Here is a 263,422-nt window from a genome sequence, read left to right as displayed (position 1 = left end):
ATGGAATATATCATCTATGCACATGAAAGTGGGTAGCTGAAGTCTATAAGTGAGATCTCCAGTTCTTTGAATCACTTAATATCATATGTGCCAATTTGTTGTGACGTCCTTTGAGAGAGGCATAATGAGATTTAGGTACCCTTAAAAATACCCAATCTCCCACTTCAAACTCGACATGTCTTCTCCTTTCATCCATCTATGACTTCATGGCCTTTTGCACCTTTTGAATGTTCTCAAATATGCCTCTAACTATTGATTGACTCTCTTCCTTTGACCACTCGTATGAGGATGGTAGGTGCTGCTAGGGGTTAAAACAATGTCCATAGAGTTAAGTAGACTCTTCCAAAAGCTACCCATAAACTTTGAGCCCCTATCGGAAATAGTCTTCATAGGCATACCATGCAACTTGAAAACTCATGCTAGGGAGAAAAATATGAGCTGATTTTGTTAATCTATCAACAATGACAAAAATTCCATCCCAACCATGCACGGTAGCTAAAAGAGTTGTGATAAAATCTATATAAATATCAATCCATTTACCATATGGAATGGGGAATGGATATAATAAACCACTAGGTAGAAGAGAAGAATCCTTGTTTTATTGGCACGATAAACCTTAAGACGAAATCCTTCACATCTTTCCAGAGTCCTTTCCAATAAAAGCTTTTGTGGACCTTATCAAATGTCTTGGAAAGGCCTAAACACCCCACATCAAAGATGCATCTCTTAAATAAATTTCTATTTGAAGTTATTCAGAGATGTCAAGTAGACTCATCCCTTGATCCATAAGAGGCCATTATGGCACTTGAAATGTGGAGATTTGTCATTATGACCTTTTTATAATTTCTATCTTAACATGGCAGCATGCTCATCTAACAGGTACTCCTCTTGGATTTCATGAATCCAATCTTTGTAGACGGTAGAGAAAGTCAATGCCGAACATGCCCACATTCTAGATAAAGCATTAGCCGCTACATTGTCTTTTCCCACCGTATAAGAAATCTCAAAGGCGTAACTTTGTAGTGTGGCCGCTAACCATCTACATTGCTTTCAATTGGGCTATAATAGAAAATATTTCAAGACTCAGCGGTCGCTCTTAACCTTTGAAGTGGTTGCCATAAAGGTAACGATGCCTTTTCTTAATGATGTGGATGATTGCAAACATCTCTTACTCATCATAAACACGAAGTGTCCTTTCTTTCTCATCAAGTTTTCTACTTTCACATGCAATCACCCCATGATCTTGTGACAAAACAACCCTTATTCCATGATCACTTGCATCTGTACAATTTATGAAATCCTTGGAGAAATCTGGACAAACTAATATGAGTGTTGAAATATATGTATTTTCAACTCATTAAAGCTCTTCTCCGTAATTGCATCCCAAAAGAATGCCTCTTATTTCAATCAATCGGTGAGATGTGCCACCACATTAATTCTTGATAAACTGTTGGTAGAAGGATGAGAACACAAGGAATCCCCTAAAGGAGTTGTCACTTACTACTACATGGCCCAAATGCTCCACTTCATTTGCCATGAATGTACACTTTGACTCCTTTGCGCTCTTGAACATTATACTTCTCTTTTTCAACTTGTTTAAATAGGGACAAAAATAACCATCTTTAGATTCATCCATAATTTTGGCTATGACTAGATTCTATGCATTGTTAATGGTCATTAGAAGCTCCTCTTGTAAGCATTGAAGTCATACACACACTTCTTGAGCCATTTCTTCCATCCTTTCGAACCCTAGATATGGTACTTTGGGATAGAAAGGTCTCTATGGTTTAAACCTTCAAATCTTGAAGGGGATTCTACTTCTTAATGCTCATGGAAGTGATCTTCTATCAACACCAATGGTGGCAAGATTGGACCATATTTCAACAAATTTGAGCTCTTTCTTCTCTTCAAGTAAAGTTGATAGTAGGTTATTTCAAGATTCACTTGCAATCTTGATAAAGTTTGAAGCAATGCACTAAAAGCTTGTCACACGGGGAGTCTCCTATAGCAAGCATACAAAAGCATTGAGCAAAGATCAAGCTCAAGATCATTATGGGGAGATTAAAGTTTCATTTGGTGCCCTAATTTGGGATTTTCACTTCTAGAGGTTCAATTGCTTGCTTCCAAGTAGTGAGGAGTCTTAAGGACCATGGGAGAAAGGATCTTCATCAACCAATTATCATCCATTATGTTGGATTTAATAGAAATTGAAGCATTGAGTCATCAACAAATCACTAAAGTGATAACTCATTGATTCTCGATCCCTCCATTCTAGCTAATTATTGGGCCTATTTCCACTTGTTTTGAGGTTCAAGGATTCAATTTTCCAATGTATGTGAGTCAATTCTTTTATTACAATGCTTGATTCATCCCATGAAAGCTCCACATGATGGTTATTACTATACTGCTTATGATGAGTATTAACAAGATCAAGAGAGGACTAAATCTAGTGAGGCTCAAGGAGAGAGATATTGGAGATACTCACCATGAAAGCTTGCCAACAAGCTTGAAAAAGTAAGGGAAAACCCTCCTTCAAAAAGGTAGAGGAAAAGTTAGTCTCCACTATGTCTAAAGGACCCTTACTTGTCCAACAATCTTCAAAATACCTCTCAAAAATGGTCATGATATGCTAATATGGCATGATTTCAAACATATAAGCTATATATCTTGGTTGTGTCCATCAAGATTAACCATGTTTGACGTAGAAGAGCCTATTTAGTCATGTTTATGGTGTAACCAAACACTATGACAAGAAATCTAATTTTAATACCCTATCTTGATATCTATAGTTGGATTGTGACATGAAAACAACTCCATGACAAGACCAAATATCAAGGTCTACACTGTAAAGAGTCCTAGTGTAATTGTGAAATCTAATTGAACTACTCATAATGAAATAGATAAACACAAAATAATTTCTTAAACACGGCCTTGACATAGATGAAATATTTTGTTAACCAATAATATTAGGTAGCCATGGTAGCAGATAAAGAAAGTACAAGAAAATGTTTTTGGTACACATCCTAAGCTAGTGTTCTTGGATCAAGATGATCAAATTAGTAATGAGCCAAAAGATCATCACATTAGCATCTAATGCCACTGTCAAAGAGACCCACTCTAACCATGAAATCTAAGAGAACTACTCCTAATGCAATAGATAAACAAAAAGGAATTGCTCAAACATTGCCATGCCATAGATTAAGCTTCCAATAACCAATGGCATAAGGTAGCCATGGCAACAAACTAAGAGAGTACAATAAAATATATTTGGTACACATGCCAAGTTGGTGTTAGATCAAGATGATTGAATTTAGTAACGAGCGAAAAGATTGTCACAAAATATTCTCCATAAAGCATTGAAGAATGCACCATGAAAAGAAAGCACCATTACTGTTGAAAAACTATGAGAATCATGAATGCTTTCCATAAGAAGGATGCTATAGTAAAAGGGCTAGAATTTTGGGTAGGAACCTCCAAATGAGACAAATGAGGTATAAAAATATAGAAAACATCCCAAAGTATCCATGTATGATATAACAATCTAAGTTTGTGTTCAACGCAATTGATTTTACTAAAGAATTTTAATACAAATTGATATCCCTTGGTTGTACTTTGCTTGAAAGTGCCAATTGTACTCCTTTGCTCTTGAAGGTTCTCCAACCTCAAAATTTCCACCACTTTGATGATTCAAGTCCTAGGCATCAGTTTTTTAGATGTGGGTGGTTTTGCAAGTTAAGAGCAGTTGTTGTAGGTATCATTCTCTCACCAAACAAAGCCATGAGCTTGTTAAGCTTAATAGCCAAGTTCATACTTAGTTGTTGTATCCCCCTTCTTGTAATCCTTCCTTCACGTGTTTGATATCATTGGACAATTGTTGGTAATTGTTTGTTGAGTTGTGAGAACTAATTGGCATCTTCGACATTATGGGCATTAGTTGCACTTACTTGCACTTCATCTTGTCCTTGATTTATCACCTCTCAAGAGGGTTCTCGCTCACTGTGATATCCTCTCAACTCCTCATAAATAGTATCCATTATTAGATCCTTCTTTTTATTCTTAGCCATAGGTGAAGTAGTGTTGTCCTAATGACTACTAGTCATTATTTTGCCATTTACTTTTGATTATTGTCTTATATTGTTGGATTGAACAGCTTCAACACTTAAAGCTCTCTCTCTCAGGCAAGGTAAATCCTATAACCTTTGAAGTGACAATACACAATTTTGGAACCAATTTTCCAAAATTGTGCAAAACAGATTAGCACACTATTTTAGCCTTGTTTCACATGTGTAACCACCTATAATCGTATGTAATTATTGTAAACACTTGCATAATGATGGGGAAACCTGTAGCAATTGTTAGGAGCACTAGGAATTTGTAGGGATGAAAAATGGGCTAAAAACACCCTATAGTAATCTTTGTAACTCTTGTAAATATCGTTAAGGTTTTATGGTACTTTTAGGTGTGCTGAAACCCCCTATATTAGTTCAAAATCCCTTTTTAATTAGGTATTCACACAGAGGGTACCTATACTTGCAATGTTTTCTTAGGCTCAAAATCACCAAGGGTGGGCAATGTACCTGCTAGGCCAAGATTATTCACCCCTTTAGGGTCTAGACAACAAGGGAGGGTTAGTCCTATTTTGTCTTACAATCTCCCTAGCATCCCCTTTTTCCTCGAGGGTATTGAACATGGTAGATACAATGCTAGGCTAATCAAACAATTATGAAATGCATGAACTAGGAGTAGCCTTTCACTCTTCCATCAAATGCAATAAGGATGAAATTGAAGAGACCAAATGCTTGGGGATATGAGGGATTAATTGGGATCATTAGTATCTTATAGATTTATCTCTTACCTCTTTAGCATGGATTATATCCCTTCAATATTCAAGCAAACAAATGAAGATTAGAGGTGAAACAAATGGCTCAATGATAAACCATTTTTAGACAAAGTAACACTCAAATGAGCCTTGGGAAAGCCATTTTAGCTGTTGATTTAGATGAATCAAGCATTCTATCAAACGAGTTGGCTCACATACATTGGAGAATTGAATCCTTGAGCCTCCAATCAAGTGGAAATAGGCTCAATAATTGGTTAAAATGGAGGGCTAAAGAATCAATGAGCTACCTCTTCAATGCTTTGTTGATGGCTTGATTCTCCAATTTTCAATTGAATCCCCCACAATGGATTATTAATGACTGATGAAGATTCCTTCTCCCATGGTCCTCGAGACTCCTCAATGCTTGGAAGTGAGAAATTGAATCCCTAGAAGTGAAACTCCCAAATTAGGGTACTAAATGAAACTTTAACCTCCCCATGATGATATTGAGCTTGATCCTTGCTCAACGCTTATGTATTCTTGTTGTATGAGACTCCCCATGAGCTAAGCTTTTAAGGGATTACTTCAAACTTTATCAACATTGCAAGTGAATCTTGAAGTATGTTGTTGTCCACCGTTTCTTGAAGAGAAGAAAGAGCTCAAAATGGTTATGGTTCAATCTGACCATTGTTGGTTGCATCTTGATAGAATATCACTCCCAGGTGCATGAACAAGTCCTTCAAGATTTGAATATTTAAACCATAAAGACCTTGCTCTCCCAAATTGCCATATCCAGGGTCTAGAGAAAGAGGGGAAATTGAAGAATAAGTAAAAGAATGCCTTCATGGATCATAGTAGAAGCTTCCTTAGACTCAATGACAGTGAATAGAACCATTTGAGAGCTCAAATGTTGAAAACAATAGAGTATTTTGGTGGTTGCTCTGTTTGGAATGTTCATATGGGAGAAGAAAGGAAAAAATAAAATGGAGTAAGGTCCTCATTGCTTACTATGAAGGCTGAGAATGGAGTGTACAAAGTGTAAGAGCTTCTCCATAAATCCAAATCGTGGTCATCAATAATCATTTCTTGTTGTCCCTCAAGGTTGTGATCAATGTAGTTTGTGTTGAAAATCAACAGTACTTCACGCCATGAAAGGTCCACATGATGGCTATCATTATACTCCTTATGATGAGTACTAACGATCAAGAGATGGCTAAGGCCACCAAGGCTCAAGAAGATAGATATTAGAGATATCCATTGTCAAAGCTTGCCAACAAGCTTGAAAGAGTAAAGGGAAATTCATGCTTCAAAAAGGTAGAGGAAAATATAGTCCCCATTATGTACAATGGACCCTTATTTTTCCACTACTCTTCAAAATATCTCTCAAAAATGGACATGACCTACTAAAATGGCAAGATTTCTAGCATTTTGTTGTAGATCTTTGTCGTGTCCATTTAGAGGGTCCCACTAGCATCATTGACTATCATCAAAGGTTGTTAAGACACATGCTAGTTAGTGGGTCAATGGTGGGCAGCCTGTGATGAATTAGGTGCTAATCCACTAAGATAATTTAGAGAGAGAGAGAGAGAGAGAGAGAGAGAGAGAGAGAGAGAGAGAGAGAGAGAGAGAGAGAGAGAGAGAGAAGCTTAACTTTGCATAAAGCCAAAAAGCTCGTGAAAAGGAGGAGAGCAGGAATTGAATTGGTCAAGAAAAAAATGGGAGGTGGAGATATCTAGATATGGTGTTTGACTGTGGAGATACTTGCAAAGAAGGAGGTGGAGAGTTTGGACTCAATGGTTGACAATGGCATGACTATGGCCAGATGAAGGAGTAGGTCCGTAGTATGGAAGAAGGCATCGAAGGCAGTTGAGAGCCTCTAAGAATTCGGCTAGGAGGCCACTCAGCCAACAAGTGGGATGTCACTACGAAGTCAGAAATGGCACTTGTAATATGCTTAGACAAATGAAGGGGAGGAGAGTTGCCCTTTTTAGCAACAATCCTCTGTTGTCCAAAAGAAGCCTGCATAGGAATGTCCTTCTTATACTTACAAGCATACCTCTCTACTAGCTCAATGGCGTGGAATAGTGTGGTGGGTTTCTGGGCCATAACATCACCTGAAAAATTAGACTCTAGACTATAGATATACTTATACAACTTTGTGTCATTGCTCACACTCTCTACATATGTCTCTACATATGTGGTAAGTTTCAAAAATTGATTTGTATACTCTTTAATTGATAAGCTTCTTTGGTCTAACTAATACCGTCTTCTAGCCAGCTTTTCTTTCTCAATGGGAGAGACAAACACTTGAGCCATCTTAGATTTGAATTCCTCCCAACTATCTATATGTTGATTTTCCCTCTTTATGTACCTCCACCATGTATGAGTAAAGCCCTCGTGGTGAAGTGTAGCAAAGTGACTCTTTTTGGTCATCTAACCTAGGAAAAATGTCAAAGTAGGACTTTTATTTTGAAGTCCACTCCTCTAAATCAATCGATGATGATGAATCACGAATATATTTGGTTAACACAATCTTATCAAGGAGTTTCCTCTCAACAGAGCCTTGCTATCCATTAGTTACGTGGGGCTGCATGCCCATGTAATTATTATTGGGGTTTGAAAGATTGGAGGCACTTCTATGATAGTTGGTTTGAAACTTACCTAGAGGAATAGGTGGCTAGCTTCTAGTGGTTTGAGGAGAATTTGACATATGAATGCTCAAAATAGGCTCATTAGCCCTAAAGAAGTCTCCCCAATATCATAAGTGTTGTGTTATGTTGGGAGCTCACGCTCGACCGCCAACACCCATAGACTGCTCATTGTTCAAGCGTTTCGATCGAGCACTAATGGCTACCTCTCACATAGCCGACACACTATCCCTCTCTATGAGTGTAGTGAGCTTACCTTGATGACCGGTTGAGTTGCTTCCTCTCTCAAGCACCCCGATAGCTCTACAATTCGTGATGCAAGCTCAAGCATCCTCAAACCCCTTCCTCCAAGCTCCATCCTCCATAGCCATGCGCGAGACGAGATAAAAGAAGAGAAGAGAAGAAGAATAGATGAGATGGTGGAGGACTTTACCTCCAAGACCCCTCACCCTCACACACTCACTCCCTCACTCACTCACACTCCCTCCCTCAAGAACTCACAAAGCAAGCAAGCAAGAGAAGAGAAGGAGAAAAGAAGAAGAGTCCACTTTGCCACACACCAAAGAATGAGCTCTCATTCACTTTATGAACTTTATATACAGGTCCTAAAATCCCATGGGGACCTATTCCTTTTTTTACATGGCCGACCATTGTGGCAAGGTCATTTTTCCCATTCCCTTTTATTTGGTTTATTTCTTTAGCTTATTCTCGTCTACCCTTTTTACAATTTGCACAAGAGAGAGTATGGCACTCTTTTACAATAGCTTTCGGGACGCCTTGCGTTTAAAAATGCACTTTTGCCCTTGACTTGATTCTTAGAGGCTGCTCTTCTTTTAGGTGAACCAACCTGTGCTTTTTCACTTTTTTTGCTTTCTTCTTGTGGTGAGGTTAACAGAGATTAACATTACCCCCCTCCTAGTATAGTGTCAGTCCATCCCATGGCACTTATGTGGAGTGGTAGGAAGGAAGGAAGGATGTAGCCAGGTGGCTTTTTTTTAGTGTATATATAAGCCCTTGCAAGGGTTGGTGTTGGGTGGATTGGCCCTTGAAATTTGAGATGAAGTTGGGGTGGGTCCCTCCTTGTTGCAGGCAATGAGAGGATTTGTCATTTGAAATTGAATATGATGTTGGACGGATCCTTATGTGGAGAGGGGCTGATGGGCGGATCCATCTTTGAAATTGAAATTGGTGTTGGATGGATCCCTATGTGGAGAGAGGTTGATGGGCGAATCCATCTTTGAAATTGACGATGGTGTTAGACGAATCCGTATCCTGGTTCTCTGCGGTTGCCTTCTCTTGCACTATTCCAAATGAGCTTCTTCATTCACTTTTTTATTGGGGCTGCCTCAATCTCTAACAGTGCTTTATTTAGCCTACATGGTGACATTATCACATAAGATGGGGGGTATATTGCATGGATGATGGGGCCTTCGGAGCTGGTGGTTGGGCCTTTGTTTGTACTTGAAAAGAAAAGAAGGTGCACTACCTGGGGGTGTGCTCAATTTGCCATGTGGTGCATTGTGCTTAGGCTAGTGGAACTAGGAGAAAATTTGGGCGTTGTCCCTCACTTGAGGACTTCGATTGTACATAAGGGAGGTACAATGTGTTTAGGGTGATAGGTCTAACCATGCAAGTGCTACCTCCCTAGGTATGTCCTGCCCTTGATGTGCCCTAAGCATGTCTAGTGGGGAATCAAAAAGAGCTAGGGGGTTTAGACACGGAGTTGTGACCGTGTTAACCCCAACACAAAGAAAACAAAAGAAAATAAAAAAGACGCAGGGCAAAGGTGGAAAAAAGGTAGCCCGACTGAAAGAAGAGGAGAAAAGGCCAAAAGCGCAAGGGCAACCTTAAAAGTCCAAGGCAAATGCAAAAGGGGAAAGGTGCATCTTAAAATAAAAAGGCACACCTTGAAATCTTGTAAAATAGTGCCAGGCTCTCTTCTGTGCAAATTGTAAAGATGGACGGGCGGTGGAGAAGAAGCAAGAAGGATAGGAAGGACAATGGGAAAAAGGGCCTAGGCCACGGTCGGCCATGTAAAAAAGGGGATAAGGGGATGACCGCCCAAAGGAATTTAGGGTCTTGTATATAAAGTTGAAAAGTGAATGAGAAGCTCATTCCTGTGTGTGGCCAAAAGTAGCTCTCCTCCTCTTCTTCTTCTTCTTGTTCTTGCTTGCTTAAGCTTGTGCTTGAGAGAGGGAGTGTGAGAGTGTGAGGGAGTGAGTGTGTGAGGGTGAGGGATCCGGAGAGGAGAAGCTCTCCATCTTCTCCTCTCTTCTTCTCTTCTCTTCTCTTCTCTTGTCTTGCTCGCGGCAATGGAGCTTGGAGCGTGGAGCTTGAGGATGGAGCTTGCTTGAAGCTTGCACTTGGATTGTGGAGCTACCGAAGTGCGCGAGAGAGGAGGTAACTCGATCGGCATGAAGGTAAGCTCACTACACCCATAGATATGGATGGCGCGTCGGCTATGTGAGAGGTAGCCATTAGTGCTCGGCTTGGAACGCTTGAACAATAAGTGGTCCGTGGGTCTCGGCGGTTGAGCGAAAGCTCCCACATTTTGGTTCCGTTGCCGGGACCAATGGATTCAAGCCTTGAGCGCTTGCGTGCTTCGAATCAAGCATCGAAGTAAGGGTTTTCCCCCCGAACCAGTGCTTGAGGTAGATAGGTAGGAAGCGAGGAAGTTTGAAGAGGTATTCGATTTTCTTAGCAAGTAGGCTTTTGGTTTTTTGGATTTGGAAAAGCATCTTGGAGTAGGATAGTTATTTGCTTTCTGATTTGGATGCATTAGGGTAGGAAAAAACAAAGAAAAAGAAGAAAAACAAGCATCAGGGTTTCTACTATCATAACAGGGCATGAGGGTTTGATTCGTTTATCGATTTGCATTTTGGAGTTATTGGCTATTCCAGGTATATACAACTCTTTCCCTCCATCCATAGCTTTGATCTGGAGGTGTGTATGACAGGCCGTGACTTGAATCGTGTGATTCGGGCGATTTATTATTGCGTCGGCAAAAAACGCGCCGCGCTTGGCGTGTTTGAGTGATGGCGATTCTGGGCCGGGTCCCAGAATCGGCCCTTGGCCCACTACCACTCGGACCACTGGACTCGGTCCACTTGACTCGACCCTCGGACTGTTCAGCCATTCGGCCCTCGGCCCACTACCACTTGGACCACTTGACTCGGCTCACTCGACTCGGATACCCACCGTTTGGTCTATCCGAATTGATAATTCGGGCCAACTTTGAAATTTGGCCCTTGGTCCTACCGACTCGGCCCACTTGGCTCGGCCCACGTGACTCGACCCTCGACCCACCCAACTTGGCCCTTGGACAACTAGACTCGGACTGGCCAAATTTGACATTCGAACCAGTCACATTTGGCCCTTCCTACTCGGCCCTTGGAGGAGCTGAATCACTGGGCTGAAACTTAGAGCAAGTAGGTTTAAAATTTGGCTATAAACGGTCTTTCAAATCACGTATGGCATTTACCATAACGGCCCTGCAGGCCGGGGAGGGACTTCCCCCCCCCCCCCCCCCCCCCACGGACCCCCGCAGAGGGGGCTTTGCCCCCTCTACACCTCCCCTGAGTAGGTTGGGGAGAAAACGCGAGCCATGGACAAGTCCTCCAAAATAGACCCTAGTGTAGCAATGGCTCTACACGAGCATGGATTCTCACTTGCAAAAGAGCAACCAAAAGCCCGTGCCCTAATAGAGACAAACAGAGACCCTAGAACCTCAATGGGCCCATCTAGCTAACAAGGGCAAAAAGGCCACACTGCAAAAACACATACGTGTTGCATTCAGACTGCATCTAGTCAAAGCGGAAAGCAACAATATCAAGCTACAATAGCGAGAATGGCTAGATATGATAGTCCTGACGATAGATGCTCCTTGAATAGCACTACACTGACAATCCAAGGCACCAGTGGAGAATCCACATCTGGTCGTGCAGTTGGGGACTCAAGGGCATTTGTCAGAAGGCTTAAATTTACAAGCCAAGACCTGGAAGATGAAGACATAGTACCACCTGCTTATCTTAGGGTCAAACTCGCTGCAAAAAGAGAGCATTGTCTTGATGCGCTCATTGATAAAGGAGTAGATTTCAATATCTTGACTTACAAAGCATGGACTCTACTAGGTCAATCAGAGCTCAAACCAACTGATGCAACTCTTAATCCTTACGGGGAACACCCATAAGCACTTCTAGGGAAGTGCAGAATCCTTGTAACTATTGAAACAGAAAGCTTGCCAGTCCTAATCTATGTTCCTCCAAATAGTGAGATTTGTGGAATGGAAATCCTCCTAGGAAGGCCCTTCAAAAAGGCAACGAAGTGTGAAGCTGACTATATAGCACAAAGGATACACCTAACACTACCAGGTGTGAGGATAATCACAACTTTTAGCAAGGGTGACCTCATCAAACCTCGAGGGAAGGGCAAGGAGCATTCTGACATACCAAGCAAGCCTAGTAATGAGAGCAAGGAGTTGTTGAAAGAGTTGATACAAGCGCAGGTTGAACGGAGAGAACCAGTGAGTGAGGCCATACTTGAAACAAAAAGGTTAGGAGACAAGGCCAAGGATAGGGTTTGGACTTACCAATATCGTAGAAGACCGCAAAAGAAGCCCAAGCCTTATAGATGAAGGCATCAATAGAGAGCTAGCACAATGCCGCGATCGATATCCAAGGCATTGCTTCATGCTCAAGGGTATCATGCAGGCACTCGATGGATTTGGGTACCTAAACCCCCTGCTAAACCACCTCAGTCAGAAGCCCAAATTATGTCAAAAGCAAAGAGGCGTACGAGGAAACCTAAACGAAAATCCAAGTATCAAACCAAAAATATTGGAGTGATTGAGCCCCTCACGATTGAAATCAAGAAACCAAACATGACCTATCAAAAAGTAGATCCTCAGTCTAGCGTGCTTAGCAAGTAGATATCAGAGGTAACTGCTGTCGAGCGTGCACAAGGTCCACTAGTGCCCAAGGACCCTTTGACTTCCCAAGAGGATAATGAGCACCACATGCACAACATTGCTCATGATAATGAGCACCACATGCATAACATTGCTTATGATAAGGCCGATTGCTCAATAAAGCTAATGACATACTTATCTAACAATCGCGAGCAAATTCTCCTATCAGTGCAAAGCCCACATAGGAGTCCCAAATCTCCTACATCCTCTTCACCTAAATGGACATGGAAAGCACGGCAGCAGCAGCCTCGTGCTGCTGCTCAATCTGCACAATGCGCAAAGGGCAACAAAAGACACGACCACTTCTGATTTGCCTAAGGACTTGACACCGCAATCTACCAATGGTAGCCAATCCACTGAACTAGCCACCACTACTTCCAATCAGGGACCAAAACAGTCACAACCTTTGGCCGTGACAACATCCATTGTGGAACATGTCCTTAGCAATTCACCTTTGGAAGAGATGTCACAACAAACATCCTTGACACCTCCAATCCTTCCAAAGCACCTAAAGCCTAGGCTTGAGGATAAATCTCTCGAAGACTTGGCCAAAGAAATGGCACATCTGACCAATGAACCAAAGATGAAGTGCATGGTGAAGCTTGATCACAAGTTGATAGCCATCACACGTGCATACGTCCATGTGGACATCGGAAGGCCAACACCAGAGTACACAAAGCTCATAGCTGAACCACTGACTTGGTATGAGCAGCAACATGCTTGTTTCTGCTATGCAACTATTGTTGAAGAAGTCATGAAGGACATCCCAAAAGCCACAGCTAGAGAATTGCGCTTGATACCCTCATTTTATACAGCTCTATGTGAGACAAACAAGGAAAAGCTTGAAACAATCAAACGAAAAGGGAAAGAACAAGGTACCTTTGCACAAAATTGGTACTCTAACCAAAGTTTGACAGCCAAAATTGGCCATAAACTAATGACACTTGTTGAGCAAAGGAAAGCCCTTTGGACATCAATACATGATTCCACGTACATTGCCCCGACCTCATTGAGAGTGTTGGCAACTACCCATGATGTCCAACTTTCTACCATTATCCAAAAACATCCCTTGTATGATAAAGTGCTTCTAGAAGAAGATCTACACGTGGCTAGCAGGCTAGGAGTAGGGAGCATGGTACTTGATGTCAGCGCGTATGTCTTTTGCCTCACTCACAAGACCCTGCAATCCTAGATCTCTATGCTTCCCATCAATACAACCCTGGCTTCTTCAATTGGTTTCTTCCAAGCCTACATTACAAAAACCCTAAACCGTCTCATGGTTCTACACTAGAGTTACCCAAACCTCCAAAGCAAGAGAACAATAGCTCTAAACACAACACTCACCTTGACAAGAAGCAATGGAGACAGGTTCTAATAGATAAGGATAAAAATCTAGAGCAAAAGCATAACCAGGAGAAACTATCAATGCAATCAAATGCGGGGCTGAACAGAGGAGAATTAGCTGGACAACTAGACTCTCCAAAAAGAGAGGTAGTTGAACCCTCGCAACCTAGCAAGGCTGTTCAACCTAGTGAGGCCGTAGCAAAATCCCATGACGACATGCCACAGAAAGAGAATGCTAAGGCCCAACCAAGCACATCAACTACTGACCTAGTTCAGGATCCTGAGTCCTTAAAGGATGCACCTCTAGTGCCCAAGAGAAAGAGAAGAAAACAACAAAAACAACGACAGTGCAAGCTACTGCAGACGACAAGAAGATAAACCCATTGCCATCTCTCCTAACAGCGGTGAAATCTCAGACACATCCATGCATTCTGATAAATCAAAGCAACAATTATCGTCAACTATTGCTTGCAACACTCAATCCACCGATAGAGAAACTCGCATTGATCAATCAAGAGTAGATACAACACTGTCACAACAGGATGCTAAGACCACACCGGTCACATCTAAGGAGAACCATGACACAACTATCATAAAGCCTCATGAGAAACATGAAAACCTCAAAGGCATAAGCAATCCTGGCATTGATCAATCTTGCTCATCTAGGCCTGAGCCCCCAACTATGCTAAAGCCTAAGGAAACCCTTAGAACTTTGCATGAGATAGCAACCGAGAAAGCCCTCATAGAACATAGAGATGTCGCAGAGTGCTTGATCGAGTGGGACACTAAATTGAAATTATTCGCACGTGTCTATGTTCATGCAGGCATGGGCACATTCCCTAGGGAGCAACTTGAGGAATATTTGCCTTATCCGCTATCATGGGAAGAGCAAGAATATATTGACAGACATTATGACAAGCTCTTACATGAACGGATGCGACTCATCTCTGATGAGGAGGCTGACGAACTACGCTTAACCGTGACATTTAATGAAATGCTCTGCTAGCCAAATCTCTTAGAGATAGAGCAACTAAAGCGACAATCAGAGGGTAGAAGCCAATTTGAAAAACGTTGGTTTGAAAATTGTGCTACAATGGCCGAACTTGGAGCCCAAATCATGACAGTCTCACAGGAGCGACTAGCCAAATGGCGGTCCCAAAGAGACCCGACCTATGTGGCACCAACTTCATTTCGAGTTCTAGCTACAGTTCGAGGTATGGACCTAGCTGGAACTAGCCTAGAGAGTCATTTGATTGATGAAGTTCTCACTGAGGACGAGGAGCTACATGTTTCTAGTAGACTTGGACAAGGCACCATGCTATTCGATGTTGCCAAATATTTATTATTGCTAAGTAGGCTACCACAAAAGCTAGATATGTGTGCCACACTCGAGTACAATCTTGAGTTCTACAATTGGTTTTTATCCTCACGGAGTGACATGGTTTCATGAACACATACATAAATAAACAACGTGTATTGCGACTGTGTAAATAATACCAAAAGAAGCAAAGGCCTACATACCCCATGAGCAATGATGACCAAGTACAGGTGATATGCATCAAGTCAAAACTAAGGGATTCAGGTTGGCGATGTCTTGTTTAGCTGGACATTTTCATTATGGTTAAAGCATGTGACTTGCATGTACTCTCATGCCTTTCCAAGTGAATGCAGAATGACACAAGTCAATGTCTAGAAGCATTTAATATCCAAGTCACCACAAGACCACCAACCCCACAAAGAACCATTATGGAGGAAGTGACAGGAATACCAAGAAACAAAAGCCATGATGGAAATGCCACTGGATGAGAACCCAAGGACACCTCTACAGAAAGCACATATTGCAATTGAACATGGCCAAAGCATAATCATCGATTACCTCCTCCTTCTTGGCCAAACTCTATGTTCGGGCAAGAGCCATGCTCTCAACAAGGGCGAACGTCTCTTCATCATCCAGGATTCAATTCACAAGATGCTCTGCCCTTGTCCATGCACAGCTCACTCCAAGTGCTACCTCAATTGTTCGATGTCTCACATGTTACAAAGAGGTTTGCAAAATCTCAAGTGTATCTCTTCATCTCAACAACAGTTCCTCTAGCATCAAGGCTGGTGACACAATCATCTCTGTAATATCCATTCTTCATAGCCTTTGGATCCCAACATTTGTCAATCCAAATGAAAGGCTAACAGCTTCAATGTATGGCATTGATTGTATTCATTTTTTCCACAAAAAAAAGAAAGAAAGAAAGAAAAGAAAAGAAAAGAAAATGAAAAAGAAAAAGAAAAAAGCACACATGATCACAGCACCGCAACTAGGGGTCCTCAAATTAGGTACGTTCAGTGACCTTGGTCAACTGGCTCCGTCCCTAATCCCCTAGCCCTTTATACATCCCCCACAATTGTTCAGGGCACGTTAAGGGCAGGACATACCTAGGGAGCTCGCCTCGCCTATGGTTAGACCTGTCACCCTGAACCACTTGCACAATTCTTTTGCACTCCATCTCAATGTCATTACAATCAACAGTGGTAAGCAAGGCATGATAACAATGGAAAAGTACACCATACTTTTCAAGCACTACAAGTAGCCACTAGCTACCAAAAGCTAAAACATCAAGGAGCTCAATTATGTTACATTTCCTTGATAAGACCATAATGATATCTCAAGCAATCTTCAAGTGTACTCCCCTCCCCGTCTTCATCGACAAATTTTTCCATCAACTTAGCCCCTTGCTTCATTGACCCATTGCTATACAAGGAACCCGGCCAACAGTCTTCTAACTAAGTAAGACCTAAATACGCACGTGTACTCACTTAATATTCACACTATAACCTATACACGGTTTGGGTCCTCAAGTGCATGACAATACTCCAGGCTTGCTTAGAGTTCGACCTATCTCCCAGACTAATCAAAATATGTCTTGTGCACGATAAGAAAACTAGCACTACCCCTTAGGGAGAGACCACATGAGAGGTTTTCCAATTGCAGGTATTAAAGACTCCAATGAAAGCATCGTCACCTCTACATCAACACTCAACTCTGAGCTTTTGTCCTTTACTTCATCATGCAAGACCACCAGAGAATCATCACGAGCAGAATCCACCATGAGCATCCCAAGAACACCAACACCCGTGCCAGCTATGAGTGACTATTCCCAACAAAGAGTAGCCCTATCGCCACCTACAACAATCATATCACCAGCCAATCCGAATAGCAAAGTGCCATCAATGACCTTCATCCGCACTAACATCAGAATTCCTCCAAGGCAAGCCACAATAGTCCCTTCCACCCACGTCTTCGGTGCAAGCTCCGCATGTTACCTTCGACGAAGAGTGCCATGGGACTGGCACTAGTCTAGGAGGGGGGTAATGTTAACCCCAACACAAAGAAAGCAAAAGGAAATAAAAAAAACGCAAGGCAAAGGCAGAAAAAAGGTAGCCTGACTGAAAAAAGAAGAGGAGAAAAGGCCAAAAGCGCAAGGGCAACCTTAAAAGTCCAAGGCAAATGCAAAAGGGGAAAGGCGCATTTTAAAATAAAAAGGTGTACCCTAAAATCTTGTAAAAGAGTACTAGGCTCTCTCTTGTGCAAATTGTAAAGATAGACGAGCGGTGGAGAAGAAGCAAGAAGGATAGGAAGGACAATGGGAAAAATGGCCTAAAAAAGGGGATAAGGGGATGACCGCCCAAAAGGAATTTAGGGTTTTGTATATAAAGTTGAAAAGTGAATGAGAAGCTCATTCTTGTGTGTGGCCAAAAGTAGCTCTCCTTTTCTTTTTCTTCTTATTGTTCTTGCTTGCTTGAGCTTGTGCTTGAGAGAGGGAGTGTGAGAGTATGAGGGAGTGAGTGTGTGAGGGTGAGGGACCCGGAGAGGAGAAGCTCTCCATCTTCTCCTCTCTTCTTCTCTTCTCTTGTCTTGCTTGCGGCAATGGAGCTTGGAGCATGGAGCTTGAGGATGGAGCTTGCTTGAAGCTTGCACTTGAATCGTGGAGCTACCGGAGTGCGCGGGAGAGGAGGTAACTCAATCGGCATGAAGGTAAGCTCACTACACCCATAGATATGGATGGCGCGTCGGCTATATGAGAGGTAGCCATTAGTGCTCGGCTTGGAACGCTTGAACAATAAGCGGTCCATAGGTCTTAGCGGTTGAGCGAAAGCTCCCACAGGCCGACTGAGGCCACCGGACATGCCTAACTTGAGAACCCCTAGGTGCAGTGATAGTGATCTATGTGTAGCTTACTGTATCTTTGGGCAATTTATCTTCCCCTTTTCATTCTCTCTCTCTCTCTCTCTCTCTCTCTCTCTCTCTCTCTCTCTCTCTCTCTCTCTCTCTCTCTCTCTCTCTCTCTCTCTCTCTCTCTCTCTCTCTCTCTCTCTCTCTCGGGTAAGTTACATAGTCACGACAGAGTTTAGTCTTTCTCATCAAAGTGAGGCGGAGAAGGAGGCTTAATATATTTGTTAAGGAATTTGTGGCTTTGAAGATACTCCTTGAGGTTTAGGCGGACTTGAAGGGTGGTGCTGGAGAGAAATGGATAATTGCAGTGGGTGAAGCGGCTATCATTCATATCCTCTAGAAGAGCTAAGCAAAGGGAAGGTCATAGAGCAGCTCGCATCATTAGTCGAGCCATCATGCAACTATCTATAGCATTATGATCAAAATGGAGGATTGGTAGGCCGCACTCTTGGGGAATCTAAGGTAATTACAAGTGGTAATAAAGGCGGGGTCAGGGCATGAAGAGAATTCATTGGTGAAGTGGATTAGGGTATCATACAATTTTTCTGATGTGAAAACGAGGACATCTTCATATGTAGTATAATGTGGATTATAAATTATTGGGAAATCATAGCGACTGTGGACACTGGAGTCAAAATCCACTCCGACCCTTCAAGGGTAGGGCATAAAAGTTGGGTCATTCCATTTGAAGGGTTGAGTGTTGCAAAAGGCCATCCAAGTGTCTATGTTGGTGTCGTAAACCCTTCTTCTCCATGTAGGTTGGCATTCATAGCTAGGCACAGACCTTGGCACTTCAAAAACTTTATTTTGCCAAAATTTTGCATCTTCAGTGCCCCATAGTGTGGGGTTTTGCTCTCTCCTTCAACCACTTTTGTCTGAACCTACCTCCGATATTAATCACCTTCTCCACCACCTTGATGGGCAAAACTCTATGCAGGGTGGTGGGGAATTGGAAATTAAAGTCGACGGGGCTCCTGGCCATTTCTTACCTCTCCCAGATTACAAGGTTGGCATGGAAACTTGTTGGGGAATTGTTCTCACATGGTGGGATAGGTGCCTAGGGTGCCCTCACTCCTTTGGCATTCCATTTTCTTATTGTTTCCTCCACCATTTATTTTCTTCTTTCCCTCAGCACAACCTTTCTTTTTGCTGAGGTATCTACGTGTTGTTGTTCGTCTAGCCGTGGGAAAGGAAGTAGTGGGACAAGCTCTTCCTACTATGGTCCCATTTCAAAGTTCATGTCCACCTCCTCCTCCTGCCTTGGCTCCTGTTGTTCTTCTTTAGTAAATCCAAGCATGTCCACTTCTTATGGGGTTAGGCCTACCAACAGGATAGTGACATTGCTCTTCTAGGCTTGGGTCAACTCCCTCAAGTTGTGGTGGCATCTGTAGGCCTACTCTCAGGGCCCTGCTCGTATACATGTGGCTCTTGGATTTGTGTGACTGAAAAAGGATAACTAAATGGAATGTTGGCCAATTGGATCAAGAAGCTATGGCTCTGATACCACTTGTCAAGGAGAGGATTGGGGAGAGAGAAAGAGGAGAGAAAAGACTATAGAAGAGAGAGGAGAAGAGAAGTAGAAGAGAGAGATAGAGAGTGATGAGGAGAGAAATACTAGAAGTGGAGAGAGAAAGACTGGAAAGTAGAAGAGAGATGGGTGGAAGCCATGAAAGGACAGGAGAAGCTAGAGAGAGATGGACAAAGTAAAAACTGATTACATGTACATGTGTCCTTTGCCCTTTTATATAGGAATTACTAGCCTTTTTTTTACATTTTTATTGTTCAAAATGTTTGTTTACATAAAATGCTTGGCATGCCCATTCGGAAGCGATTGGTTCAATCAATTTCTTTTTTAGGAGGTCTTCAATCTCAATTTTGCAAATAGCTAAATCTTCCTCCTTCATACCTTTATGGACAGCTTTCGAGGGAATAATTTTCTCTTTGAGTGGGAGTCCAATAGCATAGCCTTGTCATTTCTCTTGAAAGACTAAAGGGTCATCATGCATAAATTGGAGTAGCTTTGTGGTTATCTCTTGAATCTCTTTTTGATATTTCACCATCTCCTATTGAAGCCAAGCTTTAGTCTACTGTATTTTGTGTTTTTGAGCACAAAGGGAGTTAGAGAATAAATACTGCGGCCAAAATTTTCCAAAAGAGGAACCTAAGAGGTTTGATCCTTGTAGGAAAAAACAATATGTTCTTTTCGAAAGGTATAGGGAGTGAGATGTTGAAGGATGTCAATCCCAATTAAAAGATCATAGTACATATGGCGCATAAGCTCAATCTCAATAGGGAGCTTAATTTCACCCAAATAGAGAAATGCTTTGACTATTTTAGTCACAGTTAATGGCTTATTGTTTGATAGTTTCATAGTGATAGAGCTACTCTCTTGGATGAGAGGTGGATCAAACAATTCATAGGGAGTGAGAGTCGAGCTCGAACCAATATCAATGAGGGCATCAAGGTAAAATTAGAATTTACCAGATGGGCGGAGTTTAACACTTACAGTAGGGATAGGTCCACCACCTTCAAGCTGCTTCAAAATATGAGCATGCACAGAATGTTTAGACGAAGTCACCCGGATAGGGTTGATGGGATTTACTTCTCAATGAGAAGAAGTTGTGAGTTCTCTCAATACCTCAGTTGTGGCTTGAGCAATATGTTTCTGTGCTTTGACTTTTTCAAACTTTTACACAAAGATTGGAGTTGTACCTGGATTGCTTGAAATGCATTCACCATTTCAGTGATTTCACCAGAAGTAGAAGCAGTGGTCTTTGTAAGTTCATCAACAAATTATTGCATAGTCCTATGGTTATGTATCTTTTCCAAATTGTGAGGAATGAATAGATTAGCCTTCTTGAGAGTATCTTTGCTGAGAGTCCCATGTCTTGGGGAGTCATGTGGATTAGAGAAGAGTTTAGCTTTTAATTTTTCATTTTGTTTCTTCTTGTTTTTCAAAGAAGAAGAAGTTTCCGTTTTTGAAGAGGAAGAAGCACTGTGTGTTTTGTCTTCGTCAAACAAAGAATATTTGTGATGTTCATGTCTTTTAGATTTATGGGCTTTAGATGTGGAAGGAGCATAAAAGATTTTTTCTTTTCCTTTGGAGGAAAAGGATAGCATATGATGAGCAGTAATTGTTTACATATGTGAAATAGATTCATTTGAATGACTAGGGCTTTTTGGAGTAGTTTCATGTTCATCATATGAAGTCAAATCATCATCTCAGAGGAAACAGACTTATGCCATTCATGGCATGAAGCACTACTAGAATCTTCCGATAGGGTAGATTCAATATCATCATAAGAGGATTCAATATCCTTAGAGTAGCTCGAGGAAGAATTGGAAGAAGTAGAAGAGTTTGATAAATAATGCTGCAAATTGGCCACTTTGGGTTTATCATCCTTCTTGGTTGCTTTGGTATTGTCTTTTTCCTTTTGTGGACATTTGTTGGCCAAGTGATTTTTTCTTCTAGATATATAGCATTTCAAAAGCCTTTTGTTTTTGTGAGACCAATAGCTTTTATACTTGTTGTATTTGGCTTGATCATTTGATTCAAATCTGGTTTGATTAAAATATCTATCCCGACGGTAATGTCGATATGATCTGGAAGATTTGTGACGAGATCTGTGCAGAGAGCTCCTGAAGAGGATTTTGAAGAAGAGTTGTTCCATGGGGAACATCTGCATTTATCAGCACAACCAAAATCTTTATAGAATTTCTTACTATGTTTGCATACCTATGAGGGGAATTTTTGTTGAAAAGTAATGAGTTTCTATTGGTGGCATACTTCTTTGATAATTTTCTCAATGGTCAGGATAATTTGACCTACACTATCATTGAAGTCTCTTTTCTCCTATTGCATCTTCTTTTTGTAAAAGAAAGGAATAGGCTCCGTGAAAGAACAAACAAGATGTTCTTTTATAGAGGCATCATGTGCACCCATGCCTTCATACAATAAATCACACATGTAAATAAGATAATCCTTATATTGCCTTGGTTCACATAATTTTGCTTTGAAAAAAGCATCAGGGCCTCTACAACTTCATCTAACTTATTCCCAACGAGTTCACCGAGTAATAGCTCAAAGAATAAACTAACTGGATCCGGTTGTTGAGCAATGGCTAGTTTTATTTGGGGATGTATAGGCATCCACCATTGTCTTAAACCACCAACAAATCCATGTGTCATGGCGTTGAGCACATCCACACAATTAGCATTAGGCTTATCCAATAACTTTTGTCCGACATATGCATACATCATGCAGATCAAAAGCTTAATTTCCTAGGAAGTCTTACCATTTATTGACCAATATAGGAAAGTTTCCAACCTTCTTTGGAACATCGAGTTTCTCATGCTTTTTATTTGAGTCTTTGGAAGATTTGAAGGAGGAAGTATGCGCATTAAGGGCTTCATTATGATTTCCCGATGGGGATTGATGGATTGGAAGGAACCATCCACCACACCATCGTCTATGATACTATCACCATCTTCATCTGAGGAGGAGATAGTGTAGATGCGATGATTGTATGCATTGGCATCTATATAGTACCATGCAGGCAAGCTTTCTATAGCTGTGAATTCCACGGACGCACCCATAATTTGGGAATCCATTTTGTTGTTAATATAGTGATGTGGGAGCTTTCGCTCAACCGCCAAGACCAAGCGTTCCAAGTCGAGCATTAATGGCTATCTCTCACATAGCCGACGCGCCATCCATATCTACGGGTGTAGTGAGCTTACCTCCATGCCAATTGAGTTACCTCCTCTCCCGCACACTTTGGTAGCTCCACGATCCAAGTGCAAGCTTCAAGCAAGCTCCATCCTCAAGCTCCACGTTCCAAGCTCCATTCCCACGAGCAAGAGAAGAGAAGAGAAGAGAAGAGAAGAGAAGAGAAGAAGATGAAGAGCTTCTCCTCCTCGGTCCCTCACCCTCACACACTCACTCCCTCACACTCTCCCACTCCCTCTTTCAAGCACAAGCTCAAGCAAGCAAGAAGAAGAAGAAGAAGAAGAGGAGAACTACTTTTGGCCACAGACAAGAATGAGCTTCTCATTCACTTTTCAACTTTATATACAAAACCCTAAATATCTTTTGGGCGGTCATGCCCTTATCCCCTTTTTACATGGCCGGCCGTGGTCTAGGCACTTTTTTCCATTGTCCTCCTATCTTCCTAGCTTCCTTCCTACCGCCCATCTACCTTTACAAATTGCACGGGTGAGAGCCCGATGCTCTTTAAATTAAATCATGATGCGCTTGCGCTCTTTTACGAAAGTATTGACTTGCACTTTTTCTTGTGCACATTTTTCCTATATTTAGGACTTTTTTACACTTCTTGTGTTTCCATATTTTTCATGGCATGCCTTTGTCTTCCGTTTACTTTTGCCTTGGCTTTTATTTTCTACTTTAGATTTTCCAGATTTTCCACCTTGTTCGTTTGACAGTTAACATTACCCCCTCCTAGACGAATGCCGGTCCCATGGCACTCACCGTCGTAGGTAGCAGGCTTTGGCATACACTGAAGATGTGGGTGGAAGGGACATTGGTGGTTGCCGTGGAGGAGTGTTGGTGGTGGTATGGAGGAAGGTCATTGGGGGCACATTGGTAGCCTAGGTGGCTAGTGGTAGGATTGTTGGAGTTGGTGGTAGAGCTGTTCTTTATTGGGGATTTTACTGATGGCCAACACAAGTGTTGGTTTGTTGGGGATTCTACACATGATGATTCTTGGCGGGCTTGTAGGATGATAAATGATGAGAATTTAGAGGTGAGTGTCGATGAAGAGCGAACAACACTTTCATTGGAGTCTTCAATACTTGCAATTGAAAACCTCTCATATGTGGTCTCTCCCTAGGGGTAGTGCTAGTATTCTTTATTGTGTACAAGATGTAGTTCAATTAGTTTGGGAGACAGGTCGAACTTTAAGCAAGTTGAGAGTATTATCCTGCACTTGAGGACCCAAACTGTGTATATATTTTGGTGCAGATATTATGTGAGTGCTCATGCATACTTAGATATTACGTAGTTAGAAGACCATGGGCTGGTTTCTTGTAACAACGTGTGGGTGAAGCAAAGTTGTCCATGTTGAGAAGAAGTACATGTGAAGGTGTATGAGACATTCTTTGCGTTGTGACTACATGACGTAGCATAATTGAATAGAGGGGCACCACACTTTCGGTAGAGCTGATAGCTATTGGACGTGCATGATTAGGACGGTGTACTTTTCATGGCCATTCGTGCGGTGCTTACCACGATTGATTGCAATGGTATTAAGGCAGAGTGCAAGACAAGCTCCCTAGGTATGTCCTGTCCTTGATGTGCCCTGAACAATTATGGGTGATGCTAAAAGGGCTAGGGGACTAGGGATGGAGCCAGTCAACCAAGGTCACTGGATGTACCTAATTTGAGGACCCCTAGGTGCTGTGCTCTGATGGTGGTGGGTGCGTCTTATCTTTTCTTTTTTCCTTTTTTGTTTTCATATTTTTTTTCTTTTCCTTGTTCTTTTTTTTTTTGAACTTGCCTGAGTACAACCATTGCAATATGTTGAGGCTATCATCCTTTCAATGGGTTGGAAAATGTCAAGCTTTGAAGGCTCAGAAAATGGATATTACAACGATGATTGTGTCTTAGCCTCATTGTTGAAGAATCAGTTGTTGAGATGGGGAGATACACTTGAGATTTTGCAACCCTCTTTAGAATGTGCAATGTTGGTACAATTGAGGTAAGAGCTGCCGTGAGTGCCCGGTGTAGAGTGTAACCTAGAAAGAGAAAGTGGTTATGATCATGCTTTCGGCCATGCAATGTGGGTACAATTGAGGTAAGAGCTGCCGTGAGTGCTCGGTGTAGAGTGTAACCCAGAAAGAGAAAGTGGTTATGATCATGCTTTTGGCCATGCAATGTGGTTGATCAGTAAGGGTGATTTTTGCTTTCGGTGGCGTGGCTTTGTCACGGCTCTTTGTGGGGTTGGTGGTCTTGTGGTATCTTGGGTATTAAACACTTTCACACAAAGACCTGCATCCTTTTGCATCCACTTGTCACTTCATGAGAGTACATGCATGGCACATGCCGCAACTATAATAAACCAATGCAATGCAAGGAGACATCACTTATCTGAATTCCATGGTGTTGCCTTAGATACTTATTACATATGCTTGATTATATTTTTCTTTTGCTAAAGCCATGAAATATATTAAACACAAATATAAAAAGTTTGTATAATTGGGGAACATGTCAGCACTTAACCATTTAGAGGCAAAAAGTCATGGCCATGTAGTATTTGATAAGCATTTTATACAACATGGAGCTACTCTATTTGTACGAGGCGGGGCGAGTCGGGGTGGTTAGGTGACTGAGGCTCTGCTGGTGAGGGGCTCCTATGAGGTTGGGTGGGAAAGATGTCGGCTAAGACCTAAATGGTGTAGTCCCTGGCCACAACTGTTTCCAGAATGCTTTTGAATAATGTATCAAAATTCCTGCTTGTCTCGAGCTGCCCTCTCCTCTTTGGAGTACCTAGGGCCCGACCTTTTGGAGAGGGCCTGCATGGCCGAGGTTGCCACTCCTTCGGCATTCCCTTGAGCTTCTGTTCCTTTGGCTTGGGGAGTGTTTGGCCTACGTCCAGGGTGGTGTTGCTTGGGGCCTCGTTTCTTTGCATACCTTTTAAGGGTAGATACATAGCGTTCCGGCAGAGGAGCTTGTGCTGCATGCTCCCTCCGACAGCGAATAGCGTCCTTGTAAGCCAGCTGCACTAGGTGCTCCATGTTGGCTACCGTAGGTGGACCTGCAAATTGCAAACCAAGGATTAGGCTCTGAGGTAGGATAAAACTATTCTCATGGAAGGAGTTATATGGTGGATTATCCAGCGCATATGACGAGGAGGGGTGAGGTGAGGCATGCAGCATTTATTGTAGAGGGACAGCCCCTTATTGATGTTCGTTTTGTCTCCAACCTTTAGGAGATCTTGGCTTATGCTAAGTTGCACGGATTGGTTGTCATGGAGTGGAGCAAGGCTCATCCTTGGAAGGATAGACCGGAAAGAGAAAAGGTGTATAGAAAGGGACGGTGCTCCATCTACACCATCAGAGATGTTGGTCAAGGCTTCCTATGGCAGTAATGAGGGTTGCATGCCCTCCTCCTGGAGGTGGAAATGGCCACTCGACTTCTAAATATGTGGCGAGAGGAGGGGGCCTGAGGAGCTCAGCCTGTCAAACCCAACTCTTCTCCCTACACTTGACTATCATTGCTTGTGTGTGTTAATATTATCTATACAGGGTCACAAAATTCATTGTTTATTTACGAATCCATGTCACTTCATGAGGATAAAAACCAATTGTAGAACTCTAAATTGTACTGGAGTGTGGCACACGCATCCAGTACTCGTGGCAGCTTACTCAATAATTATAGATATTTTGCAACATCAAGTAGCATGGTACCTTGTCCGAGTCTATTGGCAACATGAAACTCCTCCTCAGTGAAAACCTTATCAGCCAGAGAGTTCTCTTGGCTAGTTCCAACTAAGTCCGTACCCCGAATGGCAGTCAACACTCAAAAGGAAGTTGGTGCCACATAGGTTGGGTCTCTTTGAGGCCGCCATGTGGCCAATCGCTCCTCTGAGACTGTCATAATTTGGGCTCCTAGTTCAGCCATTGCAACACGGTTTTCAAACCAACGTTTTTCAAATTGACTTCAATCCTCTAATTATTGCTTTAGTTGCTCTATCTCTAAGAGATTTGGTTGGTAGAGCACATCATTGAATGTTACAGTTAAGCACAGTTCGTCGGCTTCCTCGTCAGAGGTGAGTCGCATGTGTTCATGCAAGAGCCTATCATAGTGCTCGTCAAGATGTTCTTGCTCTTCCCAAGATAGGGGAAATGGCAAGTATTCTTCAAGCTGCTCCTTAGGAAATGCTCCCATGTCCGCAAGGATGTAGACACGTGCGAACACTTTGAGTTTAGCATCCAACTTAGTTAAGCATTCTGCAACATTTCTATGTTTAATGAGGGCTTGCTCGGTTGCAATCTCATGTAAGGTTCTAGGAGTTTCCCTAGGCTTTAGCATAGCTGAGGGCTCAGGCCTAGATAATCAAGATTGGTCAATGCTAGGGTTGCTTATGCTCTCGGGGTTTCCATGTTTCCCTTGAGGCCTTGCTGTTATTGTGTCATAGCTCTCCTTGGATGTGACCGTTATAGTCTTGTCACCTTGTTGTGACAGTGTTGTATCCACTCTTGATTGGTCAATGTGAGTTCTGTTGTTGTCGATGGATTGAGTGTTGCAAGCAACCGTTGATGGTAATGGTTGCTTTCATTTTTCAGGACACACAAATGTGTCTAAGGTTTCACCGCTATTAGGAGAGACATCAATGGGTTCCTTGGTGGATGGACTCGATGCTTTATTCCTTGGCTCTCCAATGCTCTTGGTCTCAATGTTCTTAGGGTCCACAACCACCTCTAACTATTGTTGTTTTCGTTGTTTTCTCCTCTTTTTCTTGGTTAGTGAAGGTGCATAACTTAACGACTCAGGACCCTAAACTAGTTTAGCTGTTGATGTGCTTGGTTAGGCCTCAGCTTTCCCCTTCTCTGGTGTGTCCTCATGGGATGTAGCTACGACCTGCTAGACAGCCTTGCTAAGTTGATTGGTCATATGCACCATCTCCTTGGCCACATCTTTGAGAGGTTTCTCCTCAAGCCTAGGCTTTAGGTGCTTTGGAAGTGTTGGAGTTGTCAAGGATGCTGGTTGCGGCACCTCCTCCACAGGTGAACTGCTAAGGACACGTTCCACAAGGGTCGTTGTCACTGCCAAGGGTGGTGAGTGTTGTGATCCCTGATTGGAAGTAGTAGCGGCTAGTCCAGTGGGCTGGCTACTCTTGGTGGATTGCGGTGTCAAGTCCCTAGGGCGATCAGAAGTGGTCGTGTCTTAGGTTGCCCTTTGAGCATTCACTTGTGTAGATCGAGCATGAGTTGATCTAGTCACATTAGGTTGCACATGCATATCCTTGGGCCGAGAGCTACGGATGATGTCATGCCCCACCTCTTGGACATTTGGAAGCTTAGATGGAGATAAAGATTGGGATTGAGCAGCTGCACTTGATGACTGTTGTTGTGCTTCCTGTGTCCATTTAGGGAAAGAGGGTGTAGGAGACTTGGGACTCCTAAAGTGGCTCCGAAGATTTGCTCGTGGCTGTTAGATGATTTTACCATTTGCTTTGTTGAGCATTTAACCTTGCCATGAGCAATGTTGTGCCTATGATGCTTGTTATTCTCTTGGGGAATCAAAGGCTCCTTGGACACTAGTGGCTTTTGTGTATCCTCAATGATTATATCTGATATCTGCTTGTCAAGCATGCTAGGCTGAGGATCTACCCTCCGATTAGTCCCACTTGATTTCTTGATTTCGACCGTGAGGGGCTCGGTCACTCCAATGTTTTTAACTTGAGATGATTTTTCGTTTAGATATCCTCCTATGCTTCTTTGCTCTTGATACGATCTGGCCTTCAGTCATTAGAGGAGGTTTAGCAGGGGTTTTGGCACCCAAATCCATTGGTTACCTGCATAATACCCTTAGAGCACATAGCAATGCTTTGGATATCCATCGCAGCGTTGTGCTGAACCTCCATCAATAACTTCGTCTATAAGGCTTAGGCTTCTTTTGGAGTCTTCCACGATATTTGTAAGTCCAAAGCCCGTCCTTGGCATTGTCTCCTAACCTTCTTATTTCAGGCATGGCCTCACTCACTGGTTCTATTTGTTTGACATGTGCTTGTATCAAATCTTCCAACAAGTCCTTGCTTTCATTAGCAGGCTTGACTATTATGCTAGCACCTTCCTTTCCTTTCCCTCGAGGTTTGATGAGGTCACCCTTCCTAAAGGTTGCGACTATCCTCACACCTAGTAGTGTCAGGTGTATCCTCTGTGCTACATAGTCGGCCTTACACTTGGCCTCACACTTGGTCGCCCTTTTGAAGGGTCTTCCTAGGAGGGTTTCCTTCCCGCGATTAGCACTATTCGGAGGAACATGAAATAGGATAGACAAGCTTTCAGTTTCAATTGTCACAAGGATTTTGCACTTCCCTATGAGTGCTTGTGGGTATCTCCTGTAAGGGCTAAGAGTTACATTAGTCGGTGTGAGCTCTGGTTGGCCTAGTAGAGTCCATGCTTCATAGGTCAAGATATTAAAATCTGCTCCTTCATCAATCAGAACATCAATAGTGTGCTCTCTTTTCGCAGTGAGTTTGACCCTAAGATAAGCAGGCGGTACTATGTCTTCATCTTCCGGGTCTTGGCTCATAAATTTAAGCCTTCTAACAAATGCCCTTGGGTCCCCAATTGCACGACCATATGTGGATTTTCCACTAATGTCTTGGATCGCCTGCACAGTGCTATTCAAGGTGAATCTATCATTAGGACTGTCATATCTAGTCATCCTCGCCGTTGCAGCTTGATGTTGCTGCTTTCTGCTTTGACTAGATGCAGTCCGAATTCAACACGTACATGTTTTTGTAGTGTGGCCTTTTTGCCCTTGTTGGCTAGATTGGCCTATTGAGGTTTTAGGGTCTTTGTTTGTCTTTGTTCGAATATGGGCTTTGGGTTTCTCTTTTGCAAGTGAGAATCCATGCTCGTCTAGAGCCATTACTATACTAGGGTCTAATTTGGAGGACCTGTCACAACGCGTGTTTTCTCTTCAACCTACTTGGGGGAGGTGCGGAGGGGGCAAAGTCTGTAGGGGTCCAGGGGGGCAATCCATCTCGGCACGTAGGGCCGTTACGATAAATGCCATGCACGATTTGAAGGACCATTCGTAGCCAAATTTTGAACTACTTGCTCTAAAATTTAGCCCAATGATTGATCTATGATATGATTTTGGCTCTATATGGTCTCTCGATCAATTTCGGGATCTACAAGTTAAGATTTGAAAAAATCCCAATTCGGCCCAACAGGTCCGAATTGCAAGGGCTGAATGCTCGATTCAGCCCGTTCAAGGGCAGAGTAGAAAGGACCCAATGTAATTGGTCCGAATGTCAAATTCGACTAGTTTGAGTCTGGTTGTCTAAGGGCCGAGTGGCTGAGTGGGCCGAGGGTCGAGTCGAGTGGGCCAAGGGCCGAATGGTGAATTCGGTCACCGAATGTCAACTTATCCAAGTGGAGTTGGGCCGAGTCGGTAGGACCGAGGTCCGACTTTCAAAGTTGGTTTGAATGCTTCACTCGAACGGGCTGAGTGAAAGGCGTCTGAGGGTAGTGGGCCGAATGGCTGAATGGTCTAAGGGCGGATTTTGGGACTCGACCCAGAATCGCCGTCACTAGGACGGGTCGAGCACGACGCGATTTTTGTCAGACTTCAAAGAATTCTTCGCGCCGAGCGATCGAGGGCTTCCTACCTGTTAAGCACCTCCAGATCCAAGCTACTCATGTAGGGGGAGGTGTGGAATTACTTGGGCCAGGCAAATAACTCCTAAACGGCCAGATCAAAGCGGATCCACATGACGAAGCTCTCTCCTGCTCTCCTGAAACCCTGCAATGCACAATGTGGTCTTTCTTGCCACTCCTAGCCCCTTATCACCCTGCCCAGGCTTGTACTCATCTTAGGCTTGCTTCCCTTACTAACATTTAACCCAAATTTTCATTTTTTTACAATTTTTTTCTCCGTTTCAGCCAGTTATACAGCAACAGAAAACCCTATTGTTTGCTCCAATGTTTTGCTCATATCCTTCCTAAATGCAAGAAAAAATCATAAGGGAAATACCTATACTACTCCATCATGCTTTTCCAAATCCAAAAACCAAAAACCTACTTATTAAGGAGATTGAATACCTCTTCAAACTCCCTCACTTCCTACCTATCTATCTCAAACATCGATTCAGGGAAAACCATACTTCGATGCTCGAGTGGAAGCGCGCAAGCGCTCAAGGCTCGAATCTGTTGGTCCTGGCCAATGGAACCAAAATGTGGGAGCTTTCGCTCAACCGCCAAGACCCGTGGACCGCTTATTGTTTCAAGTGTTCCAAGCCAAGCACTAATGGCTACCTCTCACATAGCTGACGTGCCATCCATATCTATGAGTGTAGTGAGCTTATCTCCATGCCGATCGAGTTACCTCCTCTCCCGAGCACTCTGGTAGCTCCATGATCCAAGTGCAAGCTTCAAGCGCGCTCCATTCTCAAGCTCCACGCTCTAAGCTCCAAATCCAAAAACCAAAAACCTACTTATTAAGGAGATCGAATACCTCTTCAAACTCCCTCACTTCCTACCTATCTATATCAAGCATCGGTTCAAGGAAAATCCTACTTCGATGCTCGAGTGAAAGCGCGCAAGTGCTCAAGGCTCGAATTTGTTGGTCCCGGCAACGAAACCAAAATGTGGGAGATTTTGCTCAATCGCCAAGACCCATGGACCACTTATTGTTTCAAGTGTTCCAAGCCAAGCACTAATGGCTACCTCTCACATAGCCGACGTGCCATCCATATCTATGAGTGTAGTGAGCTTATCTCCATGCCGATCGAGTTACCTCCTCTCCCGAGCACTCCGGTAGCTCCACGATCCAAGTGCAAGCTTCAAGCGCGCTCCATCCTCAAGCTCCACGCTCTAAGCTCCATTGCCACGAGCAAGAGAAGAGAAGAGAAGAGAAGAGAAGAAGAGAGAAGAAGATGGAGAGCTTCTCCTCCCTGGTCTCTCACCCTCACACACTCACTCCCTCACACTCCCACTCCCTCTCTCAAGCACAATCACAAGCAAGCAAGAAAAAGACGAAGAAGAAAAAGAGGAGAACCACTTTTGGCCACACACAAGAATGAGCTTCTCATTCACTTTTCAACTTTATATATACCCTAAATCTCTTTTGGGCGGTCATCCCTTAATCCCTTTTTTACATGGCCGACCATTAGGCCCTTTTTCCCATTGTCCTCCTATCTTCCTAGCGTCCTTCCTACCACCCATCTACCTTTACAAATTGCACAGGTGAGAGTTAGGCACTCTTTAAATTAAATCATGATGCCCTTGCGCTCTTTTACAAAAGTATTGACTTTTGCTTTTTCTTGTGCTCATTTTTCCTTTATTTAGGACTTTTTCGCACTTCTTGTGTTTCCATATTTTTCATGGTGTGCCTTCGTCTTCCATTTACTTTTGCCTTGGCCTTTGTCTTTTGCTTTAGATTTTCCAGATTTTCCACCTTGTTCGTATGACGGTTTCACCTTGTTCGTCTGATGGTTAACAAGCAGCTAACATCATCCATGCCAACTCTTTTGTGATCCACCGTAAGGGGCATTGCCCTAAGGAGAGCATCGTTCTTCTATTGTTGAGCTTGAAGAAGGAGTTCCTATAACTTTGCTTCAACTTCATCATCATACCAATTAGTAGAATACATTGGACCTAAAAATTCATGCAAGGCCTGATCAATTGGTTTTGTAAACCAATCAGAGAGAGGTACCCCCAGAAGCATATCCAATATGTACAGGCCTTCGAGAAGTTGAAGGACCAATTTCAGCAGAATGGGTAGGGACAACTTGATCTTGGTGAAAAGCCAAGAGAGGTACATAGATCTACTGGATCTGTGACAATAGATTCTCTACATCAGCATCATCATTTTTCTTGCATAGGGACTTTACCTTTATCTATAGGAATTACAATATGCACATTCAGAGAACCAAATTGTGGGGAATTTAAGAGAGGATTCCATCCTTTTTTAAGACTTTTTTAGAGAACGCATCCCATGTAATATCAGGAGGAGTCATGAAAGAAGCAGCACTAGTAGCTGACACTGGGTAATCGAAATAGTAGTAGGAGTAGTAGAAATAGAGAGGGATGTACAGAATCCAATTTCCTTTGAACCTTTTGTAATATATCTTGCAACGTTTCACAAATGAACACAAGCTTATTAATTATTTCCATTAAACCAATTAATGCAAGATGTGTCCACTTGATAGTTTGTAGCTTTGTAGACCAATTTACATCATCTTGAGGAGGGAGATACAGAGCAGCTTTATAGACATGTCCTTCATAGTCGAATTCAGTGACATCATTTATTATATGCACAATAGCCTTTTCAACCAGCTTTTTACAATGAACACACACACCATTTGTGATTTGAGAATGTGAACATTGCTGTGTCAAGAACTTTAAGGAGTTAGCCCGTTGTGAAGGGGAAACCCTTAGAGTAGGTTGGGCTGAAGAAGCTGCAACAATGTTATGTTCTTTGACAAGTTCAACATCTCCATCAAGGAGCACCAAAGTTTTACCCTTGATGTTTCTTATAGAAATCTGCTTTGGAGGCACAAGCTCTTTCTTCTTAAAGGAGGAAATATCTAACAGTCATTCATGGGAAGTTGAATCTCAGACCAATTAATACATTCTGGCAAAAACCTTTGGGCTGTTTCATCAGCTTTCATTATAATAGTTTGGCCATTATCCTTATCACTATTCACACCTTCTAAAAATCTAGGTATGGCTAAAGACATAGCTCTGAAAACCATTCTATACTGTATAGCAAGATGGGTTGAAGAAGCCTTCATGTTCAAACTAGAAGTGCGGACATGGAGAAGTAACAGATCAAGAATATAAGGATCATCAACTGAGATGACATAATTAGGACGCAGTTCGAAGAAGATTGGTCCATTGGATAGTGGAGATATTGCAGCTCCAACTATCATGTCCATCAAATCCTAATGTCTAGTATATTCGATAATCTAGCCATGTTATAGGCAAACCTTTGTGGAATAGGGGAATGGTACCTATAGCTATGTATCCAAGATGAAGATATGGGTATTTCTAATTTTGTTTTTGTTTTTTTAGTTTTATTAATTAACATGCTGATCCTAGGCAAGAGTATCACCCACATTCAAAATACCTTGGTCTTCAACATAGAGCATTGAAGCCTTGAACTTGAAAATGCTAGTTTCACCGTATATGTTTACAGCCCCAATCTATGGCAAGATCCACTTACCACTAGGATTTGCTTTGTCCATGAAGACTATTGAGTTTCTGAGGGACTTATAGCGATCCACCAAAGACTTGAAAGTAGCAGAGAAACCTCTTTGTGAAGCCATAGGACTTACTGGACTAGTTGAGGATTTAATGCACTCATAGAACAACCTCACACCTCAAGCCCTCACTCATGGCAACACAACAAAATGATTAATGAGTATGCAACCTCTTGTCGCTTACAACCTATAGTTGGCTTAAACACAAGACCAAGGTTTTGATACCATAGGTTTATGAGCACATCCACACAGTTAGCATTGGGCTTATCCAATAGCTGTTGATCCAACATATGCATACATCATGTAGATCAAAAGCTTAATTTCACCCATATATATATATATATATATATATATATATATATATATGCATGCATGCATGCATGCATGTATGTATGTATATACCAAACTTAAGCTCTTAAGAATCTCCTAAATGGAGTGGGCTGGACACATGATGAACATTGGTGGGGCTCCCACTCTCTCTTTATTTCATTATCAATTATCAACGATGATAAAAGCACTCTCGCGCACACACACATATGCATGTGCATGTGCGCGCGCGGATGCGCACGCACACACACACACACACACAGAGTATCATGGAAACTTGAAAGTAATGTATCATGGGTTCTTCCCCCTCTCTTTGTCTCTCTTGCAATGCCATGGCAAGGGTTTTCACTCTTTCACTCATTCTCTCTCTCTCTCTCTCTCTCTCTCTCTCATAATGTATCATGGAAACTTGAAATCAATGTATCATGGGCTCTTCCCCCTCTCTTTGTCTCTCTTGCAATGCCATGGCGAGAAGCATGGCATGGTTTTGCACTCTCTCACTCACTCTCACTCACTCACGCACACACACTCTCTCTCATTAGCTCGACCACAAACAACAATCCATTGTCATACTCGATCTCTCACTAGTGTCGTTGTGGAGAGTGCAATCTATCATTGCACATTAGCTTTGCCATAGAGAGAGCAAAGCTAGAGAGAGTAATCATTGTGTTGCACTAAGATGGAGAGAGACACTTGTTAGCTTGGCCATGGAAAGAGCAATCTATCATTGTGTAGACTTTGGGGAGAGAGAGAGAGTGTGTGTGTGTGTGCACCACCTCTTTCTTAGATCGAGCATACTTAGATGCTTCTCTCTCTCTCTCTCTCTCTCTCTCTCTCTCTCTCTCTCTCCAAACTCAAATACCCTTATTCTTTGCCTTTGTGAAAGTTAGATGTCTACCATGCTTGCGCTTCATAAGCTCATGGGGATAAAAATACAACTAGGTGTTGGGGACCTACATGCATTGTCAAAACAAAATTTAAGTCAAAGAGGTGATATACCTCCAAAGGCCATTTTACTTTTATCATTAAGACGCACTATGTAAAGGACTGGGAAGATTTAATATTTGAGGAAAATAAACTACCAAGTCACAATGACTAGGTATAAGTTGTAAGAGACTCGTATTTTTTTATCATTCAACAATAATCAATACACTCTCTTCATCTCTCTACTTCTTCTAGGCTTTATCACTTCTTTCTCCTTTTCTCTCATTCTAGTCATTCTCTCTCCTCATCAATATTTCCCTCCTCTTTTCTCTCTCTTCTACCCTCATCTCTCCTCATCTCTCCCCTTCTTGAAATTTCATATTAGAGTATAGGCCTTTAGTCCAATTCTAGTTACATTTCAACCATATTTTTCCTATTTTTCAGTTAGAGAATCTAGGGCCATTTAGGTACAATAGGTGTAGACCTTACATGGTGACATGACTAGTGGACCTTCATATGAAGAGAATTGGCCTTATTGAAGATTATTTTAGGGGTTGGTGGCAAATTCGGAAGCAACCCAATTAGAATAGCAAGTTGTTGTAAAGTTCCAAGCTATTTTGAAGGTACCTTCGTTAAAAGAGACATAACATGACTTAGTGAGAGTTTAAACCTCAGTTATCTTTTGGAGGGGAGTTTTCTTCTTCTTCCATTAAGCTTTTCTTGAAGCTTTCATGGAGCCTACATCAAGATTCTTCATTTCCCTCATTCATCCTTGCTTCTTCTCGACAATGGAGTGCATAATGGCTTCCTTAACATAATAAGCAACTTGAAGACATCAAATCATGCTACCATGTCATCACACAAGACAACCTCAAGGGCCAACACAATTTGCACTAATCAAGATAGCTCATATGCCCACTAAAATGGTAGCCAATTACTTAGTGCTCCTTCTTACTCAATGCTCAAAGCTTTTAGCACTCTCCATTTCTTCTTAAGACCATACAAAAAGTTATTTCTTCATCTTCAACCATTCTATTCTTGGAAACCCTAGCTGTTACAGATTAAGGAAACCATCAAAATCTACCTCAAGCTTCTCATATTTTAGACATTTCTTCATCTTTTAACTCCTAGAGCTCACCTCCAACAAGGCCTCTTCAAGATTCTTACAAGATTTAAAGTATTGGATCATATTGGACTTCGTTAACGTTTCATGTGGAAGAATTTGGGGATTTTCACAAAAAATGAGTCAATCAACTATTTCTTGGCAATCGAGAGAGTTGAATGCTTCCAATTATTGATCTTCTCCAACCTTCAAGTGATCCTTGCTTGACATTGACCACCATTGGATCCTATTGAGCTATGGAAGGCATCATGGGAAAAATAATCTAGGGCTTTCATGCTTGATGGAGCAATGTCCGTGCACTAATCATGGGAGAGATTGAAGCTTCTTAATGAGCAGTGTACATCAAATTATGCTTCTATTTGCATTGGTACTTGAAGGCATTATGCATTACAAGGTACTCTCTTGATGCTTCATCTCTCTTCTTCAATCCATTGCACTAAGCCTACATCCGTTTATTGGGGAGACTTAAGAATTAAGTTCTATCAAGAATTTGAACCCATCCTATTGCTTGAATGCTCTATTATTCTAAACTTTCAATCCCATTTTCCTTTAATCTCTGCAATTAGATGAATATTTGATTGACATAGAGATTCATTACAGTTGAATTCTTCACTTGACTCTTAATCTTAATTAGTGGGATATGTTTGATCATTGAGAAATAAGAAAATCCATTGTAAAGGGTAAGTGGTAGCAATGAGTAATTGCCTACCCCCAGTATATCCCTATTTTCCATTCCATTTTGCCTTTCATTTCAATCTTCATTGCATTTCATGGAAAGCTAAAAGCTTTGATTCCAATCCATGTAGATGATGTTAGTTGATTAGCCTAGAATGCTCTTGACATGTTCAAATTCCCACAATGAAAAGTGTATGTTGAGTGAGATATGAGCCAAAAGAGAGTGACCCTCCCTCATATCTAGGATCTCGAAGGGGTGCACAACTTGACTTGAGGAGAAAATTATCATACTTCTCAAGTTTTGAGCCCATGTAGGGAGCCAAGAATGTCATTTTAGCCCTTACACAAGTACACTATTAAGGAGAATTGAAGACGGTGTTACCATTGAAGAATCGGGCCTATTTTAAGCTTCTATAGTAGTTTAGAGGGCATCCCTTAGTCCATTGCAGATTATACAAGTTGATATGAGGCTTACGGTAAGAAACATGGCATTTCCAAGTCAAAACATAGGTGTTGCATATTGTTTCAAATCTCCCACAAGTCATTCCTTGATGCTCTATAGAGTGATTTCAATCCAAACAATGATCCCACAAGGCTTGACGAGGCTAGAATTGAGTATATAGGTCACTTATAGGTCCATTCAGATAGGGACATGTTGTAGACTTATTTTATCAGACAACTTTGGGCAGCTAAAACTTTTTTGTGCTAAACCAAATTGCAAGGTTAAGTTCTCTCTTTGAAGAGGGAAGATTAAGCTTCAATTTAATTCAAAAAGTTTGTTAATTGGAGTTTTCTAGCAAAAGTCAGTAGATTTAGTGACAATAGGTACTGTAAGACCACACTATAATGATAGGGCCACAAGGGCAAAAATAAGGCTCTACAGTAATATGCACATTAGATCAATAATTCCATCTTGGAGGATGATACACAAATACCCACAGATGATGCTTAAATGTATGGGGATCTTAGTTAATGGAATGTACTTTGTGTGAGCATAAAATGTGACACTCTTTAAGGCATGAGCAATGATTGGATGCTATGAATAAAATGAGGTCCTCCATTGATAGCCTTGTAGAGCAAGTTGAAAAATGGATGGAATTCCAAGTAAGGGAAATATAAATTCAATTGAAAGAAATAGAGCTTCAAATGAAAGAGAAAGAAAGAGAAAAATCATAGCCATGTATAAAAGGAGTACCATTTCAATCAATAAATGTCAATATGCAAGTCATTCTTGGAAAAATAGGGATTCCTATAAGTACATATGAGATCAGCAAGCATTCCCATAGGGATGAGGACCCTATTGGTAATATTAGTGGGGTAAATTTTCATCCTTCAAGACTACCTATACTGATAGTAAGACCTCAACCCTCTTATGGTAAAAATTACTCAAGAAATAGTGGCCTTTTGAGTAACTAAATTATTAGCGCCACAATGGATGCCTTATATACAATGAGAGGGATCTTAAAGACAAGACAGTGTTGCCCAAATACAACATCCAATCTTCATCCCCATCCAAACTTGAATAGTGGATAGCTAAATTGGAAGCCTACTTTAACATTGTTTTAAGGACAAATGATCAATAGATTCAATTTGCCACTCTACATTTAGAGGTATTCACACATACCTGGTGGCATTATATGAAGAAATAAAGTCAATTTATAGACACTTGGGATGAGTTTAAGGCACACTTGGCACAAGTTTTTGTCTCGTTGGTTGAAAAGGAATGGCTTGCTTGAAGATGGTACAACCTAGAGCATCATAGACTTACCATACAGGAGTACACAAATCAGTTTCTTAACCATACCATGTATGTGGAAAGTGTTAGTGATGATGCCAAGCTACATAGTTACATGTATTGGTTGTTTGTTGATGTCATGGCCCAATCTCCTAGAAATCTATTCAACGCTATAAAGCTAGTAGTAGAAAGGTATTCTAGGAAGTACATGAGAGAGCAATTATTTTAGCTATCTTTTGGATAGCCAAGATTTGCAACGAGTCAAGGACGATTTACACGGAATTATGGTGGAAATACTGTGCCTAATAGTAGTCAATAGAATGCCTACTTACCCATCATTTAATGCATCAATGTCATAAAGCAATTTCATGCCAGCAAACTATTCTAAAGTGAAAAATAAACAAGCTAAAAATAGGTCAAAGAATTTTAAAGCTCAAGGTGCACAAAAAGTCATTCCTGTAGACTTTTTTAAGGAGCGCAAAGAGAAAGGGTTATATTTTTAAGCGTGGGAAAGAATATTTAGCTGATCATGCTTCCAAATGTGCCCATAAGAATGCAAAGGCCAATAATTATAATATGATTGCTCTTGAGACAATTAAAGAAATATACATATAAATAAATAAATAAATAAATAAATCTTACTACTATATTTTTTTCATTGTAGGTTCAGAAAGCCTCGAACCTCGAGAGGGCTTCCCGAACCTACCCCGTTTTCCAAATCTCCCCTTTTCAATTAAAACCCCCTCCCCTCCCTCTTTCTCACATGTAATCTCTTATTTTCTCTTCCCTCTCCCTTTTTTCATTAAAGCCCCTCCTCTCTCACCTCCCTCTTTTAAATTAAAACCCCCTCCCCTCTCTCTCACACTTATAATCTCTCTCTTTCTTTTCCCCCTCCCCTTTTTAATTAGATTCCCCTCCCTCTCTCTCTCCCCCTTTAATTAAATCAAATGTCTCTCTCTCCCTCTCTCAGTTAGATTAAACTTTTTTAATTTAAATATTTCTTTTAATTAAATTTTTTAATTTTTTTAATTTAAAGTTTTTCAACCATAGCTTTCACACACTTTGAGAGAGAGAGAGAGAGAGAGAGAGAGAGAGAGAGAGAGAGAGAGAGAGAGAAAGAAGAAGAAGAAGAAGAAGGATAAAATGAAGTAAACGGAGAGAGGGGGGAAAGAGGAAAGATAATAGTATTTTTTAATTAAACATTTTTCTTCTCCTCCTTCCCCCACTCTCTCGTAGGGCCTAGGTTCTCTCTTTCTCTGTGTTGAATTAAACTTTTTAATTTATTATATATATATAAATTTTAATTTAAAGTTTTTTGGATACACTTTAACGACGACGAGGAGGATTAAAAAAAAAGAAGAAGAAAGAGGAAAAGATGAAGACAAGGGAAAAAGAGAAAATATAATAGTTTTTTAAAATTTAATCATTTTCTATATAGTTTTTGACTTAAAGAGAGAGAGATAGAGAGGAAATTTATAATTTGAAAGAGAGACAAAATAGGGGGAAAGAAAGAAAAAGAGAGGAATATATATATATACAAGAGCAAAAAAGAGAGAGAAAGAGAGAGAGAGAGAAGTAGAATCATAGAGGGAGAAAATATAAAATTTAAGAGAGAGAGAAAAAAATAAAAAAGGAAAAGAGAGGAGAGAGAGAGAGAGAAGAAGAAAAGGAGGAGAGAGAGAGAGAGAAGAAAAGGAGAGAGAAAAGAAGAAGACAGAATTTGAACACAAAGAGATAATTATAGAGAGAGGAAAGATAAAATTTAAAAGAAAGAGAAAATAAAAAATTTAAAGAGAGAAGAATTAAAAAAAGAAAAAAGAGGAGAGAGAAGGAAAAGGAGGAGGGGGAAGAGAAGAAAAGCGGAGAGAGAGAAGAAGAAGAAGAAATAGGAAAAGAGATGGAAAAAAAGAGAAAAATTCTTTTTTAAAATTAAATATAATTTTGAGAGCGAAAGAGAGAGAAAATATAACATTTAAAAGAGAGAGAGGGAGAGAAGAAAAAAAGGAAAAATAGGAAAAAGGGGAGGATAAGAAATGGGGGCGGAGAGAGAGAGAGAGTAAACATAAAGAGAGAGAATTATGTATAGGGAAAAGATAAAATTTACATACTTTAAGAGAGACTTGGAGAGAGAGAGAGAGAGAGAGAGAGAGAGAGAGAGAGAGAAAACATGTAGAGAGAATTATAGAGAAATGAAATAAAATTTAAAGAGAGAAAAAGAGAATAAAAAATAGAGAAAGAGAAAGAAGAGAGAGAGAGGAAAAGTGTAGAGAGAAGAAATGAAGAGAGAGAAAATAAAGAGAGAGAGAGAGAAGACATGGAATTTGGGGGGGGGGAGAGAGAAAGAGAGAGTAAACAAAAAATTAAAAACAGAGAGAAAAAAGAGGGGAGAGAAAGATGAGAAATAGATTGTTGAGTGAAGTTTGCACGGCAACTTTGCAGCGAAGTGGCCTAGCGTTCCATTTGCATATATATTCTGCCATTAAAGTCATGCTAGTCCGGTTCTCATGGTGTGGGACTTATAGTAAAGAGTCAAGACAACCTTATATCTATATCTATATATATATATATATATATATATATATATTCTACTATTAAAGTTATGCTAGTCCAGTTCTCGTGGTATGGGACGTGCAGTAAAGAGTTGGGACAACCTTTTCTTTACATCGGCATCTCACGTACGTCTCCGCAGTCCGTTGGAAGTCCGTATTTTGACGTATGAGCCTAGTGCATGTGCGAGCGCCCCCAAACAGTGGACTCATGCACAGATTGTATTGGCTCTTGATATGGAACAGCCACTCAGAAAGTCCCTATTCGTTCTCTTTGGAGCTTCCATGACGGAATGGTCTTTCCAGCCCGGAGGATGGGGCCTCGGCCTAGCTAATGCTTACTCGGGAAAGGTCTCTCTCTCTCTCTCTCTCTCTCTCTCTCTGCAGTACCATCTGCCAAAATTTGAGGTTAAACGTCAAGCAATCTGCAAAAATTGAACATAATACTTAAAAAATTGTAGAGAAGACTGCGCGCTGGCTATGAAGAACTGTCAAACTGGAAATAAACGTCTAGACTTTTCATGAAAGGCGTTAGAAGCTGGTAGCATGAGTTCATTTTGGTTATACTTTTGTCAAACGCCATCGGTAGCCTTGGCAAAATTGTGCAACTTTAAGCTTTTTGGTATCGGAAAGCGGTTTTCTTTAACACTGTCCGGGGGTCTAATCCTCTTCTTTAATCAGGCAGATGTGGTAGTGAAGGGCTTTACCGGTTGGACTACAAGAAGGGCTTTAATGGCCTTAGAAGAGCTCTTTCCCAGGGTTTGTTTCCCTCAATATCTCAATGTTCCTTTCTAATCGAGGTGCTTGGACAATGTGTATGAATGTATGCTTGTACTGCTGGCTGGTTTGTACAAATTATACATACAGCTATATAGACATGTAGAAGTATTTATGCCTATCATTATTTACCTTCTTGTACCTCAAGTAGAAGAGCATGTGTATGAATGCATGCTTGTATGGACTGCTGGTTTGTATGAATGTATGGCTAGGCATATAGAAGCATTTGTCTCTATCATTATGTATCTTCTTGGTACTTCAAGGCGAGGAACAGTGTGACAGGATTTCTTGATTAAACTTGTGGATAAACATTAAAACAAAAATTTATGCAGCTGATGTACCTCTTGTACTTGATGGAATTCACGTGATCCTCAGGCAGAACCGTATTACTTCAACGCACAAAATAAGAATCCCTCAATACCAAGACTTGCTCGCTCAAGTACCCAAGGTCAAGGGTTTCATTGTGATGGGCATTGGTGAAGGCACCTTGTACAATATAAAAAGAGATTGTTATTCCACTTGCTTGGTTACCAAAATGGACATTGTGATGGGACCAAGCAAGAGGAGGCTCTACAAAGAGCTCAAGAAAAAGAAACAAGAAGACTATGAGAGAGCCATTAGGCTATCTTAAGAAGAAGAAATATAAGAGCCACGCTCTAGTAGATATATGAAGAAAATCTAAAACTAGCTAAGACTAATAAGAAAGTAGGAATAAGCAAAGTTAAGGAGTCCATAGCAGCATCACCCTTTGCCTTGGGTATTTTCCCTACAAAGTCAAGCTGTTGTGGTCAAACAGCAAATAGAGAGTTAAAACATTAAAAGCAAAGTCTACAAAAGGGGTGAAAGCCACCTAAACCACCCTCAACAAAAGATCATTAGAAACCAAGGCTGACCCACAAACTCTCAAGATTGGTGACATGCAGGTGGACACTTTATTCTATGTGAAGACCTCCTCCAAGAGCTCCAAGATGACAAAGACTAAGTGATGGAAGAGAGACAAGGCTATGTACATCAAGAATACAAGCATGCACAAAGCTGTGCTCCTGTAAAACAATAAAATGCAGTAGATTTGAAGATATTCAGTCCTCTACAACAAAAGGGACATGCATGCGGAGGTAGAACACTGAATTTGGCCCCCCAAATGCTTGGAATCAAGGGTAAATTGAGGATTGTTGCTGTTGTCACTTGGGACAGCAAGTGGTTTCACATTTTGTAGAGATTGTGCTTGATTTGTTAAGGATTTGGGATTTGATGTATTCCTTGAGTTTGTTGCATGGCCCACCCATTTCTTGGAAATTCGGCCTATCTCTTGGTTATACAACAAATTCTGGAATGAAGATTAAAGAGACATTGCAAGGGCCACCAGCCAATTGGTGTCAACTGCCTCATTTGAGTTGGTAATGTGCTGAATTTGTTAAATGCATCAGTTATTGCTTGCTGTGAACTACTTGTAAATCAGGGAAATCTGCCCCTTCTCTGTCAAGGAAAGATGATATCATGGTTCTGTTGTTGGGATACGTCATTTCAATTGAATAGGTGGGCCCAAAGGCATCTGATTGGAAGCCACAAGAACAAGTAATTTGCTGAAGTTGTGTTCGGCTGTCATAAAATTCAGCAAGCACGTATTTATCTAGCAGTGAAGAATCTTGCTTTGATGATGCATTGCTCTTGGAAGAGTCTCAAGGTAATGGGAACAGTTCAGTGTTTGTTCTTGGAATGGGTTCTTAGCATGGGCGAGATACTATAAATTCTGGTTTCAATCATGAAGCTGGGACTTCAAGGCCACATGATGTTGAAAATAAATAAGAAGAAAAGGACTCTGATGCTTGATTCAAGACACAGTTGATGATAGTAGTGGTACTCTATCAAAGCTTACAAAGGACCCACATTTTATTGGATTTATGCAATCCTTGAAGGACAACAAGGGTAAAAAGAGGAGGTTGTTTTCTAAAGCTTTAGGATAGCACGTATCTACAAAATTAGAGATGGATAGCCTCAAAATTTGTCCAATGTAACAAATGAGCAAATGTAAAATGCTTGCTTTAGGGCAAAGATAGTAGATTCACGGGAATCTTGGAAATTCAAACAATATGCGGTTTGGACAGCAAGGTATGCATCCAAATGTTGGACATCCGGGGTGCTTTTGGGAGTGGATTTGTGTTTTGTGCTATGGTTGGTCATGGTACTGCCCCTTTTGATATGCATATCATGGATGTATTTGATACATAGCAAGGAATGGATGGAATGCATGGACAAATGTATCCTGGATGGTTGGTGGAATGCAAGATCCCATGTATAGGCATATTACTATGGTCCTTTGTGCGCAAACAAGAATGTTTGGCAATGTATTTGGTACTTTTGGCATATTTTGTTGCACATGGAATTGGCATTGGTCCACAAAATGAAATGTTTAATGCCGGTCAAGATTGGAATGGCAGCAAATGCATTAGTTTTGCAGTCACTTGTCTACAATAATGTGTTGCAAAAGAGCATTACAAAGGAATTTAACAAAGGGGCCAAAACTATTAAGTTTGACACCTTTAGTGGCACTTAGGATGAGCTTTAAGTTTTGAGCTTTGTTGAGGAGTGTGATCCAGCCTATTGAGGGGACAACCTCACTAAAATATTAAATTATATAGGGCCACTGCTTTTCTCAAGGGAAATGCTTTGCAATGGTGAAATTCTCTATCGGTGCAAGGTAGGACACCATTCATATGGTTCAATTCAAGCAAGTGTTTGCTTCAGCTTGGTTGATGAGCACGTTTGAAGTGGATATACCACTTGATGGATATGATGTATTCCTTGATATGGCATAGTGTCATAGGGTGCATGTAGTGGTTGATACATAGACGGTGGTAATTCTTTGGTATAAGGGCAAGACCCATCTTTGGATGTAGAATCCAAAGGGAAATTTGTTTCTATTGTATCGGCTTTAGCCATTTTCAAAGTAATGAAAGATCATCTTTTAGTGTACTCAATGTTTGCAAAAAAGCCACGATGATAATGGATCAAGTGGTAATGTGTCTAAGTTGTATAAAGAGCACATAGCATTGCTAAAGGAATATGACAAATTTTTTTTCCGTCTTTGCTAGGCAAGTTGTCACTTGAAAGGTTCGAGGATCATACCATTGATTTGATCCTTGGTAATAGTCCATTGAACAAGCCACCATATAGTGTGATTGCGTCCCAACTGAAAGAGATTACAAGTTAGGTATAGGAGCTATTTAAAAAGGGGTTGATTCTATCCAATTCATTTTCATATTGCTCTCATCTTACTTGTGTAGAAGGATTGGTCACAGCACATGTGCATCAATTGTAATTTATCATGCTTTTTGAACAAAATCATGATTAAGAATTGTTTTTCAATTCTTAAAATTGATAATGTTATGGATAAGTTATAGGATTCTGCTATTTTCAGTGCGTTGATTTGAAAAGTGGGTACCATAAAATATGCATAAGACCTAAGGATGTACACAAGATAGCTCTAGGACTTCATTTGGATTGAACGAGTCCTTGGTGGTGCCATTTGGTCTAACAAATGCTCCAACCATATTCAATTGGATGATTGATAGGTTTGTTAGCCATATAGAACATTTATGGATACATTCTTGGGTGACATGATAATGCATTCAAAGAATGAAGTGGAGCATTGTAAGTAGTTGATAATTCTATTCAATGAACTCAGAAAGCTTTGGTTGCTCATTAATAACAAGAAAAACAAGTTCTTTTTGCATGAGATTCACTTCTTGGAGTTGCATTGTATACATTGATGGTGTTCAGATGGATCCTGCAAAGATTGATGCTAAATGTATTTGGCCTCATTTAAAAAATGTTTATGAGGTTCAGAGATTCTTGGGATTATGTTCTTACTATTGCCTATTCATTTGTTAATTTGTCGAAATTGCATTCCCTCTATATGCTTTATAGAAAAAGGGAGCGCCCTTTTAGTGGACGTAGGTGGAGATTTCAACATTGGAAAACATCAAAGAAAAGTTGACTTTGGATCCTGTGCTTATATTGCTAGATCTTAGGAAGTCATTTGTGGTATGATGTGATGCCTGTGGTAACATCATTGGGGTTGTTCTTATGCGGTCATGTAGTGGCATATGAACTTCGTATGTTGCATGATAATGAAAGGAATTTGCAAGTTTATGAGAAGGAATTACTTGCCGTAATTTATGCCATTTCCACATGGTGCTATCTTTTGGGGGGATTTCATGAGTGCAAATTGGTTATTAGACTTTGAGATATTTTCTTATTGAAACAAAGTTGTTTGAGAAGCATATGAGATGTATTATCCCACCTTATGCCTATTGTTATGACTTTCCTTACCAATGCTATAGCCATTTTTACGGTTGCCAAGCATCATTCTTGGCTATTGAGTCCTACCTCCATTGGTTCAAAGGCGACTGCTTCAAAGGTAGCCGTACTTTTGTGTTTTGCTGTTCTACATCCACACATTATTGCTCCAGCCATAGACAATTTGTTTGCTACCATTGACATTTTGTAGTTTTGCGATAATCCCCCAAAAGTCATAACTGGAGCTACAATTTCGTTTTCTCAATGTTTCATTTTTGGATTATGCACATTTAGGGTAAGAAAAATGTAGAGGTCGATGCACTTTCAAGGAAACCACAAATCTGGCAGTTTTTGTGGTTTATCACTTAGAGTCAGATGTTATGGAGGAATAGTACATTGGTGATTGGGACTTTGCGAATGTGTATGATCAGCTATGCAATGGTCAAAGGCACGAATATCATGTATATAAGAATAACTTTCTTATGATGTATGGTGGGTCATATATCAAAAAGCAATTGAGGTTAAAAGTGTTGATTGAAAGTTATGCTTCTCTTTATGTAGAACATAGAGATATTGTTGCTATGATGAAGGCTGTTAAGCACTTTTTCTTTTGGCTAGCTTTGAGGCATGATATTAAGGATTTTGTTCACATATGCATTGTGTGACATTGTTTTATAAGTTTAGGAAGTAGGCATATTTCGTTCCTATTAACAATGAGAGAGAGCCGTTCATTAGCCCCCTTCTTGTTTTTACTTGTAGCAAAGGCCATGAGCTCCTTCTTGGCAGAGGCATTAGGCTATCCATCCTTGAGCTTGAGAAGCTTCTTGATGTGGAGTTTGTAGATACCACAACCAGATATTTAGATGGGGATGAGAGTAACATTAGTGCCTTTGAAGCACTCATGAAGATATTTGCTAGTGCAAAAAATGCCTTAATTAATTTGCACAAGCCCTGTGGATTTTGAGTATGTGATAGTAGGTAGTTGGAATGGGAAATGTAGGAGAACTTCACTTGGGTCCCATGCAGGACTTTGGTGACATATTTTGGATGCCATGTGGGGATTGATATTACTTCAGAAGACTAGTTGATACCTTTGCTTTTGAGCATCAAAGAGAAGCTTCTTGTTTTTGGAGCTCAGTGAGTCTTTTAGGGAAAGTGGTGGTCACCAAACACTTTCTTCTTAGGACCATGTGATACATCACTTCTTGTTGGGCATTCTTTAGGTTATGCATTGGTGAGGTGATGTTGAGAAACCCTTCACCCGTAGTTCTATGTTTTGCATTTAGGGTTTCACAGTCGATAATCCGAAAAAGGGACTGGGTGCCCACAATGTGGCACCACCCTAGATAGTTGACGCCCTTTGGGCGCTACCCTAGACAGTCTCTTGCCTATTTATAGGCTATCTCTGTGACTCATTATACGGCTGATTCATTCGGTTTGTCACCTTTTCTATTCAGCCTCTCTAGCACCCTTACACCCTTCAAGAGGACATTGTGGTTCGTGGTTTGTGGCTGTCTTCATCATCTTCCTTGTGCTATGGCACCCTTGTTCCCTTGTATCACATTCACTCCATGATTCAAATCTTCATCATTCCATTCATCAAAGTTTTTTCTCTTTTCTCTTCTCTTCGCTTCTCAGTGTTTACTGAGTTCACTCTGTGTTTCTCCCCGCAAACCCTACTGTCTTGCTCGTATCTCATCTTTTGACATGGTATCAGAGCTGGATCAGCTCAAACAACGGCAAAGATGCTCCACTCCAGTGAAGGTAAAGATTGGTGGCGGGTTGGCATCCACTTCTCTTTTTCTTCCGCTGCATCAACATCTTACTTGGCGGTTGCTCTCCCCTGCACATGTTTTTTGCTGCTTGTTATCTGCTGAGAGCTAGTTAGCTCACGGGCTCCTCTCTGTTGCTAGTGGCTAGTCTCTGTTGTTGCGATTGTTCTTTGCTGTTGGCAGCTTAGCCAAACTGTTGGCAGTTGTTTTGTGCTGCTGGCGGCTCAATCAGACTGTTGGTAGCTCCTCCCTCCTACTGGCGGCTTAGTCAGGTCTGTTGGCGGCTATTCTCTACAACTCGATAGCTCCACCATATTGTTGTACCGTGCGTTTTTCTACTGGTTGCAATCTCTTACTACTGGTAGCACTCTCCCATTGGCAATTCACTTCCAGTCCTTCCACTACCCTCCCACCCCTTGAGGCAGACATTGCGGTTGTGTTTTGCACTGCCCTTACATCCCTTGAGGCGGACATTGGAGTTCATAGTTCGTGGTTGACCTCTTTCTTCTCCCGCAAGGCACATTGATGCCCATGGCTTCTTTACCAATAGATGACCAATCTATTGGCTGCTCCTATCGTGGCATCATCGGACACACCACCGATGCTTATCGACTTTGACCTTTTCTCCCTACCCCCCCCGGAGTATATGCATCTCCCAATTCGCACTACCCTTGCCACCTCGCCTTTTTAGGCCAGTGGCCATAGAGATCGTTCTGCATTGGCTATCAGAGTACTATGCTCAAGGCAATAAGGCGCATCTGATGGGTTCTAAGTTTTTTTGAGCACATGGAGGATCGATTGGGGCTACGACTATCTGGAGATTGTCACAATGCTAGCGGCAGTCTTTTTCCACCTATTTTTGGGTACAGTGGCTACCACGGCCCGCTGTTCTGCAGTCTGCTCCATCGCGAGACAATGATTGTTTAATACCGTCTCCTTGTTAGTTTGCTCCTTTGAGAGACACCAGTTGCTCGACTCCTTTCTCTTTCTCAGCTTCCCAGTCCACTCCATTGAGAAGCAACGATCGTTGCCCACTCTATTGCTCAGTCTGAGCCCCATCCTTCACCCTTGCCTACTTAGGTTTGGGAGGCCACCTTTGGGAGGTCTTCACCACCCTAGATACCTTCTTTGGCACGAACGGCAGCACTTTCTTCATCCTCAGACATTTTGGAGTCCGTGATCCATGAGTTTTTGGATTGGTCTTCACCACCCCAGATACCTTCTTTGGCACGAACGGCAGCACTTTCTTCATCCTCAGACATTTTGGAGTCCGTGATCCATGAGTTTTTGGATTTCCTATCTACCTCAGAGGGTATTCAAAGGGGGATGATCTTTCTTTGCCCTCCGAGGGGGTATCTACATCTATTGCGACTTTAGAGAGGGATCCTATTCCTCCAGTTTCAAAGGGTGTCCCCACCTACCACTCAATCCTTTGCACAGCGTGGCGGATGCCTTTTATCTTCTTCTACCCTTGGATGGGGTGGCTTTTTTCCAGTGGTCATCTTACCTTCTGATACCCTGGATCTCGAGGATCTACCTAGATCGGGGCCCTGGAGGTTCAGCTGCGACTTGGTGACGAGGCCTTCGTATTCCTTCTTGCATGGATGCATGGAGCTAGTGGCTTCTCTCTTGAGGTTGAGTTTCGGGTTCTCCAATTCACTCTGTCTACTGTTCTTTACTGCAGGTTACCTTTCTGGTGGAAATCTTGGATCTTAGGGATCCTCTACATCTTCTTCCTCCTCTTCTTGCCTTGGTCACTTAGTCAATATGGAGCCAACTCCTGAGATCGAGTACATGCCTATCCTTATGGTTCTTGGCACCACACAAAGTCCGACATTCCTCCTATTCATTGCATGTTTTCATCATCTTTGTACTAGGGTGCTTGGGCAAGTGAACAATCTCCCCAGAAGGGACATTGTCCAAACGGCACTTGGTGCATGAACATTCTTCAACATGTAGCATTCCATCTCCACCTCACTCTTCTTTTCTTCCTCTTTTTGGGCCCGAGTAGGGGGTATTGAGAAGTCCTTCACCCACAGTTTTGCGCTCTGCGTTTTGTGTTTAGGGTTTCACGTTTGCGTTTAGGGTTTCATAGCAGATAGCCCAAAAAGGGAATGGGCGCCCACAGTGTGGCGCCACCCTAGATAGATGGCGCCCTCCCTTCGAGCACCACCCTAGACGGTCTCTTGCCTATTTATAGGTTGCCTCTGTCACTCGTTATATGGCTGATTCATTTAGTGTGTCACCTCTTCTATCCAGTCTCTCCACTATCCTCACACCCCTTTAGGAGGACATTGCGGTTCGTGGTTCGTGGTTGTCTTCATCATCTTCCTTGTGCTATGGCACCCTTGTTCCCTTGTATCACATTCCCTCCATGATTCAGATCTTCCTCATTCCATTCATCAGAGTCTCTTCTCTCTTCTCTTCTCTTCTTAGTGTTTACCGAGTTCACTCCGTGTTCCTCCTCACAAACCCTACTGTCTCGCTAGTATGTCGTCTTTTAACAAGTGAAGCATCTCATCAAGAACTTTATATGGTAAGGGAGGAGATGGGAGCCCAAATATAGCGAAGGTAGCTAAGAATCTCATAGACTAGATCTAGAAGAGGGTTGGGGATCATAGATCTAGATAGCCAGAGTAATGCCTTATTGGCTAAGCTCATTATCAAGGATTTCCTTCTAGGGAAGAGCCTTCGAAGAAAATTCTAATAGGGATGCTTTAGTTTGTCATGCCTACACATGGAGGACCATGGTAACCTAGCATTCACTAGATTTTTCGGGACATTAGGGTCAACGATTTAGGGAGAAGTTTTGAGGTCAAATTTTGTAGGTGCTATGATTAGAGCACGAGATCTATTTTGTTTAGCCTCCATGAGCAACCATTGGCTATAGCTGAAGAGAAGAGGAGGCAGCCTCATCTTCAATCACTCTTTGCAATTAGAGTTAGGCCACACTCTTGGACAAGGGACTTACTCATCGTAGGGGAGACACTCTATATTGGTGGTTGTTTCAGTGGGAAACTACTACTGGTTTGCATTTTAGGAGCTATTGCAAGAGATTTAGAGGTATAGACTATAGGGTCTCAAGGGAGCTAGAGCTATGATCAAGGTTGTGATAGAGAGAGCTATAATCAAGACTAGTTTGCATTTTAGGAGCTATTGCAAGAGATTTAGAGGTATAGACTACATGGTCTCAAGGGAGCTAGAGCTATGATTGAGACTCTTTATATTGGTGGTTGTTTCAGTGGGAGACTAGTTTGCATTTTAGGAGCTAGTGCAAGAGATTTAGAGTTATAGGTTACAGGGTCTCAAGGGAGCTAGAGCTATCCTTTTGATTGTAGGACGGATACAAACACTTCTCAAACTTGGGTTGATCTTTTCTCCAAAATATTCTCCTTTTGGTCATTGCAATTGGTAGAGACATGATATTTACTATTATGGTTAAAGAGGACAGCCTCCTTCAGTGTGAAGACTTGGAATAGACAAAGCTCATAGGATGCTCTAGGCATAGGATCAAAGTAGTTGCACATTGCAACAAGCAGTGGTACATTGATTCGACCTAGCCACTTCTATGTTAGATCAATGGTGACACTAGACTCATCAAAGGAGTCCTCTTTAGAAATTTTAGTGGGATCTAGGGGAGTGGTTATGAGGGATCCATTCCTTGATAGACCATGTGACATGGCCTTTTTTAACTACACTACCAAGTTGGGAAGGAGCATTCAGATGAGGAGTATCAAAGCATAACTAGTAGCCACCTTCCATTGGCCTAGACATGATATCTCAAATCATTGTCTATTAGGCTTTTGAAGGGAAGTAGATGATAAGTTTAGGCCTAGAAATACATTGCTCTTCCTATGGCTATAGAGAATACACAAAGAAACTGCATATGGGATTGCCCTAGAGCCTAGGAGGTATGGAGGAGAGTCTTTAGGATGATCTTCCATGGCACAATAGGGACCATGGATGCTACTTGGGGGATTATAGCTTGGATCACAGATAGAGGTCCAAAATGTGGATATGAGGATGTTCAAGGGAGCCTTTATTTCCTCATCATTAGACACTATCTAAGTAAGAACTTCTATCTAGATTACTCATAGGCACAATGGACCTTGAGACATTATCATAGATGGGAGCTGATTGCTAGCATTATTGCTCGGTACATTTGGATTATGAGATGCAGCCATGCTATAGACCTTAAAGATGTATCCATAAGAGAGACTCTTTTTGAGGATTTAGACAAAGTTTATTTACACTCCCCATTGGAGATGGGAGAGGATATAGGGCAGCTCTGAGAGGAAGGGGAGGAGAGATGCCTTTTTGCAAACTTGGGATGGTGACATCTCTTTTCATACCACCCCTCATATGATTTGCATTATAGTCCACTAGATTTATTGTTCACACAACCATTGTATGTGTGATGTACTTGGCTATTTTTTATAGGGTCCTTTGTCCTTTGTATATAACCTGAGGGGAACCTTCTCCAAGGTGTTATTGATAGAATTTTCTTTTCTTTGCAAAAAAAAGTCTAGCATGGAGTGCTCAAATGCTAACTAGAAATAAGAAAGCTTTGGTTGCCTTGGGTATCCACTTATCCACATGCAGGCCTTTGTTCATATTGAGGCTACTGTCTCACAATTCACTATTATACTATAAGTTGTGGCAGGATATAAGAGGGGGCAGTAGCCTCTTTGGTGGTCATAAGTTGTAGGTGACAGCTTCCATGGCTGTTTTAGGAGGGGACCAATAGTTTTTCAGCCTTTCTCGCGATGAAACTGTGAAATTTCTCTCTCTACAACATTCTCTCTTATCCTATAGCCATCTCTTAAGTAATCTTAGTAAAATCTAGTTGAGATGCATGCTCAAAATTTATGGTAGAAATTACGGTTTGATAGTCACCTTGAGATGTATGCTCAAAATTGAGGGTCTAGGACTTGAATTTGAGTAGCTGAAATTGAGGAATTTTAGGGAGATTCAAGAGGCCAACTAGTCAATATGAGATTTGGGGTTGAATTTGTCTCTCAAGAAGCAAGATGAAGGCCAAATCCCAAGCTAACCAAGGGGCAATTTGGTTTGAAGGCTTGCCGGTTAGTTTTGATAGCAAGATGCTCTTGGTTTAGTGGAGGAGGTTAGAGAATCTCAATGTGTTCCATCCATTTCTAATAAAAGCTAAAGAAACACTATAAGGGGCACCAATTTTGGGGTCAATAAGCTATCCATTGTCCAAGATTAAAGTGGTAAAGTGTGCTATGTGAATTTTATGCTTGCTATAATTGTTGATTAATTAAGTCATTACCACCCTCTTCGAGGAAAAAGGCTCATTTCAAGGTTCCAGTGCCGGGATACCATCAAATCCTTTGACTTGGTGGACCCAATTCACTAAATGCAAGGTTAGAAGTATTGCTTTAGTGTTGAAATTGTATTCAGTTAAGCATTACAACAAGAATATTTTCAAATAGTGAGATGGAATCAAGCAGGGATCTTGGATAAGGCATGCAACATGGGCAGTAATCTGATAATGTTAGTTTAGACCAGAATGTGGGTTCTTCTACCTCTCTTGAAGTTGATGACTAGCAAGAGGAATCAAGCAGGGATCTTGGATAAGGCATGCAACATGGGCAGTAATCTGATAATGTTAGTTTAGACCAGAATGTGGGTTCTTCTACCTCTCTTGAAGTTGATGACCGGTTTAAAGATTAGCCGAGGATAATAGCTGAAATGTTTGTGCAATTGGCAAATGATCCTTAGCGCATGCGCTTTTTGAATCCCTTAAATGAGGGCATAAAGGAAAGAAGAGGAAATCATCTTTAAGAGCTTTGGGATAGCAAGATGCACTGAAGTAAGAGCCAATATAGTAGCATAATGTTCCAAATCTGGGTAGTGACTATAAGCAAGTGATTCTTGTGGGGTAATTGATAAATATGCAAGGCAAAAAATTGTTAATCCAAAGATTTTTGGACAGTAGGGCATGCTTGCAATGATGGGGTGGCTAGGGTACTTTGGTGGCGGCACTAGTTTCCATGCTATGGTGAGTCAGGGATTGCATACGGGGATGTATTGCACAACTCCTTATGTTATGTAATAACCAATGCATGGTGTGCAAAATCCAATGTATTTGGGTATGGCTGGTAATATGCATAACCTCATGTATAGCGATGTTGATATGATGTTGGGATACAAAGTGGCAAGTTTGGCAATGCATATATGCAACCCACTGTGTTTGGGTTTCATGGTATAAATGTCGGTCATGCAAATGCTCCATATAGTGCTGGTCATGAGGAAAAATGTAGCTAGTAATGGTCCAAAATATGCAAACAAGAATATTTTCTTATCTGGTGCTCCTAGTATATGAAGTATACATGAGAGGCTAGTCAACTAGATGCAATATTGCATATAAATTAAGTTGGAATTGTAGCAATATGAAAGTATAAAACATTGCAATGCTTAAGAGGGAAAAAGACATAGAACCTAGTGGAAGTTTTGAGGCAATTAAAGGTAGAGGTAAAGTTTTCATGTGCTTCTTGGTGAAGCTTCAATATCGTTTCACCTATGAAAGAATGAATATCCTTTTTGGGCGTTTTGTTAATTTAGTGTATACATGGGTGATTCCATAGCGGGTGATTTTGCAAAATACATATTTAAATTAATAAACGTTTATAAGTTTAGAGTGCGCACTCGTGATAAATTAAGAATAGGATTGATTTCTAACCAATTTATTTATGTAGTTGAAGACTGCTAGGTATTCACTTTTGTCGGTTTAATTGTATTATTTTACTAACGATTGTGAATGTTTCAGTTGATGTGTAGAGATAGCAACGGTGACAGTGGAAAGCATTGGAGGATAGCGTGTATTCAAAGCTATTGTTAATATTTTGATGGGCGTATGTCTTAGGCATGGCGCTTATATTTTGTTGCGCTTATTTATCAAGGCGCTTGATATTTATTTATTATTTTTGTATGCGCATGGGTGCACGATTTAGATATTTGTATTTGGACATTGTATTTGGATACGCTCGACTTCTTGGGCGCCCATTAGTTTTATTTCTATTTGGCACAAAAGTAAACTCAAAAGCTAAAGCATGCTATTTTGTAATTTGGGCTATTATTTGAGCTTGAAGATGATTAATATATGAAATACATGCTTTGTGGAGCGCTTATACAAGGCATGGGGGGAGATTGCACCCAATTGGTCTCTTGTTCATGTCGTGCAAGCTTTCTATATTGATTTGTGTGCAAAAAGTAGAGTTCTTTTGTTCTTGGGGACCTTCTGATGCTCATTACGCGCGCTTATGGCATCTGATCTGTGCACCAGTGGTATCAGAGCGAAGCTGAGATCGAGAGCTTCCAATCGCTTACCATCTTGCGCGAAGGCAGAGCTCTTGGAACGATCGAGCTCTACAGTCAGTTTCATCGTGAACAGTCGATATTGGTGACTTCTTGGCGGTCAAGAATCCCCTTCTGCACTCTCTAATCACGAAGGACGGGTCTGAGGAGACGGAGGACCACGTAGGTATCTTCTTCTTCAAGTCGTTTTTTCAAACAGAGATAGTAAGTTTCCATAGCTATAAAGCTTAAAAGCTTTACTTCAAAGTTTATTAAGCCTTAGTAATAAGCTTAATAAGAAGCTTTAAAAAGCTTCAGCCACGAAATTTGTCATCGAGCAGCATGAATATGTATTGGGCGGCGTCGAATTCGTCAACGACATCCTCAGATGCACAAAATCCACGACGTTTAATTACATAAGCTTTAATTCCCTAAGTTTCCTAAGTCTACCAAGCTTCCTAATCTTCCAAAGTCTACTAAGCAATCTCCAAGTCCTGCAAGTCACTGAGGTTCAAAACAAACTTATCCAACTATTCTTATAAAGGCTGTTCACACACAGAAGTACAGAAATCGTTTATTGCTCTCTGGAAGACCCTGTTCTTATTTGTAGACTTACTGAACCAATTTCAGCAAACGCAGAAGGTCATACGTAAGTCATACGAAGATTATACGAAACTCTTTCAAAGACAACGAAAAACCGCAATTGCAAAAGAGAAAGACTACAAAAGCCAAATAAAATTTATAAGCCTTGTATACCCGACTTTGAGCTACACTCATCTCACTAATCAGATTTTGAGAGTGTAAGGTCTTTTGGATTTTACAGGATGACAGAACAAAATATAGACGATTTAATGGCTGAAGGTGATTTACCTAAACCAACGATGGAACAAAAATTGGATTTGATTATGATGCAGCTTGAAGAACGAAGAGCCCAACAAGCTTTGCAAGTTCAATTGGTCAATTTGCAATGAATTACCATCGACAAAGATAGACTGCAACTCGAAGATCTTATACGACGTACTATCGATGCGACGCTCGAAGCTGAATCCATCCGCAAATAAACAAAGATAAGTAAAAGAAACTTCAAATTTTGTATTTTCAATGGATCTCGAGATGGAAAGACTGTATTTGCATTTATCAGTCAGTTTGATGATTACTTTCATGAAGAGACATATGCTGAGAGATAAAATTAAATGTGTGACTAATCATTTAGTCGATCGAGTATCTCTATGGTGGATTGTGGTTCGCAAGAGCATTGATTGTCCCACTACTTGGGAGAGTTTCCAAAAGAAGTTTTTGCAGAATTTCCTTCATTCACAATTCCATGAAAAAGTCATTAAGCAATGGGATCTTCTACAGCAAAGAGATCGTGAACCTATTTCCCAATACACTGAACGTTTTTGGAATGCCCTACTGCAACTACGCATGCTCGAAGATGTACCTGAAGCGATTCACAAACGCAAGTTTATGTCCGGCCTACTTGGACATTACTATGTTGAAGTCAATATGTTCAAGCCAACAACCCTTGAACATGCAATTTCCTTGGCTCATGACATTGAAGATAAGATTCGCGGAAGAGACAAGCGACTACAACAATTTCTAACTAATGGTAACTATGGTTTCAAGCAATTCAATTCAAATTTTCGAAGATTCAATTAAAGTCGTTTTCTTCCATCTTCATTCCATAAGTTTTGGATACTATCACTTGCTTTGCCATCAAATACCAATCCAAACCCTAAGCCATCCTTAAAGCCAAATCCTAATATTCCTAGACTTCCTGTCATTATCAACAATGTATCTAAAGCCAAACCCATAGTTTCTTATAAATGCCATCAACCTGGACATCTAGCAGCCAATTGCCAAACCAAAAAGCCGCCTGTTTATATCAATTATCTTGGAGCCTTAAAAGAAAAATAACGTAAGGAAATGTCGGATTTTAGAGAAGATGATGACATTGCTACTATTTCAGATACTTTGTCAGGTATGTTAACTCCACATTCTTTGTTGGCAATGAAATGTTTAGCGCATGGTAAATAAAATATTATTTTACATGATGATGGTAGCACACATGATTTTATTTCTGCAAAGTTAATGAAAGAATTGAATTTACAAAATGTTTATATATATTATCGCATTAAAGTAGCATTCCTAGACACAAGATATAATGGAACACAAAAGGTGTATAACTTAGAAATTAAAATTGGTGAATATACTGAACGAAATTTTTTTCCTAGTTGTACCTTTGCAGTCTAGTGATATTATCTTAGATATGTCTTAGCGTCATCAGTATAATCCCGACATAGATTATTCTACGCATCCAATTAAAATTTATTATCAAGGAAAACCAATCACATTGCATGTTATGCATGCTTCTAATAATTTTCCACTGCTTACTCATACTCAGGCTAAATGTGCATTACGTAACAGTAGTAAATCTTATTTAATTTGGGTGAATGAACTTCAAGCTAAAGAAAAGCAAATGCATCTTAGGCATATACAATTTTTTGCTCAATTTAAAGATTGTTTTGCTGATGATTTACCACCTGGACTACTACCCTTACGTTCTGAAGATCACAAAATAGATTTAATTCCAGGTACACAATCACCATGTAAAGCACCATATAGGCATAACCAAATTGAACAGAAAGAAATTCAAAATGAAATAGAGAATTGCTTAACGGAGGATTAATTAGACCTAGTAGTTTTCCATTTGGTGCACTTGTTTTATTAGTAAAGAAGAAGAATAATACTTATCGCATGTGCATTGATTATCGTGCCCTAAATAAATTTACTGTTAATAATAGATATCCAATACCTAGAGTAGATGATCTTATGGATAAACTACAAGGATATGCCATATTCAACAAGATAGATCTTAAATCTAGTTATCATAAAGTAAGATTGGATACGTCTAATATATTCAAAACTGCATTTAGAACACAATTTAGACACTATGAATTTCTAGTGATGCCTTTTGGTCTAATTAATACACTAGCTATATTTAGTCGTATGATGAATTGCATATTTTTGAAATATCAGTATTATGTTATAGTATTCTTTGATGATATATTGATATTCAGTAAAAATGAGAATGAGCATTATGAACATCTGTCTTTAGTTTTCAAGTTGTTAAAATACAAATAATTGTATGCTAATCCAGAAAAGAGCGAATTCTTTCAAACAGAAATTGAATATCTAGGTTATATTGTTTCATCAGAAGGTATTAAGGTTGACCCTAAAAAGATAGAAACAATTTTAAATTGACCCATACAAAAAAATGTGCACGAGTTACGTTCTATTCTAGGTCTTGCTAGCTTTTACAGAAAGTTTGTGCGAAATTTCTCATTAGTTGCTTTATCTTTGACCTAACTTTTAAAGAAGGGTATTGTTTATAATTGGTCTGATAATTAACAAAAATATTTTGATTTATTGAAACATGCATTAATCCATGCTCCTATATTATAACTACATGATTTCAATAGACGATTCTTCTTAGTAGTTATTGATGCTAGTGGATTTGTAATAGGAGCCGTCCTTATGTAAGATAATCATTTCATAGCCTATTCTAGCTGTAAACTGAAACCATCTGAACTTAAATATTCTACATATGATAAAGAATTGTTAGCTGTAGTACAAGCCTTACGTCAATGGAAACATTACTTAATGGGTTCTGAATTTATGATTAAAACTGACCAACAAAGCATTAGATATCTCCTTAGTTAACCCCAAATATCTGACTGACATATTAAATGGGCAGCTTTTATTCAAAGTTTTCATCTCCTTATTCAATATCAACCAGGAAAAGAGAATGTTGTAGCCGACGCTTTGAGTAGAAGACCGACAATTCAAAATATTTCTGTGATATCATTTGATTCCCTTATTCCTATGAAAGATACTTATTACCAAGATCCTACTTTTTAAGTTGATTGGAATAAATTAGTTGCAAATAATTGGATTCCTATTGATTCACTGTCTTATAATAATGGATTCATGTTTTATGAAAAGAGATTATGTGTGACAGTTCCATTTAGATCTTTTGTTTTGAATGAGATTCATTGTTCTCTATATCAAGGTCATAGAGGTATTATATCTACTTTGCGTACATTGATTGTAGATTTTTATTGGTTACATATAGACACTGATGTATCTAACTTTGTATCTGAATGTTTAGTTTGTCAACGAGTTAAGAGACACCATGGTAAACAATATGGTTTACTAATGCCATTATCTATTTCATCACGACCATGGGAACAAATTTCAATGGACTTTATTATTGGTTTACCTAACACTAAAGCTAAGGATGATATGATTTAGACTATTGTCGACAAGTTTAGCAAACAAGCATATTTCATTCCATGCAAGAAAACTCTAACTGCATCTCAAGCAGCTCAATTGTTTTTGAAAACTGTTTTCACTAATCATGGTTTACTAAAAGTTATTATTTTTGATCGTGATTTTAGATTTTGTAATAATTTTTGGATTACTTTGTTTGCTAACTTAGGAACAAAGATTGATTTTTCATCAGCATTTCATCTTGAAACTAATGGTCAAACAGAAGCTACTAATAATACTATTTTAGATCTTTTACGTGCTTATACTATTTCAAAACCACACATATGGGATACATATCTACATTTACTTCAGTTTGCATATAATAATACATTACACACAGCTACAAAAAAAGCACAATTTGAAGTTATTTATGCATATAGATTACCTACACCTGTTGCATCATTATCAAACAAAATTCAGACTGTTGATATTGCTAACATGCATGCTACTATTTTTAATGAAGTTAAAGATATGATTGCCAAAGCCCAATAATCATATACAAAATAAGCAAATAAGAAAAGACATGCCATGAATTTCAAAGTTGATGATTATGTTTGGTTACGAATAGAAAAACGTAAATTATAAAGTGTAGATAAATACCGAGTTGTGAAATTAGCACTTAGATTCTACGGATCATTCAAGATTATACATAAAATCAATGACAATGTATTTAAACTAGAACTACCACCACATTGGAAAATTCATAACACCTTTCATATTAGTTTATTACGACCCTTTAGAGGCCAATTACCTGTACACCCTGTCTATGAAAACCCATCTTTGCTAGATGATGAGACTGAAATCTTTAAGCCTGAAACTATTATAGACACTGACTTTATGACCACTAGAACTGGCCGTAGATATTCTAGATATTTGGTCAACTTTAATGCTTTTCCCACTCTGTTAGCTCCACATTGAGCTAATAGCAATTGATGACAATTGCTATCCCACCCCGGGGATATGATACGAGGAGGCATATTATACGGTGGATTCCGTAAACTTTTATTACCGAGGCTCATACACAAAGTGGATTCTTTGTGCGAGAAGTCGATGTGAACGCCTATCCTTTTCGGGCGTTTTGTTAATTTAGTGTATACATGGGTGATTCCATAGCGGGTGATTCCGTAAAATACATATTTAAATTAATAAACGTTTATGAGTTTAGAGTGCGCACTCGTGATAAATTAAGGTTAGGATTGATTTTTAACTAATTTATTTATGTAGCTGAAGACTGCTAGGTATTCACTTTTGTCGGTTTAATTGTATTATTTTACTAACGATTGTGAATGTTTCAGTTGATGTGTAGAGATAGTAGCGGTGGCAGTGGAAAGCATTGGAGGATAGCGTGTATTCAAAGTTATCGTTAATATTTTGATGGGCGCATGTCTTAGGCATGGCGTTTATATTTTGTTGCGCTTATTTATCAAGGCGCTTGATATTTATTTATTATTTTTGTATGCGCATGGGTGCACGATTTAGATATTTGTATTTGGACACTGTATTTGGGTATGCCTGACTTCTTGGGCGCCCATTAGCTTTATTTCTATTTGGCACAAAAGCAAACTCAAAAGCTAAAGCGTGCTATTTTGTAATTTGGGTTATTATTTGAGCTTGAAGATGATTAATATATGAAATATATGCTTTGTGGAGTACTTACACAAGGCATGGGGGGAGATTGTACCCAATTGGTATCTTGTTCATGTCGTGCAAGCTTTCTATATTGATTTGTGTGCAAAAAGTAGAGTTCTTTTGTTCTTGGGGACCTTCTGACGCTCACTACGCGCGCTTACGGCATCCGATCTGTGCACCAATGCAACTGGATGGTGGATGGTAACTTGGCAGATCATCCTCAATGATACACTTCACTATTAGAATTTGCCAATTCATGGGTAGTGTCCAATGTTTTAGTCTTTAGTTTTTTTCCAGTTCTTAGTGTGAACACAACTAAAGTTATAAGTTGTGTTACCACTCTAAGAGTTAGAGTTAAATCTATCTTAGATCTATCTTGTACTTTTATTCTCATTCTTTCAGTTCAGCAAGTACACTCTACCCTTTTGCTTCAACACACTCTCATTGTCTCTCTTTTATTCCCTCCATGATTGACTGTCATTTTTCAACATTTACCTTGATGTGTTTCAAATAGAGCCAAATTTGGATCGGACTCTTTTCAGGCTCAACAAAGCATAGAAGGTTCAGAGTATTGCCTGATGCTCAATGGGAGGGTTGAATCTCCACTCCTCTAGTGATGGACAGCTTAGTTATGTAGTGGATCTCAGATGTACTTGGTTTGCATCTAGGGTATTGCATACTGATAGTATTTCTGCCATTGGGATCACTATTCAATGTACTAGTCACTGTGAGTTGGTATGCAGATGTATATGGTTTACACCTAGGCTCTGAAACTATACATTTGCAAGGTTGCTAGCATATATGGAATACATGGAATATAAATTTGAATGGATGTAAATTTGCAAAGCATGTATGCAATATATGGATGGTATGCAGTGTACATTTGCAAGTGGTACAAAATAAGTACAATTGCATACGCTACATGTGGTTTGCAGGTGATATATGCTTTATATGACTATCATGTGGTATATCATTGCTATGAGATGTTATTTATGCTCAATTTATTCATTACAATGTCTTAGTGATTATAATAGTATTGGGTTTTGGCATGTAGATGCATCTCTTATGGTTTTGACAGTGATTATGATTCACGTGTGTGAATTGTATTTAGTGAATTGGAATTTCATATATAGAGGGCACGAACATGGTTAAGAAATAGATACACGTATTGTTCGACTAGGATGCCAACATGTATTTCTAATAGTGGCAATGGATGCTTTGACACATTGCTTTACAATTCAGAATTATTGCAAGAATTTCAAGGGGATGATCTATTATGAGGATGTGAAAATTTATTGCTTTGCTTAGCATTTGATTAAAAGTTAATCAAATGTGCTAATACGACTTGCATATGTGAGGTGGAAGTTAGTTATTTCACACTGTGAGACCTTGTGTCTCGAAATATGAATCAATGCCAAAAGCAAAAGCTGTACTAAGTTATGTCTGACAGGTACTAGGTGGTACTTGATATTAGATTTTGGTCACTAATGTCAGTGGTCACACTAGAGACTAGGCATTAATTAATTAATCAATGCTAGTCTAAGGGCTAATAACTACTTAGGGATACTTGCAAGACAAATTGGTCCAACCAATTTCATTATTGACTAGTGGAGTTGTTTTTTTGGATACTAGAATAATTATTAAATTAATTTTTAAAATTAATATTTTGAAAATTAGCTTAATAAGCTGGATAATGTTGGAAAATGGGATTAGAAGGCTACCACTTGGCAAAACTTACCTATGCAAGTGAGAAAAACGTTTTTGGGGGTTGGTAGAAGTCTATTCCCACCATTGTGAGAGAGAAGGAGGCTGTTAGAGAGCAAGGACATGTTGCTTATATGATTTATTCCATGATCTATCATAGTTTGTACCGTCATAGGTCGCTATATCCACTTGGATGAACTTGTGCAACTATAACCTTACATTTCATGGAATTTGTTCAATTGTAATTTGTCATGCTTTAAAAAAAAATCATGGTTAATAATTGTTTTTCAATTCTTAAAATTGATGATGTTATGGATAAGCTGTAGGATTCAACTATTTTCAGCTGCATTGATTTGAAAAGTGGGTACCATAAAATATGCATAAGAACTAAGGATGTGCACAAGATAACTCTAGGACTTCATTTGGATTGTACGAGTCCTTGGTGATGCCACCATATTCAATAGGTTTGTTGGCCATATAGAACATTTATGGATACATTCTTTGGTGACATGATAATGCTTTTAAAGAACGAAGTGGAGCATTGTTAAGTAGTTGATAATTCTATTCAATGAACTCAAAAAGTATCGGTTGTTCATTCACTTCTTGGAGTCACATTGTATACATCAATGGTGTTTGGATGCTATATGTATTTGGCCTCATTTAAAAAATGTTCATGAGGTTCTAGCTCACTACATCTCACACATGCCATTGGGTCCTAGCCATATCCAAGCCAAGTACCAATTGCTAAACTTTAATGAACTAATAGCCATAGGAAGAGTGATGTATTTCTAGGCCTAAAGTTTTCATCTAGTTCTCTTCAAAAGCCTGATAGATAATGATTTGAGATATCATGTCTATGCCAATGGAAGGTGCCTGCTAGTTATGCTTTGATATTGCTCAATCTGAATGCTCCTTTCCAACTTGGTAGTGTAGTTAAAAAAGGCCATGTTGCATGGTCTATCAAGGAATGGATCCCTCATACCGACTGCCTTGAATCCCACTAAAATTTCTAAAGAGGCCTCCTTTGATGAGTCAAGTGTCACCATTGATCTAACATGTAAGTGGCTATGTCGAATCAATGTATACCACTGCTTGTGGCAATGTACCACTACTTTGATCCTATGTCTAGAGCATCCTATGAGCTTTGTTTATTCCAAGTCCTCACACAGGATGAGTCCGTCCTCCTTAACCGTAAAAGTAAATATTCTATCTCTACTAATTGCAATGACTAGAAGGAGAATATTTTGGAGAAAAGACTAATCCAAGTTTGAGAAGTGTTTATATCGGTTCTATAGTCAAAAGGCACTCTCTCTATCATAGCCTCAATCATAGCTCTAGCTCCCTTGAGAGACCCTGTAGTCTACACCTCTAAATCTCTTGCAGTAGCTTCTGAAATGCAAACTAGTCTCCCATAGAGACAGCCACCAATATAAAGAGTCTTGATTATAGCTTTAGCTCCCTTGAGACCCTGTAGTCTATATCTCTAAATCTCTTGCAATAGCTCCTCAAATGCAACTCTCTCTATCACAACCTCGATCATAGCCCTAGTTCCCTTGAGACCTTGTAGTCTATACCTCTAAATCTCTTGTAGTAGCTCATGAAATGCAAACTAGTAGTCTCCCACTAAAAGAACAACCAATATAGAGAGTCTCCCCCATGATGGGTAAGTTCATTGTCCAAGAGTGTGGCCCAACTCTAATTGCAAAGAGTAATCGAAGACAAGAGACCATCTCCTGTTTTCTTCAAATATAGCTAGTGGTCGCTCGTGGAGGCTAAATGAAATAGATCTCATGCTCTAATCATAGCACCTACAAAATTTGACCTCAAAACTTCTCCCTAAATCTTTGACCCTAATGTCTTGAAAAATCTAGTGAATGCTAGGTTGCCATGGTCCTACATGTGTAGGTGTGATAGTCTAAAGCATCCCTATCAAAAGTTTCTTCCAAGGCTAACTGAGGCATCCCTATTAGAAGTTTCTTCCACATCTCTTCCCTAGAAGGAGACCCTTAATAATGAGCTTGGCCAATAAGGCATTACTTTGACTCTATTTCTCTAGCTGATATCCGCTCACGAATATAATGGTAACGAACTTCTACGTGCTTTGTGCGAGCATGGAACATTGGGTTCCATGCAATAGCCAAAGCACTTTGGCTATCAGTGTAGATAAGTGTCGGAGCCGTTTGGTGTACATGAAGATCTGCAAGTAACTTGCGGAGCTAAACACACTTCACTATAGCTGTGACTCTGTACTCAGCTTCACAACTTGAAAGTAGCAATTGTCATTTTTTTCTTATTGAACCAAGAACCAACTGATGTATCCAAGAAGAAGCAGTTGCCACTATGAGAGACATGAAAATTTGAGCTTCTAGCCTAATCACTGTCAGAATATCCATGCAAAGAGAGTGAAGAATCAACCTTTTCTAGGGTTCCTTTAAGATACCGAAAGATGCGCTTCACTGCTTGCAAATGAAGTAATGAAAGGTTGTGTATAAATCTGCTCAATTGGGAGATAGCAAACTAAAGATCGGGCCTTGTGTGACATAGATAAATCAAGCATCCAACAACTTGCTGATATAAAGTAGTATTAAAGGAAATACTACCATCATCAGAAGTGAATTTGACACCAAGCTCCAAGGGCCTAGACATGGGCTTGCAATCCTCAAACTAAAAGCGCTGAAGAAGCTGTTGAATATACTTGGACAATGCCATAATGATGCCTTTGTTAATGGTGGCAAATTGGGTACTCAAATAATAGTGAAGTAGACCAAGATCTATCATGGCAAATGTTTGCTGTAAATTAGCCTTAAATGCTGCAATTTGACCAACATTGGTCCTAGTGACAGGCATGTCATCAACATAAAGCACAAGAATAATAAAATCAGATTCCTAATGTCAAATGTAAAGAATAGCCTTGGTAGGGCTATTCTGAAATGCAAGATGTAAGAGATGAGAATCTATGTGGGCATACCAAGCCCGTGGAGCTTGCTTTAAACCATACAAAGCCTTCTTGAGATGAGAGACTTTGTGCTCAAAACCTTTAACTGCAAATCTTGGAGGTTAAGAAAGATATACCTCTTCGGTGAGATATCCATGGAGAAATGCCGTCTTGATGTCTAGCTGATGCACCTTCTAATAAAAGTGGGAAGCAAGGGAAATAATACTCCTGATGGTAGTAATGCAAGAAGATTACCTTGATTCTTACGAGTAGAGGTTTTGTGTAGGCAACCAAAAGAAGAGGCTGCTTGCTGTTTGGAAGAGTGTCTATCAGCAGCCAGCGAGGTACTCTTTTAGGCTGCTGAATTTCAGCCCTTGAATGCTCCATTTGATCAAGAATATGGGGCCACTCTTCGAACGAGGTATCATGATGCTGCTATGGCTGTAAATCAGGCTGAATAGATTGGTGTAATGTATTTGTAGATGGTGGAAACAAAGGTTGGGAAGAAGGATCAGCCATGGAACCATTATGGAAAAGTGGTAGTAGGCTGTCAAAGTTGTTTGAAGCATCAATAGTAGGCTGTTTTTGACGTCTAGTAAGGGGTAAGAAGCATTTTTCAGCAAAGATAACAACTCTGCTAACAATAACCTTGCTTGTAGAGGATTGATAAAGACGACACCCTTTACTTTCAGCACTATATGCAATAAATATGCAATGGACAGCTTTATCATCCAGCTTATGCCTTTTCTGAGAAGGCACATGAGCATACGCCAATGATCCGAAAATCCTCATATGACAGAGAGAAGGCTTGAAGTCAGCCCATGCATCATAAGGAGTGATGGTGTGTAAAGCTCTTGTGGGACACCTATTCAAAACATAAGCAGTACATACAATGGCATTGAATCGAAAAGAATTAGGCAAATTCTTACTCTTTAGTATGCATCTTGCCATCTCCATGAGTGATCTATTTTTTTGTTCCACTACTCCATTTTGTTGTGGGGAGTAAAGGGCAATACATTGATGAGATGAATACCTCGGGATGCAAGATACTCTGAAAATTATTTAGAACAAAGTGTCCAAATGTGAAAGTTGATTTAGTTTTTCACCATGGTAATAAAAGTCTTCAAGCAAGAGAACACTTTAGACTTAGATTTCAGCCCATATACCCAAGCAAATTGAGATTTGTCATCAATGAATGCGACAAAATATAGAAATCTACCAATGGATTTGGTCTGCATAGGACCACAAACATCATTGTGAAGGAGAGGTAAATGAACATGAGAATCCTTAGGAAAGGAGAATTGGTGCATCTTACCAAGTAAGCAATCTTCACAATTGTGATTTGATGGCAAGTGAATTTTTGGTAGATCTCTGACCATATCCTCTGATTGGAGCTTCATTAATGCTCGATAGTTAATGTGACCATGTCTCTAACGCCATAAATATGTATCATGAAAAGATTCCTTTGTTAATAAGGCACTGCCAATAAGATTTTCAGCAAGTTGCTGAACATAAGTATTAAGATGATAGAGACCCTCAGTGAGGGTGCCGGTCAAGACAATGGAAGAAGAAAGTTGATCTTTATATACTGCACATTGGGGGCCATAAAAAATGACACAAAACCTTGAAGTTGCAATGGTTGAAATGGAAATAAGATTCTTCTTAATGCTGGGCACATAGAGAATATCGTGCAATGTCAAAGGAGTGCCCAAGATGAAGACAACTTGCACATGTCCAATGCCTTTAATTGTATAAGAGGCATTGTTAGCACATATGACTATACCTCCCTTAGGTACATTAGAGTGAGATGATGATAATGCTCGACAAGAGGTGATGTGCTTAGATGCACCATTGTCCAAATACCAAGTAGAAGCTACATCAGTAATAGAAAAACAACCATTATGAATAGAGGGATTATATTGGCACTAAATGAAAAAAGTATAATCCTTGAACTGAGAATAGTCCGCAGTCTCATGTGTGAGAGCAAGACCATACTCCTTTTTCTTGGATGCAATGCGCTTACGACATTCAGTGATGTCATGTGGTGTCTTTCAACAATAATTATGTCTCTTAGGTTTATTGAATGAGCCCTTGGAAGAATTGGAAGAGGATGGAGCATAGAAGGTTGCCTTCCATGTAGAAGGGATGGAAGAAGAAGGATGACCGGTATGAAAGTTTGTTTATTTTTTTACTAACAGCCTTGTTTTTACCTTCCATTTGGGTTTTTCATGATGATGGGTGCAAAGGCTTGTTCGGTCGCCATGGTACCTTTGCGGTTGAGTCGGTTTTGTTTTTCCTGTAACAAAAGATACACAAGCTGATCCAAACTATAGGTAACTTGATTACCCATAGTTACCAACGGCAAGGTGGTAGCAAAACCTTAATATGACTTTGGTAGAACATTAAGAGTGATGGAAACAAGCTGATTATGTCGAACTTCTTCCAACAATATTTAATAATTGCTCAATAAGATGTTTGATACCAGCGAGATAGACATCCATGTTACCTCCTTCTATGCAAACATCTTCCAATTGCTTGCATAGGTAAGCAACACATGCTTCATTGTGCACTTGATATAATGATGTGAGCTTTTGCTATGCATCCTTGGCTATCTTGGATGATCAGATGTGTGGAATGATATCTCTCTTCATCGATAAAACAATCAAGGTATGCGCTTGGGTGTCACAACCATCCCATTGTATTTGATCTTGAGTAGGAGGTGATGTCAAAGAAGAAGATGATTCTATATTATGCGCTTGGGTGTCACAGCCATCCCATTGTATTTGATCTTGAGTAGGAGGTGATGTCAAAGAAGAAGATGATTCTATATTATGAGAGCCACCTCGCGATGTGGAGGTGGGAGGTGGAGCCAGTGTTTGAGAAGCTGGCCTTTGATCGGTGCATATGCCATAGATTCTTCACGACAAGGACATGTTGCATCATGTATGCCCACATTGAGTAATTGGTGCCATTGAGCTTGTTGTCAGTGCCAAGCATGCCCAACAAATCATTATTATTGCTGGACATGAGTGGAAATCAGCAATAAAATAATAATTTTCAAGTGAAGAGAGAGAAAATCGATGCTTGAATAATAATAAGTTGCTAATAGAAGTGATGCTGCCCGTCTCAATGAGGTCGAATAATATTAAGAATAGTAATTTTTTTCTTACTGAGGAGAGAGGAAAATATGCAAAAAATAATTATTTTCAGAAATAAATATTATCCAATAAAGGTGACAATCAGCAATATGCTGAAATCAGAGATTAATGGTTGAAAATGCTCAAAAATACGGGCAGCTGCATAAAATACTAAAAACTCACCCAATAATGCCCCAAAATAATAAAATTTGTCTTCAATGTGGGGAAAAAACAGGGTAGCAACCAAATAATATGATTTTTGAGCATGTCAAGGGACAAGAAAATGAATTAAGGCAAAAGCCCCAAATTTTGGACGCCTTGGTTGTGGAATTGGGCAAAAGCCCCAAATTTGACCTGAAAATTGAAGAGAAATTGAATAAACTTTTCACCCAAATGTTGTCGAATGCCATGCCACAATGTGTATTGAGCCTTGATATTGATGAATTTCAAAACAACCCTAAATTTTCCAAAGAAATTGGAGTGAAATTGAGCACAAATGTTGAAAAGCCCCAAATTTTAGAAATTTGACAATTTGTGTGAAGTTTTTACCCAAATGATGTTGAATGTCGCCTTGGATGAATTGGATCTCAATGTCGATGAAGAATGCCGAATTCTTGAAAAGCCTAAACTTTTATGTGAAATTTGGGCAAAATTTTGCCTATTTGGTGAAAAGCTCCAAATTTGTGATGATTGACAATAATTTCTTCCATTCGATGATGAATTTGGGGAGATTGACGGAAAGCCCCAAATTCTCAGCCTAGATTGGAGCTGAATTGGGAGATTTTTTGAAAATCCCCAAAATTTTCACAATATGTGCTTTAGGTGGGCCAGCACATGAGGATAGGGGCTTTGGCTGAAGTAATAGAAAGCCAGCACATGAGGATAGGGGCTTTGGCTGAAGTAATAGAAAATATTGAGTAATGCTTTTTTAATTGAAGATTGTTGAAGCCTTTGAAAAAAAAAGGGAACTTGTTGGTTGGCAACAGATATGTGGTCGAAAGGTTGATGACGCAAAAGCGGATGTGTTGTTAGAATTGACACGTGGATTGTCAGGCGATCAGAGTGGCTACTAGGGAATGATGCGTGATGGATAGGCAGCTGAAAGGTTGGTAACGTGAAAGCAGGATGTGTTAGTAGAATTGACACATGGACTATTAGGTAATTAGGGCGGTGACTAGGGGACGATGCGTGATGGGTAGCAGGCATGTGAAGACGGTGATTGCGCTATAGGGATGTGTCAAAAAAGGCGGCAGCAGGTCATGTCGGTAAGTCGGTGACAATAGGTGTGGAAAGCGAGAAGTGCAGCAACCAACAGGTAGATTGGCGGGATCATTGTGGTGAGGCAAGACCAATGTGGCAAGTCGGTTGTCAATACTCTTGTCTTCTGGTGAGCGTCAAGCTCTTGGTGGCAATAACGTCTACTAGATTGTAGGGGTGTGATGATTCTGTAGGAGAATAACTGTAGAAAGGAGATAGCCAAGTCTTCAAGGGCAGCAAGTTGGGTCTCAAGCAATGCACAAGGTGCATGTAGTAGTAGTGAGCATGTGACTGGCACATAGGGCAACGTCAGCAATTGAAGGTGAATGGATGAAAATGGCTGCACAATGTGCAATTGCCAATAAGGCTTGAGCCGGCATGGTGGCAATGGCTCGTGGGGCAGGTGGCCGAGCAAGGGCTCAACGGCAATGGTTGGTGGCAAATGATCACGAGCGATGGTGATGATGATGAAGAAAAGTGACTTTGATACCATTGTTGGCCCAAGCGTGGAGCAATTGTGCAATTAATTTAATAAAAATGAATGAGAGTGAAAGAATGAATCAATGCACAATGATACTCAATCACGAATGAAAACTAGTATATTAATGAGTGAGAGAGAGTATAATAGTCAAGGCGATCACACTGAATAATGCCACACTTATGTGCTAATGAGGCACAAAGTGTCTATTTACAACAAAAATTAAATCCTAATGGCTTAACTGTCATAGGAAACCCTAACCCTAGTGTCAATTAGTGGTAAGGACACTAAGGGCAACAACTGCATTTAATGACAATTTAAATGCCTAGGGAGCCCAGATCATGGATCAAAGGGCATCAACATGTTGCCCACAAGATGGGCTATAGTGACAACATACAGGAGGGGGAAGCAGCCTTTTTGGTGGTTCTAAGCTATAGGTGACATCTTTTATGGATGTTTTAGTAGGGGAGCAACAATTTTTCAGCCTTTCTCACAATGAAACTTTGAAATCTCTCTCTACAATATTCTCTCATCCTATAGCCACCTATTAAGTTATCTTAGCAAAATCTAGCTATTTGAGTTATCAAAGGTGGAGATATTGGAAAATCTCGGTTGTAAACCCTAATTTACAACAAAAATTAGGAGTTGATAGCTACCTCGGGATGGGTGCTCAGAATTGGGGGCCCTAGGACTTAAAATTGACTAGCTAAAATTGAGGAAATTCAAGGAGATTCAATAGGCTAGCTGGGGTTGAATTTGTTTTTCAAGGGGCAAGGTGAAGGCCAATCCTCAAGCAAACCAAGGGGCAAGTTGGTTTGAAGATTTGTTGGTTAGTTTTAACAGCAAGAGGCACTTGCATTAGTGGAGGAAATCAAAGAATCTTAATTGTACCCGATCCATTTGCAATAAAAGCTAAAGAAATATGGCAAGGGGCGCTAATTTTGGGGCCAACAGGCTGTCCATTCTCCAAGATTAAAGTGGTAAAGTGTGTACTATCGGTTTATGTGAATTTTGTGTAACTGTAATTGTTGATGAATCAATTGATTACCACCCTCTCCGAGCAGGAAGGCTGGTTTTAGAAGAGACCTTGAGAGCTCCCAATTCACTATCATATTTGAGTTGTACCATGGGAGAGTACCTTGAGAGCTCTTCTCCACACCTCTTGGGCTTTGTGATAGAAGAGTGAAATCTTCCTCGGCCTGAAGTAGTCATTCAATGTCCTTCAAAGACTAGCCAAGAATACCAATGAAACATTGTATCTGTGTCAATGCTGGGTAGGAGTTAGCACTCCTCTGATCATGCACATCTAAATCCTCTTGAGTTCTCTGGCTGGTGGTATATAAAAAATGGAAACATTGTGAGAAAATGAACCCTAGGAATTAGAAGTCATGCCACCATTAGTAAGAACCCTAGGGCTCCCAAACACAGCAAACCACCAAACTCAATACCAAAAGGTGAAGGAAATGGTCCGGATAGTAGCATTGTGACAAACCACTCTCAAATGAAGCAGTCTCTGGATGCCAAGACTTGAGGAAGACAATGCATGCTGAAAATATAGAAGCTCTCTGAATCATGGAGTATGCTGAGGTTGAAATGCAGCCAATGACATCACACCAACAGTGTGGCAGCAGAAGTTTCAAAACACAATTGTCTAGGAAGTCTTCGAGTCTATGGATGCAAAACACGAGGATGGATGGCAAAACACAAGTGTGGAGGAGGAATCATGATGTCCAGTAGCAGGGTGGCCTGAAGATCAGCAGCAGAAGCAGATGATTATGAACATCAGCACCAGCACGGTAACCTGATGATGAGCAACAGATGATGACAATCAGTAGCAGATGATGACAATAAACAGCAGCAGCAGATGATGACAAACACCTGGAAAACAGGTGGGGAGGATGATGAAGAGAGCAACAGTTGTCCCTTCTGTCTCTGATGTGCATAGAATAATGGTGATGAGAGGGCTGGCAGCAAGGTTCTGATGTGGGCTGAATTCAAGTGTAAGACACAAAGTCCTAATTTGCGCAACTCAACAAGAAGATGAGAGAACCCAAAAAGGTGGAAGAGATCCTCAAATCTTGATCATTGCAGTTAATAGAGATTTGTACGATTATGGCTTTGAGATCTCAACATGAGTTGGCACTTTGAATCCACTAAGTTGCCTAATGGTCCTATTTGGGATAGCTCTTCGTTCCATCTCAAATGCCCCAAACAATCTTCACCAAGGCCGAGCCACAAACACTCTTGCAACCTCTCCTGCATGTGGGCAAGATGTGATCTGTCCTACACGCTCTGGCATTGCTTACCATGTGGCTTTCTCACCATGCCATCCTGCCTTGCTCACGATCACCCTAAAATGGGCAGTGTCCTAGTGCATTACATTCTTCCCACCACAATTGCAGCTGTCCTCAGTTGCACAGCATTATGGTAGATCCAAAGCAAAGCTAAGGAGTCATTGCCAAGACTCATCCAACCAGACTGCCTTGTGCATAGGGTAACCCTTGAACTTATGTATTTATTGAAGCTCCTTCCTCCATACATCCTTTGCATACCTGTGAAGCAACACTTCCTTTGGCACCCACAACTCATGAAGCCTGTTTGCATCCACTAACTCTGGCTCCTCCTGTTTTGGGGTTGCTGCAGTAATTAGTAATAGGTCCATGATACTCCGTGAGATTATTGACATGATAGCATGGCTGCATTTCTATGTAATTCTTTAGCCCATGTTAACATTTAGTTGGTGAGTAAAGCTGAATCTTTGTATGCACAGCTTGTTCTGTTATTGCATGTATACATCCATGCACATGAATCCATGACCATGATCCCACCATCTATCATGCATGGAACCATTTACATGCTCTATGCAGTGTATATCCAAGAAATATTTGTGAATTGACGTTGCTCTTTTGAGTGCAGCATGTTAGAGAATAGCTGCTGTAGGCCACACAGTGCTAGTCTGACCAAACAGTAAGCCAAGCCTTGTTTTCTCAAATTATCTATCAACTGTAGGATTGTACAGATTGAAAAAAGATGCATTTTGATGGCTATTAGAGAACAAACGTTAGTTGTTATTGTTGGGCATCACTCTTTTGTGGGTCTAGATGTATGGCCTTTCCATTACCTTGTAGAACCGTTTACTATCCAGCACTGTTTTCAAAAAATAAGATTAAAATGCAAATTGTGATCATTTGGTCTCTCTTGATGAGAATTTATTTTTATTCGAGCTTTTTAAATGCTTTTCTGCTTGTGGACATTGTCTGATTGATTGAGCCTACTTGTCCAACACCTACAGGAATCCTCTAGACAACCAGCCCTTATTATAGTATTTTTTGGTGCTAATGATGCACGGCTACCAGAACCAAATGTGACTGGAGAGCATGTCTCATTAGAAGAGTTCAAAGAGAACCTTCAAAAGATTGGTTCATACTTACAGGTAATCCAGCATTTTCTGCTTTCTCCTGAAAGCATTTTCTTTGCAGATTATGTCTTGTTTCACATAAAGAAGGTTACTTCTGTTCTGTTTTGAAAAGGATGTCTTCCAAAGTAACCGTAGGTTGGTCTAGTGTAAAGTAGTCCTTGGGGTGAGTGTGTGCTGCGTTTAAGAGCTGGAATTGTGGCATAATTTATAAGAAGTGTTAATCACAGTTGAATGAAACTTGTAGGCTAAACACAAGTGTTGAAACAAGATCTTGGTGTGGTGATTGCTAATAGTCTTTGACTCCACACAAGCGGGCAATTCTTCCCATTCAGTTGCCTTGGGTTGGTCCGCTGTCACTCATGAACATCAACTACCTTAAGACAACTTATTTAGTTAAACCATAGAACTATATCCCTACCCTTCTAGGCCAAGCGCTAAATGTAGGAAAAGATACATGCAGTTTAGATGTTCTTAGGGTGACTATCTCTTCCTGTGCATGTACATAGTCTATTTCTAGATAAACTAAGTTCAAAGTCGTTATTCTTCTATCCATTTACCCTACAGGTAGAGGGGTTGATGAATTTAGCTCCTCGTTTCTTACTCTCTTTGACTAAGAGTGACACGGGTTTGCTTCGGTTTTGGTTGTTTTTTGTAAGCAATTGCCCATAATTTGTTGGGATATAAAGGCCCGGTAACCTCCGTGTATATAGTACACGCACATTGTACATGTGAACGCACCCTTTACGTGCCCTAAGTATAAATACATTTTATTCTTTGGTTGGTACACTCTTATGGTCTCGAACTTTCACTCTGTTCATACTCTCTCTAGCTGTCACACTCATACGCTCATGTTCGATCTTAAACTCTCTAAGCCGTGTCCTTCCAGTCCAACAACTGGTATCAGAGCCAAGACTCTGCATGCTTTCAAGATTGAGGCGATGGCTACTGGGCTTGCGGCAGCAGGCGATTGTAGCAGGGAACCGTCAGACGTTGCGTGACGAGTGACAGAACCAACGAAATGGCAGGTGTCAGACGTCACGTGATGGGCGACAGGCAGGCAGCTCCGGCGGGCAGGTGTCAGTCAGATGTGACGCGATGTGCAGGCGACGACTGAAAGACGCGACGTGCAAGCGACCTTCTGCGGGCGTTTCGCATGATGGGCGGCGTGACGCGACAGGGGTCAACGGACCCCCCCGTTGGTTCCTTCGTTTTTTTCAAAACAAATCAAAATTTCACTAATCCCCTCATTACCACTTGCCTTGGCAGGTGTTCACACACCAGAGGCAGAGTTTCAAAATCTGTGCAAATCGGGCCACAAAATTTGGGGCTTTTCCGAGATTTGCATCATTCATGCCTGTCAGTGACTTTTGAGTCAGAAATTGCAGACATCGCGTGCGGTGACCTCAATTAAATTGGGGATTTTGCAAATTTTGTCGAAATTTTGCCTTTTTGGGTAAAATTTCTTGACATTGGATCCTAGAAATTTGGGACTTTTCATGTATTGGCAAAGTTTTACTCAGTTGGGTTAGATTGACTAACATTCATGCAATTTTGGACTTGAAATTTTGGGGATTTGCGCAGAATTTGGTAAATTTCTGCATCTTTTGCCCGTGCAGTGGCTGGTTAATGTATAAACAGCAGAGATTTATTTCTGGTTGAGGAAAAACAGCAGGGTATTTTGCTGGTTCAGCTTGTGCTTCCACAGATTAGTGCATTTACTCTTGAAATCGTTGAAAAAATGGCTGCAACTTCTTCGAGTTCAGACATCAAGAGTTTGATGGAGATTAAATGGTTTGATGGTCATGGATTTGACCTTTGGAAAGACCGTATACAGGGCATTTTGTTCTTGAAGGATTGTGAGGATGCTTTGCAGGAAGATAAACTTGCACTAATGTCTGATGCAGATTGGGCCAGAGTGAATAAAAAGGCTGTGGCTTACATAAAGATGGGTGTCATTGATGACATTCTGACAGACATTAAGGATTTAGACACAGGTTATGCAATATAGGAGAAGCTGAAAACTACTTATGAGATCATCACACCTGTTAATCAGGTGCATTTAATGCACAAGTTGGTGAATATGCGACTGGATGAGTCAAAGCCTGCAGCTGAGCACTTGAGTGCATTTACAAGGATTCTAAATCAGCTCAAAGATGCAAACTTGGACTTTGATGATAAGTTGAGGGCGATCTTTTTGATCATGACACTGTCGGACTCGTGGGAAACCTTGGTGGTTTCACTCAACACTAATTCCAATCTCTCATATGATGGGGTGAGGGGTTCTATCTTGAAAGAAGAAATTAGACGTATGTCTAGTGGAGAAGGCAACAACTTAGCTTATAATGTAAGAGGCAGGGCTAAAAAGAAAAATGCATATGCAGGGCAGAGAAACAGGAGCAAGAGCAAAGGAAAGGATAAGAGTGACATCACTTGCTATAATTGTGGTTGGAAGGGCCACAAGAGACTTGACTGCAGGTACTACAAGAAGGAACAAGAGAGAAAGAAGAATGCGGGAGATAAAAAGAAGAAGGAAGAAAAGACAGATGCATTGGAGACATCCAAAGGCAAAGAAAAGGCCAATGTGGCCTCTAGTGTGGTCATAGAGGAGCTTTCAGATACAGAGGTTGATGTATTATGTGCAGTTGATTATGATGCCCTTGTATGTCACATGCAGGATATGCAGATTACCAAGGTTGATGTGATTGATGTACTCTTGTCAGTTGATGACGGTATCACTCAGACTTGGATTGTAGACTCTGGTGCCTCTTTCCATGTAACTCCTTGCTTGGAGTGTTTTGCTATGTTTAATAATGTTGGCAGTTATGGAAAGGTATACCTTGGAAATAACCATGCTTGCAACATTGATGGGATTGGCACCGTACACTTGTCTTTAGACAATGGTCAAGAACTTGTGTTGAAAGATGTCAGATATGTGCCTGGCATTAAAAAGAGTCTACTATCTGTTGGTTAGCTTGACTTGCATGGCTACACCACACTGTTTGGTGGTGGTTTGTGGAAAGTAAAAGGGTTCCATGCTGATTGCAAAAGGAACCAAGAAGGGCACATTGTATTGTATGCATTGTAAAGCCTTGAATGGCAAGTTTCTTGCAGTTGCTGAAATTTACAGCCACTTGGAGTTATGGCATAAGAGATTAGGCCATATGAGCCAAAAAGAACTTGATGTTCTTACCTCTCGGAAAAGGGTTGATGGAAAAGGATATAAACTTGATTTTTGTAACGAGTGTCAGTTTGGAAAGCAAATAAAAAATTCCTTTTACTCTGGTCTCTCTCGTAAGTCCAATGTCTTGGACTTAGTGCATTTTGATGTATGTAGTATGCCCGTGAAATCATTGGGTGGTGCTGCATATTTTGTCTCCTTTATTGATGATTGTTCCAAGAAGATTTGGGTGTACTTGCTGAAAAAGAAAAGTGAAGTGCTTGCTGTTTTTAAAACTTTTCATGCATTTGTGACCACTCAGATAGATAGAAAGCTGAAATGCTTGAGAACTGATAATGGGGGCGAGTTTACATCGACTGAATTCAAGTCATTTTGTGACTTACATGGTATTAAGAGGGAGCTTACAGCCCCTTATAGTCCTCCTTCAAATGAGGTGCCTGAAAGATATAACAGGACTTTATGTGAAAGAGTGCGGTGTATGCTGTCCACTGCCAATCTCCCTCATGCATTTTGGGGAGAGGCACTCAAAACCGCGGTTCACATTTGCAACCGCTCTCCAAATAGATCCTTAAATAATGGCATCCCTGAGGAGGTTTGGTCTGGCAAATCGGCCTCATATGACCATTTACGTATATTTGGCTGTGATGCTTTTGTACATGTTAGGGATGAGCTGAGGAACAAACTTGACCCAAAATCCACCAAAGGCATTTTCATGGGCTATGGTGATGAGGGTGAATTTGGCTACAGAGTGTGGTTACCTCAGTCCAAGAAAATTATTCACAGTCATAATGTTGTGTTTAATGAGGCAAAATTGCTGAAAGGCTCTTTAGCCTCTAATGAAGATCTGAAAAATGTGAAATTTCAGAGTTTACAGCCACCCATAACTTCAGAAAATGAGCCTCAAGGTGTTGTACCACAGGCTGAAACTGATGATCAGCCGGTTACTTTTGAGCTAGATGATGATGGACAGCAAATAGAAGCACAAGGAGGTCATGGACAGCAAGATAGGCTTGCTGATTATGGAAATGCAGGTGCTGGAAATGAAAATGACGGTGCTGTACAGCCTGAACAACATGCTGAAAATGGTTTACAGCAGCAAATGAATGTTGAAAATGATATACCTCCTGATGTAGACCCAATTCTTGACAATGTTGATCATTGGGTATGCAGGTCTACATGCGTAAGAAGGCAACCACATAGGTTTGACCCCTCCTTGCATTATGTGATGCTTACAGATGAGGGTGAGCCTCTTACATACAAAGAGGCCAAGTCATGTGAGTTTAGCAGTAAGTGGGAGCTAGCTATGCAGGAAGAGATTAAATCTCTATATGCAAATGATACTTGGGATCTTGTGTCATTACCAAAGGGAAGGAAGCCACTTCCAAATAAATGGGTGTACAAAGTCAAGACAGTTGATGGGAAAACCAAGTATAAGGCAAGGCTAGTTGCCAAAGTTTATGAAAAGGAAGGGATTGACTTCCAAGAGGTCTTCTCACCTGTTGTGAAGATGACCACTTTACGTGTGCTTTTTGCTCTTATTGCTGTTTTGGATTTAGAGCTGTATCAAATGGATGTAAAAACAACTTTCTTGCATGGTGACATTGATGAGGAAATGTACATGAAACAGCCCGAGGGCTTTGTAGTTCCTGGAAAAGAATAGATGGTGTGTAAGCTAAAACGCAGCCTGTATGGGCTGAAGCAAGCACCACAGCAGTGGTACAAAAAGTTTGATACTTTTATGCTATCTCATAAGTTTACACGCAGCCATGCACATCATTGCTTTTACATGAAAAAGGATACAGATGGCAGCCCAATAATACTTGTTTTGTATGTGGATGATATGTTACGAGTTGGGAAAAGAAAGACTAGCTTGGATGCTCTCAAAAATCAGCTTTCTCCATGAAAGATTTGGGAAATGCAGAGCATATTTTGGGCATGAGGATTCGTAGAGATAGAATGCAGAAATTGCTGTTTTTATCTCAAGAAAAGTACATTGGAAAGGTACTGGACAGATTTAACATGGTTGAAGCCAAGCCTTTTGGGGTACCCTTACCTTCTTATCTCAAGCTAAGCAAAGCCAATAGCCCGAAAGATGACGTGGAAGCAAATGCTATGAAAGGAGTTCCTTATGTATCAGCTTGTGGCTCTCTTATGTATGCTATGGTTGCTACTCGTCCAGACATTGCTCATGCAGTGGGAGTTGTTAGCATGTTTATGTCAAATCCTGGCAAAGCACATTGGGAGGGTGTCAAGTGTATTCTTCGATACCTTAAGGGTACACAAAGAAAAAATATTTGCTATGGGCAAGGTGCACTTAGTTTGCAGGGTTATTGTGATGCAGATATGGCAGGTGACTTGGACACTCGTAGGTCCATCAGTGGGTATGTCTTTACAGTTGCTGGTGGGGCTGTTTCTTGGTGTTCTAGGTTGCAAAACATTGTTGCATTGAGTACCACTGAAGCTGAATATATATCAGCTCTACTGAAGCTTCTAAGGAAGCTATATGGTTGAGCAGACTTTGCAGACGATCTCGGTATGTCTATGGGTACTGCAGTTTTGGGATGTGATAGCCAGATTGCAGTATATCTGGCTAAGAATGCCATGTGTCATTCACACACAAAGCATATAGATGTGCGATATCACTTCATCAGACAGATTCTGGAAGATGGTTAAATTACATTGACCAAGATTAAAACACAAGATAACCCTACAGATGTTCTCACTAAAAGTCTAAGCAGAGCTCAACACGCATTGCATTCGACTAGTGGGAGTTGGTTAGCTAGAGGCTCATATCGGACCTTTAAGTGGGAGGTTGTTGGGATATAAAGGCCCGGCAATCTTCGTGTATATAGTACACGCACATTGTACATGTGAATGCACCCTTTACGTGCCCTAAGTATAAATACATTTTATTCTTTGTGTACCAACACATTGTTAGTACACTCTTATCGTCTTGAACTTTTATTCTGCTCACACTCTCTCTAGTTGTCACACTCATACGCTCCCGTTCGATCTCAAACTCTCTAAGCTGTGTCCTTCTAGTCTAACATAATTGATGTTAGTAACTTGTTAGGTGACCTTAGAAGTCATTTAGGAACATTATTGTAGGTTGATCCTTGTGGGAATGGAGTGAAACTTGCTCCGCAAGGGTAGACTCTAGTGATCCTAGGCCACAAAGTTTGGATATTCCATGGGAGTTTCAAATGGAGTCACCTAGGCAGATCTCTTGATGGACTACTGAAATCATGCTACTGTACTGGCTTTTCCTTCAGTATATCTTGCTATCTCGAAGCTCTTGAAGACAATATTCTCTTCTTGCCTTTACTGCCCTCTTTTGGGGATTTCAAAAAGCGCATAAATTGAGGATCATTTTGACATTTGCACAAAGATTTTAGCTAGTGTCCTCAGTTGATCATTAAATTAGTCATCAAATTCCTCTTTCTCTCGCTGGTCATCAGCTTCAAGAGGCCTAGAAGGACCTCTTGTCCATTTCACTCATTCTTAGCTTGTTGCTTATGCTGCATGCCTTGTCCAAAATCAAGCATTGCATTTCCTCTAACACTTTGTTAATTTTTCAAATTAAGAGGCATCATCCTTGCTTGATTTCATTTGATTGTATGAAGACATGGTTGCTATAGCACCCAACTGATCACAAATTGAACAAAATGGAATCACACTAGCCTGTAGACAAGTGCCTTGAGCCCACCTACTCAAAGGAGTTGATGGGATCTCGGCAATGGAACCATGAAACCAACCTTCCTTTTGGGGAAAGGATAAAGGACCTGGTTAAGCACCAATTACAGTAAGTAATAAAATTTAAATAAAATGAAATACAAATGTTATCAATCAATCCTGGACAATCTGTTGAGCTAAAAACGCATTAGCTTCACTTAAACAGCCCCAAAACATGCTTAATTAATGAAGAAACCTTGTTTATTTAAAAGAAACACGATCTTAGAGAGTGTTTGTGTCCCATAAGCACAAACCCACTAGGGAGGGCCCAAACTTTCTATAAATAGGTATGTTGCTCTCCATTCAGTCTAAATGTTGTTTTTGCAAGTTTTAGGTGTTTCAGCTTGCTGTTCACACCCCTTTTACAAAGGATATCACAGTCTCAACTGTCCCTTACTATCATCTACAGTGTGGCGCCTGTTTCCAGCCTTCCACGTGCAGTTTGCAGCTGTTTATAGTAGACGACTATTGCTGATCACTCTCCAGCTGCCGCCTGCTTAGTTTTCTCTCTCCTTGCTGTCGCAGCTATTTTTCTCTCTCCTTAGCCTGTTGCAGTAGATTTTCTCTCTCGACTATTTGCATTTGCTTTTTTTTCTCTTGTAGCCAACGTTTTTAGTCTTTCTCTCTCCTGTAGCTTGCCTTTGTTGTTTTCTCTCTCCTCACTTGTGTTTTGTCTTTCTCTCTCTTGTACTGTTGTCTGCATCAGATCTAGCCTTCCTTGACCGTGTTTGCTGGTGTTCGATATTCGGAGGCTGTCTTGTTGCGATTTGGGATCCGTTCGGAGTATGACACACTCTCTAGCTCATTAGCCCTGCCTTGATCCTTGAGATACAGGAGTTCGAGGCTCGGTATTCATTCACTGCATAGTGTGTTTGCTGTATCAACATTGTATATTCAGAAGTCATATGACTTCATTTATTTTCTGTGTTCATTGTCTCAGAGTTACCCTAACCCTATCTATGTTCTTTTATCAGTTTGTGCTTTGTCGTACGGTTTCTGTGTTAGGGTATTTCTTTACATGGTATCAAAACAAGGTTCTCCGAGAGAAACCTAGGCCTTGATCTGAAAGCTCTCTGCAGAAGCAATAATAATAGTAGGTCTAGATGACTTTGAACATAACAACACCAGTTCTCCAAAAGCATTTATGTCGAGAATCGAGCGATAGTGGTAGATCAACTTGCTCCACAAAGTTCCGACATGGTAAAAGACACTTTTGACCACAAGGAAGAAACAAAGTCATGTAAGTTGTCTCATGAAGAATATCACATAATTATGGCTTATATACAAAAGAAGATCGAGGAGCTTGATCGAAGGATTTTCCTTCAAGAAAAGCTACTCAATGAAGGTATACATGATTTTCTCTCTTTAGATTTTGCGTTTAAGTCTAATGATGTTGCAGGGCTATCGAGACCTCAATCAGGGATGGGCCCCTCTGTTGGAGAAAGAGATCCGGAGTATTTTTAAATTTTTTATCCTCTTTCGTCTACTCTGGTGCAAGGTACTTTAGATTTGTCTTTTGTTCCTTAGTTTTTTATCTCTTCTGTTTCGTAATATACTGGTAGAAATCATGAGGAAGAAAGAGCACAGTCAGTTGACTACGGAAAAGGTTCTCTTGAGGACCAATTCTTGTATGTTAACACATGTCATGGGGATTACAAGAAAAAGCTAGGTACTTCTTCTGCCCTTCTTTCTTTTCAGTTTACATCTCAAAATCAAAATGAATTTGGTATTCCAATTGCTTCATTACATGGTGTATCTTCATTATCATCTTTTCATTTTCAATCATTAAATGGGAAAAATGAACCAAATGCATCTTTACCTTTTACTCGTCAAATTCAAAACCCATCCATCCCACCATATTCTTCTGCTACTTCTCCACTTCCATTTACACCATTCACATTCCCATTTCAAACACCTCGTGTTGCACCGCACATCACATCGAGAGTTATGGAAACATAGGAACACCTTTTAGAACCTCATCCTTGTCTCAGTCCGGTGGTGTTCCACCTTCTTCTCACACACTTTCGGGATCATTGCAGCTAGGGTATCTCTCCCAGTCTCTCTCTCGAGTGTGGATCAGTCGATACCGCAGTTTATCTCCATGGCCTTACCTAGTGGACCTTTTGGTCATCCTGCTGTGCCTTAGCTGAACTTTGGACAGGGCTTCCTTGTTCCAGTGCCTCCACCTACACTAGCACCTTATGGAAACATTCATATTGGAGTGCCTCCGTCTCCATCAACACTCATTGGACATTCACAATCCATTTCTGCATATCCATCTCTTTCCCCTCCTTATCAAACCCTTCATCATCACCACCATCTTATCCCACCAATCCATCTTAATCCACTTTTCCCAACACCTCACGGTTCTACCTCGCTCTACCTCATCTTCAGCCAAGTATGCATTCAATGACAAGGCTCATTTCAACGGGTCAAACTTTACCATTCGGTCGAACTTGATGAGACATGTCCTTGACTCATAGAATATATGGGATCTTATGCAGGGGTTGGAACCCCAAACCGATCTTGCACTTGTTCCATACAAGGTCGTCCGCTCATGGAAGGCTAGGAATGCCTCCGCTATTGTCGAGCTGATGCACGGCTTATTGCCTGAGTTTCATTCTCAGCTTCAACATTTTGACTTAGTGTTAGAGCGATGGGCACACTTGATTGACCGCTATGCGGCTCAGGATATGAGCCATCGTATCAATCTTGACCATGAGCTTCAAAATTTCAAAATCTTTGATTGAGATGAATCATGACTTAAAAGTCAAGTTGATTGACTATCAGCGTCTTCTTGTCGAATTCTCCACTACGGGGACTCCCAAGTCCTCTGACAATTAGGTCACATTGTTTCTAAACAAAATCCTTAGAAAATACTTCAATTTTGTGAAAGATATACTTTTAAAGCCTACCATTCCTACTTTCTATGAATTTTAGTGTTAGCAACAGCATTATGCATGGTTTTTCGATCAATTTTATATGAATAATCCCTCGGAGGGGGCTCTTGTTGCTCATTCTTAGAAAGGGCAGCAAGGAAAGGGCAAATAAAATCAAACTTCCAATCAAAATCTAAAACAAAATCAATCCGGGGAATCACAGGGAAGCTCCTAGTCACAACTCAAAACAGGGTGGTAGAATGTACCTAAAAAGAATAGGTATTGCCAACATTGGCAAAAGGCTGGCCATTTTGACAATGAGTGTCGATTGAAGGCAAGAGGCACAGCACCAAAACCTAAGTCTTAGACCCTAGCCCCTCAGTTGGGCAATCCCTAGCAAGGAAGGCAGGGTGATGGCAAGGGGTAGTTTCAAGCTCAGACTCACTTGCCACCGATCAACCATCTTAGTTGAGAACGTTTTCAACTCCAGAGGGCTTGTCTGACTAGTCTGCAGCGGCCCACATCGTCTTTGTAGAGACATTAGATATGAGTCTCGTCTATATCTGTGAGTTGCCTCCTGATAAGATATCTGCAGAGACCCACTTGTCAACAGCCAAGCACTTTAGCTCCCTTTTGGATTGTGGACAGTGGAGCTACATATCACATGACTCCTACAGAGGACATCTTTTGAACCGGAGCCCTTGCAGCCAGGTGGGTCTGCTTAGGAAATAACTCCTCGGTCAAGATTTAGACTCAAGGTTGCATCAATTTTGCCACTGACAAGGGTCTGGATCTGGCTTCGCGGACAATGTATATCATGTTCCTCAACTTGGGGTGAACTTGTTGTTTGCTCAGCAGCTTTACCAGTTGGGGTGAGCAGTTTTCTTTACATCAACCACAGTTGAGGTCCTTGACTCTCAGACTCGTTTGGTGATTGCTTGTGGTGAGGCACAACCTAATGGCCTATACCACATGACACTTTCTGACCGAGCCAATAGCCAAGGGCTCCGTGTTCCATAGCTTCCAGGCATTTGCCACATCTCGGGAGTCTATGAGCAATGAGCCTCTTTGGCATTTTCGCTTAGGGCATCTTGGTTATGACTCTTTTTATGAGTTGTCATGCCATGAGCTAGTTGAGGGCCTTTCCTTGTTAGCTGTTGGCTTGACACTATCTTTACCTTTAGAATGGTGTATTACCTTAGTCATTGTTATTTCCTGTGTGAAGCGGCCTTCATATGTCTTATGAAGTTCACTACCTCATGAAGTGCCGTTTTGGGGCAGTGGCAGAAACGTGACTTGATGAGGTATTTTGTGTATTCTTCTCATTGATCTGGGCATGTGTGATGTCTATGCTTGATGTATGATGGATTTATTTGATTATGAAGAGAATTTGGCAGTTGGTGCTATCATCTATGGTGTCTTTGTCTCATTTGCAGCATGTTCTATGTGTTGTACTTATCATTTTTTGATCTGTAGTGCTGAATATAGTATATCTATGCTTCTATTGTCAGAAGTGGTGCAGCAGTGGAAGCATAAACATGTGCTGAAATAAACTGTTGAACACAAGACAAAAGAAAAGAAAGAGATAACACAATACAGCTGAGAACTTAGATGTATGCTCGGGAAATGGAATCCATATACCAAGACATGAGACAATATAGATACAATGTGAGTCACCGGCTGTGGAGGCACTGGCACTTGCTTCCTCTCCCCAGAAACGTTCAAGTGATGAATGAATAAATGAGGAGGAGGGAGCCTGACAATATATAGGCCAAATAAATGCCAAAAATATGACTGGTCGGCCACCATTAAATGCTGGCCGAGTGGCTGCAAATAGTGCCAAATCCCCATAAATATTGACAAATAAAATCCCTAAAATATCTTCTAAGTCCCCAGCTTGCTGTACCACATGTATAGACTCAACCATGAATTGACTAATCTGCTAACACCCTCTCTTAGATCATGGGTGATCTGACACAATACAATATACAATGATAATGTTGCATCATGTACATCCAACAATGTTCATCATAGTAGAACCATGGATACCCAAGTAGTGGGTGTGCAAGCCACCACCAAGGTGCCTCGGAGAGAACTTGATGTCAATGTCGATCATACCAGCTCCTGAAAATAGAGAAGATCATAGCAGCTCTCAATGTTTGTCAACAATGCCTCTGATGTAGCATACGTGACCATCCTGTCACCAATTTGCCGCAGGGCAGAAATGACCATGGATTCCCCTTCTTTGGCCAGACCACCAAAGTGTTCCCTCATGTGAGCTCCAGACGAAAGCCACCGGCTCTTTGTCAAGTAACCAGCCCATCATGAACCTGAATGTCAATCCCAGCTCCAGGATTTGTACCTGCTAGACTTCGATCGATGCGTCAAGGATGTCCCTCTCTGGATTTTGTGCATCTGTATAGAAATATAGATGAGGTGCGGCTGCCCCATCTCACCACGCTCTCACACTCCCTCTCTGGCACTGGAGAGTCGTGAGAGATGACCTCACCACCACCACTAGAAAGCAGTTGAGGAAGGGGCCACTAAGCCCTTCCCACGATCCGAAGAAGAGGATTCCTTCCGCGCCTTGGCCGGAGGATCGGAATGATAATCTGAGGCAGATGATGACTCGTCGGAGGAGTCCCCATCCTGCTTCGTCTTCTGCTCCTTTTTCTTCCTAGAAGCCGCTAACTTGTTGCAGTCCTTCCTTAAATGACCTTTCTTGCCACAGTGGTAACACTGGGCCTTCGACTTCTTCGTCTCCAAACCCCTCTCTGAAGCTGCAAAAGCCTCACGGGAATCTATATAGTGTAGCATTAGTGGATGTGCATGGAGCAGCCATCTGTAGAGGATTTAGAAGAGAACTAGATAAGAGAAGGGATTTGGAGAGGGAACATAGCCAAACCACGAGCACAGACCACAAGAAACAAGAGTTCACATACAGTATAACCCAAAATCTGATCAAAATAAGACAAACGCTGCTGAAAAAAAGTCAAGAAATCAGTCAAAAACTGCCAAAAACAGCAAAAACGGCCTGATAATGTAAGCGCCCAGCCAAGAGGAGATGCTGAAGCATCAAAACACAGGCTGAAACAGATGCGCAGGCTGTATGGATGCTGACACCAGCAAAAAACGCAGGCAAAATAGGGTGCGTGGTAGGAGCAGCAGCCACCTGATCAGCGAGGGTAAAAACAGTCGTGAAATTAGCAAGAAAACACAGCACAAACACAAATCCTGAAATTTGATACCAAGTCAGAAGTGGTGCAGTAGTGGAAGCATAAACATGTGCTGAAATAAACTGCTGAACACAAGACAAAAGAAAAGAAAGAGAGAACACAATATAGATGAGAACTTAGATGTATGCTTTGGAAATGGAATCCATATACCAAGACATGAGATAGTATAGATACAATGTGAGTCACCGGCTGCGGAGGCACTGGCACCTGCTCCTTCTCCCTAGAAACTGTCAAATGATGAATGAATAAATGAGGAGGAGGGAGCCTGACAATATATAGGTCAAATAAATGCCAAAAATATGACTGGTCGGCCAGCATTAAATGCTAGATGGCTAGTTGCAAATAATTCCAAATCCCCATAAATATTGACAAATAAAATGCCTAAAATATCTCTAAGCCTAGCCTGTTGTACCACATGTACAGACTCAACCATGAACTGACTAATTTGCCAACATCTATATATATCCCTGTGTGACAGGCCACCCTATCTAGTTCCTCAATAACTAGATGCTGCGGAAGGACTCTCTCTTGTAGTAGCTCCTTGAGAACCTTCTTACACTTCCTCTTTCGACAAGAGATAGTGCTGGATCCATCCACTTCATGGGAAATTAGCCTTGGATAACCCATTAATTAAGTGTAAGAGGTGGCAAATAGTCTCTTAATGGGGCATCGACGGTTAAAATAGGTGCTGCCCTGCCTCCTAAATAGCCTAAATAGCATATAAACAACGTCCACTATTGGGGATGTTGCCCTATTTATTAGGTCGAAAAGGCTTTGAAATTGCATTTGAGATAGCTTTAATTGTTCGACAGATTGCTCTAAGGTTGGAGCTAGAGGGTAGTTTACCCCCTCCATGGTGGTTGAGAGACACAATGTAGTTGGTAGTTGAATGCTCACGGTATGCCCCTTTTCTATGGACTTGTATACCTTCTCTACCTCCTCTATGATAGAGGTTTCCCCTTGTACTATGATTTTGGCTTCCTCTACTATACGTTCTATGGTCCAATCCTCCTGTTGGTCCACTAGCGCGTCCTTTAACCATGGATAATTTGATAGAAATTCTTCGGTTTTCTGGGCTTCTAGCCCTGTCAAAGATCTCACTTTTTCTTCAATTAGAAAGGAAAGGATCCCTCTATCCCTTTTTTCTTAATAATCCTATCGTCCCTCGCCGTACCTATTCTTTCCTCTAGCCCTAATAGCCTATTGTCCCGCTCTTCTGACCCTTCTTTTTGGTCCCCTTCAAAGGGATTGCTTATTGTCGTTTGATTTTTTTTTTTTTGTATAGAGGGTCCCGTCGGATATCCTAAGGTCGTATTGTCGCTGATCACTTCTCCAAATGAAAGGTAAATGACGGGCTCTTGCCCATGTAAGACTTGCGCCATTTAAACCGGCATAAAGGAGAGTTTTTAGCAGTCTTTTAGGGATACCCTCTCCCCATTTGGACATAATAAAGGACCAAAAGTGGCCCGTTTTGTAGGCCTCCAATGTATTGGGAGCTAAATTTCTCCTTGTGAGACCCGTATTTATCCTCGTGTGACAGACCACCATATCTAATTCCTCAATAACTAGATGATGCGGAAGGACTCTCTCTTGTAGTAGCTCCTTGGTCCATGGGGCAAGAAATAGGTCGACACTCAGCCATAACAAACTCCGAACGTAACTCGGAGATATACCTGTGTTGGGAAATGAAAATGCCTTGTGGCATCTGATAGATCTCCAAACCAAGAAAGACGTATAGGATCCCAAGATTTGTCATGCCAAACTCTTGTCTCAAAATGTTTCGAGTACGATCAAACTCTTGAGTATCTCTCCCTATAATGATGAGATCATCCACATACAAGATAACCAAAACGCATTTGACACCCTTAACCTTGTAGTATAGGTTGGGGTCATGATCGGAGCGATGAAAACCACTCTACATAAAGAAGCGATCAATCCTCTGGTAACAAGCTCTAGGAGCTTTCTTCAGGCCATAGAGGGCCTTTTGCAATTTGTAGACATGGTCCTCTTTACCGTGCACAAGAAAACTTGGAGGCTGTGAGACATAGATCTTCTCCTCAAGGATGCCATTCAAGAAGGTAGATTTGATACTAGTTGAATAGTGGTAGGCTCGTTTTGGGTCGTACTTTCACGAATCAAATATACCATTCGCTTATTCGTGATAAAGACTGGTTTGTCTAGAAAGGCAATACCACTTGGGGTATCTAGAAAGGCCACGTGTGGTGGAAATTTGTGGTGATGATAGGCTCCTTAACAAAATGCCTTTCTGATCCAAGGTTCTCATTTGACGAATGTTGATTGGTGCGCTTTCCGTTGCCTTGGCACTCTCCAAGTGAAGGATTTTCTATGGTTATTAATTTTTTGGTCAGACGCCGATTGAAAACCCCTTGCCATTAGTTCCTTACATGCTCGGTCATGAAGAAGGTTTGGTCACTGCTATTGGCCATTTGGTTATGAGCGGTTGGGCTATTGATGCTTCCAAAGGATTGGGTCTTTGGGCATCCCAAGTTTGTGGACCCTGTGTAGGTGGATATGAAAGTGCTCTTTTTTTTCTTGCACTTCTGGGTTGTTGGCATATATGGACCATGAGGAATGCATTCATCTTCAATGCTTCTTGGGCGCGCAGAGTCATATAGCCCGCTTGAAAGGGCTTTTTCATTGGTAGCTAGACTTAATTGAGTTAATAGATATTCTCCGTAGATAGGATTTGCTTGCTTGGCACATTGTAGTTTCTTTTGCCTCCCTTTAGTCATTCTACTTCCTTTGTACCTTCACTATGATGTCTTTGATTTTACGCATGATGACCTAGAGCCATCATGTATCTTGTAGTCTTGTACCTTTTTTTCGTAATTAATACAATTACCTTTTATGGAAAAAAGGAAATTTCTGATTTTTATCACGAGAAAGTGCTCAAATTTGCTGCTGCCTTGCAAGAAATGGCTGAATGACTCCATCCCACTATCAATAGGAGCCCCACATGCAACCACCTGCCCTTGTGGGCCCCAAACTTGCTGTCACCTACCTGAAGACAGCCAATAGGGACTGTCAGCTGCCTCCAATGGCCTCCTTATTAGGTAGCAGCAGCTGTTTGATAGTCTTCAATGGTTGGGCTGATCACCAATGGTGGGAAAATTACAGCAGCAACTCTCTCTCTTTCTCACCCAACCTCCCCATATTGGAATGAGGCTCCTTCAACCTCTAATAGTGTTTCCCTCACTTAATGGGCAAGTTTTGCCAAGTGGAAGACTTCTAATTAGAGTTTTCAGCCATTCCATTAGTTTTCATAATTAATAATATTGAAGATTAATCTTAGTCCTATCCATGTTGAGAAAATTAAAAATGCCCATCCAGAATTAAATTAGCTAGGTCATTTTGATTCCCAAGTGATCTTGAGTATTAATTAGCCCATGAACTGTCATTAATTAATTAATTAATTAATGCCTAGTTTCTAATGTCACCAATGACATTCAATGGCTAATTAATTATCATAGGTCCATACTGACACTAGGCACCACTTAGTGTACGTGATCGGTATAATTTATTACAACTTTTGCCTTTGATACACACTGAGATCTCGGGGTCCTTGGCTTGTCATTGTAGCTTAATTGACTTGCACAATACATGTGCATTTCATATTTGCACATTAGATTAACAACTAATCAAAATTTAAACAAAGCATGAAATTTTCACATCCTCGTGATACTTTCTATCTTCATGTAACCATTTTGGGACCTAGATCCTAATTTTACATGTCTAGTAAAACAAATCTTCCTTCTCGGAGAGGGTGGTACTAACTTGATTTAATAGTACTTATAGCAACTAACAAATTTACAAAACTGAAAACGCACACTTTACCACTTTAATCTTGGACATTGGACACCCTGTTGGCCCCAAAACTGACTTTCCTTTCGATATTTCTTTATCTTATATTGCAAATGAAAGAAGTACAACTGAGAGCCTTTGATCTCCTCCACTAATCCAAGTGCCTCTTGTTGTCAAAACGGACCAGTAAGCCTCCAAACCAAATTGCCCTTTGGTTTGCTTGAGGATTGACCTTTACTGTCCTCCTTGAAAGACAGATTCAGTCTCAAATTTAGTATTGGTTGACTGGCTTCTTGAACCTCCTTGAAATTTCTCAATTTTGACTACTAGAACTGAAGTCCTAGGTCCTTAATTCTGAGCATGTATCCTGAGGTCGCTCGCTGTCAAAACCCTAATTTCTGCTGTAAAGTAGGGTTGATAGCAGAGATCGATTAAAATCTCTTCCTTTGATAGGCTCAAACTGCAAGGAAATGCTGAGATAACTTGAGAGATGGCGGGGAGATGAGAGAGAATGCTGTAGAGAGAGAAATTTTAGACTTTCATTGCGAGAAATGATGAAAAGCTACTGCTGTGCTACTCAAACAGTCATGGAAGTTGTCATCTATAGCTTAGGATCACCGGAAAGACTGTTGCCCTCTTCTATATGTTGTCATCTACATCAAAAGGACCTTGGGCTACTATCACCTGCTGTTGGAGGGCTCCAAACTACTATTATATGCACAGGACTAATTCTTAGTGACTGCCCTCTTGCTTTGTAACAACCTCCTTCTCTCTTACAATGGCTCGAATAGACTTCGACTAGCCCCTGAAAACGTTTTTGCCACTTGCATAGGCAAGTTTTACCAAGTGGCAGCCTTCTAATCTCATTTTTTGAGATTATCCATCTTATTAAATTAATTTTAAAATATTAATTCTGAAAATTAATTTAGTATTTATTCTAGTGTTTAGAAAATTAATTCTACCAGCGAATAATTAAATTGGCTAGGCCATTTGTCTTCCAAATATCCATGAACAATTATTAGCCCTTAGACTCATATTAATTAATTAATTAATGCCTAGTCTCTAATATCACTATTGATACTAGTTGTCAATAAATTGGCCTAGGCCCAAATCTGACAGCAGGTACCACCTTGTACCTATGAAGAATAACTGATTACAACTTTTGTCTTTGACACCCATGGCGTCGTCGAGGTCCTTGTTACCATGAAATAATTGCCTTGTGCATCACTTTTGCTAAACAACCTTGCATATTTGATTAATAATTTAATCAAACGTTATTAACAAGATTAAAATATCTTAAAATTTCATATTCTTGTAATAGATCTATTATCCTCTTTCATCCACTTTGCATCTATTGGTGAAATAATATTGAAGCTTCATGAAGAAGCATATAGAAACTTTTAACTTTACTTGCCTCGAAACCTCCATTAGGTTGTAGGTCTTTCTCCCCTTAAGCATTGCGATGCTTTATACTTTCCCATTGTTGGAATTGCAACTTAACTAATATGCAACATTGTATCTAGTTGACTAGTCCCTCATGTGTACCTGACATGCTAGAAGCACCAGATGCATTAGGAAACATTCTTGTTTGTATAGTTTGGATCATTTCAATGCGACAGTGCATGGTAATTTGCATATTACTAGTCATACCAATATATATTTTTCCATACATTGCATATATCACTAGCTGTAATTTTTCTCATGACCAACACTATACAGAGCTTTTGCATGACCAGCATTAATGCTATGAGTCCTAAACACAATGGGCTGCATATATGCATTGCTAAACTTACCACTTTATGTCCCAATATCATGCCAATATTGCTATACATGGGGTTATATATATTACTAGCCATACCCGAATACATTGGGCCTTGCACACCATGCATTGGTTTCTGCATATCATAAGGTGTCATGAGGACATGGAATTTTATTTCTTTGCTTAGCATTTGATTAAATATTAATCAAATGTGTTAATGTGACTTGCATATGTAAGGTGCAAGTTGATTGTTTCATAGTGTGGAATCCGAGATGTCAGTTATTTGGTGCCAAAGGCAAAAGCTATAATAAGTTATGCTTGCTAGATACTAGGTGGTATCCGATGTCAGATTTTGGGCCTAGACCAATTTATTGGCTTTTAATCTTGGCGGTGACATTAGAGATCAAGCATTAATTAATTAATTAATACGAGTCTAAGGGCTAATAATTATTCCCGGATACTTGGAAGACAAATTGGTCTAGATAATTTAATTATTGATTAGTTGTATTAATTTTCTAAATGCTAGAATAATTATTAAATTAATTTATAGAATTATTAATTTAATAAGCTGGATAATGTTAGAAAATGGAATTAGAAGATTTTCACTTGGCATAACTTGCCCATGCAAGTGGCAAAAACATTTTTAGGGGCTAGTGGAAGTCTATTGAAGCCATTGTGAGAGAGAAGGAGATTGTTACAGAGCAAGGAGAGGCTTCTTATGTCATTTGCACCCATGAGGGATTAGTCCTATGGTATGTGATAGTAGTTTTGAATCCTCAAAGAGTAGATGATAGCAGCCCAAGGTCCGTTTGGTGCAGATAATAGCATACAGGAGGGGGCAGTTGTGACCACTCTTCCTTCTCAGATAGGGTGGAAAATAATCTGAATAAGCACTATTTACAGCAATTAACAAATTCATAAAAGTGAAATGCATACTTTACCGTATAATCTTGGACATTGAACACCCTATTGGCCCCAAAACTGGCAACCCTTTCAATATTTATTTAACTTTTGAAGAAGAAGTTGATGTACAATGGGATTCTTCCAATCCCTTTCGGAATTTCAACTCCCCTTGTTGTCCAAAATGACAAGCAAGTCTTTAATCTGATTTGCCTCTTGATTGAGCAATTAATTGGCCTTCACCCACTTTGATGGAAGATGGAAAATGCCCCAAATTCAATGATTTTCTGGTCCCTCCATTTGAATAGGCTAAAAACAACTTTAGCCCTGTTGAATCCAAGTCTTGGAGCTTCCAATTTTTGGCACGTTTCTTGAGGTTGCTGCTAAACCCTAATTTCTACCGTAGATTAGGGTTCATAGCAACGAAATCTGAAATTTCTCAACCTCTGGTAATCTCAATGGTGTAATCTTTGGAGCAAGGCTAGGAGATGAGAGAAAATGCTAAGGAGAGAGAAAATTGAGATATTCTTATTATGAAGAACTGAAGAAAATATGTTATTTACTGCTATTGCCCTGTCTCAACAGCTTGTAGATGCAAAGAACTGAATAAAATTAGTTATTTACTGCTGCTGCCCTGTCTCAATAGATGTTGTCACTTGTTGTTGATTGGTCTTCTCTTGCCCTTGGCTGTCTTAGAAGGTCCTCCAATGGCTGCAAATCAAACTAGCAGAATCCCCTCCCTCTCTCTTGTAGGGTGAATATACTAAAATGTATCTCTCCAAGCTCTAAAGACATTTTTCAATCTTGCATGGGCATTTTTGATAAGTGGTAGCCTTCCCAAATGGTTTTCAACATGATCTATAGTTAAATATTAATTTTTAGTTTTTAAATACTAAAAATTAATCTAATAATTATTTTGGTACCTTGAAAACTAAGCATAATCTGATCATAAACTGATTACTTGTTGATATGAGAACTGATCACAAAATTGCTATAAATGTGACCCCAAATTGATCACAAACTCATTGCAAAAGTTGACCAGCAACAATGCAAAAATTGGTGCAAAATGGATTTCAAAAGTGACCATAAATGGTTCTCAAGGTGATAAAAAACTGAGCTAAAACTGATAAAAAGTTTGTCTCAAAATTGAGGCAAAATTCATGCCAAATTAATCATAAGCCGATGCAAAAGTATAGTTCTAGTGCTTGGGTGAAACTAATACTCATTTGCATACATCTCACAGTGACTAGTACACTAAGTAGTGACCTCATGTGTAACGTGTCCACCTATCGATTATCCAGGTATGTTTTTAGCGGTCCATCGAGAGCTGAATCTAAGTGACGTTGCCCGACACTCCTATGGAATTTTATGAGGTTTGTTGCTCAGTGTTTCTCAAGTCCGCCTCGCAACAGAACGTTGGCGGCTGAACCCACTGGGATCGACTTGTAATTTGGGTTTTTAGTGGTCAAGGTCTTCTGACAGCATTCTAGCGTCGAGTCTTGGACATCCTACTTTATGAAGAGATACCCAAGCCGAAGCAGATCCATGCCACACTTGGTTCAATGAGAATGGGAAACGAGAGGAATGCGTCGCTCAACCTCTCTACCCGTAGAGCATAGTGCCATTCCGGTTCCCTAAAACAGCATGAATCGAGGTTCTAACCTAACAATTACTAAGGGTCCGTTGCTGGTAGAACCTTGTGAGAAGCCTCCCAATTCTTTGGGACCACCCTGTCGAAGGATGGACCCGTCGGGGTTCAGCCCACCTTCTTTCCTCAATAGGCGTTCTTTAGTTATTTAATTAGGTCCTATAACATTTGTGTGACATTTAAAATCAGCTTTCTTAATTAAACCTTTTAGAAAACATGGTTTGTTCTCGTAATTTATAGCACCGACATGAAAACAAAGCAAGGAGTCCTTTTGACAAACAAGTTCCTTAACTTATCTTCAAGTTAATCTTTGCCTCCTGCCTATACAGGAGAAATTATATGTTCCTTCTGCCTTGATGAAGTAGTTGGTCCAATCACATGGCACCACAATTTTCATCCTTTATTAAGAATAGGATCTTCCAACGCCACAAACATTGGGGCCACGGAGGTCCTCAACTCCGTTCCGAACTTGGCAAGGGGTGTCTAGAGCTCCACTTGACCCACAAGCTGCTTAGGAGTGAAACACTATTCCCGTGGTTGACCTTTTCACTACTCGACCTTCAGCCCATGAATCAAGCAGTGCCCTTTTTGGTTTGATCCGCGGTGCGATCGTGGAGGTGATCCACTCGTGCAAAATATCCTTCCTTAATTAGTCCAGTTAAGAATTAAGCACAAACAAGGTATTTAACCCTAATATCATCTTTCAGAAAACATTCCTTTATTCCCATGGCAACTTGTCATCACAGACACCTGCCATGAATTTACCATCAATCACAAGCACTTGGAATAATCATCCAAACCACAATCTAACAATCAGCTGAATGTAAAAGCATTTAGGGTGTTGTTCGATCAATCAACAAAACCAATTGTACTTTTCCAAACAATGCAAGAATAGTCGCAATAACATTTCCATCCGCATATTTGCTCTTTCCCTTGGGATCTAAGAGTGATACTATGCAAAATTTTACTTAACACTCCTTTCCTTTGGCTAAGGTGTATAATGAGGTCTCCTACAACTGTATAAGATGTAAGTCCTATCATTTCAATGCGAGATAATCAATTTGGCAAGAGCATTTATGCCTCCTCTCTAAGTAACATTTATCTTTTAGCCTTTTTCTAGCACAATACTATTCAGAATTTTAACTTGACTTTATCTTCCTTTCTCCTAAGGCAAAGAATGTGAGATAAATTTGTAACAATTATGATGTAAGACTATCTTTCAATGTAAAATAATTCCCGAATTATTGTGCAAGTTGTAATCAATTCATGGTTTGACAGTACAAGGTAAACTCTTTAACCATTATTTAATGTGAAACCTTCATAGGATGGATGCAGGACTTTTAATGCAATATCATTTCATGTACCATTGATGTATGTTTCATATAATCTTTTCCATGAATGTACCGTCTATGTTCATAACCCTCAAGGTAACCTTGCGAACCTTAAACAATGTTGTCCTAAGTAAAGACTAATTGAAGACTTATCGATGCTTAATACTTTATTAGAGAGAGTAAAGAACTTGGACCTGAAAGGCCAGAGGTGGGGTGTTGCTTGTAGTTCCATCAGCTCTTGTCACACGTGCACTTGAGTTTGTTGCAACTCCTGCAATGGTAGAGCTACGTCTTCTTTGGGCCATGGCAATATGTGGTTCTTCAACGGACCACCTCGAATGTGTTGATAGGCTTTCGCTTAGATAGGGCAAGCCCTCGTGGGGGACAAGGGAGGTCTCTCTCTCTCTCTCTCTCTCTCTCTCTCTCTCTCTCTCTCCCCATTAGCGTGCCAAGGCCTCCCGTTACCCTTCTTCTTCCATTGCCGGGGGGGGGGGGGGGTTTATAGGGAGAAAGAGGGGGTATTATTAGGGGGGTGTGATGGAGGCCCTCTCCTCTAAACCTGGGCGGCCAAATTTGGCTCGCCGCCATCCAGTCGACGTTTGGGGGGGGGGGGGGAGGAAAGAGAGGTGGCACACGTATGTCCCTTCCCCCCATCGACATCATTGTCAACATCATTCTCCTCTTCCACGTCGTCATCCTCTTCTTCCTCCTCGACATCATCTCCCTTTTCTTCCCCGTCATCAACTACTCTTCCTCCCCCCCGCCACTTGTTCAGCAACGGCGGGGGGGAGGGGGATAAAAAAAGTTTCAACTAATTTTAAAAATTATAGGGGGGGGGGGTTCCTATGCGCAGAGGGGGCAGGGATATTACATCATGGCAAACATACTGTCAGTGTAATATCTTGGATGCATGTTGAATAGATCCGAGATCCACTACATATGAGAGTTGTCCATAATTGGAGAAGTGGAAGTGCTACCTCCCCCTTGAGCATCATGCAATATTCCGGACTCTTGCTCTGCTGAACTTGATGGAGGCCGAACTAGAGTTAGCTCTAATTGGAAGGCATCTATATAAAGCTGCAACAATTGAGGATGGTCTGCCAAGTCATCCTCTTCCATCCATTCGGCATCCATTGGTGAATAATTCTAAAATTTCACCAAGTATCTCTCGGAAACTTTACCTTTGATTTTAATTTCCTTATGTGCCAAAATCTGCTCGGGTACCAAAATCTCATCTAGCTTTTCAACCTTAGGCTGAATTTCAGCAGATACATCCTTTGGCACATCACCATGAAAAGGCCTTAATAAATTGACATGAAAGGCATTGTGTATCCTCCAATGCGGAGGTAATTTCAGCTAATATGCCACATTCTGATCTTCTCCAACACTTAGAAGGGCGCATAGTATCTCATACTCAACTTTGGATACAATCATTCTCTTCCGTTCATCTTTTTCAGCCTTGCCTTTTCAAAACATAGCAATACATAATCACCCTTTGCAAACTGCAAAGCATGTCTGTGGTGATCAGATGTTCTCTTTTGCTTTTCTTGGGATCTCTGAAGTGCAAACTTTATCTTTGCATAGGCTACTTCCAAGTTTTCCACATAACGATCAGTCTCAAAGATCTTATCCTTAGTTTGTAGAATAGCTGGTACCTTCTTGCCACCCTCAACTACCTCAAATGTGGCTTTGCTTGTAGAACTATGCACTCTGTTGTTGTAAGAAAACTTAACCAAGGGAAAATACTGGTCCCATTGTGTCTTGTGATTTGAAACATAGTATCTCAAAAGATCTAATACTGTGGAATTTGCTTCCTCAGAGTGACCATCTGCCTGTGGATGGAAGGATGATGAGAATTTCAGCGTGGTATCCATATTCTCAAACAACCCCTTCCAAAATAAACTAGTCATTTGGGGGTCTCAATCACTAATGATCGACTCTAGTATACCATGATACTTAAAGATGTGCTGCATAAACAATCGTGCCATATGATTAGCCTTTATTTTCTTCCTTACTGGAATGAAATGCTCTTGTTTGCTAAGCTTGCAAATGATAGTCCATATCCCATCATTCCACGTAGGTGTCTTAGGAAGCTAAAAAATAAAGTCCATTGCAATGCTTTGCCAAGGCCTATCTGGAATAGGCAAGGGCCGCAACAAACTGGACATCTTTTGCCTATCATGCTTTACCTTCTGGCATATGATGCATGTCTTAACAAACTGTTCTACATCATGCCTCAAAGCTGGCCAATAAAAAAAATACTCCACTGCCTTGATCGTGGCATCAATACCTCTGTGTCCTGCATACGAAGGAGCATGACTTTCAATGATAACTCTAGGTCTTAACTACCTTGTGACACACAGTCATCCATGCATCATCAGAAATCTATCTCTTAGCACAAAGTGTTCATGCCTTTGGCCATTGCAAAGCTGATCATAAACATTAGCAAAGTTTGAATCAACAATATATTATTCTTTCATGGCATCCAACTTAGTGTGATAAACCATGCTGACGACTGAAATTTGTGGCTTATGTGATATTGCATCAACCACAACATTCTTTTTACCATCAATATGTACAATTTGAAAATGAAACATAGAGAGAAAATTTGCCCATCTCATATGTTTCTTTGACAACTTTGTTTGTGTCTGAAAGTACCTCAAAGTTTAATGATTTGTGTGCATTGTAAAATCAGCCCCCAAGAAATAATGTTTCCATGTAGACCGTGCATGAATTATAGCCAAGAGCTCTTTCTCATAGACCTGTAAATTCTTTTTTGCACCGTGGAGAATTCGGCTCTCATATGCCATAACTCGGCCCTCCTGCATAAGAACAGTCCCAATGCTGTTACCACATGTGTCACATTGAACTATGAATGACTTTCTTAGATCGGGCAACACAAGCACAGGATCTGAAGTCATCTTTTCCTTCAACTTTTCAAATGTTGAAATTTCCATTGTTGTCCATCTAAATGACACATTCTTCTTCTGCAAGGCTTGCAATGGAGATGCAATTTCAATAAACCCACGTACATACTTTTTGTAGTAAGAACATAAACCCAAGAGGCTGCGGATCTCATGGACATTTCTGTAGCAAGAACATAAACCCAAGAAGCTACGGATCTCATGTACAATTCTCAAAGGTGGCCATGATCATATTGCCTCAACCTTTGCAGGGTCCATGCGAATATCATCAGCCGATACAATATGCCCCAAAAAGTGGATTTCATGCAAGAAGAATTTACTTTTCTTGTCATTGATAACCGGGCTATGCTCATGTAGTTCGTTGAACACAATCTCTAAGTGTTTTCTATGCTTTGCCTCGTTCTTTGAATAGACAATTATGTCATAAAAGAAAGTGCCTACAAATCCTCTATGTCACGTGAAGATACGATCCATCATCCGATTAAAAGTGGCAAGAGCATTTGTAAGTCCAAAAGGCGTAACAAGAAACTCATATAATCCAAAAGATGTCCTAAAAGTTGTCTGAGGCACATCTTCCAGTCTAATGCGTAACTGATGATACCCACTTTTTAAATCTATACGACTAAATATGGCTCCCCCTTGCAATCTTCAAGACCCTGTGAAGTTCCCCCGTGAATAGGCTACATCAAACTGCTGAATGAAAGTAAAAGCTTTCAACCTACTTGTACACCATTGAGGGACTTAAACTTCATTGTTTTTCCACCCTCATCATAGTCTTTTGCTACCCCTTTGAGCGTCAAGTTGTCATACACTGGTTGCTGCAAAAAGGGTACATTTGCTGAATTTACATCAAAACCAATGCGAAATGGAGCATTTGCATGACCAACATTCATTCCTTGAGCTCCGGATGCATTCCGAGGTATAGATGCAATACCAAACATGCTACTTTGTGCGCTAGGCATCAAGCCAATGCTACCATACATAGGGTTTTGCATATTTCCAGCCATACCCGAATACATTGGCCCTTATACACCATGCATTGGCTGCTGCATAGCATAGGGATTTGTGCCATACATTCCCATATATGGTCCTTGTCCAACCATGGCATGAAAAATCGTGCTTCCACCAAAATATCCTGGCTGCCCCATCATAGCATGCATGCCCGGCTGTCCAAAATCCATTGGATTGGCACTTCCGTGATGGCCTTGCATTTGCATTCCTTGCCCCGTAGGTACCAACTGTTTTATTTCATTAGCATCTTTGGGAGCTTCAAATGAAGGGTTTGGCATTATCTTCAGTGCATCTTGCTGTCCTGAAGGTGTAGAAGACATCTTCTTCTTCTTGCCTTTGTTGTCCTTCTTTGGAGCATTTAAAAATCGGGTAAATTGAGGATGCTTTGTCAATTCAGCAAAGAGATTTGCTGCTGTCCTCATCCGATTTTTGAATTGGTAATCAAATTCCTCTTCACTTTGCCGGTCTTCAATCTCCTTATGCCTTGAAGGCTGTGCATCTTGCGCAACAACAACATTTTCAGCTGGCTGTCCATGGTCTGAGCCTTGTCCAAGTTAGGCATTCCATTTCCTTCATTCCCATGTGAATGTTCACAGTGAGAGGCATCATCAACTACTTGAGTCCATCTCACTGTATGAAGACATATTGCTGTAATTTCTCAGCTGAGATTAAAAATCAGCACTAGCAGAAAGCATTGGCTTGCAATTAGGTGCCTTGAGCCCACCAAATCAAGGGATTGAGTGGTGTCCCGGCAAAGGAACCATGGAATCAGCCTTCCTTCTCGGATAGGGTGGTAAATAACTTAAATAAGCACTATTTACAGCAATTAACAAATTCACAAAACTCAAATGCACACTTCACCATATAATCTTGGACATTGGACACCTTTTGGCCAAATCAAGGGATTGAGTGGTGTCCCGGCAAAGGAACCATGGAATTAGCCTTCCTTCTCGGATAGGGTGGTAAATAACTCAATTAAGCACTATTTACAGCAATTAACAAATTCACAAAACTCAAATGCACACTTCACCATATAATCTTGGACATTGGACACCTTGTTGGCCCCAAAGTTGGTGCCCCTTTTGATATTTATTTAACTTAATTGAAGAAAAAGTTGATGTACAATGGAATTCTCCCAATCCCTTACGGTATTCCAACCCCCCTTGCTGTCCAAAATGACTAGCAAGTCTTTAATCTAATTTGCCCCTTGATTTGAGCAATCAATTGGCATTCACCCGCTTTGATGGAGATGGAAAATGCCCCAAATTCAATGATTTGAATAGGCTAAAAACAGCTTCAGCCATGTTGAATCCAATGTTGAGCTAAAATATGCATTACTTGTTGATTAGCCTCTTAAATAGCCGCAAAACACACTAAAAAATGCTCTTTTAGAGTAAAAACCCTAAAACAGGGAGCGGTCCGAGAGAGTTTAGTGTGGAAACCCTAAAACGAGGAGCGGTTTGAGAGAGTTCAGTGGAAACCCTAATTAGGGAGGCTCCAATCCACATCTATAAATAGACAGGTTGCCCACCATTCAGTCATTATCCTTGTTTGTAGGTTACACCAGCCCACACACCCCCTATTGCTGTTGGCGCCCGGTTTCCAGCCAGCTTGCCTCCATCTGCTGTCCAGCCATCATTGACTGCAGCCATCGATTGTAGCCATTGACAACAACTAGATTATCCCCAGCCTATGTTTACAGCATTGCAGGCCCTGACACTCTCTGACACGCCTTCTCCAGCTGTCGCCCTACTGTTTACAGCACCTATACACAGTTTCCAGCTTCCGATCGGTGGTACACTGCTGCATTTACAAGTATCTAGCCTCCAGACTGCTGTGTTTTGGTGATCAGCTTGCTGCCATTCACTATTCAGCACTCCTACACTCCGATTGGTGGTCACAAACTTGGGATCCGTCTCCGGTGGATGTCACACTTCGACATTGCTTTGCCCTTGAGCACATTGTACACTCTTACATTCATTTACAACATTCATTCACTTCAAAGTTGTGTTTTCTTTCTCCCTTCTTTTGTTTGTGTTTGAGTTTTGAGTTTTGCGTTTAGGGTTTAAGTTTTGCCCTGCGTGTTTGTGTCTGTCTCTTTGTGTTTTTGTCATGGCCGTACATTGTGTGTGTCCTTAGTGCAAACCCTAGCAGTTTTCTTCACATGGTATCAGAGCTGGTGCTCTTGTAAAGAGTATTCTGCGGATATTGTGGAGAGCTAGTCTTTGTGCGAGGCACACAATATGACTTGTAACTGAATCGCAATGTCCTAGACACCTTCTTCTCTAGTTCCTATGATGTCTTATTAGGCTTCTCCATCATTGGAGGCCCTAAGATAGCATTATGGACTCGGTGAGGAGGACGACACTCCACTTTTACCTTCACCTTGTTCTACTTCTATTCTAGATTTCACTAACATGACAGAGGAGGACTTTGAGGAATACTATCGCAACAAGTATGGTGATGTTTACACCCCTCCTACCAGTTTTGCTACCACATTCGGATTGGTTGGTGAGGCTAGCCATCTCTCCGATCATGGAGGACATACGACATTCGGAATGTCTGGAGATCCATCCTCATCATCTCAGCAAGGTGCAATGTCAGGTTTGTACAATTCTTTTGTGTTGTATGAATCAAAACCCTTGCCTGTTTCTTCTTTTGAGGTACAGGATCTGGATGGCTTTGCGTATGTGAACTTCAATAGAGGAGGCTCAAGAAGTAGACGGAATTTAGATACATCACACACACTTCTCACTTTCCTCCCATCCCACCCTCTTCTATATTACACCTTGATCACCTCTCATCATCTTTCCAAAACCTTGGATTACACTCCACATCTGCATCACACACTCTAGGGGTTGAATCTTCCATCTCCGCTTCTAGCACCTTTTTTTTTTCCACCCCATTCTCTACGTCTTTGCACCATGGTACTTCGTTAGGGAGAATGCCACTCTTTAACACAGTGCCTCTCATCTTTCAGCAAAGGAGCACACCCATAACTCTTGGGTCAACTGTGATGGGCATTCCCCTCACTATCCCTAGCTTCACATCTCACATGACCACTTAAACGCAGGGGTTTCCATCCTCTGCTTATGGTGTGTCTTCACACTCTCCTTGGGTTACACCTACATAGGGATTCCCATCTTTTGCTCCCTGTATTCCTATCCCACCTCCTTGGGTTCCTCATATGGCTACCATGCCCATGCTTGGTCAGCCCATTCCTACCTATGGCTTCACCTTGCACACTACTTGCATGCCTAGTGGGTACTATGGGGTCCATTTCCAAGTGTACTCCACTCCCCCATTTTACCCCCACTACACTTTTTCACACTATCCATCTCCGAGCACTACCACTCCTGTTGCAACGGCCAAGAATGCCTTTACGGATAAGACACATTTTAACGGGTTAAATTTGACCACTTGGTCTAATTCATGCAATAAGTGCTTGAGTCTCAGGGTCTTTGGGACCTCGTCATTGGTCTAGAGCCTATGCTAGACCCTCGTCTAGCTCACTCTGACTACATCCGTCAATGGAGAGCCCACAATGCCACAACCAATGTTGAGCTGATACAGGGGTTGCTTTCTAAGTTTCACTCTCAGTTGTAGCACTTCCTGCTCGCGTGAGAGCGTTGGAGTCACCTTCTCGACCGCTATGCGGCTCGTGATCGTACTCTGCGTATCAATCTCGACTTTGAGCTTTAAGAGTTTTCTATTAAGAAAGGGGATGATTTGAAAGTCAAGTTGGCTGAATATAGGCGGTTACTTGCTGAGCTTGCCACTACTGGCTCTCCAAAGTCAAATGACAATCAGGTTATATTCTTCTTGAATAAGTTGCCCAAAAAATACTTCAATTTCATTTCAACACATGATCTCCCAACCTGCATTGCCAACCTTCTATGAGTTTGAGTGCCAGTTCTTACATTACGCAAGGCTGTATGATCAAGTTCACAATAAATCCTCATCACAGCCTTATTCAGAGCAGAGGGGGTTGGTTGCCTCTTCTTCGGGAGGGAAAACCACCAGTGGCAAGAACTCGCAAGATGTGAAGGCAAGCCAATCAAAGGGTAACTCCTCTTTCTGAGATGAAACCAAAGAATCTAGACCTATCTAGCAACGACTCCCTAAGAAAAACTGGTTTTGCACACATTGCTAGAGAGTAGGCCATGTGGATGAGGAGTGTTGCTCCAAGGCCCAAGGTCTTTTACGTAAAAAGCCTCTGCAGACCGCTGCAACTGCACAGTCCATTGGGGCTACGTCTTCCGCTCCTGCTTCATGTGCTCCTTCAGCACCCGCTGTTGTTATTGGACATATGGCTCGAGTACAGTCTCAACAACCCATCTCTTTCACTACCCTTGAGGGACTGGCTGATTGGTTAGCAGGTTGTGATCCCGTTGCACTTTATGTATTTATCTCACCTTCCTTCCCACCTCATCGGGCATTTCCTTGGTAGAGCCCTGCTATTGGCCATACGCGATGGTGGCCACCTTCTTAGACTAGCACGTCTCTAGGTCCTTTTGGATACCCTAGGTTAGTCTAGCATTTATTTTTTGCACCCTTAGAGTTAGGCCCATAGGATTCTTTGTCCTTAGTTTTTTTATTCTTTTATCTTCCGCTGCATTTACTCACACACATACACATTCATTGCATTTATTTTGAGTGAGATTTTCTTTCTATTTTGTTTTGCTTTGGAGCATCTCACCACTAACCTCTTGTGTTTGCAGATTCTCATCTCTTTTGCAGGGTTTTGTCTTTCATTGTAGGGCTAACTTGCAGATTGCTTTGGTCCTACCGGCTAGAGACGTGGGGATGCGCACCGTTTCTTTCATGGTTTCATCATCCTAGGAGTACTTGCTCTTCTTCCAGCATGGAGGTTTCCCCTCCCAAGGCGGATCGTGCAACATCTCTCTTGATGCTATCATGGCGGTGACTTCTACCTTGCTTTTCTAGCGGGGTGCTTCATCCACTTTCTCTTCTTTCATTCCTTATGGTTCTTGGCACCATACAAAGACCAACATCAGGCTCCTCTTCCTTCTTCGGTATCTACATCCAGGTTGAGAGGGGGTTCCTATCCTTCTTGGTATAAGACAAGCTTCAGCATTGTCTTTGACACAGGATTCTTCCCCCTGTTGTACCTTATCCTTTGCATTGCATGATTTCATTATCTTTGTACTAGGGCGCTTGGGCAAGTGAACAATTTTTCCGTGAGGGACACTATCCAAGTGGCACCTGCTACATGAGCATTCTTCAGCATGCAGCATACTTTGCCCCTCATTGTGCAAAGCACTACTTGAGCGGATCCTAAGCTGTTTCCACCGGCAGCTGTTGTTACCACACCACCATCCTTCATCACATGGATACCTCATCACCTATTTTTCCTCGTCATCGATATCTTGAGTGGTTGGGTTAGCTTGTTCTGTTTTGCGATGTGTTGGGTGTACCCTCCCTACTTCTGTCTTTTGGCTCACTATTACTCAATCGGTAGCATCCCATAAAATTTATCTCACTTATTTAAAAAAAAAAAAAAGGTTCCATGTGGTTCCATCCATCCGCCTTTGTAGGACTTGGTAGGTCACTGGGCAGCCGACGTGCATCCTTTGTCTGATGCCCTGTTCTCTTTGGGGTGACTACTTAGATTTCCATGGTAAGATACCCATCGCCTTTGTAGTCTTGGTAGGCCAGTGGGTAGCTGACGTGCACCCTTTGTCCAATGCCCTGGTTGCTTTGGGGTGGGACACCTCGAGGCCAATAAACATCATAGTGGTTGGCCTAACCTTTCGGCTCAATTTTGGGCCTGAGAGGGGGTGTTGAGCTAAAATATGTATTACTTGCTGATTAGGCTCTTAAACAATCCCAAAACACACAAAAAAATGCTCTTTTAGAGTAGAAACTCTAAAACAGGGAGCGGTTCAAGAGAGTTCAGTGGAAACCCTAAAACGACGAGTTGTTTGAGAGAGTTCAGTGGAAACCCTAATTTGGGTGGCTCCAATCCACATCTATAAATAGATAGGCTGCCCACCATTCAGCCATTATCTTTGTTTGCAGGTTAAACCAGCCCATATACCCTGTAGTGCTGTTGGTGCCCTGTTTCCAGCCCACAGCATGTCTCCATCTGTTGTCTAGCTATCATCGACTGCAGCCACATTATCCCAGCCTACGTTTACAGCATTGCAAGCCCTGACACTCTCTGACACTCTCTGACACACCTTCTCCAGCTGTCGCCTTGCTGTTTACAGCATCTATGCACAGCTTCCAGCTTTTGATCGGTGGTATATTGCTACATTTACTAGTTTCTAGCCTCCAAATTACTGCGTTTTGGTGACCAGCCTGCTGCCATTCACTATTCAGCACTCCTACACTCTGATTGGTGGACGTCACACTCTGACATTGCTCTGCCCTTGAGCACACTGTACACTCTTACATTCATTTACAGCATTCATTCACTTTAGAGTTGTGTTATCTCTCTCCCTTCCTCTGTTTAAGTTTGAGTTTTTGTGTTTGAGTTTTGAGTTTTGCGTTTAGGGTTTGAGTTTTGCCCTTTGTGTCTGTGTCTGTCTCTTTGTATTTCTGTCGTGGTTGTACACTCTGTGTGTCCTTAGTGCAAATCCTAGTAGTTTTCTTCACATCCAAGTCTTGAAGCTTCTAATTTTTGGCATGCTTCTCGAGGCTGCTGCTAAAGCCTAATTTTTGTTGCAGATGAGGGTTTATTGCAGAGAAATCTAAATTTCTCAACCTTTGGTGATCTCAATGTTGTAATCTTTGGTGCAAGGCTGGGAGACGAGAGAGAATGTTGAGGAGAGAGAAAATTGAGATTTTCTTTGCAAAGAACTAAAGAAAATCTGTCATTTACTACTATTGCCCTATCTCAATAGCTTGTATATGGAAAGAATTGAAGAAAATCAGCCAATTTCTACTGCTTTTTTGTCTCAACAGCTTGTAGATGCTGTCACCTGTTGTTGATTGGTCTTTTCTTGCGCTTGGCTGTTTGAGGTCTTCCAATGGCTACAAATTAGACCAACAACATCTTCTCCCCCTCTCTTGCAAGCTGAATACGCTAAAATGTCTCTCTTTAACCTCTAAAGAACGTTTTTTAGTCTTGCATGTTCATTTTTGAGAAGTGGCAGCCTTCCCAAATGGTTTTTTTAGCATTATTTATAATTAAATATTAATTTTTAGCCTTTAAATATTAAAATTTAATCTAATAATTATTTTGGTGCTTTGAAAAATAATTTGATTGGCCAATAATTAAATTGGCTAGTCAACTTTCATTTCCAAGTGTCCTTGTGCTATCTTTAATCATCAGATTGGTGTTAGGTATCATTAATCACCACTTCTCTAGTGTCACCAACAACTGACACTTATGGTGAAATGAATGACCTCGGCCAATAACATACCACTAAGTACCTGTGAGGCATAACTTATAACAACTTTTATCTTTGACATCCCGTGATTTGCTCGGGTCTCGGGCTCATAAATTTACTTTAACCCCAATTACATCTCACATGTGTAACATTTACTTAACCACGTGATTAAAAATTAATCCACATATTAAGCGAGGTTTCAAAAATACTTGTCCTCATGAGAGTAACAGTCTTTCTGGTGGTCCTAAGTTGTAGATGAGAGCTTCCATGATTGTTTGAGCAAGGCAACAGTAGCTTTTCAGCGTTTCTTGTGATGATGATACTCTAAAATTTCTCTCTCTACAGCATTTTCTCTCATCGTCCAGCCATCTCTCAAGTTACTTGAGCATTCTCTTGTAGTTTGGGCCATTAGAGAAAGAGATTTCACTCAATCTTGAGTTTTAGTAGCTGAAATTGGGAAATTTTAGGGAGATTCAAGAAGCCAGCCAACCAATATTAGGTTTGGGACTGAATTTGTCTTTCAAGGAGCAGGGTGGTGAAGGCCAATCCTTGAGCAAACCAAGGGGCAAATTGGTTTGGAGGCTTACTTGTTAATTTTGACAGCAAGAGGCACTTGCATCAGTGGAGGAGATCAAAGACTCTTAGTTGTATTCCTTTCGTTTCCAGTATAAGATAAAGAAATATCGAAAGGGTCATGAGTTTTGGGGCCAACAGGGTGTCCAATGTCCAAGATTAAAGTGGTAAAGTATGTGTTTTCAGTTTATGTGAATTTTATGCTTGCTGTAATTAGTGCTTAATCAGGTTATTTACCACCCTATTCGAGTAGAAAAGCTAGTTTTATGGTTTCATTGCCGGGATACCACTCAATCTGTTGAATTGATGGGCTTTGAGGCAACCAATTGAAGGTCAGAAGCTTTGGTTCTAGTGCTGAAATTCTATTGGGCTGAGCATTACAACAAAAATGTCTTCAAAGAGTAAGGAAGGATTAAGCAGAGATGATGCCTCTCGATCTGAAAATTCACAGTGTTGGGAAAAATGCAATACTTGATCTTGGACAAGGCACGCAGCATGGACAACAAGCTGATAGTATTGGTTTAGACCAAAATGTGGGTCCTTTTAGGCCTTTAGACACTGATGACCAGTAAGAGAAGGAGGAATTTGATAACCAATGTAAAGATCAGTTGAGGATAGCGGTTGAAATGTTAATGTATTTGGCAAATGATCCTCAGTTTAAATGTGCTTTTTGAACCCCTTAAAGGAGGGTAGCAAAGGCAAGAAGAGAAAATTGCCTTTAAGAGCTTCGGTACAACAAGATGCATCGAAGGAAGAGCCAATACAGCAGCCTGATGTTCCAAATAGGGGTAATGAGCATAAGCAAATGATGCTAGTGGGCCAATTGATGCATATGCAAGGCTAACTTGGAAGTGTCAATCTAATGTTTTTTGGACAATAGGACATGTATGCAATGATGAGGCAACTAAGGTACTTTCAAGGATAGTGAGCATAAGCAAACGATGCTAGTGGGGCAATTGATGCATATACAAGGCCAACTTGGAAGTGCCAATTTGATGTTTTTTGGACAATAGGACATGTATGCAATGATGAGGCAGCTAAGGTATTTTCATGGTGCCACTAGTTTTCATGTTATGATGGGGTAGCTAGGATACTTTGAGGGTAGCACGATTTTTCGTGCTATGGTTAGATAGGGACTGCATATAGGAATGTATGGTACAAATCCCTATGGTATGCAGTAGCCAATGCATGGTGTGTAAGACCCAATGTATTCGGGTATGGCTGGAAATATACAAAACCCTATGTATGGTAGCATTGGCTTGATGTGTGGGCACAAAGTAGCATGTTTTGGCAATGCATATATGCAGCCCATTGTGTTTGGGACTCATGGTATTAATGCTGGTTATGTGAATGCTCCGTATAGTATTGGTCATGAGGAAAAATGTAGTTAGTAATGCATGCAATGTACGGGAAAATGTATCTTGATATGGTTGTAGTATGCAAATTCTTATGCATAGTCTCATTGCAATGGTCCAAAGTATGCAAATAAGGATGTTTCCTAATGTATATGGTGCTCCTAGCATATCGAGTACATGAGGGGCTAGTCAAGTGGGTGCAATGTTGCATATTGGTTACGTTGGAGTTGCAGCAGTATGAAAGTATAAAGCATTGCAATGCTTAAGGGAAAGAAAAGCCTCTAGTGGAGATTTCGAGGCAAGTAAAGATAGAGGTAAAGTTTCTATATGCTTCTTGGTGAACCTTTAGCGTTGATTCACTAATAGATGCAAAGTGGATGGAAGAGGACAACTTAGTAGACCATCCTTAGTTGTTGTAGCTTTACCTAGAAGCCTTTCAGTTAGAGCTGATTTTAGTTCAGGTTCAGCAAAGCAGGGTTTCAGAGCATTGTCTGATACTCAAGGGAAGGTAGCACTTCCAGTCCACTAACTGTGGACAGCTCTCGTATATAGTGGATCTTGGATATATTCAATATGCATCCAAGATACTGTGTTGATAGTATGTTTGCCATGAGGTCACTACTCCGTGTACTAGTCATTGTGAGATGTATGCAAATGAGTATGAGTTTCACCCGGGCATTGAACTATATTTCTGCATTAGTTTATGATCAGTTGGGCATGAGTTTTTACCCAAATTTTGAGAAAAAATGTTGATCAGTTTCAACTCAGTTTTTGATCGGTTTCAGAATCATTTATGGTCACTATTGGGTTTAGTTTTAAATCAGTTTTTGCAATCAATTTGTGATTAGTTTAGGGTTACATTTGGAGTAGTTTGTGATTAGTTCTTAGATTAGACAATGATCAGTTCATGATCAATTTGTACTCAGTTTTAAATGGTTTACAATTAGTTCCATGGACAACATCACGTTAGTAAATGCCATTGATAGTGCTAAGAATATGCTTTACTATGGTTGTGAAGTCAGAACATTTGAGAAACATGAGTTATGGATGCATCCAATGGGTCTCTAGTAACAGTTCTAGACTAACTTTCAGCTTTATGTTATGTATATGCTAGCCAAAAATTTTAAGCAGGTTTGGGGCATATGGCATGGTTGGACAACAGTGGCCAATGTTGTGATTGTGATGCCTTGTGAAAATTCCAATGTAGTATGCTTTTCCTTTTGCAAAATGTAGTGCAATCGAGGACGATTGCAGAGATTTCAAGGGGATGGTTTGCCACGATGTGAAATTTTATTGCTTTGCTTAGCAGTTGATTATAAGTTAATCAAATGTGCTAATGTGATCTGCACATGTGAGTGCAAGTTAATTGTTTCATAGTGTGAGATCCAAGACCTCGAGATATCAATTGGTGCCAAAGAAAAAAGTTGTAATAAGTTATGCTTGCTAGGTAGTAGGTGGTATCCGGTGTTAGATTTTGGATCTAGACTAATTTATTGGCCACTAATATTGGTGGTGACATTAGAGATAATGCATTAATTAGTTAATTAATGTTGGTCTAAGAGCTAATATTTGCTCATGGATACTTGGAAGACAAATTGATGTAGCTTATTTAATTATTAGCTGGTGAATTAATTTTTTGAGCACTAGAATAATTATTAAATTAAAATTTAAAATTAATATTATGAAAAAAATTATTTAATAAGCTAGATAATGTTGAAAAATAGGATTAAAAGGTTGCAAATTAATTCTGAAAATTAATTTAATAAGTTGTATCATGTTGAAAAATAGGATTAAAAGGTTACCACTTGGCATAACTTGTTCCATGTAAGTGGGAAAAACGTTTTTAGGGGCTAGTGGAAGTCTATTTTAGTCATTGTGAGAGAGGAGGAGGTTATTATAGAGCAACGAGACGCTATTGATGTGATTTGCAGCCACGAGAGATTAGTCCTAGAGTATGTGATAGCAGTTTGGAGCCCTCCAGGAGCAGGTAAAGGCAACCCAATGTTCTTTCGGTGTACATGACAACATACATGAGGAGATAATAGTCTTTTTGGTGGTCCTAAGATATAGGTGAGAGCTTCCGTGGCTGTTTGAGCAAGGCAGTAGTAGCTTTTCAATGTTTCTCGCAATGAAACTCTAAATTTTCTCTCTCTACAATATCCTCTCACATCCCCTAGTCATCTCTGAAGTTATTTTAGCATTTTTCAGCAGTTTGAGCAATGAAAGAAAGAGATTTCATTCAATTTGTGGTGTGAATCCTAATTTACGGTAGAAATTAGGGTTTGACAGCCACCTCGGGACATGTGCTTAGAATTGATAGCTTAAGATTTGAATTCCAATGAATGAAATAGAGGAATTTCAAGGAAATTCAAGAGGCCAACAAGCCAATATCAAATTTGGGGCTGAATATTTATTTCAAGGAGCAAGGTGAAGGCCAATCCCTAAGCAAACCAAGGGGGAAATTGATTTGGAGGCTTGTTGGTAAATTTTGACAAGAGGCACTTGGATTAGTGGAGGAGATTAGAGGATCTTAGTTATACTTCTTCCATTTGTAATATAAGATAAAGAAGTATTAAAAAAGGGCACCGGTTTTGGGACCACCAAGGTGTCTAATATCTAAGATTAAAGCGGTAAAGTGTGTGTTTTTAGTTTATGTGAATTTTATACTTGTTGTAATTAGTGCCTAATCGGGTTATTTACCATCCTAATCGAGGAGAAAGATTGGTTTTATAAGAAGTTGTGCCATATATCCTTGTAAGTAGTCCTTGATCCACCATAGCATGGAAACTAGTGCTACTACCAAAGTTACCTAATTGCCCCATAATTACATGCATGCCCTGCTATTTAAAAAACATTGGATCGGCACTTCCAAGTTGGCCTTGCATATGCATCAATTGCCCCATTGACATCATTTGCTTATACTCACTACCCACATCTGAAACATCATGTTGCTGTGTTGGCTCTTCCTTTGGTGCATCTTGCTGTGCATCTTGCTGTCTTAAAGCTCTTGAAGATAATTTCCTTCAGTGCCCTCCTTTAAGGGGTTCAAAAAGTGCATGAACTAATGATCATTTGCCAATTGCATAAACGTTTCATCTGTTGTCCTCAACGGATCTTTAAATTGGTTATCAAATTCCTCTTTCTTTGCTTGGACATTAGACACTTGTTGGCCCCAAAGCTGGCGCCCCTTGTGGTATTTCTTTATCTTATATTGCAAATGGAAAGAGTAGAATTGAGAGCCTTTGATCTCCTCTGCTAATCTAAGTGGCTTTTGTTGTCAAAACTGACAAGTAAGCCTCCAAACCAATTTTCCCTTTGGTTTGCTCGGAGATTGACCTTCAACAACCTGCTCCTTCAAAGACAAATCCTACCCCAAATCTAATATTGGCTAGCTGGCCTCTTAAATCTCCTTGAAATTTCTAAATTTTAGCTGCCAGAACTCAAGTCCTAGGCTCTCAATTCTAAGCATGTATCCTAATTTTTGTTGTAAATGATGGTCTATAGCAAAGATTGACTGAAATCTCTTTCTTTGATGGCTAGCAAAGATTGACTGAAATCTCTTTCTTTGATGGCCCAAATTGTTGGAAAATGTTGAGATAATTTGAGAGATAGATGGGGGATGAGAGAGAATGCTATAGAGAGAAATTTCAGAGTTTCATTGTAAGAATCATTGAAAAGTTACTATTGCCCTGTTCAAACAACCATGAAAGTTGTCACCTACAACTTAGCACCACCAAAAAGACTAATGCTTTCTCTTGTATGTTGTCATTGCATGAGAAGGACCTTGGGCTGCTGTCATGTGTCCTGGAGGGCTCTAAACTACACTTACATATTGTAGGATTAATTCCTCGTGGATGCAAATCATATCAACAATCTCTCCTTGCTCTTTGATATGCTTATTCTCTCTCACAATGGTTGGAATAGATATCCACCAATCCTTAAAAACGTTTTTCCCACTTGCATGGGCAAGTTTTGCCGAGTGGCAATCTTCTAATCCCATTTTTCAGCATTATCCATCTTATTAAGTTAAATTTTAGAATATTAATTTAATAATTATTCTAGTATTCAAAAATTAAATTTTGCAACCAATAATTAAATTGGCTAGGCCAATTTGTCTTCCAAGTATCCTTAAGCAATTATTGATCCTTAGATTGACATTAATTAACTAATTAATACCTAGTCTCTAATGTCACCACTAATATTAGTGGCGAATAAATTGGTCTAGGCTCAAATTTGACATTGGGTGGTACGTCCTTGTACTTGTCAAGCATAACTTATTATTAACTTTTGCCTTTGACATGCATTGCATCCTCGGGGTCCTTGGCTTGTTACCATGAAATAATTGCCATGTGCATCACATATACTAAACAACCTTGCACATTTAATCATCAAATGTTATCAACAAGATTAAAGCATCTTAAAATTTCACGTCTTTGTGACATCTAGCCTATTATGAGATTTGGGGGCACTTTCATTGTTGTTTCAAAGATGGGTTTGGGCTATTGTGGAGAATGATGGATACATGGATAAAAAATGTTGGGGATTTTTCTCCTTGAGATACTATGACTAAGAGAGAAATTTTAAGGAGCAAAGCACCAACTTAGTGAGGGTCTATCTAGAGGTAGCTTGTAAATTTCTGAGTTGGACGAGAACATTAGGAGCTTTGAAATTTTGTTTATCTATCATTTCATGTGTTTTGATGGAGGAAGTAGTCCTTTCTAGAGCATGCATTTCTTTTTTAGTCAGCTTTAGTGTGTCCACACTAGCCAAAGTTTATTTTCAATCTTTTTCTTTTCAATGGTTGGAGAGTATATTTATACGTGAGTTTTGAGGCAACTAGCATTGTGTGAGAGCAACCACATTACTTAATTATTTTATGACAGGTTGGTTAGATTTGTGGTATGCTTGATTAGCAGTTAGACAATTTTAGCAGTCTATGGCTTATAGCTGTCAATCATTTGCTAGTCATCATTTATCTTTGCAAGTTTAGGACACTTTGATATTCATGACTCTTCTCTATCATGCGGTGCTGTCTTCTGTCAAGAGCTTGATTTGGTACCTTCATTGATGTTGGGGGTTAAAGGCTGCTTGTGCCTAGCTGCCTACATTTACTTGTATACTGTACTTGCACACATGTACACTATAGGTAGCGGGTGCCCATCATTGTCACTTTATTTTTTATTCTTTTAATGGTAATAGAATAAAGAAAGACAGGTCACACATTATGATTGTTGGACTTTCCACACATTGGTCTCTCTCTTCTTTGCTTGAACCTCCATAGCTCACTCTATTTTCAGCGTGCTTATCTCATAGGGCATCAGTTTGAGGATAATATAAAGTCCTTGTTTCTGCTTGTTACACTACTAGAGTCATGGGATACATTTTGTATTGCTATGAGTGCAAATCCTCTTGAGGATGGCTTTAAATGCATTGATATAGAGAGTGCTTTACTTACAGGAGAAGTGAACAAAAATAATATTCATGCAGCCCACACTTCTCATGCACTTACAATTAGAGGCACGAATAGTGAATATGGGAATAATAACTGTGGTAGAGACTAATAGCTCAACAGAGACAAGTCTCAGTACCTAGGGAATGGTACCATAAGTTTGATGCTTTTATGCGTTCACAGGGATATTTCCATAGTGATATGGATCCGTGTTTGTATATAAGAATGCTCGTGATGGTAGCCTTATTATCTTGGTGCTTTATGTTGATGAGATGCTTATTGGTGGGAGTACTCATGCTGAGATGGATGCTTTAAAGACTCAACTCAAGGAGAGCTTTGAGATTAAAGACATGGGGCATGCCTTATACATACTTGATATGGGCATTATGCGTAATCACTCTAAATGACTTCTCTACTTGTCCGAGAAGGAGTAGATTCATAGAGTACTCGAGCGATTCCATATGCAAGATGGTAAGTCTATTGGCTATCCGTTATCTTCTCATATGAAGGTTAGTTAGGCAGGTTGTCTCTAGTCAAATGATGAAAGGGTCGAGATGGCCAAGGTTCTGTATGCATCTGCAGTGGGTAGTTTGATGTATGCCATGATAGCCACTTGACTTGACATAGCATTTGCAGTGGAAGTTGTGGCACATTATGTGGCTACACTTGGTAGACGACATTGGGACATCATGAAGGGTATCACGAGATACCTTAAAGATATTGTAGGTATGTACATTTGTTATGGTGGCCAAGTTACTAGAGTCATGAGCTACATGAACTCTGATTATGTAGGACATGCAGATAATAGGAAGCCCGCCTTTGGCTATGTCTTCACCTTTGTTGGAGATATTGTTTCTTAGATGTTAGGGGTGTAGAAATGCATAGCCTTGTCTACTACTGATGGTATGTACATTATAGCCATTGAGACTTGCATGGAAGCTCTATGGTTAGGTCGTTTGGTGGCAGACCTTGGTATGACTATGACTTCTACATTGTAGTTAGATTCAACGAGTGCCATTCAGTTGGTCCGTAATCCTGTCTTCCATGTAAAGACAACATATTCTTTAGTGGCAATAGAATAAAGAAAGGCGGGTCACACATTGTGACTATTGGAGTTCCTATACACTGGTCTCTCTTTTCTTTGCTTGAATCTCCACAGCTCTTACTTCCTTCTCGCTTCAGCTTGTGCTTCCACTTCTACTTTACCTTTATATTTACTTATACATTGTACTCATACACTTGTACATTGTAGGTGGCAGGCGCTCATCACTGTCACTTTATTCTTTATTCTTTTAGTGGCAATAGAATAAGGGAAGATAGGTCACACATTGTGACTGTTGGAGTTTCCTTACACCGGTCTCTCTTGTTTGCTTAAACCTCCATAGCTCTTACTTCTGCTTGTGTTTCCACTTCCACTCCACCTTTTAATTAATGCTTTGGGCTACATGGAGGGAGTGCTTAGTCCACATTGTATTCAACATCCTTTTGGATTTTAGTGCAAATTTATCACTTCTATTATTTTCTTTCATTGCAATCTTTCTCTTCCCTTCTTCTCCATGTTCGTGTTTTTTTTTTCCCCGTTGTGCACTCTCATATGGTATCATCGCCAAAAGAGAGGATTCCAAGGTTTTGGGAAGAGAAGACCACACTCTGCTTGTTATTTGGAGTAAATTTATCACAAAGAATATAGATCTTTTGCATTGTTTGGGCCTTCTATGAAGTGTGCATGGCATGTACAACTTCTTTGTGCAAGCTATAGCTATTTTCTCATCCGTTCGGCCAGCCCAACACAAAAAACACAACAGATTTTTTGTTTATTTGTAGGTCTATTTGAAGAGTTATAGATGTTACTCGTTCTAATGAGGAGTCAATCCATTCTTTTAAAGATAGGTAGTATCGCCAGTCAGAATACTGTGAAGAGAAACCCGAATATTGAAGTTCAAAGTGATGATCTTCTAGAGATTGACACTTTGATAGATCCAGAAAATCGGAGTGGTCTCATTTCTTTGGTGTTTCTCTACATATTTCTCACAAGGCTACTATTGCAGGTCCCTATATGACCATTTTGGCACCAACAATGTAAGTGCTTGCTCTTTCTTCTTTGCTTAAAGAAGATTGCTTTGATGGCTCAAATTAATCCCTCCAACATTGCAAAGTGGAATGTATCCTTGATATCTTTGACTTGGGGGTACTTGTTACCACCCCTATACCTCGTCAAGTGGAGGTTCTTTGCATTGGTTCTTTGATGGACAAAGCAGCCCTTTGGAATTGGCTCAATTCTAGAGCCTAGTCTTTTCTCTTCATGAGTTTGTAGGATTTTGTCCTTGTGCATGTGTAGAGACTTGAGACCATAGGGAAGGGATGGACAAAGCTAGCCTCTCTACCAGATGAAGACATTTGTTGATAAGACTTTAGTTGCTTTCTATTGATGATTCTCTTTCTATGAAGGACCACATCAACAAGATAGAGGAATTGTGGAATGAGCTTTCATTCCTTGGCAAGACGATTTCATCAGAGGACATGGTGATGATTCTTATCACTCATCTACCATCTCCCAAGTATGATGTCTTCTATACTAGTTTGCTTACCTCTAGAGTTTGGGACACCATTCTATGGGAGGAGTTACCTCGACTTGTTTTGGAGCACGAAGAGCAACTCAAGAGGATTGGAGCCAGTGGATTTGGCTCTGCAAAAGCATTTATTGCAGGTTTGGGAGGGGGCACCAAGAATGACAATGAGAATGCCAAGAATAAGAAGTAGAGGTAGATTAAGCATTCATAGACTTCTTTGAACTCTGACACCGATTCGGAAAAGCCTAAATACCCATACTATGGGAAGGGCACCATCCTAAGGAGAAGTGTTTGAGAAATACCCATTTGAAAAATACCCTCACCTTCATCCCAAAGTAAAGGATGGAGCTAAATCATTTGAGCCTTCCTTTACCTTTGCCCCAACTGTTATTTTTGAATTTGTATTTCTTCACATCCATGAGATGGAGTCATCTTCTTATTTGGTTATCTTGTCTTTAGAAAGGCCTTATCTCATCGACAACAGTACTTGGAAGTTGTAGGACTCCTCAAGGAGATGCTTTTGGATCTCCGTCCGTTATGAAGAGACCTTTGCATCGACTATGTGGTTAACATCTTTTCGTTTATTGCTTGCACTAGCCGTTATCATAGCTGTCCAATCTATCATATGGATGTCAAAAGTACCTTTGTAACTGGTTATTTAAATGAGAAAGTCTATGTGGAGCAGCCTCTCAAGTTTTCTCTTTTAGCCAATAAAACCAAGGTCTTTCGCTCACAAAGAGCTCTTTACGGGCTGAAGCAAGTACTACGTTCTTAGTTCCATAAGATGCACGAGTTCCTCGAAACTTATAGATTTCGTTCTACTCCTTACGACTTGCACTTAAATGTCAAAAAAACTTTAGAGGAGGTCAACTATACCTTGTTATATGCTGATGATTTGTTGATTATGGGCTTAGATTTTGTGACCATTGTAGATATAAAGGCCAAGCTCTATTCTACCTTTGAGATGACTGATGTTGGTTAATTTTTCTATTTCTTGGACATGGAGGTCGTTAGACATGAAAAAGAGATCTTCGTATCTCAGCAGAAGCATGCCCCCTTTAGTTAGTGGATCAGCATTGCACTAATCAAACATGGCCGATGGCAATGCCTCTTGATCCTACTGTGAAGCTTTTTAAGGATCCTCGTGGACAGCCCTTCAATAAGAACACCTATTGGGTTGTGGTATGGAAGCTGCTTTGGTCAATCCATACTAGGCAGATCTTGCATTGTTAGTTTCATTGCTTAGTCAGTATTTCAATGCACTAAAAATGTCTTGTTGGATTGCTTGTTTGCATGTGTTGAGATATGTTAAGTGCACTTATTCTTATGGCTTACACTATGGTAAAAGTTTGATGTTGCAGGGATACACCGACTTTGACTAGGTAGAAGCCATTGATAACAGGCATTCCCATGATGGTTATATTTTCTCCCTAGGTGATGGTAGGATAGAGGCCATCTACTTGAGGAGCTTGTTGGCAAAGCTTCAATTTCCATGTTGAAGTGTTGGATGGGCAGTGGAGATGCGATGGTTAGCAATGATAATGGCAGAGAGAGAGAAACGTGAGCAGTAGTAGAGAGTAGAGAGTAGAGAGTGTCATGTATGCCATATGGGTACAAAATGAGTCGTACCTCTTTTAGGTTTTTGTGATAGATATATGTAAACTACAAGTACGAAGGGTGTGTCACACTGGAGCACGTATAAAAGGCACAATGGCCCTTTATTCCCAACAACTTCCTACCTAAAGGCAGCGTGCCTTAAGGTTGAAGAAAAGAACCAGCTAAGTCTAAGTATGTACAATGCTGAAATACATATACCATCTAACTTTCATCATCTGTCACAGCAATGAGCAAACCGCTGTGTTGGAAGACTCTTCATGAAAAGATCTACAGGATTATCATTTGTATGTATCTTGACAAGCTCAATGCTTTTGCTGTCAAGTACATCCCTAAAAAGTGATACTTCACCTGTACAGGCTTCATTTTCACATGAAAGACGGGCTTCTCTGCTAGCATGATGGCATTCTAACTATCACAATGGAGTACATGGGTCTCGGTAATGCCAAGCTCTCCCACTAGATGTGAAAGCCATAAAGCCTCCTTGTATGCCTTAGTGGCAGCTATATACTCTACCTTTGTAGTAGACAATCCAACACACTTTTGTAGTGTAGAAATGCAAGAAATTGCTCCCCCTATGAAGGTGAATACATACCTTGAAGTAGACTTTTCTTGTAGTCAGTATGACTAGCATAGTCTACATTTGTAAAGCTAACGACAAATGCCTTTTGCTTTCCAAAGTAGATGCACAAATCCTTTGTGCCCTTACGATATCTCATGATATCTTTCATTGCTTTCCAATGCTTTCTACTAGGATGTGCCATGTACTTGCTAACCACTGCCACTGCAAATGCTGTCTCAGGATGTGTAGCAACCATAGCATACATCAAGCTATCCATAGTTGAAGCAATTTTGGCCATTTCAACCTTTTCATCATCAGATGTAGGGCTATCTTGTGCACTAATTTTCACATATGGAGGCAATGGTATGCCAATTGCTTCCCCCTCTTCATATTGAAACGTTGCAAAATCTTAGATACATACTCTTGCTGTGACAGATAAAGACCTTTTGATTTGTCCCTAAGTAAACGCATGCCAAGAATGTAATTTGCCTCACTAAGATCCTTCATGTCAAAACTATTGTGTAGGTTCTATTTCAATGTGTCCACATACAAAATCAACATAATAAGGCTGCCATCTACTGCGTTTTTGGTATATAAGTAGTGATTCAGTTGACTCCTTTTGAATCCTTGAGATTGCACGAATGTATTAAACTTATGATACCATTCACGCAGTGCCTATTTCAGCCCATATAAGCTTTTGTTGAGTTTACATATCATCTTTTGTTGCCCTTTGGCCACAAAACCTTCTAGCTGTTATATATATATGTCCTCATGCAGATCATCATGTAAGAAAGAAGCCTTTACATCCATATGTACGAGCTCCATATCCTCATATGCAACCAAGCCCAATATGGTTTACAAAGTAGTCATCTTGACTACCAAAGAAAAGATATTGTCAAAGTCAATCCCATGTTTCTACTCGTATCCTTTTGCAACAAGAAGTGTTTTGTACTTCAACAATGAACTAGAAGTGGCTTTCATCTTGTAAACCCATTTGCATGGTAGGACTTTTTGCCCTTTGGGCAAATGCATCAAATCCCAAGTTCTATTCTTCTTTAGATTTTCCATCTCTAATAACATAACTTTATGCAATTTCTTGTTGTCCTCTTTGTCTATTGCTTCCTTGAAGCAATAGATGGTTCACCACAATTTGTCAACATGACATAATCAACAATATAATTTACACAGGGAACAAACCTATCTGGCTGTTTGGTATTTTTGGTTGACATATGGACCTAATGATCAATGTTTGTTGGTTGTTCAGCCTACAAATCTGCATTAATAGCTTGCTGTTTGAATGGTTCAGCATGCTGTCCTGCCTGTTCCAGCTATTTTAATGGCACATTTTCTTGTTGAAACTATGGTATATCATGGGCAACTTCTTGTTGATCAATTTCAGCATCATTCCCTGCATTCATAGAGTCATTTACAGTAGATATTTGTTGTACGATGGGTACTCTTTGCTATCTTACAGGTATCTCTTCTCCGAACACAACCCTTTTGACTTCCTTAGTCTTTTTAGGTTGTTTATGCATGCGATCTTTCCCGAAGATAACGTCATTGCTGTGTATAATTTTCCTTTCCTTGGTATCCCATAATCTATACTTCATTTCATCCTTGTCACCATATCTTAGGAAAATGCATTTACAAGACTTTGGCTCCAATTTACTGCATTGTTCTTTGCGTATATACACAAACACCTCATAGCCAAACACTCTTAAGTGTGCATATGGAGGTGGCTTGCCCAACCACACTTCTTGAGGGATTGTCCATCCCAAAGACCTATTTGGTGATTGATTTATGAAGTGTACGGCTGTTATAATAGCCTTTGCCCAAAATCCATGAGGTAACGTAGTATAAGATAGCATGGTACAGACCTTCTTGTAATAAAATGTCCCCCCCCTCCCCCCCCCCCATTTTTGACTAAATTATTGCAAATTTTTTATCTCCTTCCCTCTCCTTGTTGACGCCAAACAGGTGGCAGGAGGGGAAGAGGAGCGAAGAAGACAATGATAACGACGATGAGGGGGGAGGCCACGTGGCCTACTACCCCCCCTAGCCCTCTCGGCCAGTCCGTGGCTACCTAGGGGATTGAGAATCCCCGCTGCCATGCACCACGCTGACTAGTGGTGGGTGGGGTGAGACACCACCCCATACCACCTTTCCCCCACCTCCCTTCCATTATAAAATCCACTCGTCATCAAAACGAAAAATAAAGGAGAAGATGCCCGGCACGTTGTTGAGAGAGAGAGAGTTCTAGAAGATTTCTGTTTTTTTCCCCCTCCTTAGAGGGAGATTGCACGCACCTCCCCTTCCCTTCTATCCCACGGACCTTTTCCCCCATTTGCCCTTCTATTGAGTAAGAGACTGCTGAAGTCCCTGCAGGGAGGGGGGTTTGCACTTAAAGAGAGAAAGATCGAGAATGGCCCCCAAGTGGAGAATGTCACGTGCGGATGGTATCCCACAACCAACAATGAAGCTTCAGGCAAAGGCATCACTGATAATACAACTATAGTACCGGATATAAGTAATACATTTCCAAATTGTTAGATGCTTGCTTTGATTCCTCCATGAGATACATTAGGTCCCGTACTATATTACATGAGAATAGCTCATTGAAAATGATAAATTTCATCTTAAATATTTGAAAGATTGAGTTTTCAAAATGCATGTATTAAGAAAAGTTACTTGCACCTAGATGTTATGCGATAAACTCATGCATAGCATAGACAGCATATAAGGTTTCAAAGTTCTGTCGACTCTCCTTTCTTGCAAATAGTAGGTATGCTTTCACCACATTGAAGGTATATGTTGTAACTTGTACACTTGATGGATTGCATGGTAAGCAACCTAGTCTAAAAGAAATTCATCTTAGAAACTCTAGGTCTTTGCCCAAGCTCTTGCTAACATCATGAACTAATAGCTCAAGTTTGATAGTTTGGGATCTTGTTGATGATGTACGTAGTTAGTATAAACAATGACCATAAGGATTAAAACTAAGATGCCTTGAGATCCATCTGTTAATTACTAGTTTCATCAATCCAATTCGGAGTGAGACTAGATACAAACAACAACTCCAAGCCTCAAAGGCAAGTGGAGAGCCCAAGGATTAGGAAACCCTAAGTCAAAGGAAAGACCGATACTTTTATACTTGTTGGAAAGAAGGTTGGGTTGTCGATCAATATAAGTGATCAATAGAACTTACATCTTGTATAGTTGTATGAGACCTTAACATGTGCCTTAGCTGAAGGAAAGAAGTGTTAAGTAAAATTTTGCATAGTATCACTCTTAGATCCCAAGGGGGAGAGAGAATATGCGGATGGAAATGTTATCGCGTCTATTTTTGCATTGTTTGGGAAAATACAATTGGTTTTGTTGGTTGATCAAATAACATCCTAAATGCTTTTACATTCAACTGATTGTTGGATTGCCATTTGGATGGTTATTCCAAGTGCTTGTGATTGATGGTAAATTCATGGCAGGGGTCTGTGATGACAAATTGCCATGGCGATAAAGGAATGTTTTCTTGGAAGACGATTTTAGGGCTGATTGCCTTGACTGTGCTTGATTCTTAAATGAATTAATTAAGGAAAGGTTCTATGCACGGGTGGATCACCTCCATGATCGCATCGTGGATCAACCCGAAAAGGGCACTGGTTGATTTACGGCCAAAGGTCGAGTTGTGAAAATGCCAACCATGGGAATAATGTTTCACTCCTAGGCATCTTGTGGGTCAGGTGGAGCTCTGGACAACCCTTGCCAAGTCTGGAATGGAGTTGAAGACCTTCGTGGCCCCAATGTTTGTGGCATTGGAAGATCCTATCCTAGATAAAGGATGGAAATTGTGGTGTCATGTGATTTAGACCAGCTACTTTTGGAGGGCAGAAGGGACATGTAATTTCTCCTGTATGGGCAGGTGACAAAGGTTAACTTGAAGATAAGTTAAGGAACTTGTTTGTCAAAAGGACTGCTTGCTTTGTCTTTGTGTCGGTGCTATAAATTACACGAACGAACCCTGTTTCCTAAAGGGCTGAATTAAGGAAGCCGACTTTAAAATGTCACACATAATTGTGGTAGGATCTAATTAAATAACTAAAGAACGCCTATTGAGGGAAGGGGGTGGGCAGAACCCCTGACGGGTTCGCCTTACAACAGGGTGGTCCCAAAGAACTGAGAGGCTTCTCACAAGGTTTTATTGACGTGCGGCCCTTAGAAATTGTTAGGTTAGAGCCCCGATTCATACCGTTTTAGGGGACCGGAATGGGACTATGCCCTACAGCTAGAGAGGTTGAGTGACACATCCCTCTCGTTTCCCATTCTCTTTGAACCAAGTGCGGCATGGATTTGCTTCGACTTGGGTATCTCTGCGTAAAGTAAGATATCTAGGATCCGACACTAGAATGTCGTGGTCAAGAGACCTTGACCACTAGGAACCCAAATTTCAGGTCGATCCCAGTGGGTTCGGCCGCGAAAGTTCTGTTGCGAGGCAGACTTAAGAAACCCTAGGCGGCAAACCCCGTAACATTTCATGGGAGTGTCGGGCAACGATGCTTAGATTTATCTCTCGATGGACTACTAAAAAGGTGCCTGAACAGTCGATAGGCAGGTATGTTACACTTCTAAATAGTCCTATTCATACGCTCTGCAACACCGTTTTGGGGCAGATTATAAGGGGTAGTGAGCTCCCTTTTTATTTCTTTGTTGTCACAAAAGGCCTAAAAGGCTTTTGACATATATTCCCTACCATTGTCAGAGAGAAGACACTTTAATGTCTTGTTGGTTATATTTTTAGTAAGCACCAGGAATTTTTTAAACTTATCTAATGCCTCATCTTTATGATGAATTGGATAAGCCCATACTTTGCATGTGGCGTCGTCAACAAATGTGATAAAATATTTCTTGCTCCTTGGAGACAACCTTGGCATCTCACATACATTTGAATGTACTAACTCTAAGGGTGAAGACTTCAACGAAAGAGACTTTTTATGTGATGTCTGAGCATGCTTACCAAATATGCAATGATCACAATGATCAAAATTAGCATATCTTAGACACGACAAATAACCCAAAGAAAAAAGCACTTTCATTCTAGTTTGGCTCATGTGCCCTAACTGGCTATGTCACAAAGATATACTTGGCTGCTCGATTATGGCGACAACATGATCGTGCACACTAGATACATGCAATGGATACATAGTGTCACTCTTAGAGCCTTTAGTAACAATCCTAGATCCCTTATCAAGCTCTTCCATTTGCTATCTCCAAAAGTGGTGTGATAGCCTTCATCATCTAATTGCCATGTGCTTATCAAGCTCTTCTTGAGTTGTGGTACATGCCTCACATTATGCAAGGTGAACATTGAACCATGTTAAAATGCCAACTATACACTACCAATCCTTGCAATGTCACATGCATAGTTGTCCCCCAAGTGGATGACACCATGTCTACCGCCATTGTAGTTAGAAAACCACTCATGGTGTGGCGCTACATGGAATGAGGCACTTGAATCAAGAATCCAAGTGTGCATGATATCATCAGAATTTGCAATCAATGACCGTTCACTGAAAGAATAAGCAAAGAGTACACACTGCCATTGTTACTTTCATGATTGACTACATTGACTCTCTCTATCTTCACAGTGCTCTTCTTTGCATGTTGGCTATCTTTTTTCTAATCATTGTTATCACGAGTGCTTTTGCCCTTGCCCTTCTCTTTTGTTCACTTAAAGCAATCCTGCTTGAAGTATCCTTTCTTGCCACAATGATTGCACTCTATATTTTTCCCACAAGACTTGCTGCGTGCTTTGTTTTCAGAATTACACTTCTGCTGAGATTTATCTCTAGTATGCAGTGGATTGGAAGACTCGTTTGTTGAATTATTTTACCTATTTAGATCTTCCATGAGTAAAGAGTTCTCTACATCTGAATATAACATCATGGCATTGGAATTACTCATTGTTGTTTTAAAAGTATCCCAACTTTTAGGCAAAGCGTATAGCAAAAATGTTGCCTTGAATTCCTCATCAATGTGGAACTTCAAAGCAATCAACTGGTTGAAAATAGAGTTAAACTCATTTAAATGTACATGCATGGCTGTACCTTCCTTCATACGAAGGTCCATCAAAATTTCAACCAATAAACCTTGCTTGCTATACTTTACTAAGCATATAACTCCTGAAGTCTTTGCCACATATCATAAGCGGATTTCAATTACTTTATATTAAATAGCAAAGTGTTTGACACTAAAAGCTCTATGGTATAGCATGCAATCTTATCTAACTCATCCCACTCATCTTGATCCATGGTTGTTGGTTTTACCCCTTTTGTCTTTATTGGCTTCACTTGTTTCTTTTGCACCAAGATACTGTAGCACTGCTTTAGCCATATAGCAAAGTTGTGTGCACCCTCAAGCTTCTTAATGTGCAAAAGATTACTGCTGTCATTGTTGCTAGCCGTGATTTACAGCCCAAAAAGGACCCAAAAGTCAACAAATGTAAGCCCAATTGTCACACAAATGACCAAGGTACAAAATAAGTACTGACCAGCAATGAAAAACCAAGTAATTGCAGAAGTTTTAGATCTGCAATCAATTTTCAGAGTCACAGAATGTGTACTACAGCACACCATAAGTAATTGCAACTGTGCTACGGGCTGCATGAGAAAGCCCCAAATTTTAGTTGCAATTTCTGCTTCAAATGCATCGATGGGCACAAATTTGACTCACATGGTCACAACTCCCAAAATTTCTCTACTCAAACTACTCAAATTGCATCAAACATAACTCCCTACTAGTAGTTTTCACAATCCAATTTTGTCAAAATTTTACAAATTCTGCCAAAGTTCCAAATTTGCCCGGGGTCCAATGTGCTCAATTTGCATAGAAATTGTATTGCAAGTACATACCAAGACCAAATTCGACACAAATTTTGCAAGTTTTGCAAAAGCCTCAAATTGCATGGGGTCCAGTGTGTCAAAAGTTCGAGAAATTGTACTTGTCACACTATAATTTCCACAAATATATGAAAAGCCCCAATTTTTGAGACGTGAATGTGTGCAAATTTCACAAATTTTACTCAGCCGAGTAAAATCTTCGAGTATACATTAGAAGCCCCAATTCTCGGGAGTAAATGCAAGCACAATCTTTGAGATTTATCAAATTGTACTTACACTCGTGTGATAGCCTGCAAAATTAGGATAAACCTTTTTTTAAAAATGTGATTTTTTGTTAGAAAAAAACTTGGACTGTTGATGGCTGTTGCAACTTGACTATTGTTGACTTGGAATTGATGCCGAAGGAGTTGCTTGATTGCCACCATGACTTGTGTGTGACTGTGACTGACTGTGACTTGACACATGCGCGTGTTTGTGAGTTGTGACTGATTTCGGCTTGCCACCTGCGCCTGATTCTGAGTTGCGACCTATGGGCCGCTCCTGGTGATCTGCGACCTAATCATGTGGTTGCCTCTGACCAGAACTGAGGACGACCTACTGTTGGCATAGCTCGAACAGACTCTTGGAAGTGTGCTCGCAATAACCTCAGTTTGACATGTCGGATGCATAGTGGAGATACAATGGCAATGGCAGAGAGAGAAAAACGTGAGTAGTAGAGAGTATAGAGTGTGATGCACGACATGTGGGTGCACGACATGTGGGTACAAAATGAGTTGTACATCTTTTACTTTTTTGTGATAGATATATGTAAAGTACAAGTGCTAAGGGTATGTTTACACCCGAGTACGTATAAAAGGGATGGTGGCCCTTTATTCCCAACACATGTAACATTTCGATTGTGATGTTTTGTGACAAGGAGAGTGCCATTGCACTAGTTAGTAACCCAATCATCTGTTTGAAGACAAAGCATGTTGGAGTGCACTTTCACTTTACTAGAGAGCAAATTGAGCTAGGCACCATCGGTCTAGAGTTTGTGTGTTCATCATGAAATTTTGTAGACATCTTGACCAAATGGGTCCAATTCTTTAGTAGTTGCTTCCTGCGTTCTTCCCTTCTACTTCAGCTTGATAGAGAGAGGGGTACCCCATAGCTTTTCCTTCCATTGTTTGGTGGTGAGAGAAGACAACTTCTTTTCTTGATGCTTACGAGATGTTGGTCGCCTTTACTTCTATGACATATGCACTATCATAATCTGATTGCATCTTGATGATCATGACTATAAAAGGGACATGGGAAAGTGAACAATTCTCTATGAGGGCATTGTCCAAGTGACACCGTTGCATAGCGTTGCACTTGAGTATGACATCTTGGTTTGCTCTTTGCATTATCGCATACATTGGCATTTTGTTCTTAAAAACATACATATGTGCATATTTATTCCATTTTGGTTAGAATGATTGACTTGGATCCATCATATTCGTGGTAGCTCACATGGCAGTCTCTATCCTAGTATTCTCCCTATGTAGCAGCATACCTTCATATTTTCTTTGGTCATCGATACCCATGGATGGTTGGGATAGTTTTCTTTTTTGTGATAACCGATGCCTTGGCCTCTATGGAATGACCCTTTGGCCTCTTAGGGTAAGAAAAGTATTCTCTGTAGTCTTGGTGGCCATTGGGCAACTACATGCACTCTTTGTCTAATGCCCTAGTTGCTTTGGGGTGGGATGCCTTAGGATATTATGGGTTGAGCTATGAGTCCCTCCTAGGTACTAGTTTTGGAGTTCAGAGGGAGTACTGCGCTAAAAAATATATTACAAACCGATTAGCTCTTTAAAGTAGCCCTGAAACATATTTACTACCAAAATTTCATTAAATTATCAAACTTTCATAGAGTGTTTTGTGTCCTATAAGCCAAATCCTAATTTGGGAGGGTCCACATCTATAAATAGGAGGCTGCCCTTCCACTCAACCCATGTTATTGCAGGTTCATCATCAATTGGTGCCCAATCTACATTCCTGTCTACACCCCTCCTTAGCGGATACCTTAGTTTGTTCAGCCAATCCTTCTCCAAGCTGATTTGCCCCCCTAGTAGTTGCTACTATCACTCCTATTGCACCTTGGAGCTATTCAGATCCACATTTATTGTTGCATATTGCTAAAGAACTCCTGTAGCTTATAATCAAGATTGATACGCTGAGTTCGATCTCCCACCGGATAGTGGTCAAGGAGATGACTCCAATTACTAGATGGGAGGAGAAAATGCTGGAACTGAGAGTGAAATGGTCAGGGTGGGCCACTTAGGAGTCCAACATAAGCTCTAAATGAACTACTAGGTCGTGAAGACCCTGAGACTTAAATACTTGCTGCATTAGGTTAGACGAAGTGGTGAAATTCAACTCATTGAAATGAGTTTTATCTATTACGTCTTATCTATTAAGGCATTCTTGACCATAGCAATAGGTGTGGTAGTGCTAATGGAGGAATAGTATGGATAGGGTGGGAGAGTGTAGTATAGAGAACCCCAAAGTTACCATCATGCGTGTAAGGTAGTTAGGGTCGTTAGGGTGGGGTAGTGGATTATACAGGACCCCAAAGTTCCCACCATGTGTGTGTGATGTATGTGTAGTGGATCCAAAAGTGGGGATGGGTTGATTGGGCATGAGCATGGCATGCATAGCCCAAGGAGGAGGGATAGGGACTATATAGGTAGAGGATGGAAATCCTTGTGTGGGAGTGACCCATGGAGTATGCGATGGCACACCGTAAGTAGAGGACATATATCCTTACATCTGAGAGCCCGATGAAATGGGTGGTGAATATCCAAGGGGAATGAGGGGGATACCCAACAGGACCCCAAAGTTCCCACCATGTGTGTGTGATGTGTGTGTAGTGGATCCAAAAGAAGGGATGGGTTGATTGGGCATGAGCATGGTATGCGTAGCCCAAGGAGGAGGGATAGGGACTATATAGGTAGAGGATGGAAATCCTTATGTGGGAGTGACCCATGGAGTATGCGATGGCACACCGTAAGTAGAGGACGGATATCCTTACATCTGAGAGGCCGATGGAATGGGTGGTGAATATCCAAGGGGAATGAGGGGAATACCCAAGAGGACCCCAATGTTCCCACCATGTGTGTGTGATGTGTGTGTAGTGGATCCAAAAGTGGGGATGGGTTGATTGTGCATGAGCATGGCATGCATACCCCAAGGAGGAGGGATAGGGACTATATAGGTAGAGGATGGAAATCCTTGTGTGGGAGTGACCCATGGAGTATGCGATGGCACACCATAAGTAGAGGACGGATATCCTTACATTTGAGAGGCTGATGGAATGGGTGGTGAATATCCAAGGGGAATGAGGGGGATACCCAACATAGCCATCCCAAGATAGACAGATGTGCGCACTTGTAGGTGTGTATAAGGAATAGTGTTAATGGGTGGCATTTCCATTAACAATGTACCATGGTGTGGAGTGGCATTCACCTATGAATAATTGACATGTATGGAAAAAGGAAAACTACTAGAAATCGAAACAAATGATCCTAATCCTAGTGTACTTATTGTAGTTGTGGAATTTAATCCTAAGCTATTGAAAGCAAATGAAAGAGAATCAACAGAAGAGGGTAGGATGGGAGGAATTGTGAACCAGAAATGCCAACTCCATGCTCTAAAGAAACACATGATATAGTGCTAAGTGTGCATGCTTACAATGCTTTTTTCTGGTTCCAATTTTGGGCTTCATAGGGGGTGTTAAGCTTTACAAATATGTATCACACACTAAATTCTTATTAGCTCATTAAAACAGCCCCAAAACTCAAAGATTACCAAAGTTTCTGTGTCCCATTGGCCAAAACGCTTATTTAGGGAGGATCCACATCTATAAATACGAGGCTGCCCAACCACTCAGTCCATCCCTTTTTGCAAGTCACATCAGTCTTCATGCACGCTTTAGCTGTTGGCTCCCTAATTCTAACCATTGGCCCGTTGCTTGGAGGTCACCCTAGTGTTGTGTTTTCTGTCCTTCTGCCTTCACTTGCTTTCATCATCATTGCAGCTCTTGTCCAGCTTGCATTTGCTGCTCGTGCTGCTAGGTGGCACGCTGTTTATCACTTCTCCAGCTTTGAACACATGACAGTCTTCAGCCCTTGATCTACCATTTCCAGCTACCACCTTGCTCAACCTTAGTGTTGGAACATCCATGTTTTCCTATGGCCTTGGTTGCACAACTGGTGTCACTGGAGGTCTTCGATTAGGGTCAGAGGTTTCTTTAGAGAGTACCTATCTCTGATACCATGTAAAGAATTACTTGAACATAGAATACAACCACAAGTATATAACAAAGCTCAGACTGATAATAAAACTCAGAGAGTTAGGGTAAATAAGAGACAATGAACATAGAATATGAATGAAAAATGAATATATACAATGCTCAATGTAGTAAGTACACTATGTATAATGAATACAAGCCTCCAACTCTCATATTTGTCAAGGATCGGGGAAAATAGTATGAGTTGAAGAGTGTGTTGTACTTTGTATGGATCTTGAAACATAGTAGGCAGCCTCCAGATGTGATCAATATATGCAAATGCAGATCTATAGAGTCTAGATCAGGATCAACATAGTGTGGCAGCATGAAATAGTGGGCAGCAAGTTGGAGAGGAGTTGGAGGATAAAGGTGACAGCAGTTGGCTACAAACCACGATTATCAGCTGCCCTTGGAGGAGTGGGTGATTGCTGTAAACTGCCAAATGCAGGTTGCAAGTGCTTAGCTACAACACTTTTAGGGTGCTTAGACAAGAACACAATAAATGCAAAAATTCAAAACACAAACGGGGAAGAAGAAAAACTCTAAAGTGAAAGCAGTAAACATAGCTTGGACAGGGGCTACAATGATGATCGAAGCTGGCGACTGCAGAAGGACAACAGATGCAGTAGTAGAGTGACCTCCTAGCAGCATGGGTATGGTTGGAATCAAAGTGCCAACAGCTAGAGAGGGTGGGAAGATTGATGTGACCTGCAAAAAAGGGATGAACTAAGTGATTGGGCAGCTTCTTATTTATAGGTGTGGATCCTCCCAAGATTAGGCTTTTGGCTTATGGGACATGGAAACTTTGGTAATCTTTGAATTTGGGGTTGTTTTAATGAGCTAATGGAGATTTAATGTGTAATGCATCTTTTTTAGCTTGACAACCCTCTTAAGCCCAAAACTCGAGCCAAAAAGAGACCGCAAGCATAGCTTAACCCATAACATTCACACCCTCTCTAGCTATTGGTGCCCTAATTCCAGCCATTGGCCTACTGCCTGCACATCACCCTATAGCTACGTTTGTTGTCCTTCTGTAGTGGCCAGCTTCCATCATCATTGCAGCCCCTACCCATTCTGCTTTTGTTGCTCTTGCTGCTAGGTGACAAGCTATTTACCACTTTTCTAGCTTCGGACAGACTCCACGACAGTCTTCAGTCCTTATTTTGCCATTTCTAGTTGTTGCCCTGATCAGCTTGAGTGTTGGAACAGTTGTGTTTTGCTACAAGTTGGTTGTATAGCCGCTACCACTATTTTGGAGATCTCTATCAAAGCCATCTGTGCCCTATAATAGGGAGTTTGCCATTGCGTTTACCAGTTCCAGCCCTCCACACAATTGCATTTTGGTATCTAGTCTGCTACCCTACCATGTTCAACCTCTTTTCCACTCTAATAGGTGGTTATAGATGAAACCATCCTTCCTTCTTGGAAAGGGCGGTAATTCCCTGTTAAGCACTTGACTACAACAAATATCAAATGAATATAACTTGAAATGCACTAATTACCTTAATAATCTCGAACATTGGACACCCTATTGACCCCAAAACCAGCACCCCTTTTGGTAAATCTTTACCTTGATTGCTAATGGAATGAATACAAGCTGAGATTCACAATCTCCTTTGCTATTCTAAAAAGCCTCTTTGCTTTAGCAACAATCAACAATCAATTTGGACCAATTGTCCCTTGATTTTTCACCCAAGACTTCCACGAATGGAACCTCCAACTAGCCAAATGCTGCCCCAAATTACAATGAATGGACTAGCATTTAAATTCCTTGATAATTACACAAATTTCAGGTGTTGAATTTGGTACACAATGCCTTCACCAACTGGCATGGTCCTGAGGTGGCTGTCAAATCCTAATTCTAGCAGAAATTTAGGGTTTATAGTAGAGATCTCTTTGCTATCTACCAAATTTGTTTGAGATTTTCTTAAAGTGGTTGAATAATGCTGAGATCTCCTAAGAATGGGTTGGAGAAGGTGAGAGAAAGCCAAGATGAGAGAGGAATTTGATTTTTATTGCGAGAAAACCCTAAATTCTGCATGCTGCCTGCTGCATGCTGTAGCTTGCATTTAATGCAGTTACCATTGCCAAGCGTCTTCAAAAGGTTGTTACCCTGCTTGCTGAGGCTCCTAGGGCTGTTTTCTATTACAAATTGCTATTCTCTGATAAAAAAATGGACCAGTATCTCTCTCTCTCTCTCTCCCTTCCTCCCCAAGCTATAAACTCATTGAATGGTTGAGACCCAACCCCCAAAAACGTTTTCACAGTTTGCATGAGCATTTTTACCAAGTGGCAGCCTTCTTTTTTTTTTTCCAAGTAGAATGTGGCTGATTATATTACTCAAAAAAACTGATTACAACTGATTGCTCATGCTCAACAGACTAGTTGGAGCTGATGCAAAGTCACAAATACATCATGTATACAAGCCTCTTAAGGCGGTCTAGGGGGGGATGGGGGCAAGAAGTCATTGGGGGGGGGGGAGGGATGTATCGCCAACTGGGGCTGCCTGCCTGCATCACGAAAAATAGGTCCTGGCCGCCCCACGTGCGCATGAATTGACAACGGAGCTTCTGACGAGCCCTGGACTCGCTATGCACTTGATCCCATCGGCCGCGGAGGGAGTGGATGATGGATGTCCAAAGCTCTGCTAAGGTCGCATGTACTGAAAGTCTCTCTCCGTCGAAAGCCTCTTTACACCGCACATTCTAGATATGCCATCCAGTAAGACTCCCTATGATCTCCCATATCTCTGAGTGGTCTGTTGTGGGCTCTAGTATCTGGTGGAAACTGAACACTGCTCACGACCCTGCTTCGATAATGAATATCGTGTCTTGTATCTCGGCCTCATACAGAAGGTGACGGCCCTGGCTAACTCGTTGCCAATAGAGAGCTCTCCATGAGATACATCCAAGGCTGGGTGCTATATGATGAAGGATGCGGCATGCTCCTCTCCACATAAGCTGTGCCTCCTCACATGACCAAAGGCAGTGCTTTGGTATTTCCAGAGGCTGCTGTGTGTAGCGCTTATAATCTCCCTCCTACATTTGGACAAGACATCTTCCCATCACCTAGCCTCCATGTGCCACCAGCCATAAGAAATACGACACTCTTTTTGGCCTCTAGCTATCCCATAGGCGGTGCCAGATGGTTCGTCAGAAAGGCTCCGTGATGTTGTGCTCCGCCGAGTGCCTGCTACGTGACAGCCCCCAATCTATATCCTCCTGCATCAGTACGTGTCTGCCAATCCTGGCAGTGTACTCTAGGAAGTTGGGTGGTTTCTTGGCGACGGTAGTGGCAGGCCATAGCCACTCTCCTAGATCCCACTCCAGCTCATCAAGTGGTTTGCCCTCCCAGATCCAAAGGCGCCACTCCCTGAGCTTCTTCTAGAAAATGTAGGGGTCTAGTTGCCATGTCTTCGCTTGAAGGCCTACCACCCGAATCCTCCTCCACGAAAGGGCGGCTATTCCCTCATCCTGTTGCTCTCTGTTAAGGGCTAGACGACCCCACTCCTGAACGGCGAAGAAAGTCCCCTGGAGGGCATCGCCTACTCTACCTGTCACTTGTAGGGGGTTGCTTGCTCGTGAGAACCTAGCTGCCTATACCTCCGCGGGCTCTATCGGCTCTCGTATCAGGGAAGCAAGCTACTCTAGAGGTATTGCTAGGTCTATCTCCCTTCTCCTCAACTCCACTTCTCTTTGGCAGCCTGAATCTCATTGCAGCACCTCCTCGTCCGCCATCGTGTAGTACATCTCCCGCCATGTCTTGATGGTACGAGCTGGGCTGGGCTCCCAACTAGCCCACTCGATGTGGGGGCGCTCGCTGATTTATGCCCCTTCCCGACATTTGACCTGGGGGTTTCAGATCACCGGTTGATGGTCTATCTCCTCTTTGCAGCTTGCGAGGCTCTGGATTAGAGCCTTACGGAGGCCTTGCCACACGCAGAGTAAGCTGCGTAGGAAAGGTGATCTGGGGGGGGTGATCTGGGCTGATGTGAAGATCCATCTCAGGGACGGCCTCCACTCACCGCCAAGCCTCGGTCTACAGTCCTGAAGGCCCTCCTGCAATAAGACCTTCTAGGTCTGCCTACTTGGTGTGAGGCCGTGGACAACTAGCTTGCCCAAGAGGGCTATACTTTGATACTTTGGGTCTATGATCCCAAGCCCTCCCTTTGACCGATGTTGTATGATGGTCACCCACGCCACCTTGGCCTTGGAATCCCTGGACCTATCTGACCCTGACCAAAGGAAGTTCCGTACTAAGCGGCGAAGCTGCACTATGCATGACAAGGAGAAGCACCAACACGAGGCGATGTACCAGGCTGTCGCTAGGAGGACCTAGTTAACCACCAGGGCTCGGCCGGCTAGTAAGAGGCGAGCCGTGCTCCAATAGGTCAGTTTCCTCCAAATAGAATCAAGGACAGGAAGAAACTGATGGGCAGGAGTGATGTCGAGTCTTGCCTGGAACCCTAGGTACCAGACGGTCTGTCCTCTGCTTACCCATCTAAATCCCAGGTGGATGCTCCACTCCGTGCTAGAGTTCAGGTCTGTGAGGAAACCAACCGACTTTCGCCAGTTGATTTTTGCTTCTGCTACAGAACAGGATACGTCAAGAGCTGGCGTCACTCTCTCCAACATCAACTCATCGTTCTCTATGCAGAGTGCTGTATCATCTGCATACTCTGAGTCTAACAACTTAGTCTCCTCTCTCACTACAAGTCGAAGGCCGTGTAATCCTCTCACACGACTTGAGAAAGTGAGACATCGCCTCTGCAAAGAGTAGAAATAGGTATGGGGCCAAGGGGCAGCCTTGTGGAACCGATCTCTCCAGCCGAAACTCCTCTCGCCTTTTGCCTATGAGAACCTTGCTAGTGGCCGATCTATAAAGGGCGGAGACCCCGCGAATCCAAACCTGGGGGAATTCCAACCTCACCATGGTGCCCTCTAGGAAATCCCAGTCCACCCTGTCATAAGCTTTCTTGAAATCCAAGAGTAGTATGGCCAGTCTCTGCCCATTGTGCTAAGCCCACTTTGTCATCTCAAAGAAGGTAAATACATTGTCTAGGATGCTCCTATCTTGGACAAAGCCTATCAATGTGTCATGGATGATGTTTGGAAGCACGGGGCGACGTAGTCGTCTACCAATCATCTTTGCCAGTACCCTATAGGCCACTGACAATAAGGTGATCGGTCTCCACTGGAAAAGCTCCAACCGGTCTCCCCCGTTGGGGAGAAGACTGATAAGGCTTGCCGAAAGACTTCCCGACATCTGTTCTGAAGTGAAAATCTCTTGGAAGGCCATCAGTAGGGGGTCCTTCACCACTTGCCAATAGGTAGTAAAGAAGGCCTTAGAGAGGCCATCAGTAGGGGGTCCTTCACCACTTGCCAATAGGTAGTGAAGAAGGCCTTAGAGAGGCCATCCTCTCCTGGGCACTTCTACCCATCCTGTGCATGGAAAGCCTCCTCTAGTTTCTTCTCTGTGAAGGGGGCTAGGAGGGAGCGTCCCATCTCCTTTGTGAGGAGGGACGGGATGTGATCCATGACTTGTTGTCTACATCTCTGTTCTCTAACTGAAGCTGTCTCCTGCTGGAAAAGGTGCGTGTAATAGTCGGTGTGGTAATCTCCATTGCCTTGTCTAGGCTAGAACGAGTCCTCCCATATTGATCTCGAAGGCTGCGTATTTGCTCTTCTGCGGTGCGAGGCTGGTGCACTTGGAAGAACTCCCTACACATCGTGTCCCCCTTCCATGCCTAGAAGGCTGCTGAGGATCAGAAAGAGAACTCAGAGCGCTTGTCCTCTAGGCCAGCAATGGCTGCTCGTGCAAGGTCCCGCCGGAGTGCTTGCAAGGTCCCGCCGGAGTGCTTTCTCCTCCTCCCAGTTCTGCTGCCTGGTCTGTATGGTTGTCTCTTGGCAGATTTTGCTCGACTTGGCTAGGACCTCTGCAACCTCCTCTGCTATCCGGTCCCTTGTGTCTCACTCTTGTGTCCAAATCTGCTCTATCTATCTCATCACCTCCTCCCTCCTATAGATCAAGTCAGGGATCCGATAGGATTGTGTGTCTAGGGCGGATGCTGGGGGATCAAGTGTCAGGAGAACCGGGCAATGGTCGGACAATGTGGTTCCTGCCAACTACTCAATCTGGCCTCCATGAGGGCCTTCCCACTCTCCCACATAAAACCTGTTCAACCGCTCCAGTAGGACTCCACCTAGCCGCCTGTATTTCCAAGAGAAGTCCAACGATCTCTCCCTCCTGTGGAAGGCAGGGTCTCTCCAGGCATGCCTGTTGCTCCTCCCCAGACATGCCCTGGTAGTTTTTGCCTCTGCCCTGTTGGTCCTCCAAAGCCTCCAGGTTGTTGAAGTCTCCTTCAACAATCTAGGAGTCCACCTTTGGGAGTCCATCCGCAATCTCCACCCAGAACCTGTTGCGTGCCCTAAGCTCCGTAGGGGCATAGACATTGAGGATTCCAAGGCACGAGTCCCTAATATCTAATCTGATCCATAGATTCCTCCTTGCCACTATCGTCCCGTGGTCTCATACACAGGCGGTGAGACTCGGGCCAATAGAGGTGGATATGTCTTCACTCTAGCCGTGGGCACCTATGGCATGCTCCCAGTAAGTGTGCAAGCTGCGTGGAAGTACCTCGCCTACCTGTTGGGCCTGGGTGGGGGTGAGCTTGTGCTCCTGTAGAAGCAAGATGTCGATCCATCCGGCAAGGACAGGCTGTAGCTCGTGCCAAACAATCAACTTCCTAGAACCACGCACCCCACTGTAGTGGAGACTATTCACATTCCAGGATGCAAGGTGTAAGCTCATGGGGAAACCTGTGATGTGCATTTGTTCGGTGTGGAGGTTGCTGATGAGGAGGAGAAACTATGAGGCATGCAAGTACGCTTTGCCGCCAGTCTGGATGGTGAACTCTAGTCCCCCATGTTGGCCCTCAGTGAGACCATAGAGATGATGCTCCAGGTGGTACTATCAATGCATCTATCAGCCATGCTGAGAGTCATGACTCTGTACAGTGGTAGAAACGGGCCGTTTGTGCCAGAGGCCACTCGATCACATCCCTCGGAGCTCTCCACTGTGGGAGGGCTTGAAAGATAATGCTCAAGTGTGGGACCTCGGCACTAGCCCACCAGTTAATGTCCATCATGCAACCAAGCCACTACTGTGCAAATATTGCTAATCCTTCATCTCCCATCCACTGGGAGATGTGATCCGTCACCTGACTCTTCAACTCCTTCTCTATCTATGTAGTCGTTCACTCCCCTGAGTGAGAGGACTGAAGAAAAATGGTGTAGTTTGGTCCATCCGGTGGTGCTAGTAGATGGACCTTGCCCGTCCTTGACTTACGAACCACGAAGATCGCCACCTCTAGAGATAGTGGGAACTCTCCGCACTCCGCAACTCTCAGGTGGAACCATGTGCCACTGCGGAAGAACTCCTGTGGCAACAATTGTGCCTGTCTCGGGAAGGTGTGACGGCGTGCGGCAGGGGCGGATGAGCTGGTGGTGGCTGTATAGGAGAGGGAAGATTGCTGGTGCGAGGAGGATGTAGGTGTGTGTGGCTCATCACCTCCTGTGGGAGGAGGGGTGGTGGGGATCACCTAAATCGGGTGCGGATCAGGGCGGGGTGCTCAGTAGGGGAGGTGGTGGGGGGGAAGAGGATCAAGGGATGGTGGGATGGACAGAGGTGCATGGCGGGTGTTGGGGGGGGGGCTGGTGGCCCTGGAAATGGGGGGATGTGGGCCAGGGTCAGTGGGGGGGGGGGGGGGCATGGGATGTGGTTGTGGGGACTATGGGATCTTAGGAGAGGTAGTCTGTGGCGCGGGTGGTGGATGTGGGGGGTTGCAGTCCTGCCGGGTGGGACGGGTAGGGGGGCCTGTGGAGTGCTTTACCAAGGGGGCGTTGCTCGCCCACGTGCTTCCTGCTGTCGAGGCTGGTCTAAGGAGCTGGCTGCACCTCCCTTGTCGTCTCTCTCTTTGTTGTCTTTGGACCCGTGTGAAGCCGCTAGCATCCACCTGCGGGCCTGTCGGCAGAGCCGCCTTGGCTTCGAAACGCGTACAAGCTGTTGTGTGATGACCAAAGTCGTGGCAGCACAGGCACTACCTTGGTTGCTTAGTCACAATGACTTGTTGCCTAAAGGAGTGCCCGCTTGCCTTAATCTCTAGGAGCTGTGGGATATTCTTGACCTCTTTCACTGCTACCCCTACCTTTGGGACTTCTACTATCATTGCATCCGCGAAAGACGCGGGAAGGATAGTGCCGAAGAGCCGTCCAAAGTCTTCCACCGACTGGCGATACTCTATTGCTAGGCCGGGGAAAAGAAGGGTGATCGAGTGCCGAAGAAACCTGTTGTGGAGTGCAAACGCCTTCATAGTAAAGCCACTATACCAAGGAACCATGTATATGACCCCCTTTGTGGACGCATATGGTGAATTGGCAAGTAACTTGCGAGCTGCATCCATTGAATTGAGCCGGACCATGAAGATGCCTTGGCCCATTAGGACCGACTCCATGATCTGTGCTGTGCCGATGTGCAATGTGGAGTAAAGCCAGTCTTGAAGCTAGGCCTTGGCTGGGGAATGTTATACTACCTGACCATAAATCACTGTTTTCTTTAGCTCCAACTCCTTAGCTTGGATGGCTAAGAGCTGCTCCTCAGAGAGGACGATGTGCAAGGTGTTTGATTGGGGGGCACTCGTTGAGTGCGCCGACGTCTGACCATAGGTTTCCATTGCGCGTCCCTTCTGAGAGAACTACCAATCATGTCGTGGTGCTACTTGAGGGGGCAAAGTTGCTGTAGATAGAGGGAACAACTGGAAGGTGGGGGGGGGGGGTGTGTTGTACACCACGGACGGAGCTGAGATTGTGGACGGAGGCAGCGCGCCGAGGGGGGGGGGAGTCTAGAGCAGAGGGTGGCTGGGGGGGGGGGGGGAGCGAATTGTCGGGGCGAGGGAGACAGTTGCGCCTAGGTGGATAGGCCGGGGGGAAACGGCTAGGCCGCGGGGGGCAGTCGCGCCTGGGCGGGAGGCGGGGGGGGGGGGGGGGGAACGGCCAAGCGGGGCGGATAGATGGGGTGGGAATGGGCAGCGATCTGGGGACGGGCGCGATCAGACGGAGCGATTAGACAGAGCGGGGGGGGGGGGGGGTGGGATCGATCTGGGGGGCGGGCACGATCAGTTGTGCGGGGGGCTTGCAACGTGACGGGTGTTGAGCTCGGGTGACAGACTGTAGCTGACCGCATTTCTATTGCCAAGTGGCAGCCTTCTAAACCCATTTTTCAGCATTATCCAGCCATTTAATTAATTTTCAGAATTAAATAATATTGAAAATCAATTTCAGCCGTTCTGACCTTGCCCAAAATTAAATGTGCCATCCATGATTAAATTGACTAGGCCATTTGCAACCTGGAGTGGTTCCCAATCTCTGTTGACCCTTACAGTGGCACTAATTAATTAATTAATTAATGCGAGTTAATTAATTAATTAATGCGAGTCCCCAGTGTCACCACCGACACTTATTGGCCAAATAACTATCCCAAGGTCAAAACTAACACCAACGACCCCCAAAGCCCAATTGGCATAATTTATCACAACTTTTGTCTTTGACACCCATTGCATCCTTGGGGTCCTTGGCCTGTTACCATGAAATAATTGCCATGTGCATCACATGTGCTAAATAACCTTGCACATTTGATTAATAACTTAATCAAATGTTATTTGCAAGATTAAAACATCTCAAAATTTCACGTCCTTGTGACAATAGATCTCGGGATCTATCTTTTGTGGATGTCACTCTCCAACTACTCTCATTGCTTTGTCTTTGAGCATCGTAGACATTCATTTACAGTATTGAGTCATTCACTTCAGAGTTCTCTTTCTTTTTTGTTTACGTTTTGTGTTTTCTTAGTGCAAACTCTAGCATCACTTCACACTACGCCTTCATACATTCACATATTGGTATGGGTTTTGGTCTCCATAGTTACTTAAACCCATAGCCTATATGTCAATTGTAGTTAGCAAAGGAAGGACTAATAGAATGAATAATATATGAATCTTGCATCAATTTAGATGGGAGCAGATTCATTGGATATGCCATTGTGTCCATGTCAATGCTTCTCCTTTAAGTTGGGAGTTCCGCATCCTCACCAACTTCTAACTTTGATTGTTGTGCACGTCCCTCCTAGCTGTAGATTGGGTCATTTGGATGGCATCTTAAAGGAATTTGAGGAGTATGATGAGAAGGGTTTTGAAGCAGAGGATTGTTAGAACTTTTGTCTTGTGATTGTCTCTTTTCCCTCCATCTAAAGCTTTCGTGGTACTCTTCTTAAGAGATAGATGAATAATCCTCTCTTTAACATATTCCTTTGTGTTCTTAGAGCGAGAGTTAAGAGTGCCAGTCTCTCAGAGCCTACAACATGGGGAAATCGGCACAGAAGGAATATGTTTTGAGTAAAACTGCTTTTGGAAAGATCATTGAGACATCGTGAAATGTGTGCTTGCATGCTCTTGAATGTCAAGCGTTCTTGATCAAGGCTTAGGTGTCAGTCAAGAGCATGTGGCTTTGATACTGGATTAAAAAATGCTAGGGCAAACATAGAGGAATGTGAGCCGTATGACAACATGGTGAACGCCATCTATTGAATGCTCAATGAAGATGAGTCTACAGAAGTGTATATGATCAAAAGGAGCCTTGAACCTTTGTGTCTCACGGGCTGGGGCAGAGTTGAGCTGAGAGTGGTGTTAGGGATGTCAAGAACATCTTCAAAGTGTCATACTCCAGACGGTTCTAAAAATGCAGCAGTAGTTTTCCATTGGGCTGATGATGATATGGGCAGTAGTGGAGGGAACAGAATGGAGACCTGATCAGCAGGATGTTTATGAAGGTTCCAGGCAGCAAAACACAGGTATGCTGGCTGAAAATGCAGCCTAAGTATGCAGCAAGTTGTGATACTAGCTGGCTGTCCACCTAATGGAGAAAAGATAGGCCGGACAGTTGTGAACACAGGCTGCAGCAAGTTGAAACAGTGGTAAATGGCAAGTGGCCGCTGGTGACAATGAGGACAAGCTAGGTGGCAGCTGGCAGTGACCTCTAAATGCTTGGTGATGTCCTGTAGGCCAACATAGCAGCATTCAGCCAGGGTTATGGTTAGTTGAGTGGGTGCTGGCAGATGGCTGTGGCTGTGAGGAGTATGATGATAAAGATTGAGATAATGAGGAACAGGGTTGGATACCCAACGTCCTTTTACAAGGAATTTTTGCACGTTTTTCCTACAAGCTAAAAATAACGACTTTTTCACAACAAAGCTTTTTGGGACTGTTTTAATGGAGTTAAAGTAGGCATTAATGCATGATAGTTTATGTTAATGCACGTCTTAGTGTTAGTGGCTCAACCACTACCACACCTCTCTTTCACACACATACAACCCCCTAAATCACACAAATCAAAATATTTGTAGTCAAGGGACGGAAGATATTGCAAATGGGTAAGCATTTTCATTCCTTTTAATGACATGTGTCCAAGACGATGATGCCATAATGATACATATGGTATGTTAGCCACAACCCAAACATGGTCAATAGATCCAAATACAAGCAAGGGATAGAGGTTGCGAGTCTCAGCCTTGGCACCTCGAGCAAAGACAAGATTCCCACATGTAATCCTTCATGTGGAATCACCAAAAGATACATGATACCTTGCATCATCCAACTTTTCAGTAGAGAGTAGGCGTTTGGTCAAAGCTCATCACATAGAGCTTAAGACAATGCAAACGATGGGCATTTTTCTGTCACGGATGACATTTGAAGGACAATAAGGGAGGGTAGTCAAAAGTTTGAAAGGTAATGTGTGCACATGTTCTTCCAGTCATTTTTGGATCTAGTCTCTTTTCTCATTATTGGGTGCTTAAGAGTCTAGGATTACTACTAAATGACCTCCTCATAGGCTTTAGCCTTGTTCATCACATAGAGCTTAAGACAATGCAAATGACGGGCATTTTTCTGTCATGGATGATATTTGAAGGACAATAAGGAAGGGCAGTCAAAAGTTTGAAAGGTAAGTGTGTGCATATGTTCTTCCATTCATATTTGGATTTAGTTGGTTTTCTCATTATTGTTAGATTGCATAATAGAAAAGTTGATGTGTTTTCTAAGGAGGTTTCAATATTCAATGCTGAGATGTTGCCATGGACTTCTATGACTCGAACCTTTAGGCACTTTCAAATACAACTCGTATCATTTTGATAACCCCTCCACCGGTAGACGAGAAGAAGCGGCTTTATTACAACAGGTGAAATTCCCAAGCTCGTATGCTTATTGAGGAAACTTTTAACAATTCCTAATTAAATCTAAAGGTTCAAACTTTAGTGATTGGAAGTGGTTATGCTAAATATTGGGATTTCTAAAATAGCATATCTCAGCATGCATGTGCTGTTTGTTTTCCTCAGTATTTGAAAATTTCCATTTGCATCACTTAATAATCACTCTTCCCTTGTATGATACTACATATACATTGTGGATGCTAGGCATGTAAGTTGGTAACTTATCTTGGTTAGTCTTTTTAAGGGTTTCTTAAAACAAACACCCGTAATTTCTCATTGGTCCAAACTAGAGATACTTGGTTGGAACTCCAAAGTTGCTTGGGAGACCACTATTTTCTGAAAGAAAGATGGTCTGCTGAATATCATATTTCAAACCTCAAGGCCATTGGCCCCTTTGTAGAGATTTATCAATCCATGTAAGAAATGGGTAATTTTGGATTTGAGCGAATAGAGGTTGCATTGATATCCAAGCCTAGGTACAAGTAAGTGATGAGCTATGATGGGAATGGATTCAAGGTGAGGTTTAATTGTCCAAGATATGTGTATATTTACCAAGTTTTCTGCAATTGAGGATGTCACTTGTAGGTAGAGATGCAACTGATTTGTGTAGGCTGAGCAGGTGTAATATGTTGAGCAGCTGTAGGAGTTAATCCAGGGCTGGCATCGCCCTGTCTGTCAATGTTTAGGCAACAGCAGTCACACAAAGATGAAACCATACTGAAATTTGAGAAAGATCACTACTGATATTTCCTTTATCACATCTGCTACATATCTACAGATATTTTGGGTAGAAGTTTAAGGAACCTGGCTAAGGTATGATCTCGTAGGTGAGAAGGGTGTACTGACTATTGTTTTTTGAGGTGCCCATGAGAGAGGGTGTGTAGGCCGGGAGGGGGAGGCTGAGGGCAAGGTGGCAGAGGCTGCAAAGGAGGTGGAGATGCAGTAGGAGGTGAGGCTCATGGCAAGGAGGGGCTGGTGGCTCTATGGGGGTGCATGTTGACTGGATGTGGCTCCTCTTGAAGTTCTCGCTCTTGGTTGGGTCACTGCAGGGTGCTTGGTCCCTACCATGCCAATGTTGGACTTTGGGATTGTCATCTGGTATAGGGTGGGGTTTCACCTAGCAAGTGGCCTTCTGCTGGGTGGGCTTATGCAGGAGCCATACACTCTTGAACTCGTGATATTGAAGATACTGTTGAGGCTGCCCTGTGACGATGATCTTTAAGAACTGTGGAGTTGCCGGCTAGGATTTGCAACTCTATAGGTAGTTGCTTGATATTGATGACCACAACCTGTACCTTTGGCACCCTTACTACGAGTTACATCTGTGAAGGACGCTGGCAGCACAGTGCCAAAGAAGCATCTGAAGTCCTCCATTAGATGGCAATAGTCAATCACAAGGCCTGGAAAGAGGAGTGTAACAGGGTGCCAAGGAAACTTATGGTCCAAACTAAGACTGGAGACCATAAAGCTGTTTGTACTATGGAATCATGTAGATACCACCATTCCTGGAAACCACATGGGACCTGTCGACTAGGTCCTGTGAAGGGTGAAACTATCTAGGACTAGTATTCCCAACAGCTCCTACCACTCTTTCGCTCCACTTTCATTCATAACTTTTGAGAGTTTGCCTATCCTTCTCTTGTGTCTTGCTCCTCCAGCTTCTACTCAATGGGAATTCCCATATAAGTTGCAGTTTTGTTCTTCAATATCCCTCATGATACCTGTCCCATAAAGTTGGAGTATGGTAGGTTGTTGCTAGATAAGGGAACATGGATTGGCCTTCCTAGACCTCCTGTAGAGGAGAATTCAGGTTGTCAACTTGAGAGGGATGTGGAGGGACTGGATGAATAATTTATAAAATGATAACTATTTGATTTTGGCCCTCGTAACCTAAAAAGTTTGATATCCCAATAGGAAATTTGTAAATATGAACAAGATCTTACCATGTAGCCATTGGCACTCCATTTTCTTTTTGGGTTTGCTTGAGAAGTTCATTACATTTGTTGCTTCAACTTAATTTTCTTGTCGGAAAGAAACAAAATTGTGATTGCTGCCCAATAAATATTTAATAGACAGCTTTAAGGCTGCCTTTGTCAAAGAAGGCATGTAAAGACAATTATCCAATGTGAATGCTTGTTTTGAGCCTTCCCCAAACAAGAATTTCAAAACAATTTGCAACTCTCTAGCCTAAAGAAGGCCCATGAGTTGAGTGTTAGGATAATGATAGTTATTTGCTGAAAGATAGGAGTTGGGTTGCTTGGCAGGATCTACATGAATTATGGCTGTGCATGCATGAGGGTTGAGCCTTGGATGAGTTAGATGGGCCCAAAGGAGTGGGTGTTGTGAGCTTCATTGGTGCTGGGATCTCTACAAGTTTCTTGTCATGCATGGCATGAGCAGCCAATGTAAGATGATTATGAGTCAGCCTCCACTACCATGCCTACATTTCATAGAGTGTAGCATCATCTAGCCTTTTAGATGTGCGTCCTTGAAGTGCTTGTGGGGTAGCTTGGGACTGAGGGATGCATCTTTCTTCATATGCTTGACTGTGCACCACCAAGGTGACTTGCAGCAACATTCTAGCGTAAATGGTATAATGTATGCAATTTTATAACATTGTCCATGACCAAATCACCATCTTTTGACATACAAGGCAACTGAGCTGCTACGAAGAGGTATCTAGTGCGAAGCTAAGCTTGGGATTGATTATTAGGGAGGTTTCTTTTTGCAGTCTGCAGCTAGGGATGGCATTTGCTCTTTGATACTAAGATGCATGGCGATATCTCTATTGTTGAGGTTGGTGCCTACGTAGTGGTTGGTCTGAAGATCTTGCCGGCTAGTAGGCTCTAGAGCCATAGCATCATTATTCGAGATTTGAGTGCTCATTGGGAGCCTTGCAAGGTGGCATAGGTTGAAGCCCATTGCATGAACTTATGTGGGGTGAGAGCCCATCCCTGCATGCCACCCTTGCGGAGCTCTAGTCCTTTCATTCAGTTGAGAATGGAAACAACTTTAGGGAGACTAGATACTTTGATAGAAGCTTAGGTGGATGTTTCCATATTCCTCACATATGTGATATAATTCCCAGTATAGCTATACTCCCCCATCTTGGCTTCTTTTACCTATTCCATCTAGACTATCTTGACAGGCCTTGTATATAAAGAATATGATGTAGTTGTCCTCTACTCCAGCCATGCTATCAAGCCCACACACTTTTACCACACACTTTTAGTTTGAGTAATATATTTAGCCACATTTTTTTTGGGTTTAAAAAGAGGGCATTTGTCCAACCATTTGCCATAAAGTGGGACAAGTGGAGAGATCCTTGGAAGCTTAAACTGAGTGCCTTGGCACTTTTCTTTTCTTTGATTTTTTCTTATTGTGTTGAAAACTACCAAGAATAGAAATAAACAAATTTAGTGAGACATATCTTAACCTTAATTCTTTTAGGCCGGGTAGTCTTAGGTAGTCGTTTAGGAATCAATCCTAGTTATAAGTGTCCAAGCTAAAAACTGTTAGTGTTCAAATTTAGATATTATCCTAGGTCCACCTCGCATACGAAGCAACTGCCCTCATTCCACAAGGATCGACTTGTAGGTTTCTAGAACACTACTAAGGTTGCTATCAATTATCTAACATCGAACTTAAGATGAACGCATTTCATGATTCATTCTATATCCAAGGTAAGCAAGCACCGCACTTGGTTCAATGAGAGTGAGAAATGAGAGGGAGCTAGGCATCGACCCCTCTGCCCATAAGGTATAGTCTCACAGCGGCCTCGTAAAAGGTACTTAGTGGTTTTAGTATTGACTCATAGGAAAGTCTTGCTATAACGGTTCTTATTTTAAGTTTTTGGGGAAAGCCACCTAGCTTACCGGGTCCACCCAACCTAGCGGGATTCCGTCAGGGAATCGTCCACCCACTTCCCCCTAAGCGTATTTTAGTATTCTAAACAAGGCTTGCTACCACACTGTATAACATATAAAAATAATTTCCTTAATTAATATTCATACTTGGTTTCTTGTCACATCCTTTGTTTACATGCACCAAGCAATCCATTGAAAAAGTAGCTTACTCATTGATTTTTCATATTGCTCCATATATACTATTGCTCGAAGAGAGAATCAACCTATAAGCCAGGGGTTTGCCATGTCATTTTTCTAGGCCTTCCAATGCTAAACCATGTTGGGTTTGTATAGGTTTCCAACCCTATCTTAGTTCCGGTATAGAGATTATAACTCGTACGAGAGCCCCACTTGTTCTCGCTCGCCGTAATGATGAACCTTTCTATATGGAGGACTAAAACGTACCTAGTGGTGATTATCCGCATTGTTCTAACTCTGGGTGAGGAGTAATTGAGGTAGCCTTGGGATTTGCAACACACCTCATTTTTGTCCAACTGCTTAGGCCATGTACGTAATTAGTATGATTTTTATCACATTTAAAAGCAACCACAATAGTTGCTAAAATAAAATTGATTCATAAATTTACAATACAATCTCGTCTCTTGTATTTGCATGTGATTCATGCACGTGAACACACCCTTTTTTCCTTTCTCTTTCCGTTAGAAACGATTTCATAAAACATAATTTGTGCATGTGAATACGTCTTATTCTAATACACTTCTACAATTTATGCAAGTAAATAAATAAGGACTAACTTTTAAGTTTTTCTTTTAATTACAAGGGAGGCTTAACTAATAATTTCAAAAGGAAAATTTTAGAACTTAACCTTAATCTAAAAGTTAATAAGGTTTTTATGCGAATTCACAACAATTTCTAGTGATTCAACTAATTTTTCCTAATAAAAAATTCGCAAAGTTAACAATTTTGATTGTATATAAGTAACCCTAATTTTAATCTAATATGTTTTTATTATTCTGATTTTCATAGAATTTTCAATCTTATATTCACTAATTTTTTAATTTTTGGGATGTAAAAATTAACATAGAATTATTCTATGAATTTTAAAGAACTTTTTACTAATAAATATACTTTTATTTCTTATTCTAATTTTTCTTAGAAATCTCAATATTATTTTGACAATTAAAGGATTAAATTTTCAATATATTTTTAAATTTCTTAGAAAATTAGGCATTATTTCGATTTTTTAATAATAATAAGAATTAAATATTTTACATTGGTTGTATTCACGGCCGGAATTTTGGCATTATGGCTGCCCAAGGGTTCCACTATGTCGATGTGTTAGCAAGGGGCCATTGTGGATAAGACGGATAAAAAGAAGGGTTTTTCGAAGAAGGGGACGACACACGAACAATTTTAGCTCCCTTGTGCAGTGTTTCCTTACCTCTAGCTCGAGATTGTTGCTCCCTCACTCTCTCATAAAAGTTAACTCTTCGTCGTCGTGTGCTAAAAATGAGAAGAGAGGCCCTCCTTTATATAGTTTCCACTTTGGGGGGTCGTCTTTTTATGAGCTTATAAAAGAAGAAAACTAATTTTGTTTAATTATAAAAGAATTCCGTTTCATTTTTTATGAAAAAGGAAATTTTATATACTTTATGGCAAAATTTTTAACTTATGTTTTTGTTTTTTATTGAGTTAAAAATAAGAAACCTTTGTCTTTTTCCTTGTTAAGAAAAAGGGGAGATCTTCTTATTAAAAATATATAAAGGGAAAAAGAACGGAGGGGGGAAAAGTTATCCAAGAGAATCCCTTTTGGGGGGGGGGGGGGGGGCTTCTAAAAATTATGTATTTAAAAAAAATAAGATAAATATTTAATAATCAATTAATTAAGTAATTAAGTATTTATAATATATATAATTTTCTTTCTCTCTTCTTTACATACATACATACATACATACATACATATATATATATATATAGATGATTGGGACGTTGCAAAAAGTGATTGGAGGAGTTGGGTTGCTGTCCTTGGATGATGCATTTGATCTAAATTTTATATATATATATATATATATATATATATATATATATATATAAAACATAAATAATTTTGATTTTATTGTTTTTCATTGAAGAAAAAAAAAAAAGCTCAAAACATTAGAATTTCCTGGTATTGAAAAGAAGTATATAATTGATTTAATTTCTTAAAATTACTTAAAAATTCGAAATAGTTTCGAGGAAATTCCAAAAAATTTGTGAAAGTTGTCTGGTTTTTGCAATAAATTGGAGCTTTGTTTTTTCGGTTTAAGAAATTTCAATAATGATCTTCAAAAGTTAGAATAAAATCCTTTTATTCTAGAAGTCTTTAAGAAAAGTTCTAATTGATTTGTGAAAACTTTATTTCAATCTCAAAAAATACAAATTGTCTCATTTTTGGTATGACAACTAGGCATATTCCCTTGAGAAAAGAAATTGGGTATGTTACATTTAGGGAAAACTATAAGGATAAGACTTTGTTACTTTCTTGTAGGTTATCTCTAGTTGTTAAATTTGGCATGTTTAGACTGCAGAGGCCCCAAAATATAGGAACTCCTAAAGGGAAAGGACCCCTCAATATGGGTATCAAGTGAAAGATCTTGTAGAGTGCAAGAGGAAAACCAACTTCTGATCTTCAATTTGAAATTTTCATGAAAAGATATGTGCATTTAAAGCTTTCATCCTATATATGTAGGATCCTGTTTAAAATCTAGCAATAAACCCTTGTTGATGATACCCTGGTAGGCCTGAAAGAAAGTCTGGTCTAAATGTCCTCTCAGGACAGTTGACTCTTGACATGGCTGCAATGGCCCTCAAAAACTCCTCAGAAAAGGGCACCAAGTGTTACTCTTGTGCTGTCCATGTCACCCCTAACCATGTGAATATGATAAATATAAACTCAGCTATGTTGCTGGCCAGTGGACTTCCAGCACCAATGGGCTATAAAAAGTTTGTCCATCCTTTCACCCATATCATCATCATTCCCCATGTTTTTATATATCCTGTAATGGTTTAGGATGATCATAATGTGTATCAGTGCACCCATTGTATTCACCTTGCAATGTTACTGGTGATTAAAAGCCTGCCTCAGTGCAAAGTCAACAGTTCTCAGCTTTGTTGCACAAGTGCTCTATGTTATTTTTCCCATCTTGTTGGACGAACTATTTACAATCCCTTGTGCACGTGTGTCATTGAAAATACTATGTTGCTTTGACATAAGCTTAAGGTCAGATTAAGTCATACTTGTTATTTACCAAACTGAGTATTTGCTACACATGCTATCTTTCATTTGCATTCAGCTCATTGTTGTGGAGAGTGTTCACTAAATTCTCTCTCTAAAGGTGAGGAAGTTAGCTTATAAGTTTTCTAAATCACGTACTGCTATCATATGTGTAGGCTTTATACAAGTAATCCGGGTGTTCTAGATGTAACAAACAAGAGAGCCGGAGAATATGCAGAGGCTTGTGTGTCAGTTGCAAATGAGATACATTTGGAAGTGGTTGACTTTTGGACTGCTATACAAAAGAAACAAAACTGGGGAGACTGCATGGCATGGTGAGCATTTCTGGTTCTATTAACACCTAATAGGGTCTTTTGAATAGAAAGTACAACCTCGATACTTGCTCCTCAAAATGATGCATTGTTTCAGCCCTTGACCTATGAGCACTTAAGGGGCAATAAGTCTAACAGAGTCAGCAGGAACACAGTGGCTTGGTGTGTTTGGAAGGTCAGTTGCAGCGAGGCATTTGAGTAGTAGAAAATCCCTCCACTAGAGATTGTTGCAGCTGTTTGGTTATTTATCATTCACTCCTTGAAGAGCTATTGAAGAAAGCTATAGGGTGACTTTGAGAGGATGAGAGAAAAGTGTAAACCTTTTCAACACATTTGGAAGGGCACCCGTGTAGCTTCTCTCCTACTCTTCTGAATCTATTTCCCTGTTTGATTTGGGAGTTTGTCAACTTTAAGTCAACTTTAAGTCCAACTTTTAGAATGCTGATGGAAAGTGACTATGAGGGACAAACAGGATCTTATTTTCTGTTGTTTGACACGCACAGCCAATCAGATTTACCATGTGAAAGCATACATGAGATGCTTGGCAGTCCTAAAGGTGTGTCTGCTGTTCCTGCCCAGTGACCCTGCATTTTCTGCTTCCAGATCTCTCGTGTTACTTTCCTGCTGTTCATCTGCACACCTGTAACTTGGACCTTCCTCTTGGAGATTTCAGCCCTTGTCACACTGCTGTGTCTGTTTCTGTTTGGACTGCTTCAGTGTGACTTCATCCTTATGCATGGCATGCTGTCTATAAATGTGGTTCCTTGGTCTTCGACAAAGGATTATCAATCCTTGATTAGACACCATTGTCTTGTTTGGTTGGAGGTGATAGTCTTTCTTGAATATATGCAAGAGCATTTGCCAAATATTGCTGCTGGTTTGGGAAAGATGGTGTGTCCACCTTGTCCTACTAGAAACAAGAATTGCTTTTGCATTCCTTGGGATACAAATAAGGAGAAGCCCCCTACTTTTTGATTGAGGTTGACAATATTAGAGGTATGGGGGCCAGGTATTTTAAACTTAAATGGGGAGTTTTAACTAGTGCTTGCTTTGCATGTTACAAGTTTGGACACATATCTCTGGAGTGTCCTATTTGCAACCTCCTCCGAATGCCAACTGTCCAAGTGATAAAGTGGTACCTAAACAAAATGGGATAAATGCAATGGTCAAGCAGTCTCCTCAAAGTATTCAGATCATAAAGAAAAACTAAATTGAAATTGTAAGACCACATGTTTCTATTTCTAAAATTCAAGCCGAAGGTGAAAAGGCTGTTTTGGATGCTTAGCATTCACCTGAACGATCTGTTTCAAAGCATAAAAATGTTATGCAGTCTAGAGATTGGATTCACAACTTTTGTACCATTGTCCTCAACTGCAGTCACTAGATTCTAGGCTGATATGGCAAAGGATGGCTATTCTATGCATTTAGATGGGAATGGAATGGATGTGCTGAATAGTAATATGGCCACTTGTGACTTTTCTTTGTATAATGATGCAGTTGCCATGCAAGAAGTTTGAATTCTGCGAGATGTATATGATTCACTATTTATATATCATATTTAGGGCTACTATATAATGCATTCTATAACATTAGAGGCCTTTGTGATCCTAATAAGTCGAGGTGGTTTTAGGAATATATGCATACCATGAGTTTGCCCATCGTTTGTTTGCAAGAACCTAATTAGCATACATTGGCCAGACAATCAGGTCATTTTGTTGGTATGATATCTTTCTGGATCATTACTCTCATGTTGTGATGCTAGTTGACCGTGATCATTAGCCTTGTGTTTCTTATAACTGTTCCAAGTATGCAGCTAATGGATATAGCCCATTCATGATAATGTACAATTATTAGCTGCTGAAACCATTGATTGCCATTGAGCTCAAAGGAGTAAAAGTGCAGTCCATAGTTGACTAACATGAGAAAGTTTAATGATTGTAAGGGAAGTAGGAAAGCTATCTATGAGAATACTATGTTTTATACCAACCAGAATTATAGTGTTGAGAGCTCTAGGAAGACATATGGGTATACTTAAAGTTAAGAAAACACTATGACTCAATGAGCATTGGTAAATGTTAGAACTTATCTTTAAGGTACTGTGGACCATCGAGAATACTAAGAAGATGCATATCTTATTAGTTGGACTTACCACCATACATTCGAATTCATTTTATGTTTTATGTAAGCTGCCGCTTGAAAGAATGGTTGGCGCAAGATAAACAAGGTGTCCCAATCAAGGAAATCCCACGATTGGAAGATACTTCTCAATACATTCCACTACAATCCAAAATGGTTCTTGACTATAGAATAAAATGACCTCGCCGGTTTGTTTATTTGGAGTGTGTAGTCAAGTGAAAACATTGCTTGGAGGTGGAGGCAAGATGGGAGATGGGCCTTTCTAATGCTCTTTTGCCTTGCAAAGGTTGAATGCAAGGAGATGTAACAAAAATCCAAGATATGTAAAGTTTATGGGCTGCTTTGGGATTATTTGAATCAATATGTATCAATGTTCAGCTCTGTTCCTCCTTCGGTGAGTAAGAACTGTGGAGTGATCAAAAGTCCAAAGGGCTTAGAAGCTCTTTTGAATGGATCTACCAGTGTGGTCTATTATATACTCTGGTTTATTATATATTGGTGCAAATTTAAACCGTACTGTGAGGGTGCAGAGCAAGATTTGGAAGCTCAAACACTCATGAGCATGCTATAATGTAAGGCCTTATTGCAAAATCTTTGGACTTCAATATCAATTTTCAAGATAGGGCATTTTGATGAATATATTTTGTGGGAGGATGATCAAATTTCATCATTTGAGCAAAAAGAAGGTTTTTGCCTTTTGTAAAACTTGCAGGACTTTGTTGCATTTGTACAAATGGTGCCAATGGCTTGTATGTTATTTAAATCTACTACTTGGCAAATTGATTATGCTACAATTTTAAAGCTTGGAGACTAAGGATCTAGAAGGATTTTTTGATGGTCAAGTCAATGTACGCTCAAGAATAAAACCAAGAAACTTGGCCAACACATGGTCAATCATACTCATTATGTACTTGTTGGGCACTTTGGATGCTTTGTGAATGGATACCATGTTGTTGGTTGCCCAACTAGATGGAAATCCCTCACATAGGGTTCTATTGGCAATCAATAACTCTACCAAATTTGAAAGTACTAATGGATACAGTGGAAGGGATAAATGCCAGACTGTCCAAAATGACATCTTGCATTGCATCAGACCCAATCTTGCCATCTCATTGAATTTCTTGTGCAACAAGTGCTTTTCCCACCAATCAAGAAACTTGGAAGATACAAAACCTCAACAAAGATTTTGCATCTTGCCTAGGCGAAGGATGCCCACAAGTGAACTATGAGGTCTCATGCCATATGCATATGTGGGCACACATGCACATATGCATGCAAGCATGTGTGCATATACATACATCCACCCACTCACACACTTGAAGAGACTCCCCCCCCCACCCAAAAAAAACCCCATATAGGGTGTGTGACCTATGAGATCACTCTAGAGATGGCCATATGGAATTGTAATGGTTCCATGACAATAGATGGTGCTCAAGATTCACTGGTTGTGACCTTGCACCAATGCCCACTAGAAAGCATCCTTCCAATAAAATGTGGATATTGATGGGAGTTTGCATTTTGACCACAAGTGTGGATAGTTGGGGGGACCCATGGCTCAAAGGGGGTGGCCATGTGAGCTCACATAGCAGCATTTTTTGATACATAGATTGGGTTGAAACCACTATCTAAGGTTGTGTTACAAAAGAAGTGGTATGATAAGGGGAGTGTTGTAACACACACTTACCTCCAAGTACCCCATATGTTCATCTTCTTTCACACCAGTTTGTTAAGGGAACTATTGGTCTGCTATAGAATGGCAAGGCTCAAAATAACTATGGACCAGATGCGAAGAACATTTCACATGTGAGGGACCTACTTACCCCCTTTCTAGCACACGTTAGAGGAACAAATTTGATAACATCCTCTACTACCAAGAATCAAGGATTCATCTCCATTGTTAGATTAGGCTTTTGGGAATGTGAGGAGATTTGAAGCTTTTTAGTAATCTCCATTGTTAGATTAGGCATGGAATACTTGTAAAAAAAAGATATAGTTAGGAAAGAATAAAGCAAGATATAGTCAGTAAAGAATAAAACTTCTAAAGTGTGTGATGATTCCTCAAATATGGAAGTTGAAGATTCCTCGTGAAGGTAAAGTACTTGTGTAGATAGTTTTAGTAGGTGGTCTCGCTATGGGTGATCTTTTGCAATGTTGAACTATATGTGATGAGACTTCCCCCAATCTTTTCATTTTGTACCTAGTGGCCATATAGTTGAGGGGTTTCATATGGACCTTCATGAGATATGGTGGCTATATAGTTGAGGGGTTTTGGATTGATTTTTATCATTTGGTTTGCATAATTTGCATTGCTAGTACTTGGCATGGTTTAACAGTAGTACCATTGTAGGAAAAATGCATTTTCAATGTTTTACTCTATCTTCTTAGGGACTAACATAATTCTCAATTCCATGAATCTTAAAACTATCATTTTTAGGGATGGAATGCACTTATCTCCAAGAGGGAACAAAGTTTTACTCGAAGAAGTTCTTCAATTGATGCAAAAAACAAGTTCTCCAAGTTTGAAATGGAGTGTGGTGCGTGATGATGATTTTGAGGGTCGTGATTATTAATATGCAAATCATAATCCCTTCTTGTAGTTGACTGTCTATATTGGCTATCATCAAAATGTTTAGATGTAAATGTCATGTTTATGAACTATTTTCTAACTATAAAAGCAACACTATATTCTTTTAAAGTAAATGCTTAAAGTTGGCAATGAATCGTGTGTTTGTTTATTAGACCTGGCAATTATTAGACATTTTAGTGGTTCATGTGCATATGATAGCCAATATGAGAGAGGTGCAACTTGACTTTATGTGCACATAAATATTTAATATGAAAGGCACTTCTAGTGATGTAACATTAAGTGCTTTGCATGGTGGTTCAAAAACAAGTATTATTCAACAAAAAAGAGTAATGTGAAGCATTCATGTTCCACACATCGATGTGCTTGATATCCAATATGAGAGAGGTGCAACTTGACTTTATTTGCACATAAATATTTAATATGAAAGGCACTTCCAATGATGTAACATTAAGTGCTTTGCATGGTGGTTCAAAAAACAAGTATTACTTAACAAAAAAGAGTAATGTGAAGCATTCATGTTCCACACATCGATGTGCTTGTGTTTTTTATGGATTACTCCTTTACAAAAAAGCAAATCTACATTGAGTGGAAATCCTACATATGTGTATATTTGTGAGATAGAGCAAGGTACTTGATAGTGTATAAGGTCACCAACTATGATGATATACTTGCTGGATTGGGTGGCATTGCCAAGCTTGCTAATTGCACTTTGCACAGTTGGCATAGTTGCAAAGCTTGCAAGGCTATGCCTTGCTCGCTTAGCTGTTTTGCAAGCAAAGGGAAGTAATTGTGCATGATTATACTTTGCTTCCAAAGAAGCACAAACAATTCCCTTCATGTGCACAAAAAAACGTGTGAGCTCGCAATTGTTGTAAACTACTAGTTGTAAAGATAGCTTTGCAAGTTCTTCCAAAATATGAGAAGGGAAGTTTGGGATTATGCCATTACTACCATGTATGATTGGTAATATGCCAAGTAGATCCTTGCATACTAATATGGTATAGATATGCAACTTACATACCCTTAGGAAAGTTTGGAAATACCCTACTTTTGCCATGTATGCTTGGTCCTAGGCTAAGTGGATTCTTGCATCTTAACATGGTATAGATATGCAATTCACATACCCTTACACAAAAGGGAATCTCTCTTTTCTCCCCTCCCTCCTATTCTATGTTACATGTAATATGCAAAGTTGTGTGCAAGACTAATCCTAGAGAGAGAGAGAGAGAGAGAGAGAGAGAGAGAGAGAGAGAGAGAGAGAGAGAGAGAGAGAGAGAGAGAGAGAGAGAGAGAGAGAGAGAGAGAGAGAGAGGTGTATGTGTGTGTGTGTGTGTGTGCAAGTGAGTTTGTGCACATGTGTACGTGTGCACATGTGCATGTGTTATTACTTGCAAGATATATTTTTGTAATATGCTTCAAGGTCTCTTTAACATATGCATGCATTGTCATTTGTGTTTTCTCCATTGACCATTTTGCACATCTTGCCACTTTTATTCAACTTATTAGATGGAGTAGCACAGGGCAAAGTTGTCTTCTTCAAGTTGGAGATAGAAGAATCCTTTGTGCCATAGGAGGCCCCTAAGAAGAGTCAATGTTGGATCTAGACTTATGTCTAAGGGTTTATTTGTACCCTTGCCTTACCCTAGGCACAATTATATAGTTGTTTCTACAAGTGGAGGTGTGCATTTTTTCTTTGGCTTGAGTCAGCAAAGTTGTTGAAATATATTGGTATCTTTATTATGAGCCACTCTCTCTTTAGTAACAAAAATGAGAGAGAGAGAGAGAGAGAGAGAGAGAGAGAGAGAGAGAGAGAGAGAGAGAGAGAGAGAGAGAGAGAGAGAGAGAGAGAGAGAGAGAGAGAGAGAGAGAGAGAGAGAGAGAGAGAGAGAGAGAGAGAGAGAGAGAATGTACATTGCCTCATCTAACTTGTTGGCATGAGCTTGAAATGACTTCTTTTGATAATGCTAATACAATTTTTATTCTTGGCTTTGCATGGCACTCAATATGACCAATTGCACTACCCTATTTGCTTGATATTAATGGACTCCCACACTCCATATAGTTGCATATATGATTTTATCTCTTGAGGGCAAGGTTCAACTCCTTTGTATGTTTGTCTATGAGAGAGAGAGAGAGAGAGAGAGAGAGAGAGAGAGAGAGAGAGAGAGAGAGAGAGAGAGAGAGAGAGAGAGAGAGAGAGAGAGAGAGAGAGAGAGAGAGAGAGAGAGAGAGAGAGAGAGAGAGAGAGAGAGAGAGAGAGAGAGAGAGAGAGAGAGAGAGAGAGAGAGAGAGAGAGAGAGAGAGAGAGAGAGAGAGAGAGAGAGAGAGAGAGAGAGTCATCAATGCAATGCTTTTTTATTTTTTCTCTCAAAGATTTCTTATTCTCTCTTTTCAAAAAGAGCATGCAAGTAAGTGGGATTGAAGGAGAGCATTTGTGAAAAGAGAAGGTTTTCTAAAAAGAATGTAGAGAGATTCATAATAATTCTTTAAGTGCCATGTAGTACTAAATTTAGGTTAGATAGATTTGCATATAGAGTTCACTTCAAGAATTCAATATCTAATTTGCATAGAGAATGAGAAAGAATAATGTTTTTCCACTAAGTTGATTAAGAGCTACGTTGCCCCTCATGGGAGTGAGGATAACATGCTTGTATTAACCCCATTCTACATGCTTGCACTAAAGAGGGATAAGGGAGTTTCATTTAGCTATGTCTCCCTTCATTGGAGTGAGGATAGCATGCTTGTACTAACCCCATTCTACATGCTTGCACCAAAGAGGGATAAGGGAGTTTCATTTGTTGAAAAGCTTGAATAAGAAAATGTATGGCACATCAGCTAGCTAGTGGAACCAATAAAGTAATGCCAAGGAGATTGTTTTGGTTATTGTTAAATCATGAAATGATGAAAATAATAGAAGTCTTTACATCTTATACCTAGTTAGTGTGACTTGGTTTTTTTTTTTTCAAATATTAAATATTCCTAGTCCTTTGCATTTCATTCTTGACCAACGGTTTTTGCTCTTAAAACCAAAATAGAAACTTATTATAATGGTTGGAATGATAGGCAAAACAAAGGAATTTTGTGTTTTCAACATTACAAAAAATACAAAAATATTTGAAAAAAAAAACAAAATATTGGTTGAAATGAAGACTAAAGTATAATGCATCTTTGATGCACAACATTTGGATATCTTAAAAAGAAAATCTTAGCCACAAAATATTAATGAAAATATGTTTACATCAAATAGATAGCTTATGTAAAACAAACTTAGCTAGACAAAATCTAATATAACTATTAGGGTGTTGTTTATAGCATAATATGATCATTTGACTAACTTAGTTAAAAGTGCATCCTGGAGATACGAAAACTCTTCCAATATGGATGCAAGCCTTCAAAAGCCTCCTCAAGTGGTAAATCCTTTCACTTGATTAAATACTCAATGATAGGCTTGGAGTGAAGCTTCTTTTCTTGTTGCCCTATAATCTCCTTAGGGATATAATGAATAATGTATTCTTCATCTATAGGTGAAAGCTTCTTCACATAATCAACTTGAGTGACAATGAAAGACTTAAGCTTGTTGACGTGGAAGACATGAAGAATCTTCATAGAAGAGGGGAGTTCTAATCTATGAGCCAAGTCTCCTATGCACTTAAGGATCTTGTATGGTCCATAGGACTTGTGAGCATGCTTGTTACTTGAAGCATCCTTCAAAGTGGAATATTGAGACTTAAATACTTTTAGCAATACTAATTTTTCTTCTTGAAACTCCATAGCACATCTCGTCTCATTAGCATATAACTTCATTTGTGCTTAGTCTTTTTTGAGATTCAATTGGCATAGTTGAAGAAGGGTTTTCATTCTTTTAAACTATGTTTTCGCATGAGGATTAACCTTTTCACTTAAGAGAACTATAGGAAGGGGCAATTTGTAGCCATATAAGGCCTCAAAGGGAGAACACCAATACTAGAATGGATAGAGTTATTATGGGTAAACTCATCCAAGTGTAGCTATGAGTCTCATGCATGCTATACATAATGACAAAAATGTCTAAGATAAGTTTCCAAACCACTTATGGACTCCTTTTATATGGCCATCAATATAAGGATGGTAAGATCTAGACAAAGCTAATTTAGTGCCCATTGAGCTAAAAAATATCTATCAAAATTACTCATAATATAGAGTACATATAATGAACGATGACCTGGGTAATCCATGCGATTTAAAGATATGCTTCGTGAACCAATTGAAAACTTGTGATGCAGTAAACTAAGTCTTGTTGGGAATGAGATGAGCTACCTCGATAAGTCTATCCACTACCACATCAATATTATGTTATCCCTTCTTAGTTATTGGAGCCCCGAGAAGAACACCAAGGAAAATGGAATTCTCTTGCAAGAAAATCTATCTTGTAACATCAACAAGCTTGTTTATCATGTTTCATATGATCACAATGAAGAAAAGAACACCAGGCACAACAAATCTTCATGTAGCATCATGTAAATCTCCCACGGTTTTTAATAGAATCAACCATATTCTTCAACATCTTCACAAAATCCATCAATAGAACAAAGAAAGCAAAGAAATACACCATCCTTGAATGGAAATACATCACATAGTATTCATCTTCAATATCTTCATAGTCTTCTCTCTCAATCTCTCATATACAATCACTCTGTTTGAGTAGAATTGGCTATCTCTGACTCTCTCTCTCTCACTCCATCAATAATACATCATATCCTCACTACAATCTCTCAAAATCACACTCAATAATCCCTCTTAGGTCGTGGATACCCCTCCCAAGAGGTATGTCTGATATGAAGGGTCACCAGAGCCACTACAGTGTCTCTTCAAACCTCACTACTATCACTTCACTCTAGTCTTCTCTTGAGTCTTCAGCAGCTACTTCTTCCACTTCCTTCAGCTCTTTTGCACTTGTATTCACCTCTTTCCAAGGCTAGAAAACTTTCCCCAAAGTCATACATACATTCCTCAGAACACTTACAGAACAGTACCAGAACAGCTATAGTACAGAACAGAACAGAGACAGAATAGAAGCAGAAGCTCTACAGAAGACCTACAGAAGGTTACAGAAGGTCATCAAAACTACATAACTCATTCTCAAACCATTCCAAACTCTCACAAACCATTCACTAAGCTTTCACAATATCTCATTCTTCATCAATCAATACTCCATCCCTCCTTACAGAAGACAATCAGAACAAAACAGACCAAAACAGAACAAAACAGAAGGTATACAAAACCATTCAGAACCTATCAGAACATCACAGAACCATCAACAAATATCATGATCTTCCAAAACACAATCAATATCATCTAAAACACTCTCAAACCACTTCTAAACCAACCAATCATCTCATAAAATCAACTGTTCAGCTCTTAAAAACAACAAAAATCAGCCAAAAAACAAGTCATTTCAACACTCAACATATCCCCACACTTAATAAGGAAGCGTCCTCGCGACCCAGGAAAAAGGGAATACAAGTTCATAGAAAAGCTCAACTTTGATCTGCAATATCTTTTCACAAAGAATCCATTCAACACGACCCCAACTTATAACCTGTTTCTGATATAAAAATACAAAGAAAGGAAAACTCTTTTGAAATTAACCTCTTATCAAACTAAAAATCACAACAAATTTGTAAAGGATATAAGAGTTTCTTCTTCATCAGCATCAGCTTCAACTCTCCAACCACGACCCCATCTCGACAAATCTCCAAAATATAGCTCGTACACAAAATCCAATAGGAAACCACCACGTTCGTTTGACATAAATGAACTCACAACACAAACACTAATGCACAACACAACCATCTGAATGACTTCTTCAAAAATAAAAGTTTGGCATTAAAAAGCTTTCACCATACATTGGAAAGGCATCAATGAAGATGATCCCTCTTAAAAGATTGATGTTGTCGGAATCGATCTATAGATAAGGATTCATCTACAAAGTTTTTAGGAGGATTTTGAAAAAATTGGAGACAGCACATCCTTTCCAACAGTACCAAGTATCTGCTAGGCAAACAGAGGGCATGAAAATACAGTATCTCCAACTGTTGGGAATCAATGCTTACATTGACATTCATGCACAACTTTGGAATAGGCTTTGAATCAGTATGAGAGTGCCTATGCATATACGCCAGGTACCAAGCAAAGTGAGCAGTTTATCTCACTGAGAGATCTGCAGACTGTGAATATTGTTGGGCAAAATGAACATAGTTTTGATAAGCTTGACTTGAAACTGTCCATTCCCCTGGAATTACTGGCCAATTAATCTGCGGTCCTGTAAGGCAATCATCCGAACTCCATCTCCTTCGTCTGGAAATCTGAGTATCAAAACCGTCACAGTCACTAACCAACTGAGGTGGTTGAGATATGGAAGTGTTAGGAGAGGGTAATGGAATAAGGGAAAGTGGATGTAGGGAAGGATAGGAAAAATCATAAAAGGAAGAAAATGTTAAAGAAGGAGTGGCAGAAATTTGTAAGGAATCACTAAGGAACGGTGTTAACTGATAAATAGGAAATGTAGAGGGTACGTTAATGAGGGGTGAAGGACAGGGTGGAGAAGGGGAAAATACCCTATCCTCAATAAAGGAACAGTAAGTGAAAATGGGAATTTGAGGGAAAGATGAAGGTTGGAAAAGAAGTGGTAAAATTACTGTGGAATTAGTTTGACAAAGGGAAAGATATATAGCATAGCGGTGAGCCATTTGTTGGTAATAGAGGAGGGTAGGAACAGAAGGTCCTAAAAGAGATCGTCTATGATAGGCATCAAAGAAGATAGCATCAAATGGATTATGTTTGGAAAGATAGGTTAAGAGATTCATCCTCAGTTGGTTAGTACTCTGGGTAAAGGTAGGAGCTGTGTTTTGTCTTTGATTGAGGACCACCGAATCAATCATGGAATGCCACGAACTATCCTGACAATCAGCCACTTTGGAGGAATAACTCTGGAACATATCAGCTATGCGCAACTCTAAATGATTGACATATAGAACAGCCTGTAAGACCACATCCCCCACATACCATGCCATATCTACCTCATCTGGAATTAACAAATCCCCTCGGAGATACATGTATGACATCAGCATGGTATCTGGCGTGACAGAATCTTCAAAGAGCATTCTAACTACATCTGTCAACAACTCAGCAGACCAAGCCCCACTCCAGCCATCCTCTGGAAAAGGTAAATCCATCGTGGAAAGCTTCATATAGAAGACCAACTTCTGTAAGTGGTAGTGGACAAAGAAAGAATGGTCTGGTAAGACACAGTCCTGAAACTGCTCAAAGGTAGACCATAACAAGTCCATTCGGGACTGCAATCTTTCCACTTTGTCTTGGAATAGAGGGCACAAAGTAGCCTGTCTCTGTAGGGCAGCCCAGTCCTGCTGTGAAAGAGAAGGAATTAATGAAACATGAGGGCTTGGAGGAATAGAGCGGGACTTTGCAAGCTGATCTTGCAACTACTGGATTTGGGAGGCTTGATTGGCCACTGTGTCATTAGCCATCTGTAAAGCTGAAAGCTTATCATCTAAGAGAGCTTGGAATTCTTTCGCTTCGCTGGACATCCTCTCCTTCTCTGCTGAAAGGCTAGTAACCTGTGACTGAGCCTCGAATAACTGGGTCTTTAATGAAGAAATCTCATCGCTTTGAGTGGCAACCAGTTGGGTTTGCTGTTCCATTTGCTTAAATAGATCTGCTAGGGTATCCTTAGTAGATGCTAACTCAGATGTTGCCTTATGCAACTGGTCTTTGGACTGCATGAGCTCCTCATAGAAAGATGCGTACAGCTGTTGAACACAGGCTGTCACTGACAACTCAATGGAACTTTGAATATCCTTGCAGAGGAAAGGAATGGCATCTCCTGAAATGAGACTGTTCAGGGAGGGAACTGAGATCTCCAAGGATCCTTCTCTATGTGCTCGGAATAGGTTATTGCAAGTGAGATATCCAGGGAGTTCACTACCAGAAGTAGTAGGGATAGGCACTGAGGGAAGTACAGTAGGGGCTTTGTCCGCTACCCGCTTCAAGCGTTTACGTTGTATGACCAGGGGAGGCGGAGAATCATCATCCTCAATGTCAATAGGTGTTGACTCTTCTGAAGGTGGAGGAGGAGGTACTGGATCTGATGGAGGAGGTGGAGGCACCGTCTTCTATAAACCTGAATAGGTCAAGAAGGCAGACAAATATGATCCATAGGTAACATTACCCCTCGTGACTTTAACAAAATGCTGATCGATTTTAGTAAGGAGGTATGTGCTCCAATCAATAGCAACTCCTTTCAGCACCATCCTGGAAGCTGTGAAAAGCTCTTTGGATAAATAATGGGATGACGTTTTGGCAGGCATGAACCTGTCCTGAAGGAACTGACACATCGTCTTCCATACGGGATCAGTAATCATAGAAAAAGAAACTCCTGAAGAGTTTATCACTTTCTTAACATCAAGGACTTCCCTTGTCTGCTTCTGCAACAGCTTGAGAATCTCTTCATTAGAGAAGAGCTGACGAGTGGTCACAAAAGGTTCTCCTTTGAAGGGTAAAGACAGAGCCTTCCCTAAGCCTCGAGACGTCAATGTCATAGACATGCCTTGGACTACGCCTGTCTTCTTGCTGTAAGAGGCCAGGAACTCATCACATAAGGACGGATCCTCTGGAAGTAATGGAAAAGGAGTGGCCACAAAAGCAGCAAGTCCTGCCTTCGTGAGGGGCTCAAAAGTAAGTAGGGACGAGTAATCCGTACTAACTAATGGGACGTACTGGATAGGGGGAGGAGCATGAGAAGGCGCCATTCAGATGGTTACACACACACCACAAATACAGACAATCAAAGAGAATGCCTGCAAAGCAACAGACAAAAACCAAGGATAAGAGAATTACCAATCAAAACGTAACACCACCTACTAACCCCAGGCAAACCACATCCTAGAAAAAATTCGACATGACCTTGAGACAAATGCGACCGAAAGCTTCATGCGATGCATCAGACAAACACCCTGAACCCCGTATCAGGCAATAAAAAAAAAAAAAAAAACTGCATACCGTACCCGTAACCGTAACTAAGACATGAAACCAAAACCATACCATATCCGACACATATCAAAACGACATCTGTGATAGAACCAAGACTGGACCATGGAAAATAACACTAATGACTGCATATATCCATCCCACGAAACGGTTCATTAAAAAAGGGAATTAAGTGCAGTGAGGGGGAATTAATTTAATGAAGAGTTGATTTTAATCAATTATTAAAAATGGGTGAAGTTTGATTAGGTGATAAACCTTAACAAGAAAACGGCGGTTTCTTATTATAAATTTATTTACCAATTATTAGGTTAAGCGGTGCAGTTATTCGATTCCCGGACTTCGATTCCCGACTGGGTCTCTAAATGCAATTCATTGATTATAATTTAAGGTGATGTGGAGCGCTTTTTTGCCAGCGCGTGCTCATGTGACGGCTGGTTTATTTTAATTTAAAATTTAAAGTGCCTCTTTAGCGCACGTAGCGCGTGCTAAGTGAACGGCTGGTTGATTTTAATTTAAAAAAATGTGTGTTTAGCGCGAATGCGCGTGGAAACTGTGGGTGAATTAAAGGGTTCATTTTAACAATTAATTTGTGATTAAGGGGAAAAATAAAAATAAATAAAGCACATAAAATAAATACCTGGAAGGGGTGTGTATGTAATGCAGGAATGCGCACGAAAGAGTTCCAGTAAAGGAAAAGTAAAGAGCACTGATGAAACAACAATGACAACACCTTAGCAGATGTGTTAAGTTGGTTTGTGTTGGTTTTTTTTAAATTTTAGTTTTATATATATTTTTTAATTTTTTAATTTTTTAATTGTAATTATTTATGGTTGAATAAATGGAAAATGAGCAAGGGAGGTAAGGGGAATTTTTTAGAATGTTTTTAAAATTTTTTAGATTTTTTTACAATTTTTTAAATGAATTTTCTATATTTTTTGGCAATTTTAGGGTTAAATGTAGGAAATGTGGAATTTTCAAAAATTATAGGGTAGGCAATTTCCAGTAGAAAAATTTCCAAAAATTGACAAAAAGCAAAAGGAATTTTTAGAAATTTTTCTGAAATTTTTTATGGAAAAATTAATGTAGTGATTAATTAAGTCACCTAAATCACATTAATCACATAAGTCAGTTAAGCATAAGTCAATTAAGTAAGGTTAGTGTGATAAGTCAGGTTAGTCTACCTAAGGCTAGGTAAGTTAGTCAAGGTTGATTAGGTTAGTCTACCTAAGTATAGGGTGGACTAAGTCAATTAGGTTAGTCTGGGATTAGTCTAGGTTAGTTAAGTTAGTCTAGGTAAGTTCGAACTAACCTAGGTGAGACTAACCCACCTATAGTTAGTTAGTGGGGGGAAAGACTAACCTGAGGTAGGTTAGTGGACTAACTATAGTTAGGTTAGAGTTAACCTAACCCTAGTTAAGTTAGTTTTTAACCTAAGTCTAGTTAAGTGATTGATTAACCTAAGGTAGGTTAAAGGTTGACTTAGGTTAATGTTTAATCTAACTTAGGTTAGTGTTTAATCTAACTTAGGTTAGTGTTTAACCTGGGGCAGGTGAAAGGGTGGGAGGAGGTGGTAGAAGGGGAGGTCGCGGGCGGAGGTGGTAGAGGGGGAGGAGGCCGCTGGAGGAGGCGAGGGTGGAGAGGCCCGCTGGAGGAGGTCGTGGAGGGGGGAGTCTCGTTGGCGGGAGGGTGGAGGAGGCTCGCTGGAGGAGGCGAGTCCGTTGGCGGGAGGGTGGAGGAGGCTCGCTGGAGGAGGCGAGTCCGCTGGCGGGAGGGTGGAGGAGGCTCGCTGGAGGAGGCTCGGAGGAGGCTCGCTGGAGGAGGCGAACTGGGGGGAGGAGAAGGAGTGGGGGGGCCGCAGGACGAGGAGGAGAAGGAGTGGGGGGGAGGCAGGACGAGGAGGGCGCTGGAGGTGGCGCTGCTGAGAGGGAGAAGGAAGGGAGGAGGAGGTCGGGGGAGGAGATTGGAGATGGTAGGGAGGTAGAGGACGCAGGAGGAGAGAGAGAAAGAAAGAGAGAGAGAGAGAAGGGCCGTTGGGGAAGGGATGGGCAGTTGGGGGGAAGGGGTAGGGGGAAAGGGTGGGTGCCCATGGGGGGGGGGCCATGGGATGGGCAGGTGGGGTTAAGGGATGGAAGGCCCATGGGGGGGCCATGGGATGGGGACAAAGGCAGGTACCCCCGTCCCGCGCTCGTGCGCGGGGCGGGGTAAAAGAATTTGCCGTGACGGGATTGAAATGGCGCGAGGAAGACGGTACGGGGTACGCGGACACGATCGAGGCGCGTGGAGATTCGTAAAATCGAAAAAAGGCGCGTTCACGCGCAAAACGAGCGCGAGAAAAAAACGTAAAAAGAAAGAAAAATTAATAACTCCCAATCCGGACGTCAAAACGAAATATCGTAAAAACGAAAAGTGGGCAGGACGACAGGGGGGAAACAAGAAAAATATGGGACGAGGGTTCCAGGAGGGATAAAGGGCGGTCACGTGCAAAAAACACAAAAAACGAATCAAAAACACAATTTAAAAATTAATATCGAAAGATCCGTGCATCGGAATGAAGTGCAGAAAAAAGGAAAACTGTGCAAAAAGATGTGCCCAACAATCCGATCACGTCAAAATATAATTCCGACTGAGATAAGACACGTTCACATAGGAAAAACCCAAAAAACAAACCCGAAAATGGGATCGGAAATTAATATCTGACAAACCGTTCACCGGAATGACGTGCAGTAAGAATGAAAAATGTCCGCAGAAAGGAGTGGCACAGGGTTATCACGTTAAACCGCAGTTCCGACGGAAGTAGGAGGGGTTCACATGCAAAAAACTCCAAAAATACTCCCGAAAAGTCATTTAAAAATTAATAAGTAAAAATCCAGAAGTCAAAAAAGGGTGGAGGAAAAAGGAAAAAGGTAGGGGAAGGCACAGGGGACACGGTTTTCAAATCAAATTGGAATTCCGATGCAAATAGGGCAGGTTCACATGGAAAGATGTCAAAAATACACACGAAAAAGTCTTAAAAAACCGGAAAATTAATAACGGACAAACCATGTATCGAAATGATGCGGAATAAAAAGGAAAAATGTTAGGGGAAAAGCGGTTGTCAGGGCTATGACGTCAGATCACGGTTCCGAAACAAGAAAAGCGCGTTCACATGGAAAACCGGCTAAATTGCATAAAATGCTTCAAAAATTAATAACTCAAAAACCGTGCACCGGAATAGGGGTCGGTAAAAAGGAAAAATGGTCAGTTTAACGGGAGGAACAGGGCTATGAGGTTGGATTTGGATTTAAGTGAACGTAGAGTGCATTCACATAGCAGGACCTCAAAATCAGGGAATGAAGAAAAACTGCAAGGGAACAGCCCCAAGGGTGGGTGGAACATAACCGGGTGGGTGGGAAGGGTCCCCAAGAGTGTAAAAGCAAGTCATGGCATTCATGCATGAGTAAGATAAGGCATATGCAGATGGGTATGCAATGTAGACGCGCAGGGACGCGTCCCCACACTTAAGACCTTAACGGATAGGGTTAACCGAACAACAGGGACCTAGGACCACGCCATAGACCATCCACTAACTTCCCCACACTTAAAGCATGACCGGCACGAAGAAACCAAAGTGTAGGGTTAGAAAAACTTGGCCCGTTTCGTCAAGAATCAAGGTTGAGTGTCGACGGCACGTCCAGTGTGGTTGTCGGCGCTGGAGGGACCAAGGCATCTTTATAGCGCACACGTCCGTCATGGCAGGGACCACGCGGCAGCACCCAGGGAGGTAGCTGATGGAAGGAATCGCAAGAAATTCGTTGTCGATGATGAGTGATATTACACTCAACTCACAGTCATTCAATTGAAATGAAAGATCAGTCACTCGCCCCATGACTAATATCACTCGAGGAATAAGGAGTAAGACCCATATCTCATACCCGGTTGAGGAATCGACAAGGGGGGAATGGTGCAGGAGTGTGCCAGGGTGCACAGTTGATGGTGCATTAGTGCGTCTAACCCGTCTGGCATAAGTGCAAGGAGGAAGGCAAGGGAGCCTTACAGTGCAGTGTACAGAACAGGGTGATGTGTTTTGTGTTGACGGTAAAGACCCATCCCGTGGGTGCATAGGGAAACGGGAACATACCTGACTCCAAGTGTCGTAACGTCCCTCAATCTCACCCCTCGGTAATTGATTAAAGAAACTCCAGTCACACTCATCCCACCCTCTGTCTCACGCTCTGTGGATAGATACAGGAGGGCAGCCTTTTCCTGAAACCCATTGATGTAATCCTCTCAATCACTTGTGCAAAGGGTGTACGCCTTGTGCGCAGTTGATGGTGCATTAGTCCATCCCGCCCTGTGCCAGCATACGGTGCGAGAAGGAAGGCCAGGGAGCCTTATAGTGCAGTGCACAGAACAAATCGTGCTTTGTGCTTTGAGAGGCCCATCCCGTGCGTGCAACACTTCATTCACACTTCTCACCTCTCATTCGATTTGAAGGGAAAAGACTGGTCTCTCGCCCCACCCTCTGTCTCACTCGTTGTTGATAGATACAGAGGGCAACCATACTTACTTCCCCATCCGGTTAGGATGAAAGCTCACATCACTCAAGGGGTTGTCGATGAAGATCGCGTCATCAGTTGTTGAAGAGGCGTACCCAGGGAGGTAGCCATCAAATCGAACGTTGTATTGGACAGGAACATGTCGTCTGTAAAAGGACAAGTGGTCACTTTGTAGAGGGACCCAGGACACAGCGTACCAAGGGAGGCAGCGTCGGAATTGGATCCTAGGGATATCAATTAATGAATCCACTTTCTGGACTGCTGGGTGTTACTACCTTTTCCACAGCCAGCTTCTTGCCCAAGGGTGTTTACCACCTTTTCTTGGAACGAGGCCCGCTATGATAGGGAATTGCTTCCTTTTCTCTTATAACAGATTTGTTTATTTGTTTTTTTTTTCTTTGGTTTTTTTTTTCTTTTTCTTCTTTTCTTTTTTCCCTATTCCCGAGGGTGTTTCCACCTTTTCTCGAAGAATAGGTCGGCATGACAGGGACCTAAGTCCTTTTCTCCCATGACCGATATGTTTTGTTTTTTTCTTTTTTTTTTTCTCTTTTTCTTTTTTCTTCAAATTGAACAAGGGAATGGTAGAAAGACCATGTGTCAGAACCCACCTCGCCATTGTCGCTGGTGGAAAATAGAGGATAAGAGATCAAGGCTAGAAGGGGGTTTTGAGGGGACAGAGGGTTGCATCCACTTCATCAGGAGTGATTGAAGAACGGCTATCAGAAGTAGCATCATAACAAGTACAGTGCCGCGCCAATGAGGGAAAAGATCAAGTGACCGTAATTGTCAAGATCCCCAAGGAGGGAAGTACTTCTTCAGGCGATATCCATTGATCAGAAAGGGATCATCAGAGGCATCAACGGTCTGCACTTGGACAGAACCATTAGGGTTGACGGCAAGTACCTTATAGGGGCCCATCCACCGCTGTTGGAGCTTGCCAGGAAACTTGCCAAAGCGTGAATCATAGGCTAGGACCAAATCACCTTCTTTGAACTCCTTGTGCTTGATGAAGCTGTCATGGTAAGCCTTGCGTCGAGCTTGCGTGGCTTCCATGCACTGTAGAGCCATCCTACGAATTTCATCCAAACATTCCAAGTGCAGGAGACGGCGTTGCAGTGAATCGTCATCCCCCAAACGCTCTTTGATCGCCACTCTCAAAGAGGGTAGTTCCAGTTCAACAGGAAAAACTGCTTCTGTACCATACACCAACTGGAAGGGTGTTTGTCCTGTTGCTGCTTTATGGGAGGTTCTGTATGCCCAGAGGGCCTCTGTAAGTCGATCGTCCCAATCACGACGATGTGCGGCAATTGTTCTTGTCAGAATCGAGCAGAGGATGCGATTCGTGACTTCAACTTGGCCGTTGGCTCTGGGGTAATAAGGAGTGGACTTGCGATGGCGGATCTTATACAACTCTGTCAACTCTTCCATGACTTTGTTGAGGAAATGAGTGCCTCTGTCACTTACCAGCTCTAAGGGACTGCCAAAACGGGTGATGATATTCTCGTACATGAACAGGGCCACGCTGTTACCATCGTCCCGCTTTAGGGCTTTAGCTTCACACCACTTTGTGACATAATCCGTACATACGAGGATGTATCGGTTCTGTTTCCTTCTGGTAGGAGGATCGATTGGATCTACGAAGTCAATGCCCCACTTCTCAAACGGCTTCAACGGAAGGATAGGTTGCAATGGCATGGCACTTGTCTTGGTGGGTTTCCCCATTCTTTGACAAGCATCACATCTTTTACAGTAATCATAGGAATCTTTGTGAATGGTAGGCCACCAATATCCTGCTAGCAGAGCCTTCTTGGCTGTAGCTTCTCCTGCAAAGTGACCTCCACATGGCTCGTCGTGGCAAGCCTTCAGAACAATCCCAATCTCATCCCCGGCAATACATCTTCGGAGCACTTCATCTTTGCCCTTCTTGTACAGTGCACCGCCGAGCAGGGTGTAGGGGGCTGATTCTAGCATGAGCTTCTTCCTTTCCCGACTAGAAATACCCGGAGGGTACTGTTGGGTTGCTAGCAGATTGGCAATGTCTGCATACCAAGGAGTAACAGTTTCTACCAAGAATAGGGAAGCATCAGGGAGGTCTGGATCATCCTGCTCCTCGTCTGCAGTTTGTGGGATACGCGACAGATGATAAGCCAGAACATGGGAACGACCGGGCTTAGTAATCACCTCAAAGTCGAACTCCTGGAATAAAAGGAGCCATCTCATCATTCGTCCTTTCACATCTGCTTTGTTCATTAAGAAGGACAGAGCCTCATGATCCACATAAAATTTAAAATGGGTAGATAGGAGGTAATGGCGAAACTTCTCCAGGGCAAACACCATTGCCAAGCACTCCAGCTCTGTCACTGTATAGTTTCGTTCCCTATCAGTGACTTTTCGGCTTGCATAATAGATCGGTTGATCCAACTTCGAGGAGCCCTTTTGGCAGAGGACAGCACCTAAGCCTTCAATCGATGCATCAGTGTGTACATGGAACTCTTTCGTCCAATTAGGAGGTTGCAGAATGGGTGCCTCTATCAGACACTGCTTCAGAGTGTGGAAGGCTTTGTCACATTCTTCCGTCCAAGTAAACTCTGCATCTTTCCTCAGAAGCTTGTGCAAGGAAGTTGCCTTTGTCGCAAAATGGGCTATGAACCTTCTGTAGTAACCCACATGGCCTAGGAATCCCCTCAACTGTTTGAGGTTGGTGGGTGCTGTCAGAGCTGCAATCTTTTCAATCTTTGCAGGGTCTGTTGATATCCCTTGTGCAGAGACAATGTGGCCCAACAGCACTCCAGAAGAGACCCCAAAGATGCATTTGTCGGGGTTGAGGGAAATCCCATACTCCCGGCATCGGTCAAAGCATTGTTCTAGGTGTTCCCAGTGTTCACTGATCAAACTATAGACACAGAAGTCATCCAAATATACTTCAATAAAGTCGTGCAGATGATTTTGAAATGCAGCCATCATGACTCGTTGGAAAGTAGCAGGGGCATTGCAGAGCCCAAATGGCATCACTCGATAAGCGTAGGTCCCCCATTCTGTGGTGAAGGTTGTTTTGGATTGGTCTTCTTCTGCGATTTACACTTGATTATATCCGCCGAATCCATCCAGAAGGGAATAAAGCTCATGTCCTGCCACTGTGTCCAACAGTTGGTCTGTGAAAGGGATTGGAAAGTGATCCTTCTTTGTCTTGGAATTAAGCTTTCGAAAATCCACACATATTCGCAATTTGCCATTCTTCTTGGGTACAACCACGATGGGTGAAACCCATTCACTATTTGCCACTGGATAAATGAACTCGGCTTCCAGAAGCTTCAGCAGCTCCGCTTTCACCAATGTGGAATAATTCGGATTCATTCGCCTCTGTCGTTGCCGTACTGGCTTGGCATCAGGCTCCAAGTCAATATGATGTTGACATATTGTGGGATCAATCCCCTTTAGGTCTTTGTAAGACCACGCAAACACGTCCAAATTTTCTTTCAACAAGTTGTACAAGGTTGACAACTCCTCTTCTGGGAGACTGCTACCCACCTTCAAGTGGTGTTCAGTGCCTTCTGCATCCACAAAGGTTAACTGTCTTTCACCTTCTACTTCACGGATGAAGGTTCCACGGACTGCTTCTGGATACAGATCCGACTCCTTCAAGGGAGTGATGTCCTCTTCTAATATCCCACTAGAACCAACTTCTTCTTTTGGTGGAGACTTAGGTTGCTCCTTAAGACGTTGGAATGGGATAAGCGCCGTTTCGGGTTTGGTTTCAAGATTAATTACGCCCTGGCTTGAAGACTCATCTTCTGATGATACATCCAGAAACGTCACATAACAGGGACCCTCTGATGCCTGTTGGGTTTGTGGGACTGGTACTTGTTGGCACGGTGCATCATCATCATCTTTCTTTGGCAAGGATAGGTTAGGACGGCAGGAGCCACACTTGAAAGATGGCTTGTTCTTCTTAATCCATGTCTTATAAAGGTTTTGCATATGAGAAGATCCATTTACCAGACCAAATGGTACCATCGCCATTCTGTCCCATAGCATGAGCTCGTCGGCTTTTGATGCTTCTGGAACTTCTTCCTCAAATGTATCCTCTTCAGGTGGGATAGATTCTTCTCGCTCACTTTCATAATCTTCTTCGTCCATATCATATCCATCCTCTTCTGTCTCTGTCTCTGTCTCTGCGTCTGCTTCTGTCTCTGCTTCTGCTTCTGCTTCTGCTTCTGTAGGAGCTCTGTAACAGAAGAACAGATTCTCTGTTTCCTCTCCTGCCTCTGTCTCTGTCTCTGCGTCTGCTTCTGCCTCTGCTTCTGCTGTGACCATGTAACAGGGAGAGCAGTACATCCATGCTTCTATCTCACTGTCAGAAGTGATTTCCGAAGTCATTTCTGATTCAGGCAGGAAGTATTCACCCATTGATAATGGCTTTGCATCTTTTGGAAGTCGGCTTACAGTATCCACTGTTAAAGAATGTGCCACTGTTTTCTTGGGAAGGATCTGTTTGACAGCATCTTCGTCTGCTGACGTTCCATCCGCAACCTCATTAGGGGAGTCAGAAGATAATTCCAAGGAGGTGGATCCATGTCCTTTTTGAGAACCATACAGTTTCAGCACCACTTTATTGGGTCCTCTACCCAAGGTCAAAGTTCCTTTGAACCAATCCGTCCTTGCTCGGGCTTCAAAAAGCCATGGTCTGCCCAGTAACAGGGGATAGGATGTGCCATAAGAGTTTGGCTTCACCACCAAATAGGTCAGCCAATAATCTTTTCCAGCCACTGTAGTCTTCACATATGGAAGAATGCCCAAAGGCTTGATTCTACTCTGATCCGCCAATCTGATGAGCCATTGGGTGGGTTGCACACCTTCTAGACCTAGATCCTTCATTGTCACATCCGTCATAATGTTCACTGATGAACCACCATCAATCAGTGCATTTGAAATAAAGCAACCTTCTATCCATACGCCAGTCTCTGGAGTACCCGGATCTAGAAAAGCATTAGCCACATCCACTTCTTTTACAGGCTCTGGAGCCTTGTTGGACTTTGTTACTGTTGAGGGAGCAATCCTTAAACCACGTCTTTTTGTCAGTATACTTTTGAACCTTTTCCGGAAACTGGGAGACAACATCAATAATTGTCGGAATGTAAGGTTTGGTCTAAAGGTATCTAGATCTCTGACCAGATCGTATTCCTTAATAGGATCCACTGGCTTTTCTAATCGATTAGGGAATGGGGCAACACCCATTTTCATTTTCCCTCTTTCTTCCATCAGAGGAATTACATGAGCTTCTTCTGCCACTTGTGGTACTTCCTCCTCTTCTGTATCCTGGACCTCTGGTCCTGTCTTTGTAACTGTCTCTGTAACTCTCTGTGGCACTGTAGGGCTCTGTACGGCATTGTTAGGCTCTGTTCTGTTCTGTTCTTCTGGTGGAAGATTGAACTTAACTGTTCTGGCAGGAGGGTTATTTTCTTTCTGGATAGGTGGTTCCTTCTGCTTTGCACGTGTGATGGCAGCAACTTCCAATTCCACTAAATTGGAGGTAGGCTCTTGGGCCTTGGACGGACTATCAATAGCACTGTTTTTCGCTGGGGCTGGACTTGGGCAGTCTTTTGCAGTGTGGCCTTCTCCTTTGCATCGACTGCATAAGGGCTTGTAATCCACTGACCTTCAAGGATTTGGACAATTTGGTGAGATGTGGCCCTTTTCTCCGCATCTGTAACACTCCACTTCTGATCTCTGACCACCGCCAGACTGTCTTCCTCTGTAACTTTGGGAAGGAAATCTTCTGGGTCCGAAATTAGGACCAAACTCTCTAGGCTTGGGTCCAATATCTTGTGTTGTCATTTTGGATTCCAGCAAGTTAAATCTTGCGTCTTCTTCCTTTCTTCTCCTATCATGCATCTCCTTCAGAGAGCAAATGTCCTCTGTATGATTCTTCCGCAAACAGTAGGAACAGAAGGCTCCAGGGATGGTTGGTTTCCGTGTACATTCAGTGGCTAAATGGCCTGCTTGATGACACTTACCACACCAAGTATTTGACCGCATCACATCTCTTCCTGCTCCCGCAACATTGGATATGCTTGCGGTATTCACTTTCAACGTCTGTAGTTGTTCTGTAATCACATCCATCAACTCCTTTTTAATGTTTGCAACTGAGTTGGATAAATAATCCTTCAAGCTTTCTCCTCCTGACGTACTGGCAGGAGGGTTTTGAGGAGTCTCTGTAATTACTGCATAAACGGGTTGGGCTGGTACAGAGGGGTCTCTGTTCTGGTTCTGATTCAGAGCTCCTGTTTGAACTGTTGGCTGTTGGCTCCAGTTGGTAGGATTCCACTGTTGCTGTTGATTTGGCATTGAGGAAATTGGTTGAGACCATGGTTGTTGTGGTGGAACCACCATTTGAGGCATGGATTGTGGCCACTGTGGATTTGGTGCATTGTACTGTGATACCGGGGGCATCTGTTGGTAGGGATAGGGAACAGTCCCTGGGACTGCATTTGGTGGATACATCATTCCTGGCATCAAAGGAGGTAGGACTCCTCTTCCTGTATTCATTGCTAGTCTAGCTTCCACTTCATCGTACAGTCTTGCACCTTCTGTTGCAGCTTGCAGGGTGGCTGGTCTTTGCAGCTCCACAAACTTACGGACTTCTGGTTGTAATCCTTTGAGAAACACTCCCTTCTGAATGCCATCATCCAGATTATGGTTAGTCCATCTCTTCAGGATGGATTCCATTCGTGAGACATAGGCTTCTACTCTTTCTCCAGAGGACTGACTTAGGTTCATAAATTCCTCTCTCATCCGCTCTTCAAAACCTTCACGCCTGAATTTAGTGAGGAAGGCCAACTTCAGGTCGTCCCATGTGCCAAAAGTTCCTGCTGCTTGTCTCTCATACCAGTGAAACGCCGCGCCCTTGAAAGTGGCGGGAAATATTGCTAACCAATGCTCAGGGGTTCTGGCATTGTTAGCCACACACGCTACCATAAACTCTGCTACATGAAGATCGGGGTCTTCATTGTACTCTCCCTTAAAAACTGGCAATGGGACTACATTCGCTGGTCTGTCATCAATATTTCCAGGACGGATCTGGCTTGGAAGTGGACCTCCAGCAGGAGGAGGAAGGGCTTGATGTGCCATTGGGACTTCTGTAAAGAGTTCCGCAAGGGCGTCAAAGACGGCTTCTGCTGCGAGCTCGCTCTCGGCTCTGATTTTTGCTTTCTCTCTTCTCACATACCTCTGGACTCGTTCTAACGCTTGCCTTTTTATTGCGTCATTCATCAGGGGGTTGGCTCCACTATGTTGTTAGTGCTCCACAGAGGGTTAACAGAAGGCTTCAGTCTCTTGAGGACTCTCTTGCCAACATTTCTTCTACTTCTTTCTTTTCAACGTCCCTGAATTCTGCTTTCATGCCACTACACAGGGGAAGGTATTCGGTTCTGAAGGTATCAAAATGCATACGTCTGAGCATTGTGGTAGTGCCATCATCAGAGTAATGCCAGCTTCTGATGGTTTCAACAGTGTATGTTGTGAAAAACACTCTGTCTACCAACTTCCAGTGGGTTGCTAATTGAACAAACAGAAGATTATCAGTACACCAAGCATCCCATGTATCTTGCTGTTGAGCATCCACGAACAAATTTCAACTCTTTTCCTTCTTGTCCCTGTGAACCTCTACAGACTAAGACTCCTGAAGCTTCTTCACAATCTCCCACTTGATGTTGTCTGGAAACTTCTCAATGAATGCCAAATCTTCCATGGATGTTCATTCTCTCTGTTTCTGCTCTTCAGTTTGTTCCCAAACAGTTTGCCACCAAGATGCAAGTTTCTGCTGCTTCAATAGGAAGAGGAAACTGTCCACCACATAGAGCATGCATCATGATGGTGATGTGTTTCCGCCATTGTGGAATGAACTTCTTGTGGAAAGTGGCTTTGATTATGAGGAATTCCAACTCTTCAGTGGAAGAAGGAACTTTACAATCATCCATTGAATTCTTCTCTTCTTGGCAATGCCAATTCCTTCATTTTCAGCCTCTTTTGGTGCTTGTTGATGGCAAGTTTCCCCGGCTGCGCACCAAAAACATGGAGCCCCGAGAAGAACACCAAGGAAAAGGGAATTCTCTTGCAAGAAAATCTATCTTGTAACATCAACAAGCTTGTTTATCATGTTTCATATGATCACAATGAAGAAAAGAACACCAGGCACAACAAATCTTCATGCAGCATCATGTAAATCTCCCACGGTTTTTAATAGAATCAACCATATTCTTCAACATCTTCACAAAATCCATCAATAGAACAAAGAAAGCAAAGAAATACACCATCCTTGAATGGAAATACATCACATAGTATTCATCTTCAATATCTTCATAGTCTTCTCTCTCAATCTCTCATATACAATCACTCTGTTTGAGTAGAATTGACTATCTCTGACTCTCTCTCTCTCACTCCATCAATAATACATCATATCCTCACTAAAATCTCTCAAAATCACACTCAATAATCCCTCTTAGGTCGTGGATACCCCTCCCAAGAGGTATGTCTGATATGAAGGGTCACCAGAGCCACTACAGTGTCTCTTCACACCTCACTACTATCACTTCACTCTAGTCTTCTCTCGAGTCTTCAGCAGCTACTTCTTCCACTTCCTTAAGCTCTTTTGCACTTGTATTCACCTCTTTCCAAGGCTAGAAAACTTTCCCCAAAGTCATACATAAATTCCTCAGAACACTTACAGAACAGTCTACAGAACAGTACCAGAACAGCTACAGTACAGAACAGAACAGAGACAGAACAGAAGCAGAAGCTCTACAGAAGACCTACAGAAGGTTACAGAAGGTCATCAAAACTACATAACTCATTCTCAACCCATTCCAAACTCTCACAAACCATTCATTAAGCTTTCACAATATCTCATTCTTCATCAATCAATACTCCATCCCTCCTTACAGAAGACAATCAGAACAAAACAGACCAAAACAGAACAAAACAGAAGGTATACAGAACCATTCAGAACCTATCAGAACATCACAGAACCATCAACAAACATCATGATCTTCCAAAACACAATCAATATCATCTAAAACACTCTCAAACCACTTCTAAACCAACCAATCATCTCATAAAATCAACCATTCAGCTCTCAAAAACAACAAAAATCAGCCAAAAAACAAGTCATTTCAATACTCAACAGTTATAGGTAAGCCAATAATGAAATCCATGGTAATATGTGTCCACTTTTCTTCATGGAGAGGTAAGGGTTGCAATAAACCACCTCGCTTATAAGTGCTATTCTTATTATATTGGCATGAAATGCATTGAGAAACATAGTTCTTCACATTGTTTCATAATCCCTTTACATAAAAACTCTTAGAAATCTTATCATATGTTTTGAAAACACGTGTCACACTTCTTTCAAATCTTCAATCTAGTCACTATGAAGCTCAATAATGGCTTAAACTTTACATGCCCACATTGAAGAAAGAAAAGCAGCTACTATATTGTCCTTGCCCCTCGCATGGGTAATGTCAAAGTCATAATTCTATAATGTAGTCACCTCCCTATGTTGCTTGGAAGTAAGATTTCATTGGGAGAGGAAATACGTAAGGATCATAGGATCACTCTTCACTCTAAATTGATTGCCATAAAAATGATGGTGCCATTTTTTTAATTGCATGGACGATAGCCAATATTTCTTGGTGGTCATAAACATTCATTTTCATTTCCTTCTTTGTAAGTTTTTAGCTCTCACATGTAATAAGTCCATGCTCTTGTAGTAAGACTACACCTATATCTCTTACACTAATAGGAGCAAAAGTTAGTAAATCCTTCAATTGATTGAACCTTTTATGTGTAATTGCATTTTAAAAGAAAACTTCCTTCTAGTTAAAGTGGCTATAGTAGTCATGAAATTCTTAATAAATTTACGGTAGAATAATGATAGACCAAAAGATCTAGGAAGGGAAGTAGTATTTGCAAGTGTTGGCCAATCTCTAACACATTGCACCTTTTTAGGATCAGCCTTGATTCCCTCCTCACTAACAATGTATTCTAAGTATTCTACCTTCGTCTACATGAAAGAGAACTTTGTCTCCTTAGGAAACAATATGTGGTGTCTCAACGTATCAAATACTTTTCTCATGTGCAATAGATGATTCTTCAATGATTTGTTGTAAATAGTAGAGCTCTTAATTAGTCCTAAAGGTAGTTTTAACCTCATCACCCTCTCTTCTACAAATATAGTGGTAACATGACTTCAAGTCTATCTTCATGAAATACTTTGTTCCTTAAGTTCATCTAGCAAATCATCTACTCTAGGGATGGGGTACCAATTCTTTACTGGGATCTTGTTGAGGTCCTTATAATCAATGCATATCTTGAAGGAACCATCTTTCTTTCTTAGCAACAAGATCGATGAGGTGTAAGGTGAAGAACTAGTTTCAATGAGTCCTATCTTTAATAGCTCCTTGATTTGCTTGGCAACTTTCTCACACTTACATTTAGACAACATGTAGGGTGACATATTCACTGCCTCTGAGTGTGGCTTTGAATCTATGGGTTGATCAATTGCTCTCTTAGGAGGTAAAGTTGTAGATACTTGGAATAAGTCTATGTACTTCTTAAGAAGAGCTTTTAATGTTGAATTGCAGATCCTTTGGATTGATCTAACTCTTTGTTTAGGTGTAATATAAATATTTGAAAGTGTTTTTAAAACCCCTCCTTGAGTTGCTTTGTAGTGATAAGTTGAAAATCAGATTTATTATGGATTCCCTGCAAATAGATAAGTTGTCCCTCACTAACAAACTCCATATAAAGCAATGAGAAATCCATGGTAATCTTGCCTACTGTCATCAGTCAATCACACCATAATGCCACATCTATGGGGCCTATTCGAAAGCAATTGAGTTCACCTTTGCATCATAGTTTTTAGCCAAGTGTGTGGGAACTTGTGAGCACATTTGGGTGCTCATCTCTTCTTCTCCATTAGCTACCTATACCTTAATGGGTTGTTGTAAATCAATGGAGAGACATCTCAATTCATCAATGGCTATTTTATATTTACAAAGATATGGATATTGCCATTTTCTACCTAAATGAAGATAATTTTCCCATGGATGTTGCCTTGAATTTGGAGTGTGTTTAGGCTTCTAGAACTTATCTATGCATCCATAGAGATATAATAGTGTAGCAGCAACAACATGTGACTTAATCCCACATGGATCAAAAGGTATGTAGCCACTCAAGTTAAAAGGAAAGCCAACTGAAGGGTCATAGGATTACCGTGATCAAAATCCTCCTCATAATCTTCATTTTTAGCATGCATTACACAAAAATCACAAGACTACCTACTAATGAACTTAATCATGTTGTATTTAGGGCTAAGCCACACACAAGTCCTTTAACTTGTGTATGTAATTCTTAGGATCTAAGCCTTGCATCCTTTGACAAGTCAAAAAATGCCACTAATGTTGCTTCAATGATGAATGAGAAGGAGAAAGAAAGCTTGAAGTGGATGAGAGAGAACAACAAGAAAAAGAGTGAATCTGTACATAAAAGAATTTGGAAATGCCATGTAGCTCAAGTTGAGAGAGTTCTCTCAAGTATCACTATTTTTGGTGGCACTGAGCTAATTGAGCCAAGTAAAGTGAATTCTAGGAAATCAAAGACTTGTAACCACACGACAGTGAACTTCACTCCATGCACTTGATTGTGTTAATTTTACCTATGTGTGTTGAGGCTCTTATCTATTTTCCTTATGAGACTGGACGTGCTTAAAAACCACCAAACCTTGGTTGGTATTTTAACCCACTTGAATTCTTCAATCACTCCCTCAAATCTAACTTTTTTCTTGGAAGCCCACATTTCTTTTAGTGTCACGATCTTGATTAAATGGGACATCATACACTTCTCTTTATGAAGCTATCCATATTTATTAAAGATACAAGTGAAATTTTTTTCTCCTTGTTGAAATGCAAATTTGATACGAGGAATTGCTTTACTCGAAGCTTGAGCTCAAATATATCCATCCCCAAGAATAACATGTCTCTATATTTTCTCATTTCCAGAAGAGCAAGTGCCATCCCATAGCCCTATCTGTTTTGGTAGCAATTATCATGCCCCAACCCTTTAGTATCTTGCTACACTCCCCTCTTCTAGTTTGGAGGATCTTCTTCATTTTCCCTATCTTTAATACTTCATGTATCAAAATTTCCTTCAATTGCGAGAGGTGGCAGCTTCGCAAGTACCTCAATGCTTTTGGTATTGCCTTGGTAGCTTGTTTTCTTAGCAATATAAGCCCAAAATAATCTTGAGAACCTTGGTAATCCCCATCTTGCTACCCCTTGTTCTCTGTGCATAGCTATGCCATTCTTGTCTGGCCAATGCTCCACCTTGGTAACTCCTTTGTTGATCAATATTCTAGTTCTTCTACCCAAGTCCATTGCTAGGGGTGGCCTCAAGTCCCATGACAAAAAAATATTAATCTTTATATCAATTCCTTGGACTGAGGGGTCCTTTTCTACTTTGATAAGAATCTTCTTCCATTTTGCAATGAGATTAATAAAAAATGCTTTGACAATAAAAATAGCTTGTGTAGATATTAGCTACCTACTTGTCAATCCCCATTTCTCACATAACTTGATGTTTTCTACTTCTATAATACATGCCAACATGATCACCCATGAAGTATCTTGTTCCCAACACCTATGTAGTATTTTTGCCCCTTAAATAAAGGCATCCATTTCTAAGTCTATCTTCAACCATTGAAGACCTCTATCTTTCCAATTATTTTTTAGATAGTCTAGACTGATTGGGGACATGTATATCTCCTTATCAAGATTACTCCACACAAAGCTTCTTGATCAAGGAGTTGTTAGTACTCATGTGTGTCTTGTGTGGCCATCTCCTACATGTGAGCCTCAGTCAAGTGAGGACATTAGGAATTGTGACATTGTCTTTTTCTATCATTTTATGTATTTTAGGTACTTTAGATGGAGGGCACATTAGTGCATTTTTTAACTTCACTTTTGGCTATTTTTTAGGGGTTTGACCACATTTAGGATTTTCTATCTTTTTCACCTATATATAGACAACCTACTCTCCCACTTTCATTATCCATTATCCATCATTGATCCTTCATGATTAGCCAATCCTCCTCATTCTCTCATCCCCTTGCTACCATCTAGCACCCACAACATTGACGCGTAGAGTTGCGTGTTGGGGCCAACTATTGCAGCCTTGTACCTTCAACCATTATAGTCACATTGTTCCTTCTCTCTTCTATATTCTCTCTTAGTCTCCTTTTTTTCTCCATGTTCACTTTTCTATATTCCGTTGTACACTCTGACATGGTATTAGAGGCATGCATGGGAGGTGGAGATCTTAAAGAGGAGCATGATGTTTGCGATTCTAGTTATCTTCATCGACAACTTTGGGGATAGTATATTTGTGCTTTGCCTCATCAATTGTGCTTTCTTCATCAACAAATAGACATCTAAGAAATGTCACCACTAGTGAAGATACCCTCAAACAGATGGAGAACCTATAGCACATAAGCTCGGGGAGTTATAGGACTCCAAAAACCACTAACAATGAGCCAATGTTGCTCAGAGGAAGAGATAGTCAAAGAAGGCTCCTACACTTGATAAATGTGTAGAAACATGTGGAAATAACAAATGACAAAGTAGAGGTAGACAAAGGCTCCAATGTAGATCCAACCTTCACTCTTGGACAAAGGTGAGGGTATATCCTCTAGCACTTCTCCTTGGGGTGCAAGGTCTTCCCACAATGAGCACATGTGGAACATCCTCTACGCTTCCTGACAAAAGTTGTATCAAAGTTGGAAGATGGCTCCAACTTCTTTCTCTTCCCTTTCTTCTACTTAGCTTGTCATGTACCTGTAGAAACAAGCACATAATCTATACAACTCAAAACGAGAAAAGAGCGGGCTAGATCTAGCATTCAACTGATCCCATAAAGCTACCAAATCCACAGTCACATCATCATGAGGATCCACTATAGCTCAAGGTATAGATTGTAACAAAATTCCAAATGTCACAATCTGTGAGGAGACACTCCATGCAGCATGACCATAGAGGGTAGTTTGTCCCATCCACCTTATCAAATGTGGAGAGAGAGGGTAGGACTAGCACCTACTTAGGAGATGCCATCAATGCCAGTTCGGGACTAGAAGCCTTGAAAGAATTTAACAGAAGGGAGTAATAAGTTGGTAGTCGATCGGAATGATCTTGAACCACGTGATCCCCCATAGCATATACGTCAGCTATGGATGTCCTTCAAGAAATATTTGCAAGAAAACAAAGAAGATGCTACAACTAGAATGTCCTTCACTTGTACAGGGTCCATCAACCAATGAATCAGAAAAGACTGATAGAGGTGGGAAGCATCCGAGGTAGAAAGGGAGAACTAGATGTTGGGAGGGTATGCTGACTGAAAACACAAGCTATAAGCTCTCTATAAATGATGATGTTAGCACCCAAAAGGGTTTCTAGTCCAAAAGAAAGATGGATCCAATATACAAAAATAAGAAAGTCTGACCATTATCAAATAAGCAAGCCTTTGAGTGGTTGGAAAAAATGTTATATAGAGTGTTGAGGTGCCATCTAGGTGAGGGGAAGACCCTTAGTAGGAAGCACAACAAACATGAATGGGATCGCCCTGTCTATAGGAGTAATTGCTTGGATTGGAAGTAGAGTATCTTACATAAAACACAAATTTGGATACCTATAAATATGCCACCCAAGCTATTGTGATGCCACCTAGGAGCTTAGGGGGAGACTCCTAGATGTTAAACATAGGGAGTACACGTGGTTTTCTAGTTGAAAATGAGTTGCCTGCTCTTGGAAATGGGTCGCCTACACTTACAAAGGACATGCCAACAATTAGGAGTTATTTTGTAATTGTAAGAAGTATTACACTGAAGGGTTGCTTGCAAAATGTAGATCTATAAACAAGAAATAGGCCACTCATCCTATCAAAAGATTGCCCAGCAATGGATGAGGCAAAGCATAGGTATACAGTTCCCAATGTTGGTGCTAAAGATATCTGGAATCACAAAAAACATGCTCCTCTTTAAGATCTCTAGCTCCCACGCATGGTTCTTTAAGAGTGCCAATGCTGGTATAGTCCATTTTTTAGGCCCTACATGTTCCAAGCTTGGGCCTCTCTCTCCTCTCAATTTATGCCCTTCCTTGTCTCGACACCTATGTTATCTTCATCGAGCTAGCCATCTTTATTGAGGATTCTTCTACTAGAGCCACGTTTGTGATAAGTTGGCAAGAGAGGAGGCTATTTATGTTCCATTCCCCTTTCTTTGTGCATGACCTCGGAGGCATCTTTCTATTGCCACACCTATTTCCATTTGCATACCACTTATCCCATAGGTTCCAACCCATCCCCCACCATCTCCTCTGGTGGTTCCATTGTACCTCCCATCCCTTTTAGAGGGGGATGATATTGGTGATGCAGTTGTGGATTTTTTGGCCCTTTTTGTTTCAAAGGGGACTTCCTAAGATTTTGAGGAGTTGCTTCATGATTTCTAGTCTACTTTGGGCCTTTCTTTTATGCAGCTACCCCTTTTCTTTGTCATCAAGCCACCATATCCGCTGGTGCTTTGCCCTGGTCCCTAGTGTTTTTATGTAGCTTATGGCACCTTCTATAGTTCCTTACTATTGTCTCATAGTTGGGTTAGAAGCTTGGCTCACCCATCCTTGACTAGAGTTTTCTAGAGTGATCCATTCGATGTGTCTCCATTTCCATTGTCCTTTGGTGGCCTTCCATTTAATTGACTATTTATATGGAGAGGGGATCTTGCTCCTTGGTTGGCTTTCATAATCAATGGACTATATTGACATCAACGCTCTTCTTGCCACCCTCGAATTGATATCTAGATCCTTTGGCCTTCCACTACATCCAAGATTCAAGAGAGGGTGTTAGTATTCATGTGTGTCTTGTTTGGTCATCTCCTACCTGTGAGTCTCAGTCTGAGTCAAGGCCAGGACATTAAGAGCTCTGACAATGCCTTCGTTTGTCATCTTGTGTGTCTTAGACATTTTAGATAGAGGGCACATTAGGGTATTTCTTTTTGTGCACTTTTGACTATTTTTTAGAGGTTTGACGACATTTAGGATTTTCTCTCTTTTTTGCTATATATGGGTAGTCACTTTCATTATCCATTATCAATCATTGATTCTTCATGATCAACCAACCTTCCTCATTCTGTCATCCCCCTACTATCATTTGGCATCCACATTAATGTGTAGAGCTATGTGTTGGGACTAACTATCGCAGGCTTATACCTTCCACCATTGTAGTCACATTGTTCCTTCTCTCTCCTGCGTGCTCTCTTTGTCTCCTCTCCATGTTCACTTTTCTCTTTTCATTGTGCACTCACAAAAATCCCATTTGTTGTGCTTTGTCTTATTCCATCTCATAATTAATAGAATCTAATCATGTGGAATATGAAAACCTTCAATATCTTAAACCTTACATGCAAGGGCCACGAGGTCAAGCTCTAACTGTTCAACTTGCTCCTTAATTTCTCCATTATCTTGACTATTCTTCAAGCTCCCATTCACACTTGCCCCAATTGGGAATCCAAGATACTCGCAAATTGCCCCTGTATTGAAGATTTTACATGACCATCTCAAATCTCCTAGTTGGTCTTCTATGACACTTATTAGCTAAGATTTTTGCAAGTTTATTGCAAAGCCTACTGCTTTCTTGTAAATACCCAAGGCAAACATTGCCTTATATTGTTAGGTTTCTTGGGATTGACCATCATTAGGAGGTCATGTATGAAACCCTTCCTTGTCACCTTTTTTACATTTGAATTTAATTCCCTCTATTTGGTCGTGTGTTGCCATTGTAATTAGCATACATAATAATGGGTGACCTAGAATAGTAAACTATAGTGGACTAATCAAGTAGCCTTGCCTTACTTCCCATCCTATTAGAAATTATTCAAGAAGAGTGCAATTAATGGAGACTTGAGCTTCTACTTTGTTTTCTAGCATGAAGGGTAAATTCACTATTTTCTCAACAAGCCCCATTGTAGGAAGAGCTTTCCTTAAAAAGTCCCAAGTTAGCTTATCAAAGATTTTTTCAATATCAAGTTGAAGAAACACAAGCCTCTACCAAAAGTTGATGAGCCCATTAAGCCCAATAGAGAGAGTATGAAGACACCTATTACTTTTCTAGAGAAGCCGTGCAGGAAACTGTAGGCCTCTTTACCAGCCACCCCCTCAAGCATATGCTCAATTCGTGTATTGTTGAATATACACTTGCCCTTCTTGGAATAGAGCTAGTTCTTGGAAAGGGTTTGAAGCATTATCTTTAACTTCATGATCCATTAGAGATTTAGAATACACAAGTATATCATCAAAGAATACTATCATAAAAACATCTAGGTATGGCTAAAACATATTGTACATCAATTGGCTAAACAATGTTGGGATATTAGTAAATCCTTAACGATCGGTTGGTATTTGGATAAAAAAGACTTAACGATTGGTTGCCTTATTGTTGCACGTATGGTTGTTGTTTGAATTCATCTTTGAGGGTGTGCTTTTCTTCTTGATTGCTTGCTTATCATAGAGTTTACTCTAGTTCCAACTACTCTTCCTTGTTTTGGTATTTGGTTTTATTCCCATTGCCATGGCATCTTTTAATTGGTTCATTCAAATTAGAGTTTTGGGGAGGATTTAGATACTTGGCCTTAAGGTGTCTAGTTTTTCCACATTGGTAGCATTGCTTGGTGCTTCGCTCCCGTGGGTTCTAAGTGATTGCATTAGGCCACTCATTAGTCTTTGCACCCATTATTTATGTGGGCACCACAATGCCAATCATTCATTTCATAATTATCATTCACTATATGGTTCCTTTGATCATTTTAGGTAATCTTCTTGGCTATTAGTTTGGCTCATATGACGGTATCTTTAAGAGTTGTGGTGCTCATTGACTCAAGAGAGTGTGTCCAAGCAAGGAGTTAGACCTTGGGAGAACCTTGCAATCTATTTTAATTGTCATTGTTCATGCATAATTTTAGAGGCTCATAAGCTTTGAGTAATAATAGTCCAAGGTCACGTTCAATTGATAAAGACTATAAAGTTAATTCATCTTGATGGATTTGGAAGGATGGGGGAAAGTATTATCCCTTCATGGATTTCTTGATTTTCTCCCAAGTGTGAGAAGCCTTGGTGACCCCATCATCTTGGCACCATTCATCACCAAAAATAAGAGAAATTCATGGAGTCACGGATTACTTCATGGTACTAGCTAGCTAGGCTTTGATCCTTCCACTGTTCCCTTGAGTATTGACATGTTGCCTTTGTAGTCTTGAAAAATAACTTCCTCTTTGATACACAAGATTATGTAAGGTACCCACCCCAAGCTAAGATAACCAAGATAGGGGAGGTGACATTTGGTAATCACTCAAACATCTTTCTTGAGCAACATCATTTGTAGGATTCACAGATGTAGCTAGTTAGGTTACTTCAAGGTCTAGCTTGCAATAGCACATTATGATGTCGATCCATGAGGAACATCTTGAGGTTCTTATGACTTCTTGGTCTCTATTAGAAATCTAATGCAAGGTTAACAAGGGTCACTTTCACCAAGAGTGAGAGAAGACTAACATCACACTTGGTTCAAAGAGAGTGGCAAGCAAAGTCAAGTTGAGTATTAGCCTCTCTACCATGTCATAATCTCATTGCATTCCCCTAAGATGGTGCTAGTAAAGCTCTCACTCCATTCCATTAAGATACTACTAGTGAGTCCATTGGGAAAGCATCTAATCAATTAGGTCTACCTATTCATAGGCTAGTATCATTAGGACAATTATCCATCCACTTTCCATCCAATATCTATGGCCTTTAGCTATTTAATTAGGATCCTACCATACTATGAGAACACATAACAATAAGTTATTTAATTATCTTATTACATGAGTTTTGTTGAACGTCCTTCATATACAATACAAAAATAGTTAAAAATAATGTTTCTAAAATATTTGCTTAAAGTAATTTTGTGTTTGGAGTAGTCAACCTCAAACTAAGATTGATATCCCATCATGGGATATGCCAAATCCAACTCAAGTTGCACCTTGACCCTTTTCTAGAATCAAGGTCTATCTAATGTCTAAATTAGATATTTTTAAAGAAATAATTCACTAAGTGATCCTCTAGTCATTAATAAATTTTATGTATAGGATTTCTTTCTAGGTAGGCTCCTTAACCTTTTTGTCTCTCTTTTGCCCACTGACAATGGCGAGGGTTTCTAGACTACGTATTTATACATTGCACATGGGATTTATAAAGCATGCACGCAGTTTTTCTACTAAGCTTATAGAATATTTTTATGAACACAAGCATATTAAAGTGATCAATTTTACTTGCGGGTTTATACACTTGTGTGGGAGTGAGCTTGACATTAGATTTTACAATAACCATTCTCTGGATGCTACAAGTAGTTTACAAATAGGCCTTAAATGGTATGGACCAATGTTGGCGTTGAAAACTCAATATGAATACAATTGAAAGAGAATTTAAGGCTATAAATCTCTCCAAAATTTAATCTCTTGTCTATTTGGGCCTTGCCTTATTCTCTTCAAGTTGTCACTGCCACTTATTTAAGCAATTATTATCTATGGCAATTGCTACTTATGGTAGCTAGTGAAAATGATGTTTTAGTAACTCGGTGTGCCTTTGGAAGCTTCCTTCACACTTTTGGACTCCAACAATGACTACATTTATGATTGCTATTTTTAGTAGCTGCTAATTGTAGCACCTTTAAATAGGCTTAGAACTTGCATAAGGAGAGATGGGTAGTACAACTTTAATTAGCAAGTTAGAGTCCAACACAACTACTATAATTACTATTTTCAATAATTGTTATTTTAGTATCTTGAAATAGGTTTAGAACCTGCATAAGGAGAGAATTATAACTTCAATTGGCAAGTCAAATGGATTGAAGATGTGAAAGAGAGTTTACTGTCTTGTAGTAAATGACCATGCTCAAGGAGTAAATCTTAGAATTGATAGAGAGCCTAAAGCAAAAGACTACCTATAGGCCATTGTGGTGGCGAGTATTTGTACTTACCCTACATAGCTCCACAATATCAAATGAATGGACTGATCCATTAACAGTACTAGAGCCCCATTGGCATCACCAATCACACCTAAGTAGAGACCCAATGCACCAAGGGTTAACACCCATCCCTCGAGCATCGCTAGTGTACTTGGCCTTTATGTAATGCATCCTCCAAGTGACATCCCTAATTATGTAGAAGAGCCATTTGAGGAGATTTGTGCTATGCCTCATATGACGACGAGGGCAATGTAACCTTGATGGACTATCAACCCATTCCAGTCATGATGCTTGGAAGAGAATAAGGAGAGGCATGGAATAGCCTCATGAGGAAAGCACTTTCTAGAGTTATGGTCACCTTAGCCATATATCTCGATAAGCAAGAAGCAAAAAAAGATAGTAAGACAAACTAGAGATATCTTGACTATGGCATGGACACACATATCATTAGGAGAAATTCTAACTCAAGAATGGCCTCATAGTTAGTTGAAGGGAGTAGTATGAAAAAATGGATCAAGGGGGTGAATCTTGTGCATATTGTAAACTAACCTCCATTGACTTCTTGCAACTTGATAGGGAGAAGGACAAACCATTTTTAGCTATATATAAAGGGATCACACCTTTTCGTATTGAAGAATGTTTTCTAATGATCCATTTCCTTTGCTTCTTGAGATTGAATGTAGGGACAAATTATTATCTCACAAAAAAAAGCATTGTAGAGAGGTGGGATTTCCCAAATCACAGAGGAATCACACCATGTGGATGTGCCCCAAATTATGTGCTACTAGAGTACATGGCCTTGTACGTTGGACCCTCAAGAAAAGGAACCTTTTTACCACCTTTCAAAGGTGGTATTCATACCAAACATAGAGATCCTTGCATGTGGGTCCGTAGCTCTAGCACATGAGCTATAAGTCCAATTACACGATGGCATGTTAGACAAATTAGGCCTATTTCTAGATTTTATAAATGTTTTACTCTATTATTTTTAAAAGGGAAAGGCATCTTCCCTTTTTTGTCAAGACCGCCAATGTCCTCATAAAGCCACCTTATATTTAACTTAATTAATCATAGCTCCTTATTATGAGGCATTTTATGAGTTTGAATTTCCTCTAATGCTTGATACATCCATGTTGTAGTTGAAAATAAGAGGCATGTACATCACTACTCATTTATCTAGATGCAAACTATTTACATAGGTAAATCATTGAGAATCTTGATTGATTATGGAAGCATTTATTCTTCTCTATCTCCAAAATTTGTAAGAGGCCTACAAGTAAAATTTGATACGACAAAGGGATTGACTATATGATTGTTAACCTCAAAGAGGAAATGAAGGGTGCAAAGCAAAATGTTTGAATTTATTTTTCAAAAGTGAATATTATATTTTATTTATTATATCAATTTGGGGATTTTTATTCATAAATTGCAATGTAATTTAAAATTTTCCATTAATGATTTATAAGAGGACATTACATTTTTGTGAAGAAAATTGTAGTATTACCCAGAGTTACATCTATAGACCAACAATTGATGAGAATGTTGTAGCCAGAGTCTTTATTCATTTTTTTGTGAACCATGTCCACAAAAGATAAAGTGCATCCAAAAATAGAAAGGAACTATTACGACTTACATGGAAAAGGATATAAAATGTTGAACTTTGGGAAACTCTAAAGTTAAGCTCTACATTATTGAGCTCTATTAATGCTCAACAATGGGATATAGATGGGTCTCTCAATCATTCAAGAGTTTGACTATGCAATAGACTGTCTCTCACTCTCTAACTCAAAAACCATTGCATGATCTTCTCACATTAACCATGCAAGCTAAAAGCTCAACAATTTACAAGATTGTAGTATACACACCTCTTTTTTGTCTTCTCATTGTAGTCCTTAATTGAAGTGAAATGGATGGTCTCACAATCCTTTTGGATAGTGCATGACATAGGAAGAAGAGGAGGAGGAGGAGGAGGGAGGAGAAAATTTGATACAATGAATTGCTTCACTTCCTTGTTCCTCATGCTCCCTCACTCACTCTCCCTCTCTCACAATGGCAATTACAAGCTAAAAGCAAATAATGAAAATATATTGGACTCACATAATGACACACACTAGAATGAGCTCTTCTATTTGTTTTTGAGCTTTTATATATAGGATCAAAATTAGGATTTCCACTCAATGTTGGGTGCCCTATCGACTTTTGGGTCTCCTTGGCTGGCCATTTATACATAACTTTTGTTTAATACAACCTAATCCTTCTAATATGAATGTAATGACCTATTCTATTGTCAAGGAATTTTACAATTTACATAGGATGAACCCAACTCCCACATTAACAATTACAATCGTCTCTTCTATAATAAGAACTTGAGATGGATATTGTGAATAGGTAACGCCTAAGATAATTATTCTCTTCCAATTTGAAATCTAGTGATTGCGTTCTCTTTTGGGATCAACATTATCCCCTCTTAGATGAGTGCTAGTCCCATTGCACTCAACATTGATGGTGATGTGCTCATACTTATACCATGGTTGTATGTTGGGACAATCACAATTGTAGTTGTGGTCCATTGGAGGACTAGGCATCATTGTGATCCGTGAAGTTGAGACCTTGTTAACCACAATGGCAAAGAAGGATGCATGTCAAGTAGAAGCATAATATGCCAACGTTAAATTTAGAAAGGCTTATATTCTTTGGTTGGCATTGCAATATTTTAGGCATAATTTTAGGCTATGTGTAATCATGATGTATCCTTGAATGATGAAAAGATCCACGACCGTGAGAGTTGTGGGTGATAGTCTTCTATTCACTTCAAAAAATCGATCTAATTAACTCAAAGTGCATATACAAAATGGTGAAGACCAATTGAGGCCAAAAAGTGGGGTGGACTCCTAATTAATGTTGGAACCCTAAACTCTAAACTCATGTATAAAACTTAAAAAGAATCAAGGAGCTTATTCTTGGGTGTGAAAATTTAAGAACTTTGCTCTTCTTACTTCCATCCTATTCTTTTGTACATCACATTGAGAATAAGGGAGAGTAAGAGAGTAAAAGTCAAGGACTAAGTGAGGAACTTGGAGAATGAAGCTACTCTCTTGCCTTATGTTCTTCTCATATTACCCTTCTTCCATAGATTAAAGGGTGAGAGGTGGAGTTAGGGTGAGGTTGGGATATCTCTCTTTCTTCTCTATGTTTCCTCTCTTCATTGGAGTACTTAAGGAGTAGATGAGTTTGTAGGAGGAGAGCAACAAGAGCACATTGAAGGAGCCACTCTTGATTAATAAGACAACTGACAAGCCTTTGAGGCACTCGAATGCTTGCTTTGGAAGGTGAGAGTAAAGGATATAGCGACGAGATCAAAGTGTGAGCCACCATGTGAGAGGTTGTTGTAGTCCATGAGTGTTGAAGCTCCCAAAATAATAGGAGTTAGGTCCAAGTTCGACATGTTGTGTGTGTAGCTTAGACTTTATTGGTCCTATTTCCAAGACATGGATGCAATCAATTACTCTAACATGCTTGCATTTCCATTGGGTGGAAAATAGGAGGCCAATCTATTGAGATTGGGACTGAGAGATGAGACATTGACCTTCAAAATTTTATCAACTCATTTTTTTTTTGGTAGTAGAGGACACGGGATGATTGTTGCAACAAATCAATTGTGCTTCATGATTACTTTTTATTCTAATTAAAGTTGAGTGTGGTGAAGGAGAAATTAGGCTAATCAATGGAAGAGAATTGAAGTGGAGTAAGAGTAGATTGGAGAGTGTGAGATTTTTAGTTGGGGGATTAAAATGAGTCATGATGTGTTGAAGGAGAGGGAATATTTGAAGTGCATGTAGTCAGAGAATCATCACCCCAACAATGGACCTCACCCCCACGAAAGCAATAAAAGGGAGATTAAGGAGTCAAAAGTGTTGTTAATTGAAGCACTTGAGAGTAACTCAAAAAAAAGTCTAGCTCGAATGCAATGAGTGACAATTAGGGTCAAGTTTAGAAGAAGACTAGAGTGGAGAGGAGTAAGTGACTTATGTGTGACTTATGTATGAAGATTGAGCTCGAATGGAAGTAATGACTTGAGAGCAATTTGGCTTGAGTTCAAAAAAATACTTGAGTGAAGAAGTGACTCAAGTACAAAGAATAATCTTAAGGAGCAAGGACTAGAGAGGAGAAGAGACCAAGAAAGACTCGATAATCAATAATATCACTAATGTCCATTGAAAATGGAAGGAGAATACTTGTCATACATCTACTTTTTTATTACAATTATCAATAGTCAACCTCTCTAATTCTCAATGTCATCAATAGTCAATAGCCTAGGTTGTCTCAATAATTGAGTTCATGAGGCAAAATTTAAATTTAAAAAATCATCAATTGAAGATTCAATGTTAACCACATAAGAGGGAATAGTCGAATCACCTCTGTTTAACCACTTAGGGGATGGTTGTCAATTGACCTTAAGACTCAAATAGTCGTCAAGATTCCTTTTGGTTGCCAAAGGGTGAAGTTGTCAATTGCCAAATGGCCATGTGTCCATCATGCAATTGACCATGTCTCAGGCTTCTACATTGTCCCGACACCCTTGGATACTAGAGTACTCGGTTTAGCTTGCTTATAGTTTGGGGGGTTCCTTACCCCCATTTGGGGCTTTGTAGGTATACCATGGTGTTGCCTATGAATGACCTATATAGGGAGTAGTAGTCACTCAATATTTGCTTGGGATGTGCTCTACATGTGATTCCCTATACTCAGTGGTAGTGAACCCTCATATGTGCAACATCATGACTATGTAGTCCTAAGATGTGCCTACATGTTGTGTCTTTCTATTTCATGAATACAAGGATTCCTTATTGATATATTATGTGTCCCTTTTTGCTCTTCCATTTTTGTGTCTTATGATAGGTTACCACTTGAAGACTTGGGAAGGTCCATAACACTTGGTATTGGAGCAACTCTATCATAGAGAAAACTAGCTAGATAGGGGAGTAGGCTCATGGATGTAGAGGAAATTTCGACTCAACACGGCCTGATGACCCAGGGCACGATGACTCACAACATGACACCCTCCGGCTTGATGCCATACTAACAAGTGAAGTAAAAAATTTTATTTCTTACATATTTGGGGTGTGAAAATATGTGGCCTTATCTATTACTAAGACTAAGTACATTGCAACCATTGAGTCTTGTAGGGAGGTCCTATGGTTAGGTGATTTTGTGGTAGATCTTGGTATAACTATGAATCCTACATTACATTCGAACTTTATGAGTGCCATTCATTTGGCATACATGTAATCTAATCTTTCATGCAAATGCCAAGCATATTGATATCCTACCACTATCAAAGAGGTAGTTAAGGATAAGAAATATGTCTTGTCAAGATCTTGAGTGACAAGAATCCTATAATCTTCCCACTAAAAGTTTTTCCATGGAAGGTTATGCATTCCTTAGGAAGATGATGGGTGTAGGATGAGATGATTGAAGATTATGAAGAGCTATGTGTGCATCCCAATTAGCATTTGGAGAGCTAATTCATTAGCTCTCAGTGCTTGGTTTAGGTTTAGAATCATCCCATATCTATCTCTAGAACTACCTTATAGGTAGTTTCTCAATTTCCCACACCTCTCTCTAAAACTACTTTCTAGGTGGTTTTTGAGTATCTTATAGGTAGTTTTAGAGTAACTTTCTGTGGACTTAAGGAACTTTCTATACATGATAAACAACTTCATAAATTCAATTTCCTTGTATCTCATTTGAGCAATCTCTCATGTCGATGTATTTTGCTTCATTTTGAGTTGTTTGATCTTGCTTCCACATGTCACTTTGTTTAAAGTCAATTCTCATAAGTTGATTTTTTAAAGGCATATGACATTTCATAAGTGTGACTTGAAACCTTCACTTGGTATCAAAGCCTCTTTCTTAACTCTTTCTTATGACCTTACATGAGGTTGAAAGCTCCAATCAAAATCCCCTTGTCTTATTGAAATTTTGGAACAAAACACTCATTGAGAATATGTTCAAATTTAAGCATTCTACACAAAAAGGGAGTTAAGAAATTGAATCAAATCAATTATGCTACTTGAAATATAAAAAAGGAATCATCTCTCTTCTTTTCAGACTTTACAAATAAACCAAACAAGCTCAATGTGGAAGGCTTTGACCAAATGGGATAAGAAAGCAATGTTTGCAATTTATGATAAAGTTGTGTCAATGATGATATTCTTAGCTGTTTGAGAGAGGTGAAGTCTCCTAAGGGAACTTGGGAAAACTTGAAGAAGATCTGTAAACCAAAGCGCACATCAAAGCAACTTGCATTGAGAGTTGAAATAAACCAACCAAATAGGCAAGAACGAAGAGACTACTTCAGACTCATCAGGATAGTGAAAGACATACATGACCAATTGATTCCTCTAGGAGACAAGATGATTGACAACAAGCTTGAAACAACCTTGACTAATGGATTGAAGGGAGGGTATGAAGGTATTATTTAAAGCCTTATCATTCATAGAGATAAACCATATTTGCAAGGTATGGAGCAAATCTTTAGAGAGAGGATTATGGATAAGCAGCATGAAAAGCATCCATGGAGGAGTAGCCAACTCATCCAACACTTCAATTACTTCATAGAAAAAAGATCTCATCATCACAAGAGGGGGAGGAAGCAACAATAGAAGCAGAGGAAGGTGGAGAAAGGCAAGGAGCAAGTTTTTGAGCGAGCCTTTTTTTGGCAACTCCCCCTTTTTTTTTCTACATAGTTCACTTGTCTCACCCTTAGTTGCAACCGCCATCACTAGTATCTCCACCACCATCCCCTCCTCCTCTACCACTACCATCTTCTCTTCTCCAAAACCACTATCTCTTGCTCCTACTCATTCTCTTCCTTTTCCTCTTCCCCAAACTTTCTCATTCTTCAATTCTCTTACTTTGTTCCATCTCTCTCTCTCTCTCTCTCTCTCTCTCTCTCTCTCTCTCTCTCTCTCTCTCTCTCTCTCTCTCCCCTACAGCAGACTGAGATCCGACGACACTTGACACATTGGATCTCAGATCTCCAGTTTGCTCTTTCTCCACCGCTGATGTACCACATCCTGCATCTAGGAGGGATCACTTGCTATTAGCGACTTCGACGACTGCTACTACATCCCAGGATAGTTTATCTCCCTGCATCTGTTACATATACACATCGCACCACTTTATCACAGCCGACAATTGTTCCCCTATCACAGCCGACATTTGTTCTGACATTTGTTCCCCTTTTGTAGCCATTATCTGGAGTACCAGAGCTACATACGCACATACACATACATGACACTTATCACACTCACAGCACCGTATTTTCAGTTTCCAGTTTTTAGCTCTTCATTCAGCACTTTTATTTTGGATAGATGGACCTCATCAACTGTATCACAGTTTGTCTCATAGGCCAGTTTTGGTCTTTAGAAGACGTTAATATAACTTTCTTTCTTTCTTTCTTTCTCTCTCTCTCTCTCTAGCATATAGTAATGCTAGCATAATGTGTTAATATTCTAATATATTCTATCATGTTATGTAAAATCATATTAACATGAGTAATCTAATTAATATATTACTAATATCAATACCTACTTGTTCATCACATACTTATCTATATATTCACTATTAATAATATTAATTTGCTAATATAAATATTATAGCTAACATAGTAGCATTAATGTAATATACTAATACTATATTATATATCCATATTCAATATACTAATATTTACTTGAGATATTTATATACATGTAATATTAACACATGCATATTAATATCAAATCCATAATTAATCTCTCTCTCTCTCTCTCTCTCTCTCTCTCTCTCTCTCTCTCTCAAATGTTAATATTGTGATAATATAAAATGATATCATATTATATTTAAATATTTAAATATTATATTACATTATATTATATTTATTTTAAAATAGAGTATAAAATATATTAATTTAATATAAAATTTTAATACTAGCATATAAATATTCTTAAATATCAACATGTTAATATTAAAATATATTACTTTTTAGATATTAATAGTAATGTGTTAATATAATTTATTAATATAATATATTAGTGTGTTAATATAAAATAATTTATTTCCATACTATAATAATAAAATAATATAGTATTTCATTATTACTCTATTAAAGATATAAATAAACATTATCATATAATATATCAGTATGATTTTGTGTGGAGAGAGAGAGAGAGAGAGAGAGAGAGAGAGAGAGAGAGAGAGAGAGAGAGAGAGAGAGAGAGAGAGAGAGAGTGTGTGTGTGTGTGCATGTGTTAAAGGATGGGAAGTAGAGGTGGGTATAAAAGGCGTAGAGCTATTAGTTTTCACCAAATTTGAATATAACACAAGTCTTTTTGTCGCTTCATCTCTCTCCTCTAGCTTTCATGGTTTTCTTTTTCCTTCCTTTTCTATGTCTCTCTCTCTCTTCTTCTAGTGTTTCTCTCACCTCTTCCTTCTTTTTCTCTCTTCTTACAATCTTTCTCTCTTCTTCAGTAGTCTTCTCTCTCATGTCTTTCTCTCTCCTAGTTCATTTCTTGATAAGTGATATAAGTGCATTGGTCTTTCAACCATTTTCTCTCTTTTTTCTCATATCTAGCTTTACTTTTCATCATAAAATCCTATTTCTAACAAGTACTATAGGTAAGAACATGGCCTATGATTAGTAGTGACTTAGAGAACACCTATAGTTGGAAGAAGACAAGTCTCGAGATCATTGAACCAAGAAGGGATAGAAATGGTAGTGGATGGACAAATCAACAGGTCATCACTCTTTCAAATGCACTTTTTAAGAGGTAATTTGGTAAAATGGACCTCCAATGAAGTTGGATAAGGGGAAAAGTAATAGTTACTTTTGAAGACCTACCCTTCTTTCTTCTTTCAAGCTCTCTTTTAGAATTCCCATGGTGGAATCTACATCTACACTCTACTTCTTGCAATTGCCTTTTAGCCACAATGGATAGTCCCAATCATTTCCTTGCTTGATGAGATTTAACTAGAGTACCAAATTTTGAAGGGAGTTGTTGATGAATCTAGTGTAACGTGTCCGCTTGTATTTTCAGGACACGTCTTAGCAGTCCATCGAAAAGGATATCTAGAAAGCTCCATTCGGCACTACCATGGAATGTTACGAGGTTTGCGATCTAGGGCTTTCCACGTCTACCAGGTAGTGGAAGTATTCCGGCCGTTCCCACTTAGGATTGACCTGAATTAGGGTTTTCCTGATTGGTCATTTCCTAATAGCAACTAGCGCCAGACCCAAGCGAACTACTTTACGCAGAAACGCCAGGTCCGAGGCTAATTCATGCTGCACTTGGTTCAAGGAGAATGGGAAACGAGAAGGATGCAAAGGTCAACCTCTCTGCCATAAGGCATAGTCCCATTCTGTTCCCCTAAAACAGCATAAATCGAGTTCAAATATAACTCTAGGTCAATGCTCTTGTTGTTCATGTTCTTTGATGATCTTCCAACTGTCCATCATGATTTGAGAAAAGTTCCCGGCCAACTGAGACCACCCATCCGTAGGACAGACCTATGGCCCATCCTCTACACTTTCCTCGAGTTGTTTTAGTTATTTAATTACCTAACACATTAGTTGGACATGTAGCAATAAGCTTCTTTAATTAACCCATTATGCACTGGTTCTTTCACGTAATCTTATCACTTGACGTAGGAAAACAATATCAGACAAGTTCCTTATTAACAGGTTATCATATTTATCTTTGAAATACAAAGAGTCCAACCCGTAGGCTTATCCACAATCCACTCGAAGGCTATCCAGCAATCCACAGGGATCACTAATCCAAGTTTCCGCCCATAGACTAGTATGTGTCAAGATTGTGGGAGAGAAGGAAGAAGTCTCACTTGTAGCTTTCTTGCTTGCACAATGGGGGAATACACACAAAGGTGGAGGCTGAAGACAATTTTTCTCTTCTTAGTTGTGTAAGCCAAAAAGAACTCTAGTACATAGAAATAGAAGGAGCCTATATATGGGTCTCAAACCAAACTCAACTAACTAAGGTGGTATACTAGCTGAGCCACGAACTAGAGTAGATAAGGATAGCTGTCATCTAGCTATTATTCATGGGTGGTGTACCAACCGCATCTGCAAACTGACAAGTTGGTGACATAAATGCACAACGGTCACCCTAGCATATCACGAGTGGAGCTCGATATCTCAACACTCCCCCTCGAGCTCAATCCCAATTCCTGCATACTAAGCAAGTCTCTAAACTTGCGCAGCTTCTCTGTGCCCAATGCCTTCGTGAATATGTCAGCTACTTGATCCTCTGTGCTGATATAAACTAGATCAATAAGACCTAGTAAAACCCTCTCTCGCACATAGTGATAATGCACCTCAATGTGCTTTGTTCTAGCATGATAGACTGGGTTATTTGCCAAGTGTATACTACTCATGTTGTCACAATAAATGACAACTGGTCCATCTGTAGGCTGATGCATATCATAAAGTAGCTTATGCAACCAAGCTACCTCACATGTAGCCATTGTTGCACCCCTGTACTTAGCCTCTGTGCTCGACAAGGCAACTGTAGGTTGTTTCTTGCTGCTCCAAGTGACTGCAGCACTCCCAAAAGAGAACACATATCCACTGGTAGATCGTCTATCAGAAATACTACCAGCCCAATCATCATCAGTGTATCCATGCAACTGTATATGAACTCGAGTCTCATAAAATAGTCCATACTGCAATGTGGACTTCACATATCTGAGTATGCGTCTAGCCGTATCCAAATGGGGTTTCCTTGGAGTATGCATAAACTGACTTACCAATCCAATAGCATAGCTCAAATTTGGCTTGGTAATAGTCATATAAATCAAACTTCCTACTATGCGTCTGTACATAGTAGGGTCTTCGAGAAGCTCACTTGTATCTGCACTCAACTTCACATTCTGCTCCAAAGGGACTGAAATAGGCTTACAACCTGTCATCCCATATTTGGACAGCATGTCCAATCCATACTGCCTCTGCAAGAGCCATATCCCACTTGGTGATCTAATCACCTCAATGCCCAAGAAATAACACAGCTCTCCCAAATCCTTCATCTCAAACTTTTGCTTCAATAGCATTTTCACATAAAGGATATCTTCATCACTATCACCTGTGATAATCAAATCATCAACATAAATGACAAGCAGCATAATACATTTCTCTGCTTTTCTCACATAAAGTGAGAAATTTGCCTTGGAAATCTGAAAGCCAATAGTGACAAGATATTGTCCTATCTTATCAGACCATGCTCTAGGTGCTTGCTTCAAGCCATACAAGGCTTTCTTCAACCTGCAAACAAACTCAGGATGAACAGCATGCACATAACCTGGTGGCTGCTCCATATAGACCTCTTCTTGCAAATCACCATGCAAGAAGGCATTCTTTACATCCATCTGATGTAAAGACCATCCCTTTGATGCAGCCATAGCAATGACTGCTGTTACGGTTGCCATCCTTGCAACCGGACTGAATGTTTCTTCATAGTCAATGCCATATGTTTGTGCATACCCCTTAACTACTAATCTTGCCTTGTATCTGTTCACAGAACCATCTGCGTTGTGCTTCACCTTATAAACCCACTTACAGCTAATTGCATTCTTATCTTTAGGCAAAGGTACCAACTCCCATGTAGCATTTTCTTTCAAGGCATCTATTTCCTCATCCATGGATTTCTTCCATTTTTCTTTTCCCATGGCTTGCTCAAAAGAAGTGGGTTCTGGTTCCTGTATCACTTTGACTATATATGCATAGTGAATGGCTGTAAATCCATCATATGTCAGCCTATCCAGAGGATACCTAGCTCTGGTAGACTTACGCAAAGTAGGCTCACTTCCAGGTGCTCTCAAAACATCCATGGTCTTCCTTACTCCAGGTGTAACAATATAAGGAATACCCAACTCATCATCAATGCTCTGTTCTGAGCCACTGGATTCACCATCCACATAAGAGTGACCTGCATTCACATCAAATATGGGCTGATCTACCTTCTCTTTTCCTTTTCGTGATACCTGCATACCACTATCTACATTGCTTTGAGAAGATTCTCGTGATCTCAATTTTCCTGTCCATGGCGAAGAATGTGAACCACTGCTAGAGGACACTCCAGGTCCACTAATATTTTGTGACTACTGCTGTGAATTCTATGCAGCATTACCATTTTGTGCATCTACATCATTAATCACATTTACTGGTTTATACCAGCTACTCATCTCATAAAAAACAACATCTCTGCTCACTGTAAACTTATGAGTAGAAGGGTTATAGCATCTATACCCTTTCTGCTGTTGCAGAGAGTAACCAATAAAGGTACACTTCTCAGCTTTTGGATCCAACTTGGATCTCAACTCATCTGGCACATGAATATAGGCAATGCAATAAAAAATCTTCAAATGAGAAATATCTGGTTTCCTACCAGTATACCTCTCCTCTAGAGTCATTCCATGTATTGCTGCAGTGGGAGTCCTGTTCATTATGTAGACTGCTGTAGCAACAGCTTTAGCCCAGTAAAAATTTGGCAAGTCTTTTTCATTGAGTATGGCACGAGATACCTCTTCAATATGCCTATTTTTCCTTTCTGCAATTCCATTTTGTTGTGGGGTATGACTGCATGAATATTGTTGCTTTATGCCATGCTCCTGGAGGAACCTTGCAAATTCATTTAAGAGGTACTCTCCCCTCCATCTGACCTTAGGCATTTTATTTGCAGGCCTGTTTCTTTTTCAACCATAGCTTTAAGAGTTTTGAAATGCCCAAAAACTTCACTTTTCTTTTTCATAAAATACACCCAAACTTTTCTGCTATAGTCGTCAATAAAAGTGACAAAATAATGACAGCCTCCAAGAGATGTAGCTTTAGTAGTCCACACATCAGAGTGGATTAATTTCAATGGCTTCTTACTCTCTTGAACATGTCTAGGAAATGGTTTCCTTGCCTGTTTTCCAAATTGACAGGCTTCACATACCTTATGCATTTCTGCAACCTTGAATTTAGGCAATCCTGCAACAATATTTTGGGCCTGCATTGATTTAAGTCACTGTACAGTACATTAACATGACCAATGCGTTTATGCCAGATATCAATATCTGCAACTACACCGGTCCCATGTGCAAACATTGCTGCACTCAATTCAGGCATGTTTGCATCCAACGTAAACATTCTGCCCTTCTTTTTTCCTTTTGCTATCAAGCAACCTTTATTTTTCATATCCTCAACAAAGCATCCATGAGGATTAAATCTAACCTGCAAGCCCTGCTCAACCATTTGACCAATAGAAACTAGATTCTTGGTGATATTCGGGACATGAAATACATCAGACATGTATTTCTTTTTCCCATCCTGCATAGACAAATGAAATTTTCCAATCTGCACAATAGGATATGCAATATCATCACCAGTCTCCACAAATCCTGGTTTTTTCATTTTTCTTGCATCCTGCATCCATTATGCATGACCTGTCATGTGGTTTGATGCACTTGAGTCAACATACCACACTTCATTGCTTTCCTCTACACTTGTCACAGAATTGTTCATGTGCTGCACCATAAACAAATGCTCATTTTTGTCATCACCCTGTCTACTAGAAGATGCATAATTTACTTGTTGCAATTTTCCGTTCATGATGTCATTCTTCTTTTTATAGCAGTCTTTAGCCATATGACCCATTTTACCACAGTAGTAGCATTCAACATTGCTGTTTGCATTTTGGCCTCTTTGCCATCCACCACAACCTCTTTGGCTCCCCTGCCTCTAGAGTTACCACGTCCTCCTCCATAGGACTGATTTTCTTGAGTCTGCTGCATATTCTGATTTCTACCACGGCCTCCAGATCGGCCTCCTCTACCTCTGTCTCTACCTCTTCCAGCATTTGAGTAGAAGATAGTTTCTTTTGAAGTTCCTCCTGAAGAAGATGCACCACCATTTCTCTGCTCCTCAGAAATTAGAAGAGCAATCAACTCCTCAAAATCAGAAAATCTTTCACGAACTGAAATGGACATCCAAAACTGTGCATAATCCTTTCCTAGACCATTCAAGGTCACAGAAACTAAATCATCATCTTCCACTGGCGACCCAATGGAAGCAAGTGCATCTGCAATCTTCTTCACCTTCATGTGGTAGTCATTGATGCTCATACTTTCTCTTTGCACATTACGCAACTCTTGCTTGAGCTGCATTTTCCTGGCTTGAGTATTTGTGCTATACATTTTTTACAAAGTATCCCATGCCTCCTTTGGCGTATTTGCATCCTGAATATGCACAATCATAGAGTCTGAAATACTGATAGACAACTAGTACATAACTTTCCTGGCTCTCTCATGCCATGCTTTAAATGCCTGCATTTGCTGTTGATTGGGAACATCAGGAAGAACTGGTTCTTCTTCATTTCCTGCAACAAATTTCCAATATCCTTTTCCCATAAGGAAATTCGTCATTCTAAACTTCCATGCTTGGAAGTTGTTCTTGTCAAGATTTTCAGTTACAATCTGTGAAAGAGAATCAGACGCCATTACAGAACACTGCAAAAAATTCTGTCACTGCAAAAAACACAGCTTCACCCTCACAAGGGCAAATCTGCAAAACTGGCGAAAGTGGTATTTGACCACACAGTCACTTCCTATTGACGATTTTGCATAAACAGGAAACAAGGATGATTTTGTAACTCCCAATGTCTCTGCACACAAGCATACGATGCAATTTCTATGGTAACTTTTCACCGACCTATAGAACAGTGGTCGCACAACATAAAATAGGGCCTTTTCCTGAGTGCGTGCAGAAAACTTCCGCCTCCAAAACAGGCCCCGAAATGGCCTCAAATCAAATAAACAGAGCAACTAAGGGCTAAAGCCCAGTCCTGCAGCATATACTGCCCTCTTGCTACACCGCGAAAGGCATCTCAATCTAAGACAATGCACTCTTGCACTTTCCGGCTGTGGTACCTGCAGAGACTTACTCCCAAAATAGAAAAATGAAAGCAACACTGGTCCTCTTACCAGAGCACCGCGAACTTGGCTTGCTTTCTTGAGCTCCTTACCATGAACAAGGCTCTGATACCATGTCAAGATTGTGGGAGAGAAGGAAGGAGTCTCACTTTTAGCTTTCTTGCTTGCACAATGAGGGAATACACACAAAGGTGGAGGCTGAAGACAATTTTCCTATTCTTAGTTGTGTAAGCCAAAAAGAACTCTAGTACATAGAAATAGAAGAACCCTATATATGGGTCTCAAACCAAACTCAACTAACTAAGGTGGTATACTAACTGAGCCACGAACTAGAGTAGATAAGGATAGCTGTCATCTAGCTATTATTCATGGGCGGTGTACCAACCACATCTGCAAACTTACAAGTGGGTGACATAAATGTACAACGGTCACCCTGGCATATCACGAGTGGAGCTTGATATCTCAACAGTATGCGGGCCTCGAGATCCAATCCTGAGTCACATTAGCCTCTTATGCAGGGCCCGGATGGTAAGGGATTTACAGCCAGAGCCCCCTCTAGCACCCAAGCGTCCTCCTGCTCCAAGTAGCGCTTAATGGAGAGACCTCTCGTGGCAAGTTTGGTCCACATGCCCGGCGTGGTTAACAACCCCCTTGGTTAGGGTTAGGCAGGCAGTCGGGGGTAACTGAAGCTGCCTCTCCCTTGAGGACTTCAACCTGAAGTATATATATCCATTTATTTTTTTAATTCATTGATCGAACAAAGCCAAACAGTGCTCTAAAATCTGTAGCAAGCACAAATATTTCCATTGATTATTTTTGTTGGCAAACTGCTAAGGAATGAATCCTTCCTTTCGAATGTCTCCAGCACTCGATTCGGGATGACTTGCAGCTTGGCAAGTTCCCCTATATCCTAGGTTAGGGCGTACCCTCTTAACCCGACTTGGTCAAACCTTAAGTTCATCAGATATTTCAGTTTATCGGCTGGTCTTTAGTTTCCAATCAATCTTCTTTACTCAAGAAAGATACTAAATTAGGATGATTATTCATCCTCTTGCAAGATAACTTGCGTAAGGACCTGCCAACCTCATTGCGAGAATTTGGCCATTCCCTTGTGATCCAATCACAAGATGGTATGACTCCGCACTTGCTGCGCAAGTGTCACATCGAACTATGAGACAATGGAGTCACGAAACAATCTGTTTCAGGTTACTAGGTTGACGTCGTTAGACCTAAGGTTTCCAAGTTTCATCTTGTACGATGCTTCGGGACAAACCCTAGCTCACTTTCCAATTTCATTTCACTGTCCCCTACATTTAGTGAATGTGGGCAAGTATTTAAGGTAAAGGAGTTTCAGTTTTTAGTGATACGCAACGATTATGTCACGTGTTAATTTCCTAGTGAATTTCTTGAAATTCAACTCTTTGTAAACGAGCACTCCGCGGTTTAGGTTCATACCAATTTGGTTAACTCTAGAAAATAATTACGTGATCCTTTCCACATGCCTCGTTGTCTATGCATAAATGGATTTTTAATGTAATGTATCGATTTGAGGTTAGGCATAGGTTAGGTTAAATTCCAACTAATCTTCCTATATTTTGCAAACAAAATTCATGCTAAACAAGCCACATTTTTCTTGATAATTTATGCAGTTGACAAACAATTATTTCCTAGAGTTTATGCATTGCAAGAATCATTTCATGCTTTGCAATTTTCATGATGATTCATTGCGAAGAGGATATGGGTTAATAGTGTGATATGCAGTTCATACTTCTGGGTTTAAATGAAGTATACTTTTTAATGGACAATAATCTAGTTTATAAATCATTTCAATGCATAAAGGTATTTTCTAGAAATGCATTTATGCTTCCTTTATATTGCATGTTTCATTAAAAGTATTAATGACTAAGTTCCTTCGTCATGAGCATTTAGGACAAAAATATATTCTATTTCTAACGATTAACCTTGCATGATTGAATTACAACAATACCAAATAAAAATTAGGAAGGAAAACCTGGGATTGGGGTGAGATGTCCATGTGGGTGCCCGGAGATGACCCTCCTGTGGGTGTGCCTTGGACTTTCTTAGGAGGCATAGCAATTGTAGTCTTTTGGACGTGGAAGCAGCTTTACAACTCCTCTTTGGAATTCCACCGTCGCTCCCTTGCACCGTCCATCGGAAGTAGTTTTAAAAGGCTCCCTCCTTGAAGTAGGGATTTCGAAAAAAGGGTGTTTCAAAATCTTTTGCCGATAAGACCCATTAAAGCCATGGGAGGGGCTTGATGGCCTTATAATGGCTCGCACAAACAGGGAATAAATAAAGTGTGGAATCCCTTACGAGGGTTTTTGAGTGGGAAAGGGAGGTGTTAAAAAAAAACCTTCAATACTCTTCTTCTCTTTTACGAGTGGGGAAAAAGAACAAAGTCCCAAGGGTATTTTGCATAGGGCAAGGAATGGGCTAAGGGGTTTAACCACGGGGGGGAATGGGGAGTAATCCCAAAGTCCAAGGGAAAGGGCTTAAGGAAATTTATAAAGCACGGGGGTTTCAAAGCCCACGGGAAGCATGGGAAGGGCTAAGGGGGAAAAAGGGCTTATGAGCTTTAAACACGAGGGGGGGTTTCAAGCCCAAAGGGAAGGGGCTTTAAGGGTTAAAACACGGGGCTCGAAAATGGCACAAGGGAAGCGGCTAAAAGAAAAATTTAAAACATGGGGGGGGGGGGGGGGGGGGGGGGAAGAGGGTTTCAAAGCCCATAAGAAAGGGGCTTAAAGGTTAAAACACGAGAGAAGGGTAATAAGCCCAAAAGAAAGGGGGCTAAGAAGGCCCCCCCTTTGGAAGCTTCTAAGCTTCCAGAAGCTTGCTGGGGGGTATTACGGCCGTTAGTTGATGGCAAAACGAGGCAGCAGCAGTGGTTTGGCAGAATCGGGCGGCAGTGTGCTCCCTCAAGTCCTCTCTCTCATGCGTCGACTACATTCAGAGTGGCAGCAACACTCCTTTTTCTCCTCCTCCAAGCGTCACTGCAATCTTCTCTCTCAGCCTTTATAGCAATGGCCTCACAGTCGTGATGGCAACCTATCCATTTCCCCTTCAGCCTGTGCTCCTTGTCTTAAATAGGATCCTCCCTCCCTCCCACACATCAAGGTGCATGGATCCCCCTTGATTCAAGCTCTAGCAAGGAGCGTAGTGTCCCATGCTTCCCTCCCTCTCCCCCAGCTCAATAGTCGGTTGGGGGAAGGAGGGATTGATTAAAAAATTTTACCTTTATCTAATTAAAAGGAATTATCCCAAAAGCCCTATTCACGCGTGATAGAATTAGATTGTTACATTCTCTCCCCCTTAAAGGAATCGAGATGACCTCATCTTGAGATAAGCTAGGGATATTGATGGTTGAGAGTGCCTTCATCTATCCAAGTGGCATCCTCTTCGGGATAATCTTTCCACTGGACGAGGCATTCTTTCAAGGTTCTAGATCTTAATTGTCTCTCCCTAACATCTAAGATCCTATCAGGCCTTAGTTCAAGGACTCCTTGACTAGGCATTACAATTTGTTGATCGTCAAGTACATGGTTAGGATTAGGTACATATTTCTTCAATAGGCTGATATGGAATACATTGTGAACCTTTAGGTTCTCAGGGAGTTGCAATCTGTAAGCATTAGGTCCTAGGCATTTGAGGATCTTGTACGGTCCACAATACCTTGGACTTAGCTTCTTGCAATCTCCTAAGGATAGGGAACTCTTCTTTGGGCGTACGCGAATGAAGACCATGTCTCCTTCTTCGAAGACTCTATCTTGATGCTTCAAATCCGCATATGCCTTATGTCTATCCTTGGCAGCTTGGATGTCCTGTCTTATTGATTTTATTTGATCATCCATCTCTTCCAACATCTGCCTTGAAGCTTCAACCCTTAAGGTTGGATCTGAGAAGTGTAAGGGACTTCGACAGTCATGACCATACAAAGCTTGGAAAGGGGTCATCTGAATGCTTTGTTGGTAAGAAGCATTGTAGGCAAATTCAACCAAAGGCAAGTATTGAATCCACCTCTTCGACTCTCGACAACAGTATGCCCTTAGCATATCCTCGATGACTTGATTTACCCGCTCTGTTTGGCCATCAGTTTGGGGATGGTAGGCAGTGCTAAAGCAGAGTTGAGTCCCAATAGCTTCAAAGATAGCCCTCCAGAAGTGTGATGTGAAGAGAGAATCACGATCATTAATGATTCTTCTGGGTAAACCATGTAGCTTGAATATCTCCTTGATAAACAATCTTGCAATGTCTGAGGCTTTATAGTTTGTCTTTACTAGAATAAGGTGTGCAACCTTAGTAAGCATGTCAACCACAACCAGGATGGAGTTATATCCTCCTTGGACCTGGGGTAGGCCTACAACAAAATCCATACTGATGAATTCCCATTTCATTTGGGGAATGTTAAGCGGTTGCAGTTTCCCTAGCATCATGACATGTTCGGCTTTGATACATTGACAAGACAAACACTCGGTGACATATTTGAGAACGTCACCTTTGAGCCTCTCCCAATGGTAGCTCTTCCTAACTGCATTAATAATCTTGGCATAGCCAGGAAAGGGGAATCATGAGCTTCCCACAAAATCTTCCACTTAAGTGACTGGCTTGCTGGTACACACAGTCTTGTTCTATAGTAGACAAGTCCACTATTAATATTATTCCTGATACTTAGCCTGTAGCTTTTGATTTTGATCCTTGATAGAGATCTCCCTTAGCATTGTTCGGTAGGCCGGATCATGGCATGCATCTTCTCTAGCTAGCTCAAGTATAGGGTTGTTTGGCATAGATACTTTTGTAGCTAGAGATTTGGCTTCTGCAAGATTAGGGAATTAAGGAACGCCTTGTGACTAAGTGCATCGGCAACTACATCTTCTTTCCTTGGTTGGTACTTGATTTCAAAGTCATACTCCTCCAACACTTCAATCCACCGACGTTGCCTCATGTTTAGCTCATTCTGGGTAAAGATCCATTTGAGACTCTTATGGTCAGTTACTAGTGTAAACTTATTACCCAACAGGTAGTGTCTCCAAAGTTTTAGAGCATGGATGACAGCTAGCAATTCCAAATCATGCGTAGCATAATTCTTTTCACGACTCTTCAATTTCCTTGAAGAGTATGCTACTGGATGACCTTCCTGCATAAGTACACACCCCAAGGCAAGTATGCTAGCATCAGTTACTACCTCAAACTCTTTATTGAGGTCTGGAAGTTTTAGAATAGGTGCTGATACCAAACTTTGCTTCAATCTGTTGAAGCTATTTTGTTCAGGAGTTGACCATGCAATGGCTGTTTGCTTCTTTAGTAAGTTTGTCAGAGGTGCTGCAATCAAAGCATAGTTTTTTATGAAGACCCTATACCATCCTGTCAATCTAAGAAAGCTACGTATTTCTTTGACAAATGTTGGTATTGGCCATTCTAGCACATCTCTGACCTTGGCAGTCCACTGAGATTCCTTCCATTGATACTATGAATCCCAGGTATTCAATCTAACACTTGAAGAATGCACACTTCTTCATCTTAGCATACAGCTTATGCGCCCTCATTGTCTCAAGGACAATCTGAAGTTGGGGTTCATGATCTTCTTCCTATTTGGAATAGATTAAAGTGTTGTCGAAGAAGACAAGCATAAAATCATCAAGATATGGCCTAAAGATATCCTGCATTAACCTGTTGAAAGTGGCAGGTGCATTCATAAGTCCGAATGACATAACTAGGAACTCAAAGTGCCCATATCTTGTATTGAAGGCCGTCTTGGGGATATCTTCTTTCTTGATCCTTATCTGATAATAACCTGACCTGAGATCAATCTTGGAGAATATCTTTGCACCCTGAAGACGATCAAGAAGCTCATCTATTCTAGGAATAGGATACTTATTCTTGACCGTTGATTGATTCAATCCTCGGTAATCAATACATAGTCAAAGTGTCCCATCTTTCTTTTTTTGGAACAGTACTGGAGCTCCCCACGGTGAACTGCTAGGCCAGATGTAGCCCTGATCTAGTAGTTGCTTGAGTTGTTCCTTTAGCTCAATTGCTTGTGGTATGGACATTCTATAAGGTATTTTTGCAATTGGCGCAGCTCCTGGTACTAACCTAATCTCATGATCTACTTCTCTTTGAGGTGGGAGCCCTATCAACTCTTCAAGGAATACGTCCACATATTTCTTTAGTCAAGAAGGTCCTTCACTAGACTCTTGCTTCTGATCTAACTTGTTGAATTTGATCAAGTAGACAGGTAATCCTTTTCTAACTCCTTTTATGATCCAAGATACTTTGGCCAATTGGATTTTCGGCACTCCAGCCTCACCTTGAGTTGTGACTAATTCCCTTTCAGAGTTTCGAAAGGAAACTTGACCCTTTCTACAATGAATGTGAGCGTCATTAGGCTTAAGCCAATCCATTCCGAATAGACACTCATGGATACCTAAATTCATGACTCTGAATTTGATTGAAGTCTTCTTTCCTCCCAGAAAGAATTCCACCTTAGCAGTTTGCCTGGTACAAGTAACTTCACGACTATTTGCCAATTCCACAAGCAGGGTAGGTGCTTCTACTGTGGCTATTCCTAATCTTTTTGCACATGCTGGTGAGATAAAGGAATGAGTACTTCCACAATCAATCAAGGTCTTGAAACTTTTACCTTGATAGTCCACCAACAGTGTCTGAATCACCGAGAACTGGCGATTTGGCCCTTTCTTGTGTAGAGCGGCATGGACTGTCGCCCTTTCAAACTCTGCTTCCATGGTCGTATCTTCTTCTTCTTCTTCTTCTTCTTCTTCTTCACACATTTGCCTATTGGCAATGCAAGCGGTTCTTCCTCTGCCTCGGGTAGTGGCTCCTTTCGTTCCTTGGAAAGGCACTTGGCGATGTCCTTCTCCAAGTTTGGGACATTGTCTCTTGAAATGATCGGGCTCGTTGCAGTGGAAACAACGGAGGTTTCGGCCATTGCCTTGAGTAGGAACAAAGTTGTTGACATTGTTAGTCCTTGCTTTCTTTCTTTGTCCCTGATTATGGCCTTGAACTCTCTTTATCTGAGGTCTGAATGCTCCTCTGTTCGGGTCATTATAAGACCAAGCTTTGATACCCCTTGGTCTAGACTGTACCTCTTGAATTATAGGCGTAGCTCGAATGAGTGCGTCCTGAAGATCTGATGGACGCATAGATTTGAGATGGGTATTTACTGGTGGATTTAAACCCACAAAAAATTTGGACACTTGCTGTGTCATGTCCATCTGCGGCACATACTTTAAAAGTGAGACGAATTTAGAGTAGTATGCGTCAAGGGTGAGCCCCAACTGTTTTAGCTCGTCGAACTCATTCATTTTCTGGGTGCGATATGCAGGTGGTAATTATCTTCCTTGCATGGCTTTCTTTAGCTTCTCCCAGGTAACGGATCCCTCCATGATCCCTTGATCCTTGCACCATTGCTTCCACCAAAGCTTGGCTTCGCCGGTGAGCTTAAGCTTGGCGAGCATAGCCTGATTGGCGGGTGCAGTACCGGCTGCTTCGAAGTAATCCTCCATGGATTCAATCCAAATTTCAGCATCAGCTTGAACAGACTTGCCTCTCTCGTCAAACTCGGGCAGCTTAATCTGTTTGAGAAGAAACTTCTTCTCCTGGATTACAACAATACTTGATGTAGGAGGCGAACTAGGAACCTGTACCTGGGGTTGTGCCTGGATAAAGGTTTCTTAATGTTATTATACGATAATTGTTATTGATTTATATTACATCTTCAATTCTGCTATCACGTAAGCAATGTAGCTACTTAACTTTTTATCAATTCTCATGCACAATTAGACATTGATAAAAAGAAGTATTATTTGTATTTATATGGGCATAGCCCTTTCGGAGTACAGCATTTCTTGCGATGATAAGCCAATTGTTACATTTAGTTTGGGGAGAACAATGTTGTATTACATTTATCTAAAAGAACCGTATAATAGTATGGTTTTGGGTCATGGATCTTCAGGAATCGGTAAGTCATTGGAAGTTCACGGTATCCTTTCCGTTGGAATCCATTCTTTTCATGGCGCCCTAACACTTTAATCCTGTCGGCAGGGATTACACGGGTTACTTCCTCATATAGATATGAGTTCATCTCAACCCTTCGACCTCGAATATGTAAAGTTGAGTTTACGTGAGCTTCCACAAAAATGAACAGCTTCACGACTTTCAGGTTTTCCAACCACTTGATCCTTTTTAGGTTGGTTTGTAGATAAGAAAACTGGTGGGCGGCTATATAGTAGATTCATGAGGCACCCATCCATCTTCGTTCCATGTACAAAGGTGATGGATTATAGATTTACTCCAGGATGTTCATCATCTCAACCCTTTGTCTATAATGCGGAGAATGCATTGCAGTCATAAACATGACTCGAAATACCAATAACTTGTTCCATGCTTCGTAATTCTGCAAGGCAACATTGAAGGTAAGGAAATGTTTGGAACATCAACATTTGGTTTACTTCTTCTTATTAAGATTTCATAAAAACAATTCTATTGTTGGTTGGATCTGATACCAACTGTAATGTGTCCGCTTGTATTTTCAGGACACGTCTTAGCAGTCCATCGGAAAGGATGTCTAGAAAGCTCCACTTGGCACTCCTATGGAATGTTACAGGGTTTGCGATCTAGGGCTTTCCGCGTCTGCCACATAGTGAAAGTATTCCGGCCATTCCTACTTAGGATCGACATGAATTAGGGTTTTCCTGATTGGTCATTTCCTAACAGCAACTAGCGTCAGACCCAAGCGAACTACTTTACGCAGAAACGCCAGGTCCGAAGCTGATTCATGCTGCACTTGGTTCAAGGAGAATGGGAAACGAGAGGGATGCAAAGGTCAACCTCTTTGCCATAAGGCATAGTCCCATTCCGTTCCCCTAAAATAGCGTAAATCGAGCTTAAATATAACTCTAGGTCAACGCTCTTGTTGTTCGTGTTCTTTGACGATCTTCCAGTTGTCCATCGTGATTTGAGAAAAGTTTCCGGCCAACTGGGACCACCCATCCATAAGACGGACCTATGGCCCATCCTCCGCACTTTCCTCGGGTTGTTTTAGTTATTTAATTACCTAACACATTAGTTGGACATGTAGCAATCAGCTTCTTTAATTAACCCGTTAGGCACTGGTTCTTTCACGTAATATAGCTTGTGCAACCCTCTCCTAAGGTACCAACATCATTTCAGGCCTATTTGGAAGGCTTCTTCTCTAGTGGCTCTTCTTATTTCCTTGAAAACCCTTGTAGTGGAGAAATCTAGACTACAATGTTATTTGTTTGAATTCTTTGAGATTTGGATACTTTTCATCCTTCTAATGCTCCTAGGGACGATAGATAATTAGTATGGCACTCATTTGAGCAAACACTTGATTCTCTTATTTTGTATTTGAACTCTATCCTCTTCCAATTATGTATGGATTGTAGATGTGGGAGTCTTTTCCTCTTTTTGTGTGCTATGTCAAACCTTCCTTCATGTGTTGAAGCAAGAGTAGAAAAATACATGATCTCACTGCCAGTGTTTCGATCAACAAAGTAATAAAAACCTATGGAAGATACATACTAGCTCATATATTGCTTCAATCTCAAAGATTGGTTCCAAGAAAGAAAGAAGAGTATGCGCATCTAGCATAGTAGGCCATATATTGCTTCACTCTCAAAGCATAGTTCTAGGAAAGAAAGAAGAGCAAGCAGTCCTTTATAGAGCATCTTTGTCTCGAAATCATTTGATTTGAATTTCTTCAATGGCAAAGGCGGAGGTATAATGCTTGCAAGCACCTTGAGCAAAAACAATTGGAGAATAAGTACAAAACTATGCAGCACTAGAATGCTGATGAGGACTGTTGCTTCCTTTGCCTTGGCCATCTCCTCATGTCTGCGATTCTCTTTGACCTCAATAGCTTGAGCTTCCTTCCATTGCAAAATCTTCTAGAGGTTCTAAAAGTGGGGCATCTTGACTAGTAGTGTATCATCTTCAACTTGTGTCATATCTACTTCACTCTCTTTAGTCTCTAGTACAATGATATTTTGTAATGATTCCACAGGATTAGCTTCTTTCATTTTTGTTGTTCGTTGCAAAAGGCCTCCAGCTTCTCCCAATAGGCCTTGGGATCAACCTTTCAATGGCTAAAATAGAGGTTTTTGAGAGGATTCTCTGATGACGAGTGAGGTTTGCTATCATTGAATACTTCAAGTGCAATATTTACAAGTTTCCACCTACTATGGCATGCATCTAATAAAAGCTTTGCTAGGATGTTAAGGATCCATGGATGTGGTTTGGCATTATACCAATTTTGGAATAGATATATTTGCATCTAGCTGGAGAAGAGTTGAAGTTGTATTCATATGTACAACTTTTCCTTAAGAGTCAACCAGTATCTCAATTGGCTTGTTTGGTCATTTAGTTTGAATTGGCCAAGCATCTCCTTAGTTTCCTTCAAGCTAGCAAGGTTCCAGGTCATATGCAAAGACACCTTTAGTGACAGGAGCAACAACATAGAGGGTAAAAATCAATTAATCAATTGTTGTAGGAAGTTATACGAAGGTAGCTACTGCACACACAAAGCAATAGGAGTAGATAATGTTAGAATGTTAAAGCTAGTAACCCTGCATATACACTTGAGTAGGAGTAGATAATGTCAAAGTTACAATAGTTAGTTAAAAAATAAAAGAAACTATGAGAGCATCTATCATACTTGGGAAATGTAGGCTCAGGAACATCCACTACAAGTGCTACTTACAATTGTTGCTCTACTAGCATTCTAATTTGAATTCAAGGAAAGGTTGCTCTAGTGATATGGAATATCACTTTAATTGGAAATTGGGGTAGACCTCTTGTGAGCAACATGCAAGGCATACAACATTATTAAAGCCTCTTATTATCTTTCGTGATTCTTGAGTGTTTGAGCGCGTATAAGTATTTGAGTTTCATATGTAGGTTAATTCAGACACATCTCACTGATATGGACACTGAGAGATGTCATAGGCTGACATGGATGACATATGTGTTGGTGTTGCAGCGAATGCATTGGAAAACTAATTTTGAGAGAATTTCAATTATCTATGTGGTTTGGGGTACATTGCATTGTTATATTCTCTTACTTTGGTTACTTCAATCTCTATGCTCATATTAGATTTGGGGTTCAGAATCAACCGTATTAGCCTCTATGCTCAAATTAGATTTGGGGTTTAGAATCAACCTTATCATGTCATTGCTATAACCAAAATTATGAGGTGATAATGTTTTGAGATCCAAGTTTTGTTCCAACTAATCAAAGCAAAGAGTTGTCAAAATTTTGGGGTTTTTAGGCCATCAACAAGTCATGGCTCATATCCCCATCTTCTCTTCTCAATCTTGGCTCTTCAAACACAAGCTAACATTTACATACTTGGAGCTTTAATTGATCAGTATAATGCTCTTATGAAGGTTGGTAGAGATAAAAGAGCAAGACCTTAATCAAGTATCGATTATCATCACCATGAGTACTATTTAGCATGATGAGTATTATGGTCATTAGCAAGTTGATAACTACCATGATATCCTACATTTCAATAAGTTTGAATAGTATGATCACCCAACGTAATACTAAATCCTTTTCAAGGTGTTGAAGATGATGAAGAGAACAATGAGAAAGCTAGAAGAACGAGAAGAGGATAATGAAAAACAAGAAAAGCAAGATGATCAACAAGAAGATGAACAAAAAGAGGACATTGACCAAGTAGGTGAATAAGAAGGGAACAATGAAGAGCAATATATACAAGCTAATGACAAAGTAGTTGAAGAACCACATGAGGCACTTACAAATGTAGATTGTTATGCAAGAAGATGAACAAGAAGAGGACAATGGCCAAGTAGGTGAACAAGAAGGGGTTGAATGAAGAGAAAGATGTACAAACTGATGACATAGTAGTTAAAGAACCACATGAGGCACTTATAGATGTAGATGGTTCTGCTAAAGATTTTTAAGTCTTGGAGTATCCTCATGATGATATTATTGAGGATATGCATTATGTTACACTTAACTTGGGTTTTCAACAGCCATTGCATGCATATGATCATGAGTACCTTGATCATGGTTATTATGCATATGATGATGATGTAGCATATGATGTGGGTATACATGAAGATGATGATGGCATTATGATTCCCTATGAACTAGGGGATTATGGATATGATTATGGGGATGCTTCTTTGTACCCATTTGATCCGGGTGGCCAAGAGCATGTGATTGATAGAAATTATCTTTTCTTGGATGATCATTATGCTAGAATACCTTTTGATGTAGGGGGTTAATGGATTTCTTGGGAACCTCATTTAGACTAGCATCCATCTTAGGGAAAATTTCTTAACTTTAGAATGCTTGTTTGGTTGAGGATTAGTCAACTATGGCTCTGTTTTAGCATAGGGAGACTACAAACATCTCACTATTTTAAACCGAATTTTACATTGATATATGGACATCAAAACACAACCTACATGGATTGAAAGCACTTGCAAAGAGCTCCATTTTGATGTGTAGCATGCCTCAATTAGAGTTGTCTATAGAAAGGTATATTCGATTTACTACATCAAGGTCCTATGGTAGATAACATGCTATCCATTATTTGCAAGTGCCTTTCCATGAAGCTATAGTGGCCAAGTTCTCAACAACTTACTCATCTTAAAAAAACATATGTACGACCTATTTTGTTTTCCATTATAATAGAGTAGTACTCTGACCTTCCTTACATTCAACCATTCTAATAAGTCCCAAATTGTTTTGAGGGCAAAAACTTCTTTTGAGTAGGGATGGAATGTCAAGGATAGGAAGTAGGGGCATGTATAAAAGGTGCAATGACTTGTTCATTTTCACCAATTTTGGATATATTACAAGTATTTTTCTTGCTTCATCTCTCTTCTCTAGCTTTTACGGCTTCCTTGTTCCTTCATTTCATGTGTTTCTCTCTCTTCTTCTATTGTTTCTCTCACCTCTTCCCTCTTTTTCTCTTTCTGTAGTCTCTCTCCCCTTCAATAGTATTCTCTCTCCTAGTTCACTTCTTGACACATAAATGAGAGAGAGAGAGAGAGAGAGAGAGAGAGAGAGAGTGTGTGTGTGTGTGTGTGTGTGTGCGCGCGCGCACTATCAATAACTTAATTACATAAAGATTTTGACTTTGAAATATGGTTCCAAGGGAGTAAAACATTGAATAAGATCTCTTAGTTGCATAAAGAGCATGATCAAATTTCATATGGGAAACTGTGAACCGTCCTTAATGAAAAGAATATACATTAGTGCCTTATAAAAGATTACTTTATACTGCAAAATTGTATTCAAATTAAGGTGTTAAGTACATGGCGAAGAGGTGATCTTGTTACCTGCAAAACCAATTGGAGACACTTGTTAATGAGAACCAAGAAGTATCAATGGGTTGTAGGTATCGGGGGATGACCTTGATTGTTATCTCCTTCACACCATGTGAATAAAACCTAGGTTAAATCAAAAGAAGACATAATTTTTTTGGTTCACAAACAAGTGTCTTTCGTCTCTCAATGTGCAAAAATCCAATGCCCCTTTAGAATAAGCTTGTAGTTTGAGAGTTGCCATATCTTGTGCGTAAAAGTTCATTTCATAAGGGTGTGTATTATAGGATCTTTTAATAGTTCATCCTTACATTTAATAGAGATTTATTGAGTGCCTTGATTGATGGACTAGCATGGAAGAGTTAGATCTAATTATACTTTTTAAGAGTGTGTTTATATGCATGTAGACATACTTTGAAAAAAAGATAAAAAGGGCTTACAAAATTTATGTGTATTTGTATTATATTAGATAGAAAAGGCATGAGAATAAAATACATTAGCCTTTAAGAAGAGAGAGAGTAAAAATTTTAAAGGTAGAAGAGGACTCCTAGTTTAGGTTGTTTGTAATTTTATTTTGCAAAGAATAAACCTCAAAAGTTCCTTAGTAATTGTTCTAAGAAGACATAATTTAGATGGTAGACAAGTAGGTGACCTACTATTGATGTCCAATAATCCCAAAAGAAGCATGAAATTCTTCTAATTATACTCTTGAAATACCATTATTTGAAGCATGCATCTAGGTTAGCCTCTTGCAATAGCTATGATGCATATAAGCATATAGTTTTCCTGGTCTTTAAAGTTGTTAGAAGATAGGCATAGGAACCCACTATAAGCAAGGGTGCATGAGGACAGATGGGTGTGAATAGCCTTAGGGGCAGAGAAAACCCTAACCCTAGCTTGGCAGAGGCTATATAAACAACCTATGGGTCACTATCAAGTGTGGGAGAGTGTACCCAAGTTATACTTGTAAGCAACTTAGTAAACAAGATATTGTCCTTGTACTTTGATCTCTCTCCTTCCTCTTGTGCACACATTCCAATGTTGTAACTCTACTTTCTCACATGGTATTAGAGCCTCCTCTGATCTCCTCAGCTTCCTATACCCTCAGACTCACTAAGTGCACATGATTGTCCATCATCTTCATCTTTTACCTCTTGCCTCCATAGCCAAACCAGACCCACCTCTGATGGAGGACTCAAGGAGAATAAAGGAAGAGGTTTCAGCTCATGATTCCTTCTGAGGAACTCTTCCCCAACTCAGGGCGCAATTGCCCAGTACTATAGACCTTGAAATAAGCCATGTAGAAGGACGGCACTACGTTCTGAGTCAAAATGGCGCAATCCTAAGCAGGAGACTATTTCGTACTGAAGCACGGGCTGTGGGAGACGCATTGAAGGCGACCACCATAGGGATTTTGTAGCCCCCCTAGTGGGCCAACTACTCCTAAGAGGGCTCTGAAAAATTAGACCTCTATTGGCTGCTACAAGCCAAACCCTAACTGTTAGTCATTGGAAGGCATAGCCAGGAGCTTATCTTCAAAATTTTTCAATGTTTGATTATCAATAGTGATTTTAATCTCACTGAGTTAACTCTTCCAGAGTGAGTTATGAACCTAGGAACTTCATTTTAGCGGTTCCTCTACTTGAAGGGTCATCATCAAGCTCATAAAGACTGACATTTACCATCTCTAGCAACATGAGCTACAGATGAGTGCTTGTAAGCACTAAGGCACATTGCCTAATCGTCATTGCTACTAATGCTTACATAATTTGAATGTTTTTCATCAGGAAAATAAAACAACTAAGTACCTTGCATCAAGTTGTAAGGCTATGTGTACAACTATAAACACATAGACCATCAGACACTAAAAGTGTATTGCATATCTTGTGTTGAGTGTTGAAAGGACTTGTTTTTTGGCTGATTTTTGTTGTTTTTGAGAGCTGAATGGTTGATTTTATGAGATGATTTATTGGTTTGGAAGTGGTTTGAGAGTGTTTTGGATGATAATGATTGTGTTTTGGAAGTTCACGATGTTTATTGGTGGTTCTGTGATGTTCTGATAGGTTCTGATTGGTTCTGTATACCTTGTGTTTTGCTCTGTTTTGGTGTGTTTTGTTCTGATTGTCTTCTATAAGGAGGGATGGAGTATTGATTGATGAAGAATGAGATATTTTGAAAGCTTATTGAATGGTTTATGAAAGTTTGGAATGGTTTGAGAGTGAGTTATGCAGTTTTGATGACCTTCTGTAACCTTCTGTAGGTATTCTGTAGAGCCTCTGTCTCTGTTCTGTTCTGTTCTGTACTGTAGCTGTTCTAGTACTGTTTTGTGACTGTTCTGTATGCTTCTGTATGTGTTCTGATGGATGAGAGTGTAGCTTGGGAAAGTTTTCTAGCCTTGGAAAGAGGTGAATACAAGTGCAAAAGAGCTGGAAGAAGTAGCTGCTGAAGACTCAAGTGAAGACTAGGGTGAAGTGACAGTAGTGAGCTATGAAAAGACACTGTAGTGGCTCTGGTGACTCTTCATATCAGACATACCTCTTGGGAGGGGTATCCACGAACTAAGAGGGATTATTGAGAGTAATTTTGAGAGATTGTAGTGAGGATATGATGTATTATTGATGGAGAGAGAGAGAGAGAGTCAGAGATAGCCAATTCTACTCAAATAGAGTCACGCGTGAATAGGGCTTTTGGGATAATTCCTTTTAATTAGATAAAGGCAAAAAAAATTATTAATCCCTCCTTCCCCCAGCCGACTGTCGAGTTGGGGGAGAGGGAGGGAAGCATGGGACACTAAGCTCCTTGCTGGAGCTTGAATCAAGGGGGATTCATGCACCTTGATGTGTGGGAGGGAGGGAGGTTCCTATTTAAGATGAGGAGCGTAGGCTGAAGGGGAATGGATGGGTTTCCATCACGACTGTGAGGCCATTGCTATAAAGGCTGAGAGAGAAGACTGCCGTGACGCTTGGAGGAGGAGAAAAGGGAGTGCTACCCCCACTTTGAATGCAGTCGACGTGTGAGAGAGAGGACTTGAGGGAACACGCTGCCGCCCGATTCTGCCGAACTGCTGCTGTCGTCTGGTTTTGCCATCAACAACAACTGACAGCCGTAATACCCCCCAGCAAGCTCCTGGAAGCTTAGAATCTTCCAAAGGGGGGGCGTTCTTAGCCCCCTTTCTTTTGGGCTTATTACCCTCTCCCCCCGCGCGCGTCCCCACCCCCCCCCCCCCCCCCCCCCCATGTTTTAAAATTTTCTTTTAGCCCCTTCCCTTGTGCCATTTTGGAGCCCTATGTTTTAACCCTTAAAGCCCCTTTCCTTTGGACTTGAAACCCCCCCTCGTGTTTAAAGCTCATAAGCCCTTTTTCCCTCTTAGCCCTTCCCATGCTTCCCCTGGGCTTTGAAACCCCCTTGCTTTATAAATTTCCTTAAGCCCTTTCCCTTGGACTTTGGGATTACTCCCCATTCCCCCTCGTGGTTAAACCCCTTAGCCCGTTCCTTGCCCTATGCAAAATACCCTCGGGACTTTGTTCTTTTCCCCACTCATAAAATAGAAGAAGAGTGTTGAAGGTTTTTCTTTAACACCTCCCTTTCCCACTCAAAAACCCTCGTAAGGGATTCCACACTTTATTTATTCCCTGTTTGTGTGAGCCATTATAAGGCCATTAAGCCCCTCCCATGGCTTTAATGGGTCTTATCGGCAAAAGATTTTGAAACACCCTTTCTTCGAAATCCCTACTTCAAGGAGGGAGACTTCTAAAACTACTTCCGATGGATGGTGCAAGGGAGCGACGGTGGAATTCCAAATAGGAATTGTAAAGCTACTTCCACGTCCGAAAGACTACAATTGCGATGCCTCCTAAGAAAGTCCAAGGCACAGCCCCATGTGAGGGTCATCTCCGGGCACCCACGTGGACATCTCACCCCAATCCCAGGTTTTCCTTCCTAATTTTTATTTGGTATTGTTGTAATTCAATCATGCAAGGTTAATCATTAGAAATAGAATATATTTTTTTCCTAAATGCTCACGACAAAGGAACTTAGTCATTAATACTTTTAATGAAACATGCAAAATAAAGGAAGCATAAATGCATTTCTAGCAAATACCTTTATGCATTGAAATGATTTATAAACTAGATTATTGTCCATTAAAATAGTATACTTCGTTTAAGCCTAGAAGTATAAACTGCATATCACACTATTAACCCATATCCTCTTCGCAATGAATCATCATGAAAATTGCAAAGCATGAAATGATTCCTGCGATGCATAAACTCTAGGAAATAATCATTTGTCAATTGCATAAATTATCAAGAAAAAGGTGGCTTGTTTAGCATGAATTTTGTTCGCAAAATATAGGAAGATTAGTTGGAATTTAACCTAACCTATGCCTAACCTCAAATCGATACGTTACAGTAAAAATCCATTTGCGCATAGACAACGAGTCATGTGGAAAGGATCATGTAATTATTTTCTAGAGTTAACCAAATTGGTATGAACCTAAACCGCGGAGTGCTCGTTTACAAAGAGTTGAATTCCAAGAAATTCACTAGGAAATTAACACGTGACCTAATCGTTACATATCGCTAAAAACTGAAACTCCTTTACCTTAAATACTTGCCCACATTCACTAAATGTAGGGGACAGTGAAATGAAATTGGAAAGTGAGCTAGGGTTTGTCCCTAAGAATCTTACAAGATGAAACTTGGAAACCCTAGGTCTAACGACATCAACCTAGTAACCTAAAACAGATTGTTTCGTGACTCCATTGTCTCATAGTTCGATGCGACACTTGCGCAGCAAGTGCGGAGTCATACCATCTAGTGATTGGATCACAAGGGAATGGCCAAATTCTCACAATGAGGTTGGCAGGTCCTTATGCAAGTTATCTTGCAAGAGGATGAATAATCATCCTAATTTAGTATCTTTCTTAAGTAAAGAAGATTGATTGGAAACTAAAGACCAGCCAATAAATTGAAATAACTGATGAACTTAAGGTTTGACCAAGTCGGGTTAATAGGGTACGCCCTAACCCAGGATATAGGGAAACTTGCCAAGCTGCAAGTTATCCCGGATCGAGTGCTGGATGCATTCGAAAGGAAGGATTCATTTCTTAGCAGTTTGCCAACAAAAATGATCAATGGAAATGTTTGTGCATGCTACAGATTTTAGAGCACTGTTTGGCTTTGTTTGATCAATGAATTAAAAGATAAATGGATATTTATACTTCAGGTTGAAGTCTTGAAGGAAGAGGCAGCTTAAGTAAACCCCGACTACATGCCTGACCCTAACCAAGGGGGTTGTTAACTGCGCCGGGCATGTGGACCGAACGTGCCGCGAGAGGTCTCTCCGTTGAGCGCTACTTGGAGCAGGAGGATGCTTGGGTGCCAGAGGGGGCTCTGGCCGTAAATCCCTCGCCTTCCGGGCCCTTCACAAGAGGCTAATGTGACTCGGGATTGGATCTCGAGGCCCGCATACTAGTCTACAAGCAAAAACTTGGAGGCGGATTGTGGATAAGCCTACAGGCTGCACTTGTTCAAACATTGCTTTATTGCTTAAAAAATACACTCATTTAAACATTTCTTTATTCATGTTCTCTCTCTCTGTCTCTCTCTATCTCTCATCACTTTATTACTCTCTCTTCCCTCGCCCAACTAGATTTGTGGCTTTTTTTCGCCCAGTAAGGGGCTACCACAACGACCCCTATTGGTCCCTATTCTCCCCATGTTATATATTTGCGGATTTGTGGTTTGTTTTTTCGCCAAAAAGGGATTGCCATTATCTCCTTATTAGACAAAGAAAACCCACAAATCTAGTTGGGCAAAAGTTAAGGCAAAAGTTAATCTCACAAGGAATGGGTCGCTAGAAAATTTTTCGGCCAGTAAGGGTTTGCTGGCCACCCCTTTCTAGCAAGAAAAAATTACACACATCACATGCCCTCTCTCTCATCATCCTTTCTCTCTCTTCCCCCATTATCTCAACTAATTAATAAATATTTACTTAATTAACTTTACGAGTGAAAGAGAAAGATATAATTTTCTAAATAGTAGATATTTACACTTCTAGAAGCATAATATGAGATAGTCATACAAAGTAGAAGCTTATACACACTCATTCAAATATTGCTTTATTCATGTTGTCTCTCTCTCTCATCCCTCTCCCATCACTTTGTTACTCTCTCTTCCCTCGCCCAACGAGATTTTCCTTTTTTTTTCCCATTAAGGGGTTGGTGGTGACCCCTTTTTGGCGAAAAAACAAGAAAAAAAACCCATACCCTATTGGTCCTATCCTCCCCATGTTGTATATTCTCGAATCTGTGATTTTTTTTTTTGCCAAAAAGGGGTCGCCAGCAGCCCCTTATTAAATGAAGAAAACCCACAAATCCAGTTGGGCAAAAAGTTACTCTCACAAGGAATGGGTCCTAATTACTTAGTTTATTTCAATAAACAATGTGCATATACATTCCAAAGAAAATTGATTTATGTGTTGCACATTTTTAAAAATTAGCTATAATTATGAAACTCGCGGTCTACTTATGAAGATAATAATTATTATTAATGTGGTATTATATGTCAGTTCATGGAAGAAAGACTTGGGAAATCCTCCCAAGACTAGCTTATTAAAACTATGTTTGTAGTATAGAACAACAAAAAGAACTAGCCTAGTGGATAGTCGCTTGGCAGTTAAGTGCACTTGGATGACGACACTACCGGGATGGGTGGCCTCTTAGGAAGATTTTCCTACAAGCTAGTGGGAGCTTCTCATGCACAGCCACTGGTGCCAACGAAGCCTTCGTAGCCCGTTGCCAAGTATGCCAAGGCCAAGATGCCAACATCCATGCCTTGGTCGCCACCTTAGTCGCCGCCTTGGAGTGTGTGCTCGCTCGGTGATGTCGAAAGGGATTTGGGGGAAAGGGGGGAAGAGGATTTGTGGGTGGGCAGGAAGGGGGGAAAGGGCTGCTGGCACCCCCTTCTTGGCGCTTACTTGTGTCGCACTGCGTCCGTCCTCGTCAACGTCCATCTGTTCGCGCATGCACGCTCTCTCTCTCTCTCTCTCTCTCTCTCACACATATAAAGATAAAAAAATAAAAAGTATTATTTTATTTCTCCTAAATTGAGAGATTAATTAACTAATAAATCAGTAGTTATTAATAATTAAAAAACTAAATAATTAATTAACTATTAACAAATTAGTTAATTTATAATTTTAGCAAGTTAACTAATTAACGAGTTAATCACTATTTGATAGTAACTAGATAGCTAATTAGTTAATTAACTAATTACTAATTAATATAATTAATTAACTTAATTATTAAATTATTTTAATAATTAAATAATTAAATAGATTAAATAACTAATTATATAAAAAAATATTGAGTCAAAAAATAAGTGAATAAAATCAACTATTAAGCATTTAATTAATTATCAACCAAATTCACTTACCAATCAATCTATTGATTAATTAAGTAACTAATAAAAATTAAGTAATAGCTTTTTTGAACAACTAATTAATTAATAACTTTTTAGATTTAATTATTTAATAAGTAAGTAATTAATTAGGCAACTAATTAACTAATAAATTAATAATCAATTAATAATTAATTTTCTATTTAAAAACCAAGTAACTAATTTGGTAATCATTTAATAAATTAAGAAATTAATTATTAATCAATAAATAATATTATATTTTATATTAGAAATCTAGTTAAATAATTAATTACTTGAAATTAATACTTTATAAATAACTAATTTGTATATTAATTAATAATTAATTACTTAGCCAATAAAATTATATATTGATTGATTAGTTAAAATTAATAACTAATTGATTAAAATTAATAACTACGAACTAAAAAATAATTAGTAATAACCAATAACTAGTTACTTAAATTTAATAAATAATTCATTAAAATTAATAATTAATAAATAATAATTGACTATTTATTAATTAGTTATAAATTACTTTAATATTCTTAAATTAGTTATAAATTAGTTCTTAGTAACTAATAAATATCTTTTAATTAATTAATAATTGATAATTGTAATATTATATATTTATTTTATTTAAAAATATTAAATAATTTTGTCACATAATTATTTATTAATTTTAACTATTTATTAATCAATTAATTAATATCAATCTATTAATTAAAATTTTATTGATTTAATATAAATCAAATAATATTTAACAAGATGGTATTCGTTAGTTCATTGATTGGATATTTAGTGTACCGGTTAAAGTATATCAATTAAATTATTCATTAATTTATTCATTGATAATAGTTGACTTGTTTTATAATTCATGTATATCAACTAGCTTATTGATTAATTAGTTATTATAGTAGCAATTAGTATGAAGTGAACCATTGGTATATGAATATTACTTAACTTGTTTATTAATTTATATATTGCTATTAATCATTTCATACAAAACAATGTATTGTAATAATAATAGTAATTAGTTGGTTAATATGATTGTACATTAATATGTTAGTTGTATGGGATTTTTTTTTGAGGGAATGAAGAGAGAGTGCAACTGCATGTGGATTAGTATCATTCTGTCCCCACTGAGAAAGGGGTCGCTGGTGCGCTTGCATCATTTATCTTAGTTATTTGGGTTTAGGGTCCAAGGTATGAGAGAGAGTGTGTGTGTGGGCCATGATGGCTAATGAGAGAGAGAGTACATGTGGATTGGGATCATCTTGTCGCCAACAAAGAAGGGGTTGCCGATGACCCAATATTTGGTGTAGAAAAGTATGACTAGCACCCCCCTTCTCACGTCTCTCTCTTCGTATGGCACATGTCTCCCAATCTCCCTTTCTCCATCTCTCTCTCTCTCTCTCTCTCTCTCTCTCTCTCTCTCTCTCTCTCTCTATCTGTGACATGCATTTGATGCCCCACTATGTCAAAGTGGTTATATAAGGCCACACACCCCCTATGACGCAACACCTCCCCCTCCCTCAAGTTGTGAATTATTTTCTTAATCTTGTAGGTACATACACATCTCTCTCTCTCTCTCTCTCTCTCTCTCTCTCTCTCTCTCTCTCTCTCTCTCTCTCTCTCTCTCTCTCTCTCTCTCTCTCTCTCTCTCTCTCTCTCTCTCTCTCTCTCTCTCTCTCTCTCCCCCCACTCTATCCATCACCCTCGGTCTCTCTCCTTGGCTCCCTCTTGGTGCTCTCTAAACCCCCCCTCTCTCTCCCTCCCACACAACTATTTATATCCTCTCTCTCTCTCTCTCTCTCTCTCTCTCATATCTAGCACCCGTATCCACACACACACACACTCTCTCTCTCTCTCTCTCTCTCTCTCTCTCTCTCTCTCTCTCTCTCATGCCAAATACTTTATATATATACCACTCGCATGCACACACATGGATGTATACTCTCTATCTCCCTTTGTCTCTCATGCTCACACTTTATATATCCTCCTCTTCCTCCTCCTCCTCCTCCTCCTCCTCCTCCTCCTCCTCCTCCTCCTCCTCCTCCTCCTCCTCCTCCTCCTCCTCCTCCTCCTCCTCCTCCTCCTCTCTCTCTCTCTCTCTCTCTCTCTCTCTCTCTCTCTCTCTCTCTCTCTCTCTCTCTCTCTCTCTCTCTCTCTCTCTCTCTCTCTCTCTCTCTCTCTCGTATATGACATACACCCCCACACTAACTCTTTCAATGAAGCCCATATCTGACATTAGTATTCGTACATGTGTAGATAGCTTTGGAAATGGAACCAACATCCAATGCTACACCAAATACTGAGGTCTGCATATATGTATCGTCCCTCTCTGCCAAACCTATTATGCACTACACAAGTAGTCAATTCCTGATGTTGAAGAAGGAAGACATTTGCAATAGCAATGGCTACCACGTTCTTGCTATCACCCATGCAAATGGCCAAATAGAAAGCGTGCCGGTCCATTGTAATAATGACCATGAGGCTATCTAGGTATATGTTCTGGATACCTTGGTCTTGCAAGACTATCTTGTCGAATTGGGTCTACATTGCAGCCTTCCCCCACCATAGACCTCACTCAAAGCCCTTGTAGCATTGAGAAAACAACAATCATAAGTGGAAGCCTCACCACCCCCCTTGGACATTGAGAAAAAAAAACCATCCCTATCACCCTTGATGTGGAAGAGGAGGGGATGCGACAATCCTCTTATGCTGCAAGTGTGGTTGAGTACATAATGTCTTCGGGGGTCGACATCGAGTCTTAAGTCATTTGCTTCAAAACATGAGCGCTGTAGAGAGAGTGGAGGAGATCCCAATTTTCTATGATGGCAATGTGGCATACGAGCTTCCACCAGTAGTAGACAATGTGTGTTCAATGGAGGGTATGGAGCAAACGTACAATGGCCATTGCTGGACAAAGCCCACGTCAACATTGATTGCATTCCTTGGTACTGTTTGTCGAAGCAAATGTATCAGAGAGCTAGAGTGTCACAATAGAGATTGTACTAGTAGGTTGATTTGTAGCTCCCCAAACAAGGTGGCATGGACAAGTGCAAGATTCTTCATTTGCTCCACTGTCATTAAAGTGATTGCATAGTCGCATCACATGGTTCTAGTACCCTATCACAAGTAAATCACACTAATCAAGTTCAAATACGTGCCATGCAAGTAAACTCAGTACCACCATACCGACTGTTGGAATGTTAGCTGTTGGTCTCGGAAGCCTTGGATTCTTCTATTGTAAGAATTTCCCCATCCTACTCTCCAAGTGCGAGTGTCTAGTGTATTATGTGATGTCAGTAAGGCCAATGCCAAGACTATTTATTCATCAAGGCACACATATCCATGAGGTGCAAAGAGGCACATGTAGAGCTAATGTCAAAGAGGTGTGAAAGACCGTAGAGGAAATGGTAAGAGACTTTAGTGCAGCTAGACCTTGACACCTACAAATGGCTGTGGCTAGAAGGCTAGTGATAGGTGCCGTGATTCGTGAGCAAGGTGTTCCCATGTCTAACACTGAACTCTCGATGATGCTCGATGAACTCCAACCACTCATTCAAAGGAACATGTAACATATTATTCCATTCACAACACATTTCAAAATATCTTTAAAAGGCCATGCATATGAAGATCAATATTTTGTGCATGCAGGAGGTTCAAACACATGGTTTTTGTAGCACACATTGAGAATGATCAAGGAATGGAATCTCATCTTCTAAAGTTAAAGCAATGTTGTGCATACATATTTTTCCATGGTAGCCTATTTCCTGGGCAAGACGTTGACAATGATAGTAGGTGCTTTATATTCAAAATGTCAACAATTGGGCCAACCTCATGTGTCGACTTAGTGAATTGTATGCAAAGGAATGGCACTGGGGACCTATGAAATAGTTAGGTATGCTTTGACCATGTGCATCGCATTAATGATTGGACCACCATGGCAGCACATGTATATGACCCAAGGTAGTTTCTCTTACCTGATTCTACCGTCACAGCACAAACTTAAGTACCATAGTTCTCCTTACTCTCTCATTTCTTTCTTGTATTTCTGTAGTGTACAAGAGTTGATGACTTTGGCAATATGTGAGATGAAGGAAGAGGATACAGATGCACAAGCTCTTTTTTGGACAAAGATGAATGAGGTGATGGAGAAGTGCGGACACCCAAGTGCTGATTTTTGAGGATTCATGGCACACGAGGCAATTGCCAATTGAAGGGCCATCTACATAGCGTTTAATGGTGGTCCAAACAATGTAATGCAAGGAAGGGAGAGATCTTTCTTATTTAATTGGAAACAAAGTCTTTAAATACACACATCAAAGTATGTGCACAAGAGTTTTTAAGATGAGCATAAGTGCTTGTGCCGCATGTGGAGGTGTGCAGTCATGGAAGATGATGCAACAATGCAATATCGATTTATTCGAGCTTGGTGGGCCTTAGGGAAAGTTGTGGATTGCAATATACCAACAATGGATTGTTGGCTTAGTTGGTGGCATATCAAATATCCACATTGGAGGTAGCACTTTGTCAGGTAAGACTAGTTCGTAATAGTAGGATGTGACATGTGGTGCATTTGTTTTCTCACGCTCCATACCTTCTCATGCTATATTTCTGTCCAGGTGGTGGAGAACATTGCTCATATGCCAACCACTAACTTGGCATAGCCAATGCATGCAAGTTGGTTGGCAAGGGAGGGATTCAAGGGATCTATCATCTTGTATAATGCATATGTTAGTGATTTGGCCAACGCTCTACTATAGAGCACAAAATGGCATGCATTCATTAGTGGAAAGTTCCATGGTGTAGGACCTAGTGCAGAGAAGCTTTTGAGTCGACTATAACAAGGAATTAGCCCCACACCTCGAGCAACGATAAGGATGGTTGAGGAGGTGGCAAGAGGAACTAAATTGCATAAACATCTTGATTTTCAAGGGGACAATGTGACTATCGTAAGAAAATGCAAGGTTGATGGGAAAGTGGGGTCCGAGGAACCCAACACCTCTCACAGGCCTAAGTATGTGACCGAAAACATACCTAGAAGAAAGGGTACCAGAAAACTAAACTTTGAGGACCCTTTTCCTTCCAACCAATCAAGGGCAATATCACCAAATTGTTCGGAGGAAATGTGGTGGAGACAATCCTTCATGACATCATTTGGGCTATAAGAAGGATTCCAGCTTGCAGTCATGTACAATGTCAATGGTTGGGAGATAGAGAGGAAAAATGCCAAAAACCTATAAAAAATGTGTTGCATGGGGTGCATGCACCTTCATTTTGGGGCATCATGGAGTGGTCTAGCTCAAGAGGAGAAGCTATAGCAATCAACATGGAATGCAGTGCCAGCTCATATGGTTTTGTAATGATAGTGTGGACCATACATGGAACATTTGTTCTTCCATTCAACATGCACCACCCAGGTTCCACAAGTATGGCCAGTGGCACGAGGAACTAATTTGACCATAGAAGAAATCCATATGTTAGAGAGTGGTGGTTTTGTTTTACAAAAGGTAGCACAAGAGGTGGATGTTAACGAGGGCTTGTGTAGATATCGAAGAGGTGTTTCACAGGCTGTAGGGAAAATGATAGACTCAGCGTTGGCTCTAGATGCAACTATGAAGGGCCACACAATGGTGAAGGCGTTGAAGCATGAGGTTTTAAAACTAGAAACAACTAACTCAAGTGTCATGCATGAGTGTTATGATGTGCACATTTGCAAAGAATCCAACATGTATTTACTGGGATTTCATGGACCATGCCGCAAAAGGAAAAGCGTATTTGGCATGCAAGCACCTATACTATGTGTAGCTCCAAGTGTTTGGGATGGATGTAAATGCCAACATGTTTATACACCAAACCACACTCACTGAAGAAAACTTGCACATTGTATTTGGAAGCAGAAGTAATTTTCCAACACCGCCTATACAGTGACTAGCAATGTAATGCCAACACTACCTCTTAGCACAGCCACATTTTATTTTGTTAAGAAGTCACCATTATACAATCCATTTGGATGGCAAGCCTTTAGTGAACTTGTCTCTCTTAATTTGATAAGAAAAAGCATGTTTCCCAGAGTTAACACAATATAAATGTACATTTGGATTGCTTGTATGAATTGTCTTGTATCATATTTGTTGGGGAGAGGAGAGGAAGGGAGAGAGAGGGGGAGGGGAGGGAGCTATCAATGCATTGAAATTAAAGCTCTAAAAATACAGAGTTGCTACCCAAGCATTCATATTATGAGAGAGAGAGAGAGAGAGAGAGAGAGAGAGAGAGAGAGAGAGAGAGAGAGAGAGAGAGAGAGAGAGAGAGAGAGAGAGAGAGAGAGAGAGGTATTTAAGAGAAGCTTTTGTTACAATACATGCCATAATCTAATGTGAGGCATTATGATAAAATGTGGATTGATTGCATGCATGAGAGAGAGAAAGTGAGAGAGAGGGGGAGATAAACACGATGAGTGAGTGAGTGACTAAGATTTATATATGAATATATATGTACGTATATATATATATATATAGGAGAGAGAGAGAGAGAATGTAGAATGAGGGAGAAATTGCATATACAACCCTAAATTGAGAGAGAGTAAAGACATGGAGTAATTCATGAGGGAGAGAGAGAGAGAGAGGTGTGGGCCCTGGTGTTCCATTCTTTCAGGGGGTGATCACATGAATGAATCCACGTTACAGCTCTGGAGAGAGAGAAATCTTTACATGAGATGGAGTGCTATTTGATCTAGTGTGCTAGAAAGAGAAAAAGAGAATATACAGAGAGAGAGAGAGAGAGAGAGAGAGAGTGAGTGAGTGAGTGAAGGTAGTGGTGGCAATCGTGGGGGCGGTGGGGATAATGGTAGTGTTGGTGGAGATGGCAATAGTATTGGTGGCGGCATGGTAGAGATGGTGGTAGTGGTGGTGAAGGAAGCCATGGTGGTGGTGGTAGTAGTGGCGGCAGTGGTAGCAACGACGATGGCAATGGTGGTGTAGGAAGTTGTTGTGGTAGTGGTGGTGGAGGTCAAAAAATTCAAGGGGCGGAATAAGTGGACTATGTGGAACAAGAAATGGAGGTTGCCCAGAAAAGCTCACTTCTTGCACGCACTCGCCCATTTTGAATGAGTAGACACTTCAAACATTAAAAATGAAGATCGTACATGGCATTTATAGCTGGTTGAGATTTGAGAGAGCTTCAAAATCATTGGATCTTTCATAGTTTGTATCAATTCATGTTTTTGCATATATCTTCAAAAGCACTAATGCACATCAATGTCTCTCTATATTCATTTGTAAGGACATAATTGAGGACTTTCTTAATTGCAATTTTAAAGAAGGATGGAATAAGGTGGGTGGGGTGCACAAAGGTGACATCGTTTTGTGTAGAGTGGTGGTCTGTAATCTTATCTTTTGTTACTTGACTGCATGTTTATCATTGTACATGTGCTTCTATTACTGACATTGGATGAAGAAAGCATGCCAATTGATTCCCTTGGAGTCCACTAAAGACAGGGGATAAGCATTTGATATTCAAATTCTTATGCTATGTGGAATGATCATGTCAATCATAGTGAGTGATTGTTGGAGTTTCCTAAATATGTAGAGTATCTTGTCTTGATGGAAAGTGTTCCTATGGAAAACTTCGACTTCTATATTTGTGGTAGAAAGGTGAGCTTATTTAATATTGAATTTTTTTTGTTTTGGTTGGGACACAAAATTTCGAATCTTATTGACTTTTTTCTTTTAGATGGGCAAAATAATGGAGAAGAATTATATGTCATCGAGTGCTTTGCACAAGTTGAAAATTGTGTGTAAATTTATGTATTAAAAATTTAAATAAATAGATTTTATTTTTAATTCATTATACATATTTTAGATTCTCTAATATCTTTGTATGCATATCCCATATTATGCTTCTAGGAGTGTAAAGATATACTATTTAGAAAATTATATCTCTCTCTTTCATTCATAAATTTAATTAAGTAAATATTTATTAATTAGTTGAGATAATGGAGGGAGAGAGAGAAAGGGTGGTGAGAGAGAGGGCATGTGATGTGTGTAATTTTTTATTGCCAAAAAGGGGTCATCAACAGCCCCTTATCAGACAAAAAACTTTACGGCGACCCATTCCTTGCGAGAGTAACTTTTCGCCCCTATTGGTCCCTATTCTCCCCATGTTGTATATTCTTGGATATGTGGTTTGTTTTTTCACCAAAAAGGGGTCACCAGTGGGGCAGCCCCTTAATGGGCAGAAAAAAACCCAACAATCTAGTTGAGCGAGGGAAGAGAGAGTAACAAAGTGATGGGAGAGGGATGAGAGAGACATACAACATGAATAAAGAAATGTTTAAATGAGTGTGTTTTTAAAGCAATAAAGCAATGTTTGAATGAGTGTGTATAAGCTTCTACTTTGTACAACTATCTCATATTATGCTTCTAGGAGTGTAAAGATCTACTATTTAGAAAATTATCTCTCTCTCTTTCATTCGAAAAGTTAATTAAGTAAATATTTTTTAATTAGTTAAAAAATGGGAGAAGAGAGAGAAAGGGTGATGAGAGAGAGGGCATGTGATGTGTGTAATTTTTTCTCGTTAAAAAGGGGTTGCCGGCAGTTCCTTACCGGATGAAAAAAAATTTCTAGCAGCGACCCGTTTCTTATGAGAGTAACTTTCTACCCAACTAGATTTGTAGGTTTTCTTCACCTAATAAGGGGCTGCCGACAACCCCTTTTTGGCAAAAAATAGACCATAGATCTAAGAATATACTGCATGAGGAGAATAGGGACCAATAGGGTACAGGTTTTTTTTACATATTGGTCCCTATTCTCCCCATGCTGTATAGTCTCGGATCTATGGTTTGTTTTTCGCCAAAAAGGGGGTCGCTAGCAACCCCTTAATGGTAAAAGAAAACCACAAGTCTTATTGGGCCAAAATTTACTATCCACGAATGGGTCATCGAAAAAAAAATGTCCTGTAACTCTCTCTCTCTATCCCTCCCTCACTCTCTCTCCTTTGTCTTTAAAAGGACCCCCTCCCCTTGCAATTCAACTTCTTGTTTTCTCTCCCCTTCCTTTAGTATGGTTTTCTCTCTCTCTCCCCCTCTCTCTCTCTCTCTCCACACCTCTCTCTCTAACACAATCACACATAGTTTATCTCACCGTTCTATCCCAAGCTTTTTCCCTCTCTCTCCTCCCTCTCTCTCTCTCTCAATCTATCCGCACCTTCCTCCCTCTCTCTATCTTCTCCTTCCTCCCCCCTTTCTCTATCTCTCTCCCTCTCCCTCACTCTCGCTCTATCCTCCTGTATCTGCCTCTCACTCTCTCTCTCTCTCTTTATATCTCACTCTCTTATCCCAATGTCATCTCTTCCTTCCACCTCTCTCTCTCTCTCTCTCTCTCTCTCTCTCTCTCTCTCTCTCTCACAATTGGTATTTCATTGGCAAGAAATTAAGGAAGCAATATATCTATAAGAAGTAACCATAAGTCCCTCTATCATGGCCAAATCTGATTTCAAAAGATAAGATCATGTCACCCTTTATGAGGGCAATGAAAGGATTGTAGAAGGTTTAATCCGACAAATGTTCCCCTCACTAAGCTTGCTCCCTGGACGAATGGAAGTTCTTATCACTATCATGCATCAGAAAGGTGTGAAGGCCTGTGACAAAGGCAATACTGAGATTGACGTTGAGGAAAATGCAATTGTACAATGGCCAATTGAACAGACGGTAAGTAGCTCCTCTCTTGATTTTTGTTACGATTGCTCTATCTCCCCATCTTATCCTATTTCAGATCATTGTTTGCAGGAAAGAGGGTGACTACCAAACGAGTCTCCCGAAGGACTCTGACTTGCCTCCACGATCTACAGCAAGACAACAGCCTATTGTCACCAACAACATGCAATCACAAGGGGGGAGTCGCCCTCCAAGAGTGAGAGGAAGAGTAACACAAACACAATCATTGACTTCTGCCGAGCTACAAGTGATCGTTGCAATTGCATGTGGGTAAGGAGTGACATCAGGAGAAGGTGGGCACGCTTTGTTGATGCAGGCAAGGAAGGGCAAGAGAAAGATCATACTATCGAAGAGTGATATTGATGAGAAAAGAAACGACCATCAAAGCATCAAACACAAAGAACCGAAAAGAAGTGCTCTCACAGTCACTTGTGATAAATTTATTGTGCAAGTATGCATAGAAGACCAGTTGGAAACGTTGATGGTGAGTGCTTGTAAGAGATGGCATTATGATTTAGTTTGTGGTTTTTATTTTTTACATTGATTGGACATTAATTACTTCATTGTCTCATTCAAATGCGGACATCCACCCCTTTGCCACCCATCCCATTATGTTATTTAGTTTCCATGCCTACAATTTCACAAGTCACATCAAGGTACAAGCAACTCTCGGAAACCTTTTTTAGCAATGGGTATGTTAGAGGGATGAGTATATTCATAGTATCATTAGAGACTCCAAAACACCAGTGCAAGGAGGTTGATGATATGATTAGAACTGAGTGGGAACCCCATTGGCTAAAAAAGCATGAGGACTTTGAGGCACAAATTAGTGGCACCGATTGGGCCTTTTTGTCAAATTGCATGTTTTATATTTGGGATGGTAACCATGAGCTCACACCATGGATGAATGAGATATACATATATGAGCGGCCCTAAAGTATAGGACCTTAACATTCTGCAATGTGTTTGTTTCTTACATCATCCTTAACATAATTAACTGTTTGCAACATCCTTTCCAGATAACACGAGGCAACATGGGTGCATTGATGCTACATTATAACAAAATTAGAAAATGTGTGAATATACATATGAGGTGTTACTTCCATCAAATACACTATATGCTTTTGTGAGAATATTGATTACAAAAACATTAGTGCTCACACTACCAAATTTTGGGCTCTATTTTCTCGCCCTCATCTTTTGAATTAGCAATTCATTAACAAGATATGATTTATAGAGCTTTTTGCTATCTACAACTATCTAGTATCGTCTTAAACTAAATATAACTATTTAGAAAGTTATTTGCCTCTAAAGTAGACTTTCAGATTGACCCAAACTTTGCCAAAATTTCTAGTTCAAATTGTATAGTGACTTAGTGCCTTCTCAAAATAACTTTTGATTTATTTAGAATTTAGATATATTATAAAAAGTAAAGTTGTAGCTTATAAAAATATCTATAACTTGTATTAGATACAACTTTGACTAAATATGCATATTTTTCAAGTTAATCTTAGCCAAAGTCAATCTCTTAGTCTAATTTTGCAATTTTTTCTAAAAATATGCTATTATGTCATTTTGAAGTATTGGTTTGGTCAATCATTTCTTGTTTTCAGATTATGCTTAGTTAGACATAGTTTTTAAAAATTTTAGAAATCTAAAGTTTTATTTGATGTAAAAATTTCAATTATTAATTATTTTTTAAGGTATTTTAATCTTAAAATGCCTATATGTCAATTTTTACTTTAGTAAATCAAGATAAACTAAGATTTATATATGAGCATTAAGTATCTTTTATTTATTTAACTCTCAATATTTCATCTATATTACATGGCTATTATTTAGTTTAATATCATCAAGTTTTATCTTAACTTCATTAAAAAGTAAAACTGATTAATATTATTATTGAATGACTATCTACCACTCATAATCACATTAAATATCTCACGAATATAGATTCACTATAGGAGGAAGTATGTCGTGTTAAATCCATGGAACCTTATTCTACAAGAAGGTGTAAATTCATTGCATGAGGCAGCACTAGCATGAGATTAGCCACCCTAGCATTTTTCTTTGTGTTACAAACTAGGGACAATTGTTTTTTAATCCTCATAAAATGTTATGGAATTACATTTATTAGTATATTTATCAAAACTCACTATAAAAATAAATTGTCTTTATTTATTTGATTGTAATGAGATGTGTTGAGTGATAGTGAGGAGGGAAAGAGAGAGAGAGAAATAGAGAGAAGAAGGGAGGGAAAGGAAGAGAGAGAAGAAGTGAAAGTGATAAGGGAAGATGGGGGAGAGAGAAACAATGAGAGAGAGAGAGAGAGAGAGAGAGAGAGAGAGAGAGAGAGAGAGAGAGAGAGAGAGAGAGAGAGAGAGAGAGAGAGAGAGAGAGAGAGAGAGAGAAGGGTGGGGAGAGAAATAGAGAGGGGGATAGATAAAGATAGAGAGACATGGAGAGAAAAGAAATGGACAAAGAGAGATGGAGAGAGGCAAACAAAGAAAGGGATAGATAAAAACAGATAAAGGTAAAGAGAATGGGAGAGAAAAGGAATGGAGAGAAGTAGAGAGAGAGAAACAGTGGGAGAGAGAGAGGGAGACAAACAAAGAAAGAAAAAGGGAGAGAGAAAGAGGGGTGGGGAGAGAAACAAAGAGGGAAGAGAGAAAAGGAATGGTTAAAAATATAAGATTGAAGATTGACAAATATAAGTAGAGATTAAAATAGACGAAGATAATCAATGAGAGAAATAAAAACATATTGCTTGTCATAACATAGACCAAATGGAGAACGATGATGGTCATGCCATCCAAGATCGTGAGGCATATCTTAATCAGCATGTCATGTGTCCTTGTACTTAGTGCAAGCTAGTAATCATATGAAAGAGTCCCTTGTTCGTAGACCATGTACGTCGCTTCAACGAGTTTCAATAAGAGATCATTGACTAGGCAATCTTAGACTTTGAGCAAACGGTAAGAAAAGTGCATATCAATCATGCTTTACATATGTAAATTAATTAAATATCACATATAAAAATATTAGACATGCCCTAGAAATTTGTACAAAGAGGTGACTCTTCATCCTAAGGAATGCACATTGTGGCCCGTCAGAAGAGTTTTTAGGCATGCAATGGGTGGAGTGTCTGGCCTGATATACCAATTAGAGGGCATGCCACAGACTACACACTCGATACTAGAGGAGATAGTGGGCCTTTCGGACCTTCCTCCAATCTTGGAGCCTGAGACGGAGGCAATGATTGATGAATTACTGCCCATGGATGTTGACTCATATGATCCATTGAGAGATTATGCATCCATATCATTGTATGATAGGTGTCAAATATCTCACTTAAAGACGCAACTTGCGCTTCTAAGTGTGCATGCAAAGTATGGATGGAGCGATGTGAGTGTGATTGAGTTGTGCAAGGACATTCTACTCTCTGTTGATTTTTTTGACTCCATTATAAAAAACACTTCTTGTGTTCTTTAAGATTGCTTCTTTTTTTTTTCAAGTTGTTAAAATATCACATATTACCACTTGGAAACATGATAGCCAAGTCTTGTGATGATGCACAATTAGTGTTACGAAAGCTTGGCATGGACTACAACAGCATCCATGCATGTGTCAACAATTGTGTGCTGTTTTGAGATGACTATAAGACTATGGAGACATGTCCAAAGTGTGGTGGCTCACAGGTATTGACAAGACTTGCAAGGGCAAACTATCCTTGGAAGGTTCTCGAACACTTTTCACTTATACCACGTATACGTCACATGTTCCATACTTCAAACATGGTGAGCTTGACAACATGGCATGCATAGAATAGATCCATAGATGGAGTCCAACGAATATTAACAAATTCACATGCATGGAGCCACATTGACTCCATCTTTCTAGGCTTTGTATAAGAGCCAAGGAATCTTCAACTTGGTCTTGCTATGAACGGCCTGAATCCATTCAGTCTCTCTGATCAACTTCTTATAGTACATGGCTTATAGTCCTTGTTAACTACAACATCCCGCTATGGCTTTCTATGAAGAAAGGACACTTAATCCTTAGCTTACTCTTTCTTGGGCACTACAAAGTCAAGAACATGGATATCTATCTCTGTCCATTAGTTGATAAGCTCAAGATTTTGTGGGAGGAGGGGGTCATTGTGGAATACATAAGCACAATGGTCAACAGTCCACTAATATACGAGACATTCTCATGTGGACCATGCATGTCTTTTCGGGATTCAAGGAGTGCCTAAGTAGTGGGATTTCATTCTTGTTGTTGATATCTAACATGGCTCATTCAAGCTTGTGTTGACTAGATAGGGGTATTCTGATAGGTTTGGTCACCTCAAGTTATAATGCATGTCCATTGTGTGGGCCACAGTTAGACTCCCAAAGGTCACAGACAATGAAGAAGATGGTATATCAGAGACATGCCGCTTTCTTATTAGAGGGTCATGAATTGAGGGAAGGTTTTCTTCAATGACCTCGAGTACAATGAATGCCTAAAGCTAGTACAAGTTAAAAATGGTCCACAGGGAGTCGCATCCAAGTGAAATGCAATAGTTCTCGGTTTTCTATGAGTTGAAGGAGGTGGGCAAGATGGAGGTGCTTTGGCCATAGTCGAGCATCCTAACAGTCACTTGCAACTACCTCGCACTCCTCGAGTCCTGTCCACTAGAAGAAGAGTGAATTATGAAGCAAATTATTAGGTCTATCCGACCCGATGAGTGTGATGCATTCCCTCGCGTGTGCTTTTTCTAAAGATAACCAATTATTGGGACTAAAATCTCATGATTGGCATAAGATATGTTAGGTTTTTCCTAACCTTGATAGCAAGTAACCTTAGTATTTTGCTATTTACTATTTATTCTATGTTAATAATGCTTCAAATTTTTTATAGTTTGTGCTATCGATCACGATCACGGGGTGCCTCATTCCAAAAATACACTTGGCAATTTAAAGGTTATCAAATTTAGTGCAATGGATCTCACAGAAGGAGATCAAGATATCCTCTATTGAATCCGCAAGGCAGGGAGTGGTGGAGACGGTCTGTCTCTTTGAGAAGTATCTACCCAAGAGTATACTCATGATATAAACTGTCACTAAATTGATTACTTATTACGCATACTCTATTTAATAAATTCATGTCAATAAATTAATGACTAGATTTTCTTTAAGTGTTGATGATGATCTAGCATGGCCATGAGACCATTAAGAGACCAATATTCCTAGTGCATCACTTAATGGGGTGATCAAAGCACTATGATGGGGATATCTGGTACACGCAGTACAAGTTATGAAGGGGGAAAGAAGTGTTTGCCAAGTATAAGAGTGTACACAAGAACCAAGGAGTTACACATAAATGAAGATGGATTAAGTTCTAAGAAGAGGAAGTACATTAGCATTGTGTATATGTATTTATGTGTGCATTTGGGGACTCCTAGGAATGTTTACTTCTGTGTTATGAGCATTGGATTCATTTGGGGTTATCCTCTCTCTTACAAGTCAAGGTTTAAGGTCTTTTCTTTCATTAAGAAAGACAAGAGAGGTAACTCTCTCACACTAAGAAAGACAAGAGACGTGATCCTCTGGAAGTGAGGAGAGATGTGATTTTCTCTTTCTAAGGTCTAAAAAGACACAAGCTTTTGTGTGGAAGTCAATCTTAAGGTTGAGACCTAATGCAATTTAATGAGCTCTACTCAATGTGGTTGCATGGACCACAAGTTAAGAGTATAGTTTGAGAATCTATTTTTTTTTAAAGGCATGGTGAATCCATTTTTAAAATATCTCGTGATAGAAAGGCGATCTCTAAAAACGAGCTATTAGGGTTATCGAAAACAACAAGATCTACAACTTTTGTGTTGGACATTTTTTCATCCGAACAACGTACAGAGAGATATCTCGAAATTAGTGCTCCATAGTAGGTCCTAGAACAACCACATCTTGCATGAAGATCAACTCAAGTCTCTCTCCAAGAAGAGAAGCTCTTGAAAGCCTATAAAAGAGGAGGCTCTCCTTGGGTGTGGGAGAAGTGGAAGGAAATATCACTTTGCATGCATCCAAGAGGAGGAGAGAAAATCAAGTGCCACGGACGCTCTGCTGATATCAAGTTCCAAGAAAAGAAGAGAAGGTGCAAGTGCTGCGGAAGCTCTGCTGAAATCAAGTTCTAAGAGGAGAAGAGAAGGTGCAAGTGCTGCGGAAGCTCTACTAAAATCAAGCGCCAAGAGGAGAGCCCTACAAATATTATGTAGGAGAGAAGGAAACTCAAGAAGGATCAAAAGGTGCCAACTTCCAAGTTGCGCAAGTGTTAGCTAGTTGTATACCGTGCAAGGAACCGTGATCTTGTTTCCAAGATCTACAAGTAAGATTGGCTTATGTGTAATGAAGGAGCTTGCTCCTTGTCAATAATATAACTCCACAAGGGGGGGGACTGGCCCATCTTCTAGTCTCTAGTGTGTTGCCAATTTCTCTCTCTCTCTCTCTCTCTCTCTCTCTCTCTCTCTCTCTCTCTCTCTCTCTCTCTCTCTCTCTCTCTCTCTCTCTCTCTCTCTCTCTCTCTCTCTCTCTCTCTCTCTCTCTCTCTCTCACATCAGCTTATGATTGAGAGTGGCAAAGCCAGTGGCATCCCGGGGGAGGAGAGGATATGTCCCCTTTGCAGATCAAAGGTGGAGAGTGAGGAGCATTTTGTTCTTAGATGCCCGGCATACTCAGAGTTGAGATCTAGATACACATTGAGCAACTCACTTCAGGGATGTATGACTGATATGGATTAGAGATCATTTGGCCGTTTTCTGGGAGAGGCATGGCACATCAGAGAGCAGAGCACACAGTGGGTCCTAGTCAGAGAGGGGCCCACCCAGACGACTATTACACAGTTCTTTCAGACAGACAGAGTGAGAGCTACTGCACCAGCCTCCAGCCAGACCTCCAGGCTCACACTACAGCAAGCTGAGGACCAGCGTACCCGACGCCGCACGAGGATCTGTGGGTTTCGGACCCCACAGCCACACCGACAGGAGATCCGAAGGATTCTTGATCTACATCGACAGTAGACTGAGATCCGATGACACTCGACACATTGGATCTCAGATCTCCAGTTTGCTCTTTCTCCACCGCCGATGTACCACATCCTACATCTAGGAGGGATCACCTGCTATTAGCGACTTCGACGACTGCTACTACATCCTAGGATAGTATATCTCCCTGCATCTGTTACATATACACATCGCACCACTTTATCATAGCCGACAGTTGTTCCCCTATCACAGCCGACATTTGTTCCCCTTTTGTAGCCATTATCTGGAGTACCAGAGCTACATACGCACATACACATACACGACACTTATCACACTCATAGCACTATATTTTCAGTTTCCAATTTTTAGCTTTTCATTCAGCACTTTTATTTTGGATAGCTGGACCTCATCATTTGTATCACAGTTTGTCTCATAGGCTAGTTTTGGTCTTTAGAAGACGTTAATATAACTTTCTTTCTTTTCTTTCTTTTCTCTCTCTCTACATCTTTCTTTTCTCCCATCTATTCTTCCTCTATGCCAGCATAATATTCGCCATATATATTTTAAGTGTATAAGAAAGTTGAGTGTATATCTCAGATCTTATAACAGTGGTATCAGAGCAGTTCTATTTTCTTTTCTCAAAGTAAAGGAAATCCTTACAAGAAGAAGGTAAAGATGGCAATTGATAAAGTGCCTACAAGTGAGCAATTACAAGCTCAATTGACAGAGTATCGTAGCTTGTTGAAAAATCCCGAAGTACGTCAATTGATAGCTTAAGGGAAAGGGAAGAAGCTACTTATGAAGGACCGAATCCTCCAAAATATAGTGATACTAGAAAAACACCATTGCACCAATTGATGGTGAAGGTTTGCAAGCATCCAATTTTTGAGAAGCTTCCTAGAAGAAAAAAGAACTCTCGGGTCAAGAAGAGTAAAAGGACCTCACCTTGAGTGAGGTGGATAAGGATGGAGTCATCTCCCTCAGCAAAACCAGCTACTCCCCTGATTACTCAAGTTCCTCCTCATCCTCATCAACTTCTAGTTCCCACTCTCTTGGTTCTAAGTCTCGTACAATCTGCAAACGGACAAAGAGGGACCATAAGAGGAGCAAGCTTAAGAAGAATAAGACTTTCAAGTCTGGGGATAAGGACATAAAGTTTGAATCTTACTCTAGTAAGAGAGATTTTGCTAAGGCGTTAGCCTTTGTCAGGAAATTTGAAGTTGCTTTTTCTTATGGTAATTTTTTAGAAAAGTCCAAGCTAAGGCATGTAGGCATGCACTTGAAAGACACCGCTAGCAATTGGTGGTTGACTCTCATTTTGGAGGGAAGGAAACCCACGACTTGGGAAAAGTTCAAGAAGAAGTTTTATGCTCAATTCTTGCCTCCTGATTTTGAGAATGATGTCAAGAAGGAGTGGAATTGGCTAGGACATAAAGAGCACGAGAAGGTCACTAGTTATGTGGACAAGTTTTGGTCCACTCTTCTCAAGGTTACTCCTTTCATGGAGATCAGCGATAAAGAGAAGAAAAGGAAGTTTGAAGCTAGCCTACTCCCTCATTTACACGGAACCATGAAGGTGTATCCACATGAAACCTTATCTCGCATCATGGAGTCTACCATCATAGCTGAAAGTTTGCATACACCTAGTACATCTCGAAAGTTGGAGATGAGTTCGTATAGAGCTAGACAAGAGCAGCTCTATGATCAACCAAGAGACATGACTAATCGAAGAAGACCTACCTTTACCCATTACCAATATTCAAAGCCAGAGTGTAACGAGAAGAAGCGCAAGTATCTCCCACCCTCTGAGATACAAAAGTACAAAGAGGAAGGAAGGTGCTTTCTTTGTGGTGAGTTAGGGCATATGAAGCCTGATTGTCCTCACAAAAGGAAGGAAGCAAATGTGGTTAAAGATCCTCCTCCGCCATCCTCAAATTCTATTCTAGATGTGCAAGCTAACACTCATTCAAATGAGAAGAAAAGATAACTCTTAAAGGGTTGCGGGACCCTCAACAATCAACAAGTTTTTATACTCTTTGATCCAGGTTCCACATATAATTTTGTGTCAACGGATACTATTGAAAGGTTACGAATTCCACCATATCGATTGGGAACACCAATTGGATTAGGTTCAATTGTAAGAAGTTGGGAATAGTTAGAATGTTAATAATATGCCATGTCACACAGACATTGGTATATAAGGAGAGAAGTTGTAATTTTTCATATATTTTTGACATATCAATACAATTACAATCTTTCTCTCCCTTCTTGTTCACAGCTTCTATGGCTTCCTCATCTTTCCTGTCTTTCTCTCTCCAAATCTAGTCTTTCTCTCTCCTCATCACTCTTATTCTCTCTCTCCCTACAGTCTTTCTCTCTCCTCTGCAGTCTTTCTCTCTCCCTAGTTCTCTCTCTGACAAGTGGTATCAGAGCTTCAGTCTTTGATCCATTATTTTCTCCCATTTTCACTCTTATTTTCCTATTTCAAAATCAATTTTAGACAAAAATGGTACAAGACAGTGACTAGTGGAGTACTGTAGGACAACTACAATTAGCAAAATGACTACATCTGGAGATATCCAAGGTCAGATATGGCGGGTAAAGGCTTAAATGGCTGGACGTCATCAAATTTCATGCAAAAATGGAGGTAACTAGGGTAAAGGATGGTTAACCGGGCTTAGTTAGAGACTAAACTACAGTTACTTTTCAAAAGAGAGCTTCTCTTCTCTCTCCTTCAAGCTTTTGGCTGAAGCTTTCATGGTGGATGTCAAGAATCTCCACAAATATCTCTCTCTATGCTGAACATCTCACTGCCAAACCATGGGGCAAAAATTCTTTGTGTCCTAAGCTTCAGGAGGAGTACCACACTTGATGATTGCTGATGATTATAAGCCAAGAAGCAGCTCGAAAAATGCACTGATTTTCCTGCTCCATTTCCCTGCTCAGTTGCTCTAAATCTTCAGCTCACTGATCAATGTTTGCAAAGGCTTCATCAAACACTTGATTCCATCAACTTTCAGCTTCATGAGAACTCTTATCAGCCATTCCTCTGCTCAAAACCCTAATACACAGCAGGACAGCCATAGCCACAGACGTGGAAGCTCAAATTTCTCAAAATTTTGGACTTCCCCGACCTTCAAGGCTTCTCTAAAGCTGAATACAAGCTGGATAGACTTCAAGATTGAAGACATTGAAGATATTTCAGCCCGTGCATGTCAATGAAGCTCAAATGGAAGGATTATTTTGGGGCTTTTCATCAAGAAGCTTGAATCTTTGAGGTTCAAGTGTTCAAGCAAGGCTGGAGTATTGATTCTTCAAGGAATTCATCATATTGAAGAATGTATGGACTGATTTCATGGAGATTTCAAGCTTTATGTTGGATTTATGATGGATTATGAAGAACTCTTGCATCAACGGGGTTGAAGCTGACATCCATCATCATTTTCAAGCTTAATAGAGGTATTTTCTTTTGCTAATCTCTGAAATCTCTCAATAATCCTATTGCTAATGGCCTTTCCACTTGTTGATGAGAGGTTATTGATCAATTAATTCACTGGATTGATCAATAGATCAGAGAATAGTATTGATTTTCTTTAATCTCAGCCTATTTCATTGAATTCCTTTTGATTCAAACCATTACTCATCATAGGTATCATTTGATCAGCTTGATGCATAACCTTGATTTGTTTTGTTGAATTTTTTCTCACCCAAGCTGAAATATTGTAAAAGGGTAAGTACTAGCAATCAGTGAGTCACTGAATTGCATAGGTAAACCCTTCTCCCATCTCAAGTTTTCTTATCTCAATCAATTGCATCTCATGAAAGGCTGAATGAGTATTTTTGGAATTGCATATCATGCTGATTGCTTAGCACACTAGCCTCTGCCATGTTGATATTCCCACCGAGGAAAAAGGTGGATGCCAGGGGAGATAGTGGGACAAAAGAGAGGTGACCCTCCCTCACTATCGAAGATCTCGAAGGGGTGCAACCAACCGACCCGGGGGGAACTTTGCCCACCTCCCAGTGATTCGGAGCCCGTGTAGGGAGCCTGTCATGCCGTTTTATCCCTCACACAGGTACAACGAGTGGAGGATTGAAGATTGAAGACTTTCCAATGACTCAAGTACCTACAGGACTAAAACAGGGTAAAACAGGGAATTTACAAGTCACTCACAGGGTATTTACAGGTGGATACAGGTACACCCTTCATTGCTGAAGCACAGGTGCAGGTACTATAGGGTACCCACAGGTCTCATATACCCATTTGTAGGATTTGGTAGCCATTTGAGGTTACTCTCTTTCATTACAGGGTCAAAACAGGGCACTTACAGGTCTAAACAGGGTGCAGGACTAGACAATTCAGACTCTGAAATTCAGTTACAGAATTTTCTGTCCTAAACATGTTATAGCGTGCTATAGCTCATCTCGAAGAGGGCATTGTTAGCTTCGATTCACACAAAAAAGTTCTGAAATCGGAGTTTCCTAGCCAAAGTTATAGCCGTTTTACTGACAGGGGGTACTGCGGGACTGCACTAGTATGGCAGGACATAAAGGCAAAAATAAGGTCCAGGAGGACTATGCATAGCAAATCAGGGATTCCATGATGGATAGCGCACTTCAAGAGAACCCTGAAGAGCCTCAACAACAAGGAGAAATCAGTATACTCACTGATACCTTGTGTGCCCATGAACTGGGACATAGGGAACGACATGAGGCCATCTTGTCAAGAATGGAGCAGATGGTTCAATCTACTGATCAGACCAAGGCTTCTATTGATAAGTTGGTAGAATCCAACGAACAACTCATGGAACAAATTGCGAAATTTATGCAGTTGCAAATGGTATCAAAGGAGCGAGAAAGCTTGTTCAAACAGTGGCCCTTCAGTCCCACTTCAGCCATCTAACCAGAATGGTCATGGAAATGGAATTATTGGAAGAAGAGGCATTCCAAATAGTCAGTATGAAGTAGGAGAAGCTTCACAAAGGCATGATGACTATTTGGGCAGTTTGAATGGAGCTAATACTCAAGCTTTTGGACTGCATACTCAGAATTCTAAGGGTGCTTTGCCAATAGGAAGATTACTTGGTAATTCTCAACCACCTGTTGGAAGATTTCAGTCCCAATATGGAGGTTTTGTGCTTGGAAATCCTGATCAGCCAGTTTTGGGACAGCAACACTTCCATGATAGAGATTTCAAGGACAAAATTATTTTAGCCAAATTCAATGGCCAGTCATCTTCACCATCAGAATTAGAGGAATGGACCTCTAAGATGGAGTCCTACTTCGACATATTTCCTAAAACTGATGACATGAAGATACACTTTGCTTCCTTGCACTTAGAAGGATTTGCCCACACTTGGTGGAGATATATCAAGAAAGAGAATGTACTTATTGAGAATTGGGAAGCTTTCAAGGCACTTATGGCTGAAGTCTTTGTTTCGCCTCTTGAAAAAGAGAAGCTAGCACGAAGATGGTATGGTTTGGAACAAAGGGGCCTAAGTGTAAGAGAATATACAAACCAATTCCTCAACTTGACCATGTATGTGGAAAGCATCAGTGATGAGGCCAAGTTACATAAGTTTATGTATGGTTTAGAACCATCCTTGTCAACTGATGTTATGGCGCAAAATCCTACTTCACTTTTCAAGGCTATTGAGCTTGCAGAGCGCTATGGAAGAAAGTATAGGAAAGAGTCTTTATTTCAGCCAAGTTATGGATAGCCAAGGACTGTTTTAAAGCAAGGGCAAGTTGGTAACATTTATGGCAGCAATCATATGCCTAGTAGGAGCTTACGAGTACCAACTTATCCTCCATTTAATGCTTCTAGGCTTCAAAGCAATTTCAAGACAGCAAACAGTCCAAAGGTTGAATTTAAGGAGCGTGATAACAAGCCTAAGTCCACTTCAGCCATTACAAATTCCAAATCTATTCCCATGGATCTTTACAAGGAAAGAAAGGACAAGGGCTTATGCTTCAAATGTGGAGAAAAGTATACTCCTGACCATACTTCAAAGTGTGTATACAAGAATGTCAAGCCAAAGCTTCAGAGTATGCTAGTCTTTGAGGACTTTGAAGATGACATAAATGAAGCTAATGTAGTGACAGACAATGCTGAAAATGAAGATTTTGAGGATGATGGTGGACAGGAGTACTTTTATGATCCATCTGACTCTTTTCCTTTTGATCCAGGCGGAGATGTTCCATTTGATCCTGGTGGATTTTGTAATGAGTTGCCTGCTGCCACTAATTGTTCTATCTCTATGGATGCTTGGACGGGATCTAAGAGCCCTAATACACTTCGTATGAAGGGAAGCATATGTGGAAAGCCAGTGTTCATCCTGATAGATAGTGGCAGTACTCACAGTTTTGTCAATAAATCTATTATGTACAAGTTGAATTGTGTTCCCACCGACTTACAGTAGCCCATTCGAGTACAAGTGGCTAATGGTGAAGAGGAAACTAACACACAGATTTGCCCACAGGTTTCTTTGCAGATGGCTGAAAATTTTGAAGTCAAAGTAAACCTGATCACTTTGGAAATGGGGCCCATAGATATTGTACTTGGTTGTGATTGGTTGATGACCTTAGGCAGGATTACTATGGATTTCTCACAGTTATATATGGAGTTTTTCTCCAATGGACAGCTCATCCATTTACAGGGAATCCCTAGTAGATCTGATTTTCAGCTTATCACTATTCAACAACTCAAGAAAGAGTACAAGAAGCGCTCATAGATATTTGTATTGCATTTGAACAAAGAAACACAGGATCAGCCCAATAATTCAGCAAACCATCCAGCCTTGACAGATCTTCTTGAGGAGTATAGAGATTTATTTGAAGTACCTACTTCATTGTCTCCTAAGAGAGCGGTGGATCACCCCATTGATTTGGAACCCAACTCAAAGACAATCAATAAGCCACCTTACATACTATCAAAATGTGAACGAGAGGAAGTAGCCAAGCAAATCAAAGAGCTTCTTGAAATGGGATTCATTGAACCAAGTTCTTCATGTTATGCATCCCCAGCCCTGTTAGTCAAAAAGAAAGATGGATCTTTCAGAATGTGCATTGACTATAGGGATCTCAATAAGATAACAGTGAAGAACAGGTATCCTATACCCAGGATTGATGATTTGCTTGATGAGCTTAAGGGGGCTCGATTCTTCACGAAGATTGATTTGAGATCAGGGTATCATCAGATTCGCATGAGAGAGGGTGATGAAGTCAAGACTGCTTTTAGGACTGATCGTGGGCTCTACCATTTCTTGGTGATGCCATTCGGGCTTACAAACGCTCCAGCTACCTTTCAAAGCCTGATGAATAAGATTCTGCAACCTTTCCTCTTTCAGTTTGTCTTGTGTTCTTTGACGACATTTTGATCTATAGCAAGACTTTACAGGATCATTTGTCACACATGAGGAAGGTTTTTGATGTGTTGAGACATCATAGGCTTTTTGCTAAGGAGAAGAAGTGTTCTTTCATGCAGACTGAAGTGGAATACTTGGGACATATAGTCAGTGAAAAAGGAATACAGGTTGATCCCAAGAAGGTGCAATGCATAAAAGATTGGCCAACTCCTACTACTACTACCTCTCTTAGAGGATTTCTTGGTCTATCTTCATTCTATCGCAGATTTATAAAGCATTATGCGGCAATTGCAACCCCTTTAACTGACAGGTTGAAGAAAGAGGCTTTCTTTTGGGATGCTCTTGCAGATAGCGGCTTCAACCAGTTAAAGGAATTACTTACTTCTGCTCCTATCCTTGTATGCCAGGATTTCTCCAAAGAGTTCACTATACAATGTGATGCTAGTGGCCGTGGCATTGGGGCTGTTTTGCTTCCGGAGCATGGAGTAATTGCATTTGAAAGCCGTAAGCTTACAGATAAGGAGATGGCCATGAATGTTTATCACCAGGAAATGTTGGCTATCCTGCATGCAATCAAGAAATGGCAGCTGATTCAGAGTACATAGTGATCATCGGGTACTCAAGTATTTCCTTACTCAGTCAAATCTCACTCCAAAGCAACGACGATGGGTAGCTACATTACAAAATTATGACTTTGACATCACTCATACTAGGGGCAAAGATAACATAGTGGCTGATTCTCTTTCTCATATATGGGCCTGCAAAGTGTTAGCCATGACAGAACTACATAGTGATTGGATTGAAGAGCTACAAGAGGCATATCTCTTAGATGAGGAATTCAGCCAAATCTTTCAGAAATTACAGCAAGGTCTTATGGAAGAAAACTCACATTACCAACTTAAAAATGGTCTTATTTGGTGGAAGGGCAAGATTGTTATTCCCTCTACTTCTTCTTTCAAGCGAAAAATTATGGAGGAGTTACATTCTTCACCTTTAGCTGGACATTTGGGAGTTTTCAAGACTTATGACAGGATCAATAAGAGCTTTTATTGGAAAGGACTGTGGAAGGATGTCAAGGACTTCGTTATGAAGTATATGCCTTGTCAGCAAAATAAGGATAGCACCCATAAGCCAGGAGGTTTGTTGTAGCCATTGCCTATTCCTATGGGTAAATGGACTCATATTACTATGGACTTTATCACTGGCTTACCTGCTACCAAGAAGGGGTGGAATAGTATTTATGTGGTGGCTGATAGACTCACTAAAGTAGCTCATTTTATCCCAACAAAAATTCAGTTTACTGCTTCTCAAGTGGCCAACCAGTTTATAGAGCATATTTTCAGATTACATGGATTACCGCAGGTGATTGTCCATGATAGGGACTCAAAGTTTATGAGTAACTTCTGGCAAGCGGTATTTACATCTATGGGTACTAAGTTGGCTCCATCTACGGCTTATCATCCCCAAACTGATGGACAGACAGAGAGAGTTAATAAATGGTTGGAGACTTATCTTCGCCATTTTTGCTATGATGTCCAAACCTCATGGGATTCTTGGTTACACTTGGCTTAGTTTGCTTATAACAATTCCACTCATGCGAGCATAGGAGTTTCACCCTTTGAGGCTTTGTATGGTTACAAGGTGCCCTTACCCACATTCATTTTTAATGAAAAGATCAACCCTCATGGGAAGGAAGAGTTGGAAAGAATGCAGACCCTTCTTCAGCAATACAAGGTGAATCTAAGGAAGGCTCAAGATCAGATGAAGATGTATGCTGATGAGAAGAGGAGGCCTTTAGAGTTTCAGGAAGGAGAGCTGGTTTTGTTGAAGGTGCCCAAATCCAAGTACTCTACATTGAAAGATGGATCCAGTAATAAGCTTGCCCACAGATTTTATGGCCCTTACAGGATCCTTAAGCGGATTGGAGATTTGGCATACAGACTAGAGCTTCCCTCTTCTACAAAGATTCATAGCGTCTTCCATGTTAGTCAACTCAAGCCATATAGTTGATGAGCTGCCACCTATTGATGAAGATGGTCTTGTTCAGTACATCCCAAAGGCTGTTATAGGTCAGCGTGAAAAGAAGCTTCGATCATGTTCTATTGTGGAATATTTGATTAAATGGAGAGGTTTACCCTCTGAAGAGGCTTCTTGGAGACCTGATTCAATATTGGATGAGTATCCATACTTGAGGGATACATTGGTGGCTGAAGCCTATTGCTTATGGAGCTAGTATTGATGCAGACTGGTTCAGGACAGCACGTTGTTTTAGAACAGTTTTTATCGTACCTCATTTTCAGAATTAAGCTATCTACATGAGCTTAAAGTACTCTTCAAGAGCTTCGTTTTGATATGTGGTACATCTTATTTGGACACTTCTATCAAAAGTTATGGCAGATTTGGTCCAGCAGGGACTGTTTATTCAGCAAGCTGTCTACTTTCTTCTGGAACTATTTGTTGAAGATTCTATGGCTCCATTTGCTTCTGAAGTACTTCAAGTCATGTATATAGTTGGGTCCTCTTTCCGTTTTTCAAATTCAGCCCTTGTAATGATAATTCTTCATTCATTTCCCATTTGTAAAGCTGTAAAACAGAGTAGTACTCTGTTCTATCCATCTCTTCTTTAGCTCTTTCTAGGTTTGTTTTTTAGGACAAAAACTTTTGGGAAGGGATGGATTGTAAGAAGTTGGGAATAGTTAGAATGTTAATAATATGCCATGTCACACAGACATTGGTATATAAGGAGAGAAGTTGTAATTTTTCATATCTTTTTGACATATCAATACAATTACAATCTTTCTCTCCCTTCTTGTTCACAGCTTCTATGGCTTCCTCATCTTTCCTGTCTTTCTCTCTCCAAATCTAGTATTTCTCTCTCCTCGTCACTCTTATTCTCTCTCTCCCTGTAGTCTTTCTCTCTCCTCTTTCTCTCTCCCTAGTTCTCTCTCTGACATCAACATTTGAAGGACTTACAACCAATTCTACTCCTATCCAAGGGAAGTTGAATCTTAGAATTGGGGATTACCGTGACCAAGAATCTTTCCCACTTGCACCCATTGGTAACTGTGATGTTATCTTAGGCATACCTTGGCATTACAAGATTAGACCTCTTCCCGATTTTGTTAAGAAGACCCTTGCATTTCAATTCAAGGGTCAGAACATAGTATGCATTGCTAATGCTAGAGATTGGCATGTGCCAATGGTTAGTCATGTTAGAATTTCTAAAGAAATGAAAAAAGTTATTTCTTCATACATGATTTTTGTGAGAGAGTCAAAACAAGCTAATGACTCAAGGGCACTTGATGCCTCTAATGAATACACAATACCAATTAACGCTTCTAAGTCTTAGACTTTAAAAGAACCCCTCTCTTTAATTGATCAAGTTAAACATGATTTTGTTAAACAATATGAAGATTATTTTAGTGATTCACTCACATGAGAGTTACCTCCTAAGCGCCCAAAAGATCACACAATTGATCTTATCCCAGGCAGTTCACCAATCGCCTTAACGAGTAATGCAAGTCAGCAAGTAAACGAACTATTGGAAAAAGGGTTAGTTCAACCTAGCTCTTCTCCATATTGCTCTCTAGTCTTACTTGTTCAAAAGAAAGATGGTTCTTTGCGTATGTGCATAGACTACAGATCTTTGAACAAGATCACAATCAAGAATCATTTTCCTATCCAAATGATAGATGATATCTTGGCAAAGGGCTAGTATCTTTACTCACACTGATCTCAAGAGCAGCTATCACCAAATATAGATAGCACCTGAAGATGTTCATAAGACACCTTTTCGTACAACATTTGGACTATACGAGTTTTTAGTCATGCCATTTGGTTTGACTAATGCACCCGCCACATTCAATTGAATGATGGAGAGAATTTTCAAACCTCACTCAAAGTTCACAAGTGTCTTCTTTGATGACATTCTAATATTTTCACGGTCTGAAGAAGAGCATAGAAAACATCTATCTACTATTTTTCAAGAGCTTTGCAAGCATAGACTACAGGTCAATGCTAAGAAGAGTGAATTCTTCCTTTCGGAAATTCATTACTTGGGCCATATTGTTTCTCACAATTTGGTGAGAATGGATCCTGAGAAGATTCGAGCCATTGTTGAATAGCCTACACCTACTTCTGTACATGAAGTTAGAAGTTTCTTGGGCCTATGTTCATACTACAGGAGGTTCATACAAGGTTTTTCATATGTTGCATCTCCTCTACATGACCTTACTAAGAAGCGAATGCCTTTTCGCTGAGGATCAAGGCAACTAGAAGCCTTTGAAAGATTTAAGTTTCTTGTGACTCAAGAACGAGTTCTCATAGTTCCGAATCTTCAAAAACCTATTGAAGTTCATTGTGATGCTTCTAGGGATTGCATTAACCAAGAGCATCATGCAAATAGCATTTAAGAGCCAACACCTCAAGGATCATGAGCTACATGCCCCAGTATATGAGAAAGATCTTATGGCAGTGGTACACGCTCTTCAAGTATGGAAACACTACTTACTTGGTGCAGATTTTGTTAGTAAAACATATCACCAAAGTCTAAGATACTTCCTCACTCATAAGAAGTTCTCAGAGAAACAGATGCACTAGGAAAATTTATTATCTATGTTTCATTTTCAAATCCTTCATACATCTGGAACTAAGAATATGCTAGTAGATGCTCTATCACGATGACCTCGAGTAAATGCAATCGCAACTGTTTACCATAACGAGCTCATGGATTTACCCAAAATGTATGCAGTTGATTCCGACTTCTCAACCATATGGGATCAGCTTAACTCTGGTCAATCAATTACACCTTACTCAATTCGAGATGGTTATTTATATCATCATCAAGCAATTTGTAGAGCATTGCCATTGCGGCACAAGGTAATGGATGAAGCACATGCATCTCCATATGTTGGTTATAGGGGTATTCTACCCACTACTCAAGCATTGGAAAGATATTTCTTTTGGCCCACTCTTAGAGGTGACATTGAAAGATACATCCACGAGTGCAAGATATGCCAAAAAGTAAAGTATGACAAGCATAAACCACCTAGTCTATTGAAGCCATTATATATTCCCAATGAGCCTTGGGAAAGCATAGCCATGGACTTTATCATGGAGCCTCCTCGCACACAAGCGGGCAACGATGCAATCTAGACTATCATTGATAGATTCAGTAAGCAAGATCACTTTATACCTGTGTGAAAGACAATCAAAGCCAATCTAAGCTATTCATTGCTCATATTTTCAAACATCATGGCATGCCTAAGTCCATTATAAGTGAGCGAGATCCCCACATGACCGGCCTCTTTTGGCAAGCTCTCTTCGAGAACCTCGGGACAAAGTTAAAGTTTTCATCCTCTTATCATCCTCAAATGGATGGGCAGAGTAAAAGTACTAATTCTATTATTCTGGACCTTTTGAAATCCTATATCTCCGATAATCAAAGAGAATGGAAAAAGTATTTGCCTTTAGTAGAGTTTGCATACAATAATACGGTGCACTCTAGTATTGGTAAGGCACCCTTTGAGATCATCTATGGTAAGCCTCATTTACCACCCATCCTTCTTACAAAGATAAGATCTTTGCAACAGATGAGTTTGTTAGAGACATTGATATAGCTTTCACTCAAGTAAAAGTTGATATCCAAAGAACACAAGAGAAGCATAAACGCAAAGCAGGTAAGCATCATCATAAGTTCATCATAAGTTAGATCTCAATTTGGGACAACATGTTCTTCTTAAGTTTGAGAAGGCTCACTTAAAGAAGCAGAAAAGTCAAAAGGGTAAAGTGGTTAAGCTTTCTAATTGTTATTATGGCCCTTTCAAGATCACAGATAAGATAAATGATGTGAGTTTTTGTTTGGATCTACCAATTCATTGGAACATTCATTGAAGAAAAAGAAGAGTTCCTTGTGCATGAAAGAATTTAATTCCATTAGGACCATACTCTAAGGTCAGGTAAGCTATTACAGAAGTAGCTAGTTAAGTTTAAGAATTATCCCCCATTGGACACTTAGTTTATGACTGAGAGAGAACTACAAGACTTTTCAGATCTTCTTAAGGACTATGTATCCCCTCTACAGTTGAGGTCAACTGTTTAGAAGCCAGAGGGATGTCACTAAATTGATTGCTTATCATGCATTCTCTAATTCATAAATTCATGTCAATAAATTAATGACTCGCTTTTCTTTAAGTGTTGATGATGATCTAGCATGGCCATGAGACCATTAAGAGACCAATATTCCTAGTGCATCACTTAATGGGGTGATCAGAGCACTGTGACAGGGATATCTGGTACAGGCAGTACAAGTTATGAAGGGGGAAAGAAGTGCCTGCCAAGTGTAAGAGTGTACACAAGAACTAAGGAGTTACACATAAATGAAGATGGATTAAGTTCTACAAAGAGGAAGTGCATTAACATTGTGTATATGTATTTATGTGTGCATCCGGGGACTCCTGGGAATGTTTACATGTGTGTAATGAGCATTGCATTCATTTGGGGTTATCCTCTCTCTTACAAGTCAAGGTTTAAGGTATTTTCTTTCATTAAGAAAGACAAGAGAGGTAACTCTCACACACTAAGAAAGACAAGAGACGTGATCCTCTGGAAGTGAGGAGAGAAGTGATTTTCTCTTTCTAAGGTCTAAAAAGACACAAGCTTTAGTGTGGAAGTCAATCTTAAGGTTGAGGCCCAAGGCAATTTAATGAACTCTCCTTAAGGTGGTTGCATGGACCACCAGTTAAGTGTATAGTTTGAGAAGCTGTTCTTTTTAAAAAAGACATGGTGAATCCATTTGTAAAATATCTCGCGATAGAAAGGCGATCTCTAAAAACGGGCTACTAGGGTTATCGAAAACAATGAGATCGGAAATAGCAAGATCTACAACTTTTGTGTTGGATGTTTTTTCATCCAAACAACGCACAGAGAGATATCTCGAAATTAGTGCTCCATAGGTCCTAGAACAACCACATCTTGCATGAAGATCAACCCCACATCTTGCATGAAGATCAACTCAAGTCTCTCTCCAAGAAGAGAAACTCTTGAAAGCCTATAAAAGAGGAGGCTCTCCTTGGGTGTGGGAGAAGTGGAAAGAAGCATCACTTTGCATGCATCCAAGAGGAGAAGAGAAGATGCAAGTGCTGCGGAAGCTCTGCTAAAATCAAGTTCCAAGAGAAGAAGAGAAGGTGCAAGTATTGCGGAAGCTTTGCTAAAATCAAGTTCCAAGAGGAGAAGAGAAGGTGCAAGTGCTGCGAAAGCTCTGCTGAAATCAAGCGCCAAGAGGAGAGCCCTGCACATATTGTGTAGGAGAGAAGGAGACTCAAGAAAGATCAAAAGGTGCCAACTTCCAAGTTGTGCAAGTGTTAGCCGATTGTATACCGTGTAAGGAACCGTGATCTTGTTTCCAAGATCTACAAGTAAGACTACCTTATGTGTAATGGAGGAGCTTTCTCCTTGTCAATAATATAACTCCACAAGGGGGGGGGGGGGGGGGGGGGGGGACTGCCCTATCTTCCAGACCCTAGTGTGTTGCCAATCTCTCTCTCTCTCTCTCTCTCTCTCTCTCTCTCTCTCTCTCTCTCTCTCTCTCTCTCTCTCTCTCTCTTTATCTTCATTTTCTCTCATCTATTCTCCCTCTGTGCCAGTAAATATATTCATCATATATATTTTAAGTATATAAGAAAGTCAAGTGTGTATCTCAGATCTTATAACACAAACTCACCTCCTGGTGCATCTCATAGATGAAGTGGAGATTGTGAGACCCGTCCATATGTGATGGATGTTTTTCTTAGAGCACGGGGGATTCACTAGTAGTAATAAGGAGACGTCACTTGCATGCAAGAAATATATAAAAATACCCCTTATCTACCCCCTATTTATGGGACCTTACCTTATAAAATGTACCTTGCTTCCCTTAAATAACCCCCCTCCCTTACACTCACGTTGTACCATATGGTAAACCCTAGTGGACCCCCTGGGTCTTAGAGCACTTCATAAAAACCTTAAAGGGCTTTGTGTGACAACGAGCTCGGCTAGAAAGTTGCATGGCCAAATGTTGGCCAATGTCGGAGGCATTAATGCATATTTTGGAGTGGCTACCAATGGTGGATTGAGACATCAATATGCTATGGTCATTGAAGAATGATGATAGATTGACTAGAGATGTGGTGGTTGGAAATGGGATAGAAAAAAGTATGGATGCTGCCATGGAGAAGAAAGTGAATTGTTTTTATATGTTACATCATGCATCTATGGAGAAGTGTCTTGCTAGGTATGAGTAGGTCAAAAAATATTGGGTGGGGGCATAATCAAAATTTTAATACAGTACATGCCATCGAGCAGTTTGATATCCCGAGGGCATGGAAGAGATGCCATGGTTTATGTCTATGTGGTGGTTGCATGAAGCTTTGATTGCATCTTCTCGCAAAGCGGTAGAGGTCTCTACCAAGGAGTGGGAATTCTCAAGGGGATGTAGTCCAAGGGCCATTACATGCTTTATTTGTTATTATATCTAGATTTTATGTGCAACAACTAATCTAACCATTTTGGTGTATAGTACAAAATCTATAGTGCAGTATAGTCATGCAGGTGACAAAATGCACTCCACAATGGATTGTGGTATCATGGCAAAGTTCAAGTAAGAGAGCCGATGGTGGGTCACAAATCTGAATACCATAGTAGATGAGTTGGAGTATTTTGAAAACTTACAAAGTGTTATCTCAATGCATTACTATAACTTCTTCATAATCATATTTGATATATAGTGGTTTAAAGTGGTATTGGAAGGAGTTGGGGCAGTCGTTCGGCGAGGTCCATCTAGATTTCTGGAGGTAGATTCTAAGAAGAGATGGATAGATTTGAGCAACAGGTTTGTCCTACTAGGCCATTGTGAATAGGTATGTGACCTTTTTTAAAAAAAATTACAAGACACAAAATATTCACAAATGTTGATTCACTCTTATATGTGATATTGAATAGGTAATCTTCTATCCAAATCTTCGACAACCTCGATGGTTATATGTTGTGTTGTCAACACCTTGAAGTGCATGACTATATGATGAAAGAAATGTCCCCAGCATGGACGAGGAGACTATGTAGGTGAAGGTGTCAATGTTGTGAAGGGTGGAGGGCGAAGAGGGCTTGGAGCGTGTAGAGGAGATAGGTGTTGAGATATCGAGCTCCACTCGTGATACGCCAGGGTGACCATTGTGTATTTATGTCACCGACTTGTCAGTTGTAGATGCGGTTGGTACACCGCCCATGAATAATAGCTACATGACAGCTATCCTTATCTACTCTAGTTCGTGGCTTAGTTAGTATACCACCTTAGTTAGTTGAGTTTGGTTTGAGACCCATATATAGGGTTCTTCTATTTCTATGTACAAGAGTTCTTTTGGCTTACACAACTAAGAAGAGAAAAACTGTTTTCAGCCTCCACCTTTGTGTGTATTCCCCCATTGTGCAAGCAAGAAAGCTACAAGTGAGACTCCTTCCTTCTCTCCCACAATCTTGACATGGTATCAGAGCCTTGTTCGTGGTAAGAAGCTTAAGAAAGCAAGCCAAGCTTGCGGTGTTCTAGTAAGAGGAGCAGTGTTGCTTTCATTTTCTGTTTTGGGAGCAGATCTCTGCAGGTAGCACAGCCAAAAATTGCAAGAGTGCATTGTCTCAGGTTGAGACGCCCTTCGCGGTGAAGCAAGAGGGCAGTATATGCTGTGGGAGAGGGCTTTATCTCTCGGCGACCCTGTTTTTCTGATTTGAGGCCATTTCGGGGCCTGTCTTGGAGGCGGAAGTTTTCTGCACGCACTCAGGAAAGGCCCAGTTTTATGCTGTGCGACAACTGTTCTACATGTCGGTGAAAAGTTACTGTAGAAATTGCATTGTATGCCTGTGCGCAGAGACATTGGGAATTACAGAATCATCCATGTTGCCTATTGATGCAAAATCGTCACTAGGAAGTGACTGTGTGGTCAAATACCACTTCGTCAGTTTTGCAGATTTGCCCTTGTGAGGCTGAAGCTGTGTTCTTTGCAGTGACAGAATTTTTTGCAGTGTTCTGTAATGGCGTCTGATTCTCTTTCACAGATTGTCACTGAAAGGCTTGACAAGAACAACTTCCAAGCATGGAAGTTTAGAATGACAAATTTCCTTATGGGAAAAGGATATTGGAAATTTGTTGCAGGAAATGAAGAAGAACCAGTTCTTCCTGATGTTCCCAATCAACAGCAAATGCAGGCATTCAAAACATGGCATGAGAGAGCCAGGAAAGTTATGTACTGGCTGTCTATCAGTATTTCAGACTCTATGATTGTGCATATTCAGGATGTAAGTACGCCAAAGGAGGCATGGGATACTTTGTCAAAAATGTATAGCACAAATACGCAATCCAGGAAAATGCAGCTCAAGCAAGAGTTGCATAAGTGCAAAGAGAAAGTATGAGCATCAATGACTACCACATGAAGGTGAAGAAGATTGCAGATGCACTTGCTTCCATTGGGTCGCCAGTGAAAGATGATGATTTAGTGTCCGTGACCTTGAATGGTCTAGGAAAGGATTATGCACAGTTCCGAACATCCATTTCTGTCCGTGAAAGATTTCCTGATTTTGAGGAGTTGATTGCTCTTCTAATTTCTGAGGAGCAGAGAAATGGTGGTGCATCCTCTTCAGGAGAAACTTCAAAAGAAGCTATCTTCTACTCAAATGCTGGAAGAGGTAGAGGCAGAGGTAGAGGAGGCCAATTTGGAGGCCATGGTAGAAATCAGAATATGCAACAAACTCAAGAAAACCAGTCCTATGGAGGAGGACGTGGTAACTCAAGAGGCAAGGGGAGCCAAAGAGATCGTGGTGGATGGCAAAGAGGCCAAAATGCAAACAGTAATGTTGAATGCTACTACTGTGGTAAAATGGGTCATATGGCTAAAGACTGCTATAAAAAGCAGAATGACATCATGAATGGAAAACTGCAACAAGGGAATTATGCATCTTCTAGTAGACAGAGTGATGACAGAAATGAGCATTTGTTTATGGTGCAGCACATGAACAATTCTGTGACAAGTGCAGAAGAAAGCAATGATGTATGGTATGTTGACTCAGGTACATCAAACCACATGACAGGTCATGCAGAATGGATGGAGGATGCAAGGAAAATGGAAAAACCAGGATTTGTGGAGACTGGTGATGATACTGCACATCCTATTGTGCAGATTGGAAAAATTCATTTGTCTATGCAGGATGGGAAAAAGAAATACATGTCCGATGTATTTCATGTCCCGAATATCACCAAGAATCTGGTTTCTGTTGGTCAAATGGTTGAGCAGGGCTTGCAGGTCAGATTTAATCCTCATGGATGCTTTGTTGAGGATATGAAAAATAAAGGTCGCTTGATAGCAAAAGGAAAGAAGAAGGGCAGAATGTTTACGTTGGATGCAGACATGCCTGAATTGAGTGCAGCAATGTTTGCACATGGGACCGGTGTAGTTGCAGATATTGATATCTGGCATAAACGCATTGGTCATGTTAATGTACAGCGACTTAAATCAATGCAGGCCCAAAATATTGTTGCAGGATTGCCCAAATTCAAGGTTGCAGAAATGCATAAGGTATGTGAAGCCTGTCAGTTTGGAAAACAGGCAAGGAAACCATTTCCTAGACATGTTCAAGAGAGTGAGAAGCCATTGGAATTAATCCACTCTGATGTGTGGACTACTAAAGCTGCATCTCTTGGAGGCTGTCATTATTTTGTCACTTTTATTGATGACTATAGCAGAAAAGTTTGGGTGTATTTTATGAAAAAGAAAAGTGAAGTTTTTGGGCACTTCAAAACTCTTAAAGCTATGGTTGAAAAAGAAACAGGCATGCAGATAAAATGCCTAAGGTCAGATGGAGGGGGAGAGTACCTCTCAAATGAGTTTGCAAGGTTCCTACAGGAGCATGGCATAAAACAGCAATATTCATACAGTCATATCCCACAACAAAATGGAATTGCAGAAAGGAAAAATAGGCATATTGGAGAGGTATCTCGTGCCATGCTCAATGAAAAAGACTTGCCAGATTTTTATTGGGCTGAAGCAGTTGCTACAGCAGTCTACATAATGAACAAGACTCCCACTGCCGCAATGCATGGGATGACTCCAGAGGAGAGGTATACTGGTAGGAAACCAGATATTTCTCATTTGAAAATTTTTTGTTGCATTGCCTATGTACATGTGCCAGATGAGTTGAGATCCAAATTGGATCCAAAAGCTGAGAAGTGCATCTTTATTGGTTACTCTCTGCAGCAAAAAGGGTATAGATGCTATAACCCTTCTACTCGTAAGTTTACAGTGAGCAAAGATGTTGTTTTTGATGAGATGAGTAGCTGGTATAAACCAGTAAATGTGATTGATGATGTAGATGCACAGAATTCACAGCAGCAGTCACAAAATATTAGTGGACCTGGAGCGTCCTCTAGCAGTGGTTCACATTCTTTGCCATGGACAGGCAAATTGAGATCAGGAGAATCTTCTCAAAGTAATGCAGATAGTGATATGCAGGTATCACGAAAAGGAAAAGAGAAGGTTGATCAGCCCATGTTTGATGCCAATGCAAGTCACTCTTATATGGATGGTGAATCCAGTGGCTCAGAACAGAGCATTGATGATGAGTTGGGTATTCCTTCTATTGTTACACCTAGAGTAAGGAAGACCAGGGATGTTTTGAGAGCACCTGCGAGTGAACCTACTTTGCGTAGGTCTACAAGAGCTATGTATCCTGTGGATAGGCTGAAATATGATGGATTTACAGCCATTCACTATGCATATATGATCAAAGTGATACAGGAACCAGAACCCACTTATTTTGAGCAAGCCATGGGAAAAGAAAAATGGGAGAAAGCCATGGATGAAGAAATGGATGCCTTGGAAGCAAATGCTACATGGGAATTGGTACCTTTGCCTAAAGGTAAAAATGCAATTGGCTGTAAGTGGGTTTATAAGGTGAAGCACAATACAGATGGTTCTGTGAACAGATACAAGGCAAGATTAGTAGTCAAGGGGTATGCATAAACATATGGCATTGACTATGAAGAAACATTCAGTCTGGTTGCAAGGATGGCAACCGTAAGAGTAGTCATTGCTATGGCTGCATCAAAGGGATGGTCTTTACATCAGATGGATGTAAAGAATGCCTTCTTGCATGGTGATTTGCAAGAAGAGGTCTATATGGAGCAGCCACCAGGTTATGTGCATGCTGTTCATCCTGAGTTTGTTTGCAGGATGAAGAAAGCCTTGTATGGCTTGAAGCAAGCACCTAGAGCATGGTCTAACAAGATAGGACAGTATCTTATCACTATTGGCTTTCAGATTTCCAAGGCAGATATCTCACTTTATGTGAGAAAAACAGAGAAAGGTATTATGCTACTTGTCATTTATGTTGATGATTTGATTATGACAGGTGACAGTGATGAAGATATCCTTCATGTGAAAATGCTATTGAAGCAGAAGTTTGAGATGAAGGATTTGGGAGAGCTGCGTTATTTCTTGGGCATTGAGGTGATTAGATCACCAAGTGGGATACAGCTCTTGCAGAGGCAGTATAGATTGGACATGCTGTCCAAATATGGGATGACAGGCTGTAAGTCTATTTCAGTTCCTTTGGAGCAGAATGTGAAGCTGAGCACAGATGCAGGTGAGCTTCTAGAAGACCCTACTATGTACAGACGCATAGTAGGAAGTTTGATTTATATGACTATTACCAGGCCAGATTTGAGCTATGCTGTTGGATTGGTAAGTCAGTTTATGCAGGCTCCAAGGAAACCATATTTGGATGCGGCTAGACGCATACTCAGGTATGTGAAGTCCACATTGCAGTATGGACTATTTTATGAGACTGGGATTCAGATACAGTTGCATGGATACACTGATGCTGATTGGGCTGGTAGTATTTCTGATAGACGATCTACCAGTGGATATGTGTTCTCTTTTGGGAGTGCTGCAGTCA

General features: G+C 40.6%; 1 protein-coding gene across 5 annotated transcripts; it reads left to right on the top strand.

Moving 5' to 3' along the window:
- Positions 1-41,348: 41,348 nt before the first annotated feature.
- Positions 41,349-156,091, top strand: LOC148019648 (GDSL esterase/lipase At5g45920-like). 5 transcript variants are annotated; one of them, XM_087699761.1, is made up of 6 exons: positions 41,351-41,639; positions 41,970-42,047; positions 74,221-74,361; positions 143,657-143,733; positions 151,060-151,218; positions 153,402-154,438. In XM_087699761.1, the coding sequence occupies exons 1-6, from the start codon at positions 41,364-41,366 to the stop codon at positions 153,529-153,531; spliced, it is 861 nt and encodes a 286-aa protein (XP_087555887.1). In that variant the 5' UTR covers positions 41,351-41,363; the 3' UTR covers positions 153,532-154,438. The 5 variants fall into 5 exon arrangements, with proteins under 5 accessions (XP_087555889.1, XP_087555887.1, XP_087555888.1 ...); XM_087699762.1 differs by lacking the exon at positions 153,402-154,438 and adding an exon at positions 152,280-153,373 and having other exon boundaries at positions 41,352-41,639; XM_087699760.1 differs by lacking the exon at positions 153,402-154,438 and adding an exon at positions 155,786-156,085 and having other exon boundaries at positions 41,355-41,639.
- Positions 156,092-263,422: the final 107,331 nt, after the last annotated feature.

This window comes from Lygodium microphyllum, chromosome 19 (genome assembly GCF_053477565.2).
Source record: "Lygodium microphyllum isolate KBCC chromosome 19, Lygodium_microphyllum_v1.1.10, whole genome shotgun sequence".
Lineage (NCBI taxonomy): Eukaryota > Viridiplantae > Streptophyta > Polypodiopsida > Schizaeales > Lygodiaceae > Lygodium > Lygodium microphyllum.
This window is presented reverse-complemented; position numbering and strand designations above follow the sequence as displayed.

What these genes read in the sequence shown, in the direction of transcription:
- LOC148019648 (XM_087699760.1), top strand. Translation starts at nt 41,364, where the DNA reads ATGGGACGTGCAGTAAAGAGTTGGGACAACCTTTTCTTTACATCGGCA. An exon ending in CTAATGCTTACTCGGGAAAG is followed by an intron (nt 41,640 to 41,969) that starts GTCTCTCTCTCT and finishes TTCTTTAATCAG; the next exon opens with GCAGATGTGGTAGTGAAGGG. An exon ending in AAGCGGCTTTATTACAACAG is followed by an intron (nt 143,734 to 151,059) that starts GTGAAATTCCCA and finishes TCATATGTGTAG; the next exon opens with GCTTTATACAAGTAATCCGG.